We start from the raw sequence: 243793 nt of genomic DNA on the forward strand, positions 1-243793 counted from the left end.
ATTCTCCTGGAAACAATCTTCCAAAATGTAATAGAACAGCAGGCTAGGAAAGCATTCCTTTCAGTCTCAGGGCTCTCGCCATGAAACTGGAGAAAAGAGCAACTCAGACATAACTCATATTTTCATGGAAGGGTAGCCGTGTTAGTCTGTAACTGTAAAAACAATGAGCAGCCCTGTGGCAGTTGGAGACAATGCTGTCAATTTAGGCAAGATCTTAACTGGTTAATGCACTACAAAGGCAATTTTTCCTGCTTTTGATATTTGCATCTCCACATCAAATGCTGTTAATGAGACACATCCAGTGTGACTTAATTAGCCACATTAACACTTGTCATACAATTGATAGGTAACTTCTTTTACTCTTCCATATACCCCAGATTCTGTAATTTCCACACCAACTCATATGATAAACTGGGTCTTACCCATGAAAGTTCATGATGGTATCTGAAAGTTTATAAGGTCCCAAGGATGACTGTCATACTTTCATGTGCAAGAACGTACATCAATGGCAGCACTTGAAGTTTTGACTGAACAAGCTTCAGAAGTAGATCAGAAAGTGGCACTGAAGTAGACAAATGCCATAGGTACCAGGATCAAAAACAGATTGGCAAAATCAGAATAATCCCAATATGTTAATACCATACTTTACACCTGTACTACAGAAAGAAATAACAGGAGGTGGGGGGAAATGGAAAAAAGAGAAAAAGAAAAAAAGCTCATTAGAACTTCATCCAGATTTCAGGAATAATTAAGTTCACCAGCTCTGACATTTTCCTGGCTTTGAATACTATAGGAACTACACAAGACACCTCCATGCAGTCGTTTCTATCCATAGCAGTGATCTGAGAGTGTAAAGATTACAAAAGATCTTAATATTTAGTTTTACTAATCAAATAAGATTTTTCTATTCATTGTTATTGATAGTTTTGGTTGTTTGTAGTACAAGGGACCTCATGGTTTCTCAAGTGGCATAAATTATCCAAACGTAAGGGCCTGCATACTCAAACTCATTGAAGTAATCAGCTATTTGAGTATTCAGGGAATACAGAATTGACCATATTGGTATCTTATTTATCAATTATGCTAACTCGTGGAACACATCTGTAGACTTCCATTACAATCTTTTGAAGAAGTTATTAAAAATAGATAAGCAAAACTAATGAATATGTACACCTCCAAAATGCTTTAGCTGAAGTCCCTTCCCAGAGATAATTAATGAAACTATTTAACATTGACTGTAAGGTAAAGTCCTTTTATGGATTGAAAATCTATTGCAGAGATACAAAACAAAGAGTATGAACACATGGATAATATTGTAGGCAGAAATCCCTTGAACTTGAACCTCCTATCCTAGCACAAAAGTAGCTGGGGTACATGAGATTAAGAAACATCACAATTAGTACCCTAGAGAGACATCACTAATGATTTTTGTTGAGAGTTTCTGGACTGTCTATGCTTTTTATTACCATATCTCCTTTGAGATCAACTATTTATATCACAAGCTGTTCAAATTACTTCTTACTATATAGTTTAGAAATGTGCATTTGTCTGTCTGTCCATTTGTCAGTCCATTTGTTCAAGAACTCTGCCTGAATGATAAGAGTTAGGAGGTATGCACCTTCCTCTTATCACAATATAAAGCAAGGTCAGGGTTTGGTTGTGCCAAGACAATGGGATGTGCCTGGAATTTGATTATTTCTCATAAAATGGAAAGGGAGGGGTCTAGTAGGAAGGCCAGTTATACTGTAAAATGACCACAGGGGAGCAGCAAGGAGCCAGAGATGGGACAGCTATAACCTCATTAGGCCAGCAGAAAGCAGGGGTGGAAGAAGGGACAGCTATCTACTATGCATTTAAGAGGGTTTATCTTTTTGTGTGTCTTCCTGTCCTTTAGCCATGCCTGCTGGAGCTGCAGCAGCCATGGACAGGTGCTTCTCACCTGACCCCCCAAGCTGCTTCACTGAGAGAAAGCTGGGGTTGTCCTCCCTCCTCGGGGAAGCCTGCACCCTGAACCCCTCATCCCCAGCCCCACCTCAGAGCAATGATTTAAATGAAGAAAAACTAAACTGAGTTAAGGACCTGAGCAATGATTGGTCAATTTTCCAGTTCTGTTATAAAGCTGTCACAGCAGTTCTGAAACACGTATTTCAAACAGTGAAGAAAAGTTAAAGGACACTTCTCAAATTTTTCCTCTTATTGACTTGCCTCAGGTCAGACAGGAAATCCAAAGTAGAGTTAGAAACAGAAGGCAGCTCTCCCAAATCTCAGACTAGTTCCTAAGCTATAATAATGTTTTTGATGTTGAAAAATAATTTCCTCAGTAGCTCCCATAGTTTGTTATGTGTTATACACACCCAGACCAGGTCTATACTAGCTCTGGAAGGTCAGCTTAAGATATGCAACTCCAGCTACATAGAATACGCAACTGGCATTGACTTAGCTTATGCCAAGCTTGGTGCCATCTCCATTGCGGGAGGCTGATGGAAGCAAATGTTCCTGTCGGCTTCCCTTACTTCTCACAACTGCAAGTACAGGTGCCAGATGGAGCTGCCCTCAGCATTCAATTTACAGGCCTACACTAGACCTGCTAAATGGAATGCCAGAATATCCACCTCCAGTATGGCGAGCGAGAATGTGCCCCTAGAAGGTAGATCACCTGCCCTGAAGAGCTTACACTTTAAAAAGACAAACTATGGCAATAAACTGTCCAGGCCTGACAGGCCACAGCCTGCAGAGAATTCTTCTGGGCAGTGGAAACTGTCCATTGGCCATCTCTGCCTGTTTTGTGGCTTACGCTACACCAAGTGGCCACAACAGATCAGTGACTTCAACTCTGCAGTCCTCAGTGGAGAATCTCAGAACCCTACATCAAAATTACTGAACTACAGCACACAATGTTCAAAAGTTAGCTAAGAGATGTCGAGTACTTCATTTTCGGGATTCACATCTCAAGTTCAAAGTTCCTACTTCCCCAGCTGAGATACCCCAAAAAAATGGCTTTTTTTGAAAATGGGAAATCATGTGTTTTACACATTGTCACCCAGAACACAAATAAAGATGTGAGTGGAACCCACTTAGTTTGTCTCACTTTGGTCTCAGCCACACAACCAGTTTTTCTTGTTAATTTGATTTAAAAACAAAAAAAGGATGGCTCAGCTCTAATTTCAACATGAAGCACTGTCATCTGATTTCATTTTTTCCCTAAATTTCTTACATACATGAACAATACTTTCTTGGCTCATTTATTAACATACCAGCATCAGTTTTCCCATTTTACTCTGTCTATAAGGAGGACTATAATCCAGGCAACCATACAGAGACTGAAACAAGAGCTTTCAGTTCATACATGCCTCTTCCTTCAGAGATGCCTTTCACCACCAAAGAAAATCCCAAACAATAACAAACCAAAAAAACCCTAAATTTTTGGCTAGGTTTCCAGCAACTAATTTTATCTGTCATGAGCTGCTATTTTCTGTCTGAGAGAGGGATTGTTCCTTACTTTAAAAAAAAAAAAAGGAAAAGATGCAAAATATACTCAAAGCCACATCTGTGTCGTCTGATTTTATTAAAGCATTCTGCCTTTGTTATCCAGAAATAACAAAGTACCAAGCCCTTCCTATCAGTATTCATGATATCTGTCTTTTCATACAAACCCCTCTGAAAGAAAATTCCCCGTGGAAAAAATACTTTATAAAAAAAGCAGATTGTGAGACAGATGATTGTATTGTTTAATCAAATTTCCATCTGAAAACTCTTCTCCTAGAATTAGAGTTGGCTCAACCAGTACGGTACAGACACAGTGAGGCACGTGGAAGTATAAAATAGCAGTGCCTCCATTTTATTATCTCCCCTGAGCTTTGCAATTGGCAAGTGAAAAAGAAACTGGGGAACAAAAGTACTGGACATAAATTAAGCCCCCCGCTTTTAAAGTTCAAACTGAATTTTCTTTATTTTTCTACAGCTGCCAGATAAGCAGGGTGAAATCACTAATGCATGTTTAATGTATAAAAACTCATAATGTTCAGTAGTACGACCTTCATTGGAGACATTAGTTCAGGCCAGTGAACTTGGAGCAAGTCGAGTGTGGAAATGTGGAATTGGGCCAGTGACCCCTACCAGTGCCTGTCATATCTGCTGAAAGCAAACTTGTCAAAAATATAAGGGGCAGAAGGAGGACAAGGGTATCCTTAAACTAGGGAGCAAGCAGCAAAGCAAAGATGCCCATAATTTATTCACTTTTGTCGGTTGTTCGGTAATGGCCCCAGCAGTCCCAAGAACAAAAAGTCTAGTTACGGTCAACCTTTCAACCCTGTCCAGTCTGTGGTCCTTTTCTTTCATAAAATCCCCAAAGCTAGAGAGTGCACTGTTACCGTATGTGAACATTTTTTAAAATTTTCCTCTGAGTGATAATAAAACTATGATATGTGCTTTGCTGTTATCATCCCTTGAAACGTACTGTCAAGCAGAAGTGAAAAAAAAAATTTCCAAGACTGCAAGCCAGAGGAGAGAGAAAATAACTATTTAATAATAATTATGTAGCTGTTTTTCATAATATTACTTTAAGATAATACACCCAAAGACTTTTGAACATCTGATTTAACCACTAGATTTAATTCACTTTAAGTATTTCACTCTACTTTGGCCATCAAATGGAATTAGTCTGACGCCAGTTTCATTTTCTAGTTTTCAGGCACTAGCTCAATGAGGCAAGGACATGTGAAAATCCAGTAAGGTTACATCATTTCATTAATGCCATGAAAATAATTGTATTAACTCTCCTCATCTATGATAGACAAAAGATCATGGAAACATATCCATTAATATTAGGTTTTATGAAACCTTAAAAACTTACCTAATGGTGACCCTTTAATTTTTACTTCAATTTTTAACAGCATGATCATTTAAAGTTTTTCTTTTTAATGTATCATTCTGTTCATTTTATTGAATTGAAACAAAGTTGTATAAATGATACTGTGTGGTTTCAATTGCATTGAATTAACATTTATCTATAACATAATCAAAGAGACAAAATATGCCCTTTCTTGTACATGTGCAATTCTGATTGGCTTCAGTAGCAGTTGTGGGAGGACACAATTTATATTAATGAGCCAAAGGGTAGTCTTTCCTGCAGAGTTAATATAAGTTATCTATACACTTCTGGAATTAGTGTAGATCAAGTAAAAGCAACCAGCCTGCAACGTTGTTGCTGAGTTCATTTCTGGGAGCTCATTCCATGGTTCTAAATGATGTAGTAATATGCATTCTATTAATGCTTTCCCAGTGAATTGTGGGAGAACATTTTTATTCTTTTCTGGGCTCACAGGGGATAAGTGGAAAACTATTCAAGGACTAGCAGTATTCAAATGAAACTCATTTACATCCACACTTCAGAGAGGTCATATTTGCAGTTGATAAGTTATGCTCAATTGGGTTTTAACCTATACCTCTTCTCAAGCCAACTATTTCAAGTTAAAAGTGCTACCATACTCGAATTAAGGGGTTGTGTGTGTAGACAGATTCAAGTTCAGAACACCACCTTAATTATGATGTGAGTCAACTTTTCAGTGAAGACAAGTGTTATGAATATGACTGAAAAACAATCATTATCTGGCATAAGAACTACAAGAGAATTTCATATATACATAAATGAAATATTCTCTTGGAAATTAAACCAGGTGGTCTGAACAACAAGAGGCTGGGCCATAAGCTAATTAATCTTAGTCTGTCTCAGACAACTAAATCTTTCCTATTTCAGAAAAGAATACTCAAGTGAAGTGCATTGTACAACGTGAGAAGGAATAGTCCATTTGAATTCCGATTCAGAGGTTACACCTTTTACATCGTCTCAATTTAGCTGATGTTGTCAAACACATAGGCTACGTCTACATTGGCCCCTATTACGGAATAGGCATGCAAATGTAGAACTTTGGAAGAGGCAAATGCGCGGGCGATTTAAATATTCCCCCACGGCATTTGCATTTTCATGGCCGCCGCTTTTTTCCGGCTTGGAGATAAGCCGGAGAAAAGCGTCCAGACTGGTGCGATCCTCCGGAATAAAGCCCTATTCTGGAGGATCTCTTATTCCTACTGGGCCACTTATTCCTGAAAATCAGCCCCTTTTCCGGAATAAGCTGCGAGCTGTCTACACTGGCCCTTGAATTTCCGGAAAAGCAACAACGCTCTACTGTACAAAATCAGCCGCTATTCTGGAAAAACTATTCTGCTCCTGCTCGGGCATAAGTCCTTATTCCGGAACACTGTTCCGGAAAAGGGCCAGTGTAGACAGCCCAGTGCCTTTTCCGGAAAAGCGCATCTACATTGGCCATGGACGCTTTTCTGGAAAAAGGGCTTTTCCGGAAAAGCAGCCTGCCAATGTAGACGCTCCTTTTCCGGAAAAACTGAAAATGGAATAGTATTCCGTTTTAAGCAGTTCCGGAAATTCATGCCAGTGTAGACACAGCCATATAGAGTTCCTGCATGAACAGAAGCTTTGTCTCTAACTTCAGCTGGACTCATTGGGAGTAGATAGAAGCACATCACATGGAAAAATATCACCTATGCTTATCAGCTTCATCAAATTCACTAATGCACCCTTTCTCCAATATTCCAGTGGTGACATTACCACTGTACCTGGTATCCAATTCTCCACAAGCTAATTCCTATCATTTCTTTGGTAATGTGCATCACCTTGCTATACATGCTGTGCAATGAAGGATAAGAACAGAACAATTTAGCTCTCTGATCAGACAATCTGAACTTTTAGGAAAATTTTTGGCAAAATAATAATCGATTACAGAAAATACATATTTGCAAGTGTAAATTCCTATGCCAGGGAATGTGAAGGTATTTTGGTTTGGGGTTTATTTGACTTTCACACCAGTTGCCATCCGGAGGCCAATTACAATGAAGTTTGACAACTCAGGATATGTCTACACTACAGTTTTGTCAGAAAAACGGCCATTTTTCTGTCAAAACCTGCGTTATGTCCACAGTGCAACTGCGTTCTTCTGAAAGTAAATCAAAAGAACAGAAGGTTTTTTCTAGCATTGGTAATCCTCTTTCTATGAGAAAGAAGCCCTTTTCCAAAAGATCTCTTTCGGAAAAAGGCATGTGTGGACCGGAGAGGGGAGGAGGGGGGGGACAGTTCCAAAAGAAGAGGCCTTCAGGAAATAACACGGGTGCCCTGATGGCCACTCCGTCCAAATTAATCAGGACCCTGTAGTTCCTGTCCCCTGGCCCCTCTTAAAGCTACAGGCACCCTGGACAAACCTTGTGGCTGGAAGCCAGCCTGAGAGCAGCACCTCACTGTGTGGCTCTCCCTGCCACAGGTCTTGCCACCCATGGCAGAGCCTCAAGCCCCCCGCGAACCTCTTGGCCCTTGCAGGGGGCAGCCTCAGGGGTCCCAGGACCCACTCAAGGGAACCAAGAGGTGGGCACCCTCCTGATCTGGAGCAGAGATCTGTCCCTCCTCGAGCTATGGGGTGAGGAGGACACTTTGCAGGATCTCCGCTCCAAGCAGTGAAATGCCAACATATTCGAGTGCATGTCCGAGACCCTGATGGAGCGCGGACCCACCCCAGACCCTGGAATAGGTACGGAGTAAGGTGAAAGAACTCCATCAGGGATACGTCTGGGCCAGAGAGTGCAGCTCACGCTCAGGGACAGGTCCCCACATCTGCCCCTATTACCAGGAGCTACACCAGATCCTGGGGGTGGGGAAACATCTTCCCCAAACATTGTCGTGGACTCTGGTGGAGGAGGAGCAGGAGAACCAGGGCAAGTCGGAGGAGGAGGAGACAGAGACCATCATCCTGTCCCTGGAACCAGTGCCTGTCAGCCGGTATGTCTCCTAGGCCACCTCAGATGCCGGGGAGAGATCTTCAGGTGAGTGGTCTCTGTTTATCGTACACAAAGGGTGGGGGGGCAAGTGTTCTCAAACTGCTCGGGCTAGACATCATCTAGACATGATTTTAAGAGGAATAAGGGATCTTTCGGAAAAGGCTTTATTTTCCGAAAGATCCCCGTCTAAACTGGCGCTTTTAGCCGGCAAAGCCCCGAGATGGAAAAAAGCGGCAGCCATGTTTATGCAAATGAAGCGGGAAACATTTAAATCCCCACTTCATTTGCAATTGCGCTGTGTCTAATCTGCATCCCTTTTCCATAAAAGGGGTGCAGTCTAGACACAGCCTTATTCTAAAACATTATTACAGGCAGGACTGATAACACTATGTTAAGGTTGCCTGACACTTGCCACTATAAAACCCTTTTCCAGTGGCTTATAATTTTGCCAAGCTTTAACCATCTGGGCTGAAATTTTCTGTGTCAAGTGTTTGCCTCGGACTGAATTATTTGGAGCTGTTTAGCCTGGTCCGAGAATGAGATTAGGGGAAAATTCATAGTTTTTCCATGTTAAAAAAAAATGGTGGTTCTTTGACTAACTCTACCATCTCTATATGTTTGAGGAAGGCCTCATATATGGCAGGGGGTTAGCTTTACTGTCAAGGATATGCCCTGGTAGCCATTAGGAGTGAGAAGAGAGAGATCAGATGAGGACCTGCCAGGGTAAAACTGGAATTGGATGGGCAAGGAGACAGAATGAGAAATTGGGGTAGGAAGGAACTCGGACTAGCAAAGCAAAAGGATGAAGAGGATGTGGGAAAAAACTTGGAGCGGAGTCTGGGACTTGGCTAGGGAGTCCCAAGTGGCAGAGTAAGTCAGATTGGGCAAAGAGGACAAGCAAATATCTGAAAGTGTGTGTCTCATCCCCTTCTAGTATGGAGGATGACAACCTACTACTGTTATCAGTTAATTCCTTAGCACAAATAGCAGAGATCCTAGCATAATTTCAGTTTAGTCAATTTGTTTTTTAAACAAACTAGGAAATTACACGCAAAATCCCACATTAAAGTACATTCAGGTTGAAAAGGCAAACGCTCAAAAGTTAGGAAATGCCAGGACCTTTTTTCAGGAAAAAAAAACAACAAAACTTTGGTTATGACAGATTCAAAACAAAACATTTCAATTCAAAATTATTTTTCATTTCATATTTTACCACAATTTTATTTGGAAAAAAGTTTTTAATAAGAAATGAAAAGTTTTGTTTGAACCTAAATTTTTTTTTCAATACATAATAAAAATTCAACCGAAATTTATTTTGGATTAAACTGAAACAATGTTTTCTTTGATTTTTTTATTCAGCAGCCAAACAAAATAAAAGTTATTCTCACAGCTTTAATCATGACTACAATCTTAAGGGGGACTCATTCCTTCCCCCAATGCTCCCACAGAAGTCTCCATTAGAAAGCAGAGCTATTCAGGCTGTAGGCAAGAAGGAATATTTGGCCATAATGTTCATGAAAATTGTGTGGCTCAATCCCCTAGAGGTCTTTTGTTGTGTCATCCAAGACCATGAGAGTGCTTTAAAAATTAATTAAGCTTTGCTACATGCATCAGCTTCCTGCCCCACTATACAGGTAGAAAAACTGAGGTACAGAATGATAAAATCATTTGCCCAAGATCACTGGATATGTCTACACTGCAGCTTGGAGGTATTATTCTGAGCACAGGTTGATAGATTCATGCTAGCATAGCAATGTGGATATTGAGGCAGGGTGGGGAGCCCGTGCTGGTGCTATAGCTCCACATTCCCCTGTGAGTCTGGCTTCCTCTGTTGGATCTGGCTTGCGGGGGCAGGAAACAGCATCACCACTCCCACCGGCCAGGGGAATGGTTGTGCAGGAAATTGCTTGGCCAGAGGCTTTCCCTGCTGCTCCCATTGGCTGGAATCCTGGCCAATGGGAGCAGTGGAGGGGTGGTATCTGGGAGCGGCGGGGGAGGGGGGGAGAAGGGCGATGCGAAGCCAGGTAAGCAACCCCGCACCTTCTCCCACTCATACCACCAGCCTACTCCTGCCCCCTCCCTCCCACACAGACCTTGCATCCCCACCTCCTCCTGCATCCATTTTGTCATCATGGGTGCTTGACTGGTGGTCCACAGAAAGGTTTGCATTCAGTGGGGTGGGCCACGGGGCAAAAAGTTTGAGAGGCACTGCACTAGCTTAAGCTAAGATATCAAGAATCTGTCTATGCACACACGTCATTGCACCTCCCAGTTGCAGTACAGGCATACCCAAAGCAGAGCAGACATACCCAATGGGAGTAGAAATCAGTAGTTGTGATTCTCTGGCCCTATTCTAACCACTACAGATAATGGGTCCTTGAAATTATAGGAATTTATGTTCTTTTGGCTGTTCATTTTAAATATTTAAGTAGTTTTATTTTATTGTTCGATACATTGTAAGCTATGCAGGTGGCTCCATCAACCCTGTGGAATGGTGAATGAACTATATCTTCTCTGTGCCCACCCACTTATTCCAACCAGAAAACATTTTGGTGCTTGTTTCCACAAGAAACCATTTGGTGTTAACATGCAGGAATTCACCTGGCCCTGCTGGTTTTCTGTATTGTCTGCATAACACAAGGCTCAATCTGCCCTAGCGCAGCATATGGTGTCAGGGAGGTGACAGATTAGAGGCAAGGCGTTGATGGACGTACAACAGCAGAGAAGCATCAGCCAGTCACCCCTTAATGTAGGACAAAGTATACCAGCAAGGCTATGGTAATTGCAGTGACTTCTGCAGAGTAGTCAGACATGTGTATGGACTACTAGTCCCACCACAAAATTCCCTTCAAGAAAGAGAATATTGGGAGAAAAAACTGCATTTAATGTGAATACATTACCATGATAATTTGGTTTAATCAGGAGCAAGATCTGTTCATGGATGTCCTTATTTTTAATTTGTATCTACAGTGAAAATATAGGCCTCTATTGTTCCCCCAGAAATCATTTGAGTCATGCAACCTATTTTATTAATGTTTATAATCCCTTTACCCATCTCACTAAGGAGTCCTCTCTTTTTCGTTACACAATATCCAATTGTTGGTCAAAAAAGCCTTCTTCTATGCAGCTCATGCTGTTTGAAAAAATCCTTGGGTGGGATTTTCAAAGCTGCTTCTGAGGTCCAGTTCCTGCTTTAATGACAACTGGGTATCCAAATCCTTTAGTTAACTCTGAAAATCAGTCTGCTGGTTTTAATCAGTTTGAATCTAATCTGAATATGTATCTTTTTCTCCCTGAGCAACACCTCTCAATTTTTCTTTTTTTCCTCTTTGTTTCTATTCTTCCTTTCTGTAATAGCTTTATTTAATGCTCCTGACAATTTTGGAACAGTATGTTTGAAAGCAGCTGTGGTAAGTAATAATTTATCATGATCTAACATGCACTTCCAATTATCACAGTAGAATTAGCCAATTTCCATATGGCTGATTTGATCAATCTGCCAACTTTGCCATTTTTGTGAGTAAATAATTTGAAATGTACAATAACAAATTGTATGAGCCAAAAAGTAGAACTAAACAATGTGTATAACAGAAGCAGATGTACCTACTATTGTATTACTCAAGACCTAGACTGGAGGCAGCACTGTTAAAATTAATACATTAATAAATTAATTTGAATATGCTTGACAATTTTTTAGCATAATTTATGGTTTTTAGAGTAAAAACAAAATAAACATTAGCACTTCAGACTTGCTAAACTGTGATTATACCATCACAAACTCTGCATTATCGTGGCTATAAAAATAATAAAACTGTGATTACATATTTCCAAACACAGTTGGCAAGCAGCACTTAACTCAGATGTAGTAACCTCTTACGGTGTAAAATTGAGCACTAAAACTAGCTGATATATTTCGAATCAAACTTTAATTGGTTTTCTGAATGACATTTTAAATAATGCCAGGATCAATAGTGGTTGTCCAGCCTGAATTAGCAGAGTAAACATAAAGTTCTTATGTTCCTTTCAGAGAGTACAAAAGTTACTTTAACTTGAAGCCATATGGCCTGGAGACATGTTGATCTATCTCAGCAATAAAGGGCTATGTTACAGAAGGACTGTGTAGAGATCAGAAAGGCTAGGTTGGCTACTTGACCAGTGTCACATCACTGAACTCCATGTAAAGAGTCTGAACAAAGTGACATGAACTCATCTGTGACCACTGTCTAGAAGCTGAGACCTTTAACAATGGCAGCACCTGCCAGAGCCCCGTTCTCCTCCCCAATAAAGTCACCAACAGCCCCCTCACTGTTCTGTCATGTGCCTGGCACAAGGCCCCTATTGTTACGATCCACTCTCACTCCAATAATTTCTCCTCTAAATGACACTGCAACACCACAGGTCATTTCAAGGGGACTGAAAAGAAAGATTTTGCATCTGTTTTGAGTTGTAGGCACCAAGGGGGAGAAAAAAAGGACGGGGGGGGGGAGATTCAAAACCCCTTGATAGTTGGCAAATGGTAATAGCAAAATGTCCCTATTGTTTGTGTCTGAACAAACAACCATACTACATGAGAGTTTTTATTGTCCTCAAGGCAATCTGCCACAAATGTTCCCTTTGCCCATATTCTACAAAGAAGAATAAAAAAAACCCACCACAATAGTCACTGTTAGAAAATCTTAGTGAGAGTTTAATGACCAGCTACCAACTAATGGCTGGTGACTAACATATGGCAGTGTTTGGCCCTTTCACATATTGATTAAAAATAATTTGAAACGTAACGTCAAGTTTGTTTGACAAGGTTCCAGTTTCTCAGCAGCCACTTAACGGTCATAAAACGGAAGTGGGAACGCTTAAGCACTAACCTAACACAGAGCAATTACAAATTCATTGTCCCATTACATAATTTAGTGTATTACCTTCACCCCAAGGTTAAAATCAACAATTTCGTCCGTACTCCTCCTCCACTTCCCCCTCTTATAATTTGCTTATAGATTTGCTGTTTTGGAAACAGCTCCATGCAAACTTTAAACCTTTTTTTATTACACACAAATTGTGGTTGTAATAAAATAAATATTTTATTTTAATCATATAAAATCAATTAATGCTACTGCACAATTCTATTCTTATGCTCCCTGACGACTTCTGCCATATTTATACACATCTTTTCGTCTTTTTCTGGCTTGATAAATGTTAGAAGCTTGGGCATTTCAGATAATTGTTTTTACTGAATGGATTTAAACAAGGCCTAACTGAATTACTTTTTATTTGCTTTCAAAAACAGCCACATGCACTCTAGCAAATAGATCAGATAATAGCATATAGATTACACTATCTGTGTCCACCAAGAATCATATGTGGAGCCAAACACAGACAAATTGAACAATTTGCCGAAGGAGCAAAAAAGTTTTGGAAATTGAAATAAGTCACAAGATGAGGAACTATACCTAGGTTCAGATTCTAGCCTGTCCAAAATTGGGAAATATCACCTGATGAATAGTGCACTGGACTGGGCATCAGGAGCTCTGCATTCTATGTCCAGTTTGATCACTGACGTGCTGACTGACCTTGAGCAAGTCACGTCCCTGCTCTTTTCCTCTATTTCCCCTCTCGCCCTTTGTCTGTGACATACGTTCCAATGATAAGATCCCGGACCTTTTCCTACCTCGTGTTTCTGCAGTGCATAGCAACACTACTCCATCCTCTCATCAATACTCTAGGCGTTACTATAAAAAGAAAAGTGTTCAGAGCAGTCATGGTTTGGGATCTATCTTTCTTTTATTTTTCAATGGGAGAATTTCAAATTTTGGCATAATAAAGATTGAGAATACTTGTCAAATTGGAAAATGCTGTCCCCCCTCAACCACTCCAGGGGACACTTGGATGGGAATCCTGAGCTCAAATAGTGTGCCAGGAGCTGGGCTGTTGCTCAGGATTTGCCCTTTAAAGCACCTTTAGTGAAATTGTAAATTATTCTTTAGTGAAATTGTAAACTAAACACAATGTGCCTCTCTGGTAAGGAAGCATTTTACCCCGGGGAAACAGAGACACGAGAGTCTTGTCCAAGGTCATGCAGGAAAGTCAGTGTCAGACAAGGGACTAGGACTGAGATCTTTTGCCTTCCAAACTAAAGCCGTAACCACCATCTCATCCTTTTTCCTCAAACAGTTGTTTTTATTTATTTTAAATAGAAAGTGTGGTAGGGTTCTGCTTGTGTTACTTGAAAAATATTAGGAATGTCAGCTCTGGTCTTCCCTAGTTTTGGACATCTTTCCTCGAGTAGATCGGGAGGAGTACTGAGAACCTTTATATAAAAATAAACCATCGAGTGTATAAAAGCTTGACTAAAAATCTTTTGTCCCCTCAATTGCTCAGTTTCCACTCTCTGGACTTTTGCAATTCACCTTTGAAGTTCAACTAGCATAAAGCCTTCAGTCGCTGGCAGTTTCCTTTGAAGCACAATTTCTCTTTCCATGTAGAAATATAAATACAAGTTTCTTTGATAATTAAGTATCTATCAAGTTCTACACTGATGTGAAGAAAAGCAGGAGTGGTTTTCATAAAATCACTGAAGATTAGGGTTGGAAGACACCTCAGAAGGTCATCTAATCCAACTCCCTGCTCAAAGCAGGACCAACTCCAACTAAATAATTCAAGCCAGAGCTTTGCCAAGCCTGTTCTTAAAAACTGCCAAGGATGGAGACTCTACTAAGTCTCTAGGCAACCCATTCCAGTCTTCACCACCTTCCTAGTGAAGAAATTTTTTTCCTGATATCCAACCTAGACCTCCTACATTGCAACTTAAGACCATTGCTTCTTGTTCTGTCATCTGTCACCACTGAGAACAGCCTAGCTCCATCCTTGTTGGAAACCTCTCTTCAGGTTGCTGAAGGCTTCTATAAACTCCCATCCCCATGCCCTCATCTTCTCCTATGAAGATTAAATAAGCCCAGTTCCCTCAGCCTCTCCTCATAAGTCATGTGTCCTTGTCCACTAATCATTTTAGTTGCCATCCACTGGACTCTCTCCAATTTGTCTTCATCCTTTCTATAGTGGCATGCCCAAAACTGGACACAGTGTTCCAGGTGTGGGCTCATCAGTGATGACTAGAGGAGAATAAACACTTCCTTTAATCTGTTGGCAGTGCTCCTACTAATGCATCCCAATATGCTGTTAGCCTTCCTGGCAGCAAGGGCACACTGTTGACTCATATCCAGATTCTCATCTACTGTAATCCCCAGGCCTTTTTCTGCCGAAATGCTGCTTAGCCGGTTAGTCCTCAGCCTGTAGCTGTGCATGAGATTCTTCCATTCTAAGTGCAGGATTCTGCATTTGTCTTTGTTGAACCTTTTGACCCAATCCTCCAATTTGTTCTGGTCTCTCTGGACCCTATCCCTATTCTCCAGCATATCTACCTCACCCCATAGCTTAGTGTTATCCATGAACTTACTGAGGGTGCAATCCTTTCCATCATCCAGATCATTAATAAAGATATTGAACAAAATCAGCCTAAGACCCTGGAGAACTCCGCTTTGTACCAGTTGCCAAATAGACATTAAGCTGTTGATGACCTGTTAAGCCTGATGATCCAGCCAGCTTTCTAACCACCTTACAGTTCATTCATCCAAGACATGTTTCTTTAACTTGCTGGGAAGAATACCATCGGAGGCCATATCAAAAGCTTTTCTAAAGTCAAGGTACATTACTTCCACTACTTTCCCCATATCCACAGAACCAGTTATCTCACCATAGAAAGCAATTAGGTTGATCAAGCATGATTTGCCCTGGTGAAACTATGTTGACTGTTCTAATCACCTTCCTCTTCTTTAAGGATACATCTACACTGCCCAGTGTTGCACAAGAAGATATGCAAATGAGGCGTGGCAATGAATATCACTGTGCCTCATTTGCATACTTAATGAGCTACCATTTTGCACAAGAAGAAGCAGTCTAACTCAGATGTAGTAAGGAGCAAATGAGGCATGGAGATATTCATCGCTGTGCCTCATTTGCATATGTTCTTGCGCAAAACTGGGCAGTGTAGATGTAGCCCACGTGTTTCAAAATGGATTCCTTGAGGACCTTCCCCATAATTTTTTCAGGATCGGGTCTGAGGTGAGGCTGACTGGTCTGTAGTTCCCCATATTCTCCTTCTTCCCTTTTTTAAACCTGGATACTACATTTGCTTTTTCCTGTCATCTGGGGCCACCTCTGATCACCATCAGTTTTCAAAGATAGTGACCAATGGCTCTGCAATCACATTAGCCAACTCTCAGATGCATTAGATCTGTTCCCATGGACTCGTCATGTCCAGCTTTTCTAAGTAGTCCTTAATCTATTTTTTCACTGCTGAGGGCTGCTCACCTCCTCCCCATACTGTGCTGCCCAGTGCAGCAGTCTGGGAGCTGACCTTGTCTGTGAAAACCAAGGCAGGAAAAGCACTGAGTACATCAGCTTTTTCCACATCATTTGTTACTTGGTCACCTTTCCCATTCAGCAAGAGGCCCACTCTTTCCCTGATGTTCTTCATGTTGCTAGCATACCTATAGAAACCCTTCTTGTTACCATTCACATATCCAGGGCCAGCTTTAGGAAGTGCAGGGCCCAATTCAAACAGTTTCAACAGGGCCCCGGCAGCCAGGATTGAGCCACAAAAAAACAAAAAAAATACACCATACGCACACACACACACACACACACACACACAAAAGTCACAGCCCCTTTAAATTCCCAGCTACAGGACAGACTCATGTTCTGCCTTCCCGCCAAACCCCGGGGCCGACCACCCCTTCCGGTGGTGCTGAGAAGCCGCCACATTCTTCCTCCGGGACCGACACCCTCTCCCGCAGCGCGCCCAGCATGCCAGCACACTTCCGGCTTTAGGGCGTGGGGCCCTCTTAGGCACAGGGTCCGATTTGGGGGAATCGGTCGAATCGGCCTAAAACCGGCCCTGCACATATCTTACTAGCTGCAATTCCAACTGTGCTTTGGCCTTCCTGATTACACCTTTGCATGCTTGAGCAATATTTCTATACTCCTCCTTAGTTATCTGTCCAACTTTCCACTTCTTGTAAGCTTCCCTTTCGTGTTTAAGCTCGCTAAAGACTTCTCAACAGAATTCCTTTTCATTCTGATCATTATTCATGATTTTTTTATTTTAATAAACTAATCAAAATGTTTCTGTCAGAAAATGTTAAAACAAAACATTTCAGGGTTTTTTTAAAATATTTGAAGAGTTGTTGAAATTAGTTAGTTAGCTAGTTAATTAGTTAGTTGTGGGGAGGATAGGGGGATTGACTCGAAACAAAGTTAGCTAGACCAGCTCAAACGAAAAAGTCACGGATTTAGCTTTTGTCATCAATAAAAGAGTTTTGCTAGTTTGTTTGTCTATTCAGAATACCCTTTGAATTAGAGTAACTAAAGGAAGGGTTGTGTATGCAATGCTCTCCTCTCAATACTCTTGTGTGGTGCCTCTGAACATCAGTACACATTCCGCGGAATGAGGATTCCCTAGAGCATTCCTGCAGTTAAAATTAATTCAGATCTTCTGACAGGAATGAAAAACATACAGCTCTAAATTGCATTTGGGACTATTCTCTTCTATTCAGGTTCTTGTACTAGGTAACTAGGCCAAGCATTATGGTTCCTGACTGCTTTATCATAGCAAGTATTTCTTATGGAAAAAAGACTGATGAAAGGAGCCATCACTTGGAAATAGCCTGAACTGAACAGGACACATGGGCCTAATTCTGCAATATGCTGAGTGTTCCCTGAACAATGTTCTTATTGATTCAGTGGGATCTAGAGGTGCTGAGCATCTCCCAGGATAGTAGCCATTAGGAGCTAAGGACCCTCAGCCCTTGCATTGTGACCATTTGTAGAACTGCTTTTCCTATAGATACTTTATGGACACCTAGGGCTTTCTTTTCAAAATGTCAAGTGGAGGGCTGTTGACCTGAACTCTGCTATCTTTCTTAGCAATCTGATTAACATATGGACACACTGCCTCACTAAAAACAGGAAATCAATTTGAAAGGCAAGACAAATATTATCTGCTTTCTTCCCATCTGCTGTGATATGTGAACATGCTTGCCTTCAGCAGCATTACAGAGTTATTGATTTAGGATATTTATAGCTCATGTGTTGTTATCAGAACAGTTATCAAAGGGCTGTAGGAAGCAGAGTTTGACCCTACAGGCTATTTAAATATGCAGTCACTTTTTAAAATGTCAGATTTTCTTATTCAAGGTGACAGCAATACTATTTCATGTCATGCCTGAAGATACCATTTCCTGTTTTGTCTTCTACTTCTGTTTGATTGCAAGCCAAATAAAATGTAATTTTAAAAGGTCTCTCCTGCCCGCACAGTGACCTCAATGCACTTCCAAGCTACTGCTCTGACCTGTTGTAGCTGCAATAAAGTGGCTTTCACAGCAGCATTGCCAGTTTGCACAGAGCAGAGGTGTCTTGCTTTTCTAGAAGCAGTGCAGAAAACCAAAAGGATGCTTTACGATCAACCGCATGGCTGTCCCTCAAACAGACAAGGGAGAAAAGACACTTTGAAAAGGCCACATACATCCTGTATTTCCCAGCAGCATCCTGGGCTCCAGTGTGTGTCAAATGTAAAGCACTGCCATACAATTCGAAGTTTTCATATCATAGCTGCAATGAAAACAAGCCCTTGCTCTTGTGAGCAATCCTTACTCATCTGATAGGTCTACTCAGGTGGGGAAGCCCTACTCACAAGAGTAAGGATTACAGAATTAGTCTCTCGCCTGGCACTCTAGGACATGTGCGTGGACTGCTTTGCTTATGCAAAATCTCACTGACATCCCCAGGGCTTTGCATAGTCTGAAGAGCTACCCACATGGATGTGACTGTAATTTTACCAGTTCTCATAATTTTAACATGAGTCTCATGACATTTTATTATTTCCCCTTAAAGCTCCAGCTCCTGAAGTCAAGTGCTTAAGTGAGAATGTCAACTTCCCTTTTTTATTTAAGATGCTCAGAAGACACGCTCCTCATATTTGCAGAGGAAAAACGGGAAAAGAAGAAGCCTAAAGGATCAAAAACCAGAAGGGAAATGAAAAGTACCCACAATGTATTATTTTCCACTTTTAAGGTAAGCTCGTGGTGGTGGAAGGTGGGACTTATGAAGAAAATAACATAACAGCTCACCAGACAAAGTCCCTGCCTCAAAGAGTTTACAGTCTAAGGTGACACACATCACAAGGTAGTATGACAAACAGAGGGAAGAATGAGAGCAAAAAAAATAAGGCTAAACACAATTACTGGTTTCACATTTTTAAAATTCTACAAAACCTTTCTATAAGCAATTTTCAAATTTTAATCTTGATTATTCATACCAGACTCAACGGGTTACCTTCCATGAACGGAAACATAACACATGAGTTGGGTGTCTCATACATAGCTCATACATCAAATGTTTCCTACTCAGTTTGAGCTGCTCAAGACCAATCTACAGGTCAGCATATCCCAAACTTCTGAAAGGTGAGATCCCCATTCAGGAAAATTAAACCAATCAAGGCCCAGGTTAGCCTGGCCAGGAGTAGTTAAGGGCCTACTCCTCATAGTGCATACATCCTTCATTCCGATCCCACTGCTTGTTATTCACTCCCCATAATCAGGAAATGCAGGTATAGATCGTCATAATATGATACTTCTCCTTTCTTACATTTTTTGATGAGCAGTGAAATAGATATGTTCAGCCATCATCGGTATATGAATTAATAACACTTGAAATAATTCAGACAACCTTACCTCAAAGTTATTGTCTCAGGCTCTTTGTAAATGAAGGCAGACATTTCTACATTGCTTACACTCACTTCATGTTTTGAAAATTTTCTGTTCAACCATAATATCTAGAGACAATTTTAAAAAAAATGAAAGTTGGGAGGCTTGAGAACTAGTGAAACATCTGTCTGTGCCTCCCCCATCTATTCCTTCTTATCCCCCTGGAGGCATGTCCCAATACTTTAGGATATATAACTGTTAAATAACTATAAACAAGAACTCCTCAGACATTCCACAAATATTTCTGAATTACGAATAAATTTGAGAAAATCCTAAGCTGTTGCAAGATAAATCAAAACCTCCCAAAGAAGAGAAATGAATTAAACTATTTGTTAAGAATTATTTGCCTAAGCTCTCGAGGAAGTGTGTAAATAATATACATCCTGTACAAATAATGTACACGTGTCCCATGGTTTGGACACTAGACAGGGACTCAAGAGATCTATGTTTAGTTCCTGGCTCTACCACACACTTCCAGTGTCAAAACAAGTCATTTGATTAGTCTGTGACAGAATTTCCCATTTGTAAAATGACTATGACAAGTTTACTACTTTTACAGAAGTGCGTGAGGAACCCCCGCATTGGAGAAGATTCATCCCTGCACTGCTACAATGAGAGAGAGGCAGCTTGTGCTTCCCCAATTAAAAGACTGCCAGGGACCTGTAGCATTGGCATCTATTGGGAGGTGACGTCATAGCCAGCAAAAAGCTGGTGGAACCAGCTCTGGCAACCCCAGCTATGTTTTGTCATCAGGTCCCAGGTAACAGGTTTTAGCTTGGGTTGCTGATTCAATTAGGCATTACATGATGGCAGTCTGGGGACAGAAGTTCTTGTTACAGGGACATTGGTTTCTTGGAGAAGACAGACTTCTGTGGAAGATCAGGGGCTAGGAAGAATTTAGTGGAGATGTAGTATTATATTGCATATTCTTTAGGAAACATGCTTATGTTAAGAACATGACATAACTGAGATATAATTTATGTAAGATGGCTTACATAAGGTTTTTTTGGAAAGGTTGTGATTTATGATTATCCCATTTATTTGCATGTATCATTTTTGTATTGGAAATTAGAAATATTGACCTGTATACCTATATTTCATATTCACTGCCTTGGGTCATTCCCACTGCTGACACTTCAGGGATTACAAGGAAAAAAACAGACACGATTGATAGCCCATCAGCTAGGACAATGGACTGTGAATAGGCGTGACCTTCCTGCTATTCATTCATGGATGCTGAGATGCTGCAGAGTCAAGTGACCAGGTCACCATATTCTAACCTGCATCTTGGATTGCTGAACTGTTCCTCGGGAAGTGGGGACGGACGGAGGGGTGCACGCACACGCACGCACACACACACACACTCACACAGGATTGCCGCCTTATGGAAATTCTATACAAAGCAAGGAGAGAAAGAAAAAAAAAACTTGGTCCACAGCTTGTTTGTCCTCTGTCTCCCACCCCAAAGCGATACTTAGAACACTTAGAAAGGATTGTAATGGAAGGGGAGGGCAGGAAGAACTGCAGGATCCAGGCTAGACAAGACACCTCTGGCCTTTGAAGGACTCTACCTGAAACAATATCTATGGTGAGAAATTATTATTTGTAACCTGTCTCTTTAGTGAATCTATCTTACATAGTGTGCTTCATATTGTTTTCTTAGTAATCTGCTTTGTACTGTTTGCCCCCTCTTTATCCACCATTTTCGTAGTTAATGAAATTATCTCTCGTTTTCAATATAACCCAATGTATGTCATTTCTAACTGGGGGAAGGGAAGTGACTGTGCATAACTTCCATCACATTGAGGAAGAAGGTGAACTTCATATAACTTTGTGTTTGTACCCCAAGGGAGAGTGAACATCTGGGTGCTGTAGTAAGTCACTTAGCTGAGCCCTCCCAGAGCTGGTTTCAATGTCTGTAGTTGCAGCTTAGGGTAGCCCTAACGATGTGTATGGTAGTGGAGTCTTAAGAGCCTGGCTCACAAGACAGGGAAAAAGTGGGCCCAGGCTGGCAGAGAAGGTGGCTCGGTATCTTCAGTGTCTCAGTTGGCACATCCTTGAGGCCCAGACTATCACATGAGGTCTCTCCAGAGAAGCCCAGAATATGGAGCAGGGCCTGCAGAGTTCCTGTGCTCAGAAGGCTCTGGAGAGCTGATATCTGGAATGTGATGCACTTATTCATGGGTCACTGGGAAAGAGAGTGAGCTGATGGAGACTCCTGAAGGCAATCCAAAAGAGCCCAGGGTCAGAAAGAGGACTGGGCAAAGAGCTCTTCATACCAGCTAGATGCAAAGATCTAGTTGGAGCAAACTTCAGTTATAGGTAGGGGCAGGACCAGAAGCTCTCCCTAACCTGCTAGAAAGAGAGTCTGGCTGTAGTGATCTGCAGTAAGGGAGAAAAACAACAGCCTTACAAGGGAAGAGGCTTGAGAAAACTCCAGGCATCAGAGTCTGGATTTTTAGAAAGAATTGTAGATCCTCAGTAAGGAGCTGAATAAACTATGAAGTAGGGGAAGAGACTTATTTTGGATTAAGAAAACATTTATATGGTGATGTTTTAATACAGAAACCCCAGAAAGGCAGTGTTATATGACTTGAAAGAGGCTAGACAAATCAGGTAAAAATGGTCATGGAAACCTCCTCTACAATCCCCTGGCCGGAAGCAGTATGTCATAGGAAATCCTGACATTTGGAAAAACACATCTGTGTCCATAACACTGCCAGTTAGACAAAGCTTCATATCAGCCGTTTATACCAAATTCTTCTCAATTGCTTCATTTTATGTCTCATCTTTTTAAGGTTTGTCTGTTTCTACCCTGTTTATGATTTGCAGCCACATGCATTGTAACAGTCACCCTGACAGCTTTTGCACAGGGTGACTATGCCTATTGTTGTGAAAACAGTTTTCAGATGAGCGGATACATTTAGTCTTCCCAGTAGTTTGGATTTATATGATGAATGAGGCCCATCCAGTTATAACAGCTTATCCTAATAAAAAAGGAAGGAAGGAAGGAAGATATATCCTCATGATCTAAGGCATAAGCCAATCTCAAACAATTATTTTTGGGGGGGGGGCGGATAACCCCACATCAATTTTCAATGAGGTTTCTTGCATCTTCCTCTGCAGCATCTTGTGCTGGCCAATCTAGGAGACAGGACACTGGACCAGAGGGAGCGCAGGTCTGATCCACTATAACAATTCCAGTGTTATTCTTTAGCAAAAGAAGATGCATTGTTCACCGCTGGAATAAGTGCTCATGAGAAAGGTGGGTGTTTCTATACTCTAATGGAGTTTCATAACACAATTTACATACAAGAAGAAATGTTATGGTGCCCCTACCACTAAAATAAATTCCTCTGGTTCTCCACATCCTCTGGACCTTCCTTATCGAGATCTCTCGTTACAAAGCATGTCTATCACCCACCAAGCATAAGCACTCAGGGTATGTCTACACTACAAAGTTAATTCGAACTAACAGATGTTAGTTCCAATTAACTTTGATAGGCGCTACACATGCAAACCGCTAGTTCGAACTTAATTCGAACTAGCGGAGCACTTAATTCGAACTAGGTAAACCTCATTCTACGAGGACTAACGCCTAGTTCGAATTAAGTAGTTCGAATTAAGGGCTGTGTAGCCACTTAATTCGAACTAGTTGGAGGCTAGCCCTTCCCATGTTGCCCTGGTGGCCACTCTGGGCCAAACCAGGGAAACTCTTTTGCCCCCCTCCCAGCCCTGGAGCCCTTAGTGGGGCACGGTCTGGTTACAGTGCTTGTGCCAGTTGCAAGCCTGCCAGCGCCCAGCCAGCAGACCCTGCACTTGGCATGGCATGACCCAGCCACCCGCTGCCACCCAGCCCTCCACCTCTTCCCAGGACCAGGCTGACGGCTCCCAGGAGCCTGCCTGGGGCCGCAAGAGGCGAGCGCCCGCCTGGTCTAGTACGGACATCGTGGACCTCATCCAGGTTTGGGGGGAAGTCTCCAACGTCCATGACCTCCGCAATAGGCACAGGAAAGTGGCCGTCTAGGGCAGGATAGCTGCCAGCCTGGCCACCCAGGAGCAGGTTTGCATGAAAATCAAGGTGGTCCAGTGAGACCCCCGACCCTGAGCCCTGAGCTTAGAACATAAAAACATAAGAACGGCCATAGGTCCATTTAGCCTATGGTCAGACCAAAGGTCCATTTAGCCCAGTAGCCTGTCTGCCGACAACAGCCAACACTAGGTACCCTGGAGGGGATGGACCGAAGACAATGACCAATTTGTCTCGTGCCATCCATCTCCAGCCTTCCACAAACAGAGGCCAGGGACACCATTTCTACCCCCTGGCTAATAGCACTCCATGGACCCAACCTCCATGACTTTATCTCACTTCTCTTTAAACTCTGTTATAGTTCTAGCCTTCACAGCCTCCTGTAGCAAGGAGTTCCACAGCTTGACTATTTGCTTTGTGAAGAAGAACTTTCTGTTGTTAGTTTGAAGCCTGCTACCCATTCATTTCATTTGGTGTCCTCTAGTCCTTCTATTATGGGAACTAATGAAGAACTTTTCTTTATGCACCCTCTCCACACCACTCATGCTTTTATAGACCTCTATCATATCCCTCCCCCCCCCAGTCTCCTCTTTTCTAAGCTGAAAAGTCCCAGTCTCTTTAGCCTCTCTTCATATGGGACCTGTTCCAAACCCCTGATCATTTTAGTTCCCCTCCCCTCTCCCACCCTCTTTCTTCCCCTCTCCCACCTCCTTTTCCCGGTCTCCCCAAGTTTTGTTCAATAAAGAGAGTTTCTATTTTTGACCACGCGTGTCCTTTATTTTGTACATCAGGAAGGGGGGCTAGGGAGGGGTAAGTGGAAGGAGGTGAGGGAGGAATGGGGTACGAGCCCCCGATGGGGAGGACTGGGGTGGCTCTGGAAGCTCCTCGGGGTGGAAGCTCTCCTGCAGCCCCTCGATTGACCCCCCCCCCCCCCATGGCAGTCTGCGGCAAGTGCAGCCGGGCTGATGGCCGAGTGCTGTGATGTGCCGAATGTGGGCACTCAGGGCACTCCAAGCCAGGACTGCTTTGCAAGCGGGGAACCCCTGAGAACTGTCTGTCTGGGGTGGGGTTCGGGTCCCTTTAAGCACAGCCCTCGGCTAGCCTGAGACAGCAGCTCCATGCTCTAAATCCTAATCTGATGCCCTGCCAGCACTGCTTCCGGCCATCCTTAACCTCGCTTCAGGGTCCACTCAATGTGGACCTGCTAGTTCGAATTAGCAAAATGCTAATTCGAACTAGCTTTTAGGTCTAGATGCACTAGTTCGAATTAGCTTAGTTCTGTAGCTTAGCGCTGTAGTGTAGACATACCCTCAGATACTACAGCAGTAAGAACCACTTACATACTTAGAAAAGTTTAAATCTCTTACTAACCTTGATTCTTGTCTTCTATCCCCCCTTTTTTTACATTGTCTATTCAGCTTGCAAGATCTCTGCCCCAGGGACCATATCTGATGCAATTGATAGACAATTACAAACACATTGTTTAGGCTGTATAAATAACTAACAAACAAAATGATAACCATAGAAACAGTATATTTCTCTCTGTGTGCTGTGCAGCCACCAACCACACTGGGGGAGGGGGCAGAGGAGAGGAGAGGAAACTCACTCCATAATAAATCATAACGAGCCCCTTCCTAGAGATCTTACTCAGGTTTTCATCGGTTCTTACTCCCATTAATGCCCAGAACTGAGTAGAATACCCGAAAGGACCTCCATATGCAGCCCAGCCAGAGTTAATGTTACTTATGTGAGGAGTATTTCGGATATTTCAGGGTTGACTTGCAGCATTTCTATCCATTTGTGCTAAACATACTTAAAGTTATGTAATGCTGTCAAATGATGCATAGGGCTCCGAATTGACCAAACGTGCACTGCCTACTCTTTAAACCCATGTAATTCACCTCACAAATTACCTTGAAGTATCAGTGTCTTGAAGTTTCAAGAAATACCAGAGATGCTTTCCCTAACTCAATGTGTGTTCCTTGTTCAGACAGAGGGCATTTCACAGGAGTCAGTGGAACAGAAACATAAACAAACCTCTGTGCCCTAGTTAGGCCTCTGAACAGGAATGCCAAACACCTCCTTCTGCTCTCTGTCACTGATACCTGTATCCTCATGGGTCACTGCTGGTGGCCACAGCTTTTAATCACATGCTGGGCCTCCAATGATTTATCACCCTTTAATAGATTTTCGGTTGAAGATTCCCAGTTGGCAGTTCAGCCCTTCTAGTGTAGCATTGCTCTGGGAGCGTCAAAACCAAAACAAGAAAATACACTGTAATGCTAGTTATGAAAAGTATCTGTCATTCACAGACATTTTCAGCAAATGGTTAGTGGCACCGTAACTGTCCTTAGGGATTATTCAAGGGTTACACAACTAAATATTTTAATTTTTATATAATACTCACAGTTGTGAACTTTCGTAATTGTTGCTTTCTGCACAGTGCATTTAAGAAGTCCATTGGCTCCTGCTAATGGAGAACTCCTATTCAAGTCCCAAATTGCTTCAGTGGATTTTCATTCCAATGGTAATGAACAGGAACACTGCTTACAGAGCAAATCTTCTTTCTGTCAAAGTGAAAGGATATCGTGCTACTGATGTCAAGAGTACCAGAGTCTGGCTCATAATGAAGCACTGACACAGCCCTTTTCATTCACTAAGGGTATGCCTACACTACAGCATTATTTCAAAATATCTTATTTCGAAATAGTTAATCCAAAATAAGTTATCTTGAAATAATGCGTCTACATACAAAATGCATTTCGAAATAGCATTTTGCTATTTCAAAATAGTGCGCCCACACTGAGTGGACACTGAATCGCATTTAAGGCCGGCCGGAACCAGGTCCTGCAGGGCATCAGGTCAGGAGTTACTTTGTGTGGCTTCTGCCTGAGGCTATCTGAGGCCTATGCTTAAAGGGACCCGCCCGGACAGCTGGTTATCAGCTTTCCCTGCTTGCTTGCCTACCTCAATGAGGGACAACAAAGCATTTTGTCCCTGTGTACTCTGATTGCCCTCACTCAACCCTGGACCAGGAAGGCGCCCACCTTCTCTGGGCCCCAGGCAGTCTCCTGGTAGCTGGCAGACACTCCTGGGGAGCAGTGAAGGGCTGGCTGCCAGTGGTTTGTTGGCTCATGTTTTGGGGCCACTGGGTCAGAGGTAGTGACTGCTGGCTCTGGGCTGACAGACTTGGAACTGGCAGAGGCACTGTGGACAGAGTCAACCCCTTTAAGGGCTCTGGGGAGCAGGGAGGGAGAGGAGTGTTCCTGGTTGAGGTTGGAGTGGCCACCAGGGTACCCTGGGAAGGCTGGAGGCCCCCTATTTCGATATAAGTGTCTACACAGCCCTTATTTCGAAATATCTATTTTGAATTTGGCATTATTCCTCGTGGAATGAAGTTTACCAAATTCAAAATAAGTGCTCTGCTATTTCAAATTAATTTTGAAATAGCAGTTTGGCTGTGTAGACGCTAGTAAAGTTATTTCGAAATAAGGGCTGTTATTTTGAAATAACTTTGCTGTGTAGACGTACCCTAACTTCATAGGTGAGTACAGTTACTGCCATGTTACAGATGGGGAATCAAGGAGAAATGAAATTGTACATCCACAATCACAAAACAAGACTGTGTCAGAGCCAGGAGTAAAACCCCGATGTCCCAACTCTCAGGCCAATGCTCTTTCCCCTAGATGAGGCTGCCTCACTTTGAGCAAATAAATGTCCCAAATTGTTACTCTGCATTAAAATGTGCAAGCTATAATTCCAATCTGAGTGAAAAAGAAAAGGGTTCCATTATGCACCAAAATCTTCACCAGTTCTTTTAACAGAAAAAAGAGGGGGCCCCTCACTCAAAGCAGTAGTCTTTGCAGCCGTTTTACCACACCTTTCTATGGTGATGTTGAGCTGGTATATCCACACAGTCAAAGACCCACCTACCTGATTTGTTCTAGAACACAGCAGTTCAAGCAGAAGGATTGCAGACCTGCTGCCCGACCATCTCATATTCTGCCTCCTCCAGGGTATTGGAACTACTTTAGTTCCATTGCATAGCAGGGTTTCAGCTCCCATCAGCTCACTGAAGTTAGGATAGCATTTGCAAAGGATATGGCCCAGCCTGTATCCATGTGAACCGCACTGAGTTCCTCTTTCTTTTCAGAGCCTGTCTGAACACCATCCAATGACGTACTCATGGATCCATATTGTTAACAAGAAAGGAATCGGGTGAAAATAAAGGAGTGTTCTATGCTTGCGTGAGCCAAATCTGCTCATTCAAGAGGAGAAAGACAGAGACCCTGCCAACAAGTTGTGTGGCGGGCAGGTGAGAGGTTAAATGACTACATAGCCTCTATGTAGGGATAACATATTAATATATTGAAAATGATTCCCCCAAATGGAAGTGACTCCCCATAATTTGTTCCCCACAACTTAAAGTGTTTAGATTTATTATTAATTCTTATTATTATTATTTGTTAAGATTGTTAAATGTTTAGATTTATTATTATTATTGCCCCTTTAGAATATAATGTATTAGGTCATGTATCTTAGAACTGTTAAGAATATAATCCTATGTAGCCAGAACCAGCCCCCCCCCCCCCCCCCCCCCCCCCCGTGTCCCAGGGCATGCTCAAGCTTGTGCAAGGGGCTGCTTGAAATTGACATTGCAGAGATACATTGTAACAATGATGCATTGTCAAGCCACTAACTCTGCTATGGGAGCCAAGCCCTGTAATTGACTAAGGGCATTGTTACATAATTGACGACATTGTAACTTTACTCAGCACTCAGAGAATGTTTTAAGCAATACCACCCAGAAACTTTTGTAACTACAACTTTTATTATTATACAAAATACTGTATGGGAAACATTAATTAGGGAATGTATGTAAGAGAGAGCGAGTGCTTGGACGATGAGTGAATGGTTCTGAGAGGTGTCAGCCTGAGAATACAACAACAAAGGGCTGAAGAAGGCGTCAGGTGCCAGTGCAACCAAAAGGTGTCAAGTGGAGAAAACCAAGTACTGGAGGTCCACCCGATGAGATCACTGAGGAGCACCTGGCAGCCACCCTGGAGACATCAGCATGATGCAGCAATTTCCATAGACTGGCATAGGAAGAAATTATGTTTAAAAAAACTATGGAATCAGAGTCCAAGGTTCTGCTGCCAGCCTACCAGGAGCTTCAGATGCGCATCTGATCAGGACTTCGCTCCCCACTACCATCACTTGTGTACAGAATACCTGGCCAGTATTCTGTCACAAGCAACTTCCAGGTTGGTAACTATAACAAATACACAGAACCTGAATGAGTGGATGAATGAATGTTTATATGTATATGGGTTAAGTAGTTAAACAACGTTGTCTGCTTCTATCTTTTCTTTATTTTTTTATTATTATCTTTACAATAAATGTGGCTTTTTGCCTTATCCCCCTCATAAGATCCTGCTTGCTTTTATTTGGTACAACATCTATACATGACTATACAGTCACATTCTAAGATACAGAACACTTCAAAGAAACCTGGCCTTAGGAAATATCCCATACAGTGCTCAGAGAGGTACTTGTGTTAGTCTGTTTACAGCAAAAACAAGGAGTGTGGTGGCAGTTTAAAGGCTAACACATTTGTTAATCTTTAAAGTGCCACCAGACTTCTTGTTGTTTTCGCTGCTACCGTACTATTAGCTGATCATATTTTGTTGCTCTACACAATTTGTGGAGGTTTTTTCTCTCCCTCTTTTTTCCTATTCTTCCTTCCTTAATCTATTGAAAGAAAGAGATTGAACAATTAACCTGGAGGAGAGGAGGATACCTCTCCCGTCTCATTCTCCAATGATCTTTGCTTCCTTTTTAAAAAAATTGGATGACGACACATTTCATCAGGGAACTGGAGACTTTTTGGCTCCAGCTACAGTAGTGAGTATTAAGAAGCCAGTGCTTGCCAACAGATATCACAACGCAGTCTGCAACTCCACAGTTTCTTCAGGATTTTAGAATCGGAAATAATTATGCTAACTATCCTATTACTTGTGGAAAATACAGATTGTGCAGTGGTGACATTGTGCCATCCGCATTCAGTTCTTTCACACCTTCTGCTTGTTACTGTTGTGATTTGGTAATTAAATATCATGTTCTCCAACACATGCTCCCCTAGTAACCACCATCTTTTATTAGCTGCCCCTATACTTTGTAACCCTGTTCCGCACCTCTGTTATGGAAGCCCCTGAGGAAAGTCATGAGAAGATGCAATATATACTGCTCCCACTTCATACCTGAAGTGGAAGGAAATCAGACACATTAGAGGGTGCACTAAAAGAAGATATACAGACATCTGTTGTTTATGGAGATGGAAGAAAAGGGGGGCTTCTGATTAATCCACAGGATGGGGAATCAAGCAATCTACATTCTAACACTGTCTGCTACCACATGGCTTTAACCCAAGCTCACAGGATTGCATTACAAATACCATCTAGGAAAACTGCAGCTGCCTCCCACAAACAGGGCCTGCACCAGTTGATTCAGCAGGATCAGCAGTGGGCTCTGACACTCAGGCTACATCTACACTACAGGGTTTTTGCAAAAAAATGGCCATTTTTGCGCAAAAACCCACGGAGCGTCCACACCTCAAGCACGTTTTTGTGCATGCAAATTTACAGTAAAATCAAAAGAACAGAGGGGGTTTTGCAGTATAAGTATTCCTCTTCCTACAAGGAATAACTCCTTTTTGCACAAGAGTTCTTGCGCAAAAAGGTGTGTGGGAACTTCATAAATTACAGTCTATAGAACAGGTTGAAGAAGGCCAAGTATGAGTGCTGTTCAAATGTTAATTAATTCTCACAACATTGTTGTGGAGAACAAACCCCATTTTACAGATAGGTGAACAGGCATACAATAAATAATTTACCTAAAGCTACCCAGTAAATCCACCTTGAACTCTGGATTACAATTTGGGAGTGCCTGGATCCTAATCTCACACTCAGTTATCTAGATCATGGTGCTTCACATGTGCGATCAATCAATGTATAGGTCATGAAAGAGGAGGAAGTTGAATCATTATGTTAGATAGCTGCACTTATCTGATAGTGCACATAAAAACAATGGCTTACTGGCACAGCAGTGTGATAGCCCTGAGAGGGAACAGGTGTCAAGCGAATATGTACATATAAAAACAAGAGTACATCATAAGCCTTACAAAGCAAATGCCTTTTCCTTACAGTTTTACTGCTCATCATAGCTTGCAATGGAAGTGCTAAAAGCTTAAGTTGATACACAAGAGATTTGTTTATTGTATTGTACAGACCAATGAAGAATTTCCTGCACATGACGTCAAAAGTGCACAAAAATTCCTCTTAAGTCTGTGGAGAGCATTGAACAAACCGTCCTCTGTATTAGCATCTTTCTCGCATATCTGTGTTTCAAATTTTATCACAGCTGTGGAAAAAACAAGACGCCAATAATCTTGCCAATTGGGCACTTGACTTTCAGGGTGGGAGAGGAGGAGAAGATTGGTTAGGGGATGCATTTGCTGGAGGAAATTCTAGTGTCAGACTGTCAATGATATCACTCTCTGTGCTGTCTCCATCGCAATTTTCCAGAACAGGATTATAGTGATGACAGATTTCATTCCAAAACTCCCAGGCAGCTCTTTACATAGATGTTAGCAGAACAAAAGCATTACATGCGATTTCCTCTCTCCCTCTAACAGCATTTGATGTTCTCTAATCCTCACCTTGGGGAAAGCATTCAAGAGCCATGTGGGTTTGCTGAAATCACACAGGATGTCTTGTCTCAGAGCTAAACCTTGTGAATTAAGGATCAGAGGAAGGAGGGGAAGTAGATTGTGTCTTCATCAAACCATTTGTGTTGCTTCCAGGAGGAGGACATGTACACACTCCACACAGATGCAATCAGAAGTTTCTCTACACCAGACCACACATGTAACTAAACAAGATCTGCTCATTAGGTTAAAAAAGATCAACTCTACCTGGGAATCAGAAAGAAATGTAGCATTGACTCTTGCGAGATGCAGCTCTTTGCTTGTGAGTCCTGCATGGATTGCTGATTGTACCATCTCACTCCAAAAAAATTTGCCAAGAATGTGTTTTAAAATAGTCATTTCTGTTTTCTTTAGAACAAGAGGGAAATTCTGAGTAGAAGAGACTTTATTCATACTGAAATAAGAACAGGCTGTCAGTCATTTGGAAATTACTATATGCTGAATACAAGCTAAGCATAAAAAGAGAAATATTCAAAACTTTTTTTATTTCATCTTTGAAATAAAGTCCTCAGCTTATACAGAATTATAACTAGAGCTAGATGAAAAATGGTGAGAGAATCACACATAAAAAATCAGATATTTTGATGAAATTTTGATTACAAATTTTGTTCAAAAAATTCAAAATTTGAACCAGATCTAAGTGTAACTAAAACTGAGCTATTCATAGCAATTCCTGTATTCAAATAATTTAGTCTCCTTTTCTTGTGACATGAGGCATCAATTTTTATTAACTTATTATAAGTAATTCACTCAATGTTTTATGTAAATACACTTCAGTTCATGAATTACTTACCAACTGTGTCATCTCAAAGATTGTCTCCCATATTCTCTGTTCAGAATCTGATGTAAGATCCACGTCTAAGATGTGGCATCATTTACTTTCATTTGGATGACTTCCAAATGGAGTACAGTAATTCCTCATTTAACACGTGCCTGCTTAACATGTTTTCGAGATAGCATGGTTTTTTTTTAGGGAACGTTTTTTGAATTACAAGACCGTCCCCAGAATAACACGATTTCCCCAGCCAACCTGTTGCCAGCAGCTGCACAGGGCTTCCCCTGCCTCCCTGCAAAGTGGCGGCGGGTTCGCCGCTCACTGCGCCGTTCCCCAGCAACCCTCCCTCGCCGGACACAGTGCAGGCAGACCTGTCACAGGGGCATACTCTATTCCCCCTCCCCTTTCCTGTCCTTCCCTTCCCCAGAGCCAAACACCTCCCCTCCCTGCTGTAACCCAGTCCCCTTTCTCCCCTAACCTTATGTCCCGGTCCCAACAGACACCACTACTTGAAACGCAACCCCCAACTTTTCAATTATTTTCAAGGGAAAATTGACCCCGCATAACATGTTTTCACTTAACACGATCATTTTCTGAAACATATCTATAGTGTTAAATGAGGAATTACTGTAATCATTTTCAATCCAGCTGTATGAAAGGTTTCACCTTGAATTCTGGTCTAAGAAAGGTTAGGTAAAGTAGACACATTCGTGTGCACAATTGCAAGTATCTAATTCTGAAAGCAAAACAAAAAATCACCAAAAAATGACACCACCAGTTTAGTTTCTAGTTCATAGAATCATAGAATCACAGAATCACAGAGCTGGAAGAGACCAAAGAATGTCATCAAGTCCAGCCCCCTCCCCAGGCAGGACCAATCCCAACTAATTCAAACCGGCCAGGGCTTTGTTGAGCCGAGACTTAAACACCTCTAGGGATGGAGACTCCACTACTTCCCTAGGTAACCCATTCCAGTGCTTCACCACCCTCCTAGTGAAATAGTTTTTCCTAATATCCAACCTGGACCTCTCCCACCACAACTTGAGACCATTGCTCCTTGTTCTGCCATCTGTCACTACTGAGAACAGCCTTTCTCCATCCTCCTTGGAACCTCCCTTCAGGAAGTTGAAGGCTGCTATCAAATCCCCTCTCACTCTTCGCTTCTGCAGACTAAACAGACTTAACTCCCTCAGCCTCTCCTCATAGGTCATATGCTCCAGCCCCCTAATCATTTTGGTTGTCCTCCATTGGACCTTCTCCAATGTGTCCACATCCTGACGTTACCATTTTCAATTTTGTCTTTAAAATATGATGTCTGAAGATAAAGACACAAACCTCTCTCTTATCCTGCTCTCCTCTAATGTCACTCTCTAATGATATTTATGTAACGGAAAATGAATAAAGCTCAGCAGATGTTGTTGCAAAAAAAACCTTCCACATTTGCCATTTCTTAAAGCCAAAAGTCCACCAGGGCAGCATTGTGGGGCATTATCCAAATAGCTCTCATTGCTTAGCTCCTTACCAATAAGCATTTACTATTAGGTCATGTCTACACTAGGAAACTATTTCAAAATTACTTAAATCGACTTAACTCCCAAAATAACAAAATCAAATTAGTGTGTCCTCACTACAGGAAAGCCTCAAAATTAGTCCGAGGAAGGCTCCATTAATGTGGACGTGCTACCTCCACTTAGAGCCCGAGGAAGCACTGGGGAGTAATTAGTTCAAATTACTGTGGAAGTAGTTTTTTCAAAATAGTGGCACCAGAGCGTCCACTCTACTTCTATTTCAAAATAACTATTTCGAAATTAGCGATATTCCTTGAGAAAAGCAGGAGTACAGATTTTTAAATAAGTGGCTGGTTTTTTAAAAACAATGGGCTTGGTAGTATGGATGCTCCACTTATTAATTTGACCAAAGAGTACGTCTAGACTACAAGCCTCTTTCGAAAAAGCCTCTTTTGAAAGAGCGCATCTAGACTACAAGCAGATTTTTCAAAAAAGTGAGCCACTTTTTTTAAAGAGATTCTAGATGTTCTCTTTCAAAAAAGCAGAGTTTGCTTATAATAGCACCTTTTTTCAAAAAAAGGCATTATTCCTTGTAAAAGTAGGTTTACTGGTGTTGAATAAACTGCCGCATTCTTTTGCTTTAATTTTGAAAGAATGCGGCTGCAGTCTAGACGTAGGTGAATTTTTTTTCAAAAAAAGGCCACTTTAAAAAAAAAAAAAAAAAAAACCTGTAGTCTAGACTCACCTTTAGTATAGATCATAGTCATACTTCTATAGAGTTTAGAAATAGAATCATATTGCGCCATTCAGATATGGACTCAGATTCAAATGTCTCCAAGGTTCAGATATAGGGTTCAGCTCAAGCCCAATTCTGCTTCTTACTGTTCATCAATCCCATGAGCTGGGTCACTTTTTTATACTCTTGTAATTCTGCAAAGAGTTGTAAACAAGGCTTGATTTATGGCACTGCTATTATCACAGTCAACCCCTATAGGCTCAGATTTTTGGACACCTTTTTTGTTTTTTCTATGAAATCTCAGCTCCTTAAGAGTGGACCGCATAGCCATAATTCTTTACAAAGATCAAGGTAGCAAGGAACATATACTTTTAGAGTTCGGTGCCTTCAAATGCAAGCAAAGCATTGCAGTGACAAAGACCTGACATTAATAGGCACGTCGTTGCAAGCAAAAACAATTTCACATCTTGGGAAGGCTGAAAAGCAGACAAATGACATGGCTATCTTTTTTCTTCTTGATGTCCTCATATAATTGGTCTGGAGCTGGGAACTTTGCATTCCAGCAGGAGCCTGGATTAAAGAGCTAGAACAACAACAGTAGGCCATCAATCTTTAGGCTATCTATCCTATCTATAACCATTTGTATCAGCCATTAGCTGTGTCGTAACTCTAAATCTCAGCTAAAGAGATCATCTTTCAAAGAGAAAAACATTCATTCGATCTCTTCATTCATTCCCTCTTTTCCTTTGCTAATTCCCATCTATTATTTCCTCAGTGCCTGCAATGAAATCCCATGTTCCTTTGTTCAGTCATACTTATGCCAGGTTACACACTGTCATACAGAGCAGCACTCGTTGCTTTTTATCTTCCAATGTGGTTGCCTGTAGAATTACTTCAAATATGAATTTATAAAGAATTGCAGCTCATAATTAAGTGGTTAGCAATGCAGGCAGTGCAAGCACATAATCACTCTGGGCTTGATTCTCATTGCTGGTAAGGCCCCTTTACACTGTTCTGACAATACAGTTGGGCCTTAGAGTAGCTCTACATTTACATCCACTTTCAGGACCCTTTCACACTGCCAAAGTGGTTTATAGTTTATCAGAGTTAGGTGGCTGGAGAGTGATAGTTGCTGGTTGTGGGCCCAGCTCTGAAGGCAGCAGCACGAAAATAAGAGTGGCAATACCAAACCATGCCATCTTTACTTCTGCAATGCTGCTCGTGGCAATGCTACCTTCAGAGCCGAGCTCTCAGAACTGCAGCTCTCCAGCTTCCCAGCTCTGAACGGGGAAGTAGTCCTGGCAATACAATGACACACATTCCTACAATAATGTTTCGACTTTCCCCAGCCTGCAAACTACCTTTAGGTCAGCATCCCTGCAGTTACGACACTTTGAAATTTCAGATTTAAATATCTGAATCCTGAAATTGACTGTTTTTAAAATCTAGGACTATGAAATTCACCAAAATTGACCAGGAATTTGGTAGGGCCCTAGCTATTATCCTCTATTTAAGGATGATGATCTGGTGAACAAAGAAATAAAGTTATTTGCCTAAAGTCACACAGATAGGGAAGAGAACGTGGGCCTACCAGCTCCAGGCTAGCCTCCTTCCTTCTCTACCATAAGCATTAGTGGGTCTTACAATATTTTGCATGACACAGAAATATCCCCATTTTACAAATAGGTAAACTGAGGCACAAATCAATTCAACCAAAATTTTCAAAAAAATATATGCAGAAAGTTAGATTCTTTGAACTCCTAAATGGAAATCTTAATTTTCAAAAGCATTGATTACCTACCAGCTCCCACAGAAGACCCTGATTATGGTTTCTAGGAGTATTTTCTAATTATAAGCTGAACCCAATTTGTTCTGCAGCACTTTCAAAAATCAAGGCACGTGTATAGGTGCATAAATTTGGATTTAAGAGCCAAACTTTAAAGAACCCAGTTTTTAAAGTTTTGGTCTACACGATGTGATCAAATATCACAGATAAACAACAACATAGAAGTTGAAAGTGCTAACTGGTTAGAAATCACTCCTTGAAATCCTAAGAAGCATTAAGATTTTGTATAAAGAGTTGACACTTTCTGGTTAGCATTTTTTAAAGGATGCTTTACATGTGATTTAAATATTAAATATAGGCCTATCCATATCCGGAGGTACTCAGATGTGCCAGTATTAACCAATCACTGCTGCTTAATGGTTCTGCCTTCAAAATAATCACAATCTGACGTTAGAGCACTGAGAACGCTTTTAAGAGCTGGAAAATGATTTTTATTTCCAGGCTACTCTGAGGACTGTACATTCATTGTAATTCTGAATGCAATGTGCCCTAAGAAACTGGCAGCTCTCCGGCTCATAATGTCATAGAGATATTTGTAGCAGAAATTTTAATTGCCTGATATATTTCTGGATATTTTTGTCATTTTGACAATGTGGTTTCTTTCTATATTAAAAAAAAATATGTTTAAATAACACTAAGAGCCAGACTTAAATCCAACAAAAGCAAGAAAATTAAATCAAAGAACTTTATTCCCATCACCCCTTAATTCACCCCGATAATCCACCCAGATCTGCCTGGGTATTGCAGGGCCATACCAATCATATATAATACCTAGGCATCATGATTGAATTCCTGGCTCTATTAATGTCAATGGAATTTTTGTCATAGGCTTCAGTTGGACCAGAATGTACCCCCATGTCATAAGACAATGGGGGAGTAGTAACCTTAGGGCTGAATACCTTTCCATCACATTATTTCTAAACTGTTTTATCTGTACTTTATAATTTAACATTTTTAAAATAAATTGTTTGAATAAGGGAACGCCAAGACGATTTTGAGATATATACATAAATTTGTAAAGCCAGAAGGGATCATCATTATGATCATATGGTCTGACCGCCTATTCAAAGTCATATAATTTTATCCACCACACTATGAAGTGGAGGGAACTATTTTTCTATATTCCTACATATCTGCGGGAGTGGCCCTCTTATAAGAGGAGCACGGGCAGCAACAACATCGGTGCTTCAGCTTCTGAATGACAGCTGGTCAGGAAGCCTTCAACAAATTATTTTTCATGAAAACATGCTGATTAGTTTAAACTAAAACTGATCATGAAATAGGAAAAACTTAAAAAACAACAAATGGTCTGGTAGCACTTCAAAGACTAACAAAACATGTAGATGGTATCGTGAGCTTTCGTGGGCACAGCCCCACTTCTTCAGATGACCTGAGTGTTAGAAGTTGTACATGTAGGGCACTGAGCCGCCCTGGTTGGGCCTGTGCTCAGCCACCTGTGCGCTCTCCCCCCAGTCTTTGCCTCAGTTTCTCGTCCCACTCGTTATTCCTCTTCCTGGCGTCTGTAGCTGGGCTCTTCGCCTGACACCAGGGTGCGGGGTAGGGGAGCCCGGGCCTGCCCTCTCTCATGGGCCCCAGCCCAGGACCCTAAGGACAGGTTTGATTGACCCTGTCCAGCCAGCAGAGCTAGCGCCCGAAACTTGCCGGCTCACTGGCTCCACACCCCTTCCTGGGCTGCTTCCTACCCCACAATCCTTGCCTATCTTGACCCCAGACCCAACTAGGCTCGCCTCTCTCCAGGGGGCCGCACTGCTACTGGCTCACTCCCTTGCCTCCTCCTCCTGCCCCCCCCCTCCCCGGCTGCCTCCCTTTTTAAACGCTGCACCAGTGCTTTGCTGGCGTGACGTCACTGGCTGTCCTGTTGTCACTGGCTGTCCTGTCGCGCCCCCGTCATGCCTCCCGGCATTCACCCTGCTAACCCCTCCCCCATCGGTCAGCTGTGCGGTGGCTGCTGTGCAGGGGCTGCACACCGCTCGCGTCTCCTGGTGCGTTCCCAGGAGCACAAGCGCAACCGCCGGTTCAGAGCGAGGCGGCTCTGTCTCCACGGGGCGGGGGCATTCCGTCCCGTCACAGAAGTCCAGAACCAAGAAATATGAACATGAAATAAGGTCAGGTTTGACAAATTTCACAACTCAACAGAATGTCAAGACAAAAAGTTTTGAAAGTTTCAAAACATTATGTTTTGACTTCTTGAAAATGACAAATTTTGATTTTCCAGGTTCAAAATGTCTTTTCTTTTTGAAATTTAAGACAATTAGACTGGAAAAAAAGCTAAAGAACAAAATTCAATATCTAACTGAAACATTTTGAACTAAAACATTTCATTTGACCCAAACCAAAAAATGTTTTGTCAATTTGCAAATAATTTTGAGGTTGATTATTTTTGTCCCAATTCAATATAGGACAAAATGTTAAACTCTCAAAAATATTCAAAGCACAGGAAAAGTTTCTCACTCAGATCTAATCTAGATTAGCTGCCTGTTGGTTTCCAGATGGAGTTTAAGATGCTGATTTTGATATATGAAGTTTCAGAATGCTTGGAACTCCCATCCTGCCTTTCTCCCTGTGCCATGCTGCCCAAGGCTGCAATTAATGAAGGCAATGGAGCCTCCTGGGTTTATAAGAGAGGGAAATACACACAGGGCTTTCCCCAGCAAACCTGTCAATTTTGGAATAAATGTATCACCTCCCACATGCTCATGGCTTGAAATAACTCAAATGTGTTGACCTTCAATGCATGCCACAAAGCATTTTCTGTTGGATGATTCAAGCAGGCTGATGTATTTGGTGGCCGGGAGGGGGAAGAGGAAGTCTATTGAGTGGGCTGTTATTTGTTATAGCTCTTTTTGTTGTGATCATGTACCTTTTTCCTCAAATTTTTGTCCTGTATTGTATTGAACTGTATTTTCAATGTTTTATCAGGGCATCTAGGTTAGCTATCTCTACATGGAAAATCAAAATTAAATGTATGTGAAAATCTGCTGCTGCACAGATTGATCATCCCACTTTTTAATGGCTTCTGAATGAGCATCTGAAATAATTTGCATTGCAAATAGAATTTCTCATTGTTTAGATTTATATAACACCCTAAATATGCAAGAACACTTGTAGCGCAAGAACACTTAAACATGTGTGTTGCAAATCCATTTGTGCACTGAAATGGCTATACACAAAATTGGGATTGAGGTCCCATTCGAAATATGGCAATTAATGTTAAATAAATGCATAGTCAGGGCAGTTATCTCTCTGTACATATTGAGCAATACCCTCCAACAGCACAATAACCAATGGAACTACACTGATTTCCTGCTGAGGATAACCTGTAATAGCTATATGCTGACTATTATTAAAATGGACCTCATTCCTACAAAGGGTCTTCAAGAGGACTCCACTGTGGAAAAGGAGCTATATTCCTGATCTTTGCAGGATCTGAGATCATGATTTGTAAGTGGCAACTGATCCTTAACAACATCAACACTAGTCGGTGTCACTATAATTTATCTCATTGTTGGGATTTCCTTCCTGTGACTCTCCATATGGCTCACTAGCACTTAAAACAAACAAACACACACACAAACACACACACTGTATGTCACACTCATAAAATCAAGGACTAGCCAAACTCATTGAAATATGGAATGTGCATTAGCAAATGTGGTCCATAAAATTTCAAAGCCTAAGACCTTTTCACAGCTTGACAGATTTTACCATTTAGCTTTCCACATTCCTTCTGTAACACAATACAGGCACTGCGGATTGAATGATAAACAGAGACTTCTTCAGGAAATGTTGAGAAAGCAGAGGGTCAAAATGTTACATTAGCCCAAACTATTCCTGGGGTGATTGTTAAGGTTGCATAGCCCATTTTCTCTGCTTAGTAGAGGAAAGGCAGAAAATATAACCATCAGACAGAAGTAGTAACAATATATCCCTTTAATGGGCCCTTGAATACCATGTTTAAAGAAAGTAAAAATATATTTGTGCTACTTTTCAACCTGTGAGAAAAATAGATAAACTTTTAGATTAGTCATGCACTAGCTTTTTTTATATTGTCGTTGTGTTAGACATACCAGTAAATTTCATTGTAAAACACACAGTTAATTCAGTATGCAAACCAGGAAAAGTGTGGAAAGATATTTATGCTTGTTGATTCGTTTGTATTTCTTTGATGTGTGCATTAACTGAATATGATTCACAGCACCCTCCCTGCAACACAGTCTGCGAACAGTGTGAAGATGAGTGTTGCAAAAGCAAAATTCTGAATATCAAGTAAGGGCCAAGAGATTATTTTTACCTTTCTAGTTGACACTAGTGTGACCATTGCTGGAATGCAGTCTCCAGTTCTGATGTTCACGATTCACAAAGGATGTTGATAAATTGAAGATGGCTCAGGCTGAATTAGGAATTGGAAAACCTGCCTTCTCAAGGAGCTCATTCTCTTTTCATTATCAAAGAGAAGGGGTAATTGATGATAATCTGTCTCTACAAGTGGAACAGAAATTTAGTAATAGATGATTCTTTAAGCTACCAAACAAAGATATAGCAAGAGCCAATCACCGAAACTTGGAGATAGACTAATTCAAACTAGAAATAAGGCACAAATTTGTAATAGTGATGGTAATTAACTATTGGGACAATTTATCAAAGTTTGTGGTGGATTCTCCATCACTGGAATTTTAAAATAAAGAGGAGATGTTGTTCTAAAAGATATGCTTTACTTCAAATGAGAATTAATTCAGGGAAATCTGATCGCCTTTGTTATAATTGATGATGATAGTGGTCCCTTTGGGTTTTACAATCTGTGAATTTATGCAAAGTCAGCTGCCTCCAAGCTGCACAGAGAATAGCTCGGCCAAGTTGGGTGTACACCATATTTACTTCCCTGGATCTAAGCACTGGCCAGACCCTGACATACGTATGGAAGCTTTGGAGTTGTTCTACTTTATATCAGCTTAATTTCTGGGGATGCCCTGATGACATGGTCCCTATCTCCAGCTATGTTGCCTATGTGGCATCAGCCATATGACACCAAAGAATTTCCCTGAACATCAAGAATCCTTCACTGGCTGCATCTACCTGTCCAGACCAGAACACAAAAGCTTCAGCACAAGGAAGAACTAGGGCCATGATGACTAATAGTGCCCTTCAGCATGTGCAAATAAAATACAAATATGCAAATCAATATCAAGTAAAAATGCGTAGATTATATGGCACATGGCAAGGTTGTGTTATACAGTAATTCTATTATATACATATTAGATCCAGGGAAACAATTTGTAATGAATCATTTATTTGATGAACATTGCCTTTTTCTATTCTCAACTGATTCATTAAGCTTTAATCTAGTGTCCATTATTCAAAATCAAACATGTCCCATTATGCAAAATTCTTTGACACACACCTTGTGCAATCATATTTCAGCCCATGCGGTTTTCGCAAGCTAAGCAATTGAATTGTGCCTTCACCCATTCACTATTAGTTGCAACTGCTGGTTAGCGAAGTCATACTCTGTTGTTTCTACTCCCCAAACAGATGACTATATTGTGTACACGGGGGAGGGGGGGAACAGAGATTTCAAGATGGCTGTGCAGAAATTTCAAGCATGAACATTTGTACAAACATATATTTGCATGAGTATTCATGACCGGCAACATATATTTTTGTAATCAAACAACACTGATTGCAGGAAACTGATAAAAATGTCAATGTCAGCTAGAGAAATAGTCAAATTTTCTCCAGTATTCATCCCGCCACCTGCCACCTCTCTCTCTCTCTCTCTCTCTCTCTCTCTCTCTCTCTCAAACACACACACACAGGCTGATAGTAGAAATGACACGTTACATGATGTTAAGTTTCTCCTCAGATGTACAGTCAGATATGTTCAGACAGCTCCCATTGAAACCATTTGGAATAGTGCACACTTATTTGAGGTCAGAATTTGACTCAACGAGAGCAGCCGCAACTGTTAATAAACAAGATAGATTGTGGCTTCTTTTTTAATGGGTGTGCTTAAAAATAAGTTATCAGTGTATGGCAAATAAGTATACGCCAAAATTCTTCACATAATTATACTATGTGCTGGGCCACTGGAGCTAATGAGGTGGGAGACAGAGCAGGCTAGCACAAAACTTTGGCATCAAAAACATTCCGCAGACACAAATACATGCCAATTTTATTTTTTAAATGTTGAAAACCACATGCCATATATAAAAAATGAAGGGACTGGAAAGAATGAGGATGAGTCCCCCTTCCAGAAATACTGTTACAGGCTGGCTTCTGAATTAGAAGTAATTCTGATGAAGTCAGTGTGCAAAACCAGTGCAAACGAGGGGGAGAATCAGAACTTGTGTTATATTGTTGTGGGTGGAATTAAATATCAAGAAGAAAGAGCTAATAGACAAAAGATCTACTGTGTTAGTGGTGCCACTCAGGTATTGCATCTGCAAAAACTTTCCTGGGTTTCCTACTACTCTATACGCAATGTCCCCTGTAGAACTGTGGCGTCTGAATGCAAGCACTCTCCTTTGAATTAATCAAGCAAAAGAAAATTAGAGATCATTCTCCCTTCCCACACATGAGGCTAGATTGTGGCTTTAAACTACAGCATATAGATAATGAGGTTCTTGGATGCCTCAGGCTATACAATCTATAGAACAGGGGTTGGCAATAAGCGGACCATGGGTAGGATGCAGGTCTCCAGAGGTAGTCCCTGGCAGGCCACCAGACGCTTGATTTGCCCGTGTGTCCACAACTATGGCCACTCACAGCTCCTGTTAGCTGTCATTCACTGTTCTCAGCCAATGGGAGTTGTCAGAAGCAGCACAGGCCAGCCCATTGCATCCCATAGCTCCCATTGGCTGGGAACAGTGAACTACGGCCAACAGGAGCTGAGAGCAGTTGTGGAAGCATAGTTAAATAAAGCATCTGGTAGCCTTCCAGGGGCTAACCCTGGAGAACCACATCTGGTTCAGGGGCTACTTATTACCTACCCCTGCTACAGAATCATGGCCCGTTCTATTCACTCCTTATGAAGCATCTGGAACAGGTCACTACTGGAAGACAGGTCACTAGGTTAGATGGACCATTGATCTGACCTAATATGGCCATTCTTATGTGCTGATGCTCTTATGATAAAAGTGTTCTCTAGAACTATGCAAAAAATTGATTTTTTTTTTGCTTCAGTTACCATTTAAAAAAATTGCATGAGATTGAGTTAAAAATAAAAATTCATTTGAATTTTTGGGAAAGCCAAAAAAGAAACAATTTCATATTTAACAAACTTACATTTTTCAACCCAAGCTGAGTTGTTTTGTTTCATTTTTGAGCTTTTTTAAATACTACTTTAAAATTTAAAAATTTCTAACCAAAAAGGGATAATGAATTTTTAAAAATCCAAAATGCTTTGTTTAAAAAAAAGTCAAAATAAAACAATTTAACACTGTAATTTTTTTCAGAGGTTTGTTGGGGGTTTTGGCGGGGAGAGGGTGCTTGTTTTGGTTCGGAGGTGAGGTTAATCAAAAAATTAAGCAAATTTGACACATTCATGATCCAAATCTGCAAAGTTAGGTGAAAAATGTTTTATCTGAAAAATTCTGCCCAGTTCTAGCACTCTTCCTCAGTGGCAGCTTGTAAGGGCACCATTGCTTTGGAAGTATATGTAGCCCATGCACATTCAACGCATTCTTACACCCATTAGATCCTGCAACATAGTTTTCTCCTTTACTCGTTCATCAATTTGACCTAACTCACTCCACTTCCTCTCAGGTTTCTAAAACTACTTACACTGAAGTTTTGTCCCTCCACAGAAGCACAAGAAAAGGTGAGGTATCTATCTCAATGTATTTTCCCTACTTCCTGTGTACACCAACCGAGAGCTAGTAATAATCTAGCACAGAGAATACGAGCATGTCACTATCTTTTGCCAGAATTTTGGACTAGCTTTCTTAGCGCATATCTACACTATGAAATTATTATGAAATTAATAAAAATTGAAATAACTAAATCAAAAGAGCATGTTCCCACTACAGGGGAACATGAAAATTAGTCAGAATTATTTCAAAATAGCATGTCCACACTGATTGGAGCCTGCCTCAGACTTATTGCCCCCAGAAGGCCACTGGGGAGGGCACTAGGTGAACAAACACCTCCTGCAGATGCTTGGTCAGGAAAGTTGTGATGCATGCTTTCAGGGACTCCTCTCTAAGGCTGTTTCTCACACACCACATCTACACTGCCTCCCCTGTCGTGGGACACAAAAGGGATACAGTGTGCTTTGGTTTCCCTTGCAGATGCCACATCACTCACAACATGGAACTAGAGCTGCAAAGCAGTACCAGGCTCATGGACCCCATGCTGCACCTCATGGCGCAGTTGATCCAGACCACCCACATGCTGCTCCAGCAGAACAAGGATCAGTCCAGACTGGAGGCCCTCATCACCCAGATCCTAGTGCTCCTGCTGCTGCAAATTCCCCTCAACCTCCTGGACACCATGGAACACTGGTTCTGGTGACAGGAGATCAGTTTGGACTGATGGGACCACATCATCCTGCAGCAATGGGACAACCAGCAGTGGCTCCAGGACTTCCTCATGCAGAAGGCCACCTTCCTGGAGCTCTGCGAGTGGCTCACCCCTGCCCTCAGGCAACAGGACACCTGACTGAGCCCTACCAACCCCATGCAGAAGTCCATCGCCATCGTCTTCTGGAAGATTGCCACACTGGAGAGCTCTCGCTCTGCTGGGAACCAGTTTGGCATAGGGAAATCCATAGTCGGGATCGTGCTCATATGGGTAGTGAAGGCTATCAACCATATGCTGCTACAGAGGGTCATCACTCTGGACAACGTGAATACCATCATCAATGTCTTTGCCACCATGGGTTTCCTCAACTGTGGGAGCAGAGACAGACATCATGATGCTTGTATCTTCCAGAAGGCATGCCTGTTCTGAAAGATGCATGCCAGCACTTTTTTCCCTGACCACACCAACAGAGTCAGGGAGGTGGACATGCCCATCTGTATCCTGGGCAATGCAGCCTACCTCTTGGTCCCTGTGCTCATGAAGCCCGACACAGGAAGCCTGGACACCACCAAGGAACACTTCAATGCCAGGCTGAGCAGATGCCTCATGGTGGTGGAATGTGCATTTGGCCACTTAAAGGGGAGGTTCAGGAGTCTCCTCACCTGTCTGAACCTCAGTGAACACAACATCTCCTTCAGTATGGCCTGCTGTGTGCCCACAACCTGTGTGAGAGCAAGGGGGAGAGTTTCCTGCCAGGGTGGGGGGACAGAGGCTGAACAGCTGGCCAGAGCATATGAGTAGGCGGACACCAGTGCCATTCAGAGAGCACATCCAGGGGCTGTGCTCATCAGAGAGGCCTTGAGGAAGAGTTTCATGCAAGATCAGCTGTGAGACTCTCCCCTATGGCTCTCCACAAGGGGCTCCTGCATTCCTCTGTGCGCCCTCTCATCCCACCTTCCTTCCAATCCCTTGCAGAGCAAATAATAAAGCCTTCTTTTCTCCTCTTCTTTTTCTGGACTGTTTATTGTGGGGATATACAACAGGGGAGGGACTGGGGAAAGAAGCTGAAATGGGGAAGGGGAGTAGAATAGGGAGGAGAGGCTCAGTGATGGGGCTGGGACTGGCATCTGCCTCTGGTTGATCAGGAGGCTTTAGCTGCTTGAGAGGTCCCACCACCCTGGGTTCTGGGGACCCAGTAGCCCTTGGGGGGGCTAGAAGGAGAAACCATGGGAGGCAGAAGGGTGTCTGGTGGCCTGCTCCATGCATAAGGCCATGTGCTCCATCATCAAGGTGAAGGAGGAGCACATGTCCTTGGGCTGGTGCACAGCTAGTCCCAAGGCAGCCTTCCTCTGCTCCCAGTCAGCGGCCCATTTCTGGCACTCCTCTTCAAGCCTCCAGACGAGGGACTGCAGGCAGGCCATCTGCTCCCACACGAAGTCCTCATGGGTTCTCTTCCACTTGTGGATCCTGTGGAGTTGGGTGGAGAGTGTGGAAGGTGGGGGACACACCACGCTCACAGCTGGCCCAGCTGTGAAGAAAACTTACCAGGGTAATCATTCCAGGAGACACTGATCTCTGTGCTGGCCCTGACGGTCTTGATTCAGATGATGCTGATGTGCTTCAAGCAAGGCCATATGTTGCCTAGATAGTGGGCATGTTCTTGCAGGAGCACCAGTGTCCTAGGGGAGCATCGCTACTATCACAGTCCAGGGACAAGCAGGAATGGGAAGATGCCAGCCAGGCCAGGATCCTGCAGGCAGGAGGGGAGACAGGGTGGCTCAGCTTCTTTCTGTGTCCCACACATACCGGGTCCAGCACTGACAGCATCCTGGCGAGAGAACGTCTTTCCCTGCCCACTGGGGGAGGAGGAGGGGCTGATGCAGAAGGTGTGTGTGGGCGACAGAGGCCACTTGCCAGAGACAGTGTAGTGGGTTCCCCTGCACTTCTTCCCTTCCTCCAGCAAGTTGCCCTGCACAGGATCAGTCTCCTCTGCATCACTGCTCTTGACTAGGAGTGGATGTTGCCTGAGTGCAAGCATGATCCTGTGCCATGTTCAGCACTGCTGTGTTGGTCCATGACCCCAGACTCCCTAGTGGTGGCCATAGAGACCAGAGTAAGGCAGGCCTCTCCAGGAAGCTTGCACGGAGGATTGAGGGGCCCTTTTGTGAGATCATCATGGGGCTAAGTGCTCTGGACTGGCACTCCATGTGCACCCACATGCACAGGCTGTTGTACAACCCCCAGGCCGAGTAGCTGAGAGAGGAGCATGCAGCCCCTCACAGCCTGCCATCTGCCCTCGCGTGTGTATAGGGCAAGTTATAGAACTCACCTGAAGTGCTTTCTCCGAGATCATCCAAGGCCTGGGAGACATCATGGGAGTGGGGGGACTGGATTCAGAGTGAGGAGCAGGTCCTGGCTGGCAGACATGGTGGCCTGGCTGGTCTCCTCCTCCCCCTGCTTCTCTTCCTCGGCAACCCTGCCCTCATGGAAGCTGATGCCATGCGTGTCCTTGCTGGACTTGATGAAAGGAGGGGAGGTAACCAGCCCCCCCTCCCAGGATGGCATCCAGCTGGTCATAGTAGCAGCACATGTGCGGTGCCGCCCCACAGCGTCTGTCCTCTCTGCTCCCTGGCCTTGCAGTAGGCCTGCCAGAGCTTCTTGACCTTCATGCAGACCTGGTCAATGGTCCAGCTGTGGCTTTTGCAGCTGGCTATGATCCAGCCATACATGTCCACATTTTGGTTTCTGGTGTGGAGATCCTGGAGGTTGGTCTCCTGCCCCTAGACCTCGGTGAGGTCCAGGATCTCCACATCAGTGCTTTTCTGTATCTCTGGCCAGTGATAGCCAAGTGAGTTGCAGGAGTGCTGGCAGCCGTGGGAAGATCTGAGGGAATGTTGGGGTCTGCCACGGCTCCCTGGGATGCTGCTATGTAGCACAGGGCTGGCAAAGTTGACCACATGTCACAAGCCCTTCTCCTGCTCCCTGTATTTTTAAGCTCCGCAGGAGAAGGGGAGCAGTGGAGATGGCCAGTGTGGCCAGAGCACTCACAAGTGAAGCTGTGAGAGGCCTCTGGAGGCCAATTATTTCAAATTAGCAGCACCAGAGCATCCACACTAATGCTATTTTGAAATAACAATTTTGAAATAAGTGTTATTCCCTGAGGAAAGCAGGAGTACGGATTTAGAAATAACCAGTGGCGTGGTAGTGTAGATGCTTCACTTATTATTTCAAAATAAGTGAGGTTATTTCAAAATAACTCAAATGCTACTACAGGTAGAGATTCTCCATTGCCTTATGCATGAGGGTCCACTAGTTTTGGAGGTGTAGTCTCTGTAACAGAGAGACTCCATATAGATATCTCTCTCTATTTATATATGGAAACCAATACAATGGGCCCCAGTCCTGACTGAGCTCTGTAAGGGTTGCAGTAATATAAAGCATTATTAATAATATTGGACTTCTTCATCTTGGAGAGATCTTGGGAAGATGGACAACTGTCCAGAAGTATTCTGGGAATTCTCCAGGATGAAAAATGTGATAGGACCATAGTCCAGCCCATCTTTGCTAGAGACTGAAAACCAATGGAACCCTGATACAATTCCTAAAAGAATCTGTATGTATATTTTATCATCTTGCATATAACACTATAGTATCTTGCAGGTAATACCTAGATACCATGGTGTTTCTTTAGCACTGGCACACAATAGACTTCAATAGAGTTGGACTGGCTTACATCAGTAGTAAATTTTTCTCTGTTGTGTCCATGGAGGCCTGTCCTTTGAACAATTGTTCACTTTTTTAACTGAATCTCAAACCTAAAATCTTCCTTTTACAAAATGACAGCAAAAGAAGGCTTCAAAGGCATCAGCACAGAACTCTGATATGTTATGGTATCACTATAGATGAATTTGACTGTTTCTGTATCTTGATAGTATGTGTGTGTTTGTGTGTACGTGCTTATTTTTATTATGACATCATTATTTGCATAACTGAGCACACTCACAATAGGTTGCTTTTGCAATAATCAAATGCAATAATAAAATTTGTCTTGGAATTTAATCTGCAGCAAGAAACATTTCAATGCCTTATATAGTCTTGTGGCACGATTGTTAAGCTTTAAATATAGTGATTGGCAGCAGGCAAATCTAATACATAAAATTGTAGTCACAGCCAATATCCATCAGAGAGTGGAGATCACACTACACTACCACACTCTAATGCCACCATGTGAAGCTTCATGTGGTTAATGAGGTCAACTGACATGTATTATTCTGAAGCAGGAAAATGAAATAGAAAAAAGAACCAAGGTTGAACAGCACCATCAAGGGCAAGCTCCCTTTGTGCCTGAAAACAAAAGAATTTGGACATCTGTGCACTGCTAGCCATGGTGTACAAGAGCAGAGTTAGTGATGCACGGGAAAATTCAGTGTGTGTCCAGTTGGTTTCATACTCAAGGCAGAACAAATAAACTAACAGATAAAAGCACTGCAAAGTCAGGTGAAGTATCCTTCGATTTGCAAGAAAACCAAAGACAATACGGAAAGAGAACCATCACTTTATTTTAGTTCTGCATGTGGTACGTCTTTCCAAGAGATCTTAGCTTTCACTATGGAACTATAGTCAAAAGCAGGAGAAATGGAACCTCATTCCCATGTGTCTTCTTCACAGCTCTCTCTTGCTATGTTTCGCAGTTTCTTGACCCTCTCCCCTAAATACAGTCTTTCCTCCCTCAACAGCAAACCAGATATTATGTAATAATATTATTTTTCCCTCTTTCTTTTTCCAGGGTTTTTTATAGTGCTGACCTGTGGCCATGCAGAAATTTTAAATTCTTCTATTCATAATTTTTTTAAATCAAAGCTAATTGACCCTCTTCCCAAGAAGATGCTCACCAAGACATTTTTTGTTGTTGTTGGTAAATACCCATGTTGAGGTGCAAGCTAGAAGTTCCTCACACTTTGCCTCAGCATAGGATAGAAGTACTCATTACAGGTTTAAAAACTTCATGTCCAAAGTCAGAATTTAATAATATGAGGATTAGTCCAGAGTAACTCCACTGACTTCAGCAAAATTATTCTAAGTATAAGGAATTTGAGCCACACTGGTAAATTGGACAGCTAGCTTCCCCTTAAAGAAGCTAGATTAAAGAGTTTCGTAGATACAAATGTACTTTGACTGGCCTACATTAAGTCCTGATCCAAAGCCCACTGAAGTGAATGGATAGACACCCCTGAAAACCAGGCATTACCCTGGACATACAAAATCTGAAGGAAATTCCTTTGGAAATTTGGACCCACTCTGGGCTGGCAACAGACTTTGCCAGGCCCTGGGCAAGGTGTGGGGGGAGGTCTCTGCTCTGGACCCCCTGGAGGTGGGAAGAAGGTCACAGCTAATGGCTAGCCTCCCCCACCCAGCCCTCAGCACCATCTGGATGATGCTGTACAAGGCTCCTGTAACGGCTTGGAGGCCTGGGCCTTTTTAAATCTCTGTGCTCTGATGCAGGTGCCCCCTTTGGTCTGTTCCCCATCCGTGGCTCTGAACCCATTTGACTTGCTCCAGGTCACATGGCATGTTAGCAGCATAGCACAGAACTGAACCCAGGAATCCTGACTTCAGCTAAGGACTACTATGAGTAATACAGCATCTTGCACCCAAGAGGCCTAGCTCAAACCAAGGATAACATTAAATCACCAAGCATTTTTTAAAGGGACAATCAGAGCTCAAAAATTGCAAACCAGTGGTCTGATCTCTAGCACAGGGAGATTCAATGATGGTTCCCAACTATGACTAGGGAAATTAATGGAAAGATATGAAAGAGAAAGAAAAACCAGTATGGTGCCAAGAACCTCCGACCACTAAGAATCTATATCTGTAGCACAGATTTTATTTTTAAAAGTCACTATTCACAGCATTGTCAAGACCTGGAAGAGCACAGTGTGGGTGAGGTAATATATTTTATAGGACTAACTAAATTATATTGGTGAAAAAGACAAGCTTTCAAGCTACACAGAGCTCTTCTTCAACTCTGGGCAAATACAGACCGATGAGAGGTAACTCTGGGATTTTGTTTTCCTCTCTTCTCAAGCACAGTTGGCAGTTGATCCTGCTCATGGTCAGTTGCTTGGCAACAAAACAAGTTTCTCTGGCTACAGAATAAATATTCCCCATCTGAAATTTTTGAGAAAAAACAGTTTTTCCTGACTACATTCCATAGTACTTGGGCCACAGGGTTTCCCAAAATAACCTAAAACGTTAGCAGGGTTACACAAAGGACGGCTTCTAGTTAAAGGCAGTTAATCATTCGGAGGCAGAGACAAATCTGTTGTCCCCGTATGCAATTTTCGTGTCCTTAAAATACTGTATTCAACCTACTTTGTGATCTGGAGAATGTACAAAATAGTTTAACTGGCTAAGAATGAATTAGCTAACTGGATCTCTTGCCTTTCTAAACATAGGCATGGTGGGAGGCATTTTGCAGGGCCAAAAAATCTGGAACTTGCTATACTCAATCTTATATGCATGCCAATAAAAGCACGTCTAGAGAGAGAACCAGTGAGCATAGACATAAGATCAGATAGCTCATGAACTGCCAAAGCCAGAAAGGGATGCCACTGGAAAATGGGGATTCCCTGGATCTAACTTTACTATACCAAACATTCATTTAAAGCCATATCAGGGGGGAAAGTTATCAGTCCATAAATTCTAGTCATTCTAATTTCCATCACGCTTTTCTTTTCCACTGCTTCAGCTAAGACATCATTTTAGTGAAAAACAGAGCAGATAGAATCCACTTCTTTTCCACCCTTTGAAAGCATCACTCTCACAGGCCTACTTCAGGGAATTTACAGTAAATCTGGCATCTTTCCAGATTCACCATACTACTGCCCTTCGGTCACCCTTTCCAGGACACAGTCATAGCACTCAAAATGGGGAGAGTGTGAATGACAGGTTTTTATGTCAACTGTGAACAACATTTTTCAATGGGCATCACTGAGAAATGGGAAGGAGAGGAAAAAAAGAATGACAGCCAGAAATCAAGCATTCCTCAAAGACCTCCGAAACAGCTTTTTTGCACTGGGCAAGAGCCATTGCATCTCCATCAGTCAGGCAGTCGAAGAGTTTGAAAGGGCTGGTGAAACAAAGACATATTGTTTGTGTTCTTCACTGGCCATGCACCTCATTGTCCATAGGTCAAAAAGGATAATCAGATGATGCCACTTGTTATGCTTATAAGAAGCACATGGGATCTTTATAGGGGAAAAGGCAATATGCCATGTTTATTAAGAATACAATAGAAAAGCAGCTAGCATATGCTTACATAGACACACACACGTCCTGCCAGTTGATGTTTATAGTTGCAAGTCCAGTGCTTGCATTAGTCTGGTGGCCAAGCAGGCTAAGTACAAGGGGAAGAACCAGGTTCTGTCAGTGGACTGAGGCTCCAGTAGCAGGACAAACCCAAAAATTATGGCAAAGTAGCTCCTTTTTTATAGCAATTTTCCTTCATTGGGATCAGCAAGTTTTGCACTATCATGGTGGAATCATTTGCCGTTTCTTATTTTCTTAAGTTATTCTGATGTCTCAGCTATCTTGTCCCAATTGATAGGTGCTCGCCTTATCTTTTAGAGTTGTCAATCTGCCCATCATTCACATCTCAGTAGAGGTATACAGCAGTCTCCTGGCATTTTTATGCTTGTCCCCAGATCCTCCCTAGAACAACTGGCCCGGTGATGGCTTCACACTTCTCTCTTAACACGCACATTCCTCATTGACACAAAACAGGGTTGATTTCTTTGTTATTCAGAGGCAATATGAGTATTTGAACAGGAACATCAAGTTACAATTTCAAGAACAACAATCATCACATTCTTTATCTTATTTCCACAAGAACACTGACAATCTTACATGAGATCGTCAGTGCTTTTGCGGAAATTCAAGCGGCCAGTGTAGACAGCTGGCAAGTTTTCCCGGAAAAGTGGCTGATTTTCCGGAAAAACTGGCCAGTCTAGACACAGCCACTATGTATATCTACATACAAAAATCTATAAAGTGTCACAGGACCACATATAGATAGATGCATACACTACCTTTAAAGAATCCTATTAAGAGTGTAAAGTCAAGTTCTCCAAATTTAGGAACTACAAAAAATAAGGTAATTTATATAACCTTAATTTACCCCTCCTGTGCTTATCTATTATTGTAGAGTCTTTCATTACATGATCAAATTCTAATTTTCTACAAGACCCCTACCTCATTTAGTATGCAGCAAGAATGGTCCTCATTTACTGAGCAGTGATTCAAAAGTTTATTTCTTCCTGTCATCACTCAATGTGCATCTTTATGTCATATTTTCCGTACTCTATTCGGGCCCTGTTCTGGCCAAATTTGGGCAGATATTCAGAACACAGCAAAAGTCATATCATTGACACATACTCCCCTATCAAATTTTAATTCCTTGTTTCAAAGCATTTAAAACTTTTCAACATGGAGGTTTCCAGATTTTATTTATACATGGACATAATGTATTTTTTCATAGGCTTGTTCTCGGATTCATTTTGATTGACGTGTTCATAAATGCAGGTACCCGAAAGAGAAAATTTCTGCTCAGTTTAAGTTTTGCAAATCTGTAAACAACAGAAAGTAGAGTCTTATAATGGTTACTGATGGGAACCTTAAGGTGCTACTGGTACCATCTATAATTAGTGACAAAAGGTCATATTCTGATCTCAGGTTACTTTGGTGTAAATCAAGAACAACAACTGAAGTTTATGGAGTTGCTTCAGGTTTCTACCAGTGTAACTGAGATCAGAATCTGGCCTTTTAATTGTCCTACAGTTAGATGACTAAGGGAACCAAGACAGATCCTAGTTGTATTTTCCAGTTCCCCAGTAATGTGCCTTAGTATATGAGCTAACGTAGCCACCCTATTCAGTTGCCCAATTTCCCCTAAGCCATACTTCATGATGTAGCGTTTCATTGTAAGCAGTTGGCGGACAAGCCACTGGGCCCCCAGCTGTTCAGATTCCTTCTGAGAGAGTCAACATAATTGTATCCCTGCTTGTGTCTTCAACTTCTCCTCTCTGTTGTTTGTTGTAATGGACCTACCTAAAGTAATTAGACCACCTGTTGCATCGCCAGATTCATTTAAGGGAACCCTGCTGCAGTTTGGTTTACATGGTTTGACAGTAATTGTGTGAGTGGATGCCATTGTAATGACATTCCAAAATTAAACTGTAGATTTATTTTAATCAATAAATAATTACATGCTCATCAGAGCATGAGTATGAGCTTATCTGTAATTAGTTTTCCATACCATAATTTAGTCCATAATGCCAACTTTGTGCACATTGCAGAATGTTGGACAGAAATTCCATTTGCAGCAGACTGAATACTTAAAATGAATTCAGCTTTACAGATCCAAAATTTTCAGAGCCCTAGAAAAATATTCCACAATATCTGTAATGGAAGCTTAAAGCAGATGCCTAAGCTAGACCAAATTTGTTTAAAAACACACTTCTGTAAATCCAGAAAAAAAAAGTTCTTAGATGTAAATGAACTTACTTCTGATTGACATTAGCATAACTTGGCCCTTCTTCTGCAATGTAAGCCCCCTGAATAAAACCTAGTAACATTTTTGCAGAACAACACACGGTGTTACAGTGCAACAGAAGGGAAGGGTCAGTTGCCTTAAATATTAAACAACTGTCTTTGTATTTAAATGTGAACTCTTAATCAAGGGTCTCAACACACCTTATCAACCCTTAGTAAGGCCCTAATGCCCCTCTCCTGCCATGAGACAGGATTGTACCCCATTCACAGATGGGGAAACAGGCATGGAGAGGTGCATCTAGATAGTGGTGCTATTTTGGGATACCAGAAGTATCCCAGAATAGCTACTTCATGTCTTTAAATGCACCTGTTATTTAGATTTCGAAATAATGGGCATGCTATTCTCGCATCCCTATAGCCCTCATTCCACGAGAGTTATTGGACATTTTGGAATAGTGCTTCATTTCACAATTAGATTGAAATAAGATACGCAATTTGTGTAGCTCAAATTGCATATTTTATTTCGACCTACAGGTTCAGTGTAGATGTACCCTTATGTCTACACAGCAGAGCTAAAGCGGAAATAAGCTACGTAACTTGAGGGTATGTCTACACTTGCAGCCTATTTCGGAATACGGCTGCAAATGTAGGCATTCGGAATTGCAAATCAAGTGTGGGATTTAAATATCCCACTCTTGATTTGCATCTTTCCGGCCAGGCGCCTTTTTTTTTTTTTGAAATTTACAAGCCTGGAATAACTGCCCACGTCTACACGTGGCAGTGAAATGGGCATTCGAAATAAAGCCCTATTTTGAACTACCTGTTTCGAACTGCCAAACTTCAAAAATGGCGCCCTGCCGGGAAGATGCAAATCAAGCACAGGATATTTAAATCCCAGGCTTAATTTGCAATTTCGAATGCTTACATTTGCAGCCCTATTCCAAAATAGTCTGCAAGTGTAGACACACCCCGAGCTACATCAATTGCGTAGCTTTAGTCAAAATAGCTTAATTCAGCTTTTGGTGCTGACTACACAGCAGGAAGTCCAAGGTAGAGCACTCTTCCTTTGACTTCCCTTACTCATAAAATGAGGGTTACAGGAGTCGCAGTAAGAAGTCCTCTAGCTTGTCATTATTTTCACATTATGTCAAAATGACTGCTTGTAGTGTAGACACAGACTATGTTATTTCAGAATAATGTCAGTTATCATATATATAGTAGCCCAGTGTCTGTGCGTCTGTAACACTGATGTACACGGCCATGCCCCCTGGCCATGTACGTCAGTGCCCCGCCCCCCTTCCCCTTCCACCATGGCGCTTTGCGCCGCTCAGCTGGGAAGAAGACAGGGTGCTGATGTACACGGCCAGGGACATGGCCGTGTCCGTCAGCGCCCCCCCTTCCCCTCCCACTGTGGCGGTAAGTGCTGCGCCCCTCAGCTGGGCCCCGGCGGGGGAGGGAAAGGGGGGCAGTGACATACACTGGCCGTGTACGTCACCACCCTGCCTCCCTCCCTTGCAGCAGCCCGGCTGAGCAGGCAGCACTCAGCCAAGCGCCACGGTGGGAGGGAAAGAGAAGGGGAAGGGGAAGGGGAAAGGGAGCAGGGAGAGATGGAGGGAAGAGAGAGGCAGGAGGAGGAGAAGAGAATGGGAGAGTGAGAGTTAGGAGGGGGAGAAGAGAAAGAAAGAGACACAGAGAGGCAGGAGGTGGAGGAGAGCTGAGAGAGGGCAGGGAGGCAGTAGGAGGAGAGAGAGAGAGACAGAGACAGAACAAAAGAGCTCAGGAGAAAAGACCTGAAAATCCCGTCTTATGACGGGCTAATTGGCTAGTTCCGAAATAATACTGCTGTGTAGACATAGCCTTAGTGATTTATTTGACCTGGTGTAAGAAAAAGAACCTGACTCTCATTCCTTGCTCCAAACAATTATTAAAACAAAAAGCATAACCCTATAATTCCAAAATATAAACTTATAGACGGTGGAAAGTGAAGGTGTAATTCTATGGTCATGCATAACAGGGGCCTATTATAGTCTGATTATGTAGCATGACGGCATTTGAAAAAACTACATCACTCAGTGAAGAATCTTTACTATTTTCTTATACTAGTTTTATTGTAATTTCAGACATGGGTTAGTATATGGCTATCACAGTTGTCACTCTGCAATACAAAATTAGCAAATAGACTCATGATACTTTATTGGTATTTTTGTTTCTTTTCCCGTCCACCTGTTATATTTTCTATATTGTGAAGACTAACTGCTGTGGACCCAGTTCTGTAGTCTTTATTCACATTGGCTGCAATTCAAGACAGTACTTAAGCATGTGTTTAACTTTAAGCCCATGCTTAAATTCCACTGAAATCAATAGGATTTAAGCACGTTCTTAAGTGCTGTGCTGAATAGGGATTAACTTGAATATGTGCTGAAGTGCTTTCTAATCAAGGCTGTTAAATTCTCATTGAAATAAGGACTACAGGGATGGGTGTTAAATAGAGTATAACTAACTGTCAGGTTTCAAGTATTTTCTGCCTCTTTCAATCCAATATCACTAAATATGCTGGTAATCAGAAAATAACTTGCCAGGCACAGGCATTTACTAGCTTTGTTTTCAAAACGTATATTTATTGAATATTTTCCAGAAGAAAAACAAATATATACAATAAAATAAAAGGAATAAGACAGTAATAAGAGGAATCACTTAAAATGCGTAATATGGAATTAAATTCGTCTCACTACATAATATAGAATTTCACATACTTTTTGGCATGATTCTGCACCGTGTCGAGCACCCTTGGTTCCCATCAACTTTAACAGCACCTGAGGCCATCCCACACTTCAAAGGACAAGGTCCTTTCTCCATATCTCAGAGCAAAAAATAATATAGGGTCAGATGCTTCTGCACACTGGTGGTAGCTTCTGCCTTGCACAGTCTTGTTGAATTCAGTAGGACTACCTAAGAGGAAGATGTGACCCTACATAGAATCATAGAGCTGGAAGAGACCTTAGAAGGCCATCAAGAACAGCCCCCTGCTGAAGGCAGGACCAATCCCAATTAAATCAACCCGGCCAGGGCTTTGTAAAGCCAAGACTTAAACACCTCTAGGGATGGAGACTCCACTACTTCCCTAGGTAACCCATTCCAGTGCTTCACTACGCTCCTAGAGAAATAGTTTTTCCTAATATCCAACCTGGATCTCTCCCATCACAACTTGAGACCATTGTTCCTTGTTCTGCCATCCATCACTACTGTAAACAACCTTTCTCCAGCCTCTTTGGAACATCCCTTCAGGAAATTGAAGGCTGCTATCAAATCCCCCTTCACTCTTCTCTTCTGCAGACTAAATAGACCCAGCTCCCTCAGCCTCTCCTCATAGGACATATGCTCCAGCCCCCTAATTATTTTGGTCGCCCTTCACTGGACCCTCTCCAATGCATCCACATGCTTCCTGTAATTGGGGGCCTAGAACTGGATACAATACTCCAGATGTGGCCTCACCAAAGCCGAGTAAAGAGGAATAATCACATCTCTGGATCGACTGGCAATGCTCCTCTTAAAACAACCTAATATGCCATTAGCCTTCTTGGCTACAAGGGCACACAGTTGACTCATGTCCAGCTTCTCATCCACTGAAATCCCCAGGTCCTTTTCTACACAACTGCTACTTAGCCAGTCTGTAACAATGCTTGGGATTCTTCCATCCAAAGTGCAGGACTCTACACTTGTCCTTGTTGAACCTCATCTTGTGGTCCAATCCTCCAATTTGTCTAAGTCACTCTGGACTCTATCCCTGCCCTCCAGCGTATCTACCTCTCCCTCTAGCTTAGTGTCATCTGCAAACTTGCTGAGGGTGCAATCCATCCCCTCATCCAGGTCATTAATAAAGATGTTGAACAAAACCGGTCTCAGAACCGAAACTTGGGGCATTCCGCTAGAAACTGACCGCCATCCTGACATCGAGCTGTTGATCGCTACCCACTGGGTCCGACCATCCAGCCAGCTTTCTATCCATGTTACCGTCCATTTATCCAATCCACATTCCCTTAACTTGCTGGCAAGAATATTATGGGAGACCATATCAAAAGCCTTCTTAAAGTCAAGGTATATCACATCCATTGACTTCCCCATATCCACAGAGCCAGTTATCTCATCATAGAAGCTAATCAGATTGGTTAGGCACGACTTACCCTTCATAAATTCATACTGACTATTCTTGATCACCCTCTACCTAGTACTTCAAAATGGATTCCTTGAGGATCCCCTCTGTGATTTTTCCAGAGACTGAGATAAGACTGACCGGCCTATAATTCCCTGGATCGTCCTCCTTCCCTTTCTTAAAGATGGGCACTACATTTGCCTTTTTCCAGTCATCCGGGATCTCTCCCGATCTCCACGACTTTTCAAAGATAATGGCCAAAGGCTCCTCGATGACATTTGCCAACTCCCTCAGTACCCTCAGATGCATTAAGTCAAGATCCATGGATTTGTGTACATTTAGTTTTTCTAAATAACTCCTAACCTGTTCTTTCCCCACCAAGGTCTGTCCACCTTCGTCCCATATTGCGTCACTTAGTGCGTTAGTCTGGGAGCTGACCTTGTCCATGAAGACAGAGGCAAAGAAAGCATTAAGTACTTCAGCTTTCCCCACATCATCTGTCACTAGGGCTATGTCTAGACTGCAAGCCTCTTTCGAAAGATACTTTCGAAAGAGCCTCTTTCGAAAGAGAGCGTCTAGACTGCACGTTGAACTTTCGAAAAAGCGGCTTGCTTTTTCGAAAGAAAGCATCCAGTGAGTCTGGATGCTCTCTTTCGAAGAAGCCCTATTTACATTGAAGAACGCCTTCTTTCGAAAGAGGAACTTTCGAAAGAAGGCGTTCTTCCTCGTGAAATGAGGTTTACCGCCATCGAAAGAAAAGCCGCGTTCTTTCGATTTAATTTCGAAAGAACGCGGCTTGAGTCTGGACGCAGGTGAAGTTTTTTCGAAAAAAAGGCTACTTTTTTCGAAAAAACCCCTGAGTCTGGACACAGCCTAGGTTACCACCCTCATCCAGTAGGGGCCGCACATCCTGTCTGATCACCTTCTTCTTGCTAACATACCTGTAGAAACCTTTCTTGTTATCCTTCACATCCCTTGCAACTTGTAGTTTCAATTGTACTTTCGCCTTCCTGATAACTCTCCTACATTCTTGAGCTGTACATTTATACCCCTCCCTAGTCATCTGTCTAAGCTTCCACTTTTTGTAAGCTCCCTTTTTGTGCTTAAGTTCACCAAGGATTTACCCGGTAAGCCAATCCGGGCTCCTACCATATTTGCTTCTCTTGCTACGCATTGGAATAGTTTCTTTCTGTGCCTTCAATAAGGCTTCTCTAAAATACTGCCAGCTCTCCTGGATTCCTTTCCCCTTCATGTTAGCATTCCAAGGGATTCTGCCCATCAGGTCTCTGAGGGAGTCGAAGTCTGCTTTTCTGAAGTTCAAGGTGTGTATTTTACTACTATCTTTTCTTCCTTTGGTCAGGATCCTGAAATCTACCATCTCATGATCACTGTTTCCCAGGTTGTCACCCACCTCTACTTCCCCTATTAGCTCCTCCCTGTTTGTGAGCAGCAGGTCAAGCTGTGCACAGCCTCTGGTCGGATCCTGCAGCACTTGTACCAAGAAGTTATCCCGAACATTCTCCAAAAACTTCCTGGATTGCCTATGTACTGCCATATTGGTCTCTCAACAGATGTCAGGGTGATTAAAGTCCCCCATGAGAACCAGGGCCTGCAATCTGGAAACTTCTCTCAGTTGTCCAAAGAAAGCCTCATCTACCTCATCCACCTGATTTGGTGGCTTGTAGCAGACACCAACCACAACATCACTGCTGTTGCTTACACTTATAAACTTGACCCATAGACTCTCAACGGGCTTTTCTCCCTCTATATACTGGAGTTCTGAGCAATCATAGTGCTCTCTTACATAGAGTGCTACTCCTCCTTCTTTTCTCCCCTGTCTGTTCTTCCTGAACAGTTTGTACCCTTCCATGACAGCGCTCCAGTCATGTGAGTCATCCCACCAAGTCTCCGTTATCCCAATCAAATCATAGTTCTTGGACTGGGCCAGGGCCTCCAATTCTTCCTGTTTGTACACCAATGCGAGAAGCCTGAGTAACAAACACTTTAGATAACCAGTTGATCGCCCTACCCTCTGCATTCAAATCAGGGGTCCACCTTTGTTGCTCATTCCTCTTTGCATTTCTTCCCAGTATCCGACTTCCCCACTACCCTCAGGGTTTTGATCTCCATCCCCCAACGAACCTAGTTTAAAGCCCTCCTCACTAGGTTTGCAAGCCTGTCCGTGAAGATGCTCCTTCCTCTCTTTGGGTATGTCCAGACTACATGGCTCTGTCGCCAGAGCCATGTAGATTAATTTACTAGACATATCCAAATGAAACCGCGATTTAAATAATCGCTGCTTCATTTAAATTAAAATGGCTGCCACGCTGTGCCGATCAGCCGATTGTCAACTCAGCGCTGTAGTCTGGACTCTCCGCGGTCGACATTAAAGGCATTTGTTGACCTCCCCGGTATGCCTCGTGGGATGAGATTTACCGGGGAGGTCGACAAATGCCTTTGATGTCAACCGCGGAGCATCCAGACTACAGCACTGAGCCGACAAATCTACATGTTTTGTTAGTGTGTAAAGTGCTACCAGCCTATTCGTAGTTTTGAGATAGTAGTTACAAACTCACAATCCACACCTGCTGCCAATCAATAAATTCATCCACAGTTCTTTTTGGCAAAGGTAATTGAGGAGAATGATTATTCATTATAACATTCTAATCTAACCACATTCTGCTAACCCTATGTATTTACACTGGTCCACAGAAGTCAGAGAAAGCTTTGCCTGTTTATGGCAGTCCATAAATAGACTGATAGTCCTATTCACGAGATATAGTCCCTTGCACCAAGTTAAAGAAAGGTTAAACTGGCTACTAAAATAATCAGGAAAATCTGGGGATTCAGATCTGGGCCGTAGTATGCATAACAAAATGTATTTCACACATGCATGGAAAAAATTAGAGGGCACATTGAACAACACTGCATACTACAATGGAAGAGACCATGTCTTGCCATGTGAAATGGAAACTCACAACATGAAGAAAAAGGAAGCAAAACTTCATAGCAGCATCTACTTCCAGAGCAAATACAAGAAATAAAAATCATCCCCCCAGGTTTCACCATCTATAAGCCTCTTGACTCCATGTATGCTAAACAGCTCTGCAGATGCACTTTGGAAAAACTGAGAATCCCAGACCTGAAAAAGAGCTCTGTGTGGCTTCAAAGTTCACTCTCTCACCATCAGAAGTTGGTCCAGAAGTTTGTCCACATACCTGATCTCTTTCACAATCCTGGATGTCATGACTGAGTGCAAAATCCAGCTGGAAGTTGAAAATAAAACCCAGTCTCCCATTTCACTTTTCACTTGGAGCCAAGCATGATCAGGAAAATCTGGGGTTTCGATCCTGACTGGATCACTGATTTATCATATGATTTTAGGCAAGTCATTTAATTTCTCTGTGTCCATTATCTGCATTTTAAATACGGGGAAACTAACCTACCTCATGGAGGTATCATGGAGGTTGAATAAACTCTGTGCACCGTGCTTTGAAGATATGAAGTGGCACATATTAAATACCCAGTTGCCTGCCTGGTACCACATGCTGGAGTTGGCCTACAACTGTTGGCTCTGTAGTGACGATTTCCACTGAACAGTTTATTCTAGTGACTCACTTGGTGATGGTATTCAGCTCGCTTTGTTACTCAGATAAGCCATTTGATGGCAAATGGCAACATTCACCAAATAACACTTCCATTCAATCAGATCTGGGCATAGCTGAATGGGAGGAGCTAGAAAAGGAACCCGGCAATGAGTGAGTTGGGCAGGTAAAACTGTTACTTCTGCTGTTCAATCACATACACATGGAGGCTGAGATGGGAGGCTACTCTTCATATACATCTGGACATGGGTCAGTTGTTGCATGCAGGCAGTCATGGCAGCTGGCGTTTTTAAGTGCAGAGCAGCCAGCAAGCCATCACATTTCACTTCTTAATAAATGGCATTGGCTGCCCTGGGCTGCTCAACAATAGGATTTCTTTCAGACTCTCCAGTTCATTTAATTGGCAAACGTCCTCAAGCCTGTTCCAGATGCAACTTCATGACCTACTCTGATAAGGAGTCAGTTGACTTCGTTTTTCCCTCTGTAAGACCTCCTGAAAAATCGTTCAGACGAGGTCATTCCAGCCAGGGAAAAGAGCAAACTCTGAACCTAAAATCTATGTTACACTGTCCAGTCCTCTCTGTTATCAAATCAAATGTATGCCAGCCCTTTTGAGGGACCTATTCCTTTTCTGTCTTGTCAGGAAACCTCCGGGACAGTTTATAATCTAAATAAGCACTGAGACAGGACCATAAAATGAATCGTATTAATATAATTATAACCACTAAAATCATCAAAAGGCCTGATTCCATATTTAATCTAAAATAATGAGGTAATGTGAAAAAATACTCTGGGCGATCTAATTATATAATGCTGTATTCAGTGCTGTGTGGCCAGCCCAGCAATTCCTGTTACATTCCAATCAAAGTGAGCTCACTAGCATGTGAGAGAAGAGTCCAGCTGACAGATTTGGGACATGTAACGTACTATTTAGTCAAGAGGCCCCATGTGCTATTCATAAAGAATTAACAACTCTTATATTGACAATGACAGTATTGTCAGAAGACCTTTGGAAGGAAAAAAAATCTCCATAAACTCCATCTCTGTGAAGTTGGACTTTTTTTTTGCCCCTTTTTTCCAATGCTGATGTAATCTCCAAACATCTCCAGCAGCAGCTGCTCAGCGAAACCGGGCACCTTCTCTCTAGTCTCTTTCAGCAGCACACGCAGCACTTTCCAGTTCCCTCAAGACAATCAGGGCCTTTCTTTCACCAATTAGCTATCACTTCAAGAGCCCCGCGCTGTCCAACAAGCTCTTAAAAATGGTCTTTGCAGGAAACAACACTGGAGGGGATTTTTTGCCTAGACAAATTAAAAGGGGAAGAAGGGAGAAAGAGAAAAAAAACACAACAAAACAAATCAGAGCATAGATGCTGTCTAAAATGCATTGCTCAATTAGTACATCGATAAATGCAAAAGCGTCCTCAAGAGCCAAGCCCAGAGCAAGGTACACACACACACATACACACACACATACACACACACACACACAGCTCACACTCTTTAGGAGATAGTTTGCTTAGTCCAGTATGTTAAGCAGGTTTCACAGAAAGAAGGACTCTTGTTACAGTAAGTCTCTGAGTTACTAAAAGAGAAAGAAACTCCTTGAAGATTATGTTATGTCTCCCTATTCAGCTCTCCAAATGGAAAAGCCGCATTATTTGCAGCCGACGTGAGAGGAAGGAACTTGGTTTTGCTCATTTTAAACATAGATGAATTGACAAAATGTGTAATTACTGGAACTGCAAGAATCTTGTTTAAATCAGGCACAATTGACAGGATTCTTTCCCCAGAAGTTGTACTTTCCATGTAAAGGGGAGATTAAGGTCTGATTCAGAGCCTTAAAAGTTGTGGGAAACTTAGAACTTCAATAAAGAACAAGCCTCAACCAGAAGCTTATTATGTAATATTTGTATTATCATAGTGCCTAGAGGTCCTGACTGAGACTGAGATCCCATCTGACTAGGTAATGTGCAAACACATAGTGAAAGACAATCCCTGTCCTCAAGAGCTTACTATCTAAAGCCAAATTCAGGAAAGTATCCCTGTTCAGGAAGAGTACTTGAGTAGGTGCTTAAGTGCTATCCCTGAATGGGGCTTAACATAAGTAACTGTGCTTAACTGCTATCCTGAATTGGGTCCAATAAGGAAGACAGACAAATGGTGGGAATGGGGGGAGATTGACCAAGGTCACACAGCAGTGTGAAGAAGAGAGTACATATCTGACAACTCCCAGCCCACCACGCCATGCGTTAACCAATATTGCATCCCAAAATTTCCAGCCCAAGGCTACGTCTAGACTGGCCACAAATTCCTGAAAAGGGATGCAAATCAGGTAAGTCAGCATAGGGAAAAGCCGGAAAAAAAGCGTCTAGACTGGTGCGATCCTTGAAAGTAGGAATAAGAGATCCTCCGGAAAAGGGCTTTATTCCGGAGGATCGTGCCAGTCTAGACGCTTTTTTTCCGGCTTTTCCCCAAGCCAGGAAAAAAGCAGCGGACATGTTTATTTAAATCCGCGGGGGATATTTAAATCCCCCGCGGATTTCCCTATGCTGACTCACCTGATTTGCATCCCTTTTCTGGAATTTGTGGCCAGTCTAGACATAGCCCAAATGTTTCATTGCCCTGATTGAGAGATGATTGTGAGATCCAGCACATTATGTTTTCACAGCAACAATGAAGAGCAGCAAGTAAACAGACAGGCATAACTGTACACACACTTACACATGCAATCATTTTACAGGGAGAAATCTCAGGGCTTGTCTACACGGTAAAGTTTATTTACTAAACTAACGTTGACACCAAAAAAATGACAAAATCAAAATTGTGAATGTATGTTCAAATGTGCTCCCTCAGTTGACAGATTATGTCTACATTGGGAGCACCATCATCGATAGTTTGAGCAATGCACTATGGGTGTGTATACCACAGTTTCTGGCAGCAGCATCTGTCAGTAGGTGTTGTGGGAATGCAGAACAGAGTGCAGCACATCTTGGGATTGTGCAAAATGTCCCGCCGGGCACTGTTTTGGGTTCCAGGCCTGCAGTGGTTTCTGGGTTCCTTTTGCGCCATTTTTCCATTCACTCTGCACTGAGGCTACATATAGACTGCAGGCTTCTTTCGGAAGAAGCTTTTCCAGAAGAGATCATCTGAAAAAACATTTTCCGAAAGAAAGCGTCCACACAGCAAAAGCGCATCGAAAAAGTGATCTGCTTTTTGGAAAGATAGCGTCCACACTGAATAGATGCTATCTCTCATTTAAGCTTGATTACTATGTATGGAGTGGCCACCAGGGCACCTGTGCTTTTTCCTCTTTCCTCTTCTTTCTAAAGAACTCCCTCTTCTCCATCCACACACGCCTTTTTCAGAAAGAGCTCTTTCGGAAAAAGGCTTCTTCCTCGTAGAAAGAGGATTATCAGTGTTGGAAAACCCCCCTCTGTTCTTTCGATTTACTTTCAAAAGAATGCAATTGCAGTGTGGATGTAAGTCAGGTTTTGTCAGGAAAATGAGTTTGTCTGTCAAAACTCTGTAGTGTAGACATAGCCTGAGAAAGGATGGATCCTGCACCTTTCTCCTATGCTCTGTAGGTGTCCTGAGGACATCATGAATGGTAGAGCAGTTAATCTTGAAGTTACTGATAGAAGATGACTCTCAGGCAACATGACATTCTGCATGACATGAACAGCAGCAGCTTAGCATTGCTTTTGGGATTGCATCATCATGCAGTTGTGGGATGAAGACAAGTGTGTACAGAACTTTAGTAAAGCAACCTCCCTGGAGCTGTGTGCTAAGCTGACCCCTGACCTGGGGTGCAAGGATACTAGAATGAGAGCTGTCCTCTCGATAGAGAAACATGTGGCAATTCTGTCTGGAAGCTGGTGACTCCAGACAGCTATACATTTATTTAGAGTTGGGAAGTCTACCACTGGGGCTGTATTACTGCAAGCATGCATGGCAATAAATTGTGTTCTGCTACAGAGGGCCATGATTCTGGGAAATATGCATGAAATAGTGGATGACTTTGCAGAGATAGGCTTTGCTAACTGTGGCGGGGCAATAGATGGTGTACACATTCCAATTTTAGCACCAGATCACCTTGCCACAGAGTACATCAATAGAAAGGGATACTTCTCCATAGTGTTGCAGGAACTTATGCATCACCGGAGGCATTTCACTGACATCAACTCGAGGTGGTCTGGAAAAGTTCATGGCATGCATATATTCAGGAACAATGGCCTGTACAGAAAGTTGCAAGCGGGGACTTTCATAGAATGATTGAACACTAGAACTGGAAGGAACCTCAAGAGGTCATTGAATCCAGTCCCCTGCCCTTATGGTAGGACCCAGTACTGTCTAGACCATCTCTGATAGATGTCTATCTAACCTGCTCTTAAATATCTCCAGAGTTGGAGGTTCCACAACCTCCCTAGGCAATTTATTTCAGTGTTTCACCACCCTGACAGTTAGGAAGTTTTTCCTAATGTCCAACTTAAACCTCCCTTGCTGCAGTTTTAGCCCATTGCTTCTTGTCCTATCCTCAGAGGCCAAGGAGAACAATTTTTCTCCCTCATCCTTCTGAAACCCTTTTAAATACCTGAAAACCGCTATCATGTCCCCTCTCAGTCTTCTCCTTTCCAAACTAAACAAGCCCAATTCTTTCAGTCTTCCTTCGTAGGTCATGTTCTCTAGACCTTTAATCATTCTCCTTGCTCTTCTCTGCACCTTCTCCAATTTCATCTTTCTTGAAATGTGCTGCCCAGAACTGGACACAATACTCCAACTGAGGCCTAATCAATTCAGAGTTGAGTGGAAGAATGACTTCTCGTGTCTTGTTCGCAACAATCCTGTTAATGCATCCCAGAATCATGTTTGCTTTTTTTGCAACAGCATCACACTGTTGACTCATATTTAGCTTGTGGTCCACTATGATCCCTAGATCTCTTTCTGCAGTACTCCTCCCTAGACAGTTGCTTCCCGTTCTGTATGCGTGAGATTGATTGTTCCTTCCTAAGTGGAATACTTTGCATTTGTCCTTATTAAACTTCATCCTATTTACCTCAGACCATTTCTCCAGTTTGTCCAGATCATTTTGAATTTTGATCCATTCCTTTAAAGCACTCGCAACCCTTCCCAGCTTGGTATCATCTGCAAACTTAAAAATCATACTCTATGCCATCATCTAAATCATTGATGAAAATATTGAACAGAACTGGTCCCAAAACAGACCCCATGTAGAACCTCACTTGTTATGCCTTTCCAGCATGATTGTGATCCATTAATAGCTATTCTGAGAATGGTTATCCAGTTATGCACCCACCTTAGAGTAGCCCCATCTAGGTTGCATTTCCCTAGTTTATTGATAAGAAAGTCACGTAAGACCGTGTCAAATGCCTTACTAAAGTCTAAGTATACCACATCCACCACTTCTCCCTTATCCACAAGGCTTGATATCCTATCAAAGAAAGTTATCAGGTTGGTTTCACATGATTTATTCTTTACAAATCCATGCTGGTTTTACCTATCACCTTATTTTCTTCCAGAAGTTTGCAGATGGGTACTATATTTTTATAGTTGGGAAGTATGTTTGCCCTTTTCCAGTCTTCTGGAATCTCTCCCAACTTCCATGATTTTTCAAAGATGATAGCTCAAGGCTCAGATACCTCCTCTATCAGCTCCTTGAGTATTCTAGGGTGCATTTCATCAGGCCCTGGTGAATTGCAGACATCTAACTTTTTAAAGTAATTTTTAACTCTCAACCTTGGTGTGCATCAACACTCTGCATAGCCATACTCATTTGCTACACAGAGCAATGTCCAGCTCCCAGAAGCACAGCCAGCCTCCTGCTTTTCTATACCCTAAACCCACCTCTGTTCTCCACATCCCACAGCAACTTATCCAGTGTCTCATCTCGTGCTTCCTGATCCACAGAGGGCAGTTGCTGAGAGTGGCTAGGTACCTCAGGAAGTGGATAATAGCTCCTGGCTGCCTGCCCTAGAGGGGACTCATGCTGGGAGCTCCCCATACTCACCCCAGCTTTGTTATTTCATCCTCTGCATTGGGTCCTCTTTTTGCTGCCTCCACGGTCTGTGAAGTATATAGAGGGATCCTGCCGATGAAGGTGGGGTCACCACTGAGGATAGTGTCCAGCTCCTCATAGAAATGGCAGGTGTAAGGTGCAGTGCTGGAGTGCTGGTTTACCTCCCTCACTTTATGGTCACCTGCCTCAGCTCCTTTATCTTCACTCTGCACTGCAGCATGTCCCAATCATAGCCCTTTTCACATAAGGCTTGAGAAATCTCTCCATACATGTCCCAAGTTCTACAGGTCACTCACAGCTGAGATTGGACAGACTCTTTCCTCATATACTGATCAGATCCAACAGCTGCCTAGGAGTCCAAGCTGTAGACCGTCTGCTATGACAGACAGCCATCGTGACCTGGGAAGATGCCATGTGACCTCTCCATGCTGAGCCAGCAACCAGGAAATGGAATTTAAACATCTCGGGGCTTAAGGAGGAGGGGCAGATTGTTGTTTGGGCAGCAGAGTTCAAACTACTAACCAGAGTGGAAGCATGGGAACAATAAAATCAAACAAACAAACAAACAAAAGCCTTGTGGTGTCTACACTGGATGTTTGTCAACAATAAAACAAGAAGGAGAGAAAAAGGCAGTTTTTGGAGACAAAACTTGGCAGTGTTGACGAGGCCTCAGTCAATTGACTGTTGTACCCACTGTACATCAAGAGGAAAGCTTCAGGCTCTCTAAACATGCTTTGTAATGGCTCAGTGACATTAGTGCTCTACAAGGCTTCAAAAAATGTTCCCTTACTTACCCTGGGGGCTCTTTAAAAGGAGTGAGATGGTATACCAAATGATCAGATTGCTTACAATAAAGAAACCTTGATGAATTACTCTTGTGTGCATTTATATAGGAATGTGAGCCATTTGAAATTCCTATGCATGGAATGTGTCAGCCAAAGGATAAAAAAGAATAATCAGGATTAAGAAAGAATCTTTGTAAAGATGTGTAGCAGAAGGTGTGTTTTCTATACATACAGACTTCAAAGTGAGCTGATTTTAAAGGGGCTAGTTCTTGCAGGTTGTTCATATGACACAATGTAGATTTTGCTTAAAAAGTGCAATGAACTGCAGAGAACAAAAATATTTTGGCTAGTGCTGCATAACTCACTTTCTTACAGGTGATATTTTATTTATGATAAATAAAATCTTCATTGTAGACTGATGGTTAAAAATGAGCTAAAAATAGTTGTTAGTAAAACTGCATCTGCTAAACTACTTCCCTTAGGCCTTGTCTCCACTTACCAGGAGATTAACGCTGTGGAGACTGATCTCCTGGGGGTTGATTTAGTGGGTCTAGTAAGGACCCACTAAATTGACCATTGATTGTACTCTTATAGACTCCAGTACTCCACCAGGTTATGAGGAGTAAAGAAAGTGGGTGGGAGAGTTTCTCCCATCGACCCCCTACAGTGGGTATGCCATAGAAATTTGAAGCAACGTACATCATGTCCAGCTACACTAGTCATGTAGCTGGAGTTGTATAACTTAGTTCAACTTTGCTCCCTAGTGTAGACCTGACCTTAGTTTTAGAAGACCTGGACTCTATTCCCAGCTGTGCCATTTCCTCATTCTAACATCGCAGGTAAGTAACATTTTCCTGGGCCTCACTCACCCTACCTGTAAAAACAGGGCTAATGATTCTTACCCTCTAGAAAAGTGTAAATCTGCACCTTCGCTTCCTTTGGATGCAATTTGAAGCAATCTACATAAATGTGTCCTTCGGGTCAACCTGTGAGCAAATCCTGAAGTCCTGCAGGATTTTATTCAGTGAGTTCAAGTCTGGATAGCTCATGGGATTGCTTTTTCAATCTCTAGGTAATCAGATCCACCTCAAGTTGCTAGTGACCAAGAATTATTTTCTTCTGATGCTCATTTAAGAGTTATGCAATATGAACTGTTTATCTCATTCCAGTCCCTAGTGAACAGGTGTCCCCACCATGTGCACACACACACACAACTGGTTCTAATCTATGCCCTTGCTGGCTTCTCAGCAAAGATGTCAAAAGACGGATTGCACAACAACTTCTGCCTAGAGCAGGGCTCCCTTCAGGAAAGGCTGAGGCATAGTGATGGGTAAGTGAGCACTACTACTACCTGGTACCTGTTCTGTAGATTAACTGAAGACTTTGTATGCCAGTGCTGTTGGCACTAGGGTGACCAGGTCACAGCAGTAAAAGATTAGGACATATTGTGGTGCCATTGTCCTCACCCACATTCTACCCCCACTCAGCCCTTACCCCAATTCCCACTACCACTCTGCCCCAGATCCTGCCCCCTTATCCCTCTTCACCTGGCTTTCTGCATCCCTCCTCAGTCCCCCACCCGCCTGCTCACTCCCTTGCCAGACATCCCCCTGCCCACCACGAGAACCTCTGCTGATTGCTGGCTCACCATCACTCACATCTTCACTCCCCCATGAGCCCTCTTCCACCTGCCAACTCATCTCCTCACCTGAATATCAGGACAAACGATGTCCCGATTGTATATCAATCAGGATGTGGGTCAAAGAGTGACAGTCCCAATTTTATGAGACATCTGGTCACCCTAGTTGGCACTCTTCATTCATTCTATGTTTATTCACACAAAGGAATGGTACATTTTAAACGATAAAGAGGAAAACAAAAAGGTTTTCCTTATAGCCATTTAGACCCTCAGAGTAAGGTTACACAGCAAGACTGATGGTATGACATAAGCAAGATAATTCCATATTCCAAATGAAAACGTTATGTGGGCAAACTGTACAAAATACAGTTTAACATGGTTTTTCATGCTTTGTAAAGTACATGGAGATGTACCTACAATCAGCACTAGGTTACTGCTAATTATTATTATGATTGATTGAAATTCTCCATGTACCTCCAATAGGACTTTTTTTCTAGTGCTGGCATCATTTTCAAAACTTACCTTTTCAAAGACTCTATTCTGTATCATACATGAAAATGTATTCAGTCATTCTCTCTCACCATGGATGATTTAAATCCTTCTTTAGACGACTGTCTCTATAGAGATTAAATAAGACAGAAGAATAATATCCCTAAATGGATGGATCATATTTATTTATCCCTCTCCACATGACTGACATTATTACCATTTTCTTGCCGTAGATATTTACTGCAGATCCTCTGACTCCAGACTATTTCCCCAGACAAATTCAGCATTGACTATTTCAGACAGCATGATCTTAAAACTAGCATTCAATGACTAAGCATCTTGATAATTGGTGGTACCTATGGAAGCAATAATGTTATAAACCAAATGCAATGGTAAAATGCATATTTCCTGTATTACTTTTCTGAATCCAGCTATATTACTTCCTATGAGTCCATATTTCCTAGAGTCTCACCATCCCCTCCTCCCCCAATGACAGAACTCTAAAACAAGGTGGTGACATAAGGAATAAGCATGTACATCTGCTAATAACCTGTATCATAGCTAGTGGCTGCTATAGTCATTTCTCGGCAATACACAGAGACATAAACATTAATATAATTAGAAAATAGGATTTGACTTACTTGATATGTCACATGTTCAAGAATGGTAATATTCCAAAGGGAGACCTGCACTCTTCAGCATGGCTAACACATTTCAATGTAAGAAAAAGTCCCAGGACCAACACTTACTACTTAGCCTGACACGTCTGCTATAGTTATCACAGTCATTTCAGTGTACTTACGTAAAGTTGCTTGCACAAAGTACTCTATGCCAGATTGAAAACAATGTGTCCTTTAAAAGAGCAACATTAAAAACCAGCTCAAGGTATTTATCTTTAGAGGACAAAATCTGACATACAAAGTCAACAACTAGTTCATAATCTTGTGATTATATGTACTTACCAAGTTCTTTCAGTGTTGCACAGGGTCACAACTCCTTTCCCATTGCTTTTCCACTGCAATGGATATCCTAGAAAATACATGTTAGGGGACAATACACCAAAACCATCAGGAACCAAATTAGGTGCCTTAATTTTTCCCATCTCTAAATCAGATGATTAGGTGGAAGAGTGGGGAAAGGGTTATGGCAGGGGTGGGCAATAATTTTTGAAAGTGGGGGGCCAAACAATGCATTTTGCTATGTGGTCATGGGCTGGCTTCACACTTGGATGGGGAAGGGCCTGGGGAGGACGGGGTGGGGCTGGAGATTAGCCTCTCCCCAGAGTTGTCTGGGGTTGGAGGCTTTGAATTAAAAACACAGCAAAGGGTTCATGGCTCCCAGCCCCACTGCTACTGCATTGCCTAGTAGCCACCTGGGGTTGCTGCGGCTATTTAAATAGCTCCTGACTCCCAGCTGCATCGCAACTGCATTGCCTGGCAGCTGTCCGGGGTTCCTGCAGCTACAGGCAGACCCCCGGGTTACATGGATCTGACTTACAAACGGGGTAAGGCAACCCCGCACTAGCTGCTTCCCCCCAGCAGACCAGGGAGATGCGAAGCTAGCGCCCCCTCCCCCCCAGCAGACCAGGGAGACGCGGAGCAGCTTTTCTCAGCAGACACCTCAGCTTGAGAATAAAGGACTGAGGGAAGTGAGGTGTGGGAGAATAAAACTGAGCTCTGGAGAAATGTTTGGCTAGAGTTTCCCCTACAATATGTACCAGTTCCGACTTACATACAAATTCAACTTAAGAACAAATCTACAGTCCCTATCTTGTACGTAACCCGGGGACTGCCTCTACTTAAAAGGCTCACAGCTCCAACTCCTGCCAGGGTAGCGCTGCAGCCATGAGCCATTAAAATAGAATCCTGCTGCCTGAGCCACCACCTGGAAATTCAGTGGCACAGGCCTCAAGATATAAATAGAAAGTGGGCAGATGCCGTCTGCGGGCCAGATCAAAATGATAGGGAGACTGGATTCAGCCCCTGGGCCACATCTTGCACTGGGTTATGGGCCTTTCATTAGTATGTCATTTATTATTTTGCTAGTTTTCTTGGGTGTTTACTGGTGAACTTAAAAATGAGGTCCCCATTTAAAGGTAGATCAGAGATACAAGGAAAGAACAACAGACGTGAACAGTGTAGGAAGAACAACAGCAAACAAAATAAAGAGAAGAGAGTAGGAGGAACAGAAGGGACTAAATTGAGAAAGCTACTTTAAAAAATTTTCTGAAGCAATTGGCAGCTTAACAAAGATATAGGATACCTCAGGAACTTGGACTATATTTTCATATCTGCATGTTGCTACATGGTATTATGCTGCATATTAGTCATTGGAGTTTGTAGCATGTGCTATTTTCTAAGTGTGGCTGCAGTACAATCCATAAGCAACAAATTAGATTTCTAAGCCAGAATGAGAACATAGCAGACATTTGTGCTAATACTTAATTACATTACTAAATTAAAGGGACAGCACCACCTATACAAAGAAGCACTAGTGACGAAGAGGATGAAAATACAAAAATATTTAGGCAAGATAGGGGAAATGAACCTCATGTAAACACTAATAGAGTTAGACCTATATAGTAGCTCTATCCTAATGACCATACAGTACTATACAAACAATTTATTACTCATCACAACCTCCCATGAAGTAGGTATTATGTCCATTTTTCTTAAGAGTCAGAAGGGTTAAGTAAATTGCCCAAGTTTACACAGCTATTTCATTATAAACCAACTATATAGCTTGTTCGCACTTACACCAGTTTTACACTTGTGTAATTCTATTGGCTTTACTCACAAAGGATTTATACCAAAGTAAGTGAAATCAGTCTAAGGCTTTAAAGGTCTAATACAAAGCCCATTGAAGAGGTTAGGAGACTGTCCAGTAACCTCAAGTGGCTTTGGCTGAAGCCCTAAGTCTGTCATTTCTCAGTCCTGTTCTTTCATTACTAGGCAACGCTTTTTCCCTAGTGAATTCATTGTGTTGAATGTCTTTTGGAGATTATAGCATTTAAGGAATGGGCTACTATATGCTACATTTCATCTAATCTAATCCTAAAGAATGCCTTTTTCCCCCAAACAGTATCTGATCAAAATCTAACTCTAGTTCACATTAAATTTCAATTTCCAATGTATCACTTTATCCCAGGCTAGAAAGCTGACAGCATAAGTCTGAAGTTACATCAACCTGGAGGAGATAAGCATGGAACAACTGCAGATTCCACAGGGTTTCTAGAGTACAGCAAAAATTGCTGATCTAAATTTTGCACATGGAAAAGAAAGGTCATAAAACCCATTGTGGGCAAAAATACTGAATCTTACTTTGCCAAAATGTTCACAGCAAATCAGAATGTTTGGGGAGAATGGGATCCAATTTCACCCTCTGTAAAATGTCAGTCACTGAGCATGTTGGCTGTATTCTGTTGAGGGTGGGAGGAGGTAAGAAGGACCAAGACATTTTCCATATTGCCATGGATGAGCTTCCAATTTTGTTTCCAATTTTGTTTCCAATTTTAAAATAAAGTCTCATTGGTTTCAAGGTGTAATTAGAAGACATCTTCCATAAACTTTGCTTGGAAAATTTTTAAGGGTCTCGGAAACTTTAAAGATGGAGGATCAAAAAAGCAAGATGCTTATTCATCACTTTGTGTAATGTTAAGTATATGAGTAACACCAGTGATGTCAATAAGACCAAAGCAGACAGTGAAGAGCTTTAAAAACAGCTCCCAAAACTAAGTAATTGGGCAACAAAATGGCAAATGTGGAAGTCAAAAGTAGAAGTAAAATCCTAGTGAAGAAAATAGGAGAATAAACTTTGTCAAATTAAGTTTGAAAATATAATAAGAAAAGCCAAAAAGGAGTTTGAAGAACAGCTAGCCAAAGACTCAAAAAGTAATAACAAAATGCTTTTTAAGTACATCAGAAGCAGGAAGCTAGCTAAACAACCAGTGGGGCCCTTGGATGATCGAGATGCTAAAAGGAGCACTCAAAAATAATAAAGTTATTGCGGAGAAGCTAAATGAATTCTTTGTTTCTGTCTTTACGGCTGAGGAGAGGGAAATTCCCAAACCTGAGCCATTCTTTTAAGGTGACAAATCAGGATCACAAAGAAAAAACAGTTTCTTGCCATTTCAACCAGAAAGGACACTGTCTCAACGACTTAAATACCTGCATCCTGCTTCAGAAGCCTTTTAAATCTGCACTTAAAAGGGAATCCTCTGAACTGTCATTCATGCTAAAATTCAACACTCTACGCGGGGGGCTCAACAAAGACTCTAGCTATCTTACCCATTACAAAGATAGCCTCCCCAATTATCACCTCTAATACCATTAGCTCACAGACATTTACCTTTCCCCCCTCCCCTCCCGCATCCCCCTTCTGAAATTTGATTTGTCCTTTTCATATGTGTTCATTTTTTAACTGTATCCTTTGGTATATATGGTTGTGACTATTTTCTTCCACTATTTGATCTGAGGAAGTGGGTCTGGCCCATGAAAGCTCATCATCTAATAAACCATCTTGTTAGTCTTTAAAGTGCTACATAGACCTGTATTTTACCATGGGATAAGAGGGAAGATCCTTTCATGGACTGATAACTGGTTAAAAGACTGGAAACAAAGGGTAGGAATAAATGGTAAGTTTTCTTAATGAAGAGAGGTAACTAGAATGATCCCCAAGGGTCTGTCCTGGGACCAATCCTATTCAACTTGGCTACATCTACACTACAAGATTTTTGCACAAAAACCAGTGGACCGCAAGACAATCAACAGAACAGAGGGCGTTTGCTGGTAGAGTTATTCCTCTCCCCACAAGGAATAACTCCTTTGTTGTGCTTCAGCTTTTGCACAGAAAAGCATGTGTGGACGCTCCAGACAGGTTTTTGCACAAGAAACCCCTATTGGAAAAAGCACAGGTGCTCTGATGGCCATTCTGTGAATTCTGTGAATGGCCATCAGAGCTTTCTTGCGCAAATGTGTGTCCATGCAGTATGGACATTCTCTTGCACAAAAGCACATCGCTCTTGTGCTGCACTTTGAGGTGTGAATGCACTTTTGCGCAAGAAGTTTTTGCACAAAAACTCTTGCGCAAAAGGCTTCTTCTGCAAAAACTCTGCAGTGTAGATGAAGTCCTTATTTATAAATGATCTGGAGAAAGGGGTAAACAGTGGTGGCAACATTTGCAGATGATACCAAACTGCTCAAGACAGTTAAGACCAAAGCAGACTGTGAGGAGCTTCAAAAAGATCTCACCAAACTAAGTGACTGGGCAACAATATGGCAAATGAAATTTAATGTTGATAAATGTAAAGTAATGCACATTGGAAAAATAATCCCAACTATACGTACAATCTGATGGGAACTAATTTAGCTACAACTACTCAAGAGTGAGATCTTGGAGGCATTGTGGCTAGTTCTCTGAAAACATCCACTCATTTCGCAGTGGCAGTCAGAAAAGCAATTAGAATGTTGGGAGTCATTAAAAAAGGGATAGAAAATAAGATAGAAAATATCTTTTTGCCTCTATATAAAACCATGGTACGCCCACATCTTGAACACTGGATACAGATGTGGTCACCTCATCTCAAAATAGATTGGCATTGGAAAAGGTTCAGAAAAGGGCAACAAAAATGATTAGGGGTTTTTACGGGTCCCATATGAAGAGAGATTAAAAAGACTTGGACTTTTCACCTTAGAAGGGAGGCTACTAAGGGGCGGATATGATAGAGGTCTATTAAATCATGACTGGCATGGCAAAAGTGAATAAGGAAAAGTTAATTACTTATTCCCACAATAAAAGAACTAGGGGTCACCAAATGAAGTTAATAGGCAGCAGGTTAAAAACAAACAAAAGGAAGTTTTTCTTCACTCAGCATACAGTCAACCTGTGGAACTCCTTGCCAGAGGACGTGGTGAAGGCTAGGACTTTAATAGAGTTCAAAAAAGAGCTAGATAGATTCATAGAGATAAGGTCCATCAATGGCTATTAGCCAGGATGGGTAGGAATGGTGTCCCTAGCCCCTGTTTCTCTGGAGGTGGGTGACAGGGTAGGGATCACGTGTGGATCACCTGTTGTGTTTCCTCCCTCTTGGGCATCTGGTATTGGCCACTGTCAGCAGACAGGATACTGGGCTGGATGAACCATTGGTCTGACCCACTATGGCCATTCTTACGTTTTTTACGTTCTTCAGTAATAGGACATAATACCCACATGAACACTGGAATAAATTATTTAGGGAGGTTGGAGCAGGTTAGCTAGACATATATCAGGGATGATCTAGACGGTGCTTGGTCCTACTGTGAGGCCAGAGGACTGGACTTGATGTCCTCTCGAGGTCCCTTCCAGTTCTAGTGTTCTATGATTCTATGAATGATGAGGAAATTATCATCAAATTTACCATAACTGCAGTGAATCACAAGCAAATGTACACTAGAGGTAGGATCCTCAAAGCTCCTAAATGACTCAGGAGCACAATTCTCAATCTAATTTAAAGACAACCTTTGTGCCTAAGTCACTTAGGGTATGTCTACACTACCCCGCTAGTTCGAACTAGCGGGGTAATGTATGCATACCGCACTTGCTAATGAAGCCCGGGATTTGAATTTCCCGGGCTTCATTAGCATAAGCGGGGAGCCGCCATTTTTAAATCCCCGCTGCTTCGAACCCCATGTAGCGCGGCTACACGGGGCTCGAACTAGGTAGTTCGGACTAGGGTCCTATTCCGAACTACCGTTACTCCTCGTGAAACGGAATAGGCACCCTAGTCCGAACTACCTAGTTCGAGCCCCGTGTAGCCGCGCTACACGGGGTTCGAAGCAGCGGGGATTTAAAAATGGCGGCTCCCCGCTTATGCTAATGAAGCCCGGGAAATTCAAATCCCGGGCTTCATTAGCAAGTGCGGTATGCATACATTACCCCGCTAGTTCGAACTAGCGGGGTAGTGTAGACATACCCTTAGATATTTTTGAAAATCTCATCCTCAATATTTATTGGGCTATTTCTGAAAGCTTTTTTTTTCTTCTGATTGGCTAACAAAAATATTTATATCCATATCTGAATATGCATGAACTTTGGGGTACTTTGTGTTTTGGACCCACATTTTGCACCAGACCTATTTTTCTGTGAGAGCCTGAAAAAGATTTAGATTCAGACAATAATAGACTATGGAACGAACAGTTCAGAAATTTTGAAGCATGACTGTATTTCTAATTTTATTTTCCAAATATCCTTTTCCTATTATTGTACATAATGGCATCTGTGGCATGTTGAATTATTCTGGGATTTGCCAAAAATCTTACCATCCATTTCAGACAACACACTTATGAAGAAAGAATGACATGTTTATGACGATTCCTTAGATCTCTGCTAATCCTGCATTATAATTAGAGCCTTGCATGGATACAAAATTTGTATCCGGATGCACAAAAATGAGCCACAGATGTCCACATTGACAACTGTATATATAAAGCAGATAACCACAAATTTGCAGGGTTCTAGATACAAAATTTGAATCTGCATCTATATCCACAAAAATGACCTGCAGATATCCGCATCCACAGATGTGGATATCCGAGACTACAAAGCAGATATCCTCAGATTTGTAGGGCTCTAACTATAACCTATGATTCACTGTCCCCCCAGCCAGTCAAATCGAGATGGATTTAATTCATTTCCTTATTACAAAGGAAGACAATGCCCAACGGAACAAAAAGGTTTTAGTACAAGGACTTCAACATACAATATGGTTCTCTTTGAATAGATTTTTCATTCTATTAACTGACAATCCTGAGAGAAAGAGAGAGAGAGAGAGAGAGAGAGAGAGAGAGAAAGAAGTCCATTTGAAAAAAATACACTGCTGGATTACAAGAGTTGAAAGCTGGTATGTAACTTTGCTCCGGGTGATCAAACTGCTAATCAGGAATGCTGTCAGGAACAGAATGGAATTCCAAATAAATTAGCCATGTCCAAGAAGCCAATACAACACAGGATTAAGTCTTACAAAGAAAACAAATTTATTCAGCCTACTTTATCAGAATTCTTAATAACGTCCATTACGTTTTCTCATATAAGTCAGAATTCTTCCACTGAAATAGTTTTGAGAGAGGAAAAAAATGGGTCCCACTTCATAAATTATCTTATATTTGTATATGGTCTTTTAAAACTACTATGGAAAGCTATACACACATATACAACAATTATATAAAAATATAAACAAACATATGCATATACACATTAGATAGTTATTTGTTTTGCATATTTTTTTTTTTCCTCTTCCAAGGCACAAGGCTCTTTGACAAAAATGTACAAACCTAAAGGAAAAAGACAAACTGCAATGCCTTGCCCATCCAAACAAAGAAATAGCAGAATAAATCAGTTAAACAATCAACTACAAAATAAGTTTTATATTTCACCACCCCCATATTTCCTACATGTAGCAAAGAAGAGGAGGAAATTTGATGTTTCCATGCATCTCCACACACAAATAGAATGAGAACAGATTTATGGTTAAGCCACTCGACTAGGACTCTGATTATCTCTGTTCTATTTTCAACTCTGACAGAGTCTTCCAGTGTAACCTTGAATAAGTCACTTGTGCCATAATCATGGAAACACTTGCTCATGTGCTTAAATTTTAGTACATGGCCAGTCTCTTAATCTCTCTGTGACCTTAAACTCTCTAGTTATGTCTACACAGCAGCGTTAATTCGGAGTAACAGACATTATTTTGAAATACAGTGCGCGTCTACACCATAAGCTATTATTTTGAAATAATGTCAAGGTGAAGGACTTCTTACTCTGACTCCTGTAACCCTCATTTCACGAGGAGTAAGGGAAGTTGAAGGAAGAGTGTTCTTCCTTCAAGTTCCTGCTGTGTAGACAGAGGAATTAAGTTATTTCAACTTCAGCTACTCAATTGACATAGCTGAAGTTGCATAGCTTAATTCAACTTTTGCCCTGCTGTGTAGCTGTGCCCTCTGTGACTCACTTCTCCATCTGTAAAATGGAGCTCCTAATACCATCCGTTAAAGGGCATATTATTAGTATTTGCAAGGCACTCTGATACTATAATAATGGAGTCTATAAAAGTATGCAGTGTGTCATATTAACCAAAACCTCTTTGTGCATAGTGAAAAACAAAAATTGACTTGACTGTGGAAAATTCCTCTGAAGTCACAAAGATACTGTAAGTCCCGATCATTTTATATATTTATTTTGAGGTGTTTCAAAGAGTGGCCCTCCATAGCCCCGGGAGCACATACAAAGTTTACTGCCTAAAATCCACTGGAACTTAAACTGAAAGCACTACTGAAGGCATGTATGTGTCTGTCCAGTAGGACCCAAAAAACCATCTGCTGGTAAAAGCCTCTCTTGATAACAATCACCAAATTGAAAGGAGCAGTGGGTGCTGATTAGGGGTGATTTCCCTGCCTCTTCTGGACTCATCCCTTCTGTAGACTCTGTCCTACATGGCTTATCCCTGGTGCCAGAATTTATGATACAACTTTTCCATGTTTGTTCATGTTTAAAGCATTAGGGTTTTTGTCCTAGAACTCACAACCAGCACTCCCCTTCATCTCTGTTCCAGAAACAAACACAATATACCAATATAGTCATCAGGAACAAAGTTTAAACATTTCAAGCAAACAGCCCCATGATCTAAGATTCTTTGCCAATTATGTTTGCCTGCCTAGCAGAAAATATTTGTATAAATGGGAGAACAAATAAAGAGAGGATTTGGTCCCAGCCTCTCTCCTCTGCAAGGATATGCCCTCCATCCACACAAACACCGAGAGAAGCTAAGGGGGAAGACATTTCATCGAATCATGAAATAATAGAACTAGAAGGAACCTCAAGAAGTCATCAGATACTGATCTCTGTACTCAGGGGAACCAAGCACCATCTAGACCAGGGGTGGGGCACTTCATGAATTTTGGTACCTGGTCATAGTCTGACTCCGCTTCCTGCCTCTTCCAGGGACAGGGCCTCAGGCAGAAGGGGTGGTGCTGGGGGCTACAGAGAGAGCTATGGAGACTGTGAGAGTGTGAAAGAGACACTCTGTGTGTGACACAAACTTTGTGATACAGATTGAGTGTGTGTGGCACAGAGACTTGGAGATTGTGTGTGGCAGTGACTGTGTGATGCTAACTGGGTATGTGTGTGTGTGCTGGCTGCTGCTAGGTACGTTTCTGAGAGCAGCCACGCGCTATCTCTTTAAGACAGGGAAAGCTGCCCTGTTCAGTTGTCTCCCTCCTTCCCTAATTCTACAGAGATGTGGTATGTGTGGGGGAGGGAAGGTGGGGGGGGGAAGAGTGAGTGAGTGAGTGAGAGAGAGAGAGCATGATCACTGAACTCTTAGAAACCATGCACTGCCTCTTAAAACAGGCACTCCTCTGCATCACTTACCATCCATGCTTCAGACTGGAGCTCCTCCCACTATGTGCCTTCCTCTCCCTGATTGCAGCTCTGCAGAGGTGGGGTACAAGGGCAGGGGGACACCGTGATTTCTACTTTCCCTTTCCCCTCCACATTCCTTCCCACTATACAGCTAGCAGAAGAATCCTGGGAGCAGCTCAGCTACAGCATGGAGGAAGGGGGCAATGAGCAAGTGAACACATGCTGTGGCAGCCAGCTATAAGTATGAACCTCTGCTGGAGAGAAATGCTTGGCAAGCCGGATCTGGCCTCTAGGCAAAAGTTTGCCCACCACTGGTCTAGATCCTCCCTGACAGATGTCTGTCTACATGAGAAGTAATTCTTTCACTCTACTCTGTGCTGATTAGGCCTCATTTGGAATAATATGCCCAGTTCCTGATACTACACTTCAGGAAAAATGTGGACGAACTGGAGAAGGCCCAGAGAAGAGCAACAAAAATTATTAAAGGTCTGGAGAACATGACCTATGAAGGTAGATTGAAAGAACTGGGTTTGTTTAGTATGGAAAAGGAAGATTAAGAGGGGCAGGATAACAGGATACAAGAATCTAAAAGGTTGTTGAAAGGAGGAGGAAGAAAAAAATATTCTCCTTAACCTCTGAGGATAGGACAAGAAGCAGTGGCCTTAAATTGCAACAGGGGAGGTTTAGATTGGACATTAGAAAAAACTTCCTGTCAGGGTGGTTAAAAACTAGAATAAATTGCCTAGGGAGGTTGTGTAATTTTGTGAATCTTATTAAAATATCAAAAATACATCCCTGCAAATACTTATATATGTGCTCTCCCGTAATGTGCATGTGCATAAGAGTTAGCAGGATTTGGACTTTGGCTTTCTGTATTTTCCTATTTGTTCTGAATGAATGAAGGATGAAAATACTAGTAGTTAGGAGTACCACTCCATTCTACCACTTACAGTTGTGGAAAAAAAAATCCATGCAGCCTGATAAAACTCAAGTCATATGTTGGATTAAAACAAGAAATATCCAGGCTTATGAAATGGTGTCATACTTTTACCAGTAAGCCTCTTCTGTTGAGTCTCTGAAAAAAAGAATATACTTGAATTGCTTACAGCTGTTTTTCTTTTTAAAAAAAGAAAATACAAAAATACAAGTAGGTGAAAGGTAACTGTATCACTTTACAGACACAAGCTACCCTCTGATTACAACTAATTAAGATACTCAGTGGCCTAAAAACAATACCTTTTTTTTAAATCAATGAACCCAGACGGCATTCACAGCTTTCTGCTGTGACAAATGCCCTTTGAAAGAGTTAATAGGCAAAGATTTGTACTGGCAATGAATAGGGCTACCTTTAATTGATCCAAGAGCCTTAGAGAGGCGTCTTATAGCATGATGATGTATTTGGGTTGCAAATAGGCCAAAATAAGCATAAAGAAAATCTGTAAGACCATGGGACCTTTTATATTTCAATGAGGGGGGAGGATTGCTGTGGTAGTGGTGGGAAGTACAACGGAGTTATCTTTGTGTCAAGACATTTGAAAAAGATAAAACAACAGGAATTTTGAGAGGAAAGGAAAGGAAGTGATTGGGTCATAATTCTGAGAATAAATGTCATGATGCTCAAGAAATACACAAAACAAGGATTCTTCAGGGGGGAAAAAAGAGGAGATGACTTAATGGTATAAAGAAACACTGATTAAAGAAATACCCTGAGGGAGAAAGATAGTCCATCAGTTTTAACAGACACTGTGTGGCCTGCATTCCCTCTCTATTTCTTCAGTAAGAAAAGAAAAGTCACGTCTGGAGAAGACGCAGTCACATGGATCCATTTATAATTCTTTCCCTTCGTTCTTTATTAATCTTTTACAAGTTTTTGTTAAAAGATGAACAGGAAATTTGCAAATAAAGTGCCTCGCTAAACTAAATGAGAGAGCTAATACCAAGTGTTCCCCTCGGATAGTCAGACAAGATGCAAGATGATTGCAGTTTCATTAGAAAAATAAATTCGGTCTACTTGTAAAAGTTCTTTCTGGGTCTGATTATAAATTAATATTATGTAATAATTATGGAGAAATTAGAGTCTCTCCATATTCAACCAACTTTCCATTTTAAGTCTGACTCTAGCTCCTCTAACACAAGTATGAACTTATGCCAGTGTAGAATTTTTCTGGAAACTTTTAGGCAAATCAGACATGGAAATTCCTAGGTTAAAGACTCAGTTAAGATGGAATTACAGTCGTAAATACATTATCAATAATAATAGGATTGTTGTTATTTTAAAAAAGCAGATGGTTGAACACTAGGAAGAATTATTTCAATGTTAGTCTTTGAATAAAATAGAAAAGCAAATGTCAGATACATAAAACAACATTGTCTTCCCCACAAACTATGTTCAAAGGGCTATTCTAGCTAAGTTCTTAATATCCTCCTCACTATAGCACCTGAGTGCCTTCCAGCAGGACTCTGAAAATGAACCATCATGAAAATAAGGTGTGAGACCTTGGACTTGACTCAGTATTCTATGGGAAGCCAGTGTAGCAAGTGAGAAGACAGGTCTGATGTGCTCCATCCTGTGTTGCTAAGGAGATGCACTGAAACTTTATACAACATTGAAAAACTGAGCCATAACACTCCCAAATACTGTCCGGCATTCATCATATGGACTATGCAGCACCCAGCTCTTACATCTCCACCACTAACCTCCATTCAAAGGGCAAGCAACACTAATGGCTAGGCACAGAAAAGGAAGAGCAAGAGGAACTTGTCATTACTTGTAACCTGCAAAGGGAAGAATAAATTGAGTTGTGCCCTATTTTATTTCTTTCTGTGGTATTAGAGACGGTTTCTTATAAGCAATCATCATATAGTACAAATATAAAGAGTCATCAGAAAACGTCAGTTTTTTTGCTGAGGTCTTTTAAATCAGCTGATTTTTGGAAACAAAGCCAAATAGCCTTTTTTCCTAAAACACACCGTATTTCATGTACATGTTTTCTAAATACCTCAGTACAACAACATACACATTCATAGGAAGCCATGGGCCAGACTGCTTTCATATCCACTGCTGCCAGGAGATAAGGAAAACAGCGAATAGTGACTTCAGGACTACCTGCCCCACTATCCCCAGGCTGGTGGCCGGTGGGACCTCAGGCATCTATGGGAGAATCTCACCAGAAGAATACAGCCTCTTCAAGGCTACCTAGCCTGCACTCCTCTGTAGCCAAAACAGATTTGGAAGGAACGAGGGCGTCCGCTAGAGGAAACTGAATGATGGCAGATAGCTGTAGGGAAAGAGTTACTTCTAAGATGTATGGTTGGGAACCTATTGATATATTATCCTACTCCCTTATGTTGCTGGAATTCCAGACTGAGACAGCTCACATGATCACCATGGTAGCCTCTGCAGTAAACTTTTTCTCCAACAAATGACATAAGCAGCCAGTTTGTGGGAAATGTGTATTGTCCTGGTTCATGTATACCACTGCCTCCCTTGTGGTTGGCCTACAGAAAAGAAAAGCTCAAATGTGAATCTTGTAAGCAGGTACAAGCCCACTAAATTCCACATTTAGATGTCTTTATGGCAAATCAAGCCCCGAACGTATCTATAGATCACATCACACACCAATAGAATGCATCCCATCTGGGGCTGCATTCAACAGCGGTTGAACAAGGCACACCAAAACTACACTACAGTTAAGGATAGGAAGTAAAGGAGATTCCTGCATTCACATGGAATTACACAGAGACTATATGTAGGTATAGTCCTAAAACTGCCAGCATTATATTATGAGCTACATTAATGAGCACTGGCAGCTCTCCTTGCATATTATTGAGCAACTCCGTGTGCTACATCGTACTATATTTTTTACTCTGTGCGTCAAATTGACTAATACAGTCATTACGTTCACCATGAACGTGAGTGTCTCTCTCAGTTCTTAGATGTTCCCCATCACCACAGTATTTGCACATCTATCATGTGTTAATGAATTTATCCTTACAATTGTCTTGGGAGATAGATACACTTCTTCATGTTACAGATGCACCAAGGTTTAAATGACTTGCCCAAGAGGAGACAGGAAGTTTATAGCAGATCTGTGAATTGAATTAAGGGGACTGATTCCCAGTTCAGTTTCTTAACCACAAGGACATCCTTCCCCACATAATCGACATTGGTATTTCTGCCTCTAACAATGACACATTACAATCATTCTTTAGTAACATATAGCACTAAACAAGTATTAACCTGCTAATCTTCACAACCAATGTTCCCTTTAAGCTGGCATTTGGGCGGCCACCCAGGAGAGATTCAAATGCTGCCCAACTAATCTGCATAGCACTCAGAGTGCCCACAGCTAGCAATGTGTGTTTCTATTGATGATGCACATCTGCATATGCCTCAATCTGCATAGCAAAATTTATTTGACGTAGAGTGAAGGATATAATGCAGGTCTGAGGAAAAGATGGTCAGAGAGGGAGTCCACATCAGAGCCAGAGTTAAAACTCAGTCGCTCCTGGTTCCCATTGCAGTGTTCAGTCCAGTCCTCTTCCAATTTATTTCTGAACCAAAGACATTCATCTATATTTCACAGTCACTTGTTTCCAAAATTAATCCCATTTGATCTCTAGCCCTAAGCTAGTCGAGTTCTTAGTAAGAAATTTGCTGTTTAACTGTGTTAGTTGTTCTCCTTCACCTGAAAGGGACCCATTTCCAGAATCCTGAAACCGAGACTAAATAAGCGAGGGGGCAAAGAGCTACAATGAGCAGAATAGGGTGGGCAGAAGAAGGTTTCATTCTGTAGTATAAAAAGCAATGGGCCAAACTGTGATCTGAGTCACACTGTTGAAAATGCTGCATGACTCCAGTGTTTTCGATAGAACCACTCCAAATTTACACAAATCCCAAGTAAGTAAGAGGGCACTAACTACCACAGTCTTCAGAGAAAAGAATTTGATCCTTTATGAGAGAATCTGTTTCATGATTCAACAACAATTTTTATGTAAATTGTTTAAAGCAATGGGGTGGCAGCCTTCCTGCCCATGAGTAACTGTTGAGAGGTAGGTTAATCGCTTCGGGCATGGACTCAAATTCAGTTCTGTGCCAGGTCTTCCCGGGAATTGCTTTGCTGTCATAGCCTCCCTGAACTGGATGGCTCATCCTTATCCTTCTACCAAAGACAGTTATGCAGTAGACACATGACAGACTGCCTGGGAGAAATGAAAAGATAATCACATAATTAACTTATATGGGTAAAATATGAAATAAGCAGAGGGAGCCTTTAAGTTTCTTTGCCTTGGGAGAGAGATAAATTTGCCGTACATGCAGCTATAAAGAACGGGGAGGGAGGGAGGGAGCAGGAATTTGGACCTTCCCAAGATGGGGATTGCAGCACTGAGGCAGCCGTGAGTCTAAACAAGGCTAGAGTTAGCATTCAGAGCACACAGGGCAGCAGAGTATGGGAAAGGGATAGAGCAGCCCAAAGAGCTGGCGCCACTAACTGACGAGCAGAGCGCAAGTGATAAAGATTTACTGCAAGAGAGGAGGAAACAGTCCGCTGGCCCGATTAGAGCTGTGAATACAGAGTTGTTCAGGGAGGATTTTGCAGCTGACTGATCACAGGCTGTCGGAGCAGGCCCCGGACAACAGCTGCAAGGCTTGCTGGGCTGCAAAAACAAAGGGCGCCTAGCACGGTGCAAAGAAAGAGTTGACAGGTTGTTGTTAGCAGTGGCAAATGTGTGAGGTATGTCACTGTGTGTGAGACGGGGTGGGTTGGGTTGGTGGCAAGGAAATAGGGCAAGAAGCACAGGCTGTGCTCAGAAAAGTGGGGGAGGGGGGCAAGACTTGGTCAAAGTGTTTTGCTAAAATCAGGCTGGTATTTGTAAGGAAGGCAATCACAAGGGCTGTTTACTGCTGCCAAGATAAATTAGCCCATCGTTTCATTTATAGGACAAATCCGGTGGCATAGATTATAAGGTGCATGGCGCTAAAGGAACTAATTAGACTATTCCGGCAAATCTGAATTAAGACCCCCTTTTCTTTCTTTGAAAGTTGGAAAGTATTTTTCAGGACTCTAGTCAGATGGTTTGGTGCTCTTTTTTCCCTTTTCTTTTTCCGTCCTAAGTAAAAGGCTTGTGCAACTGTTCCCAAGACACAATGGTTTGGTTTCTTTTCTACCCTAAACCCTGCTGGTGTTTACCTCATATAAAAAGATAGGCCCAAACCTAAATTCTGGGGGCATTTGGCTCCTACTCCTGATAAAAGCTTTGCAGCTGGTCCCTCCTGTCATAATGTGAACATCCTGGGCTTTGAGAAAGTTCCGAGCTGAATTCTGTATCATTCATTCATCAAAGCACAACAGACAACAAAAGCCAGATTTTCAAAAGCACCCATTTTGCCTGTGCAATTCTCGGCTTCCTGGAGTCTTGTCCACACAATTTGCGAGTGCAGCATAGACATGTATCTCTGACATAGGCGTGTATTGTCACAAGGAGTAAAAATACTTGAGATTGTGAAGCACAGTAACTGTAGGGTAGCGAACCCCTCTATCTGTCTCATTACATGGGACATTTACAACTAGATTCTCGAAAACTGATATTTTACTCTGATCGTTTTGAAGACAAAAAGCAATGAGCACTTCTGAGCCAATGTTGGAGCTGTGAGGAGCACCCATTACATTACAGTGGTCACTATTAAAATGCTTTGCAGATAGTTAATGTCGCCACAATGTTCACAGTGCACGGAGAATACCATACAAATCACAACATTCAATATATGCAAGCAATAAATGTCAAGCTTTTCACCAATACATTTACTAAGTTACAGGCTCCTTTATTTTTTGTATACAGTATCTAACAATATTACATTGCAAATAATAAGAATTATGAAGAATGCAATGCCTTTTAGTTCATAGTCCCCAAATTTATTATACGTGCAAGCCCTATTCTGGATTTCCTCTTCTCAAAGGTCTTAGGGAGCCAGTTATTCATTGGTAAACAGTAAGGGGAATTGAGAACAAGAGATATTTCAAGGCTTCTAACACATAGCTCCATTCTCCCAAAATATCAAAATTACCAATGTGCAGAATACTCCATCTAGGGGCAGAAATTTCATCCAAAGTTTCCTTAGCCTTTACTTTGACATATGTTAACCTTGTTCTAGCAGGACTGAATGCATGAGAAATTATCAGACATTTCCCAGAGGTCCTAAAAAATTGTTCTTCAGTACAAACTCACAGCAGCGTTTTGTTTTGTTTTTTAAATTCAAGACTCTCAGTTTAGATACAAAACTTTTATGTCTACTAACAACTGGATTGTATTTTAAACAAAAATTATCCTTGGGAATTAATAATCCACCTTGTCAATATGGGAAGAAATTTTAGCTGAACTAGGAAATAGTTCAACTCCAAAGAATAAAGACAAGTCTGATGGACAATTTAAGTAACTACAGTACTGGTCACAGTCCTGCTGCTGCTACAGTCAAAAGGAGGTTTGAATCTGACTTCATAGGGAGCAGCATTTGATTCATGACATAGGCATCTTCTTACACAGGAATGGCTTTGTGGACTTGAATAGAACAACATCATGCAATATTCCCATTTAGCATTAGTATATGCACTTTATTCACTAAGTGCTAAGTTCCAGTGGATCTGAGTGCAATATACACTGTACTGATATAGAAGTACAATGTTTGACATTGCAGAATATTGATATTATGCAATTATGCTATTTTTTATTAGGGGGAGGAAATAAAATAACAAACTTATCTACCTTTCTATGCAATATTTATTTTCAATTCAAAAGTTCACTCTCGAGTGACAACTTAACTTCCTTGAGCGAGCAATGGGTTACATTTTGCCTATGACATTTCAGCCTTCCATCATAACATTATCATCTTCTTTGTCTCTTCCTTCTCCAGGGCAGGGAAGCTAGTTCCGAGGCCAATTGTAATCTTCTTGCAAGGAATCAAATTACATCCTAGAGTCGCTCATCCAAACTCCCATGCAAACAGCCTGTTTGGTCACCTCCATTCTGCATGCTCAGCCTACTCAACTGCAAACTTCATACATTAATGCAAAGGTTAGAATTTTCTAGACACCACTTCCATTTTTCAAATAGCAATCCAATTACTGTGCAAACTGGCACAAAGTGCTTAGTTACATAGTGACTTGGCACTGCCTCCACTCGCTTCTGGCAATGATGAATGTGTTCCCCTTAGCCCTCCTCCTCTATCTGCTCCAGCCTCAGAGCCAACACCAGTGACCACATAAGGAGAGTGCCTGGCAGCTGCAAGATCTAGGTGCCAAGAGGCAGATTGTATTTTGTAGCAGCAGGCTCTGGGTCTGTGACTGGCTTCCTGGCTAGTCTTTTGTAAGACCTTTTCCATGGCCTCTTGGTTGGCTCTAACTGCATCTGTAGAAATGCCTGTGTGGAGCCGGCAGAAACGTGGATAGTCAAAGATTTAATTTGGTTTACAAAGTGATGTGATCGTAGTTTGCCCTTCACTCTGCTCCCCTGAAATTATGATCCTATGAGGAGGTGGGTATGAGGAACTGCAGTATTAAAAAAGTCAAGGCAGTGAGCTCCAAATGCTCGTAGGTGTTGGGTAGCAATTTGCTGACCGTTCTACAAACTCATTACATAAGTGTGAAAGTAGAAAGGTTACGGGGAAGGCGGCAGTAGATCTATTTGGTTCAAGACCTTGTCTACACAGGAATTTATGCTGCAATTGTTATTCCTGATTAATTTAATGTGTGGATGCTTTTTTTCAGGAATAAAAGTGCCTTATTCCAGTTTAGTTTAATCACCTCTGGACATAGCTAACTCATGCTAGCACTCTGGATGTGCACTGTCCCCCTCTGCCCTGGTCAAAACTTGTATTGTTAAAAAGGGTGCCTCTGCAAGCACCAGTTACTTATACCTCTGGATAATAATTCTGAATAATACATTCTTACTCTGGAATGAAAACACCCACACATGGAGCTATTCAGGAATAGCAAGTCTTCAAAATTCAAACGCAAATTGCGCATCTTATTTTGACTGTATTTCAAAATAGCTTATTTCGAAATTTTGTGTGTCTATACAGCACCCAATTTCAAACTCACACATATTTCAACACATTCCTTAGCTCTCGTGAAATGAGAATTAAGGGGATGCTGAAATCACACACCCGTTATTTTGAAAAATATTTCAAAATAACAGGTTCATTTAAAAGACGTGGGGTAGCTATTTCGGAATATCTCCAGTATCTTGAAATAGCCCTGTTATCTAAATGTACTCTAAGTGTCTTATAGTAATGCATTAAACATCATGGCTATCATCTGTCAAGTATGGTTCTCGCTCTCTCTCTTCCTGTTGACAGATGAAATAGATCTTTCTTTATAAACTTGCATTTTTGATGTTTAACTTTTTTGATTTGGGGGGCCAAATTATCTGAGCCCAAAAGGCCCAGGTCTTTGGCCTGTTTCATAAACCATTTTAACATATTTAAATGTGGGAAATGAGCATTTTTTCCACAGAAGAATTTTTCCCCCCTATACCTTTTGTACTCGGGTTAATCAATAAATTACTTAAAACAAAACAAAATAAAAGTACCCACGTCTAGGAATGCATTCTGATCCTAATCAAACAAACAGGATTTTAAGAAGAAAACAACAGCCAGTCATTTCTTTTTTGGAACCCCATCCCAGGCATACCATGAAACTACTGGAGAGAATCAGAATCATTTGACCAGCAGCTTTCCGATGCGGATGGTAGTCTCAAAAATATCTGAGTGGACTCTGAACAGCACACGCTAGAATATCTTTCAGGGCTCATTCACTTGGACTTTACCTGTGAATACAGTTTGTCACAGATGAAATTTTTCTCATGCCCCTTTATTCTCCTTTTGCATGATATGTGGTAGACAGACACTGAAATTACTTAGACTATGTCTACACAGCAGCGCTATTTCAGAATAACGTTAGTTATTCCGAAATAATGTAGTGCGCGTCTATACAGCAAGCCCCTTATTTTGAAATAAATTCAAAATAACGGGCTTCTTACTCAGACTCCTGTAACCCTCATTGTATGAGGAGTAAGAGAAGTCAAGGGAAGAGTGCTCTGTTTTGGAATAACTGCTGTATAGACGGCGCCAAAAGCCGAAATAAGCTATTTTGACTTAAGCTACGCAATTAGTGTCGCTCAAGTTGCGTAGCTTATTTTGAGTTTAGCCCTGCTGTGTAGACACACTCTTAGTATCAGAGTTGATCTGTTACACTATGACCATGAAATTATATTCACAATTTGGGGGATCCTCTACATCTAACATTGAAGAGCGCTAATAACTGTACTGCAAAGACTCAAAGAATCAATAAGACTACTCATATGACATATACGTGGATGTCATATACCTAGACTTTAGTAAGGCATTTGATACAGTCTAGCGTGATATTCTTATTGATAAACTAGGCAAATATAACTAAAGGCCACGATAAGGTGGGTGCATAATTGGCTGGATAACCGTAGTCAGAGAGTTGTTGTTAACGGTGCTAAATCCTGCTGGAAAGGGATAACAAGTGGAGTTCCGCAAGGGTCTGTTTTGGGACCCGTACTGTTCAATATCTTCATCAATGATGTAGATATTGGGATAGAGAGTACACTTATTAAGTTTGCAGATGATACCAAACTGGGTGGGGTTGCAACTTCTTTGGAGGCTAGGGACATAATTCAAAATGACCTTAGCAAGTTAGAGAAATGGTCAGAGGTAAACAGGATGAAGTTTAATAAAGAGAAATGCAAAGTGCTCCACTTAGGAAGGAACAATCAGTTCCATACATACAAGATGGGAAGCGACTGTCTAGGAAGGAGCATGGCGGAAAGGGATCTAGGGGTCATAGTGGACCACAAGTTGAATATGAGTCAACAGTGTGATGCTGCTGCAAAAAAAGCAAATATGATTCTAGGTTGTATCAACAGGTGTGTTGTAAGCAAAACTCGTGAAGTCATTCTGCCGCTCTACTCTGCACTAGTTAGGCCTCAGCTGGAGTACTGTGTCCAGTTCTGGGCACCACATTTCAAGAAAGATGTGGAGAAATTGGAAAGGGTACAGAGAAGAGCAACAAGAATGATTAAAGGTCTAGAGAACATGACCTATGAAGCCAGGCTTCATGAACTGGGCTTGTTTAGTTTGGAAAAACGAAGATTAAGGGGGGACATGATAGCGCTTTTCAAATATCTAAAAGGGTGTCACAAGGAGGAAGGAGAAAATTTGTTCCTCTTAGTTTCTGAGGACAGGACAAGGAGTAATGGGCTTAAAGTGCAGCAAGGGAGGTTTAGATTGGACATTAGGAAAAAATTCCTAACTGTCAGGGTGGTCAAATATTGGAATAAATTGCCAAGGGAGGTGGTGGAATCTCCCTCTCTGGAGATATTTAAGAACAGGTTAGATAGACATCTGTCAGGGATGGTGTAGACAGAGCTTGGTCCCGCCTTGAGGGCTCTGTCTTGATGGCCTCTCGAGGTCCCTTCCAGTCCTATGATTCTATGATTCTATGACATGGGCACAAGTTGCATAAGAGAGCCCTAACATCTATGGAATGTAAAATCTCAAGAAGTATGAAGGGGTACTAAAGTTGCTGTACCCCTTCCCCAAATCTAAGCCTCCGAATAATGTCCATGATTCCATTTTGACATATCATGATGCAAAGATATGACATTGTTTTGCTTCAGTGCGGCATCTGCAATTAATTCAGGACTGTAATTGCCCTACTGGGCATGGTTTGGATCCATGGGAACTGGAACTGTCCTTCAAAATTCCAAAGGAATGGAGAAGGGTATTGGGAGTGCCTACAGCCAGCACCAATTCCATAGGCAGACAACGTGCAGCTGTCCAGGAACAATATCATTTTGGTGGACTGGCTATGCTGTATAATCCCCTCAGCTAGAATAGTGAGCACAAGTGGAAATGAACTGGACACCACCCTGTGCTTTCCAGGTGAATGTGCTACCCCTAAGCCACTCCAGAGCTGAGCCCATGGCACCTCCCTACTTTGGTGGGTTCTGTATCCTGTGTTGGCTGTCTGGTTGCTCCCAGGGTGGGCAGGGCTTGGGGCTGCTGGGTGGAGGCTCCAACCCACAGCCTTGTCCTCCTCAGGCAAGTACTATATCTTCTAGTCCATTCAAGACCCTATCCAGGGAAGCAGGTACTCAACTTTATACATTGTCTGCTTCTGCCACAATTAACACATTACTGTGTCAAAATAAAGAAGTGCAATCCCATAGCCTCAGTTGAGGGTCTGATCCAAACCCCATTGCACTCAATGGAAGTCTCCATTCAATGGTCTTGAATTTGAATTAGCCCCTTATTGACTACTAGGAGTGTAACGTGATGGTGCCAACTAATTGCACTATTAGAAAAGTAATGCCAAATACCACTTCTGCAAATCCAGCAAAAATGCCAAATATATACTTGTAAAGTGCTTTGTGTTTTACATTTGCAATTTCAAGTCATCCTGTTCCAGATGAACTATTACGGCACTTATGGTTCCATTCTCCCTAGCATATTATTAAAACAACTTCTTGCCGGTCAACAGTCACATGTCCTAGAGGTGCCAAGCTGCCAAAGATCTTCTTCCAGCATTTGGTATCTAAACTCCTGGCAAACTCCTCAGCAGTTGTGCCTGGCAGCATTTGCATCCGTCATGTGGTTAGGCTGCTGATAGCATATCAGGAGCCTTCATACTCTGGGCACCATTTCACTTTAACACCTGTCTGACTCAGAGGAATGTGTGCACTCGGAGAGTAAGATCGCAGCACAAATCCTTCCAGAGGCCCAGAGCACATGCTCCATTTGTTACTGAAAGAGGTCATTTCCTCAGACCCACAAATGCTTTTCTTCACAGATCTGTATACAACTCTTAAAGGGACCCACATCCTGCTACACATTCCGCATGTGTTGGATGTTTGCTTTGTGGACCAGGAATAAAAGCCATAGCCAACCTCCCCCCCCCCCCCTTCTTTTTTTTTTTTTTTTTTTTTTTTTGGACTAATGAAATCTCATATTTTACTATGCTCACCTAAAGCCATTTCTTTGTGACTCAGGCTTTTTTTTGGGGGGGTGGAGGGGGTTGTGACATTTTAACTACTTACAAATGTTTGGTACAGATGAAAGGAAATCATTATTTCCAGGTCATCATGCAGTAATGCTTTCTGATGGGCACTATAATTCCCATTAAACTATAGTATAAGGGACAAAAAAACCCCAAACATTTAAGATGCCATTGAAGCAAGAAGGTTTCAAAAGAAAAGAAAATCAAACATATGTCACAAAATACCAAAGTGGATAGATAAGGAAACTGAAAGGCCCTATGTCTTCTGGGAGCAGGTTTAAACCCCAATTATTATGATGAGATATTGATCAGGAATACATAATCACACTTCAATCCCCTCACAGTATGCACCCCCTTCGTAAATACACTGGCTTTTCATGTCATTGACTTAAATTAGTCTCAACGAGCAAAAATCTCAGTCTACTCCCTAAAAGGAACTTGTCCAAATCACAACTACTCCTACAGCACGGTGTTCTAAACAAAGTCCAAAAACTGGACAGTAGAAGTGGTGTGGCTTTGGGTTGAGGTGCGCTGGAAAACTTGCATAGTATTATCTGAAACTGCGCCTGCCCAAAGGCAATATAATCAGTCTTTCCACTTGCATAAACAACATCCACTAATTTATCCGGTGACTAGTCTCAAAGTATCAAAAATTATCTTTGGATCAGATAATCTTTAAAGCCTCTGAAATGAATGCAGTTCCTACAGCTCAGTTATCAGTGTAAGTGCATAATCAGAAAAGAACGGCTATTGTTTGTTCAAATAGGAAGGACGAGTATACCCATCTTGCCCACTGCAGATTATACAAGTGAGAACCAGGACTTTTGAGTTCTAGTTCCAGCTGTGCTGCCCTCAAGTTATGCTCTAGTCATGGATCCAAACCCATTGTGCCAGGAAGCACCATCTGGGTTGGGCATCTTTAATGAAGGTTTCTAAAGTGCTTTGAGATCTTCAGATGTCAGGTGATCTAAGTGCAAACATGGCCATTAGAATCTATCTGGAGACACTGAGGGCACATGCACACAGCCGGGCAAAAGCTGAAAAAAGCTATGCAACTTCAGCTATGTCAATTGCGCAGCTTAAGTCGAAATAGCTTATTTTGGCTTTTGGTGCTATCTACACTGCAGGAAGTCCGAGAAAGAGCACTCTTCCTCTGACTTCCCTTACTCCTTGTACAATGGGGCTATGTCTACACTGCCCCAGTTTTGCACAAAAAATATGCAAATGAGGCGAAGCATGGACTATCACCACGCATCATTTGCATAATTAATGAAGCTTCATTTTTGTTCAAGAGGCTTTTGTGCAAAAAGCCCCTCTTGTGCAAGAGCCATTCTTCCACATTTTTTTCAGGGTTACAGGAATAGGAATAAGAAGTCCTTCAGCTCGCCATTATTTTGACATTATGTGAAAATAACTCCTTGTAAAGTCAACGCAGAGTATGTTATTTCGGAATAATGTCAGTTATTTCAAAATAACACTGCTGTGTAGACATAGCCTAACTTCCAGATGTAAAGGAATTTTAATGTCAATTGTACAAGCATTAGTGAAAAGGGGGATTAAATTGCTCCTCCTAAAGGCTTATTCAAATGTCACAATGAAACTTGTTTTCAAGCAAATTACTAAAGAAGGACTTCCTTTCCTCTTCAACCCCCAAAATTACACAGGTTTGAAGGACAGGGAAATGACCATAACATGTTTACAATCCAATGTCTTATAATCCATGATGGCTAGAAATGGAAGCTTTATAGTACTGGAAGGAGATATTCCCAATCTTTTAGTGGGTCACACAGCATCTAAGCCTTGAAAGATATCCCTTAATTGTGACTTTGTTAGCTATAAAAAAGTTATTTCAAGTTATTTTTAGAAGTTTCTGTGAATATATTATTTCCAATTTCTCTTTTTCTCTGAGGTCTGGACAGTAGGATTCATTCCCACTGAAGCAAAACAGTCATATCCACATTTATAAAGCTCTCTACAGCATCCCTAAAGCAGTTTTCCTGTAGCATATGTGGCATATACAGAACACATGAGGCCTTGGTATAAAGATTTTATTAGCCACATATAACTTATTGTGGCTTTACCACACATAATGGGGTCATCTCAGACTCATAACAGGTTGGACCTCTCTAGTCCAGCATCCTTGAGGGGTTCCTCTTACTGGTTGTCTTGCCACTGCCAGCCCCACTGACTCTGAGGGTTCCCCGGCTAAGGCTCCCTGGCCACCATCTGGCCTCACTATCACCAGAGGTTTCCTACTGTCACTGGGGATCCCCAGCTGCCACCAGGCCCTGCTGCTGCTATGAGTTTCCCATGGTTCCCTAGCCAGGGCCACCTACTGATGGGGATTCCCTGGCTGAGCTGGGGCCTCCCTGACCACCTGGCCCCCACTGACACTGGGGTTCCTCAGTCCAGCTGCTGCTGGCCTGGCCAGGACTCCCCAGCCCCCATGTTCTCCCGTCGGGCTCCCCCTCCTAGCTTCCGGGGCTATTTAGTCCATCAACAGCTGTGGCCCTGATGGACCATGGATATTGCCGGATCAGAGAATCCCAGATTTGGGAGGCTCAACCTGTACCTAGAAAACCTTTTAACCATACCATAACCCTATTTCTTTTCTCTCTCTCTCTAGGTACGGCTAGATTATAAGTTTGTCGGAAAAAGGTACGCAAAAGGGGGAGCACATTTTGAGTACCTTTTTCCGATTCTTTTGTTGGAAGAGGCTTTTCAGATATTTGGCCATTCTAGACGGTGCCAAATGTTGGGAAAATACCCTCTTTCAGAAGCCCCTTTCTTCCTTGTAGAACAAGGAATACAGGGACTTCTGAAAAAGCGCATTTGCTCTTCCACAAAAAAAAGCGGGTGAGCAAACACATTCCCTGGACACAGTGGAGTCCTGAAAAATCCCCGCAGTCTAGCCATACCCTCTGTCTGTGTGTGTATATATTGTGTTAACAGAAAACTAATTTAACAGATTTAGCTCATGCGTATTTACTAAATAAATTAGGAATTTGCCCATCACCAACTTAATTGTGTGTGTACAGGCAGTCCCCGGGTTACGTACAAGATAGGGACTGTAGGTTTGTTCTTAAGTTGAATCTGTATGTAAGTCGGAACTGGCGTCAGCCGCTGCTGAAACTGATCAGTTTCAACCACGGCTGAATCTGGACGCCAGTTCTGACTTACATACAGATTCAACTTAAGAAACCCAGGCGTCCCCAAGTCAGCTGCTGCTGAAACTGATCAGCGGCTGATTCCAGGAAGCCTGAGGCAGAGCAACTCTGCCTCGGGCTTCCTGTAGTCAGCTGCTGGTCAGTTTCAGCAGCGGCTGAATCAGGACGCCTGGGGCAGAGCAGCTGGGGTGCTGCTGGGTTGGTCCGGAGCGGCGCTGCGGGACCAACCCGGCAGCCCCCAGCTGCTCTACCCCAGGGGTAGGCAAGAAAAGCCTGATGTGCTGGGGGGGGCACTAGCTGCACCCCCCCCCCCAGCAGACCAGGGAGATGGGGGTGGCGGGACCGCCCAAGTCCTCCACGGCTTTGCTCCGTCTCCCTGCTCTGCTGACCTGGGAGACGCGGAGCAAAGCCGCAGAGCACGCGGGCAGCGGGACAGTCCTGCAGACCAGGGAGACCAGGGAGCAAAGCCGCGCCCTGCAGACCAGGGAGACGGGGAGCAAAGCCGTGGAGCACGCCCGCAGGGGGACAGCCCAAGAGCACCTGGGCTGTCCCGCTGCGGGCCTGCTCCAAGGCTTTGCTCCCTGTCTCCCAGCAGACTAGGGAGACGGGGAGCAGCTTTTCTCGCCCCGGAGGACGGGGGCAGCGGACCGCGGTGCATCTGGGCGTCCCACCGCTCCCGTCCTCCGGGGCGAGAAAAGCCCCGTTCGTAACTGCAGATCCGACATAAATCGGATCCGCGTAACTCGGGGACTGCCTGTATGTACGCATGCCTACATATGTTTGTGCACATGCACAGACACACACAATTCAGTCGGTGATGGGCAAATTCCTAATTTATTTAACAAATGCATGAGCTAAATCTGTTAAATTACTTTTCCTTCAACATGATACCCTGAGAACAGAGCACTGGATGCTACTCTGAGCAAATAAATTTGGAACAATCAGGTACTGAACTTCAGGCTGACAAAAACTAATGCCTGGGACTAAGGACCTGCTTCTGAAAGGTACCTGGCACCTTCTTTCCACGAGGATTTGATACTTAGCACTTTCTATAATCAGACCCAACACCAATGAAAGTCTCATTTAGATTGGATCCCTGAAGGAATGTACCGGATTGGGAATCTGATATCCTCATTGTCTGAATTGTGAGTAAGATCACAGAATAGAGAAATAGAAATTATAGGTGTGGAATACAGAAAAAAACTCCACTTATAATTTTGCATACACAAAACTTTGACTTCTAATTCAGCCCTGCCAGCTGTTATCTTGTCATAATGCATTCTCATTACTAAATACATAAAATTTACCCGAACGCCTTACTGAGAGCCTAACTCTTGAAGTTAATGAACTTCACTGATTTTATTTTCTCATTTCAATAATCATATAAAAGGTAAGTGAATGTGAAAGTTTATTACTTCCTCATTATATTTTCATTGTTTTGGGGGTTTGTCTGTTTTTTTAAACAGAAATAGTTATTGTGCCATGATGCAGGAATAAAATGTTTAAAAGGGCTGCTGACTCTGGCCAATTTATATGCTAATTTGAGAAATGAGCCTTCCTACATTAAATAGGGAGCTAAGGAATGTTCCAAAGGTCTAGATGGACCACACCATTAACAGATTGGGTAAATCAACGTTAATACTGCCCACAGGACATTTCACCGTGTGAACTTTCTTCACTGCACTCACTTTACTAATTTTAGTTCCACGTGGTTCTTCAGCTGACTTGCCAAAATATAAAAGTTACTCTAACTTCTAAAGCCTGCCTGTGCCCATCTTGACCTTGGACTTGTCTTTAATATTAACCTTGAAGGAAAAATTAAATGGAGGCTTTTTTATTAAGGGTTCTTTTATAAATGGTTTATAAAGGGTTAATAAATGATTAATTGATGCTGAAATACATTGATAGTATTTGTTATGGGTGGATATAGGACATGATTATAAGCAATCTATTGACTTAGACTAACAATTGATTAATCTATCAAAATATCCAGTACATTAGATAAACCTCTGGGTGGGAAGATCATGAAAGACAAACCAAGTATTCTCAAACTCACTTGTCTGAGGGCTGGCAACTCCTTCAGCTACTCATTAACAGCTAGAAAATTCCCTAGAAGTCATTACTGCTTTAAAGAGCAACTCGTATTTGGCCTCAAATTTCATTTTTGGAAAAACAAGTTCTGGAAAACTTAAAAATAACAAATATTTCTCTCTGTATGTTTTTAAATTCCAACCAAAACAGTTTTAAAAGTTTCGCTACAGTGTTTGCAAACCAAACATTGCAGAACTGAGAATCCCAAAGTGAAAGGGATACTATCAAGTTCCATCAACCAGGGAGGCAGAGAGAGAAAATAAGGGCACAAAGGAGCAAGTAAATTATATTTTTCAATGTCTTCATATTTTAATAGTCTATGGTATTATTGGTAACTAAATAAAACAATGTGTTTTTACAACATATGATTTCAGATTCCAGTGACCTTTTAATTTTGAATGCTAAATTGCTATAGAATAACTATTGCTAATCATGGTCAGTTATTGGATCTTATTAATTGATACAGATTAATCTTTAGAATCTTTGCAGCACCTTCTTCATCAACATTAAATGGTCCCCCTTTATCAGCCTAGCAACTGGGTGGATTGTTAAACCACATCAGAGAGTTAAACACATCAGTGAATTATAAGAAGGCACAAGAGTATTAAGGCATTTTCGCGTGTCTGTTGAAGGCTTATTTCATGCCAAGAAATGGGTATTTTCTTTACACTGTGGGTTATAGAAGCTTACCTCTCAACTGATCAATTTTATACTCTAATTGCATTACAGGAGCTATCCTCTCTCAGCAAAATATATCATGAAGAAAAGCCTTAAGGGAAACAAAATAGACAAGAGGAGAATTTGGTCCTAAACTGTGCAAATGCTAAAATATTACATATAGCCAAGAACATGCCTTGCTATATACCAGATACTTCAGTCAAATGAATACTGATAATGATCAATGATGGTAAGTTGGCAGCTAGTTTTCTGGAAAAAATCCAAATTTTACCTTCAAGCTACAGGAATGAGGAGGATCATATATGTGAATCTGATCTTTGGCAGGGAAAAGGTACATTGTTTCAGTGCTGTGGGAAAATGCTTAATGCTCATACATTTCCTTAAAATAAGATTACAATGAAACATTAGAAGTTGCGTTATTAAAGATAATCAACTTTGCTGGCTGGATGGAAAAAAATGCCAAACCCATCGCTCCAACCCCGATCTGCAGAACAAATCTAGTATTTCATGCCTTCATGTTTTACCTGAGTGCTGGATAGAAGATATTTGCTGAAAAGAGAATAGGCCCTTGTGTGTTTGAGGTTTTGAAACTCAAGAAAATTCCCAAATTACTTGGGTTTTCTTCCAAATGAAAGAAGGAGCAATTAAAAATAATTGTGCCAGGGTCAGACTGTAACAATGGTGAGATATTGAAAACATTAACCTTGTTCTCAAACTATTCCTGAATGGAGAAAAAGATTCAGGAAATAAACAGTTATAGGTAGAGATACTATGATTATTCAAAAAATTATTAAGATTTTGGGCTCAAATTGCTACTGAACTTAGGAAATCTGAATTCATTTTTATTCTTAGGGTGAGATCCTTGCTCCTTTGAAGTCACTTGCATAACTCCCGTTGACTTCAATAGAGTCAGGATTTCAACCCAAGACTAAGGGGTATTTTGCCATCAACTTGCTGACTTGAGGGACTTTTGATATTGACCTCGCTGGGTCAAAATTCCACTGTGCACACCAGGGAATGGGAGAGTGGAGGAAGAGCTATGTTTTTGACAACTATGATTAAATATGTTGGACTTTGCAGATATCTTTGCTAGTTTTACGGGGTGAAAATATTAAAGATGTAATACTCATGTTACAATGATGTACGGCATGTATTCAATAGCTAGAAAGACAGATATGTTCACCTAGAAATCAGGAAAACAGTAAAACACCATTCACCAGAAGTGAAGAATGAAATAAGTTACCTTTGCTGTAGTTAAAAACTCTCTAGAAGGGAGATAATCCCACTTAACCACTTTTGCCAATGAAATCCTTAAAAGAAATGTATTATATAGATGCAAAATATATTATGAAATATATTACCTTGGAAAAAGTTTAAATTTTCATTATGTATATAATTTCAGTAACAAGTGCTGGTGGCATGTGTCTTTTTATCAAAGCCTTGCTCATATTTGTTTGCTCAGAGAACCAAAAGATTCAGCCATGCTAGCTGTTCTTAGGATGACTGGAAAAAAAAATTGGAAGCTTTTGTGCAATTTTTAAGTGTTAAATGCCCAAATAATTTTTACTATTAACATTAGTTTTGTTTGCACTGTACAGGTTGTACCTCCCTGGTCTGGCACCCTTGGAACCTGACGAGTCCTGAACCAGGAAATTTGCCGGACCAGGGGAGGTCAATGCTGCAGGGTTTCATTCCAGTGGCAGCAAAGGGGCTAACATCAACCAGGCAGGGACTGAGATGCTGGTGCTTGAGGGACGGGGCAGGGTGGATGTGGAGCCCCATGGCCAGTGCCAGACGCACAGCCCTGCAGAAGCCAACCTTCCACTGCAGTCGCTGGGCTGAACTCCTGGGCCCCAGCCTTAGGGCTCCGTAGCCACCCTGCCTCTTCCCCATTTGTCCCTGAGCTTGTGCACCACACATTAGCTATTTGCAGTACTCTGAAGCTTGGGGTGATGGGAGTGCCTAGCTTTTCCCCGTGAGCACTGTACACCGTGACCACTCACAGGGACACCAGACTACAGATGTTGCTGGATGACAGAAAACCGGACTCCAGAGGTTCAACCTGTACTTTGCAATTGTTAACAGCATCTAATGGGTTACACTGCCAGCTTGTTTTATTCTTCCATGAAGTTTGAACCCGAGAAGTCCACTACTCTTTTAACATTTCAGCAACAGTCTGCTCTCAAGACCCCTGAAGTCATAGGGTGTCTTTCATTTGGCCTTAATGAACTTACAAGCAGGGACCAAATCTGTCCCAGATCTTAAGAATCAACTAAAAGCCACTTAATTGTGAATGATGCATTCTGTAGGGCTACATGTACACTGCAATGCTATTTCGGGATACCAGAGTATCTATTCCGAATCTTCACAGCAAGCCCATTATTTCGGGCTCGCTATTCTGACATTCCTGTAGACCTCATTCCATGAGGAGTAAGGGACATTTCAGAATAGCGGGATATTTCAAAATAAATGATGAAATAACATCAAAATAAGATACACAATTTGCGTAGCTCATGTTGCATATCTTATTTCGAGCTACAGTTCAGAGTAGACGCACCCAAAAATAATATTCAAATTATTTCTAAGGCAGAAGACTCAATCGAAATTCAGAATCCCAACTTTCTATGGAGAAGCTCAGCTAGACTGCAGCGAGAACTAAACCTCACTGAGGAGTGAAAAAGATGTTTTCTTTTCCATAAAGCCCAAATGTGTGGTTTTGGTTATGATCTCACAGTATACAGGCCTCTAACCTAGCCTGCTATAACATACAGCAAGGAGTGTGCCAGAACTAACCTATATGAGCAAAAACCAGGAATAACCATGCATTGTAGAGAGATACATAGATTTTATAGCCAAAAACAATCATTATCAACTTATCTCCATCAGACAAACCACAGAATTTCACCCAGAAATTCCTGCATCTAGTTGATTCTTTTTTTAAAAGTATCTAATCTTGCTCAATAAGACTAACAACAAAACCGCTGCATCCCCTATGTCTTTAAAAAGCTGACACCAGATGTTTCTGTGAGCACTACTCAGAATTTGAAGAGGACACACGTATACATATAGTATAAGATGGTACAGGCAGTCCCCGGGTTACGTACAAGATAGGGACTATAGGTTTGTTCTTAAGTTGAATTTGTATGTAAGTCGGAACTGGCTCCAGATTCAGCTGCTGCCACTGAAACTGACCAGGGGCTGACTACAGGAAGCCGGAGGCAGAGTTGCTCTGCCCCCAGCTTCCTGGAATCAGCCTGATCAGTTTCAACAGCTGCTGAATCTGGAGCCTGGGACAGAACAGCTGGGGCACTGCCCGGTAGGTTCCCACAGGACCAACCCGGCAGCACCCCAGCTGCTCTACCCGAAGCGTCCCGCAACAAAAGCCTGGTCTGCTGGGGGGGGGGGGGGCGGAGGGACCCCGCTGCCCGTGCGGCTTTGCTCCTGTCTCCCTGGCGTGCTGGGGGGAGTCCCCCCCAGCACACCAGGGAGATCCGAGCAAAGCCGCACAGGCGGAGGGACCCCGCCGCCCGTGTGGCTTTGCTCCTGTTTTCCTGGTGTGCTGGGGGGGGGGTCCAGAAAAGCCGCTGGACCCCCCCAGCAGACCAGGGACACCCAAGCAAAGCCGCCGTCTGGGTGGCTTTATGAGCAAAGCCACCCAGGCGGCGGCTTTGCTCGGGTGTTCCTGGTCTGCTGGGGGGGTCCAGCAGCGTTGCTGGACCCCCCCCAGAAGACCAGGGAGACTGGGAGAAGCTTTTCTTGCCCCAGAGGACACGGGTGGCGACCCGCCGCCCGTGAGCTCCAGGGCGAGAAAAGCCCCGTTCGTAAGTGCGGATCCGACATAAGTCCGATCCGCGTAAGTCGGGGACTGCCTGTATACAGTGCTTCAGAACAATGCACTGGGGTTAGACATATGGCCCAGAATTATTTTAACCCTTTGGTTTTCAATTTATGGAAAGGAAAGTGATTCATATGGGGAATGGTGTAAATTATGTTATTCACAGTAACAGTCCATATAAGCTACTAATTTCTAAGGAACTCTGCTGCATTTGAAAATAAGATATTAAAACCATGATTTTTTAAAGTGCATCTCTTCAGCCATAGGATGGGGGTAACAAGTCAGATAAAATGATTCATAAGGTTGAAGAATGCAGTTGGTGAAGCTTCTAGGGTTTCTTGCATGCCAGTTCGTACAGCTATTTGAAATCCTGCAGTTTGCTTCATGCCAGCACTTGGGGTGTTAGGGCAACACGTGTTATCAATAGATACTTATGATTTGCGTTGCTATCTGTGTGCACTTCTCCACACAGTGTGTACATATTCATGCTGCGCGAGAGTTGTAACTTCTGCATGTTTCCATTTTTCTAAGAAGTCAGTATCACCCATATGGAACAGTGCCTAGAACACATAGGATACATCAATGCTGTCCAGAAATCCCCTCGCAGCAAATCTCAGAGCCCTCGTCATCTGACCCGTGTGGCTAGGCTCAAAATGGCAGTGTGGACATTCTAACTCTGGCTGGAAGCTTGCTTGGTTTCAGAGTTCAGGCTCCAGCATAAGGGGTAATGGCTACACTTCTATTTTGTAGCCCCATAGGCTTGTCAAGCTCCTGGGCAAGGAGGGGAAGGCTGGCTCCTCACTCCAGGAAGGGGCAAGGCCTCAGGTGGGACAGGGCTGGGGGACATCCAGCCTGAGTGCTGCCCAGAGTGTGTGTCCCCCCCCCCCCCCCCCAGCCCTCAGAGCCATCCAGTGCACCCCATGCAGCATTCTGGCCATGTTTTAAAGAGCCCAGGGCTCCAGAACAGCTGGGAGCACCGGCCCCTTTTGAATTGCTGGGCCCCAGAGCAACTACCCCTTTACCCCTCCCATGGAAGCATATTACACCATTTGATCATTAAAACCTTAAATCAGGCATGGGGAACCTCTGGCCCCCGATCCCAAAAAGGTTCCCCACCCTTCCCTTAAATAGCTTGGGTCCTTGACACCTCTTTCCACGTATTACCATGACAGTTGCAATCCTCTCCGACACTTCAGCTAACATCTCCTCCACCCAGTTTAAATCAAAAAAGAGCTGGACAGAGTGCTTCCTGCCTAGGTTTTCCAGGGTCTGGAGTCTGCTGACCTGCAGGTCACAATGTAAGGCCCCATTTGTTCTCCAGGGCTTTTTCTGGGTGAGAAGAAAAGTTGAGGTTGTTGGGGTGGGGCAGGGCACTGAAAATTTGTGGAATCTGAAGCGCTTACTATTGTTCATAGAGTTTTGTTGAATAGTTGTTTTAATTGTAGTATTTATACAGGATGAGCTCATGCTTGCGTGGGATGAGTGAATACATCTAAACCAAACTAATCCCATCCCATCCCTTATCTGAAATGTTCTGCTGAGTCCTGTCTTGCCTGACTTAAGTTTGTAAGCTCTTCAGGGCAGGGACGTCTTCCTGATTGCTTATAAATTGTGTTTTTAATTTATAGCATTATATATTCATCTTCTATAATATTACATGGAGATAACACATTTTACACACAGCTATTTAAAATGGTTCTCAGAGAGAGCTGTTTTTCTTACTGTATGAATTTTATGTTAGGCCTCCCAACCAGAGCAAAATCCAAAGCTCTCTAGCAAACTGTTGCATTCTTACAGCATTTATGGGCTAGTGAGACAGCAGAGAGAAGCTCAATTAATTCCTTTCAGTCATTGAGTTTCCAGCCATTAAGAAGGCAGCTTCAACACCTACAGTGGTGGTGCATATAAAGTACTCAGCTGATCACATTTCTTCAGAGTAAAAAGTGATGGGTAGGTAGACAGCTTAAGCAGCCATAAATTGAAATCTTTATTTATAATTAAAGCAGCTCAAAGAGTTAGCAAAAGCAAGCAGGTAGGCAGACATATATTTGTGTTTTGATGGAAAAGAAATGCACTGATGTATCTTACACACTGTAGAGCTATATTTTTAAGTTCTTAATCCTGTAATACATTTTCTATGAGCAACACCAATGGGTACTGCATCTGCATTCTTCAGTCAACACATACAAATGGTTTTAAAAAGTGAACACAAAGGAAAAAAAGTGGAGATTCTTTCCTGCTTTCTAGCAGGGGAAGGGTGGAAGTACCATATTTATGTGTGATCTAAAAGTTTTGTTTGCTTTATATATATCCAATAGACACACATGTAGGAAAGAGAAGCTCCTAACTTCCAGCTGCAGAATGGAGTCTCTCATTATCCAAGATCTTCAAACATTGGCAAAGTCCTCCAGCAAAAAAAGAGAGCTGATATTTATAACGCAAAGCAAATATTGATGTTGTATTTCTACTTCCTAAAGGATCAAAGGGCACAAACGTTCTTGCTTTTGAAAAGACTGAGCTCTATAAAGTAGACATCTTCACATTAGTTCAAAATATTAGGAGTTGGGAACTGAAACTAACAAATGTTGGACATAATTACAAATGCACCCCAACATGTGGTTCTCTCTAATGGAGATGTAATCCAGAACTATAATATCAGGGGCAACAAACAGGATTAGATGCACTGGCAAGCTAGTTTAGTAGCTAGGGACATTTTTAAATGTTCAGCTAACTCTAGCTACAGGTGCTTCGCTCTAGATCTCCATCTAAAGGCTAATCTAACCTAGGGGAAATTATCTAGAATAGCGTATTCTGTAATAATCAACCTAATTGTGGCCATATTGGTCCCAAAACATTAGAGACAAGGTGGGTGAGGTCATGTCTTTTATTGGACCAAGTGTGTTGGAGAGAGATACAAGCTTTTGAGCTTATACAAAGCTTTTCTTGTGCGAAGAAGAATCTACCAACTCTTCCACAATAGCTATTCCAGATTAGCTTCATGTACAGACCATATTCTGAAATTAAAAAGTCACTTTATTCCAGAGCTATTGCTCCTCTCACTAAACTGATTCCCCAACAACTATGCAAGTCAATTTTCCAGTGTAGACAAGGCCTTAGTAGTCCTTTTCCTTGTAATAACTTCTCCATTTGAAATTAAGCAACGCTTATACAAATCAAATCCCTGATTGGCTGATTGCCTTCCCCTCACTGATCACTTCCTGTCCACTTACTCAGCAGTGGAAGCTGCTGTGGGCACACAATACCTGCTTATTGTACTACTCTGGAAACCTAACGTGCTTAGGCCACATAGGATCTAGGCGTGTGCACATGTAGGAATGGCAGGGAACTCTTCCTGAGGCTCCTCTCAGTATATAGTCCATGCTGAAGTCTTGTCCTGACCTAGACTGTTCCCAGCTACCTGCATTAACATTATGCCCAGCTACCCTTCTTCTGGCTTAGAAGCATTACTAATCACAACATCCACTGATAAATGCTTTGCTGCCATCCAATGACTTTTCTTGGTACTGCCCATTTCTTAAGCCTCCCCCACTTCCATAACTGGCCAGGTAAACCACTCTCCCAAGTTAATTAAAAGACAGTGCTCACAGCTGGAGGCACTTTGCATACTTGCAGTGACTTGGTCTCCATGGCACATTGCAGCCTCTCCTCACCTGTATGCAAATACCTCTGTTCTTTGTATCAATCTGCCAACACAAGCAAAACTTTATCTGAATTCCTCGTCACAAAACCAGCATTGTATTCTGGCAGTTAATTTTTACTGGTTTACAATGTACTTACTTTACACAAGAGATAATGCCAGCTAACCACAGCAAACCTTGCACACAGCTGTTACGCTTTATAGTTGATCAAAGCATTGATTTCGCAGTATTATGTCAATGCCAGACACATTGATTCCCTCGCTGTTTTCACTTAGGCCCTGTTCAGTTTCTTTCTCTGGTTTCTTTACAAAGCACAACTTGTCTGAGTCCTTATTACTGCATCTAAATTAAGTTGGCAATGTTATATGACTGCAAGTAGTATCCTGCGAGATGTAAGGGACAAAAGGAAAACCCCACCGGTTGTGTTTTGGGAGTAACCTCAAATCATTTTTAAGGACAATCTTCAAAAGCTGTTAGGAAGAGTTTGGCTTTGTTAATAATAAAAATCACACCAAAAATTAAAGTACCAATGAAAAATATATTTAAAGACATCTAAATAACTGGCAAAGAAATGTTATCTTAATACATATACACATCGAGAAAATGAACCAGTAATTCATATTTGAATATGAACAAGTTATTCATATTGTAAGTCATTTTCTTTCTGCAAGGTTTGTGGTACGTTTGCATAATGCTGGCATATACATATCTGCTCAAATAGTGTACTTTAAAATGTACAAGATTATACATTAATTTAGATTATTTTCTAAGAAGTTATCAAAAGTGAGTTATTTTTTATGGTCTCGATTCTTGGCTGCTCAGCTTGAGGCATTTTAAAAAGTGCTTGGTTTTCAGAGGGCAGAATGCACCACAATGGAGTTGCCTCAAGCTGAGTATCCAAAAACATGGTAACAATAATCGTTAGTCATTATGGAAAATGTAGGCCAATACATTTAAATATGGCTTTAAAGTGCTTGATTCCTCTTTAAGCAAATTTTTCATTACTGTTTTTTTCAGCAGCACCTAAAATACGCTGCATATTTCCAAACTTAACCGAGAGACCAGTTCCCTAGGGCACTTGCTGTGTTTTTCCCAAAAGTATGGATTGAAATCTATATCCATAAAAAAAAAAACACAAAATAAAATTGCTCATTTCTCTAAAACTATCCACAAAGTGAAGACTACTTGCTCTTTTATCTGTGATGCTAATATTTTAGATTCTTGAAAATGGAAGATTGTTTTACCCTTAAGCCTCATTTACTTTTCACAGTTTCTGCTGTTTGTTTACATTATACTCCGCTAGGGCTATCTTCTACCTTACAGTTTATGTCAGGAAAATTTGTCATTCAGAAAAGGTGAATAAATCACCCCCCGAAGCAACATAAGTTACACCAACACAAATGCCGGTGTGGACAGCATTATTAGATTGGCAGGAGAGCTGTCTCCTATCAGTGTAGAGTGGCTACATTCCAGAGTTTACAATAGCATAGTGAAGCTGCGTTGCTGAAAACTGTCTAGTGTTACCATGCCCCTAGGATAGTGAAATTATACCAGGCTGTTGACTGTGGGGTTCATTTTTGTTGGTTTTTATACCGCATGCAGTATTTGGACTAGAAAGGCTTCAGCAGAAATAGACACTTTTTAGGACTGATATTTTCAGAACTGTGTGAAAACATTCCTATTAAGATTTGACTTGATAAAACTTTAACTGTTGTGTTACCCTGAACTCCAGTTTGGAGCCTCAGCACCTAATAGTGTTGATAGCGTTCCAATAAGCATAGTCATATAGATTGATCAAACAGCTGAACATCAGGAGAATACATTGCCTGTGAAGGGTCCAAGATGGGGTCTTGAACTCCCTCTGCTGACAGGAGACACAAATGCACAGGAAAGCACAGCCTTGACAATCACGAGAGCATAAATCCACAAGCCAAAATCCAAGTGTGTGTGTGTGTGTGTGTGTGTGTGTGTGTGTGTGTGTGTGTGTGTGTGTGTGTGCGCGTGCGTACTTTGTCTTCCAATTCCCCATTTCTCCAGCATGTGTGGAATAGGTAGGATTGAAAATTCAACCATAAAGTGCTCACAGAAAGTTGCCCACGCAAATGCTGGTCCTGGCTCATACAACCCTCTATTCCCCCCAGAAAGCTGAGGCACTCATCTACTCCGGCAGGCTCTCATCACAATTTTGTCTCTGTGCAGCATAGCGTCCTCTAGTGACCAAAAAGGGGGAAATTATGGAGCCACCTGATTACTTGCAAAAACCTCCCATGCTCTCATAAAAGGCTTGAAATTGCTCAAAACTGGAAATTGGTCAGTCCCTCATGAGCAGCCCCCTCTGCCCATTCACTGATGGGCCCCAAAGGACAGCATGCCTAGTTCTCCTGGACTAGACTGTCAGTTGAGCATTGAGTACATTTTTAAGAAAAGAAGCAAAAATGCTGTCAAATACACCAAGACTACATCTAGACTACATTCCTCTGTCGGCAGGGGCATGTAAATGAAGCACTTAGAAATTGCAAATGAAACTGGGATTTAAATATCCTGCACTTCATTTGCATAATAATGTAATGGCACTCTTTCAAAAAAGCGCTATTTCAAAATTGAAACCGTGGTCTACACGCGGTTCTTTCAAAAACGGGGCGCTTTTTTGAAAGATCCCGTAAACCTCATTTTTTGTAAAGTGCCCCGTTTCGAAAGAACCGCATCTAGACTGAGGTTTCAATTTTGAAATAGCGCTTTTTCAAAAGAGAGCCATTACATGATTATGCAAATGAAGCGCAGGATATTTAAATCCCAGTTTCATTTGCAATTTCAAAGTGCTTCATTTACAACCCTCTGCCGACAGAGGGATGTAGTCTAGATGTAGCCCAACACTGACAGAACTGACAGAAAAGACAGACATGTTAAGAGGGGACATTACATCACAAATGTGGATTGATCTCTTCTCAGGGGTTTTATGAGACTCCAGCCATCTGACTTCATTACCCACTTTAGCAACAGCCTTCCTGTGTGTGACCTCGGGTAAATCACCTAGTTTTCCTGTGCTTCAAAACCCTATTTATAAAACAGGATAATATGCCGTTCCCTTTTACCACCTTTTGTCTATTTAGACTGTCATCATTTTATACATACCTGGCACAGGGGTAAGTGACAACACAAGGTGCAAGTTACATGAGAATCAGGCCTAATAACAAAATAATCCTCACAGTATCCCTAAGCAGGGTACGCATTTACCCCTATTTTACAGGGGGAGACACTGAGGGACTGATTTCCAAAGGCTATAAAAATCAATAGGAGAGTGGTGTTGAAATGCTTGTGTGCAAGGCTCTCAGTTTTGAGCCCTTAAAAAGATGTGGTTAACTCCAGATAAGGAAATTAGAACAATAAGATGCAAACAAAATCTGCTGGGAGCAGAGAATGGATACTCGTCATCTGATGATCCCTCTGATGACCCCAAAGACAAAAGTGGGAGAGTGTGAACGTATCCGTTTTCCTGCTCCACTTCACAGTACTCATCCACACAGGGCAATGCATCTGATTTCCCATTCTTAGTCACTGAACATAATTGTGAAGTCAAATCGAATTGACATTGATTTTATTGTATTATGTACGGATGCTACAAATTCTTGTGCTCTGTCCAAACAGGGGCATAAAGAAGATGATGCCATTCCTCAAAAGACAGCCCTGATGACCAGGGGCTCCGTGTCTTATAAGTCATAATTTTTCTCTGCAAGAATCACTTTTCAAAAGACGATGGCACAGGGAAAGAGTGGCTGGTAAGCACCTGTGAAAAGACGCCTTTTACAAAAGTCCAAGGAGTAAATCTCAACTAAGATGACCTTTGTGGTGTTCAGATGAGTTCAGTGGGGCTTTAGTGAATGCCTTTTTCCAAGCAGCCAAAGGCCACTTGGTTACCAGTGGTCCAGGTTCCCAAAGCCCTTTTTTTGAGTAGGAACGTGAGAGGAATGACAAGGTTGTAGAAGCCTTTGAGGAATCATCAATAAAAATTTGCAAACCCAAGGAACTACTGCACCTTCAAGAGACATAACATGGCCCAGAAACTCCACTGTATCCTTGTCAAAATGTGCATTTCTCAGGTTTTACATAGTTGATTTCGGTGAAGCCAATCAAACTATATGAACATCGGGCCATAGAGCTCTTGATTCTAGAAAAAGCATGAGAATATCATTTGAATTATAGAAGATCACAAATTGGTTAACAATATTTCCAAAGACATCATTCATAAAATGCTGGAAGATAGAAGGGGAGTTACATGGGTCAATCAGCATAACAAGTATTCAAAATGGCCATGTCTGGTTTAAAATGCTGTCTTCCATTCATCCTTCAGCTGGATTCTGACGAGGCCATACACTCTGCACAGGCCTAGCTTTATGAAGACCAAGCTGAACAGAGTTTGTTTATGAGTGGGAGAGATATTGATTGTGGACAGTGAGCTCATTGGAGGCTCAAGAATGGACACAAGGTCAGAGGGAGCCATCTTGCTTAGCTATGAAGAAGAAAGGTGCCACTCGGGACTGATCCATGTGGTACACTTATAGCCACAACATAAACAGGAGACAGCGCTGCTTAAAAGGAGCCAGTGGCATCTGACACAGAGTCCTGAGAATGGCCTGTTGGGTTTGTGGGAATGTGAGAACAGGAGAGACTGCCCGGATGTGTGCCTGCATCTGAAGAACCGCGTTCTGGTCACACAGCATGGCAACCTGGGTCTACAAATCCTGTGGGACTCCCAACAACTTCTGAAAGCGTGAGTTGGGTTCCTACTGGGACCCTTCCAGAGGGGATTTCTGTCCCACCAGGTGATGTCTCATCTTATCTCTTAGTGCACTGCTCAAACTGTCACACACCAGGATGTAGGCAGTGCACTCAAGGGTTTGGAACAGGAGTCAGTCTAGAGACCAGCAGAGCCAAAAGGAACTCAGTTGTGGTCAGCAAACAAGCCAATAGTTAGGTTAAGGAATCAGACCAGATCTGGAGTCATGGGGTCAGGAAACAAGCCAGCGGTCACAGCCAGGAGTTGAGGGTTGACTGGGAACAGGCAGAGGTTGGAACAAGGACCAGTGCAGGAAACAAGTCTGGTGCAGCTGTTGTCACAGAGTGCCCTGATCAACTTCTACCCTGCTGTTGCTATGACGTTTGAATGATGATCTATTGGCTCTTCCATCCAATCAGGAAGCATAGCCACTTGGTGAATGCTCTAGTGGTTCAGCTAAGCTCACTGGATTGCCATGCAACTGTGCCTGGAGCCAGCAGAGTTCCTGACACTGAAGACCTTTTTAACGTTGGAGAAGCTCAGAACCTAATCACAGAAGTATCCAATCTATGGCTACATCTACACTACAAGCCTCTTCCGCAAGAGGAAATGTAAATGTATCGCTCATTTGCATATGTCGTGCTCATTTGCATTTCCTCCTCTGATCCCTTTTGCACAAGGTTTTTGTGCAAAAAAGCTGTGTCGACGGCTCCTTTTTACACAAAAAAACCCTTTTGCGCAAGAGCCATTCTTCCTCAACAAATGATGAAATAAGCTAATAGAGAAAGGGAGGGGTTGTGCAAAAAAGAGCCATCTAAACAGCGCTTTTTTAAGCAAAAACCTCTTGTGCAAAAGCGATCCGAGGAGGAAATGCAAATGAGAGCACAACATATGCCAATGAACGCTCCATTTGCATTTCCTCTTGCGGAAGAGGCTCGTAGTGTAGACGTAGCATCTGAGACAAACCAAATCACGCTGAAAGCTTTAGAAAATTTGATTCAGGATGTGAACTCTCAGCTACACTTCGCTTTCCAATATCACTGCACAAACAGGTAGCACAGCAACCTATTCTACAGATCCCAGGACAATTATCAAATCACTCAGGAGGGCAGAGAAGAAGCAGGGATTTTGGAATATGACTCAGATGAAGGTTTAACTAGCACTGCGGAGGGTTTCGAACATGCAGCTGCTTCAAATGTGTGCCTAATTTAACAGTACAGTACTCGATGGCAGTAGACATTACAACCACCCAGAATGGAGGCAGGAGGAAGGGCCAGTGGACGAAGGAGGGATAAACACGGAAAAAAGCCTTTTGAAATTTTTTGAAGAGTGTTCTCTATCAGCTTATTTCATCTAGCCACAGAGAGCAAGTTAACTTCAAATCTCAGTTACAGCATGTGAGCAATTTTTATTGCTCAACAAAAAGGACATTAGACATTTATGATCTCATTTTATTAAATACTCCTACTCATGATGATCACCATCAGGCACGCGCATGTGTTTAATGTAAAAAAAAAAAAAGCCAAAAAGGTGCATGATATTTGGGCATTAATAAGGTTAAACACTCACCTGGATGACAGGTGTTGTTGGGGCCACATGCCTGGGTTATGGATTAACCAACTGCTATCAGACAACCAGGATCTGTCATCCAAACCTAAAGCAAGCAAGGCAGGTGCTTTTCTTGCTGATCCAGCCAGGGGCGCCGATTGAATTACATTAGGAAAGAATAGCTTTGCGTTTTCATGAAACTTGATTAGAGAGAGAGAGAGAGGTAGCACCTTGCACAACATGGTGAAGTTTAAAGGACAATCTGCTCTTCTTATGGCCCCTTCTGTTGGCTACTTTGATCTGAGTTTCATTGTCTGAGTTTAACACCTTCATCTTTAATTTTACTGAGAAGTTCTTTAGAGTTGTTTTTCTATAGCAACCGATTGTTCAAGTCTTTTAATAGGAACCCTCAATTATCCAGGATGCTGGAAACTGAATACATGCAGTTTTGGTGAAATATAAGATTATTCTCACCGGTATTAAAACATGTAGGAGAGGCCACATTAAAGAATCAGGTTTTACTTTCCAAGACCATTACTTAATAAAATGAACACTGGCAACAGCTCAGCCCATTAGGTTTGGAACCAGTTCAACCCAAAATGCAGAAAAGAGACTTAATGAAGCAAAATAATACAGGTTAGCCTGGCTGTCCTGCTCACTTCAATAGGATCTTTATTATAGAGAATCCTGCCATATTGGCATGGCCCAATACTGCAGGAGTTCAATGCCACAGCATTACAAATTTGATAGAACAAAATCAGACTCCTCTTTGGGAGGGTAACAGAATCTACTCTTGTCAACCATTAGCCTGTTTTTAAGTCCAGAAGCAACTATTATGAGCATGTAGTGTGATATTCTGCATAACGCAGACATTAGAATTTCACACAGCAGTTCCTGCAGCCACTCCATGTGGTCAAATTAGCACATACGTTTTAGAAAGGCATCCAATCTGGTATTGCCCTAGCTGTTAACGTGCTTATTTCCAATTTGAACTCTGCTTATTTAAGCTTCCAGCCATGAGATCTTGTTGTGTTCTAGATTTTGCAGAAGAATTCAACTATTTGGATGAGAGCACAGACCAGCACAGAGCAAGTTTCCATTGATTGACTTCTATTTTCAGGTGGCTCAGGGCTTCTGAAAAAAGCAGATCCTTTGCTTTTATGCCCCACGTGTTAAGACTGTGAAAGCTGAATTTTAAGAATATAACAGAATATCAATTGCATAAATGCAGATGAGTCTGGCCCACAGCTTACAGAAGTGGATCTATGTGTTCCTAAAGTGAATGTGATGGGTTGAGAAAGGGGGGTAGACTTAGAAAAATATTTGTGTTGGGTGGTATTCAACCTTTTTTAACATTTGCATAAATGACTGAATCCTGGCTATGTGCTAAGTTCTAGGATATGGGGATCTGGTGTGCCCATCTGCATTCAAAAGCCTAAATGTTTGTAAACCAGATGATAAATCTTTAAAATTCTCCCTTTGATAGAACAAGCACAACTCATACTTGAAGTTTGGATATTCCAAAATATTTCTGCCAGATTTCCTTCTATTGTCTAAAAACTGAGGTTCATCTTGGGAAGGACTTAAAAATAGAACAACAACATGCGACACAAAAATAAACAAGAGTAGCATGGAAGAGATAAGTATGCATGGTGGCAAAATCATGAACCAGTTAAAATGGAAATATCAACGTGTTTTTACAACATATACCTGAAATTCACAGCTAACTGAAAAGAAAGAAGGTTAGTAATAAACTCCCACCTCACAAAGATGTTTTGAGGAAACTCCATATGTAGCTGGGAGGTGCTGGGATACTGCTGTGAAGAGGGCCATTCATGTATCCACAGAGAACAAGGCCAAGATACCTGCCCTGCTAGCTTACTGCAACATAGATGACCCAATATTTTTTAAAGAAATGCGTCACACTGAAATTAAAAAAATGTAACAGGACAGTCTGGGATATTTCTTTGTGCAATCTCTGTTTTAAATTACAAAAATTCATGTCTTAATTCAGAGCAAACTTTCTAATATGCTTAGTATGAAAATGTCAAAGTTTAAAATTCAATATGAATCCAGGCAAAAAAACCTTCTTGAAAACATGAGATTCTGACAAGTCCAATTTAATAAAACCACTGACATGCCTGATTTCTGGCCAGCTTGTTTCTTCTAGCATTTGCATTAATATGACTTTGGGACTGCAGTATTGTCTGTCTCACTGAAACCACAGAGCTAAAATCTAAATGACTGGAATGTTTGAGACTGTGTGTTTCATTTTGTACTTGCAAGTAAATATTTTTGTTGGTTGGAATCATAACTGTGAGCCATAGCAGACATTTTGGTTTTCCCACATAAGTAACATGGATAATTCATGACACAGCATAAGTCCCATCTTTGGCAGCCACATGCACGCCCAGTGGCGGCAACTGCACACCATCATTTTTCTCTAGGAATGTAATAGTTTGTTAGCTCACTAAGGCACTATTTTAAAAACCCACACTCACTTATTATACCTAGCAACTACATTTTATATTCAGTCTTGACATTCTTCACATACTCTGCAAAGGAGATAATTATAGGGGGCCATTTAAATAGTTGGCTACATACATCACTATATATTTAGTCTTAAAAAAATAATCTCTAAGACTTGTGTTTTCTGAACATTTTCCCTAGTTTCATGTTGAGAAAACAACAGCTCTGCAAACACAAAGAATAATTCTGGCTCATACACTCCACTCTACAGGGAGAAAGGCTAGGTTTGTGGTTAAGGATGTCAGGGCATTTAGGATCTATTCCCACCTCAGCCACAGACTTGCCATGTGACCTTGGGCTAATTACTTAATCTCTCCTGCCTCAATTTATCTGTAACACGGGGAAAGTAGCTTACAGAGAAGTTGTGACACTTGACTAATTTTTATGATTGTTAACCTAGATTTTCACAAATGACTAACAATTTTGAGTGTCTCAACTTTTAGGCATGCTCAACCTGTAAGAGAATAAAAGGGGAATGATTTTAAAAGGTTGTTTATGCACAACAATTCCTGAAAATCAAGTTGACAGTCCCAGGCATCTATAAGCATTCATCATTCTTGGCTACTGAGATATGTATTAACAGGAAAACACAAAAAAATGCATATAAATGAAAAAAAGCATTAAGGGGTAAAGCTTTCAAAAATGCCTACGTGCCTAATTTTCAGGCGCGTCTCAGGTTCCTGATGTGCTTAGTTCCCATTTCCAGTTCAGGAAACAAAGTTTTATCTTAAGTCTAAATTTGGTTATCATCAAATCACTGATGATTTTTGTAGGGTTTCATTGTGTAAAAACGTACACATTTCACTTTGGAAGAACAAACATCAATAAATTGGGGAACCAATGAACAATTGGGAGACTGGGAGCAGACAAAACAGAAACAAACCATTCAAAACAAATTTACAGAATCACCCAACTGCACTCCACAGGATTAAGGAAGGATGTGAGAAAATGCTCATTTAGAGCACTCCCATTGCTACTGACAGTTCATGTAAAATGTCTGTGTGTGACTTTGTGAAATATGAGATAGAAACAAAGGTAAATGAATTACCAGTAAACAGAAGACTTATTTACAGCAGGTAGCATTAAGTTAAGCAAAAACAGGATATGTAATGTTGAATTTAAAAAGCTCAGAATTGAAATATTCACAAAGCCCGCTGCCCACACTACCATCTCACTCTCATACCCCCCAAATCCTCCTCCTTTCCAGCATTTAAAGGTTTACACTGAAAGCTCTGTTTCGCCTAAGGCAGCAGCTATCGGATCTGAGCTAACATCCTTTAAAATCAAATCAGTACACTTACACCAAATTTCAACAGGCTTTGAACTGAGCCCATATACCGTCAAGATATCATGGTGAAAACCTATAGAAACTGGAAGAGGAGGTTGACACATTCTGCTCTTATTTTGGTTGGTTGATTTTAATGAAAAGCAAAGATACAGGGGGATGGAATTCTGAAACAGTCGCTATTTCAGCAGTTTTCACGCTTTTAGGGGCTGAGTTCTCAAATCTTTTGAGTCGCAATTTTTGGTTGCATCTTCCCAATCCAGACAAAAATAGACATGCAAAGGTATGCTTGGTGGCCTACTCATCAATCTAACAGAAATGTTGATACAGCTTTAATTAAATTATCTACACCTGTAAGTTTCAGAAACACAGATACTTACCAATGGCACAGTCAAGGCTTCCTCAGCAGCATGGCTACTTTTATCTTGCAGCCAGACTATGCTGCTAGGGCTGGGACAACACCCGCCCCTCCTCCACAGGGTTCTCAAAGTGGAGAAAGGCACATGCAGTGGTCTCTGGGGTGCAAAGGCTGCTGGGAGTGGAAACTGGTGTGGTCATGGCAAATGTTGACACTGACCCACATGGCAGGGTAGCACTCTCTGAGATGAGTCGGGGGGGGGGGTCAAGGTGGTGCTCCCTGCCCTACACCACAATGGGACCTGGCCCAGGTCCTTCTGTGCAGGGATGGCATGAGCTGCTTAGCTTCAGCGCTTGCCCCCTCCCCGAATGCTTGGTTTGGATAAAGGAATGTTAAGCCGCGGTATGAGCTTAACAGTATGCACAGCTGCCACCGCATGTGATCTATCAGCAGGTGAAAAGATAAACCCTGTAAACATACACAAGATAAAAGACAGCACCATACTTGAGTGTTTAAACTAACCTGACCTTGCAGCTTGAGAATAACTAATGGACCCTGGATAATTTTTCTATTGCTCTAAAAACCTAGAAAACAAATGTTTGCAAAAGCAGCAATTGCCAGCACACCATGCACACAGATTTACACACAGCAGCACATTACAGATATTAATACAAATGCAGAGAAAATATAAAGTCTGTTTTCCCCATTTCATTCAATTAAATTTGCACCTGACTTTGCCTGCTAATGACAGGCTTTCCTCTATGCATTGTAACATGTGCATAGTAATGGAATTATAATGTCTACCTCATTTGCAGTTTTGAACACTTATCTTCATACATTTCTCCATTGAACAGTATGCTTGTGTGGTCTCTGTCTACTGAATAGAGTCATAACACCTCAGCTTTATTCCCCAAACTGTAGCTATACAGAGGTTTCTCCTTTAGTGAGAGGGGTTTGTGATTTTGGAATAGGAAGATCTGGGGTACAATCCAGATGTCACTAAAAAGTTTTGCATGGCAACAGTAATATATGTAAGCACACTGTGAAGTTCTGTGTGGTCATGGATGATGGTTTGGGTTGGGGGTTGTTGTTTTTTTCATTTCTACAGAACAGCTTTTTCCTAGAAAGCAACCCTTAAGAAAAAAAATCCTCTGAAGATACAGCAACAAATCTGGTTTTCTAGCTTCATATGAGAATCAAGCTATGGTTTCAAAGCATTTTTCCAAAGTTTTCAGATGGTCATTTCTTCCAGGTGTTGTGTCTGTATGTGTCTCATCTAACCACCCTCAGCAAGAGAAATCACCATCTTGTGTCCAGATTACACAACACAGCATAAATAGTAAATCCACATAGGTTTGATCAAAATAAGTGCTGACCACTTAGCACTCAACTCTCACTGAAATCGATGGGTGTGGAAAGTGCACAGCATGTCATAAGAAGAGCTCAGCACCTCAGATGACCAAACTACATATGGAGGTCCTTCAACATTTAAAACATGTAAATGGAAGAAAGGAATAAAAGTGACATTTTTATCAATTAAGCCTTCTATTTTACTCCTACTCATAATTGCATACACTCCTGTTCGTGTCTCTGTGCATTTAAAACGTAACAATTGCATCAGTCATTTACTGCTTACAGTACAATTTATATTAGACATACTATTCCATGCATGTAGTTCTGCATTACATTCCCAGTCCAACATAGAAACAATAAACAAACAATCACTAAAACAGATTGTTCTCTGCACATCTATTCACATGTAAGGATTGCATACAGGAGACGTGATTTATGAAGATCATTTGACTATCACACCAAGTCATGCTGCTGGGGCAGACAATGGAATATCATGGTCAAATAAAAATGAAGAGCTAAAACAGAATGGCAAACATCTCAGGCCAACAGCGACTGGCAGCCTCATTTGGCAGGATGATCACACTTAATTCATCAACTAGATAGATGATAAAAACAGCAAGGAGAAAAGCTGTTTAAGGAGGTTAAGGACTCTAATAACCAGGACTCAGAGTAACTGGCTTACACTAAACTAAGAAAAAATTGTGCTATCTTCCTACTGCATCAGACTAGGGGGGACCTAGTCAACTGTGCAAGAGTCTTGCTGTGGAAGACTGGGGAAAAAAACTTAGAAAAAAGGGGATAATCCTGGGATTCCAAAGGGACAGAGTAGACGACCTAATATGCTCTCTGCCCCTCCCTCATTTCTGATACAATAAGTTTAACCAGCACTGGAAAGCACCACAAAGACGACATCCCATGAAAAAAGGGAGTATAGAAATGGGGCAGACAGTAGGTTTAGACTGTATAAAAATAAAAGAAAGCTTCTGATGCCACAGAGTGCACAATGAATTAATTAAAAGGTGGGCTAGTAGGAAACACACAGGTGATAGCATGTGAGGTGACCACACAGACACATAATGATTTTGTGAGTGACTTAAAGATCAACTTACATTTGTTCCACAAGTTCAACTACACAATGGGCGAGAAAATTCTTTGCTCCCAAAGCATGTTCTAGACAACATTGGAAAGTGGATGGTACAGACACATGCTATTGAGATCAAATGCCCCAAACTCCAGACAAATTCTGCTTCAGCTGCCAGCATTAGAGAGAAAACAGGAAAGAAAAAAAACTATTCAGGAAAGGGAATGACAATTGCAGAGCTACTTAAAATCCTTTGTTGACTAAATGGATCAGGGAAATTAGAAACAGAAGCAACCTACTATATCAAATAATCTGATCCTTGCCATTGTCACTGCAGGATGGATCCTGCCAGTGTATTTGGGGCTGATTTTATCTATTCTAGTTATAAAGCTCTCAAGTAAGGGACTTGACATGTGTTAAACATCCATCACAAATGTGTTAGGTGATTTAATGGTGACCTGATCTGAAAAGTCCAGTGAAATGCCTTGTTAGGAGTGATACTAAGGTATAAATGGGACACACAGTCACCACTTACCACATCTTTTAGGATTTATGTATGTATTATGAAAAAGTTATTTACCCAAGAGTTAGGTGGGTCACCAAAGCAAGTGGTACCATGTGAGACCTATAATTGTTAAAATGCATTTATTTAGGTAAGTGTGTGACCACTGAAAATTTCAGCGATTACACGCTTACATGCAAGGGGAAGTGGCTCCTGCCTGCCCTTCTCCCCACACTGCTTCCTTTGATACAGAGGAAGCCAGGGAAGGGGAGGGCAGTCTTCATGTAACTATGCATGTTAACCAATGAGCACATGCTCATATTAACCGTGTACACGTTTATTCTTTCACATCCCTAGTGTATCACAATAATTTGACGGGAAAAAGTACACGGGCTATGATAGTGACCAATAGAACGTATACTCAAGCTTCTATGGATTACGGTAAGAACTGAGAGGGGCCCAGCACCTTGCAGGATTGATCCCACCCAGCTCAAATGAAAGTGAAATGATCCCCAATGATTTTGGTGCCACATCCTATCCCACATCCACTCCCTTGAATTTAAACACAATTTATTATATCCGGGTACAGTTTATGAGGGGAAGCCTGAACATGATTGCTTGCTTTCCATCTACCCAAAATGGATAAATGACTACATGTTGCACTGGGGTTTCCACTAAAATTCTTGCAAAGATAAACAAACTCTGGCTCGGTGTGAACCAACAGCTTCTACCCACATTTACTACAGGAGAAGGGAAAACAAGGCTTGTCAGAATGCAACAGAAGAGCTCATTTTCAAAGCAAGATGATGATATTGTGTCTGAAGCAGAGCTTAATTATTCCAGATTGCAAAACAAAGGCACGATTGTTCCATCCAAAATTATACTGACCTTGATAATGTTATCAATATCATACAACCACAACATGGACACAGCCCTTAGCACTCACCAACAAAAGGAAATTGTCTGTATCACAATCTCCAGCTTTGACCTGAATTTAAATAAGTAGTTTTGAATAGGAATGTATCATTATGAACATTTAGTAAATACAACAATGTTGGCATCATATTTCAATAAAAATAGTGTTTCATCTTCCCTTATTACAAAAAGGCTGAGCATCTAGAGCACGAGTGCCTAATTCATTCAAGAATTTCAAGGCACTGATCTTGGCACGCACGGAAAGCCAGAATAGGCAGTTCCATTATTTATGGTGCAAAAGAGCAGCAAGCACAATGGTTATAAGTGTTTGCATTTTAAAGTGCACTGTCGTCTTAATACTCCCTTCCTTCTTAAAAAATTAAATAAAATTATAACTCCTTGCCCTGATATAATTAATAAAAGTAACAACTGCATATTCCTATCAAACAATTCTAAAAATCAAGTCAAATTAGAAGAATTTAAATATTTTTAAAAGGGGTTGATTATAAAAAAAAATCCCTGTACAAGTCCTCTGTATTGTAAGTGGTGTTCAAAAGTAAAATCGAAACGTCAACCAAAATGTTATATGCTTTGTTATAAATTTTCAGGTTAGTAGTACTTTACAGAAAATCCATTCCACTTCACTGCAGCATCAGCCCGCCAGCTGATAACCTTATTGCAAAAAATGGTATGAAAAAAATTAGTCCTCGCGTATGTCTGTCATCTACACAGTTGCAGGTGTGGATGCTGGTGCAGCTTTTCTATCAGCTCTTCCTCTGTAGGTTCTTGCAAAACATCCCTACAAAGCAAAAAGCTTAAGTTGCTTAGGGCAGCAAAGGAAATTTTTCAATATTTTTTGCAACATAAGTACTGAGATATAATGTGCTTATTTCAAGACTGGAGCAAAGAATTGAAATTAAAACAGGCTGATGCTCCCTAATGATACATCTAGTTGTGAGTGATCCATCCTTCTACAGATGTGTCATAGAAAGCCAGCAACTGTTTTCCCATAAGGAGAAGGGAAGCAATTTCCTGCACACACTGCAACATAATTGAGGTCAATAGATGAGTTTCCCTGAAAAAGCTTGTCAAATGAGAACATGCTCCCAGTCCCAACGCTGCCATTGCACATTACATTTGTATGACAACGTCTACTTATGCAACATGATCAACTCTCCACCCAGAGCTTAACATAAAGCCAAGAATCTGGATCATTTTATCCTTCCCAACTAGAATAGTTTTTCATTACTAGCACCTCTTCTCCCAACATCATAGGAGTGGAAGTTTCTTGGCAGGCATAAGTAAAGCATCTTCAGGACTGCTCCAGGTGAACAATTGAAAGATTTCCACTCTTACTTAACATGCTTGAAGCAAACCTCACATCTTGTTCCTGTCTGGGACAAGGTCTTTGAAAAAGGAGATTAGCAGCCTTAAAAATAGGTTCTCATTAGCCACATACTCCCAGTGTGACTCACCTGAACATTAATTCCACCGTGGTCTGGTATTCAATTTCTGAGAGAGACCGCCGATGGGAGTGACGGTCCCACTTGTGAATAAAGTTCTGCAATTGGAAGGAGAAAGGGAAATAAAAGGCTAGTTTCAGTATCTTTAGATATAAGGTTTAGGTTTTATATTTTCTGCATGGTTGAGATGTATAAATCTAAATAAAGTCCAGAACAGGAATGTTCTTAGAAACGAAGCCTTCAGTACGGTTCCTCTTTATGAATACAAAACAGACAGCAATGCATCCACATGCAGTTGCCTATGCATACCAATAAACCAAAATAATACTAATACACCAAATAATAAACCATAATAATAAACCAAAATACTACTTCTACACTTCACTGAATTAACATAACACTTCAACACATCCCTTCAAGGTAAATCACTGCTTATGTTTCTGTGCCTCAGATAGGGATGAGTAACTTTGTTCATGGTCACACAGTGAGAGAATGGTGGAAGTAAAAATAGAGCAAAACAACTTCAGGACTCCTGCTTTCTATGCAATGTACAAATTGCATTTCCTGATTTTAATATCCACATTTTTTAAATGTTCACATTTCTAAAGTGCTCCTGCAAGCATTCACCAGTTGAGGTTCCCCCCCCCCCCGCTTCCCCGCCCCTCAGCCATTTCTTTTACATACTCCAAGTTAAAATGTCACGGCTTTATCAAAGAAAGAATACATTTTCTTGCTTGTCTGCTTGCTTTGATTTATACAGTAAAACTACAGTGGTCCAGCATCCAATGGTCAAGCACTCCTGCACAATCTGGAACCCGGAAGTGCTCCGGGCAGCCGGACAATTGGAGCTGCTCTGCCCCCGGCTTCCCCGATTCAGCCGCTGCTGAAATTGACCGGGTTGGTCCCGTAGCATCGCCCCTTGGCGCTGTGGGACCAACCCGACAGCACCCCATCTACTCTGCCCCAGACTTCCCCAAGTCAGCCGCTGCTGAAACTGACCAGCGGCTGACTCCAGGAAGCCCAGGGCAGAGCACTCCAGCTGCTCTGCCCTGGGCTTCCTGGAGTCAGCTGCTGGTCAGTTTCAGCTGCTGGTCAGTTTCAGCAGTGACTGAGTTGGGGAAGTCTGGGGCAGAGCAGATGGGGTGCTTCCAGGTTGGTCCCGTAGCGCCAAGGGGTGCACCCCCCTCACTCCATCCCAGACCCCTCATAGGCCCCCCCCCCCCGGGTCCTAAAGGTGCCAGATTATCTGAAGTTTACTGTACAATGGCAAGAGGTAGATGGACAATTCATGCAGGAACTAAGTTTCCTGCCACACAGACCCACATCCAAGCCACCATGCCAGATATAGGCAGCAAATCTGCAGAAAGAAGTCAATGGATCTCTCTGTACATCTGGTCCCAAAATGTGGAAGATCTTCCACTAATAGAGAAAGTTTGGAACTGAAGTCAGTAGTCCAGAATCTATTTTGTAGTTATTGAGACTTTCAGAGAGGATGCAGAGACATGTGACTGGTGAAGCTGTAGGTTTGTCGTGGCAATGTTTTTATACACTAATTTCAGCACCATGTTTAAAACCTGTTTCATCATGACCATACTCTAAACACCAGTGGTTTTCAAACTATGGGTCGTGACCCAGCACTGGGTTGCATAATGTCAGACACTGGGTCACCTTGCTTGTAGGGTTATCCGATGACTAGTGTGGGGTGGTAGGCAGGCTTCCTGCCTGTCCTGGCACCATGCATTACGCTGCAAATCTGTAGGAGGCAGCAAGGAGGGAGACAGCTGGAACCGCAGGAGCCAATATGCATGGGTAAGCTGGCTTGAAAGCAAACAGTGTAGCATACAATAACAAGGGAGCAGGAAAAATGCTGTCCAAATGATCCTGGGATAAATACCTTGCAATGAATGCTCTGGAGTCTTTAATGGCTACACAAAACTGGCAGGACCTTGGTATGTGTGGCCTCATCCAAAAAATGCATATTCCCTCTTAATACAGTTATTGTGTGCCAAAGGTGATCAGACATACACAAGAACATTTGGGATACTTCATGCTAATAGTAATATTCTCTTTTCATTTCCCATTAGAGGATATTGGATGGACAATGTTCTCTAAAGCTATTTTAATTATTATGTCCATAGACGCTTACCACTAGATGTCCTCTTAAGCCTGGACAAGTTTAGAATTGAATCCATCACTAGATTCTCAATTTGGCATAAGGGCAAAACTCTACCTCCAATAGATCTGCATAAAAACACTCACACTTTTCAAGAACTGACAGCTAAAACGGATTCCCTTACCTCCAGAAGTAAGGCCACGAACAAATTGACCCAGATGACAGAGGAAATTAGCCACCAGGCCACAAAATAGATCTTTGACCACCTGAAGAAGGATATTAAAGACAAGAAAAATAAAAATACAAACAATAGTAGGAGACTGACAATTTCACCTTCTAATGAAAATTATTATCCACCACCTTCATCCCTTAGATAGAGCCAGGAATATGCATTGCTATGGACTTACATTTTTTTCTGTAAAAAGCTGCACTATTTTCATAAATAAAACCATAGTCTGAGAGAAACCATTTGTTAAGTTTGGATTGCAATCAGCAGAGGGATAAATGTACTATCCCTCCTCAGAATCCACCCCCAAACACTCCTCACACAAAAACACACTCATATCAGACCGGTGTCACAGTATGAATTCTGAAAAATATGGAGTAAAATATTGGCTCCACCAAAACTGCCAGGGTATAAAGTTCATTGTGCTTTAACCAACTAAGTTTAAGATACCAAAGGAAAAATTAACTTAAAGAAAATCAAGATTCTTAAACTTTATCAATGCCTACTTGATGCAAATAAAATATGCTAGACTGAAACCAGAGGAGACTGAATGCTTCCATTTATGCACAGAATGGATAAAAACAGTAGTACACGCTTCTCCACAATGATCTACTCACACACCTTTAAGTAGGCCTTGAATTCGTACAATGTGTGGAAGCAAACTCATATGGAGTTCAATCTCCCTGGTCAATTCAATTCTGGGTTAAATCAACTGCTAGTAAAGATTCCAAATTATTGCTAAATATGACGCCCACTGGGTACTGGACTACTAGTTTACATACACACATAGTTGTCCATTAAGCAGCAAATTTTGGTTACTAATACTTCGGGGGATTTGAAGAGAAGCAGCTCCATAGTAGCAAGCAGACAATAGTTTCACTCCCAGATCATAAGATGTGTGGTTTCTTTAGGTACCAGCTTTATTACTTACGGACTTGAATATCTTGAAAATGCATCCAAGAAAACTTGCCAATTATTCACCACCATGACATCCCAGAGAGTCACTACTGCAGCCTAAGGAACAAGATGAAACAGAGGTTGAGTGCTCTATTGCACTATCAGTAGCTGTTGGAAAACACAGAACACAATCCACTAGCAACCAGACTCACAGCAAAGTCATCAAAGTTGTTTGGCCAATACTCCAACTGCTCGTAGGTCCCACACTGAAAGGTGCTGTTACCGGAAGTTGCATTGACAACACTACAGTGAAATTAGAGTGCAAAGTTATTATAGCATGCTATAGACACTTCCTTTGGTAGAATGCTTCTACTGAGTTGAGTACCTTCCACTGAGTATAGGCAGAAACGGAGCACTAGTTACAGAGAAAGCAGAAAAGGAGCCTGAAAATTTCCAAGAGGGGATGAGCATTCCTGGAGATGCAAAATAGTGGTTGGAAGTTGGAAAGATAGAATAATGGGGGGAGGGGAGGAGAGACACCTGAAAGATTTAAGAGATTAGTGATAGACTGGAGAAAAAGGAAGAGAAAGAGAAGGAAGAAAAACCAAAAGACTCAGAGTGCGAGTCCAAGAATCTTGTCCCAACACAAATTAAAGAGGTACTATAATCAGAAGAGGATACTGAGGATTGAGATACTTATCAAAGAGTCCAGAGAGATAAGAGCAGAGTTATACAGTGGATTTTCAAAAACCAAGAGAATTTTTCCAAATACCACACATTTAGAATAAAATCTTACCTAATATTTCCCATAGGAACAACAGCGCCTTTAAATAGCACTATTCCAGTTATAGCAAATGCATAGAAAACTACCTGGAAAGGAATACACATTAACATTAGTCACTAAAAGGCTCAAAAACTAAATCTGAGTACTGTAAGATAAGCTCCTCAGAGACTGTACAATGTTCAAAAGAAATAGAGTCAATCTAAAATCGTGGGCTGCGTCTAGACTGGCAAGTTTTTCCACAAAAGCGGGTGCTTTTGCGGAAAAACTTGCCAGCTGTCTACACTGGCCGCTTGATTTTGCACAAAAGCACTGACTTTCTACTGTCTGAAATCAGTGCTTCTTGCACAAATGCTTTGACGTTCCCGTTCGGACAAAAGCCCTTTTCCGGAAATGTTTTTGCACAAGAGGGCCAGTATAGACAGCTAAAAACTGTTTTGTGCAAAAAAGCCCCAATGGCAAAAATGGCGATCGGGGCTTTCTTGCGCAAAACTGCGTCTAGATTGGCATGGACGCTTTTCCGCAAAAAGTGCTTTTGCGGAAAAGCGTCCGTGCCAATCTAGATGCTCTTTTCTGCAAATGCTTTTAACTGAAAGGTTTTTCCGTTAAAAGCATTTGCAGAAAATCATGCCAGTCTAGACGTAGCCATGGTATAACAGAGGTAAGGAAATCTGTTTAAAACAAAGCAATGAGTTATTAGAGGTGTAAGAATTTTTAAAGCCCACTCATTTTTTTGATCTACGCTGTATGCTTTCTTTTCTGTAGTCCATTCAGCTAGGAACTGTTAAAAAAACCTGATGAAGTCACTTTTCTTCATAAGAAGTTTCATTTTTTGGTTCTCAGAGCTGTGATAGCTGAACTACAAACACCACAGAGGAGTGACTGTTAAAAAAATCTTTCTATTGGGATTTTTAAAAAGTTATGGGAAGATTGCTGTTGGACTCTGGGCAATTTCCTAAAAGCAAGCTTCTACCAAACATAAACTCTGACCAAATTTAAATCAGCTATTTCAATTTAACCAGAAACATTTGTAATAGCACAGATGCAATCATGATAAAGTTAAATTTTCAAAAGTGCTTCAGTGCTTTCAAAGCATTTTCCCAATTTTGAAAAAGGACCAACTCCCATTGATTATCAATGAGCAGGGGAGCAGACAGCCTCAACAGGCTCGTGGGCGGGTGGGGGTGCAGCTCCACACCATGAAAAGGGAAGGACTTCAGATGGAAGGAACAAAGCCAGGGCAGGCAGCCCATAGCACCACCTAGACCACCCCACCTCCCCCCGCCTTTAGAGCTGTTTGGAGCGTACAATGTGGTGCTCCAGTGGGGATTTAAAGGGCTTGGGTTTCCGGGAACCACTGCTACTACAGTGGCATTGCTGGGAGACCTGGGGCAGGGGCCTGTTAAGTCCAAAAACAAGACTTACATTTTGAAATCAACTCATGCACTTTTGAAAATTTTAATCACATATCAGGGCTTGCCCTAGAATAACCTTCAAAGAGTTGTCAATGCTTCACAAGTCTTACTGAAGAAAGTATCATTTCCTCCTAGGCTGGCCTGAAATAACATGAGCTTTCTAGAAAAAATGCCAGGATAATTCCAGGTCTCATGTTTCTATATTGTTATTCTAAAAGTCCCAGGAAGGAAAAGGGGATTATACTGAGCTACACACAAGAGGATTTTATGTTGACTACAATTGACTGATATAGCTCCACAATCTGCCAGTAGGTGGGGCATCTGGGTTAGTAATGATAAACCTGTTTTATTCCTTGTAACACCAACTATAAAATTAAGGCGAGCATACACATTCAACAGTTAAAAGAGAAGCTGGCCAATAGATAATTAACATTATAATATTCATAATATATGTTGCAGACTAACATTGGAATAAAATAATTCTCAGATCAACAATAAATATAATAAGGCTTTATCATTCAAGATCAAGTGAACTTAAACTCCAACTTTAACAAAAATATTTGAAATTAGTGACAGTTGAGTGTGCTCAGCCTATTTCCAAAACCGGTCTCAGACTGTACCCACTTGCATGGTCTAGTACAGCCAGGGACGGCTGTTGGCAAGCCTGGTGCCTTCCTAAGTGGGCAGGGCTGTGGATAGTACAGACATGCCACAGAAGCTGCTTGGGCTGTGCACTGGCTCCTAGAAGCTGTGGCCTGACATACGGCTGCTTTCCTGGTAGAGCTCCGCTGCTCCGTGGATACCCACATTATAGCTGCGGATATAAATTTTGAATCTGCTCAGAGCTCCAGCTGTTTAGGGCTTTTTTTCCAACAGAGGAAAAATATATTTCCTTAACATTCTTAATGGGCATGGCTGAACTGTTTTAGCTGAAATTTAAAAGAGAGCCTGAGGCAAAAACACTGGACAGGAAATTTCAGCCTGAAGGCTTACAGACTGGTAAAAGTTATAAGCAACTGAAAACATGGTCTTATAATGGAAAGTTGCTACTAGCTCCACATATAATAATAAATGAGGGTGTTGATCACTTAGGAAGGATTGAACTGTTAGGGGGCAAGAAAAAAAACAGCTACTGTGCTGTTTGATGGACAAAAGACATATAGCTTCTGCCATTGTTAGTGGAAACAGTGTATGTACTATTCCCTGGCTTTCTCTATTGAAAGTGTACCCTTTATTATAGCATAATATAGAAAGAGTGGTAATCTCGGGAAGAGGGATAGCTCAGTGGTTTGAGCATTAGCCTACTAAACCAGGGTTATGAGTTCAATCCTTGAGGAGGCCACTTAGGGATTTGGGGCAAAAATTGTCAGGGATGGTACTTAGTCCTGCTGTGAAGGCAGGGGATTGTACTCTATGACCTTTCAAGGTCCCTTCCAGTTCTAGGAGATAGGCAATCTCCATTAATTTAATTGAATGGTAACTCACCACCAACACCCCTGCAAAGGCTCGTAAGTTTTTCACCAGATCCAGCAGTGTACTAGCAACCAAGGCCATGAACTAAAACAAAACACAGAATTCTTAACAATATTTTATGATACAATATATTAGCAGGGCTTAAAACTGTAACAAAAATGATACAAAATGATGGCAGGCTGGGAAAATAAAGCACAGTTTAATACTTTGCACTTCTAGTACAGTGTCTAGTGTGGCAAGGTCCTGACTCATGCCTGGGCTCCTACCTGCTACAATAATACAAGTAATAGCAGAGATTTACACCGATGGATTTCCACATACTGAGTACAGTTAACGAACAAAGCTATACATCCTTGGGAAGTGAATGCCAGGGCTGGCCTTACCATGAGGTGAACTGTGGCGGCCACTAGAACCCAGAGAATTGAGACCTTTCAAAGTTTTGGCCCAAACAAAGGGGGCATGGGGGCGTCATTTGAGCTCCCCTCCACTTAAAGTTTTCAAGCTCCCAGCCTTCATCTCTCTTGAGCAGATTCGCTTTTTTCTTTCTCCCTGCTGAATGGGAGCTTCAAGGCTGCACAGCTCCTTGGGTAACACTGAAATATCCTCAGCAAATCCAGTATCTGCACTTTGCTTTCTTTCTGAAGAGCACTGCTACTTGTATGTCTGCACATGGCTCATTCTAAGTAAACACATTTATTCTTAAGGTAAAAGGATTACAGAGAAAACATATCAATGAAAGAACTTCACGCATGCTAAAAAGCTTATCCTCGGTCACTCCCAGCCCCAGCCAAAGGCTCTGGTAGGTTTACTTCAGTCTTCAAAACCCACAGTAGGTTTTTCCCTCCATGGTTACAAGTTAAGATCTCTTTTCTATCCAGAACAAGAATGCAGACTGGGCAGAAATGGCTTAGACCTTTTACCCTGGCCTTCAATAACAGATAAATCAGCAGACAAACATTAAGTCAGGGCAAAACTGTAAAAGACCAGGGTTTTACATAACCAGAGTTAGGGAACTTGAGTAATCCTCTCCTCCTGAATCTCTAAGAAATCCACTTAACTCTGATTGTCCCAAAATTGCACACTTGTCTGGCACATTTTCAATACAGACTTTTTAAGTCCCAGGAGTTGCTCTTCTTCAGCTAAGAGTACCTTTCCCAGATCACTCCCATGTGGCTTAGATATTTGTCTCTCTTACCAACAGAAGGTGGGCCAATAAAAGATATTACCTCACCCCATCTGGTTTCTCTAATATTCTGAGATATTAGACACAGCCACAGTTTCACTGCAAGCTTGAAACAAGTCATATTTTTTCACTTTTAATGGGAAAATTCCCATATACAGAATCAGTTCTTCAAATATGGGGTGAAACTGGGCTTGTGTTGTAAGCAGGTTGGTCTTCATAAGAGAATGTAGGAAGTCATTTCAGCCACAAAGAAAAGTGCCCGGGCATTTCACCTTTGTGAATCTGGGTTCAAACTCTGACCTAGATTGCAAGTGAAAATGAAGCTATTGTCTCATCCTCAGTAGTTATTTACACAAATGACAAAAACCCCATTCGATGCCCTCCAAACACAGGACTTGTTCTAGAAATTGGGTGGGAAAGCTTGCACAGCACCTGGCAACAATTGTAAGTTCCTCACTCAGCTGCTCAAGAGGGAGAGCATTAGACTAAAGGTCAGCTACAGGGCAAGCGTACACTGCAGCGGGAATTTCCAGCTTGAGCAGACAGACATGTGCTAGCTGTCATCAAACTAGCGTCCTACCAACAGCAGTGTGGCCTCAGCAACTTGGGTGGCAGCTTTGGCCAGCTGCCAGAGAACATCCCTAGGCTGTTGCACAGGATGTGCTTGGGTGGCTAGCCCATGCTGCTGCAGCTACACTTGGGCCCATATTAACCAATATGCAACTTGGTACTTTTGCACCAATCCCTATTTTGGGCAGGGCATGACCATTGGCATAAAGAGATGGGCAACTGGTAGCTGCAGGGCCACATCTGAACCACCAGGTCATTTTATATGGTCTGCCATCCCCTCAATCAAAGCTAGTATATGTACACCTATGCATGCTGGAATTACAGCTCACATCCGTATCCAGGCGTATCCAAAGACTTCCCAGAGTTTTGAAGAGTTTCCGCCACAGATGGGCATGTTGTTGCAAGCATGAATGCACTCATTTCTCTCACAGCAGTGCTGTTCCGAGAGTTCTGGGAACACAATGGCTATGTCAAGACAACAGAGTTTTTCAAAACTCCACCGCATCCAGGAAATGCATCTGCTCTTCTGATATTTTTGCGGAACAGCAGATGCACTCTTTCAGAAGCCCTGTCTTCCTCGTTTCATGAGGAAGAGGGGCTCTACAAAAAGAGGAGGTTTTTCCAAAATTTGGCACAGTGTAGACGGGCCAAATTTTGGAAAAGCCTCTTCCAAAAAAATAATCGGAAAAAGGTACACAAATTGTGGCGCGCAATTTGCATACCTTTTTCTGACAAAAATTGGCAGTCTAGATATAGTCAATGAAAGCTTCATGCATGCTACTGAATGTACAGACTCCATGTTTTAAAACAGTGAAGTCAGTTCCAATAGCATCAGCAACTTTCCCTGCTGCTTGACCACAGAAAACTAGATGCACGAAGAAAGCAATGACAAGAAAGAGAGCTGCAGTTTAATGGCCTGGAAAAAGGACTAGGAGCCAGGAGTTTCCAAGCTGTAAACCCAACTCAGGTGCTCTTCAATGCAATCCATCTGAAGATGAAAAGGGTTATTGTTCTGAGAAGATTCTAGGAAGTTTATAATCATTTGCCTAGTTGAGAATTGAGGAAGTAAGTAAAAGCAAGGTACACTTACCTTCATATTAGGGATAATCCGCAGAAATCTAAATACAATTAGCATATTCACCAGGCGCACCATATCCCACAGAGACAGCAACCCCATCATTTCAGGTCTCCTAGGAAAGACACATGAATAACGCAATAAATTAAAGAAATAGTTAATGACACAAAAAACCAAAAGAGAAGCGACTGCTATTAATTTTGTATTTGTTCTTCACAAATTTTGCTCAGCATCTATGGGTAAATCATTTGTAGAAAAAGGAAGGTCTATTTCATCATGTAGGCTCAGCCGCAGGAAATGCTAATGACTGACAAGAAAGGAGAAACTCATAACTGCCATCACATAAGCTACAGTTTTAAATGTGGATAGGACATACAGGCATCTCCAGCTGAAGTCTGAACTGAAATGCCTGGTCAACTGCTCTTGCTTCTAATAGACTGCCCCTCTCCTGTCTCTTCCAAGGAGACTGAATCCTCAGAAGGGAAGTTTGAATCCTCTGAAAGTTGGATGTAAGTCCTTGTGGAAATTTAAACCTGTGTAGGTGTAGGCTGCATCCATGATGGGCCAGGCTACTACTAATTCATAAGGAGACAAGTTCGGAGTCACAGTGGTGCATTTCATTACTGAAAGGCTGGCAGAATGCCCTACCTGTTTAGATCCCTTTTTTAAAGTCCATTTAAAAATGTGTGGAGATATACAAGATTTGATGTGATATATTAATTGAAATATTCCAAGAAAAAAGAAAAGTATTGCTCACACACAAACACTTTTCTACTTTTTTCATTGATCATAAGTATTTCTTTTTATTTTCCCAAGTGGAAACTGATTTTCACAGTAAATGAATTAGCAATGAAAAATACGAAGAGTGTTTAAGTGCAGTTAAAGAAGGGATGCACATTACTGGCTACTATTACATTAGCAAAATTGATTTTGCTGCACTCAGGCATCAAACTGCACACTAAATTCAGACAAATCTCGTATGTTCAGCCATGCCGTACAGCTTAACTGAAACAGCATTCTGTACATTACAGGATTGCATCTGAAAACTCAGTGCTAATAATAGTCGTCTTTTTCACTGGAACATTGTGAGTTCTCTTGCTAAGAGGGAAAAGTCTTTTGGAAAACGGGAAACTCCCCAACAAATAAGTGAAAATTCCAAAGCCATGATTCAGGGGTGCCAGAATACTCAATCCAAATATTAGAGCAAGAACTAAGAAATCACAACACAGGAGACATACTCTGGAAACCTTTTAATAAATACACTACCACTTATGATATGTTTATACTGTGATAAAACCCCACAGCACCAAGGGTATGTCTAGACTACATACCTCTGGCGACAGAGGCATGTAGATTAGGCTACCCGGCATAGGAAAATGAAGCAGCTATGCTTCATTTACATTTAAATGGCTGCCGCGCTGTGCCGATCATCTGTTTGTCGGCTCAGCGAGCTAGTCTGGACGCTCCGCAGTCGACATCAAAGGCATTTGTCAACCTCCCCGGTAAACCTCATCCCACGAGGCATACCGGAGAGGTCGACAAATGCCTTTGATGTCGACCATAGAGCATCCAGACTAGCGCGCTGAGCCGACAAACAGCTGATCGGCACAGCGCGGCAGCCATTTAATCGCTGCTTCATTTAAATTTATTTAAATCCCCGCTTCATTTCCCTATGCCGGGTAGCCTAATCTACATGCCTCTGTCGCTAGAGGCATGGAGTCTAGACATACCCCAAGTGTGCATCAGGCTGAGGGGGGCTACAAAATTGCAGTGTAGATGTTCAGACTCAGGCCGGAGCCTGGGTTCTAAGACCTCCACAAGTGGGGAGGGTCCCAAAGCCCAGGCTCCAACCTGAGACTGAACATTTGCACTGCAATTTTATATCCTCTTAGCCCTAATCAGCTGACTTGGGCCAGACATGTTCATGCCGTGGGTCTTTTATTGCAATGTAGATATATTCAACAGAGCCAACAATCGGCTAATACATTGTAACTGGCATCACAAGATTCATTCTGATCTCCCTGAACGGTAAACAGTTTGGGGCAGGGACATTCTTTTCACTTTCTAAGTGTGTTAGTGCCTTTCACAATAGGGTGCAAGATCCCCCACTGGTACCTGTGGATGCTACTGCAATACAAATAGGATATCAAATAATAAAGATGTGCATTCACAAATCAAAGGGCAAAGTTAAGCCCAAATTTGTCAGAGGCATTTGTGTGGAAAACTAATTAAATTCAGAGACGTCACTGTAAACAGCTTGTTCATAGCCATTAACAGCCTTTTGACAGAGCCTATTCAACCCCAATATGTTATTCGAAATGCATTCCGTATGAAACGGTTTCATAGAATCATAGAATACTAGGACTGGAAGGGACCTCGAAAGGTCATCGAGTCCAGGCCCCTGCCTTCATGGCAGGACCCAGTACTGTCTAAACCATCCCTGATAGACATTTATCTAACCTACTCTTAAATATTTCCACAGATGGAGATTCCACAACCTCCCTGGACAATTTATTCCAGTGTTTAACCACCCTAACAGTTAGGAAGTTTTTCCTAACGTCCAACCTAAGCCTCCCTTAATGCAGTTTAAGCCCATTGCTTCTTGTTTTATCCTCAGTTTCTTTATTTATGACAGCTAACTACCGGGTATCTTGTGCCACTCAAAGATGGGTGTATAAAATAAGACTCAGAACATACTGACCTTAAAGTGGGATATAATTCAGAAGAAAATGGCTTTAAAAAAATTGGCCCTTCAGCTCAGAGAAACAAAATTACATGCCAGAGCCCATTACGAAGGACTCTCACAATACGATGGAGGACATACTCTTTTTCCAAAAGCAAATGGAAGTAGATACCTTGTCTGACTGTTTAAAGCAGGAATCATCTGTTTACCTATCTATGTGGAGAGCTGCTGCAGCATGTCACTTTAAAAATTTTATCTATGATTCTTTTTGTTCTACTTCAAGGAAAAGAGCCACTGAAAGGTCAATTTCTGAGCTATGAGAAGCAAAGAGCAGTAATTAAACTACTGGTTGGTTACTGTGTGCATATATCTGAAAATTCTTTTACCCCAATAGAGAGCTATGGGAGAAATTCTGTATCTACATCAACTTATTTCTACAGCAAAACTCAAACTTAAAGCTACAGTGAAAATTGTTGTATGAGTCTATACAGCTAGGTTTAACTGTACAAAACAAGGTTAGCATGAGCTAATATGTACATTACATTAAATTTAATTTCATACACTTTTAGAAAAGCACTAAAAAGGGACACAAGCTATTTCTCCAAGTCTGTTCTGCTTTCATTCTAAGACAGACCCCCCAAGGTACACGTCTTCTCTCAGAACAGCAGACAAAATATTCTGTCAGATATCTAACAGCAGTATTCTCCCAGTTCTCTGTATTGCCTGACCTCTAGTGACTGCAGAGGTGAATTATTGACATTGCTTTTAATAGGTGCGGCAAGTTGTAGTAGGCAGTTGTTTTTAATAGGTTTGGCAGCAAGCATATATAGACAAACACCTAATGGGCATCATGTTTGAAAAATAAGAACAATTGCTATTTTATAAACAGTTGTCCCTGGTTGTTGAACCAATGAAAATACATGTGAGTCACTATATTATTGCCATGTAAATTTTTAGCCAGGGTTTTTTAAGTCCCAACATCAGTTGTTTCCTTATGCTACAATTTTTAGAGGAGCTATAAATGCTTACGAAAATACATACCAGCCTGGATGAGGAAATCCATACACCGCAAATGTTGAGACCTCCAAAACCTTTTATTACAAAAGAAGAGAGGCAAAACTGCAGCAACTCTAATGTCAGTTTGGTGAACTAAAATCAAGAATTTGATTTCAAACTTCTTCCAAATGGACAGTGACGAGAGTTCTAGTTAGTAATTTGACCCATTGTAAAGCTAGGTAATTGTCACTTTCTGCTATCGGATTGCAAAATTACTCCTGCTTCCCTACCCAAATCCAGTGGTGGGAAGTAACACCTTACTACTTCAACAGAAATAAGTTAGAGCGCATGCAGGCTTTTATTTAGGTTTAGGACCTAGTAGCAGGCAAGTGAGTAGTTTCAGAACTCCAATAATTTCAGAGAAACTAATTCTATGGAATCCAAATTGAAAATGGCAACTTATAGAATTTAGAATAAATTAGAATTTTTCTTGTAAAGTTACAAGAATATCATGAGTGAAACAACTTTAAAATATAAACAAAATGAAAGCTTGTATTGCTGTTCTATGAAAGCATTTTTACAGGGTATTGAGAATTGGAGGTTTTCACAGAAGCCTAAGGAAAGTGCCCACATTCTACTGCATTTAAATTGGATTTAAGCCCTAACTCCCTACATCTTCCCAGTCTGAGTGATTACAAAAAGCAATGTTCTCCATTCAAATCCAGCATGTATGGATAATTATTTTCCCTCCCTCACATTAAACTGGAAAAGGCTTCTTGGTTTAAACCCAGAAACTTTTCTCTTGGGCGAAAACTAAACAAACATACTTTGCTAGTTGGGAAAAAAGGAGAAAAAGCAACTGGTGGCTCTTAAGTGGGCACAGAATATTGAATTTAGACCTGGTCTAAGGAAGTATTAATACATTACACCAGGCTTGAAACTGGTCTCAGATGACCAGCGAATTCTCTTATTTCATCAAATAACTACATTAATTATTAGTCTGCTACTCCTGGCCCAAATGGTAGGGTTATTGCAGATTATGTAAAATGCAATACCTCCTCTTATTGTAATTGTTGTTTGAGAGACTTGAGCTCTTCCGATTTAACACTGAGGCAGTGTGTGGAGAAGCTTATCCCTCCAAACATCTATCTCCAAAATGAGGGGTAAAACATATCTACTGATATTCAAAGATCAAGACTAAATTTAATTTCAATATATATTGATCAGTTTCTTACATGTGCCAAATCATTATCTTATTGACTCAACCAAATAATTCTGATCTTAGATCTGGGTTATCCTAGAAACTCACTTTCACGAACACAGTGGAAGTTATCCAATGACTTACCAAAAGAATTACAGTCAAAAGTCCATCAAATCTATTGCTTGGGTATGATAAGTATCTTTTAAATCCCATTGCCAATATTTTCAGCAGCATTTCCAGCAGATAGTACAGGATAAAAAAACAATTTATAGCCTTGAAGGTGTAAAATAAAGAACATCATTAGCATTAAGCTTTGAGGACCAACAGCAACCACATAGGACAATGATATTTCTTACCCCCAAGAAGTAGTCATCTCGTTCAGAAGGCTGCTTATCTGCATCCATTACCAAAACCACCTGGAAACAAAAAAAACCTCTGGTCAATCACCAGTTGGCTGATGAACACTGGAGCACACATCAAATCAAAGTGCCACATCAGATCAAGACTGTCTCCTGATATAGTAGGGCAAGTTAAACACCTGAAAAAACAGAATTGCTTTTTCACCTCTCTGACCCTCAGTTTCTCCATCTGTAAAATGGGAACAATGACATTGTTCTCCTTTGCAAAGCACTTTGAGATCTACTTTGAAATCTGCTGTATGCTGCAGAGAAATTATTCTTTTCCAGAGAAATTATGCCTTAGTTTTAAATATTAAATTTAATTTAATAAATATTAAATATAATATGCAGGATTAAACAATGCTTAATAGAGACCTCTATAGAAGGTGGTGGTAAGAATGCAGAATAATATTCAAAACAATCCTATTTTGATTCTGATGCAAAAATCAATACTTACACAGATAGAAACAATGTTTGCTAGTGCTACAAAGTTTCCTAAGTAGCCAAAGAAGCGATGGCCCACAGCAAATTGCACTTTCTGCAGAAAAAGAGACTGGTACTCTGGTTTGGGAGGGTGCTGAAAAGAAAAGAACAGTCATTTTTGAGATTCAGGGTCTAAATTCTTTGTTAGGAGTGGGCAAGTACACAAGATGAAAGGAGAAACTAAACCCCAATATAAGCAGGGAGCAAAACTCAAATTCCAGAGACATTGGATAAATTGATGGTAGGACTGAATTTATTCCTAAAACCTAGTTTACACATACAGTTGCTTCATCTTAACTAAAGGTGTGATTTTTAAACCAATTCAGGGATATTGGTGCCAAAAACTATGTAAAAACTATTATTTTGGCCTAAGACAAATTTATTTTGATTTAGTTTATTCAGATTAGGAATTAGTTTAACCTAAACCAAAGCATGCCCCCTTAAACCGAAATAAAAATATCCAGGCAAGGGTTTGTACCAATTTATAATCAGTTTTTAAAACCAGTTTTAGTTAAAATCAATGCAACTAAAATCAATGCAACTTAAAGCTCTTTTAAGACTGTATGTTTCACTGGTGGCAAAGAAGCAAAACTTCGACGTCATTCAAAGACTGAGAGACTTTGACATTGTCTGCCAAAAAATAAACATATGGGGAAAATGAATTACCTCAAAATGGGACTCTCTCATGGTGGAAAATATTTTAAAAATACCTCACACATTTCATTAGAACCCTATTTACCATGGTGTTTTGGTTTTTGTTTGTTTCCTCTACATATTTCTAATGATCAAAAATGGTTTTTAAGCAAGCAAGCACTGAATACTTATCCTCTCTTTAATCCTCCATGGAAACAATAATTATAAATTTGCAGTATTGTTCCTTTCCAGTGTATTTTTGGTCTAGAGACCAACTGATGATATTCTACTCCGCAAGCAACATAAATTATCAATTTTCTTTTTTTAAATGTGAAATGGATTAATTCTTCTAGCACAGTCGAGTCACTTAAACATAAAGTTTACATATAGTAGTTTCAGTTTTCAGCACTTATGAGAATAGCTAACTTACAAATGAACTTTTGGGGAAATGTAGTCTCTCGCCAACTCATCTTTCATTTGCTTATTACTAATCATATCTTCTAATAAAGGAAAATTTACACACATTTTATCTAGTCAAAGCACTTAAGAATTCCCAAGATAAGAAGCATTACAAATATTTTTGTTTGAATATTTTTAGAAGGTATTTAATGTTTAAAGGCTCAACTAGGGATGTTAAATATTGGATAATTGATTAGTCGATTAACCTCATGAATTCTTATCGGTTAGTTGACTATTCTATAGTCCTCAGGGGTGGGGCCGGAAGCCAATGCGCTCTGGCCCCACTCCCAAGGTGCTCCCTGACACTCCACACTGCCGCCTCTGTATCAGAGGCAGCAGCATGGGGTACCAGGAGGAAGCTGGTCCGCAAGGAGAGCCAATATAAAAAACAGCTCCCCTCGCAAGCCAGCTGCCTGTTGCCCTACGCTGCTGCCTCTGATACAGATGCAGCAGCACAGGGTGGCAGCAGCCCCTGTGCAGGGGAGGGGCTGAGCTCCCAGACTGGGCATGAGCTAGAACTGAACCAGGTTGCCTGCCCATCTGGCTCCTAATACACTTTAAATGCAGAGCCACAGTGGGGGTAGGCTCTGGACCCAGCCCAAGCCAGGACTGAGCTGGGCTGCTGGCCAGCCTCATAAAAAATTTACTGGCAGGTGGGGGCGGGGGAGAATGTGTGTAGTCTATAGCATTAACCTAGGTGTTGCTTATCAGTTAATCGATTACACTTACATCCCTAGGCTCGACCCTTTAAAAAAAAGGACATAAGACTGAAGAGCAATGGACCTTGCCAAGATTAAAACCATTTATGAATAATACAGTGAATATAACATGTAATCAATTAACCCTCATGACTCTATTGTCTGCTCAATATCATATCTTCACAGTCAAAGCCTGCTATTTACTGTTGTACCAAACTGCATGGTTTAAAAGTGCTATTTAAATAGTTCGCATGCACTTACCTGTTTAACAGGATCTTTTTCGAGTTCATCAAAGAGCTTCTGAAATGAGGCAGCTGACAGTATGCCACGAGGGCATGACCGAAGTGTCTTTACATATAAGAGAAACAGTAATCAACCTCTGCGTTTAATACATCTTTAGATGCCTAAAGACTATATCAGTACTCAGTGAGGAAGCAGGCTCCAGGAGATCCAGGGTCTAGTCCTTACGTGGCCACTGACCTGCTGTGTGACCTTGGACAAGTCACTTCTTTCATTTCTCCTCCCACCAACAGGCTATGTCTACACACTACCACTTATGTGGAAAAAACTGATGTAATTCACAAGGGCATGAAAATTCCACTCCACGAGCAACAAAAGTTATGCCGGTATAAGGGCTAGTGTGGACAGTCACACAACACATAAAGAGCTGTATATGCTTCCCACAATGGTAAACAGGTTGAGAACAACTGTCTTTGACGCTAAGCTGTCAAAACACAGGTGTCTAGAATTAGCCACTTAAACAATACCATTTTTATATAGCTTCCTTTTTATATAGTTTCCCTTTCCCTTTTTACCAGACAAGGTTTAAAAATGGAATTTACAATAAAAACGCAAAAGAATGTGCAAAAAAAATGCTTAATGAAAACAAAATAGAATCACACCAAGAAGAGGCTGAATGGCTCTGGGAGTTTATAATGAGACATGAAACCTTCTACCCCTGGTTCAAACTCTGAGTTTGCCAGTAGTGACTCTCATTCAGCGAGGTTTCCGATATTGCCAGGACAGTGGGAAGAAATTACTGCTGATGTGACCACTCCCAGACCGGCTACAGGATTAAACAGAAGTTCGCAGTCCATAGAGCTATTAGGCAGAACCTTAAACAAGCACTAACATGAATTTAATCAAATGAAATCAAATTCCTACCCTTGAGATGGCTTGCTTGCAGCAAGGGTCCATTTCAACTTTTTGAAGCACTTGTAGCAATGTATTAGCATTGACAAACAACCTGTTTACAAATAAATTTTTTTAAAAGGAGACAACTAGCTCTCACAACTATCTTGAAACATAATCTGTCTCCTGCCTCTCATGAAAGGCACCATCGAAATGCTGATCTTCACTCCAGCCCTGTGCTTATTTTTTCAAGCATTTTCAACAGACATAGAAGATCGGATGCGAAAGCAAGAACCAGCGTGCATCCTCCCCCCTCTCTACCCATTTATAAGACAGACAAAAACGAGAGCCTCAGAACAGTGTTTACATTATATGGCTATGGCTGTTATAAGGAGAGGGTAGAAGAGGTGGCAGGAAGAAAAAAGAGTCATTAAATAAACAGATGGGTGATAATGTGCCTGGCCCCAAAAAAGGGAACCTCAGGAGCAGTAACAGACATGATTGGAGGAAAAATATTACTCTCTTCCCCAGCAGCAGCATGCACTGTGGCATTCTTCACTTACTCGTGTGTATTGACAGAACTTTCTTTCATGGAGCACAGCACTTCGAATGCAGCTCGGATTCCTAAACGTCTCCTCAAGAGCGAGGACTGGACCGATTTCTATATAGTGACAATACCGCAGAGAAGAGAAGTTACCTTTCAGTAGCTATTACAGGAGGAGTGGGACAATGAGCCTCCGCGAGACAGATTTAGCCCACCAAGTGGGTTGATTCGGCCCATGGAGGCCCTGCTGTTCCCTTGCCCCAAGACCAATTAGGGCCTGGGGGCACGGGAAAGCACATGAAGTTTCCTCCGCCCTGCCAGAAGCACGCAGCACTTTGAAATGCCACCTGCTACTGGCAGGGCGGGAGGAGACTTTGCGCACTCCCCACCCCCCAAGTCAATTGGCCTGGGGGGGGCGGGAGGAGCATGCAAAGTTTCCTCCACCCTACCCCCACCCTGAGAGGTGTGCATGGCACTTAGAAGTGCTGAGCGCTCCTGGCAGGGCAGAAGGAGGCTTCGCACGCTTCCCCATCCCCAGACCAATCATGGTCTGTGGGTGGGGAAGCCCGGAGGTATCCTTCCCCTGCCCCTTCCATTTGAGGCCCTACCCCTTCCGGTGTAGCCCGGTTTTTGAAGCGGTCCCCAACAAAAAATTATTGCCCACCCCTGTATTAGAGAGACAACTCTCTCAGCTGAAGTGAAGAGTGCCCCAAGTCACTGCCTCCCTCTCAAACCAAAGCAAAAAGGGCTATTTCAGTTCAGTTAAGGGTAATTTCAGGAAAGGCAAGATGCCCTTCACCTCCCTCTTTTCCAATTCCCCCACCCCCAGTCATCAGCAGTCCATTAACAGGGTCCAACTACATATTTTCTCTGCAGTTTAAAGGGTAACTTAAAAGTGTCTAAGGCTAAGCTCAGGGGAGCCCAAGAGAAGACATATTGCTGAGAGAGAGCAAGAAGATGTATAAGTCCCACTAATGCCACCCAGTCTCCCTACAGGACCAAGACTTCTGGTTTTAGTGATTTCCTATGCACGCTTCTTTGGGACAGGGCAGTAGAACTACAAGGGAAAGAAAATGGAGGCCTGTCTGAGCTCACATATACATCCAGGGCTGATATTCAAACCCTGGCTCCCACTGATGTGGGCACACTTTTGGGAACAAATCCCAGAAAGTACAGTTTATGACTGGTATTAGAGTATCCAAAAGCATCAATGTGTACCACAATCCATGCATCTGATTCATCATAATCTGATGAAGTGGGTTTTACCCACAAAACGTTATGCCCTAATAAATCTGTTAGCCTGTAAGGTACCACAGGTCTCCTTCTCTAACAAATCTGTTAGTCTCTAAGGACTCCTTGTTGTTTTACTGATTTTTTTTTAATTTTATTCTTATCTATTAAAATAGCACCTAAAAGCCCCAACCAAGAGAGGGGACCTATTGTACTAGGCACCATAAACAGTAATACACCTGCAACTGAGCCACACATTTTTTTTGTTATGATATAGCTATTTTGGTTAGGATTGTAGGTTTTTTACAAGTTAAATCGATGCAAATTCTAGTGTAAGAAGAGTTACACTGATACAGTTTATTCCTCTTCCCTTACAGAAAGGCACCATACTAGTAGAAATGCCTTTATATATTGTAACTGTGGCCCTAGTTGAAGAGCACATGAGCTGCTTTGACTATATCATTAATGCAAATTCCTCTCTCGTGCATTTCAGACTTAGAGCTACCTTGAGAAGCTATAAATTTATGGCTCACCAATAGTGAAATTAGCACTTATCAGCACACATATACATGTTTTACTCACTAGAAGGTATCCTCGAAACTGATTGTATATTATTGCTGTCAGCAAGTTCATCAGAAACAAGTTTCCTTTAAGGAAAGAAATACACACAGTGAGATCCACTGCACATTTAGTTCTGTTTCTTTGACTCGTATCACGTTTGCCTGAGTATAAGCCACACAATCAATAATTTGGACCTAAACACAGTCATTTTTGGTGAAATAATAGTCCTATAGGATTTGAATATTTCTAGCTTATAAAAAGGAGCCATTTTTACAATAGTCACCAAGAAAGAAATCAAAATTAATATTTCTATTTCTCATTCAGAACAATATCAGGAAGCCAGTTTTTAGGATAAAAGTATTGATAAATGAATAAGCTAATGAAGATTTTTTTGAACTGAATAGAAGCCATCAACACTTAGATAGAAAAAAATTAAGAATTAAAATTACAGCCACATTTGTGTATGTTGCATAATAAGCTGCTAAAGTAAATCTGAAAGTCAACATAATTAGTTTCCTCACAATAAATATCTGATTATTGCCCTCCCTGACAGTCTTGTTCATGTAATTTGCCAATAGTTGGTAGGTACAATTCCACAAAATTTTGAACTATTAACAGATCATAGGCTAAAAATGAGTAAAATTGCTGTAAGTATCTTTCACAAAAAGTAAACTGCAAGATACTTCAGAGAATTAAATAGAACTGCAAAGTTGAAGTGAAAAGAAACACAAAGCAGGAAGTCTCTTATACAGGCAGTCCCCGACTTACGCGGATCCGACTTACGTCGGATCCGCACTTACGAACGGGGCTTTTCTCGCCCCGGAGCTCACGGGCGGCAAGTCGCCACCCGTGTACTCCAGGGCGAAAAAAGCTTCTCCCGGTCTCCCTGGTCTGCTGGGGGGGTCCAGCAAAGCCGCTGGACTCCCCCGGCAGACCAGGGACACCAGAGCAAAGCCGCCCAGACGCCGGGAGTCCCGCTGCCTGGGCGGCTTTGCTCGTTTGCCCCGGAGCAAAGCCGCCCAGGCAGTGGGACTCCCGCCGCCTGGGCGGCTTTGCTCCTATCCCCCTGGTCTGCTGGGGGGGGTCCAGCGGCTTTGCTGGACCCGCCCCCCCACAGACCAGGGGGACAGGAGCAAAGCCACGGAGCATGCCCGCAGCGGGACAGCCCAAGCGCGCCCGGGCTGTCCCGCTGCAGGCATGCTCAGCGGCTTTGCTCCTGTCCCCCTGGTCTGCTGGGGGGGGGTGCAGCTAGTGCCCCCCCCCCTCAGCAGGCCAGGCTTTTCTTGCCTACCCCTGGGGTAGAGCAGCTGGGGGCTGCCGGGTTGGTCCCGCAGCGCCGCTCCGGACCAACCCGGCAGCACCCCAGCTGCTCTGCCCCAGGCGTCATGATTCAGCCACTGCTGGTTAGTTTCAGCAGCAGCTGAATCAGGACGCCTGGGGCAGCGCAGCTGGGGTGCTGCTGGGTTGCTCCAGTAGCGCCGAGGAGCCGTGCTACTGGAGCAACCCAGCAGCACCCCAGCTGCTCTGCCCCAGGCGTCCCCAAGTCAGCCGCTGCTGAAACTGACCAGCGGCTGACTACAGGAAGCCCGAGGCAGAGTTGCTCTGCCCCGGGCTTCCTGGAATCAGCCGCTGATCAGTTTCAGCAGCAGCTGACTTGGGGACGCCTGGGGTTCTTACGTTGAATCTGTATGTAAGTCAGAACTGGCATCCAGATTCAGCCACGGTTGAAACTGATCAGTTTCAGCAACGGCTGACGCCAGTTCCGACTTACATACAGATTCAACTTAAGAACAAACCTACAGTCCCTATCTTGTACGTAACCCGGGGACTGCCTGTAGTTCTAAATCTTCAGAAACAATGAAAACAGCTTTTCCAAACTCTAATTCTAAAATTCCTTAATCAGAGTATGATGATTAACAAGTAACTTTGTATGCTACAGGACAGTATACACTAGAAGTGCTGCAGCTGTGTGACTGTAGCATGTCTGGTGAAGATACTCTATACCAATAGGCAAGAACTCTCCTGTCTACATAAAAAAAAAGCACCTCCATAAGAAGTGTTAGCTATGTTGGTGGAAGAACTTCTCCCATCAAGAGCTTAATCCACACCAGTGGGCAACATAAATTATACTGACACAAGTGGTAGTGTGTGTACAAGTCCTACATTACTAAAGAGAACAGGTGACTTACCCAACACAGTGAAGAGTATGAAGAAGATCGAATAGGCTCGATTAATAGAATATGCAGGAATCATCACTGTATAAAAGTTTTAAAACAAATGGGAATTAGGAATGTTGAGCCTGAAAGAAACAAACATTTAATACTTAAAATCCTTGGTACTAATGGAGACCATGGGGCAGAGTAGCTGGGGTAATTGTCATAGCTTAAGTCAACCCAACTTCGACAGCTTAAATTGTGTCAGTGGGGCAGAAGTTGGAAAAATCTTTAAAGGCTTTAAAAAGAGTTAAAAGGACACAAATGTGGAACAATCCATACATAGTTTTCTCACTGAAGGCACAATTATAGGAAACAACAACAAGAATGTTAAAGATCATTTAACAGAAGTCAGACAGTAAACTAAGGAGAGCAATGGAATCTATTCCATCAATTATTTTATATTGTTAATAAAAGAGAGGAGATGAGAATGATTTTGGAATGGATTGCTCACCATCAGGGTTATTTGCAGTAGTCAGCAGCACCAGCAACGAAGTCAGTGAATCTGGCAAATTGTGAAAATATCCCACCCATTCCTTCTCCTGCTGCTTATCCTAAGCAAAGAGATCCATGTTATTACCAAAGCAACACAAAGTTGTCAACAAGCATCTCTCGTCAGGGAAAATCTGTTAAGAAACACTCAAGAACCTTTGTCACTGCTTGATACAATGTAGACAGACAAGTCCACCAAACAAGGTAGAAGAGAGCTGTGAGAATAGTGTAGAAGATGTAGACGACATACATGCAAGCTTCTGATACAATCAGTTAGTTATGCTTCTCTAGCATTTTCAAGCAGACAACCGACTGACTAATAATCATTAAAACACACGACAGAGCATATTTTAAAATGGAAAGATGTAGAAGTGTTAATACAGGATTTAGATCTGGCCAAATCGATGGACACGAGAGAAAAAATAATGCCACAAGGAGGGAGTGTAACAATTTAAAGCACTTCTGAAAATGGCACAAAGTTGTAAAGAGCATCCCCTCCACGCTGAGAGAACAGCTGGTGCATCAGAGAGAATGGGATTCAGAGTATGATAAAAATCACTAACATAAGAGACTGTAATGCATATAGGCCCCTACCTACACTGTGAAAGTCAAGCCTGGAAGGGAAGTTCATTACCACATAGTCCACAGACACTAACACAGTTCTATCTTACAGTGAAGATGGAAAAATAACCCATCTTCCAAACTAAGATACAGCATCTTTTCCAAATTCCAATTCTGAGATTCCTCTGTCAAGGTATTGTAAAATGATTAACAAGTAACTTAGCATTCTATTGCAAAGCTGTAGAACAATTTGCAGATATGATTAAAAAAGATTCTATCTATAATATGAAGCAGAAACAGGTGTTACAAGTTACAGACAGCTGCAGGGGCTCTATCAGCATGCAGAGGCTCTATCAGCACTGAAGAACAAGCCATGGTAGTGACAACTGTGTTTAAAACAGGCCCTCAACCGCAGCCTGAGAACTATTTGTAAACACAGTTGTCATTTGTTCACAGAGGAGGAAGCCCTGATGGTCTTGCACTGAGACCTCTTGACATTTCCAAGTCCTTCTGCCAAACAGCATCTTCCACTGCTAGAAATAAGCCTGCTGGCACTCTTCCTCCTGGAGACAAGGCACTTCCTTTCCAAACGAACTCAAATAAGCTCAAGAACATATTTACTCAGGACATAATTAGTGAGACAACTTTTAAGACAGTTTGTGGTGTTGAACATCAAAAGCTTCAAAAGTCTGAAAAAGGGAGACTATTCCCTGCTTTATTTTCCCTTATTTTAGAGAAGGTGAAGGAGAAACACAAGGGGGGGAGTCATGGGAGAAGAAATTCTTGATCACTAGAAGTGGTTACTGTTTAGTATAGGAAACTTTACAGCTTTACTAATATGAAGCATATAGAGTAGGGGGGCTCAGAGTGCCTGATACCCATGTACAAAATGACAGATAACTATTTTAAAGAACTTGAAAATTCCAGGAGATAGTCATTGAAATTGTTTTTTTTGGCTCAGTAAAGCCAGCAGCTGATCTGCAGGTAAAGCAGCTAATTACAGATGGTTTTGTGTTTTAAATACAATAGTGTGACCCACAAAACAGCTATGCAAACGAAGAACCATTAAAAAGGAAATGCAGACATGAACTTAACTATTAGACTCATTAACTTCCACCGACTGTGCTTGGAAGATAAAGAATGCGTTTTAAGCTTCCAGGGGCTGTGTTTGATCCCCGGACCACACTTTGGGTTCCTTTAACTGACTACAGAATTATTAATTCTGATGTTATCAGGATTACTACCAAGAAACAAGTGGGGAGGCAGACATTGAGTGTGTTTACTGAATAGAATCAGAACTGGAATGGACCTTGAGAGATCATCAAGTCCAGTCCCCTGCCCTCATGGCAGGGCCAAGCGCAGTCCATATCGGGGTGGGCAAAGGACCCTTCGTGGGCCGGATTCGGCCTGCTAAGCTGGTGGATCTGGCCTGCGGCCGCCCTGCCACTACACAACCGCTAGGCCAATCAGGGTCTGACAGCGGGGGAGCGCACAAAGTCTCCTCGACCCCACAAAAGCGTGCGGCAGCTAGAGACACACACCGGCTGTTTTAAAACAGACAGTGTTTATCTCTAGCTGCTGCATGCCTTTGGCGGGGTGGGGGGTGAGTTGTGTGTGCTCCCCACTCCCATGCCAAGCAGGGCCTGGGGCGGGGAGCATGCGAAATATCCCGCATGCTGTCCCTGCCTTGCCAGGGGCACGCAACAGCAAAAGACACACACCGGCAGCCAGCATGACTCTCTAGCTGTGCACTCTAGCAGGAGCAAGGGGACTATGCGCACTCCCCCACCCCCAAGCCCTGACTGGCCTGGGGAAAGGGAGATCACACAAGATCTCTTTCCACTAGGTGCCTTGAGGGAACCGCCAGCTGTTTTAAAACAGCTGGCATTTCGCTCTGAGGGGGGAGGAAAGAGGAAGACTTCTCATGCTCCCCCACCCCCAGGCCAATCAGAGTGGGGGGGGAAGCACAAGAAGTCTCCTGGCCCCACCCCTTCTGCCTGAGGCCCTACCCCATCCGGGGTGTCCCAGAGCCTCTTCAGAATTTTCTAAAGTGGCCACCTTTTAAAAATTATTGCCCACCCCTGGTCTATATCATCTCTGACAGGTGTCTATCTAACCTGCGCTTAAATATCCCCAGTGATGGAGATTCCACAACCTCCCTAGGCAATTTATTCCAGTGTTTAACCAACCTGACAGTTAGGAAGGTTTTCCTAATGTCCAACCTAAACCTCCCTTGCTGCAATTTAAGCTTCTTGTCCTATCCTCAGAGGCCAAGGAGAACAATTTTCCCCCTTCTTCCCTGTGACATCCTTTTAGATACCTGAAAACTGCTATCATGTGCCCTTTCAGTCTTCTCTTTTACCAACTAAACAAGCCCAATTCTTTCAGTCTTCCTTCGTAGGCCATGTTTTCTAGACCTTTAAACATTTTTGTTGCTCTTCTCTGGACCTTCTCCAATTTGTCCATATCTTTCTTGAAATATGGTACCTACAACTGGACTCAACACTCCAGTTATCAGAGGGGTAGCCGTGTTAGTCTGAATCTGCAAAAGCAACAAGGAGTCCATTGGCACCTTATAGACCCGTGGTCCCCAACACATTTGTCTGCGCCCGCCAAGTGCTCAGGGCTGGCCTGGCCCCGGGCACGTGGCGCACGCGCGGTGCCGGAGCCAGCCCCGGGCGCGTGGCGCACGGTGAGCGCCGGCCCGGGGGCGCCGCGGATTCACCCCCCGAGGCGCATGGGGGGGGAAGAGTGCCAGCGCCGGCCCCGGGCACGCGGCACTTGGGGGCGGGGGGAGAGGAAGCGCTAGCGCCGGCCCTGGGCACGCGGCGCTTGGGGAGAGAGCGCTAGCGCCGGCCAGGGCGCGCGGCGCTTGGGGGAAGGAGGGGGGAGAGAGCGCCGGCCCCGGGCGCACGGTGCTTGGGGAAGGGAGGGGGGAGAGAGCGCTGGCCCCGGGCACGCGGCGCTTGAGGGGAGAGCGCCGGCCCCCGGAATGCGGCTATGGGGGGTCCCCGCCCCCCCCCGGGCGCCCGGCGAGCGAACGGCCACGCCCCCGGCGCCCGGCAACCCCAAATGGTTGGGGACCACTGTTATAGACTAACAGATTTATTGGAGCATAAGCTTTTGTGAGCAAAGACCCACTTCATCAGATGCATGCATCCAACAAAGTGGGTCTTTGACCACGAAAGCTTATGCTCCAATAAATCTGTTAGTCTATAATACTCCAACTGAGGCCTAATCAGCACAGAGTAGGAAGAATGACTTTTTCCTTCTGTTCATGTATAAACATTTTTAAGATATGACCTGACCTTTAAGAGCACAAATAGAAGAATGACCAGCCCCCTAGATCAGTAGAGAATGCTGAAAACAAAAAATAGCGATGAATGACACAAGCAAGATATAGATCAGATTTCCCTGGTCTGGCACCTCAGGGCTTGAGTGATTCCAAACCAAAGAATTTTCTGGTCCAGGGGAGGTCAAGGCTCCGCACTTGGCTGTAGGATCTGCTCCTGGCCAGGGCTACACACCATGCCGCCTGCCACTGCCTCTAGCCCCACACCATGCCAGTCCCAGACAGGGGCAGGCTCCGCTACCTTCAGCCCCCCCATGGGATTGACCCAGGCTGCATGCCCAGCTTCCAGCCTGCAGACTGCAGCCCTGGCCAGGGCAGCGCACTCCTCACTATGCCAACCCTATCTGATGCTGTGCTTCCTACTGCACCAGCCTCAGACTCAACTAGGCTCCTGACTGCCAGCCCGCTGCCCCCAACCCCAACTGGGGCCTCCTCGCCACCAGTCCTGGCCAGGGCTGCACCCGCCCACAATGCCAACTCCAGCTGAGGCTGCACTCCCCACTACCAGCCCAGCCTGGGCTGCACTTCTAAACCTGGCCAGCTGTGTCTGTCTGGTCCAGCAATACCTGCGATCTGCCAGACCAGAGGGTCCCTGATTTTAGAGATTCAACTTGTACCATCCAAAGAACGGTACGGTTCTCTCTCTAAGTACAAAGCCCAGCTTACACAGTGCAATGTTAGGGCTTTTACTACGCTTGCCTTTCTTGTTCCCACTTGAAAATTCTTACTTGTAATGATATCAGTGCAGTTGTCTCAACTATAACAACATTGGATGCTGTGGCATGGACATGGCTGCTGGCATTTTTACCGCCATACCAGCTAGGATTACGATGAGCAGAACTATGCAAAGGGATAAAAATGCATCCCAAAAATAGTGGCAACATTTAAGTTTATGGTAGGGAAGTGTGTGTAGTTACAGCACAGACATATAGGCAAAGTTCAGTGTTGAACATACAGCATTTTGAGAATGAGAAAGAAGAAACTGTAAAACTGGAGTGGTCTTCCATTACATTCTTACACATACAGTACAGCAGTCAGGCTGTGAAGGTTTTGTAATTCAGTTTCTAAAAACAACCCCTTATATGAGTTTATAAATTCATCCCAAGAGGTCTGAGAAAGAACCTATCTGTTCTTGCGGAATGGGTTATTCTGGCTTAGCCAGACACCTACCATATGCAACAACTTCTCAAATAAGAAACAACATTAGGATTTGTCATAGCACAAATATTAGGTATTAGTTACCTTTGTTCGAGCAAACAGCAGCATGCCAAACATGGTAAAGAGACACAGGTGAACAGCAAGTAGCAAAACAACACTATCAGAAAGAAAATATATATATCAACATCAATTCTTTGGCTAAAACACAACAGGACATAGTTCTAAACAATGTTTTTTTTAAGCTAAAGCAATCTAACTAAACAAATCATACAGGCCTCACTTGGAAAAGTGTACTCACATGTGTGTCACTGACGTCAATCACAACTGACTGCAGGACAGAAGTCAATGGGACTTATGCATGCATCTAAATGCTTCCTGAATTAGGGTCATAGTTTTCTGTCATTTAGGGTACATCTAGAAGTATCCCAAAATAGCAATGCTGTGTCTTTAAAAGTGCCCACTATTTCCTGAAATAGCAAGCACGCTATTCCGGCATCCCTGTAACCTTCGTTCCAGGAGTGTTAAGGGATTTGTTGGAATAGTACCTTATTTTGAAATTTGGCGCGGTCTACACAGCACCAAATTTCAAAATAAGCTCTTTCCATTTAGACCTGGAATAAACTATGCAATTTGCAATAAACTGCGCACCCTTAATTATGGGGATTGTTTCTATGGCATTGGGCCTTATGGTCTACTTTGGCAAAAATATATATAGTCTTAGTGGGTTTATATATACATATTTGATTCTAAGATTAATATGCCCTCTGTGAATCAAATAGGTGACAGGGGATATAGCAAACTTTATATACCGTACATATGCATGGGCAGGAACAGGTCTCTTTAAGAAAGCATCATACTGTGTGGCTGGGATTGCACTCCTTACCTTGATTTCTAGTTAAAGGCTTTTAATAAACACATATGATCAATATCTGTACTGCTAATTCTCCCCCAAAAATGAAAATACTGAAGAAAAGCACATTGCAATCAATGCATCATGGAAGAAGGTAGCCTAATGGTTTGAGTTCTTGCTTGGGAGCCAAGAATTCCCTATGGTCCTATCAGAACTCTGAAACAGATTTTGTTAAAGGGTCTTGGACAAGTCACTTAACCAGCTGATGCTTGTTTCCCCTTATGCAAGGCAGTTATGAGGATTAATGCACATTATACTTTGAATATAAAAAGATCTGAGTGCCAAGAATTAAATACAAGTATTAGAGACAAACATGTTCACATGCACAAATCGTCATTACTGCTACTCATTTTAGAGGCACCACATGATTTCTAGTGAGACTTACAATAGACAAGTGGTCTGACACTAAGCTGTGATCCTAACACAACTTTCAGGACAAGATGCACAACCTGCAGTCCACAAGATCCCAGAAGGGAAGTGGAACGTTGAGAACCTCAGGCCATTGTGATGTGAAGGGCAGTAACATGAATATTTAAAACAACCAACCAAAAGAACCCTAAAATCCTTCCAAAACACTCCATTGCACACACCTCTCCCACAGAGAGAGGATGAGAACAAAAATACACGACAGGTGCACACATAGACCTTGTCTACACTACAAAATGAAATCGACCTAAGTTGGGTCGATGTAGAGCCACCACAGTCATTACTGTGGTAGCTCTACTTCTGTTGGTAGAGCATGTCCTCACAAAGAGCACTTCCACTGACATAACTGTATGGGCATTGTGGGGCATATACAATTGGAGCGCTCATACACTCACCCACGCACCTAACACTTACCCAACACCATGCCTCACATGGAGGCAGAGTTATTAGGTCAGTGTAATGGGTGACTTCATCAACAGGTCAGTTTAAACTCTTACAGTTAGGTTGATGTAAGATGTCGACCTAACTCTGTAGTGTAGACCAAATCTTAGTCACATAGCTTAATCCACTACTGGAAGGCACTCAGACTACTATAGTGAGGATGGCAGCATGAGAAGCTATACAGAATAGATGCAGCTTACCTCACCTCAACACTAGGATAACATTCCAATTACTGTACTAGCTAATTCTTCTAGTCATATGTAGGCCACAGCCTAGCCCTGCAGGAAATTTCTTTCTTTTGCTCAGTGGGGAATCATTTACCTAGCTTGTCTCTTCTCAACACAGAACCTGTGTAGATTCCACATCCCCAGAACGATGCAATACCTAAAAGGCATGTTCAGGTACCTAAACAACCCTTACCTTGCCATTTCTGGCAGAGTGCTATTGATGCATTTTAATGTCTTTTTCATCATGGAGGAGTTCTGAAGGAGAAAGAAAGGCCGGAGAATTCGTCTTATTCTCACAGTCTGTGAAAATAAAATAGTTGATTTGGTATTGGGCCCTACAAAGTCTCACACAGCAGTTACCACTAACTTTTCCAGGCATTTGGGTCAGAAAAGATTAAGAAAAATATAGGCATCCAAGAAATAACAACCCTTTATAAAAGGAAATTTTCTTATGCTTTAGATAAACTCAATCCAAAGGTCAGACAATAACTGAAGGTGATTAGAACACTTTGTACTTCTAAACCCCCATGTATTCAGGGATCTCTGAGTGCTTTACAAACACTCATGAATTAATCTTCAATCATCTTGCAAGGCGCCTAATCATCTTTCCTTTTACAGCTAGATAAACTGAGGCACACATTGGTTAAGGGTGGAATTTTCAACAGTACCTAATACATAACCCTCTCAGGATACAGAGTGAATCAGTGGCAGAACATGACATAATATTCTCGACTCAGTCCCTTGTTTTAACCATTAGTCATCAATCCCTTACCAAGTATATGAATTTACAAAGTTTTATTCTGCAAGCAAAAGGCAAATTGTATTGCACACAGGGAAAGCAATGTATAGAACATTAGTGGATTTTTTAAAATTAGCATTTATGCAAATATGTTTAAAAAGAATTTTTTTTTTTTTAAAGTGACCTTTAAAGGGAAAATAGTTTTGGCACCTGACTTTACAAAGTCCAAAACTTTTCATGCTGTCTTTATCCTTTAATTCTGCTTCCCCTCTCCCCTATAAACTTTTTTACATTAGAAATATTAAGTCTTCTCTGATTTTTGCTGAAGGACTTCCAGGACCAATGAAAAATTATCAGCATCACTACAAGGATGAGGGATGGAAGTAAATGAAGCATTTTAGATACATTTGGTTTTATTTAGTTTATGGCCACGTGGTTCCAGGGTTTATACATTAAGGTGCATAATGAAAAACTTTTTACATATAAAAACTATACCATTTTAATTATATCTGTATAGTGAAACTAGTACAAGTCCACTACCACTCAAGTTTGGAAGCAGTTATTACTGGTATAAAGAAGCTTATCCCGGTATAACTCATTTCCATAAAAGGAGAACAGGTTATAATATGAAAAAAGTACTATTGTGCAGATTCAACTATTTCTATAGAAAAAAAACCCACTCCCATCTGAAATAGTAAAAATAAACAAAAACTATGTACAGACCAAGCCTAAATATTAACAATGGTTGGGCTACAGAAGCAGTTGCTACCTCATATAGAGACTGTGTGTTGCAGTAGCAAAACAAGATCTTTATCTCATTCCTTCAACCAAGGTTTTGGTCTAATGCCTTTTTTTAGATTAAAAATATACTAATAACAACTACTCTCTCAAAAGTACAAAGCATTGGTCTTGGGATATTAGCAAGCAAGGTGGGTAGGGTCTATTGGACAAACTCCTGTGGGTGAGACACACAAGGTTTCAAGCTTACAAAGACTTCTCCTTCAGGTCTGGGAAACAAAGATAAATACAAAGTGGACTAGATTGTCTAACTACGTATTTAATACATATTTAGCCCTAGCACGTATTTCAATAGGCCTGTGAACACCCTCCAGTCAAGGGGAGAGGCGGAAAGAGGGAGCTCTAAGGGTATGTCTAGACTACATGGCTCCGTCAACGGATCCCCGCTTCATTAAATAATCCCTGCTTCATTAAAATAAAAATGGCCGGAGCGCTGTGCCGACAATCAGCTGATCCGGCACAGCGCGGCAGTCTAGACACGGATCGGTCGACAAGGGAAGCCTTTGTCGACCGATCCCTTATGCCTCATGAAACAAGGTTTACAGAAGCGGTCAACAAAGGCTTCCCTTCTTGACCAATCCGCGTCTAGACTCCACGCTGTGCCGGATCAGCTGATTGTTGGCACAGCGCGGCGGCCATTTTTATTTTAATGAAGCGGGGATTACAGGCAGTCCCCGGGTTACGTACAAGATAGGGACTGTAGGTTTGTTCTTAAGTTGAATCTGTATGTAAGTCAGAACTGGCGTCCAGATTCAGCCGCTGCTGAAACTGACCGCCAGTTCTGACTTACATACAGATTCAACTTAAGAACCCCAAGCGTCCCCAAGTCAGCTGCTGCTGAAACTGATCAGCGGCTGATTCCAGGAAGCCTGGGGCAGAGCAACTCTGCCTCGGGCTTCCTGTAGTCAGCGCTGGTCAGTTTCAGCAGCGGCTGACTTGGGGACGCCTGGGGCAGAGCAGCTGGGGTGCTGCTGGCTTGCTCCAGTAGCACCGCTCCTCCGCGCTACTGGACCAACCCAGCAGCACCCCAGCTGCTCTGCCCCAGGCGTCCTGATTCAGCCACTGCTGAAACTGACCAGCAGAGGCTGAATCAGGACCTGGGGCAGAGCAGCTGGGGTGCTGCCGGGTTGGTCCAGTAGTGCCCAGGGCGGCGCTGCGGGACCAATCGGCAGCGCCCCAGCTGCTCTGCCCCAGGGTCCACAACAAAAGCCTGGTCTGCTGGGGGGGGGCACACTAGCTGCGCCCCCTCCTCCCCTCCAGCAGACCAGGGACACGGGGAGCAGAGCCGCAGCAGCAGCGGGGTGCCGCGCCTCTGAGGCTTTGCTCTGGCAAAGCCTCAGAAGCGCGTGAACCCACTGCTGCTGCGGCTTCAGTCCCGGTGCCCCTGGTCTGCTGGAGACGGTCTCCAGCAGACCAGGGGCACCGGGAGCAGCTTACAAACGGGGCTTTCTTGCCCCGGAGCTCGCAGGCAGCAATCCGCCACCTCGACCTCCGGGGCGAGAAAGCCCCATTCGTAAGTCGGAGACTGCCTGTATTTAAATCCCAGCTTCACTGACTATGTCGGGTAAACTAGGTTACATGGCTCCGTCGATGGAGCCACGTAGTCTAGCCATACCCTAGATGGGTTACAGATTGTTGTAATAAGCCATAAACACCATGTTTTGGATATATCCATGAGTTTTGATGTCTAGCAAAGTTATGAATTTAAGCTCCAAGGCTTTTCTTTTGAAAGTATTGTGCAAGTTTCCTTTGAAGATGAAGTCTGATGAGTCAGATATAGAAGACCAAAATAACCAGTCACCCAGGGTGAACACTCTTCACAAAACAATGACGCTGTACCTTTTCACCTCAAAGGAAACTTGCACAACATCTTCAAAAGACAACCCTGAGCATTTCATTCATAACTTTGCTAGACACTAGAAATTATAAACGTAATAAAGACATGGGATTTACAGTTTATTATAACAATCTGTAACCCACTAAACCTGTTTTAGTCCTATGACTGCAGGGCTATTAACTGGCACTTCATCTTGGTCTCTTACAATATGGGTAAACTATTCATGCTAAACAATCTGTTCCACCTTGAATATTAGTTATGACACTCTGATTACCTTTCCCAGACCTGAAGAGAGCTCTGTGTGGCTCAAAAGTTTGTCTCTATCACCAAGAGAAATTGGTCCAATAAAAGATACTACCTCACCCACCGTGCGTCTAAGGTAAAATGTAGAAAAGAAGCTAACTGTGACAGGTTTCAGCAAAACATTACTGCTTCATACGCAAGTTCAGCTGCTATGTCCATTCTACATGAAAAAAAATTGTTTTTTACCACTGCACTAGTATCTTGGCCACTAAAATATGCATTACAAAATTGTGAGGCTAGCAGTTTAACACTAATAGCACCAAATGCATCAAACCCATGGCTACTACTACAAATTATTTTGAAGCAAGATTTGCATGTTTTGCCATGAGTGGGTAGGCGGCATTTGACAATGGCTTTGGCACAGGAATCTTCATTAAAAGCAAAATGAAAAAGTCCAGCCTTGTTTGAATATTTTGTAATCACTGATTGATGATGATTGATGATTCAGTGTGAGTTATTTACAGCCACTGGAGCTGTTGCACAGTGAAGGAAGATGAGTGAAAGACTAGATTACTAGCATTAGGATGTGTGTGCTTAGAAACTTGTCACAAGATTTGTGGTCATATTATTCCTGTGAAGTCATAAGGTGAAAATGACTGCAACGCCCTCTGAAAAAGTAAGATTTGGCAATATATTTATCTTTACATTTTGAGAGAGAAGATTGGCCGTGGGCAACTACATTCAGTAAATCCTGCAGAGTTATATCCTGTTGAAAATTCTGTCCTTTCCCTCCTACACAATGAAGTTTCTGCTAATGGCCTTCAAATGATCACTAAGACTAATTATATAGCCAAAGCTTTATTTAATTTTACAGACAGCATTAAATCCTTCATTAAGAAACTCAAATCATGAGTCCCTGGAGAAAAGCTTTGCAGGTGTTTCCTAATGTCTCAACGTGCTCACTCTAACAGCAAACATAAGACAAGACACTCTACCCTGCACTGTAATTTTTAGTTACCATGCAGCAAAGGCCCTCCTAGAAGCTTTCTCTGCAGTAACTCCCTCCCTATCACAAGATTGCTGATAGCTTGGGGGAGGGAGGGATGGAAAACAGTTCTTACCTCTGTACAGGAAAAGCTCAGTGACACAGTCCAGTCAATGAGGGAGACGACCAATATCAGGATATAAGCCAGCAACCATTTGGTTTTCCGAAATTCTTCCCAACCAATTAAGTAACTCTTGAAGGCAAACAAAATGTAAACAACGGTTAAACCTTAACTAGTTTGAGTGGGACACAAACTGAAAAGGAAACTGACCCGAATACACTGTCAAAGGTGTTACTTTTAAGTCTTTTTTGGAAATATTTCCCATGGAATGTGGAAAAAAACCTTACACTGAATCCTAGAATTCTTCTACTAGCGGAGCTAAGTAACAGTCAACAGAAGTTGCAGATGTTCCTCACCTCTTTGAGTAGACCTATATATACACACAAACACACGGTAAATATCTGTGTAGTGATCAAAATGCTGATCCTTCTAAAATAGGAAGCATCTAAGGGTTCAAACTTCACAAATTAGTCTATGCATCTAAGGAAGCTGGATCATTTAGGGCTCAGTTCTACAAGTCTAATAAAAATAGCAAGAATATCTGGTCCTTAGCAAAACAATTATAATTTTATTTCCTGTCAGCATACAGAGGACTGAATATAAGGAAATAAGGTTATATTTCTTGGAAATGCATGATTCGTACCTCCCCAATGATGAAGTGTTTTTGCACTATTTTTATATTTTATATCAGTAGGAAGTTGCCTTTTTCCCAAAATTTAATATATCATCAAACAAGCCAAATTCCAAAGCTGATTAAACCTTTCAAATCACAACGTGTCCCAAAATACAAAGGAGGAACGGACAGACCACATTAACCGTGTTTACCATAAATATGATAAACAAGCACACGTGCTTCTTAAATATTGTGCAGACCTCAATGTTGCTCACCTTCACAGAGACGTCAGCTATAAAGATGAAGAAACAAAGCAGCTCTATGCTTTCAGTCAGGCCACAAGGAGGCGCCCAGGCTGTGCCACGGTAACGTACATCCGACGTGATAGTGAGCGAAGAAGGGATTTCAATGAAAGCCAGAGCCAGAATCAGAGTAATGGTGAGACTCAAAACCCTGAAAGGGTAGGGAACATAAAAGACTAGAATAAAAGGCAGCAGATGCTGATCACAAATTTAAATAAGGTATCACAGTATCAATTTTTATAATGGTATTAAGCTTAATGCATATAGCAGGCACCGTATGAAAGTAAGGATTAGTTAACAATCCGATAAGCAAATGATTATCTGACAGTCAACACAGTAGTCGACTAGTCACTTCCCCTGCCCCTGCCCCTACTTGCTGCTTCTATCAGAAAGGGGGAAGTTAAAGGGGTACTTCAAAGCGGCAGAGCTGTGTGGAGCCTTTGAAACGCAGCCTGGGACTCCCCCACTGACCACGGGCTCCATGCGGCACTGCCGCTTTGAAGCGTCGCAGGGAGAAAGGAGCCAGCGGGGGACTGCTTGAGTCCCTTGATGGACCCATGCTCCCTGCAGCACTTTTGCCTTGATGTGTAGCAACAGCCCTTGAAAGGCAGAGGCACTCTTATTGAATAATTAAATAGTTGATGCAAAAATGCATCGACTATTCGATTAGCCAATTAGTCTAAATTTAACATCCCTACCTGAAAGCACTATATCACACTCGTAACCGTATTGGACTTTTTGTCTGCATTTAGAATTACAAGGCTGGCCTCAAACCAAATACCACACTTGGAAAATGTTGCACTTTTAATGGCACCCACTGGAAAATAAATGAACTAAAAAACATACAGTTGCTGCTGCTTAAATAAATGTTATTAACAAATTCAAGTTTCAATAACTAGTGTGTGATCCTGCAAACAGCTCCATGATTAGCCCCTTGGAATTCAACAAAGCTATCTGCAATAATAAGAGTTTACAATATTTACTACTGTCCAGTTTTGTCACATTCAGATTTATTCTTCAATTTGATTTGCTAGAAAAGTTTGTTTTGGAATACAGCAACAATTACTATATCAGCTAAGCAAACTAACAAAAAACAAAAACAAAAGCAAGAAGTCATTTCAGAACCCGCTCTGCTAAATCAAAGAGGAAGAAAAAAAAAATAAAAGCAGAAAACCAAGTTCTCACCACTGGCAAATTCTTGAATAATACCATCGATAAAGCCACAGGGATTGGGAATCCATTCGGTGATTTATGGAACGATACTGGAGGCAGGAGACAAAGCAAAGTATTTCAAATGTTGCATTTGGTCTCTACCTCAAATAGAGATATCATGCTTTTTAAAATCTAAGATGCCTCAATTTCTGAGACACTTTCAGCCCTAAATTAATGGCAGGTGTAGACGTACCTGGAGATCGGTGCTGCAATAGATCAATCATCAGAGGTTGATTTAGCAGATCTAAATCAACCACTGATTGCTTTCTTGTCAACTCCAGTTCTCCACCAGAACGAGACGCATATGGGAAGTCAACGGAAGAATTTCTCCCACCAACCCCCCACAATGAAGACCCCATGGCTACTTGACCTAAGGTACAACAACTCCAGCTATGCTATTCATGTACCTGGTGTTGCATATCTTCATTTGACATTGCCCTATAGTGTAGGCCTGCTCTAAGACATAGAGGATACTAAAAAAAGCATGAAGTCCACTTCTTAGTTTGCACACTTGTGAATTAAAAGTGACATTGCAAAGAAATTGCTTTTATAAAGACCTTTTCACCCAAGGACCTCAAAACATGTTACTCTCATAAATTATACCTCAACATCCATAGAAGGTAGGCATCATTATTGACATATATGGCTCAGTTAACTGAGGTATAGAGCGGCTAACTTACCTAAATCTGGACAATATGTCAGTAACTGAGCAGGAAATAAAATTAGAGAGTCCTGATATCAGTCTCATGCTCTAGCCACTACACTCTCATCAAGTCTGATAATATCCAGTCATTTACCTCACATATTTAGCAGGTCCTTAATCTAAGGCTGTTCAAAAACGCCTAAGTAAAGTAAATGTGGAATAAACTGATTCCGAAAACAACAGCTGGCCTCAATTTCAGCTCAAATCATCAAACACACTGGTTTAAAATTTAATTCAAGCAAGTACCAGCCACATCTCACAACAGGGTCACTTGCTCTTGCTGAAACCCACTATATTTGAAGGCAGTAAAAGAATTCTAGACCTCAGGCCTCCCAACTAATATCACAGAGGTGACCAGGACTCAGAGAAATTGAAAGATGCTATACAGAGAAGAGGGAAAGAAAAAAGGACAAAAGGATATTTCAAGAGGTAGTAAACTCAGATAAATCTAGGGAAGTTTGTATGTACGTATCACACTGCTGACTCACATTTAGCTTGTGGTGCACTATGACCCTTAGATGCCATTTTTGCAGTATTCCTTCCTAGACAGTCACTCCCCATTCTGTATGTGTGAAATGGATTGTTCCTTCCTAAGTGAAGTATTTTGCATTTGTCCTTATTAAGCTTCATCCTGTTTACCTCAGATCATTTTTCCAGTTTGTCCTGATCATTTTGAATTAATACCCTATTCTCAAAAGCACTTGCAACCCCTCCCAGCTTGGCATCATCTGCAAACTTTATAGGCTGGGAGCTGACATCATCTGTAAACTACTGCTTGGATAACCATTCTCATGCAACCACCTTAGAGTAGCCCCATCTATTTTGAATTTCCCTAATTTACTGATAAAAAGGTCATGCAAGAGTGTATCTAATGCTTTACTAAGGCAAGGTATATCATGTCTACCACTTCCCCTTTATCTACAAGGCTTGTTATTCTATCAAAGAAAGCTATCAGATTGGTTTGACATGATTTGTTCTTTACAAAAACCTAAGTAAATGACTGTTAATTATCATCTTCTTATCTTCCAGTTGTTTGCAGATGGATTCCTTCATTATTTGCTCCTTTATCTTTCCTGGCACAGAAGTAAAGCTGACTGACCTGTGGTTTCATGTGTTGCCCTTATTTCCCTTTGTATAGATAGGCACTATATTGGCCCTTTTCCAGGCTTCTAGAATCTCTCCCATCTTCTATGATTTTCAAAGAGGATAGCTACTGGCTCAGATATCTCCTCAGCCAGTTCCTTGAGTATTCTAGGATACTGAAAGAATGTTCTACTTAATCTCATCACCCCCAAGTGATATAAAAAACTAATAATTATAACTTAAGTTAAGATTTTGTCACGGATATTTTCAGGAAAAGCCATGGACAGGCCACGAGTAATAAAGAAAAATTAATAGAAGCCTTGACCCGTCTGTGACTTTTCCTAAAAATATCTGTGACAAATGGGGATCTGCGAGTTCCCACACTGCTTGCAGCAGGGCAGCGGTGGTGCAGCTAGCAGCTCCTGGGGCCCCCTACATATGTTGAGTGTCAGAGCTCCAAGGTCTCCCACCACACACAACCGTGAACTGTGGAGGCCCCGCAACTTGCACGTAGCTAACTGGAGGTGGTGGGGTACTCCTGCTGTCCACTGCCCCTGGGGTCTCCACCATGACCTCCAGGACTAACTCATAGCTGTAATTATGACATTTGATGAATACACAGCACTATAGGAACAGTCAGAAAGAAACAAATTCTATTTACCTGTATTGCATCTTCAATAAATACTACAGCTTGGTTTATGTAAAGTTCATGGTCAGCTCCAGCAACTGTGAGGTTAAAAGAAACAGTGGTTATTTATGATACCTGGGCAAACCCCGCCACACTAATTATTACTTATGTTACCAACTAGGCATCCTCATCATAGCTCAAGACCCCAGTGTGTTAGATGTTGTGCAAAATACAGAATAAAAAGATCATCTGTACCCCCAAAGATTTTACAATCTAATTCGGGGTGGGCAATAAACCAGTAGTGGTTGGTCAGGGTTAGCCCTTGGTGGGTCATTGCCACTAAATTTACCTGTGCCTCTGCGGATACTGGAAATCACATCTCCCATTGGCCACAGAACATAATCTGGACAATGGGAGCTGTGGGGGAACTGGTGCCCCTATCTGTGCCTCTTCCCACCACTCTCGTTGGCTGGCAATGACAATCCGTGGCCAACGCAGCTGCCATCGCCTGTACTTACGGAGGCGCAGGTAAATATAGCAGTGGCAACCCGCCAGAGGCTAACCCTGGCAGACTGATCCGGCCTGCAGGACAGTATTTGCCCACCCCTGAAATAGAGGGATAGTGACTGAAAGCAGAGCACAAAAACAGTGAGATAAAAAAAGTCAGCAGAATATGCAGAGGCCTCAGCACACAAACTTGCTTCCCATGGTCAAATTGTATCACGATTTTCAATGTGGATTATGAACAGATTAAGCTTCCTTTCCTACCTTATAAGCACTATTTGCACTGAGTGACTATGAAATAAAGACATCTACTTTGTTTTCACCATTTACTCAGTGCTTATTTATGCCTCTCTCTCAGACTCTGCAGTGAATCAATATATAATCAATTTCACTTTTCAGGCTCTCCTGCAGCCTGTTTGATTACAAGATTTACAGATCATTTGTTTCAAGGAACAGGAAGGAAGGAGAAGAGAAATCTTTCCTTATCAGAACGTAAAAAAGATAATATATAAAAATGAGCTTTTACAAAACCAAAGGCCAATGGAAATGTTTCTCAAACTTTAATTTGGAACAAAATGTGTCTGAATTGTACCTAAAATGGTTCATCTCATGCAAAGAACCATGCCTCTCAATTTAACTAGGCCTACATGTGAAATGCAAAGTGTGGCAGTGTGACAAAGTGAAGGTTACAAAAAATTATTAATTTGGGGAATTTAAAATGTTTTGTCAGTGTTAACAGTTCTTTAAAGCAAATAGCTCTTTCTATAAACTTTTCATTATTTGTTATTTCTGATGTAAACATTTTTAACAAAGGTGCATAAAATGTGTGTGGACCACTGGTAACTCTGAAGTCAAGGAACAATATCACTCAAAATGTAGTATAAAGTCAGAACTATGTAGGGCTGGAAGGTACACCATTTATATCCAGCCTCCTGAGCTGAGTCAGGACCAAGTATACTTACACCTTCCTTGTCAAGTGTTTGTCTAATCTATTCTGATGGGGATTCCACAACCTCCCTTAGAGCTCAACTACTCTTTTGGTTAGAAAGTTTTTCCTAGTATCTAACATAAATCTCCCATGATGCAGAGTAAGCCCATTACTTCTTGTCCAACCTTCAGTGGACATGGAGAACAAGTGATCCCGATTCTCCTTATAACACTCCTTAATCTATCTGTAAACTTATCAGGTCCCTCCCTCCCTTCATCTTCTTTTCTGTAGATATCCAGGTTTTTTTATTTTTCCTCCTACGTCAGACAGGACTTCTATTTTCAAGGTCTACTCAAAAGACACACACATCAAAGACTTCTCTACAAAGGGAAATTTACAGTAATTACTATTGTTAATTGTTTTTAATTACAAGTCCTGGAACACTGTGCTAAGCAATGTACAAACACAGAACATAATGGTATAGCTTTACCTCTATAGTTATAATTCTCTTTGTGGCCACTCTTACTCAGAGTAATAGTGACATTTTTTCAGTTTATCTGATGTTGCTAAATTACATTGATAATTGTATCATGCCAGTAAGTTGCCTCAGGTAAAAATGAAGCTCTGAGCAATTTACAGAGCACTTAGTAACCGAATTTGAGCATTTGATGCCCAGAAACTTACTATTTTGCACACAAAAATATCCCCTCCTATACAACAGGCTCCCAAAACAGTTAGCCAGAGAAAAGGAAAAATGAAAGAAATTCTGTTGGAGTGATTTCTAAGCAACTGACTCTTACCCAGTTGTTATCACAGCAGGCAAAAAGGACTGCATTTCCGGTCAGCAAAAATCAGAAATAAAGAAAATCAGAACAATATATTTAATAGAGTGTCAGCCAAATTCTTTTCTGGTAGCATACAAAATACGTCAGTTATCCAGATGTACCTTTTAATAAAGACAGAGCTTCAAAATTCTGCACCTGACTTGATCCCACTGAACTGGATGGAGCGGTGCCACAGAGTGAAATGAGAAAAGAATAGGGTCCTCCCTTTTCATATCAACCTGCAGCTATTGCTCTTATATACACCAGGACATGATCCAAAGCACAGGGAAAAGATAACAGTACATACATAATGAAGTAAAACAAAGCATCACTACATGATAGTTGTATTAGCATAACAATGTATAGGTCATCTAATCCAGTACCCTTTACCAAGGCAAGACCAAATATTCTCTAGACAGGTTAGACAAATGTTTGTCAGGGTTTGCTCTTGAAAACCTCCGATGATAGCGTTCCACGAGCTTCATAGGTGATGTGTTCTAATGCTTAACCACCCTAACAGTTAGGAGGGTTTTCCTAATGTCTAACCTAAGTTTCCCTTGATGCAATTGGAGACCATTATGGAATAATCAGTCCAAAATTCACTAACAGAGACTGTGATAAATTATATACTTCCACCTTCAGTTTGACTATATGCCTTTGGTACCAAGGAATCTTTGATTGCCCCAGTAATTAATGTAGTGAAGGGAACCAGAGACAGTCCATTATTGTGGGGGGGAGGAAAAGAGTCTCCCTCAGACAACAAATGATGACAGGGGCTCAGTGATGCATTTAATACATGCCAGTGACAGGCTCTAAAAAGCTTGATTTTGAAAAGAAAAGGGGCCAACTCCCCATGATGTTCCTCTAGCTGATAGAAATTCAGTACCAGAACCTCCAGCTTATCCCTGCAAGGCATGGCAATCAAAGAGGCTGACTAGGACATTATGAGAAAAAAAAAAAAGATCCCATAGCTAGTTGAGCTTTTCCCATATCTTTGGTTCAAAAGCATAACGCATCACTAAGCAACATTCACCACTGCATTGTATTCCCAGGTGACACGGATCTGAACAGTATTCAATTTCCTAAGAGATCAGGAAACAATTTAAAAATTTTACCGCATATCAGTGCGTAACGACAACATATTTTTTTAAATAGACCCTGACATCAACCATGAAGACAAACGCAACAGAGATTAAATTGGTTTTAAAAAAATACAGAGGCTTCTTTCAAACAGCAGAAAAGGCCTTTATTAGTCTTATCTTTATAAATCTTAGATTCCCCATTTCAGTGACCACAGAACCATAAAAGGCGAAGCGGCCTAAAGGAATATTGTCAGGAACTGAGGAGAGAGTGTTGTATTTTTAAAAGCAACCCATGTGGACTTAATTTCTTTCCTATTGATTTCTGTAAGAGAAATGTCAAGGCAATCCTGAGCACCTTTGAAAATCCCACCCTTAGGTTTTATAGTAAAATATGTTTGCAGTTCTACTAAAGACAGGGGCTACGTCTACATTGGCCCCTTTTCCGGAAGGGGCATGGTAATTTTTGAAATCGCAATAGGGAAATGCGCGGGGGATTTAAATATCCCCCGCGGCATTTAAATAAAAATGTCCGCCGCTTTTTTCCGGCTTTTAGAAAAGCCGGAAAAGAGCGTCTACACTGGCCCCGATCCTCCGGAAAAAGCGCCCTTTTCCGGAGGATCTTATTCCTACTTTGAATAAGGTACTACTTTGAAGTAGGAATAAGATCCTCCGGAAAAGGGCGCTTTTTCCAGAGGATCGGGGCCAGTGTAGACGCTCTTTTCCGGCTTTTCTAAAAGCCGGAAAAAAGCAGCGGACATTTTTATTTAAATGCCGCGGGGGATATTTAAATCCCCCATGCATTTCCCTATTGCGATTTCAAAAATTACCATGCCCCTTCCGGAAAAGGGGCCAATGTAGACATAGCCAGGTTGTGTGTGATTCTGTACTATCATGAATGTGCTACTCAAAGTCCTAGTTTACACCCAAAGTTATGTAGACATGGCTACAGTGCTCAGGGGCATGAAAAAAAAATCATATGCTATACTACCATAGCTATGTCAGCCTAACATGAGTATAGGCATAGCTAGGTCAATGGAAGTCATTTGGAAGGATGAATTACATACAATGACAAAAAAAATCCTTCTATAGATATAGAAAGTTTCTACATAGTGCTACAGAGGCATATCTGTATCAATGCAACTATGTAGCCCCCACAGTGTAGACATGATTGCATCCAATTCTTCCATCCTTATATTAGCAGTATTTAACATGAGTAGTGACACAATGGTGGCATTCAGTTCAAGAGTGCTACTTAAGTCAACTCAAAAACTGAGCCTCTTACAAATAATTATATAAAGTGCCTACTACAAAAAGCTTGTCCTCTAAGACTGGGATTTTCAAAAGACTCATAAGGGAGTTAGGTGCTTGATTCCTACAGAAATGTGTTAGGTGTTATAGAGTTTAGCCATCCAACTCTTGTTGAATTTCAAATAAGAATTAAGCACCTGCCTGCTTCCCTTTGGCTTCTTTGAAAATCCCAGCCTAAAGGCAGCATGAAATTTAGCTTATACAATTTTCCACATGTCCCCTTCCCTTAACATAAAGCCCACTTAAGTAGTTTGCACCTCTTGTAAGAGAGAAGGGAAAAAAGCACTTAGCTCTTAACATAAAATAAACGTGAATGAAAACAGCATGATGCAGGAGTAGAATATTGAAAACAGCTTAAATCTCAAGTCATATTGCTTTATTTCACGCATTGTCCCCAGTCAGCTAGGCTCATCAAAAACAAGCATGTAAATAAATCAATGGCATAGTGAAGCTATGTGACAAATCAAATCCACATGCCTGTTATGTATATATACTCCGTCTATAGCAGTGGTGGGCAACCTGCAGCCTGAGGGCCACATGCAGCCCATTAGGGTTCTGCGTGTGACCTGTGAGACATTTTGTTCACTGTTGCCCACATGCAGGGTTGCCAGATTCCACTGGTTTCTGCCTGTTTTTTCCTAAGAGTATTACTAAAGGGGAGTACAAAGCGAGGATACATGAAACGAGGTGCATGCTGATTGCACACAACATTGACTGTAAGAGTTGTTCATCCCATCAAAGCCTGCTACAGTTCAATCAGCACACCCCGCAAATTCTAGGTACGGAAGCTTAGTTAGCAAAACTACCCTATCCCAGGAGACCAACTTGGTTACAACAATCTTGTGGTCCACTGAGATGAAGGAGGACACTCATGCGGCCCACTCACTAGCCTAGGTTGCCCATCAGTGGTCTATAGCAGGATGTTAAATTTCAATTAACTGACTCAGAGTCCCCCACTGGCCCAAGGCTCCATGCAACATTTCCACTTTGAAATGTGCAAGAGCCCCAGCAGGAACTCTTGTACATTTCAAAGTTGGAACACTGTCACTGCGCCCTTGCCCCCTCCCACAGAGCTGGAGCTGAAGGGGGGAAACCAGCTTTTAAGATGGCTCCCCCCATCATTCCCTCCCATTCCCCTCCCCCTTTGCTGCCTCTTTCTGACATTTACTACATTTAAATGAAGAGTCACAAAGTGGGGAGGTCCCGGACCCGGCGCAAGCTGGGACTGACCCAGGCTTGCCCAGTCTGGGACTTACACCCACTGCCTGCAGGTCTGGCTCCTACTACATTTAAACTGCAGAGCCACAGTGGGGGTAGTTCCTGGACCCAGTGTGAGCCGGGACTGAGCGCCTTTCCTTTTTGACTAATCGAGTAGTCAATACAAATTGTATCAACACGATGAACCAATTACCTGCCTCTTAACATCCTTAGTCCAGATGGGAAGCCACTTCAGTGCCCTTTATTCCACAATCAACTATTTCATTTCCTTCCCCAAGCTGACTATTGCTCGTCTAGATTATGATTACAGGCATCACTCTTCAGTCTCTGTTCTACAGCTGCCACCCTAGAGTCACCAGGGCCTTGGTTCTGCAGGCACTAATCCATATGCTGTAGGCCCTGGAGTATATCCTCTGGACTGTACGTAAATGGCCTTGGCACTGCAATTGGGCTGATATAAGGGACCTTTTAAGTACCATGCTCTAGATGAGCGGTAGGCGACCTAGAGCTTGGGGGCTGAACCTGACATTTTTTGTTTTTTTTGGGGGGGGGGGTCTTCTCACTTTTATATGGTCCTCACCTGATTTTTTTCTCTGGGTCAGCAGCCCCCACCCAAAAACGGTTCCCCACCCTTGCTCTAGAGATGCTCCAGTTCAGTGTTTCTCAACCTTTTTTATAAAGTACCCCTTTTTCAAACCAAAAAAAGTAGAAGTACCCCCAGGACCTACGGTTTTCAGACATGCAATGGTAGAAAACAAAATTGTAACACATTTGTTTAAACAACTTAATCGCAGCTAGGCAAGCGATGAAATTAGTGGCTGTAAAAAAGTACAAAAATAACAAAGCGCTTGTAAAACTTACAACAACAATTCAGTTTTCTCCAAGTTTCAGTTGTGCTGACGTACCCCCCAGACTTCCCTCGAGTACCCCAAAGGGTACTGGTACCTCGGTTGAGAAACACTGCTCTAGGTGCCCCACACAGCGGGCGTGCCTAGGCTTTACGGGGCAAGCCCCACATCCCCGGGATCTCCGCGCTCCAGCGCATCCCTCTGCGGGGCACCAGCCGCAGGCTCCCCCGTCCCACTCACCGTCCTGGGCGGCGCTGCAGGCCGCTGAAGCGGAGCACTCGCCGGCCCCGACGGTTCCCGGGCGTGAGTGGCCGCGGCCCGCTGTGCGCGCAGGCAGCAGAGGCTCCCTCTCGGCGCCGGCTCCCTCCGCCATGGACAGCGGCGGCTGCGCCCAGACCTCCCCGGCAGCAGTTGTCAGGCGCGGCCAGCCGGCCCATAGGGAAAAGCAGGAAGGGAAGCAGCGCGCACTCCGCAGGGGCTGGCCGGGGTGCTCCGCCCGCTCCACGTCACCCGGCAGAGGATCCGCCTCATCCCGGCTCAGTCCGGCTGCCTCTAGCGGGACTGCAAGGCAGCGCCGCGACCGGCAGGCGCTGGAAAGGGCAGGCACCGCAGGGGTAGTCAGGGCTCCAGTGGGAGAGGGGCTGATGCTCCCAGGGATCCTGGATGCAGAAGGGTGTGTAGGTGCGGGATCTGCCAGGGGCTGGCGGGGGGCGTAGCCGGGGAACTGGGGCATGTCCTGCAGCCCCTCTTTCCTGACAGTGCTGCCCCATGCTCGCTCCTTCAGCTGGTAGGTTCATCTGTCCACAGGCGAGAGTCCCACAGTATCTCCTGCTGCCTTGGTTCACACTGAGCAGAACTATGAATCTCTTAAAGGGCTGGCGCCTAGTTGCTAACACATTATCCTTACTACCACTATTGTCTGGAAAGCACAACAGGCACAGTACTGGCACAGTTGCGAGGCAGAAAACCGGAATCCAATCTTTAAAAAATGTCAACTGAACAGTACAAATCAATTTCCGGTTGTGATCCTGGAGTAGTTCTGGTTTCTCCAAAGTGCTCTATAGCTAGTCGGCATAGCACTTCATTTGCAGTAAGCATGGACCAGATCCTCAAAGGTAGACAGACACCATTGGGAAATGAGGTGCCTAAATACATTTGAGGACGGGGGCAGAAGTGAAAACCTTTGGCTAATATTCAATACATAGCATTAAAATAACTTATTTAGAGTAGCATCCAATGAAAGGCGAGGTGGCACTAGTAGTCCTACTATACAGGGAGCGACCACAGATGGAATTAAGAGCCTCATTTATGAACTGTCATATCATTCATAACATTTTTTCCAGATGACTGAGCACAGAATTGGGAGTTGAAAGGCCCTGTCTCTGCCACCTATTCAACAGAAACCCTTGGCCAAGTCATCTCACGTCCTGTCTCACTTTTTACTATCTACAGTGAAGATCTGACTATGCATCCACTTCTCAAGAGTATTCTGAAAATTAGTGGCAGTTGGTTATGTGCCGTGCTTTGAACATGTAAAGGACTATAGAGATTATTATCTGTATTACAATATCACCCAAAAATCCCAATTACAGTATATAATTACAGTAAATAGGATGACAGTCCCTACCCTGGAGATTTATGCTCATTATTATAAAATGTTTTGCAGTAAGTGATCTAATCACCTGCCACATTGGTTTTCTTGGAAACAGATAATTTATGGAAGGAATGTAGTCAACTCGAAATTTCACTTTTCATCAAACCTTTTCTTTGTTTTAAGTGATGCAAGTATTTTCCACCAGGCTGTATGATTCAGAATAATTAAACCTTCCATTCTCACCATCTAATTCACTGATTGCATTCGGGATATTACATTTCGATTAATCAGCTAGTTGAGTAGTTGATGGAATTTTCATCGACTACTCGATTAGTCGATAAAGGGGGTGGGCTGCTCACTATCACAGCTGCACCTCTGCCTTTTAAATGTAGTAAGAGCAGCTTGCAGCTCTTAATATATTTAAAAGGCTGAGGCACAGTGGGAAGCCTGGGGTGAGCAGGGATTCAAGCAGTCTCTGCTCGCACCAGGTCCCAACTGCTGTGCTTTTGCCTTTTAAATGTAGCAAGAGCCCCATGCTACATTTCAAAGGCAGAGACACAGCAGTTGTGACCCAGCACGAGCAGGGACTGCTTCAGTTCCTGCTGGCCCTGGGTTTCCCGCTGCATCTCTGCCTTCCCTCCTCCACCCCGCCCAGAGACAGTGCTGGGGGGAACCAGCTTTTAAGCCGGCTCCCCCCAGCACCTGCTCCTGCTCCCCATTGCTGCTTCTGATACAGAAGCATCAAGGTTGGGGGGAAAGCGACTAGTTGAGTAGTGACTCGACTACCCAATAAGCTTATGCTTATCGGGTAGTCGACTGGTTGCTTGCATTCCTAGATTGCATTAGATGTCCCTTCTCTTGTATGCCTTTAAAGTTATAGTTGACTATAGGATTACACAGTTTTTATTATTGTAATTCTTTACTATGCTGTTTCAGCTACAAGCGCAGCTTGGAAAGGGTGAAATATTGTGTGAACTATAGTAAAATTATCAATGGGCAATATCTCCAGTGTAATGAATTAACAGTGTGCCTCAGCTGAACAAGGTTCTGTATATCTAGAGGCTGACTCATCATAGTCTTTAATTTGTAGAAATGTAGGTAATTGTATAATATAAACAAATTAACAGACCCGGAAAGACCTGATTTTACATAAACAAAATACAGTATTTAGGAGTATTCTTATAGCTATATGAGAATGTTGGGGGGAAATTACTACATACATCCATTCTGGCTATGATATTTTTTAGAATGTAATATTAGTATAAATCTGTGTAGTCAGTTGATGGTCAGTTGATTTTAAAACCTGCCCATTTTTCTAAATGGACTTGACCTAACCTCTTCAGTGATGGAGAGAAGAAGAAAAGTTTTTTTCACAAAGCCTCTAGTAGGTGGTATTTAACCTTTTGTCACTTTTTTCATATTCAGATGTCTATTATGGTAATCCAAGATGACAGAAGCATCATCTAGAGCAGTGGTTTTTTGGAGGGGCAGGAACCACTTGAAAATTGCTGAGGGTCTTGGCAGACCACTTAATGATCTTTCCAAATGTTTGTACCATTCGCTAATTATTGTAAAGAGCTTTGGATAAAAGTGCCATATGTAAAAAACTTGTCTGGGCAAGTGATTCATTAAGTTTTACCAGTAGTTTGGGGAGAGCTGCCTCTTCCCCTCCACAGCAGCTACCAAACTGGGGCTGGGGAAGAAGAGGGTCTCTCCCTCACCACAGCAGCCACTGAACTGAACTGGGAATGAGAGGGGTCTCTTCCTCTCTCCCCAGCTGTGGCAGCTACCAAGCGGGGCTGGGAAGTGGAGGTGTCTCTCCACTGCCACAGCTCTGAGACTGAGAAGTAGGGCTGTCTCTACCTACTAGTCATAGCCCTGGACCTGGGGAATGTTGCCTCTTTCTCTGGCTGTTGCAGCCCTACATGTCCCAAATCCCCCCACACCTTCTTTTCATCCCACTACCCTTTCCCATCTAGACCTTATTCCCCCTTTTCCCCCCAGGTCACTATCTTTTCCAGGGTACAGGCACCTAATTAAGGGAGCCATGCATGTACAGCTACACTGATTAGATGGGCACCCCTTCATTCTCTCACGTGCAGCTGTTCAGACACACACCTTAGAACTATCTGTGGATCACCTGACTGGAGCTCGCAGACCACAGTTTGAGAACCTCTGATCTAGAATAATGCTTTTCTGACAGATGTAGAGGAAATTATTGTATACTTTTCATGATTCGATATCTTCAGACAGCATAATTTGAATTTGGCTGATAAGATATTAATTATTCCAGTGTTGTAGTAATAGAATCATAGAATACTAGAACTGTAAGGAACCTCGAGAGGTCATCAAATCCAGTCCCCTGCATTCATGGCACTATCTATACCATCCCTGACAGGTATTTGTCTAAGCTGATCTTAAACATCTCCAATGATGGAGATTCCACAACCTCCCTAGGAGATTGATTTATTCTAGTGCTTAACCACCCTGACAGTTAGGAAGTTTTCCCTAATGTCCAACCCAAATCTCCCTTATTGCAATCTAAGCCCATTGCTTCTTATCCTATCATCAGAGGTTAAGGAGAATAATTTTTGACCCTTCTCCTTGTAACAACCTTTTAGATACTTGAATACTATTATAATTACCCTACTCAATCTTCTCTTTTCCCAGTTTTTCAATCATCCCTCATCTTCCTTCTAGATCTTTAATAATTTCTGTTGCTCTTCTCTGGACCTTGTCAAACTACCTAAGCAAAGGTTCATTGTAATTGACATTGGCAACTGCACATTCTTGTGATTTGGAATTTCCATTCTGCTTCATAAACAAGATTTCAGTGTATCAAATTAAGCGAAGCAGTATATAATTTATAGAACCATAGAATACTAAAACTGAAAGTGATCTTGAGAGGTCATCAAGTCTAGGCCTCTACCCTCACAGCAGGACCATGCAATCCCTGATAGATGTTTGCCTAACCTGCTCTTAAATATTTCCAATTATAGAGATTCCACAACCTCCCTAAGCAATTTATTCCATTGCTTAATCATCCTGACAGTCCAATCTATACCTCCCTTGCTGCAATTTAAGCCCATTGCTTTTTGTCCACCAGACAGTATTTGGTCCTGTCCATGAGGGCAGGGACTGGACTTGATGACCTCTCGAGGTCCCTTCCAGTCCCAGTATTCTATGATTCTATAATCAGAGGTCAAGGAGAACAATATTGCTCTCCCTCCCCCTTGTAGTACCCTTTTAGGTTCTTGAAAACTGGTATAATGTCCCCTCTCAGTCTTCTCTTCTCCAAACAAAACAAGCCCAAGTCTTTCAGTCTTCCCTCATAGGTCATTGTGACGGGGCGCCCTCGCCCTGCACCTTAGCTAGGGTCAGGCACGCTCTGTTTGGCCATAGAGGTGGGGAGGCCCGGCCGTGTGCGGGTTGCTTGCACATCGCGCAGCCGTCGCCCGGCCCTGAGGTCATGCTGGCCGACATCAGGGGCGGGCTGGAGGCGGCATGGCGTCCTGGGCAGCGGGTGCCATGGCAACCCCGGCGGCGGGGGCGGAGCAGGGGAACGCGGGCACAATGGCCCCTACCCATGATAGGTGGGGCGGGAAGTGTGAGGCGTTCAAAGTGCCATCTCCCGGATGAGCAGGGGGAAGGGAGGAGAGGAAGAGGACGTGAACCGGGAGGTAGAAGCCAGGCAGTGGTAAAGCCAGGAAGGGGGGACCAGGATCGACCCCCAGAGTGGGAGCGTATCGTCAGGGAAGCCGATGGCCCCGGCGAGTAATCGCCCTCCCGCAGCCCTGTCTACCAAAGAGAAGGTGAGCTCTGGAGTTGGGGTGGTTCCGGAGGCGAAAGGAAGTAGCCCAGGGCGGAACCCTGAGCGGTTGGCAGGCTGACGAGTTTCGGCGGAATGCCCCGCCAGCTGGACCGGATCTCCTAGGATCCGAGTCCTTAGGGCCCTGGGCTGGGGCCCGTGAGCAAGGATGGGCCCGGGCCCCCCTTTCTCCTCCCCCATTGCAACGGGGAGTGTGGAGCTGACACAGCCAATCGGGAGGATTAACTGGCGATGCGGAGCATGGTTACGTGGGGCGGCTGTAACGCTAGAGACCTTACCCTCCCCCCAACCGAGGACATGGACATAGTGGACCGTGGGCGCGGTCACGGTCACAGTCATGTTTTCTAGACCTTTCATCATTTTTGTTGCTCATCTCTGGACCTTCTCCAATTTCTCCACCTCTTTTTCTGAAATGTGGCATTCACAACTGGATACAATACTCCGTTTGAAGGCTAATCAGCACTGAATAGAGCAAGAGAATTACTTCTCATGTCTTGCTCACAACACTTCTGTTAATGCACACCAGAATGATGTTTGTTTTTTTGAAACAGTGTCACAGTTGCCTCATATTTAGCTTGTGGTCCACTATAATCCCTAGATCCCTTTGAGCAATACTCCTTCCTAGACAGTCATTTCCCTTTTTGTACGCATGAAACTGATTATTCCTCCCTAAGTGGAGTACTTTGCATTTGTCCTTATTGAACTTCATCCTATTTACCTCAGATCATTTCTCCAGTTTGTCCAGATCATTTTGAATTATGACCCTATCCTCCAAAGCACTTGCAACACCTTCCAGCTTGGTATCATCCTCAGACTTTATAAACATACTGTCTATGCCTTTATTTAAATCGTTGATGAAGATACTGAACAAAACCAGTCCCAAAATAGACCCCTGAGGAACCCCACTGGTTATGCCTTTCCAGCATGACTGTGAACCATTGGTAACTACTCTCTGGGAACTGTTATCCAACCACTTATGTAACCACCTTATAGTAGCCATGACTGGGTTGTATTTTCCTAGTGTACAAATACTTTGCTAAAGTCTAAGTATACTACATCTACCACTTTCCCCTTGTCCACAAGGCTTGTTATCTTATCAAAGAAAATTATCAAGTTGATTTGACATGATTTGATCATTACAAATCCATGCTGACTGTTAATTATCACCTTATTATCATCCAGATGTTTGCAAATGGATTCCTTCATTATTTGCTCCATTATCTTTCCTGGCACCGAAGTTAAGCTGATTCGTCTGTAGTTTCCTGGGTTGTCCTTATTTCCCTTTTTATAAATAGGCGTTATATTGGCCCTTTTCCAGGCTTCTGAAATCTCTCCCATTTTCCATGACTTTTCAAAGATGATATTTAAGATAGTCTCTTACCATACTTGCTATTTGGAATAATTTGCTCTTGTGTCCTTATAATTATCACTTTGAAAAACTGCCAACTCTCTTCAATTATTTTTTCTCTTAGATTTGCTTCTCAAGAGCATTTTGGATCAGCTGTGCCCAGCTGTGTTACTTTCCCAACAAATGTCTGCATAATTGAAGTCCCCCATTACCACCACGTCCTGTGCCTTGGATAATTTTGTTAGTTGTTAAAAAAAAGCCACAACCACCTCTCCTTCCTGGTTAGGTGGCCTGCAGTAGACGTCTACCATGACATCACCCTTATTTTTTACCCCATTTATCCTTATCCAGCAACTCTCAGTAAGTCTGTCTCCTATGTTCAACTCAGCCTCAGTCCAAGTGTATAAATTCTTGTATATAAGGCAACGTATCCTTTTTCCCCTGTTTGTCTTTCCTGAGCTATCTGTACCCATCTATACCAATATTCCAGTCATGTGTATTATCCCTCCAAGTCTCTTTGATGTCAACTATGTCATAGTTGTGTTTATTTACTAGAAGTTCAAGTTCTTCCTGCTTATTCCCCCTCCTTCTTACATTTGTATACAGACAACAGAGAGTGAGTTGATTTTAACATCCCCCTTCCCCATTTGGTTTGTCTCTCTTTTATCCCTACAATTACATGCCACGTTCCTCCCAATTTTTGACCCGTCTCCCAGGTCTTCATGTTTATGATTTATCTGTGGGCTTTGGTCACCTGCCCCCATTGAACCTTGTTTAAAACCCACCTCACTAATTTAGCCAGTCTCTATCCAAATTGTCAAGTGGCACCACGATGGCTATTCCCAACTAAATTTAATAGTCAGTGCTTTTTTGAGAAATCATTGTTTCCCTGATTTTATTTTTTAAACTTTAAGTTACTGTCTTGTGAAAAAAATAACTTTCCAAAACCAGCTGAAATTTGCGTAATAATCATTTAGGCCAATTTCTTTTTGAGATTGAGCAATAAATTACATGATGTATTACTGAATAACAGTTCAATGATAGGGCATGTTGGGAAACAAAGATGTCTTCTATTGTACCAGTCAAGAATCACTAACCTTTCTGAAATATATTATCCATCTCAAGGAAAGCTAGGCCTCAACCAAATCCTGGTGTGTGCTCAGGATCTGAACTCATATGTCAGATTTTCATATCACCTGTTTTTATAATGGGATAGCCAAAATCTTTGACCTGGACACAGTCCCAAACTCAGAAATTAAAGTAGATTTTATGCCTCAACTTTCCACCTAATGTGCTGGTTTCCAACATATGCTGTTGGAAACATTATTCAGGTTCATAATCTCATTAACACCAATAAGTAACCATACCTCTGTTACAAGCATTCTATTAAGTTTATTCAGTGTACCCAGCCTAAAAAATGATCACTTATGAAGAGATGTTATTTTCATAGGATGCTAGAGAGAGGACTTCTTATGAGTAAATATGCAGGAAAGATAAAACTGTAGACAGAACTTAATTTGTCTCAACACTCAGTTATACACAACGGCTGGTAGTCCAGGATCAACACAATCCCCAGTTCCTTTAGCTAAGGAGAGGGCAATAAGTGGCCCACAGGCTGGATCTGGTGGGCCACCAGATGCTTTATTTACCTGAGCATCTGCAGGCATAGCTGTTGGCAACTCCTGTTGGCCATGGTTTGCCATTCTCGACCAATGAGAGCTGCGAGAAGCAACACAGACGGCGCCACTGCTTTCCCATGAAACCCATTCGCCAGGAACAGCAAACCGCAGGCCAACAGGAGCTGTGAATAAAGTGTCTGGCAGCTCCTCAGAGGCAAAGCTTGGCAGACTGCCTCCGACTCGCAGGCTGCTTATTACCCACTCCTGTCTTAGCTACCGCCTTCTCAACAGTTGATTGACAGAGAATGAGATTGTGACAGCTGAGGTGAGTTGCCATCTCTCCCCCTTTTCTTTCTTTTTTGTCTGCCACAATCAGCTCAGACCAAGTCCAGGCAAACCAGAACCCGAATTTCACTTTTAGAAATGACACGGTGTTAACCTGCTATTTATTTAAAAATCAAAATGTTTTACCTTAAGAGATACTTACTAGAATTTTGACAGGTGTGATCCCGTTCTGTTTAATTTGACATTTCAACAGGGGAATGGGTTAGTACAGAGAAACACATTAGCTCTCTTTGATTATGGGGAAGAAGTGGCTTTCATTAAGTTTTCTATTGACTTCCAAGGGAGCACCTGTTTCTTAAAAACTGCATTGACATTCTCTTTGATGAGTTACTGAGAGTGATCATGATTAACTGCTAACAGCTGACCACAGATATTTCCTTTGCAAGAAAGGGGGAAATGGTGGTATGACTGTGGGCTAACTGTTGGTAAATGCTGACATGAGGGTGTCTGCTGTAAGGGCAATGGTACAGCTGATTGGTTCAACCAGCATCCGCCAGTGGTGAGGTAGTCATTTGCAGTGTGTTAGTGCCACAATGGAAACACAAGAACAGTCTGAGATTCATCTTAAGTGTTCAAATGCTCAACCATATAGGAGTAGCAGCAAGAAGTCTGCCTGCCAATATTGTTATGTGATTCTGACACTCGTTTTCTCTCTTTAATTAGAAACACACTAAAAATACTTGCAGTCAACAACCATTCATTGTTCCTTTTCTCCTATGACTGTCAAGAGAGGAAGGAAGCAGTAGCTTAGGCAAATGAATGAAAAAGGAGAAGAGCTCTCATTTATAACTGAGGTTCCAGGGCCATACAGAAATGAAAATCCACAGCTAGATTAGAACTTTTCAAATTCTGCTGCATGTGGCTCACGGAGCATCACAGGAGTATCAGTTGTTGTGCCTGGCTGCACAGGCAACTGCATCCAAGCAAGGTTTCTCACCTACAAGGAGCGTACGTAGCAGAAGTGCCTCCTGACTCTGAATGAGGAACTCAGCTTTGGACTCCAAACAGTACTTTATGGGACCCTTACTAAGGGGCTTGTCAGCCTCCCCTACTACTGCCCCTATGAATGGCCCCACTCTCTTTCAGGATGCAGAAAGCAGGGAAACTGCCGTGTCCATTAACCACCTGGCCTGCAGTGGATTTTATCAGCAGAAACTGAAGCATGAATTAGGCTAGAATTTTCTGCTATAACATTGTGATGCTCAGAATGGGACAGACGCTCCAATAAAGGGCACCATTTGTGACTTCAGTGAATGTAAGTAAGAAGTGGCTAAAGATTAAGGCAATAGGTGAAAAAGTAACTCTCACCTTCATTCCCTTTGTATTTGTCCAATTTAAGGCACATTTATGTGATAGTGAAGTTCAGTGACGGATAGGTAAGTCAGCTTTACTGAATGCTGTGGGGAAGCTGGTTTTCTAACCCTCTCTCATGTGCTTTCTCTGTTTCCAAGGGTGTGTCTAAACTACATGGCTCCATCGATGGAGCCATGTAGATTAAGCTGATTGGCAGAGGGAAATGAAGCCATGGCAGAGCACAGCAGCCATTTAAATTTAAATGAAGCCGCGGTTATTTAAATCACGGCTTCATTTCCCTCTGCCGATCAGCCTAATCTACATGGCTCCATCAACGGAGCCATGTAGTTTAGACACATCCCAAGTGTTTTACAGGGTAGCAAGCGAAGTTACAAAAACCTAAACTCCTATCTCAAATTTAGCCACATAAGGTTGATTTTTCTAAACAATATGTCCATACTCCCAAGCCTGTCTTGTCGACCTTAAGGGCCGATGAAGTGGATATCAGGAACTTCTGATTTCATGGGGAGTAATGCTATTCCCAACCTTGCTGGGTCAAGTTTATGGTAGTGCTAGTGAAAGTCAAGGTTCTTGGCCTCCGGGAGGCATCCTACAGTGTCCCGCTCTGGTCTGAACTTGCACCTCTACTGCTCTCCAGGTGAACAGGAAAAGCCCCAGGAAAGTGTTAATTTAATATCCTGTGTGGCCAGTGTTGCGTGCACACCTCAGAGCGGGCAGCACACAGGGCCATGACTTCCAACACTTCCATGACTTCCAATTCTTCAAGTGCCATGAGCTTCAGTTCCCCAGAGTGTATAGAAGCACTAGCTTGGAGAGTTCAGGACATCTTGGACCTCATTGAGGCAGGAGGAAAGGAATTCAATCTATCCAAGCGCCAAACCAGCAAAAGGAACACAGACATTTACATGAAGATCGCGAACTACCTGGTGGCCAAAGGATACTTCAAGGATGCTGAGCAATGCAGAGTCAAAATAATGGAGCTGACGCAGATGTATCACAAGACAAAGGAGGCAAATGGACGGTCTGGTGCAGCACACAAATAAGCCAGTTCTGTGAGCAGCTAAATGCGATTTTAGGGAGTGACCCAACCAGCTTCCCTAGCCTGACTGTGGAGTCTGGTCAAGATAATACTAGCATCAGCGTGGAGGACAGCGAGGTGGCAAGAGGGGCAGGAGGAGAATGGCCACCTGGCGACAGGTGGGAGCCCAGATCTTTTTATCACGTTGGATCCAGGCCCCTTCTCCCTGGACGTCTCCCTGCCAAACACTGACCCCGCGGAGTGCAGGCTGGGAAAGTAGCACTTTCCCCAGAAGTTGCGTGTACTGGACACAGAGGGAAGTGCTCTGCCCTGTCCCCTCACCCTCACCCCACTTGACAAGCTCTTTCAAGCTAGAAAAGTAGCACTCTCCCAGGAAGGCTCATGTGCCAGACACCACCCTGCCCCACTGGCATGACCAGACCCCATCCCCCTCTCCCGCTCGCAGGATCAGGCCCCTGACCATATCAGCCTCAGCATGAGTCCAGAGGTTCCTTTGAACTCAGCTGTGTACCCGCTGAACAGTGGCCCCTTCAAAGCAAAACTTTGGCCTTGCACAGAACACATCTCCATTGTCTTTATGGAGATCTTTGCTGTATGTTAGCAGATTAGGGTTAGATTTAACACAATGTAGCTCCTATAATGTGTGCCTTTGTAACTTCGTTACACCAGGGACAGTAGCCAGCTCCCTGTGTACTCCCCTGGCTCCACCAGCTGTCCGCCTGGCGTAGATCCACAGGAGAAAATGGTCAAGGGAAAATATGTTCAAGAAGCCAATAGACCGGCTGAATATGCTTCCGGAGGAGATGCAGGCTGAGCGTCAGGACAGAGTTGCAGAACCACAGGAGAGGACAGTGTGCAGGGAACTGCGGACCAAGCAACAGGAAAGTATCTTTGCCTCCCTGATTACAGTAATGGAGCATCTGGCTGCATGCCTGGAAACACCACCCCATTAGAACCTCGTTCACCCCCTGCAAAATAACTTTATCTCCTCCCCAGTTCCATAGCCTCCATCCCCAGGCTCTTCAGAGGTACCAGGACATTGGTGGTAGGGGAGCCTCACAGGCAGCCTTAACCTCCAAGATCTTGGAAGGCCAAAAGCTGTCGTTCATGCCTTTGAGTCCACCCCTCCCCTTCAAGTTCCCACCATTGACTTCTTTTATTTTCCTGCTATATCCTCTAAGTAAAAAAGCATGACTGATGAACAATAGTCTCTTTATTGCTTATACTTCAGGGGTAGGGTGGGAGATTATAGGCAAACACAGTGGCACCTCATTGAAAGCAACGTACATGAGTCTCAAAACTGGCCATTCATAAAACTTTCTTTCAAAGCCTCTCTGATTTTCACTGCTCCGTGCTGTGCTCATATCGCCCTGGTGTCTGGTTACTCAAAATCTCTGGCTAAGCGCTCTGCCTCAGTTCCCCACCTTGTTAGATAAATTCCCCTTTGATCTCGCAAAGATTATACAGCACACAGCAGGCTGACACTACAAAGAGAAGGTTGCATTTGCTAAGGTTCAACCTAGTCAGGAGACTCCTAAACCTTCCCTTTAAATGCCCAAAATCATATTCAACCACCATTCTCATGTTCAGCCTATAGTTGAACCCTCAATAGCAGAATGGTATTGATGGCTTTGGCTACTGGTATAATAACAGCCTCGATTGTAGATTTCCCCACTCTGAACTGATTCCCAAATGTCTGGTAGCTGGCTGGTGTTGCAAGCTTTCACGGGGCAATTGCCACTAAGGATGTTAAATATCAATTAATTTACTACTTGAGTAGTCGATGGAATTTCCATTGACTAGTCAATAGGCACTTCCGCATTCCTCCTTTGAAACATATCAGAGTCCCCAGTATAAGGCTCTTGTGCATTTCAAAGTGGCAGCACGCACATGGAGCCTAGGGTCAGCTGGGGACTAAGAGTCCCCCACTGACCCCAGGCTCCATGTGGCACTGCCACTTTGAATTGCCATGTGGAGCTGGGGTCAGGGCTCCGTGTGTCATTTCTGCAGAACCTGGTGTCATCTGGGACTCCCCAGCTGATCCTGGGCTCCGCGCAATATTTCAAAATGGCAGCGCTACACAGAGCCTGGGATTAGCTGGGGACTCCTCTGCTGACTCCAGGTTCCACAGAAATGCTGCATGGAGCCCGGGGTCAGCTAGGGAGTCCCCAGCTGATGCCAGGCTCCATGCAGTGCTGCTATGTTGAAACCCCGCAGCAGCGTTTCAAAGGGGCAGCACCACACAGTTGATCCTGGGCTTTGTGCAGCGCTGTCGCTTTGAAGTACCCCGTCTCACCCTCACCCTTTGCTGAGGGGAAGCGACTAGTCGACTTGACTATCCAATAAGTATTTGCTTATCGGATAGTTGACTAGTTTTAACATCCTTAATTGTCACACACTTCTCCAGTCAGAGCAGGTCTCATTCCAATATTCTTGCACTTCAGGGTGGAGAGAAAGCCATTTGCAAAGTTCCAAGGAAGTAGCCTTGCACATTCAGAAGTTTTGCAGCCACTCCTGATCACCTCATAGGTGCATCACAATGCAATCCTACCAGTCTCACAGTACCAGAACTGGTGTTTCACCATGTCCATAGGATTGACTGGTGGCCACATTTGCATCAGCACAAGGGCTTGCATGTACAGCAAGTCCAGGAGATCTTGAGATTCGTCCTCTTCCTGGTGGAGTGACACGCTCTCAAAATACTGCACCATTAGGCACAACAAGGCCGACGTCAACATCACAATGGTTTGACGCAAAATGTGATCCATGCTTGCGCTGCTATGGCCTCTGCGTGGGTAACCAGGGCCAAAAAAGGTACTAAAAGACTTTCCCATTGATCTCAAGCAAGGGGGGAGGGCCTAGATGAGTGCATTATGGGATGAGAGCATTATACTGATGACATGAACCCATAACCATCCAGTGCACAATTATGGACCCAGCATGCATTAGGAGCATAACCCAGGATGCAAAGCGGCGTAGGCACTGTGGGATAGCTACCCACAGTGCATCGCTCTCAAAGTCAATGGCTGATTCCCTAATGGAGATGTGCTACTTCAGAGTGCAGGCAGTCCCCGGGTTACATGGATCTGACTTACATCGGATCCCTACTTACAAATGGGGTGAGGCAACCCCGCACTGCTTCCCCCCAGCAGACCAGGGAGATGCGAAGCTAGCGCCCCATCCAGCAGACCAGGGAGATGCGGAGCGGCTTTTCTCAGCAGACACCTCAGCTTGAGAATAAAGGACTGAGGGAAGTGAGGTGTGGGAGAATAAAACTGAGCTCTGGAGAAATGTTTGGCTAGAGTTTCCCCTACAATATGTACCAGTTCCGACTTACATACAAATTCAACTTAAGAACAAACCTACAGTCCCTATCTTGTACGTAACCCGGGGACTGCCTGTACACTGAATTCTTCCCTGCAGTGAGAACACAGACCTTTGACTTTGCAAAATCGGGTGGCCAGACATCACCCATGATAGATTTGGCCTTATCTTGTAGTATAGATGTGGCCATAGTGACAAAACAGGCAAGAAAAGCAGCCACATTTGCCTACTCGTTTTCTGATGGCAGTGCATGCTCAGCCTTGGATAGTAGCACCAGGTTAAGTGGGAACAGAAATGTAGGCCACAACACCATGCTTATCTTCATATTTTTTTGGAAAATGCCAGGCACTGAGGAATATTTAAAATGTGAATCATACCACTTTTCTTTATAAATCTTCAAGAAGGAAAAAATAACACAAACCTAATTGTATTTGCAGCTCCCCTTTAAATAATGCTTTGCAGATAAGAGTAGAAAACCTTGTATCCGAGGATCTCAAAGTGCATTTGGCATTATATTAACTAGGCATTATCCCTATTTTAGGAATGAAGAAACAAACTCATAGAGGTTAAAGTGAATTTCAAAGGTTATACAGTAAGTAGATGGCAGAGTCAGAAACAGACCTTAGAAGTGCTGACCAGAGACACATTAGAAACTATTCATGTATGTAAAATTTGGCCCACGCTCAAATACTTTGTTGAATTAGGATCTTAGGTTCCAATCACTAAACCAGACGAGTTAGTTAATTCTGAGTAAATAAAAATGTTACAAATAAAGCCAATTAGTATTATAAAATGTGAATTTATTACATAATAAAATGAAAAAAATTATTTTCACAGAAGCATGTGCCCAGAGACTATAAAGATTTCTGCCTTCAGTTCAACATGTTAGATAAATATCACATGCTGACTATTCATTAGACCCCGTCAAATTTTTTATATGTCCACACACATTTTCCCATACAAGCACTGAGCTTGGTTTCTATTACTGGAGGGATCATAACACTTTTTATTTCAGTGCATTCAGACAATTTACAGGTATGTATGAAAATATTAATGAATCATGAATCATCCAAAAATTAAAACCTAAAAGTCCAATCTTTATTTTTACATGTTAAAAATTTCAGCCAAGACCACGTAAAGTATGTGACAAACTTCACACCTTGAATATAACAAATAATGAATAGCTGAAACAAATCATTCAAAATCATGAAATGATTTAAACTTATTTGTCCAAACAAATGTGGGTTTGATTAATTACAAATTTAACTGATAACAAAAAGATAAACCAGTTCTGTTCAGACACTGAAATGTTCTGATTTCCAGAATATACTCTATCCTTGAATGTTATGTTTATAGATTCAGTACCCACTTTTAAGTCAGTAGTATAAAAGCAGAGAGTAGTCAGTCCGCATCTTCAAGTACAGGCTTCCTTCTTTCATTACTTTCTAGATTGGAAACCTGAAAATAAACAACGTACAGGAATAAAAACAAATTTTCATTCAATTTCTTCTATTAATTTTAGAATTGTACCAAGAGTTGGTGTAGTGAACAATGAACAAAGGAACAACAAGCCAGAGGCCAGATTCTCAGCTATGCCCAGTCCCTGATTCTTGGGGATGGTTCTACGTCAGCCCATTCTCCAATCACCTCACAACTGCTCAAGGCCTGAAGGGCCATTTTGGCAGTCAAGTAGCAGAACAGTGCAGAAGAGCTCTGGCCATATATTCTTCTTCCCAAGCCAGGAGCCACAGAAGATGACATCAGAGGTGCATCACATCGGAATTTTCTCTCATTGGTAGATATACCAAGTAGGCATGTTAGATATTGGGTAACTGAATAGTTGTGTAACCACATGAATTCTTACACCATCTTATCTCTGGGTTCTGTGCTACAAACACGGGAACACAACAGTCAACATGTGGCTTTTCTCTGGACAATGGTTCTCTTGGGAATTACAACTACATGGTCTGTGAGCATAGAGTTTCCAGGCCAAAGGAAACTGTTAGTGTGCTCGCTTCCCAAAATAGGCTAACTTTGCCTTGCACTATTTACAAGAGACTCTTATTTCCCAGTCTCGTGAAAAACTTTCTGAAAGTTACCAGCACAGGCTGCTGCTGTAACTTATTAGATAAGAAGAAGCAAAAGATTTTTTAACTAGCGCCTCCCCTCCACTTTTCTCACAGATTGCAATGGCAAATTCCTGCAGGCTCAAGTAGTATTACAGGGAAACATATGCTATTACAAGGAAGCATATGCCAATACACTAGGTCATTATGAGTCCACATGATACTCACTGTGCCCATAAATATTTACAGGCACAAAGAGAGAGGCCAGATTTTTACAGTCTGACCCTACAAAAATATCCAATCCTGCTCCCTCTGAAGCCAAAAGGAGTTGGTCTTTAATGGGAGAACGCCCAAAATTATGAGTTGTAGGGCGGGGCTAAAAAAGGAATGGCGCACATGGTACCTTTTATTCTAAGTTTCCAGGGAGTCGGATTCTATTAACAGCATGCCTGACATTTCATAGAGGTGGGAATTAATATTTTATTGCATATGTAAACACATTCTTAAAAGCAACTGAAATGTAAAATCTCTGGCAGTGAAAACTCAGACATGTTAAAATTCTTCAGCCAAGCATTTTTATCGTAAAACAAAACGTACTGAAATAACGTTCAGGTTGTGACTGAAGCCCACAAAAAGCTAAGCAAACCAGTTACAGCAGTCACTTGATCCACTACACATCTCACAGTGGCTGGTCTAAGAACAGTTGCTGCATCCAAGCCATGGTTGTCCTTAGGGTGCTTGGGGCAATCACCTCCCCCCGCCCCCCGTTCCCTTGGCGTGGGGCCCAGGGCAATCCTCCCACTGCAGGCCCCGGCCCGCCTCACTCCTCTCCTCCTCCCTCCCCCTAGCAACGCAAGCCAGAGGATTACTGGGGAGACCTGGCCCGGGACAGCAGCAGAGGCCCATTCTCCAGCACTCCGGGAAACCTGCTCTGCTCCACACTGCTATGCTGCACAGTAAAGCCAAGCACAGCAGGCTGGAAGAAGGTGCCAGAGTGGGGTGGAACAGACTCCTGCTGCTGCAGTGAGTACAGAGTGGCCCAACCTTTGCTGTTGTCCTACACCAGGCCCCTTGGGACCTGTCCACAGGATGGTGGAGGTGGCTGCAACGCCCCCCACAAATCGTCCCATGGACTGGACAGCTCTGATCCAGGCATACAAGGACAAATTAATACTCAGTGAAACTCCACTGAGAAGTCCAAAGAGGAGATTACTGTAAAGGCAGATGGACAGACGCCTTCACTATGAATTTCCTAGCTCTTACTTATTTTGTCACCGTATTTTATGTCCTAATCCTGCAATCAGGTCCATGTATATACATCCCTGTTTACTATGTGCTTGCTTGTTGGCTTAAGTGGCGCTCTGAATGAGCATTCAGTCCATGAGCATCAGTGATCCCCAAACTTTTTAAGGTCATACCCCACTTATCCCCAGGGCTGAGGGTCACGGGTTGGTTGCCGTGGCAACACATGCACAGAGGTAAAAGGGCTGAACCTGGGACCAGGACCATAGCTGGGGCCAGGCACCAAGGGTGGAGCCAGCTTTGGAACCCCAGCTGGACCTTGACTGGGGGCTGGGGCTGGGCTGGAGCAGAGCTGGGTGCAGAGTAGGGCTGGGTGGCACTCCCCGTATTTCTGACTCAGACCTCACCACACTCCCCCAAACATTCCTCTGTGCCCCTGTTAAAGTAACGTTAAAGAATTGTTACAGATCATAGGAAACTTGTCTGTGTAGACATACTGGAACTGGATTTGGCCTATCACAAATCATTTAAAATAAACCTACAGCAGAACTCAACCAAGCTTACCTGTTTATCTATAGACCTGAACTGCCAGGACCAGGTAGTGTTGTAAAGGAAAGGTCTTAGGTCAAATCGGTTGTCTTCAGGACTGTAGTTTTCAGCATGATAGGCAGGTGTGAGGGTGGTCATTTTATGTCTGTTAATAGAGTACATCCTGAAAAAATGCTTAACCTTGGATGCCACCTGGTGTACAAAACACATAGTTTCAAGTCAACTGAAATTTCTCAGAACTGAAATACAACTGTAGATGAGCAAGTTACTCTGCAGAGAGCTAATTCACAAATCCAAATTTATATGCATTAGTTACCACTACTAATGTGTCTTACCAAAAAGGAAGCTGGCCATAATGACTAACTAAACATAGACAGCTGGGTTTGCAATGACTAGGAGACCCTCACGATGACTAGCATGCCTGGTGCATAACTTGCGGGTCTATTGCGACATCTAGATAGGCTTATGTATAGTTCTGTGGAGGAACCAGTGGTTGTGGTACATACATATACCAATGACACAGAGAAGTGACATAGGGAAGTGACATAGGGAAAGTCAGGAGAGAGGTCTTGGAGGCCAAATTTAGGCTACTAGGTAAAAGATTGAAGGCCAGGACCTTCATGGTAGCATTCTCTGAAATGATTCCAGTTACATGCACAGGACAAGTTAGATAGGCAGAATTGCTGGGTCTCAATGCACGGGTGAGACGATAGGGTATAGGGAGGAGGGGTTTGAATTTATTAAGAACTGTTAAACTTTGGGGGGAAAGGGGAGCTTATACAGGAAGGATGGGCTCCCCCTAAACCGAAATGTAACCAGATTTTGGCAATTAACATTAAAAAGCTTGAAGAGCAGTTTTTAAACTAAGGGCTGGGGGGAAGCTGACAGGTGCGGAGGAGCATGGAAGATCTCTTAATGCAGATTCTCTATGTCCTAGTAAAGAGGAGAGGGTGGAATATAGTAAAATACAGATGGGATCTGAACAGAAACAGTCAAATGAAAAAGAGTCTCATTCACATCACATAATGGCAGACAACTAAAATATGACAAGTTTTTAAAAGTGTTTATATACCAATAATACATAATAAGATGGATGAACTAGAGTGCCTCGTATTACCTGAGGATATTTCTATAACAGCCATCACAGAAACGTGATGGAATGAGGATAATCAATGAAAGAGTAATACAGAGTAAAAAATATAGTGAAAGGACAAAACAAGTCATTCTGATTGGGGAGTGGCACAATATGTGAAAGAAAGTGTAGAATCAAATGAAATACAAATCTTAAATGCACCAAACCATGCCATAGGATCTCTATGGATAGTAACTCCATTCTCCAATAAGAATATAGCAATAGGAATATATTACTGACCACTTGACGATAGTGACTGTGAAATGCTCAGAGAGATTAGAGAGGCTATTAACATAAAAAAAACCAATAATAATGAGAGATTTCAACTGTCCATTGACTGGATACAGATCACCTCAGGATGGGATGCAGAGATAGTTTCTTGACACCTTCAGTGACTACTGCAACTAGGACTGGAACCCATCAGAAAAGAGACAATTCTTGATTTAGTCCCAAGTGGAGAACAGGATAGTCAAGGTGAATATAGCTGGATCGCTTGGTAATAATGACCACAATATAATTAAATTTAACATCCCTGTGGCAGGAAAATACCACCGCAGCCCAACATTGTAATATTTAACTTGAGAAAGGAGAACCATACAAAAATGAGGAAGTCAGTTAAACAGAAATTAAAAGATATATTGCCAAAAGTGACATCTCTGCAAGCTTTATAGAAACTTTTTAAAGATTCTATAACAGAGGCTCAACCAAAAACATAATAAAAGAACCAAAAAATGCCACTATGTCTAAACAACAAAGTAAAAGAGGCAGTGAGACACAAAAAGGCATTCTTTAAAAAGGGAAAGTTAAACCTAACCCTAGTGAAGAAAATAAAATGGAGCATAAACTATGGCAAATGAAGTGTAAAAATACACAAATATTCAATTACTGGGGCAACAAGGATGATTAAGGGGCTGGAGCACATGACTTACTAGGAGAGGCTGAGGAATTTGGACTTATTTCATGTACAGAAGAGTGGGGGGAGGGAGGGGATTTGATAGCAGCTTTTAACTACCTGAAGGGGGGGGTGTTTCTAAAGAGAATGGAAAGAGGCTGTTCTCAATAGTGACGGATGACCAAATGAGGAGCAATGGTTTCAAGTTGCAGTGGGGGAGGTCTAGGTTAGTTATTAGGAAAAACTACTTTAGTATGGGAGTAATAAAACAGTGGAATGTGTTACCCAAGAAGGTGCTGGAATCTCCATCCCTAGAGGTTTTTAAGTTCCAGATTGATAAAGCCCTGGTTGGGATGAGTTAGTTGGGGTTGGTCCAGCTTTGGGCAGTGAGTTGGACTTGATGACCTCCTGAGGTCTTTTCCAACCCTATGATTCTATGATTCTGTAAAGGGAAATTATGTCTAACTAATCTACTAGAATTCTCTGAAGGGGGTCAAACATGTCGACAAATGAAATCCAGTGGTTACAGTGTACTTAGATTTCCAGAAAGCCTTTGACAAGGTCCCTAATCAAAGGCTCTTAAAGTAAGCTGTCATGGGATAAGAGGGAAGATCATCTTATGGATTGGTAACTGGTTAAAAGATAGGAAATAAAGGATAGGAACAAATGGTCAGTTTTCATGATGGAGAGATGTAAACAACGGGTGCACCCCAGGGGGCTCTTCTGAGACCAGTCCTAGTCAACATTCATAAATGATCAGGAAAAAAAGGGTTCACAGGGAGATGGGAAAATCTGCAGAGGATGCAAAACTATTCAAGATAACTAAGTTCAAAGCAGACTGCAAAGAGCTACAAAAGGGCTCTCAAAACTAGGCAACTAGACAACAAACTGGCCAATGAATTTGAATGTTGACAAATGCAAAGTAATGCATATTGGAAAACATAATCCCAACTACACATATAATCATGTAGTCTAAAGTAGTGGTTGCCGTTCAAGAAGGAGATCTTGGAGTCACTGTGGATAGTTCTCTGAAAACATGCACTCAATGGCAGTGGCAATTTTGACTGCAGTGGCAGTCAAAAAACTAGCAAAATGTTGTGGATCATAAAGAACTGGATTGGTACAAGACAGAAAATATCATATTGCCTCTATATAAATCCATTGTATACCCACATCTTGAATACTGTATGCAAAAAAACCCATCTCAAAAAAGATATATCGGAATTGATTCAGAAAAGGGCAACAAAGATTATGAGGGGTATGGATGGCTTCTCTATGAAGAGAAGTTAATAAAACTCGGACTTTTCAGTTTGGAAAAGAAATTACTAATGGGGATCTGATTGAGGTCTATAAAATATTGCCAGGTATGGAGAAACTAGATAAGGAAGTGCTGTATATTCCTTCTCACAATACAAGAACTAAGGGTCACCAAATGAAATTAATAGGCAGCAGGTTTTAAACAAACTAAAGGACATATTTCTTCACACAATGCAAGTCAAGCCATGTAGCTCCTTGCCAGAGAATGTGAAGGCCAAGACTATGACAGGGTTCAGAAAAGAACTAGATAAATTAAAGGAAGATAGGTACATCCATGGTTATTAGCCAGGTTGGGCAGGACCGGTGTCCCTAATCTCTGTTTATGAGAAGCTGGGAATGAGCAACAGGGAACAGATCACTTGATGATTACCTGTTTTGTTCATTCCCTGTGTTGCACAAGCAGGAGTGAGCAATAAGAGCCCACAGGACAGACAAAGATTGTCAGAGTTACCTGCTGGTGGGCCACCGGATGTTTTATTTACCTGCAGGTAAGAATACTTGCAGGCCCTGTGTGCACTATGTGTGTTCACTATTCCCGGCCAATGGGAGCTGCAGGAAGTGTGTGGGAATGTCAAATTACCGCTAACGGGAGTGGCAAGCAGCCGTACCTGCAGATGCACAAGTATCCAGTAACCCTGCAGGGGCTAACGCTGGTGGACCACATCCAGCCTGTAGGCAGCTTATTGCCCATCCCTGATTCAAAGTATCAGTATGAGTAAAACAGTGCCATAGTGAAGGACACATATGTATTATTTTAGAGTAAATGGGTTTTTTAAATAAAATAATGGATAGCCCAGGGTTTGGGACACTGGTCTGAGATATGGGTGACCCAAGTTTTATTCCCTGCTCTCCCACAGACTTTCTGTGACCTTGGTCAAGTCACTTAGCTTCTCTGTGCCTTGTATTCCCATCTGTAAAATGGGTATGACAGGACTTCATGCAGTTTTCATAACTTAAGAGGAACAGCTTGATCAGTCTCCTTGTATTTAAAAATACCCTACAGAGTTCTGAACACTTTAAAGGAGAAAATACCAAATTTTCAAGAGAAATCTCCTTGTGGAAACCTGCCCACCGACACTGATCATGCATGGTCCACTGTTTGTGTTGCAGTTAGCTATTCTCTGCTTCCCAAAAGACGTTCTTCTGCTAGCACAAGCTAGCACTGATTCTAGAGTAATTCTGGCCTTTTGTCTGTACTGCAGACTGTTAAAATCAACAATTAAGTATTCTGAAAGGAACTGTTTATTTTTAGATCTATATATAGAGATTAATTGAGCAGTTCCTCATAAGTTATGAAAACTACATATGAACTTTTTCCAAAACACAAACTCAGTTAATGGAGGAATTTTACAAGATTAAAAACATTTTTACCTCTCTTGGGGTACAGATATCCTTCCACATATTTATCAGTTTACAAAACATGCTGTAAGGGCCAGCCTTGGCTATCTTCCTTAGTTTGCCATAGACTGACAGCTCTGTGTAGGTCACACCCATGTCTTCCTGAAACCAGACACACAGACACACACAAAAAGGCACTGAAATGTATAACCGATGAGTCAGAATGAATTATTTTATAGAAGACTATAATAAATTCAGTTAATCAGAGAAATGCTAAATTCAAAATCAATCCCCATTTAAAAATCTCCATTTCTGCCGCGGCACTTCAGAAATTTTTATGGAAATATATTGCAGCTAGCTAGCAAAAACACTTGTTGAATAAAAAGGATTTTTCCTTCTGTGGTGCTTGATCACAGGCTTCATGCCAGCAAAATAAACCTATTTGTTGGCTTTCTGCTTGAAAAAAAGAAGCTAAATTCTCCTCTGACTTACTACCCCTTTTCCTAGAAACACACTACCATTCCCTAAAGTTTAGACCAGCCTTCACTTCAGAGGCACTCTGTAACTTTGAACAGTGCTCTATGAGAAAACACAGTTCTGGGGCAATATTTCCAAAAGTAACTAGTGACTTTGAGCTACTCAGTTTTGAGGGTCCTAACCTGAGAGGCCTTAAAGGGGACTGATTTTCAGAAAGGGCTATGCCCCACTCTGTAAAATACAGACCCCTTACAAATGTGTTGAATGGAATACCCAAAGCTCATGAAGGCACCCAAAAGCTCCAGTTACTTCTGAAACTCTTAGCCTGTATACACAAGCCTGGTAGCCAGATACCAATGTTTACAGAGCTGTTTTGTGAAATGACTATTGAGACCCTATAAAAGGAGAGAAACTTATCTCGGTCATAGTTTGGAGAGGGGTGGTGAAGGGGCAGTAGTGATGCTACTGAACAAAAATCAAGTTGTGGATAAAGCTTACCAGAGCATTTTAAAGCCCATTACCTCATCTGTTTGAGACACTTGTCCATCCACAAGGGGCTCTAACTCTGCAGTTGGTGGTGCAGACATAATGCTGTGTAGGAAAAAACATTCATTTTAACCCATCATGTTAGCTGACTGGCCTGCTAAACATCAAGTGCTTCATTTAAATCCATTTCTGGGGCACAACCTGCAAAATGATTATGGAAAGAAAACCTTTTGGGGAGCTTCAACCGTAACAGCACTGTGAAAGCTAGTAGAACAGCTCCTGACACTGACAGCATTAACACCAGACCATTTAAACAACAGTGTAAAAACTTAGGCCCTCACAGCAGCATTATCTCTAGCAGCACCTCAATGTTGTTACAACCAGCTGGTATTAATAACGTTAGAAACAAGTTGCCAAAAATAAACCTAGTGTAGATGTAGCCCTAGTGGCAAACATGTTTAAATATAGATGCTAGCATAGTTATGGCACAACTTCCTTGACAAATATTCACTGGGATTTATTTTCCAAAAATCATAATACAGCAAACTTCTGATAATCCGGCACCTTTAGGACCCAGGGGGTGCCGAATTATCAGATATGCTGGACTATCAGAAGGGGGGGCTATGAGGGGTCTGGGATGGGGTGGGAGGATGCTACCCCAAGCCCCCTCATAGCCCTCCCTTCTGATAGTCCGGCTATGCCCCAGGAGTCCCCGATTCAGCCGCTGCTGGTCAGTTTCAGCAGTGGCTGAATCGGGGATGCCTGCAGCAGAGCAGCTGGGGTGCTGCTGGGTTGGTCCGGTAGCGCTGACCCTTGGCGCCGCGAGACCAACCCGTCAGCACCCCAGCTGCTCTTGGGGATGCCTGGGACAGAGCAGCTGGGGTGCTGACGGGTTGGTCCCGCAGCGCCGCTCCTCAGCACTACTGGACCAACCCAGCAGCACCCCAGCTGCTCTGCCCCAGGTGTCCCCAAGTCAGCCGCTGCAGAAACTGATCAGCGGCTGACTCCAGAAAACCAGAGGCAGAGCTGCTCTGCCTCGGGCTTCCTGGAGTCAGCCCTGGTCAGTTTCAGCAGTGGCTGAATCTGGACGCCTGGGGCAGAGCAGCTGGAAGACTGCTGGGTTGGTCCCACAGCGCCAAGGAGCGGCGCTACTGGACCAACCCAGCAGCAGCCCAGCTGCTCTGCCCCAGGTGTCCCCAAGTCAGCTGCTGCTGAAACTTATCAGCGGCTGACTCCAGAAAGCCAGAGGCAGAGCTGCTCTGCCCCGGGCTTCCTGGAGTCAGCCCTGGTCAGTTTCAGCAGTGGCTGAATCGGGATGCCTGCGACAGAGCAGCTGGGGCGCTGCTGGGTTGGTCTGGTAGCGCCAAACCTCGGCGCTGCGGGGACCAACCCAGCAGCACTCCAGCTGCTCTGTCCCAGGTGTCCCCAAGTCAGCTGCTGCTGAAACTGACCAGCGGCTGATTCCAGGAAGCTGGGGCAGAGCAGCTCTGTCTCGGGCTTCCTGGAGTCAGCCGCTGGTCAATTTCAGCAGCGGCTGAATCCGGGACAGCTGGGGTGCTGCTGGGTTGGTCCCGCAGCCCCGAGGGGCAGCGCTACTGGACCTACCCGGCAGCACTCCAGCTGTTCTGCCCCCTGCTTCCCGGATTCAGCGCTGGTCAGTTTTAGCAGCGGCTGAATCGGGAAAGCTGGGGGCAGAGCAGCTCCAATGGTCCGGCTGCCTGGAGCACTTCCGGGTTCCTGATGGTGCCGGACCATCAGGAGTGCTGGACCGTCAGATGCCGGACCATCGGAGTTTTACTGTAGATGCATGTTTTAAATCTATTTTAAAGACTAAAGAGTTTTGGTAGGTATACATGGCCAGTAGTAATAGTGAAATTAGACTACCTGGGTCTCAAGAGAAAAATCCCTGTCCACACTGATCTGGAGAAATATACTAGCTACAACCATACTTAAACACAGAAGTTATTATTATTTATCACATGTATTACAATGGCATCAGAGATCCCATTCAGCTAGCACAGTTTCACTGGTAGTGAAAACAGGATCTAAGAATCATGACTTTACTCCTCACCTTCTGAGAGCAGTAAGCTGGAAGTTTTCCATACAATACTGTATGAAACGTCTCAGGTCAGTCTTGCTGATTCCACCAATGGGATTGATATCAGCACTGGAGCAATCATACTTAGTTAAGTATCCATGAAGACTGAAAGAGAATAAGGAACTTTTTATAACAACGAAGACCACTGAATAAGGACTTTTTATGTTTTCATGTGCATCTATAAGCCATTGATAACTTGAGGATCTGCAAACTGTAAATCTAACTGATGTCTCCACCAACCAACGAGGCAGGGTATTTAGCAAAAACAACTAAAATGCAGCCTTACCTACCTCAATACCAACTCAAATCCCACCTTTCCAGGTTCGGATTTTATAAATACATTGCATTGTTTACAAAGCGATTTTTTAGATTTCTAATGATAAAAATATTAAAAAGACACAAAATATTAGCTTCACTCTCGTTTTCTATTTACAGGTCACCTTCACTAGTGAAGGTTGCTGAGAAAGGAAAAAGCTGTTCTTGTATTGAATTACTACACCAATTCCCAAACAGCTGCCTGAAAAAATGTCTGATGATTATACTTTTCAGTTCTGTTTATATTTTCATTGATTTCCATTGCTCTCATTTTAGTCTGAAATTCATTTCCGTTCCTGGGGCACTGGTAGATACCGGCATCTGTCAAGTTACAAAAGACTGCACTGACCTTTCATCCACATTGGCTGATCCAAGCACTAGAAGCCCCCCAGGCATCCCACGAGCCCAGTGACTCAGCTGAGCAAACAGGTAGGCAAGGACCATTCTTATTCTAGCCTACAAATCAAATTGAGAAATAAGGCAGATTTACAAAGCAAAACTTTCTCCCTCATGAAACAAAATTCAAAGTCAAATTCAAATGTTCAGTAGGAACTACAATGAGCCTGGCATACTTCAGAACTAAGCTACATTTAGAATTTAGGTTTTTGCAGGTGACTACTGAGCACTGCATCCCAGTGTAATTTAACCTCACCATGTTAGTACAGAAAGAGATTTTTGCCCACAAAGGATCCAGCTCATATAAAACATACCTGCACATTCTGTAGTGCCAGATTTTCCCTGCTGCTCCCTCCATAGACACGAAACTGGGGAGATCTTCCCATCACCATACTGAAAATCCCCACAATAACTTTCACTGCCCCATCTATGTTTAGATTTATATGATAGCTGAAAAAATTACAAACACAAAGGGTTCAGTTTGCATGCTTAGGACAAGGTAAAATAGTATAAAATGAAGTATTTTAACTTGGTCTTCCTTAATGTTAAGAAAATAATCGACCTCTCAATTAATTCACCTCTAGAGTATCAAGGATACAGGAATAAGTCACAAAAGCCTGCCACTATCTAATATCCAGCTTCTAGCTTTGGGGAGCCTAGAGTGCAGACATTTCAATTTCAGTCGACTGGCTCCCTATTCTTTCCTCCACTGTTTCTGATGCCTCCCACACAAATACTCAGGTATTAAGACTAATATTTCTACATACTGCCCTTATTATTACTCTCATATACTTTCAGAAAACTTGAAACTGTACATGAAATCTTAATCACAACATTATTTAATCCAAGAATTTCTTAGTCTATACCTGCCTATCTGTTCAGCCAACAATTCAGCCCTGTTGTATGTATCCTGGGAGGAGTTCTCGCTAGCCATGTAACAAGTGGTGAAAATACGTCCACAGAATTCCTGGGAATCCACAGGAATGTAGGTTTCATCATTCACTATCCTACGTACATCAGCCAGCACATCTTGATCTGCAGACAACAGTAGACGTAAAATGAGAGAGAAGAGGAACCTTCACAGATACCTTCTACTGCTAATAATACTTTGTTTTTCCATGCCACAAATCAAGAGGATCTCAAAGCACTTTACAATAATAAAGGAACTAAACCTCACAACAGCCTTTCACAAAATAAAATATCTCTTGATTTGTTGGCATTTCAAATATGTTCTCAATTCCACCAAAGAAAATTATTGAGTTTGCTGCTGGTTTGGGTCTCTAAATATAAAAAAGTTTTGTCCCATATATTAAAAAGAAAGGAGGAAATGCTAATTGAATGAAAGGGACTAACTCAGGGCTTATGGACTATTTCAGCCCAACTCAGGGCTTGACATCCCTTATGGCTAGCACATGTGTGAAACTTAAGAACTGTGCTGGCCAACGTATCGGGCTGAATTTTACCCAAAGTTTGGATGATAAATGCAAAGCATAATCCGTATCCATGGCGCTCTCTGTACTTATGGACAGTGTGCAGAATACAGGTACTACACATGCAGCAGCTCAAGGCTCTGGCAGTGGGACAGCAGTAGGGAAAGGCTCTGGTAGTCTCATTTTGCCAGAGCCTTTCCTTGCTGCCTCCTGCCACAGCCATTCCCCTCTGCTCTGCCCCATTCTCTCCCCCACCGCAGCTTTACACTGTGGCAGGAAAAGGCTCTGGCAGCAGGGAGGCAGTTAGACACCACCCTGATAAAAATAGCAGTGTAGACATTAGGGATGTCTGGGTGATGCTTACGGGCTAACAGTTAAGTGGTAACCAGGAGCAGCCCATGGCCCAGCCACAAGCGGAGGGCTGTTCCAGCCCCACCAGGCCCCCTGCATGGGGATGTTGGCTCTCAGCCGACACTGAGTTGGTAGGGGCAGCAATGGCAGCCCCAGGAGGGGTGGGGATGGGCAAAGAACCACGACAGCTGCCCCTGCGCAGGGGCTGGGAATCATGGCAGCAGCAACCTTATGCAGGCTCTGGGAACTGCAGTGGCCACAGGTAGGAGCTGTGGCAGCAGTGGCTGGAAGTAGCCAGGCTAGAGCGGCCCCTTGACTGCAGTAGGACCATTCTAGCCCAACCCTAATGGGCCCCCCACCCAGACTCCATTTAATCAGTTAAAGGTTACACACAGTGCCAGCACTGCATTTACCTGTTTAACCAATTCAATGGGATTTTACACCCCTAGTAGACAGGACAGGCACTACTTGGGCACACAGGGAGCCATGTAAAGTATAACCTTGAGGTTCAGGAATATCGGGCACTCACCTCACCTCACCTAAGCCACACCTCACTATCTAGCTATACTCTCGCTAGTAGGCATGCGGTGTATGTGCTCTACATGCCATAAGTGCAGACATAACCTGAGTTTCATAGCTTACTAAAACCCATAAATACAATCTGAAGAAGCTTTGAAATATGGATCCACATTTTGGTTGGGTTTCGCAAAAGACATGTAAGGCTATTAGCTGCCACGCTATACTGAAATGCAAAGCTTGGTCCTAATCTCTAATTAAGCATATCACCAGTATGTTACACCTTATGTAATGTACGAATGGCTAATATTCATCTGCTTCTAACCACTAGCAAGCTTGGTTACTCAGTCAAGGACACAAACATTCCCCAACTTACTTCCATTCTTGACTGCAAGGGAAACCTGGTGACACATGGAGTACACAATACAAGCTGTAGCAGAGCTGTCAATTCCACCACTAAGCGGTAGGAGAAATCCTGCCTTAAACAGCAAGCAATGGAAAAAGCTGTAAAAAGTGTCATTGGAAAAACATATTTTACCCTTCAGAAACAATATTTTGAGCCCAGTCCTGCATCCCTCCCTCATATAAGTTATGCACGCTCTGGCCAGCAGGGCCAGTCAAGTCTGGTAGTTTTCTACTGGACTTCAATGGGTGTGGGAGCAGGCCCAGAACGGGTATAAATACAAGTAACATAATTTAGTCTGTGTGTGATGTATGGCATGAAGATATGCATGATGAAAAGAGTCCCAAAACCAAACAGAAGAAATCCACAGCAACATGAATGAAAAAAGAAAACAGATTAATGAATGACACTCTTAGAAGGAATTTCTCTAGAGTGATCCTAAACAACCTGATTAGATTAGTGTCGACTGGACCATACACAATTCCACTGACTTTAATCAGATTGCAAAGGTTTAAATCAGGAATAATATGGTATATTGTCTCTGAGAACAGGGTAGAAAGGATGCTTTTATTATGCCGTAAGAGGTATGGAGCTTTCAGGAACCTGGAGCACCAAACTTAAGCTACATACATACATATATAAATAAATACATAAATACATACATACATAAGCAAGCAAGCATCCCTTATTTCAATGGGAGGTTTGTTACTGAATGTAAAGCAAGCAGGACTGAACACTAAAAGATCTGAAAAGAACCGACAAAGGGCTCATCTAGACTACATTAAAGTGTCGAAAGGGGATATGCAATTTCCCACAGAATTTGCATAGCTTCTTCTAATCTCGCTTTCAAAAGTGAAAGGAGTCAAGATGCGGGGGGTTTGGCAACCCTCCCTTTTACGAAAAGTCGCTTTTCCTCAAAAAATGAGGTTTACGCGGCTTTTTGAAAAAGAGGGGGGTTGCTGAAAAAATAAGTCTTGACTACTTTCAAGATCGGAAGAAGATATGCAAATCCCCGCAGAATTTGCATATCCCCTTTCGACACTTTAGCGTAGTCTAGATGAGCCCAAACACATCTTGAATAAGTGTTTTAATCCCAAACCAAAGATACTAGTGAAAAATCTTTCAAAATTATCTTGCACTAAAGAGGCGAAGATAATGGAATCTACCTATACTGTTCTTATGGTTAAAACATATAAAGACAATGGTGAAAAAAGAGTTTTTACCTGATTACTGCGTCTTAAGTAGTCCCAAAGCCAACATGCCGGGCCAAGGCTGAAAGTTACAAAAAAATAAATATTCCAGAATAGCTGTGGAATAGAACTATTTCATATTTTAAAATCAATTTTTGATGATGATATTTATTTAGACATTTTCCCCCCTAGGACTTTACATATAAACAAGAAATAATTTTAGCCTCCAAATTTTTTTAACCTGACCAATAAACTTTGCAACAGACAATATTTTTGATTAAATTAATTTCCCCCTTCATTACTTCATTATACCTACCAGATTTCTTCTTCAGGACTATGATATCTCCACTGGATTGGCTCACAGACAGGTACACATATATTATCAAAATATGACAGAGCAAAATTCACTTTTATTCTGGGATAGGAATTCACTTTGCTTGCCTAATAGAATAGAAAATGTGGAAAGTCATCAGTTTTAATGTGCATTTATCTGTAAAGGCATTACAAGTTCAGAGGTATACATCTTCTGGAATATTGCAGAAGCCAAAGTATTTCAACACTCATTTTCAATAAATGAAGATGTGTTAACTCAGTGACTTACTGAAATTGTCCAAAGAGCATAAGATCAATGCATCTGAAGAATTCTTACCTTTAGGTTACGAGATGATATTTCCGCCCTATAACTCTGAACATCTTCCAAGTCCAGTGTAGCAACCAACACTTCCTGGGGAAAATAATTTTAAGTTAGACGACAAACATAGATATAGAACAGGTTTTTCAAACCCAAACATACAATACGAAGAATTATTTTAAAATGGATAGTCATTCTCAACATAAATATTTCCTGCTTAATCTACACATCAGAGTAGTGCCAGTGATTTCAATAGGAATCCTCAATAAAATAAAAACAATTATACTGAATACATGGGACAACAGACTATCCTGTAATCCTTACACGAGAAAGTTCACACTAACTTCACAAGTTTCTTAGTCACATAAGGGTTTGCAAAATTGGGCCTATAATTCATACTTTTGAGTTCACGTGCTTAAAAATAAGCACAACAGGGCCTGCTTCCCACCACGATAGCCAACCCTCCCTGGCTCGGTCTACTCGAGGATGTTCAGATATCCTTCCACTGCTGCAGCTCCATCGGGGTAGGCAAAAGAAATGCTCATGCAGATTGGGTGCAGGGAATTATTTTACCACAGTGACATCTAGATATTCGAGCAGGGTTGGATAACTTGGAAAAAAGGCATTTGCCTGCTCTACATTGGGACATCTAGCCTCCCTCGCACCCATGGAATTGAACTTGTGCTAGATCAATGGCAGGAGAATTTCTGAAAAGCCTCAGTGTAGATGCAGCCCCACTGACTTTACCTTGCAACAAGGTTGGAGACAAAGAGAGCAATGCAAAGGTTAGGGAGGCCAAGAAGTGAAATGAATCTCACAACACCGTTCAGCCTGAGTTTATTACCACATCATCCAGTGAAAACTGGGATCCTTGAGCAATGGTGTGTCCATTCATAGAAATCATGGCACAACCATCATAGTACAAACGATCACCATCACAGCCTTTCTGATTGGCTAAGACATAAATCCCACCGTTCTAGGAGAAAAAAAATGTTATTTTTCAAAATATGACAGTTTGAAAACCATGTTGAATGGCAAATCTACTTGTTTCTTTTTCCCCACTCCCAACTATACTCTCCATCTTTATGTTGTGACTAATTTAGGAACCATTCCTTTCTTTTCACTTGAAAAGGGCTCAGCTCTTAGTGAACCCCGTGGAAGCAAATCATATAACATACTAGCTAAGGGTATGTCTACACTACCCCGCTAGTTCGAACTAGCGGGGGTAATGTAGTCATCCGCAGTTGCAAATGAAGCCCGGGATTTGAATTTCCTGGGCTTCATTTGCATGAAGCCAGCCGGCGCCATTTTTAAATGCCGGCTAATTCGGACCCCGTGCCGCGCGGCTACACGCGGCACGGACTAGCTAGTTCAGATTAGGCTTCTAATCCGAATTAGCTGTACACCTCGTTCCACGAGGCGTACAGCTAGTTCGGATTAGAAGCCTAATCCGAACTAGCTAGTCCGTGCCACGTGTAGCCGCGCGGCACGGGGTCCAAACTAGCTGGCATTTAAAAATGGCGCCGGCCGGCTTCATGCAAATGAAGCCTGGGAAATTCAAATCCCGGGCCTCATTTGCAACTGCAGATGACTACATTACCCCCGCTAGTTCGAACTAGCGGGGTAGTGTAGACATACCCTAAGGGTGTTACATCTCCCTTAAGTGGCTATTACCAGCAGACGGAGTTGAGTTGCCCCTTTGAGTGGTGGAGGTCTATACTTTAGAACTGAAATTAAAAGTTCAAGACAGGAGTTGTTGCAAAAATAATAATAATGCTTTAGAATAACAGGCCTAACAAAATGAGGAAGAAATTATATTTTGATGTTTTGGAGCATAGCAGATATTACTAATTGCAAGCAAGACATGTTAAATTACTATGAAGAAGCAATCATACACACACTAATCACTTTTCATGGCTTAGCTTGCCATTCACTCACTTGTTCCCCCACCTCATCTCTATCAAAAATAGGTACAGTTATTGCCTAATCACTAAATATATTTTCTCTTAAAATAAAGGGATTTTAAAAAAAAAGATAGAGGAGAAACAAAGGCACCAATTCCTTGGATCTTATATCCCTGGTGTTTGGCATAATTAAATATATCCTAGTTTAAGATTTTGCTGACTTTCCTTTATAGATATGTATGCAAGAAAGATTACAAATTTACTTTTCTGATGCCAAGGAGCCTAATTACCGGCACAGGCAGGAAACACTATGCCAGATCAGCACAGAGAAGACCACCCTGAAAAAACAGGGTAAGTATTGAAGAGATGAGTGAGTCTTTAAAAAGACCTACCTTTGCTGTTGAAGAATTTACCAAATCCACACGAGTGTGAGCTTTCCGCAGCACATGGTGACTCCCTGAAGAATTAGTGAAGATCTCCACCCCATCAAGTCCCATTTCAATATGAGGGCTGTGAAAATAAGAAACAGGACACTGCTCAGCAGGCCTTTCCTGTGTGTCATTTAACTAGTCACAACTAACAACAGCTTTGCCATACCTAGAGCAGTCCATTGTCAGTTTAATATGTGTCTTGGTTGGTCCAAATATTGGAAATGTTTGCTAAAATATATCTATTTCCCTGCATTGCATTGTTCCTTTGTCATGGATAGTTTCCCATAGGAAAGGGGGACTTCTGATCCTCCTCCCTTATTCTATTGAACGCCATCCTTCTAATTCAAAGGCAGTCACCTGTTCATAGTGCCAAGTATCTTAGTCCCAGAGAGGCAAAAAGATAAGATGACCCTCCTTTGAGAAGAAAGGAGAAGATTTCTAACACTGAGGGAGTTCTAACACTGTGAAGGTCAGCATGTCTCTTCTCTCCTATTTTTGTTGTGGGATTTGCTAAAAAGATTGATTACAGCGGCATGATAGTGGCATGACCTGGAGAAAAGAAATAAGCATGTTATATTTTAAAAAGAAATTTCTATACAGTAGTATAATTTCAATCAGCTTCCTAATGTTAAAATGACAATTAATCTCTCAGGCTAGAGTAATTTTGCTAACTATTTTTGTGAACCTAGAATTTGCAGGGTGTGCTGTTTGAACTGCAGCAACACTTTGATTGGATGCAGACAGAGTGCACGGCTTTTATAGTCAATGTGTGCACTTTACTTCGTATGCCCTTGCTTTACATACATGTCATTTTAGCAATACCGGTACAAAATAAACCACACAAATGGAAACCAGCAGAATCTGGAAATCCTGCATATGGGCAACAGTAAACAAAATGTCTTGCGGACCAGACATAGAATCCTAATGGGCCACAGGTTGCCAATGGTTTAGAGAAAAGTTTATACTTCTTTTCCTGTTTAATTTACGTATGTGACAGCCCATTGAACTATAGTCAGCTTCACTGTATGTCAGTTTGGTATCTAGTTCTGCCTGCTAATCTGAAAAGACCAGGACCTGAGGTAGTGTATTTCTTGTAAAGACTTTTAAACCACTACAGAAGAAAAGAAAAATTCTTATAAAAAATCCAAGACATTAAAAAAGAAAACAACAAAATTCAGGACACACTATTTAAAAGATACTGGAATTTACATTCCTGTAAACAAGAAAAAACTTCCAGAGTATCAACTAAATATTCTTTAAAATAGTATGTTTTGAATGTTGTATATTCTGAGTAAGCTTCAGCTATCACCCTATGCATTGGCTGCAATATTAAGGTTAACAAAATAAAGCTGATAATTAAAAAGGAATAAAACTGAAATTAAGGAGTGGATAATACACTTCTAGGTGAGTTTGTAAGTGATATCATGAGGGAAGTAAAATTCTGCAGTGTGAAAATTAATAAGGTTCTCTGAATATGGAACGACGACTGGAAGTCTCCTTTGCAGGTAAGTGGCCTGATACTGATCTCACTTACACCAATATGATGTTAAAGAGTTTCTCACTGCTATCAGGCTCATGGCACAGGTATTTTTCCTAATTCTTTACAAGGCACACTAAACCATATTTGAAAGATTTGCTTCCATACATATTGTTCTGGGAGACACTTTAGTACAGTGGACCTCATGGTACACAATCTACCTATTTAAAACTCTCAGGTTCATCTGTCCCCTTGGAATGACTTGGGCACACAGAATTCTCAACACTGAAGCTATAATACATAAAGACAACAAAATTATTTGCCCCATTTACTTAGACTGCTTTCTCCCCCACATGCATTTACTGCTACTTGTTATACCAGCACTTTCTGAAAGATTTTCTCCATAGAGCAGTGGTCCTCAACCTTTTGGGGCTGCCGGGCGCCCGGGAATGGATTGGGCTGGCCCTGGTCACTAGGCGAGCACACATAAATGCCCCGGCGGGCACCATGGCACTGGCGGGCACTGTATTGGGGACCACTACCATAGAGGAACATTAACTGAATTTTGCAGTGGCACCTGTCCTTTTGGCAGCTGCAGGACATGCTTATCCTACCTTTTATTCATCTCTTAAACTTACCTATTTGGTGCCCACAGCTCTTCGCAGATTTCACTCCCTAGGCATGTATCTTTGGTTGCTAGCACTGCATCACCAAAAGGAACAGTTTCCTGAGGTAAACAAAAAACATACACATACATACTTAAAAAGGGACATTGTTTTATATGAGGTAAAAAAAACAACCCCCCAAAAAGAAAAATACTGACCTACATAAACTTAGTATCAAGGGAGCAAGGATAAAACACATTTTTTAATCTCAAACTGATTTTACTTAGAGATAGGCCTAACCTGCAAATCCAGATCAGATTTTTACCTTTCTCAGAGTTCCAGTCATGTTTGGATCTAGGGTTTTGGTTCAGGCCCATCTCTTTTTAATTAAATGCCCTGTAGAACAGGGGAAGCCGATGCAATTCTGTAAGCTACCCTCAGATCTAACAAAAAAGTACAGCAGTAAGTCAGAGCTGTCCACTTAGACCAATATGGAACACTTTGTGCTGTAACCTGCAACCACTGCAGGCTGTAAATGTGTATGATGCAAAAAGAAAAATCTGTTCTACTTTGGGTAATTCAGGTATGATCGTCAAATTCCTGGTAAGCAGCCAATGAGATCCTTTGCTGGTCAAACTTTGGACCCTCCTGCATTGCTGCAGAATATTAACGTTTACATAAATAAGACTATATTATTGGCTCATTTACAAACGTAATTGAGAAACTCCATTGAAACCACTTAATTTGCATGGTTGTGACTCACAGCAGAATTTAGCCTTTATACTGTAATTATGTTATTTTTGATTAAATTGTTGTGTCTAGTTGATATTAAAACAAGATAAAAAAAACACACATTTCTTAAACTCACCTGTCCTGTCACCTCCTGTATCATTCTGGGGAGCAAATATTCCTCCACATACCTAAAACAATTATCTCAATCAGCAGTGCTCAGAAATAAATTCTCTGCTTTAACCTGACGTACGGTTAATGCTAACAATGTTTCACAGAGTTCAAGGTCAGAGGTTACCATTATATCAATACACATCAGCTGTGACACAGGGCAACCAAAAATCCATGCTCTGTTCTTGAGTTAGAATTTTCTATAAACATATAGGGCATGTCTAGACTATATCCCTCTTTTGAAAGAGGAATGTAAATTAGACAGATCAAAATTGCAAATGAAGTCGGGATTTGAATTTCCCGCACTTCATTTGCATAATGGCAGCCATGCGTTCTTTCGAAAACAAGTATTTCGAAAGTGAAACCGCTGACTAGATGCAGTTCTTTCCAGAAAAACCCCTCAATGAGGAGTACAGGATCTTTCAAAAACGTTTTTTTTTTTTTTTCAAAAGAACTGCATCTAGACAGCGGTTTCACTTTCAACATACCCGTTTTCGAAAGAACATGTGGCCGCCATTATGCAAATGAAACGTGGGAAATTCAAATCCTGGCTTCATTTGCAATTTTGATCTAATTTACATCACTCCTTTGAAAGAGGGATGTAGTCCAGACGTACCCCTAGAGAAGATACACCAATCTAAATCCACCTGCAGCTGGGTATGTGCTGGGACCCTTCCAACCCTTGACCCTATTGAAAAGCTTCCGCTTGGTTTGAAGGCAGTCTGGGAAAATGGGTATGGAAGAACACTGCCTTGTTGGAAGCAGACTCTTCCTGGAAGAGCCCTCTGCTCTTGTAAGGGATACAAATGTACTCTTATTTAAAGAGCTTTCTAAATGAAATACCACTAAGTGGCTTAAATTAATTTCTCTTTGGTATGGGGATTTCAATCCCTTTGCTGTGACTGCAATGGCAAATCCATGCTTTCTAGCCTTTTTACTTGTACACTATACATAGCTCACCGTGTTCTGCTCCATGGAGTAAACCATCGAAGTTCCCTGTAATTTCCTGCATTTGCCAGCACCATCTTTGGCCTGATCAGAAGAATTTTCCTGTTAAAAAAAAAAGGGGGAGGAGGGGCAGTTTAAGAAAAATGAGCAAAGAAATGCCACGTTTCTATTTATTTTTCCTGTATGTTTACTTTGCATATTTGACATCAATTTGTATAAAGTCATTTTCACTGTTTTCCTTTGCATAGTCTGCCTGATTCAGCTTCTCCTTTTGGTTTTATAGGTCTGTAGCAGTGAGAGTTTTTGATGCTTACATTAAAAACATATGACTGTAAATAGAAAGTTCACAAAAATTGCCAATCTCTTCAAAATTAACTAGATATGGAGCGGACTTTAAATATAAATTTGATGAGATGTTGTTTTGTATTGATAATTACATACCAAGAAGTTAACCTAACCTGCAGTTATAAAAGATATTATCTTGATAGAGACACATACTTGTTTAAAAAGATCACTCTACAGTTGTAGCGAACGTTTCTGCACATAACAGGCCTGTACAACAACAAAAAAATCAGTGTTACTTAAAGCTAAGTTAATTAAATAAAACAAGCTGATTATTAAAAAACACTGACTAATATCTACCACATTACATGAGATTGAATGTAAATGTGATAAATATTTTTGCACCTTTTGCCACATTTGACATTCAGCAACACAACTATAACACTATGGTTAGCCCATTGTAGCTCCAGTGTCCTTGCTAACCAGTAGCATTTTCTCAGATACCTTTTTCCAAAGCAGCTACCTCTTTATAATAATTATGCAACACTTACATTCCCACGTCACAGATGATGTCTTGAGTGACAGGAGATTCCAACAGCTTTGCCAGAACTTCAAATGAATGCAAGACTGTATCGGATTCATAATAGTGATCTGAACAGCCATAGCCACTATACAGAAAAATATACAAAGCAAAAAATTCAGATGATATCAGAATTAGACACAAGAAGCCAATGCTACTTATAAAAACAACCTCCCAAACTTATGGAAGTTACACAGAGCACAAAAAAACTATATAGGATATACTATTTACAGTAACAGCATTTAAAATTCTACAGTATTGTTGTTGAAGTATTCTTGTTCATAAAAACCAACATGATTTAAAGGACAGAATTGAACATTACACTTACCATCTGCAATTTTCATTATAACAAACTTAATATTTGGTGCCACTAGGGGCTGTAAAATAAAGGACCCAATCCTGTACCTTTCACTACTATTAAAATATTTTTTCTCATATAGCTAACACTGGAGTTTAAACTGAAATTTGGATACTATTACGCAAAGTATTCTGCATTATGATTTGTTCTATACTTTTCATCACTGTTTAGTTAAGAACATAAGAACGGCCGTATGGAATCAGACCAAAGGTCCATCTAGCCCAGCAGCCTGTCTGCCGACAGTGGCCCAGAGAGGGTGGACCGAAGACAACCCGGGCTTCATTTGAAACTCTGGTTGCCCTCATTTGCCTACCTAGTTCAAACTAACAAGCTAGTGCAGACATACCCTAAGGCTACGTGTAGACTGGCATGATTTTGCGGAAATACTTTTAATGGAAAAGTTTTTCCGTTTAAAGTATTTCCGCAAAAGAGCGTCTAGATTGGCACGGATGCTTTTGCGCAAAAAGTGCTTTTGCGCAAAAGCATCTGTGGCCAGTCTAGATGCAATTTTGCGCAAGAAAGCCCCGATCGCCATTTTAGCCATCGGGGCTTTTCTGCGCAAAACAGTTCTTCCCTGTCTACACTGGCCCTCTTGCGCAAGTATTCTTGCACAATAGGGCTTTTTCCCAAGCGGGAGCTGGAAAGTATTTGCGCAAGAAGCACTGATTTTGTACATTACAAAGTCTGTGCTCTTGCGCAAATTCAAGCGGCCAGTGTAGACAGCTGGCAAGTTTTTGCGCAAAAGCGGCTGCTTTTGTGCAAAATCTTGCCAGTCTAGACGCACCCTTAATAGATTAGTAAGACATGATTTTCCTTTACAGAAACCATGTTGACTTTTGTCCAAAAAATTATGTTCTTCTACGTGCCTCACAATTTTATTCTTTACTGTTGTTTCGACTAATTTGCCCAGTACTGAAGTTAGACTTACCGGTCTGTAATTGCCAGGATCGCCTCTAGAGCCCTTTTTAAATATTGGTGTCTCGTTGGCTACCTTCCAGTCATTAGATACGGAAGCCGATTTAAAGGATAGGTAACAAATCACAGATAATAGTTCAGCAATTTCCCATTTGAGTTCTTTTAGAACCCTTGAATGAATGCCATCCGGTCCCGGAGATTTGTTAACATTAAGTTTTTCTACTTGTTCCAAAACCTCCTCTAATGACACTTCAATCCGGGACAGTTCCTCAGATTCATCACCCACAAAGGACGGTGCAGATTTGGGAATCTCCCTAATGTCCTCAGCTGTGAAGACTAAAGCAAAGAAATCATTTAGGGTACGTCTACACTACCACCCTAGTTCGAACTAGGGTGGTCAATGTAGGCAACCGAAGTTGCAAATGAAGCCCGGGATTTGAATTTCCCGGGCTTCATTTGCATCTTGCCGGGTGCCGCCAATTTTAAATCACCGCTAGTTCGGACTCCGTGCCCAGGGCTACACGCGGCCCGGAGTAGGTAGTTCAGATTAGGCTTCCTATTCCAAACTACCGGTACATCTCATTCCACAAGGAGTAACGGTAGTTCGGAATAGGAAGCCTATTTGGAAGAAAACAAGCCTTCACTCTGCGTTGTGTTTAAGCAACAAGTAGCCAGAGGCAGTTTATTCGAGCAATATTGCAAGGGAAGACATCCATAAGCGGATCTTCAAATACAAAACAATTAAAAGCCAATATATATACACCTTTCTGTTACATATAACATTAAACAATTACTTCCCTGCCCATTTAGTTCCCATCGGACTCTGTCTTATCTCAAGGTTCTCACTGAGGTAAGCATTCCACTCTTATCAATGTGAGAGAGAAAGAGATGTGAACACAGCGTCTCTTCTGGCTCTCGCGTTAGCAGGAGTCAGAGTGACCCAGACTCTTGCTCTGCTACTGACAAACCCTGAAATGGCCACCCAAATCCCCTTTCCCTTAGTCCTGCTTCCACAATCCCCCCTTTTGTGCTCTAGGCACAACTACTTCTTCAAATCTCTATATTCATTAAACATTGTATTTCTGTTTTAACATCGAGAGGATTGACCTCACAGGTATGGATTGATTGCAATGGTAATACAGGATTAGTATGAACATGAAAACTATTTCCATTAGTACATCCTCTATAACAACAACAGAACATGAATCTGACCGTGTAATTCAGAGATTTTCTGGACTTCAGGTATGAGTGAAAGTAAATTCTGGAATCGGTCGGGTATTAGGGTAGTCCAGTTGAGGGGTATTTGGAATCTAAGGGCTGTTCGTAGGACCTTGTCTGTGGGCCAATAAATAACATGATTTCCCATAACAGTGGTGAGATGAAAGTGCATGTCTTGGAAGGTGGTGGTATTAATGTGTACACAGCTATCATTGGCCTGAAAGAGCAAATGTCCTGTTAGAGTGTATCCTTGTCCCATACCTTCCTAGCAAATGCTGTCATGTATGGTTACAACTTCCCCTGGTCTCAGCTTTCGTATGCACTGAAGCTGTGGGGGTTCTAAAGGCCAAAGCATCCATTGATTTCCTATCCCTATCCAAATATCAGGTGTTATTTCAGGAGCACTGACTATGAAACGGCTGGGCACACCAGGTGGTTTAATTTCCCAGATGTCTCGGTGAATCACCCAGTCCCACATGCATCCTCCCAACAGACCCGGCAAGATTCTGGACCCCCCCAGAAGACCAGGAGGACAGGAGCAAAGCCGCCCAGGCAGCGGAGGTCCCGCTGCCTGGGTGGCTTTGCTCCCGGGCAAACGAGCAAAGCCGCCCAGGCGGCGGCTTTGCTCGGGTGTCCCTGGTCTGCTGGGGGGGGGGTCCAGCGGCTTTGCTGGACCCCCCCAGCAGACCAGGGAGACTGGGAGAAGCTTTTCTCGCCCTGGAGGACATGGGCGGCGACCCGCCGCCCTGAGCTCCGGGGCGAGAAAAGCCCCGTTTGTAAGTGCGGATCCGACATAAGTCGGATCCGCGTAAGTCGGGGACTGCCTGTATATTTTATATCCCAGTATGATTGTGTCCCACAGATTTTCCTCATTCCACCAGGTTTCAGTGATGCCTATTATGTCAATCTCCTCCTTTAATATGAGGTACTCTAGTTCACCCATCTTATTAGTCAGACTCCTAGCATTTGTGTAGAAGCACTTTAAAAATTTGCCACTGCTTATTTGTCTGCCCTTCCCTGATGCATTGGATTCCTTTGTATGTGGTTGTTTGTCTGCTCTGGCCCATGGTTTGTCGTCTCCCCTCCTCTCTTTCTGAGTACAGCTTAGAGAATTTCTATCAATGGATTCTCCTCTAAGAGAAGTCTCCATCCGATTTATGTGCATCTCTGCACCAATTGGCTTTCCCCATCTCTTAGTTTAATAACTGTTCTACAGCCTTTTTAATGTTTAGTGCCAGCAGTCTGGTTCCATCCTAGTTTAGTGGAGCCCATCCTTCCTGTATAGCCTCCCCATCTCCCAAAAGTGTCCCCAGTTCCTAATAAATCCAAACCCCTCTTTCCCTACATCATCATCTCATCCATACATTGAGACTCTGAAGCTCTGCCTGCCTGCCTACCTGGCCCTGCACATGGAACTGAAAGCATTTCTGAGAATGAAATCTAGGACCGCTATGGTGGCAGTCTCTTTCCTAGCAACCTAAATTTGGCCTCCAGGACATCTCTCCTACCCTTCCCTACGTCATTGGTACCTACATGTACCACGACCACCAGCTCCTCCCCAGCACTACACATAAGTCTATCTAGATGCCTCAAGAGATCCACAACCTTCGCACCAGGCAGTCAAGTGACCATACAGTTCTCCCGGTCATCACAAACCCAACTATCTATGTTTCTAACGATCAAATCACCCGCTACTAACACGTGCCTCTTCCTAACAACTGGCATTCCCTCCCCCTCAGAAGTATCCTCAGTGCAAGAGGATCCCAACTACGGAATAGTTTCCCTCTGTTCCCATTGAATGGGCTATTCCCTTGAGACTTTCATCCTCTTTAAGAGCACTGGGGCTCTCAGACTGGAGGTGGGACAGTACTACAGTGTCCCGGAAAGCCTCATCAACATAGCTCTCTACCTCCCTTAGCTCCTTCAGTTCAGCCACCGTGGCCTCCAAAGCCCGAACTTGGTCTCTGAGGGTCAGGAGCTCCTTGCAACGGGTGCACACATACGCCTCTCGCCCACAGGGCAGGTAATCATACGTTACACTTGACACAATAAACAGGATAGCCCCCACTCTGCTGCAGGGTTTCTGTCTCCATTTTTCTTATGAATAAGTTTAAGTATAAACTGGGCTTCTTATTAAATATCTGGAATATAGATTATTATAAAAGTTATGTTTAAAGAAGGTCAGAAGTCACTAGTGCCCTCTAACCTTCCCCTCTAAACTCCCTCTCAGCTGCTCCTGTTCGCCATATTATTCTGTCAATGAGCCATATACACTTTTCCCCCTTTGTGAAGATACCAACTATACAGTAAGTAAGATGGTCTCACCAAATTTCAAGCTCTGGTCCAAGTCTGTATCTTGCTCCTTTGTACTTTGCAATTTCAATACCTATAAAATGGGGGACAAGGGTTGGATAAAAGAGGAGTCCACTCTAGATAGAAAATGATAATCTAACCTGTCAGTGTGCAGAGGGGATCTCAGCATTGGACATACAGTCCTGGATTTATTTTAATAGTTTCCATCCTGTAATCTTATAGCCCTTTTGAAGTGCCACTGTCTTTTTGGCTCAAATGTGTTTAGGAGCAGATTTTTCAGAAGCCAGATTTTCTAAAGGGCTTAGCACTAACTACTTAATTGCCATACCTAGTATGAAGAAGAATTCTTCTGAACATCTAGCCCAGAGGTGGGCAACCTGTGGCTCTCGAGCCACTTGCGGCTCTTTGCTCAGAGAAATGAGGCTCTTACGCTTACCATACGGCTGTGTCATTTTTCCAGCTTTTTTAAAACACAAAAAATGTCCGAGGCTCAATTGTCGTTCGGAGCCACACGCCCGGACTGCTCACAGCCGCTCTGTGCACACACCCCAGTGCTTGGAAGCAGAAGCATGTGGCTGCGGTGGCAGCAGTGGCTCCAGTGAGACCCAGGGTGTTACTAAAAGAATCTGGGCTGCTTGGATCTGCGGAATGGGTGGGGCATTGGGTTAGAGCGGGGGGAGGGGCCTGCGGTACCTGGCTCTGGGGGAGAAGGAGGACGGCACTGGGTCAGCACAGAGAGGCAGGGGGTGCCTGGCTCTGGGGGAGGGGTGGGTGCATTGGGTTAGAGCAGGTGTTGGAACTGAAAGTTTTATTCTTTTTATATTTGTATTTTAGATTTAGTAATGTAGTAATGTAAGGTAATATATAATCATATTTAATACTGTAGTAAATCAAATCCTTTCAAGTATATATCTCCTATATTGCCTTGTTCTAAAGTTTAGTAAGTAAAGAGACAGGATCTCATATTGTGTCTATGTTAATGAGATCAGAAGAATGTTGAAGACCGAAAGGCCTTAATTGCTTGATTTACAATGCCTCTTTGCTTTCTGTGTATCTGCGTAACCTTGAGAGTCCGTGTAACATTGCTTATGCGTGTGAGAAGAGTATGAATGTGTTGAGATAAGGTGCAAAAGTTATATTGCTCAGAACCAGATAGCCAAAGGAGGAGGGTGAGCAAGCATGGGTGAAGACTAGATGACCTGGTGGCAGAGATGCCATCTATAACCATCGATGCATAAGATGATTGGCTATTGACAGATGGATGGGCCTCGAAGAAAAGCTAGCACCCCTGAAAGATGATTGATTACAGGATGAACTTTGGAAAATGTTTTGGGAACACTGACATCAAAAAGATAATGTTCTGGTCACAAGCTGACAGAGCAGAATCCATGGATTTCAACACAGAAAAGGATTATAAAAGCAGGGTGCTTTGCTATGGAACTTTGGGTTTGTCTTGCCACCAACTCCAGAAGAGCATCGGCTCGATCGACTGACAAAGGCCCTGCTCTCCTGGGTGTTCAATCACTAGACTGATACAGAATCTGGGCTGGTAACTACAACATTGTCTGGCAGGACTGTGTGTGTATATGGTGTTTATTTGTGTGAGTGGTTGAAAAGCATATGATACTATTGTATTCTCAATAAATGCGGTGTACTGCCTTTTCCCCTATAAAAGAGCTCATGTGCTTCATTTAAGCAGATAACACAGGGGGGTTTAGGGTACCTTGCGCTGGGGGAGGGGGATGTGACTCCTTGCACTACCGTCCACAGCTATTTTGGCTCAGTGTCTAACTGGTTGGCCACCCAGATCTAACCATTAGAGCCTTATAATGACAGAGGAAAGCTAATGTTGAGGAAATGTGTTAGACAGGGTGATACAAACTAAAGCAGTGTTTCTGCACAGCGACTGTTAGACATCTGGCTGCAGCAGCTCCTCCACACAACTAGCACATCCTGGGAAACCTCTCCCAGTGCAAGAACCAGGAAACGGACATTTCACAATAGATCATCTCCTGGCAGAGCAGGGCTGCAAATCCACTGCACAATGCTCATGATGGCCTGGCTACCACAAAAAAGGGCATCACAAACACAAGCCTTGAGCTGTTCAGGGAAGGGCCCTTTTTGCTCTTTAAGTCTCCTTCCAGGCAGCACCTCCCTTCCTTTCTTCCCATTCACCCTCTTCCCTTCCTTGGATCCTGGGGGTCCACGGGCAGGACAGTCTTAGGCTTTTTGGGTCTCCAGTGTAGCTCCAGGGGTCATTTCCTACAGCTCTCTCCCCTGGAATGGAAAAGTGACCCCGGGAGCTACACTGGAGACCCAAAAAGCCTGACTGTCCTGCCCGTGGACCCCCAGGATCCAAGGAAGGGAAGAGGGTGAATGGGAAGAAAGGAAGGGAGGTGCTGCCTGGAAGGAGACTTAAAGAGCAAAAAGGGCCCACGCTGGACTGTCCTGCCAGCGGACCCACGCTGGATCAAAAATCCCATTTTAATTCAATCAGGACAACGACACCCCCCCCCCCACCGCGCTCAGAACAGTGGGGCTCAGGAGCCCCCAGCATGGGGCTCCGTCCAACACCCCTCCCCCCCAGCCCGGAGGGGGAGGAGTCCCCGCTTCCCTGTCGTGCCCCTCCCCCACTTACTTTTTAAAATCCGCGCCACATTGCCCTCGAAATCTAGAGCCCACTGGTTGAGCGCACAGGTCGCCAGTGTGACGGGCCTGCCCATGGCCGCTCCCCCAGAGCCCAGCGGCGCTGCCCACGCAGCAGCAGGCCGGCTAGCAGCAGCTGCCCTTCCGGCGGGGGTGACACTGGTTTGTTTACTTCCTGCCTCCCTCCCCTGCCCGCCCGATCCGGGCTGCAGCTGAGAGCCCGGCCCCTCACGCGCAGCCTCCAAGGGGCCCCCAGGCAAACCAGACACGGCGGGGAGCACAGTCACCCCGGCGGAACAGCAAACCCCCGAGCGCACGTCGCTCAGCTAGAGGGCCCAGAGCGGGCGGGCGCGCGGGCTCCCTTCCCCGGGAGCAGTTTCCTGTCTCGTGCCCTGGCAGCTCCTAGGGCCGCATTAAAGGGTGAGCAAGCCGGGCAGCTGCCCAAGGCGCCTGATGGCAGCTGTAAGGGGCGCGCGGCGGGGCCGACAAGCAGCGCCCCCTCACGGCCACGGGGCCCTGCACGGCCCGGCGCGCGCGCGCCAACAGCGACAGGCGGGCCTGAGTGGGCCGCGCTTGAGCTGTGCGCCCTGGGGCCCGGCTGCGCATCCTAAGGGGGGGGCGGGCCCGCGCATGCGCCCGGAAGCGGCGCCGGGCATAGACTGTCTCTGTGCGGGCCCAGTTAAATGGTTCTATTTGGAATCATGGGAGGGTGGGTGGCTTATTTGGAAATCATGGGAGGGTCTATTTGGAATCATGGGAGGGTGGGCAGGCGAACCCCACCCGCCTTCTAAAAGCCCCTTCCCAGCCTTACGGGAGGGACACTGGACCCAGGTCCAATTAATTTCGGGGGACAAATAATGAAAAAAGGATCAGGGAGTGCAGGCTAAAGGTTTATAACTAGGGAACCGGATGGGGACACCGAGCAGAGCACCCCGGACAGCGCCCACTGCTCCTCAAAGCTATCGAGGGAGCCGGTGGACGCCGCCCAGAGGAACTCTGCCCGGATTCGTGAAACAAGGGAGGAGCGGAAATAGGCCCCACAGTCACAGAGAACCCCCTCGTCCAACATCCTCCTCCTGGTATGATAGATGGTCACTTTTGCTACGGCCAGGAGGAGGTTGACGAGGAGGTCTCGCGACTTTGTGGGGCCACGGATAGGGTGTGCATAAATGAAGAGGTGAGGGGAAAAGTGCAGCCAGAACCTCAATAAGAGGTTCTGGAGGAGCCAGAATAGGGGCTGCAACCTGGCACATTCAAGATAGGCGTGCGCCAGGTTCTCCCTCACGCCGCAGAAGGGGCAGGTGTCTGGGATGGGGGTAAACCGCGCCAAGTACACGCCCGTGCTCACAGCTCCGTGAAGGAGCCGCCAACTGATGTCCCCGATGGGCCGCGGAATTAGATCGGAATAGATGCTGGCCCATCGAGGTCTCCCACCCTGTATAGGTCTTAAGTGGTCCCGCCATTTAGAGTCGGGGCGGGACACGAGGGTGGGGAAATGCAGGGTGTGGAGCACGAGCGTGTACAGCTGTTCTCTGGGCGCGGTCCGAAAACAGACCTGCTGCAATTTTTGCAGCCGGCTGGGGGTCCAAGGATGAGGAGGCCGGGGGGCCCACGGAACCGGGGCCCAATAATAAGGGACGGAGGCTTTGCAGGAGGGGAGGGGCGGGGCGTATCCTCTCGCAGGGCTCTCTGTAGGAAATCGAGAGCGGGCTGCAGCAAGGCCGCCTTCACCTCCTGGAGTAGGCGCAGGCGGGTTCGGGGGGTGGAGAGCCCCATGCGCTGAGCGAGCACCCGGGGGTCCACCCAATCCCCCCTGTCGTAGTCCAGGAGGTCTCCAACCATTCCAGGTGGAGGCCATCTGAGTGCCATATAAGGGAGTCTTGTTTCACTCATCCAAAGGACATGCCCAAGCCATCTCCAGCGTCTCTGCTTGATCTCGTCCACAACATTGCTGATGCAAGTGTGTTGGCTTATCTCCTTGTTGGTAACATGCTGTTCCCAGAGGACTCTGAGGATACGATGGCACCGTCCTTCAAAGCCTCTGAGTCTGCTCTCAATCTTCTTGTTTGTCCTCCCAAGTCTCTAGGCATACAGCAGGACTGAGCGCACATTCGACCTATAGATCTTCAGTTTAGTCCTGGTCTTTAACAGTGGCGACTTCCAAATGTTGTTAAGCTTTTGGAAGGCTTGCGCTGCCAGGGCTATTCTAGTGGAGATCTCTTTGTCGATGTTGCTGTCCGCCGAGATGTAACTGCTGAGATACCTGAAGTCATTTACTTCCTCTGACTCTTCACCCATGACGGTGGTTTTATCAGTGTTAGTTGTCCTCAGTTTCATCACTTTGGACTTGCCAGGGTGAATTCTGAGCCCAACGCTTCTGGCTGTCCGGTCAACAATGTCGGTCTTTTCTTGGATGTCCTGCTGATCGTGCGCGAGAAGCGCCAGGTCATCTGTGAAGTCGCAGTCCTCAAGTCGAGCAGTCGGTCCCTATAGCACTCCCCTTGATCTGCCCTCAGTGGCTCTGCGCATCACCCAGTCAATGACCACAAGGAAGGTAACAGGTGAGATTACACAGCCCTGTCTGACACCTGTCTTTCTGTGAAACCAGTCACTCTGCTGTCCTTCATGTCGCACACAGCGTACAGGTCCTTCAGGATGTTAATGAGCTTCTCAGAGAACCCGTATGCTTGTAGAATCCTCCAGGGGGAGGGGTGGTGGATGCTATCAAACGCCGTCTCAAAAATCGATGAAATTATGCTCTTAGGGTGCCCTTTCAAAATGAGCAGGCTTTTGCTTGCCCTACCAATCCACCTAAGAGTTGAGTCATTGTGCCAGTCATTCAGTGTATACAGGGTTCTGTCACAGAGCTTTTTAAAATATTTAAAATATAAGCTGTAAGGCACCTACATGCTTTAGTACTGGCCGTCAACATACACATTTCTAACAAATAGAATGCAAGGGTGTGTCTAGACTACATGCCTCCTTCGACGGAGGCATGTAGATTAGCCAGATCGGAAGAGGGAAATGAAGCCGCGATTAAAATAATCGCGGCTTCATTTAAATTTAAATGGCTGCCCCGATCTGCCGATCAGCTGTTTGTCGGCAGATCGGGGGAGTCTGGACGCGATGCCCCGACAAAGAAGCCTTTCTTCATCGACACAGGTAAGCCTCGTGAAACCAGGCTTACCTGTGTCGATGAAGAAAGGCTTCTTTGTCGGGGCATCGCGTCCAGACTCCCCCGATCTGCCGACAAACAGCTGATCGGCAGATCGGGGCAGCCATTTAAATTTAAATGAAGCCGCGATTATTTTAATCGCGGCTTCATTTCCCTCTTCCGATCTGGCTAATCTACATGCCTCCGTCGAAGGAGGCATGTAGTCTAGACACACCCCAAGTGTGTAGCCTACCATGTAGCTAAAATGTAGCTTTGTGCAATGCATTGTGCCTCAGTGTACCTTACCTGCCATCCTTTCTTCCTTACAAAAGGAACAGACTAATGCTCTTGATAAAGATGCATTAAGTGGGCTGTTTGTGTTTGTTAGTACTGTTACAGCAAGAATAGAATTGTTTTCTTCTTTGAGAGTGTAAGAATGTTTTTTGTACTAGATCTGTTTTTACAGAAGCAGCTGTGTAAGCTTTGTTTGTGTGAGTGTAGAATGAGGAATGTGTGTTAGAAGATAAATGCGAAGGCCATAACCCAACCCAATGTTCTTTGGAGAAGCGGAGGACAGACTAAAGGCACCAGGAGATTGCTGTATATCTCTATTGAGATGTGAATGAAGGGCAGATTGACTACTCTAAAAGATAAAGCAAGCAGCTATCAACTGGGACAAGCTATGAGATGAGAATAATTTAATAAAACAAGTATGATTATAGCATGACAGTGCAATACTCACTGATCCCAGTGAAGGGAAACTACTATAGAAAGGGGCTGCTTTGCCACAGATTTTAGGGTCCATCTTGCTAAGATTTGGGCACATTGGTCCGGATTGATAGAGCCCTGCTCCTCCCTATCTGTGATCAATCTGGTTGGCCACCAGAAGGATTTGGACCTTGAACTGGTAACTAACAGCAACTGGGGGGTGAATATGCTAGCTGCTTTACTACTGTATTCTTAATAAATGCAGCGTATTGCCTTTTCCCCTAAAAAGATCCCATGGGTTTCTTATAAGCATAAAAGGTGAAAGATTGAAACTACTAGGTGCTCTCATTGTAATTAAAGACAGAAGTCTAGTTTGACTTAATTGGGAGCAGGATTGGTCCATTTCTTCTTTCAGGGTCCAATAACTGAGTGCCCTTTGATTGGTCTTGAATAGCCACAATTCTCATTTTGTGGGAGTCGATATGGGTGTTCAGAAGATCATAGAATAGGATTGTGCATTATTAAACTTAATTGTACTCTGTTGGACTCATTGCCTCATCCCACAACCTGCTCGATGAAGTGTCCCACCCATTTTACATTGCTAATTATTAGGTAGTAAAGCAATAGCAGTTTACTGAAGAATGTAGCCAAAATCCTGAGTGTGACTTTTCCTTCCGCTATAATCGTTATTCACGTATTAACTTTATCAGCTCGTGTAATTCCTTTGCATGTGGTCAACTAGATTAACCGATAAGACAACTACTTGCTGACATCCTAGTAGCCGCTATAGTGGCTATTGCTTTTGTGAACTAGCCACACTCAACTGACCAAATAGCCACGTGTGGCTAGCATGTTGGACACTACAGGTATAATGGGAGTCAGGGAGCTGGGTTCTAATTGACTCTGCCTCTCATTTGTTATTCCTAAAATTAACAATTGAAGGGAGTCTTCATATTTGCTTTCTGAGGCTGAACGCTCTCTAGGTCATATTTTCAGGCTTTTCTCTGCAACTATGAAGGCTAGAAACTTACTAGGGTTTTCAATGAAAGCTGAGAATCTCATGCAGTTATAAAAGTGGCAACACTGAAACAGCATCACTGAAATGCATCCAGTTCTAAGGTGGAGGGAAACAACCAACTAGCACATACCATGCTACACAACCAAGTTGTTATAGGCATTGGAAATTCTGGCCAGGTAGACTAGGTTTAGTGCAGTGGGATTTTTTAGTCCACAAAGTTTGCACAAGTTTTTGGATTTTGAGGGTTTGTTTAAATAATTCCAAATCAAATCTGCTATCCAACTGAATAAAATAAAGTAAGTTGCAAACTGAAAGAACATAGCAGTTTGTAAGGGACCCAGTAAAGCTCAAAATGTCATGAATGAACATGGAAAATAGCAGCTTCCCTAGTTATCAATTTCATATATATGAAAATCAATATTTTCAAAATGCCCATTCATGATGGGCCCTAGTTGGGTACCCAAATTTAATTAACACTTGATAAAACTGTAGACTTTAGTCCCAATATGACACAGCTGATTAACAACACCAACATATTTTAATGCTACTTTTTTGATCGATAGTTAAGTGTCCTTTGAGGATTTATTAATTATTGTAAATCACAGTGAGTCTCAGGTGGAAGGTACAATAGATATGCAATGTATGATGACTTAAAAAAATAAATGGATTGTTCCTGTAATCATTAACTTAAACTTTTGCACTACAATCTGCAAAGATCTCTGCTGCAGTCATAAATGGCACAGACACAAATATTACTTAGAGTGCTAACCTTAAGATTGCAACTGCATAGAGTGCTCAGATTAAAAGATACATTGTTCATTTTAATCTGTTAGGATAGGTGCTAAAATTGGGGGTACTGCTGAGGATACAAGGCTTACAGTTTGGTTCAGTGGCTCTCAGCTACATGAATTGCTGGGGTACCTTTGTCTAGTTTTTTTTTTCTATAAAATATTCATAGGGTGGTGGTTGTCATGGTTATTTCATGAGCTGGCTGGTGGTTTGAAGCAGTTGCACCAATCCAGCAGTGTAGCACCATGTGATGTTTAAGAGAACATGCAGGTGATTGGACAGTAAGTTTAGTATGTAACTCCTGAGGGCGTGGCAAAGGCTAACAAGAGCTTTAACCAGCCTCAAGCAGACTGTTTTTTGGGTACTTGTAAGAGTTCAGCTGGGTGGAATCATATGCAAAGAAGTGGTAAGGAGTAATTTATATTATAATCGGGGTTCTAATTAGAATAGACATATGTATTTGAAATAGATCAGAGTCAATGAGTAAATCTGAAAATGAGTTGTATAAATCCTGTCTTGAACAAAAATATGTGCATATAATTTAGAAAACGTATTACAACAGGTTCATAGTGATGATGGATAGAATATGGTTAGAAAATGTAGGCAAAAATTAAGATTTGACTGCCAAAAAAGGATGTTTTTGTTGTGATTTTTTTTTTCAACGTCTGTTTCACATCCTGTTTTCTGACCTGTGCTGGAAATGGGGGTAGCTCTGAGCTTGTATAACGTGATCATTTTGCAGTGCAGTTTATTTTTGATTTGATGGTAGTCTGCTCCATATTGTGAAGCTGTTTTTGCTGCTGCTTTTCTCTGCTTTGCCTTTTAACAGCATCTTCTAATTCTGATAGATAATTATTGCTTTTTAAAGAATCAACATTTGTTTGCAAAGTTAGAGAAAGCAATTTGAGCACTACAGAAAGGGAAGAAGAGACCTCTCAAACAGCTAGTGTTGGGAAAGATGTGCTCTCTGATCTTAGACTTCTAAAGGGAAACTGAGAGAACATATATTTATACAACTTCTGTTTTATGCAAAGAAGTGATAAGGAGTAATTTATATTATAATCGGGGTTCTAATTAGAATAGAAATATGTATTTGAAATAGATCAGAGTCAATGAGTAAATCTGAAAATGAGTTGTATAAATCCTGTCTTAAACAAAAATATGTGCATATAGTTTAGAAAACGTATTACAACAGGTTCATAGTGATGATGGATAGAATAAACTTGATAAAACTGTAGGCTTTAGTCCCAGTATGACTTGTATATACACACACAATATAGCTTGTATATACACACACAAGCTACTGTGTAAAACAAGTTTCATACTTCCAGGAACTAGTTGATTCTTGGTCAGTTAAAGACTTATCGGCACATGCAATGAATGGTTTTTGTTGTTCAATATGTCTCCAAACATAATACTTGTTCTTCAGAGGGATGAGAAAATAGCATTTAGCAAGATATAGTAAAAAATAACCAGAGTATTAAACTATTGTGTAATAAATAGGCAAGCTTCATGTGGGTTATTTTTTGAGGGAGGATATTGTATGACATGGTAAAAAAAACTTGTCTGTTTATTACATATGAGATTAGTAACTAGGGTGGCGTTGTTATTTATAATGGTTTTTAGTTAATCATCCATAATCCTCTAATCTTTACTGAATGAGTCTCTTGCGAACAGCTGCTCTTTTCTTTCTATGTGCAAAAGTTTACAGTATCCAACAGGAGAGCTGATTTGAGTTCTAGTTTGTTAAAAAAGAAAATCAATAAATAACCAAGATTCTGCCTTATTTTTGTGAATTATAGATCCAATCACACATAATACAAATGTCCTTTATCAGAATTTCTCTACCTTCCTCAGTTTGCAGCATGTTGTTTGCCAGTTGTTGAATAATTCCAGCCACAACAGAGGTGGTTGCAATTCAGTGGTGTGATGTCTTTCATAATGATGAGATAGGCCTGTAGCAAATCCAGAAACACAGTGAAAACCACATTAATGGTCATTATTTAAAATGAATTAAAAGTTTTACACTACTGTCTTTGTGGGTACGTCTACACTTGCATCCCTAGTTTGAACTAGGGATGCAAATGTAGGCAACCAAAATTGCTAATGAAGTGGGGATTTAAATGTCCTGCCCTTCATTAGCATGATCTTGCCGGCACATTACTCCGCTCAACAGTGCAGTCCTGGCCCCCAGAGCAGCTGCCCCTCAATGTGGGCTCAGCCCCAGCTATTGGAGCAGTTGCACATGGCTAGCCCTAGCACCAACCCCAGCCACCAGAGCAGCCATCTTCCACGCAGCCCCGGCTGCCAGAACAACCATGCCACTCAACTTCCAGGTCCAGCAGGAAGGTGAGTGCTGCTGCACAACTCTGCAAAGGAGGTGGACAGATTTAGAATTGTTTGTGCAGGGCTGCACACGCTCGCACCCTAGAGGGAACTTTGCTAAAGACCCACTGAAATTTAGATAAAAAGTTTCAGGAAGCACCTAGATCAGAGGTGGGCAATAATTTTTTATAAGAGGGCCACACCAAGGTTTTGGTAAATGGTCAAGGGCCACACTTTTATGTGGAATAGGTGTGAGGTCTGGGACAGAAATTGGGTGCAGAAGAGAGCTTGGGGTAGGGCATTGAGATGCAGTAGAGGATGTGGTGTCTGAGAGAGGGTTTGGATGGTGTAGGGGTGTGACCTGGGGTAGGGGACTGCAAAGCAGGGTCCAGGAGAGAGCATGGGAACAGGATAGGATTTTGACCAGGGGGAGGGATGTAGGAGGAGGGAGTTGTGACCTACAGAAGTGGGGAAGAGAAAGTGCAGAGTGTTTAGATGGTGGCCTGGGGCAGGGAGGTGGGGTGCAGGAGGGGATGGGGTGCCAGACACAAGCTTTGGTTAGGAGGTGCTTATGTAGGTGGCTCTTGGCTGGCAGCCCAGTGGGCCCCTCAGGCAGGGTCCTTGTCTGCCACATCCCCAGGCTACTCAAAGCAGCTGGCTGCTCCCTGTGCCTCTCTGCACTGGGAACTGGCCCAATGGGCAGGGATGTAAGCTAGGGATATTAGATATTGTGGGGGCAAAGCCGGCAGCCAGTGCGCTCCTCTGTGCATGGGGAGCTTGGGTGTCCCATGGTGCAGGGCTGGTGTGCCCCTGCGCTGCTGCCTCAGTATCAGAAGCAGCAGCACAGGGTGGCACGCAGGAGCAGATCAACCAGGGAAGCTGGTTTAAAAACCACCTCCTCACTCAGGTTGGCTGCCTGCCACCCTGCGCTGCTGCCTCGGATACAGAGGCAGCAGTGTGGGAGGGCAGCAGTCTTGCACCACAGGGCACCTGAGCTACCACCGCGGACAGGGGCTGCTGCCACGGACTAGCCTCTGTCCGTGGGAGGCCCAGGCTTGTCACAGACAGAGGCTGTCTGTGGGAGATCTTCTGACCATGGGCCCTAGTACAAAGTGTGAGAGGGGACCAGCATCATGCCCTGTGAAGGGGCAGGCTAGATGCAGCCAGTCCTCAGCACTGTCTCCTCTCCCCTGAAGCTCTCAGAGGAGCGTGTAGCGCTGCAGAGCGAGCAGCACTGTGCACCAACAGCAAATCGATGCTGTCGCTGCCAACCAGAGCCCCTGGCCCCTTGAAATCATCAGGCCCCTTAGCAACTGCCCCCTTTCCCCTCCCTCTGCACCTCCGCATCAGCCAGCCTGGGCTTGAGGGAAGGAATTGCGTGGACAGGGAGCAGGGCCTCAGACAGGATGGTCAAATTTATGGGGCAGAGAAGAAAAAAATTACCCTATGCTTTGATTGCACAAGAAGTATAGCATCCCTATGGTCCTGCAGATGCTGTTTAAGATCACTTCACCTTCTAACCAGAAATAATTCCTCTTGTCAAATATGTTGGTCTTTGTTTTGATGGAGGGAAAAATTCTTGCTTTGGGGAATATTTTAAATAAACCTTATTGTCATTGTCATAGCTTCAGGGGGTGGCCGAGTCAGTCTGTACAGGATAAACTTAAAAAACAACAAATGGTCTGGTAGCACTTTATAGACTAACAAAACATGTAGATGGTACCATGAGCTTTTGTGGGCATTAGTCACCACCAGTGAATTCCTGTCTGTACGGTAATCGAGCAGATTCCAAACATCTAGACTTGCCTTGGAAGGAAATTGGAGTAAAGAAAGCCAAGCAGAATTATACCTTTTAGTTGGGAAGGTGGACGAAGGTAGAACTCTTTCAGGCAATCTTTGCATGGTGTTCTTTTTTAAAAAAAATGTGTATTAGACAGGGAAGGAGGTTACGGTATAATTCCATTTTTTTTTCTCCTTTGTGGGTAATCTTTAACAATGTTTCCAGGTATTGTACAGTGTTAATAAAAATGTTAGCTTGGGCAGTAAGTTTCACAGAGCCTGTAGGCATTAATATCTTACATTGCAATCTTATATGTAGGAAAATTCAAGGGTTTTTTGTTTGTTTGTTTTTAATCAAAGCCCAGATGCTTGATACAAATCAAAATGATTAGAAATCTCATTTATAAAGGATAATGTAGAACTAACTGCTGGAGGGACCAGATGGTATAACACAATGTAATCCTCTTTCATGTAGGATCCAATGGCAGCCTTTCCTGAAGGAAAATCTTCTGAAGAAAGGAAACATAAGAGCATCCCAAATGGTTCTGGGACCTCTCAAGGCCAATGGGGAAGAGCCTGGTGAGAGAGGCTTTTGTCACTGTGACTTAACATAACCCAAATGTGATATTGCTCACTCCAGCTACTACCATTTTCCTTACAAACTTGACTCCAATATTCAAAAGACTAGGGGGCCCTCAATAAACAAAGGCTGCATCAGTCTTCAATTTATAGTGCAATTCTGAATGACTTAAACACAATATATCTGAAGTACAGTGGGAGCACAGACTTGCTGTCATGGGTTATTAGATGGTTTATGTCGGTCAGCCTGTTCATCATAGCTTCAGCTCAGAACAAGCAAACTCATAACAAGTTTAGTCCAGATCAGGGGGCTTGGCTTCTGGAAACTCCTGATCAGGCAACTCAGCATACAGTTGGTCTCTCTCCCCAAGGCGTATCTTCAAAGAGTTGTTTTTTGGAGGGGAGAATTTGCATTCCCCTTGCTTTGAGGTACTTCCCAGGAAATCCACTTCACACACATTCTTAAAAAAGATTGTTGGACTTCCTCTTGCCTCCTGAAGAGTCCATTAATTTGGGATGTAAAAGCTGCCTAAAATAGTTAACTGGTTAAATGATTTGTTTAGCCAGTTAACTACTGGCTGTGGGTTGGGGAGCTGTTCCAGCCACATAGTGGCTGTGGGCGGCAGGAGCTGCTCTAGCCGCAACCCAGCTGCACCGAGACTGCTCAAGTTCCACTGCTACTGCTGGGGTCCTGCCAGCCCAGCTGCCGTGGGCAGAGGGGCTGCTCCCACGGGCCAAGCCCTCCGGTTAACTGGTTACCCAGTAAGCATACTGGTAAGGCTAATGCTTACTGGCTGTGGCTACATTGGCAAGATTTTGTGCAAAATCTTGCCACCTGTCTACACTGGCCGCGAGTACTTTCGCAAGAACACTGACGTTCTAATGTATAAAATCAGTGCTTCTTGCGCAAATACTCTGACGCTCCTGCTCAGGGATAAGCCCTCTTGTGCAACTGTTCTTGCGCATGAGACCAGTGTAGACAGGCAACGTTAATTTCTTGTGCAAGAAAGCCCAATGGCTAAAATGGCTTTCCTGCACAAGAGAGCGTCTACACTGGCACGGATGCTTTTGTGCAAAAGCCCATCTCTTACGCAAAGGCACATGCCAGTGTAGACGCTCTCTTGCGCAAATACTTTGAACGCAAAAATTCTTGCGTTAAAAGTATTTGCGCAAAATCATGCCAGAGTAGACGTAGCCACTGAGTAACTGGTTAACCGGTTAACCTTTTACATCCCTAGCATTAATCTTGTGCTCCTGCAAAAGAAGTTCCATAGTACAGGCAGTCCCCGGGTTACGTACAAGATAGGGACTGTAGGTTTGTTCTTAAGTTGAATCTGTATGTAAGTCGGAACTGGCATCCAGATTCAGCCGCTGCTGAAACTGACTGCCAGTTCTGACTTACATACAGATTCAACTTAAGAACCCCAAGCGTCCCCAAGTCAGCTGCTGCTGAAACTGATCAGCGGCTGATTCCAGGAAGCCTGGGGCAGAGCAACTCTGCCTCGGGCTTCCTGTAGTCAGCGCTGGTCAGTTTCAGCAGCGGCTGACTTGGGGACGCCTGGGGCAGAGCAGCAGGGGTGCTGCTGGGTTGCTCCAGTAGCACCGCTCCTCGGCGCTACTGGACCAACCCAGCAGCACCCCAGCTGCTCTGCCGCAGGCGTCCTGATTCAGCCACTGCTGAAACTGACCAGCAGCGGCTGAATCAGGACCTGGGGCAGAGCAGCTGGGGTGCTGCCAGGTTGGTCCAGTAGTGCCCAGAGCGGCGCTGCAGGACCAATCGGCAGCGCCCCAGCTGCTCTGCTCCAGGGTCCAAAACAAAAGCCTGGTCTGCTGGGGGGGGCATACTAGCCGCGCCCCCCCCCCAGCAGACCAGGGACACAGGGAGCAGAGCCGCAGCGGCAGCGGGGTGCCACGCCTCTGAGGCTTTGCTCTGGTAAAGTCTCAGAGGCGCGGGACTCCCCCTCCCCCCGCGGCTGCGGCTTCAGTCCCGGTGCCTGTGGTCTGCTGGGGACCGTCCCCAGCAGACCACAGGCACCGGGACTGAAGCCGCAGCAGCGGGCAGGTTCCCGCGCTTCTGAGGCTTTGCCAGGGAACCGCCGCTGCTGCCGCTTCAGTCCCGGTGCCTGTGGTCTGCTGGGGACCGTCCGCAGCAGACCACAGGCACTGGGACTGAAGCGGCAGCAGCGGCGGGTTCCCGCGCTTCTGAGGTTTTGCTCTGGCAAAGCCTCAGAAGCGCGGGAACCCGCCCGGTGCCCCTGGTCTGCTGGAGACGGTCTCCAGCAGACCAGGGGCACCGGAGCAGCTTACGAACGGGGCTTTCTCGCCCCGGAGCTCGCAGGTAGCAATCCGCTACCTCGATCTCCAGGGCGAGAAAGCCTCGTTCGTAAGTGCGGATCCGACATAAGTCGGATCCGCGTAAGTCGGGGACTGCCTGTATCTCACAATAGTATATAAACAGTTGCATTTCTGTTACGCTGTACTCCAGATGTATTAACCCAAACCAAGTAAAGTTTAATTTGATAAAGGATATTGTCAGAGTTTCTCAGTGTCCACCTTATCATTTTTAGCCCTGCGGGTCCCACACTCACCTGGGATGTGGGAGCCCAACTTCAGTTTCCATCCCATCCACTCTGCCACAGTGAAAAAAGTGAGTGCTCTCCGCAAAGAGCTCTGACCACTGAGCTATGCTGGTGCAAGTTTCTTACATTACAGCTGGATTAAATAATTAGATCGTAAACCACCTTTTTAGGATGGAAAGTTGTGAACTGAGACATGCAAATGATTTGTCCAAGGTCATGCAGAAAGTCTGTGGTAAGGCATATGGCTTTGAATTTCTCATTCTATCTTTCAGCCCTAGGCCTAAAACACAAGCTCATCCTTTGCCTGTTGTGCTTGGCAACACATAGCTACCTCACAAGAGAGAGCACTTCACAAACTATACAACATCTCTCTCCTCACTTTCTTCTGAGTGGTTTTGGTCCTTTATAATTCTGATTATGCAAATGAATTTTTGCCGCATGCTTTACAAAGTAGCGTGTTTTAGTAGAACTGACAAACTCTCTACTGTTGAGACTCGGTGGGGACAGACTCACTTTTTCAATGCAAAATTCCTTTTGGAAAATAACCTGTGTCTTTATTACAGGGAAGTAGACTGGTTTTCCTTGGCCAGTGTCCTTTTCTTGCTTATGTTTTCTCCACTCATCGTATATTACTTTATAATGTCGTGTGATCAGTACCACTGCTCTCTGACGGATCCCATCATTGACATGCTCACAGGGAATTCCCACCTCTCCGACATCTGGAACAAAACACCATCCCTGAGCTGGAAAGCTGCTAACATCTATATTTTTTGGGTCACTTTCCAGGTGAACCTTTGCGTTTCTGTATTACAGACTAAAGTCAGATAATTACTCTACATGTATGTGTTGCCTATCTCCTTTCATGATTATTTCTCTAGTGAAACCATTTATGTGAAAAGGATCTTAGATTAATATGGTTTCTGACATCCAAATAGGTCTTAAGCACTTTGCAAACTGTCGCACACCCTGAATTGCTTCACCATCACTGTAGGGGTATGTCTACACTACTCCCCTAGTTCGAACAAGAGAGGCTAATGTAGGCATTCAAAGTTGCAAATGAAGCCTGGGATTTAAATATCCCGGGCTTCATTTGCATCTTCCCGGGCGCTGCCATTTTTAAATGTCCCTTAGTCCGAACTCCATGCCCGCGGCTACACGCAGCACGGAGTAGGTAGTTCGAATTAGGATCTCTAGTTCGAACTACCATTACTCCTCATTCCACCTCATGTGATAGAAGCCTTCAATAACAGGTTAGAATTATTCTCCAGTATAACTCCATTTCCTGCTGGAACACCGGGATCAATACTGACTAACTCAGCCAGAAGGCTGTCACGAAGTAAATCACCAACATCACTTCCTGTAGCATGTCCATTTTTTTCTTTAAATACAGTATCTTATCCAAGTTCAGACTCAGCTCCTCTGTTAAGAACAGACAACATCACAGCTTGAGGCGATACGATAGTACTGCAGTGTAATGCACTCTGGTGGGGAGTTACACAGGATATCCGAGTGATGGGAGTATTTAAATCAAGGTGAATTAAATCACCAAATGGAAAGCCTCAGTCTCATCTTCGATGAACTTCAGTTATTTTGTAAAGAAAGGTGCATTCTCTTGATGAGACCATTAAAACATTTTGTTTTACAAACAAATAGAGCTTTTCCACTACATTTAGTACACGTTTGCTACCTAGAATGGTACATTGTAACCTATATTTACTTAAACAATTACCGTATATACTCGAGTATAAGCCGAGTTTTTCAGCACAGTTTTTGTGCTGAAAAATGCCCCCCTCGGCTTATACTCGAGTCAGCATCTCGAACTGAGGCGGGCAAAGCCGCAGAGGCGCGGGACCCCCTCCCCCGCGGCTGCGGCTTCAGTCCGGGAGCCTGTGGTCTGCTGGGGACGGTCCCCAGCAGACCACAGGCACCCAGATTGAAGCGGCAGCAGCGGCGCTTCCCCGTGCCTCCGAGGCTTTGCCAGAGCAAAGCCTCAGAGGCGCGGGGAACCTCCGCTGCTGCCGCTTAAATCTGGGAGCCTGTGGTCTGCTGGGGACGGTCCCCAGCAGACCACAGGCTCCCAGATTGAAGTGGCAGCAGCGGGGGGGTCCAGCGCCTCTGAGGCTTTGCCAGAGCAAAGCCTCAGAGGCGCGGGGAACCGCCGCTGCTGCCGCTTCAATCTGGGTGCCTGTGGTCTGCTGGGGACCGTCCCCAGCAGACCACAGGCTCCCAGATTGAAGCGGCAGCAGCGGAGGTTCCCCGCACCTCTGAGGCTTTGCTCTGGCAAAGCCTCAGAAGCGCGGGAACCCGCCCAGTGCCCCTGGTCTGCTGGAGACGGTCTCCAGCAGACCGGGGGCACCGGAGCAGCTTTCGCCCCGACTCATTTCCTACCCTAGGCTGCCTTATTTCCTACCCTAGGCTTATACTCAGGTCAATACTTTTTCCCAGTTTTTTGGGGTAAAATTAGGTGCCTCGGCTTATATTCAGGTCGACTTATACTCGAGTATATACGGTAGTTTAATGGCTTCAGAGTGTTAATTGTTCTTATTAAACAAAGCAACCGTAAATATTTTGAATGCATAAACTTCTCTTGTCAAAACATTTTTTACATTTACAACAGAAGTATTGTGAGATTAGGCCCTAACATGTGTTGCGTTAAATTAAGATGTTATGTTAAACAGCTTTGTTTTTTTTAAAAAGAAACAATTGTCTCTTAAATAACAAAATCAAAAATCTGATTTTAATTGAAAATTCTATGTTTATTATTTTTCCAAAAAATCCATTTTTATCCACTCTGACAAATGAAGTGATCTTAAAGGGTCACAGGTTAAAAAAAATCAAGCTTCACAATTTTGTGCATTACCCAGAATTCTCACTTGGGCACTATCCCATAGTTTTTTTATGGATGTCAACATGTAGTCAGCTATACGATTACTGATAAGCCTGGGCTTATTGGTTAATCTTGTCAACTATACGCACTCCCCCCTTGCTGCTGCCTCTGTATTAAGAGGCAGCAGCGCAGGGTGGTAGGCAGCCGGTATGTGCGTGGAGCTGTTTTTTAAACTGACTCCCCTGGTGACCAGCTCCTGCCTGCCACTCCGCACTGTTGCCTGAGACAGGAACAGCAGCATGGAGTGGCAGGGAGCTCCCCGGGAGTGGGGCAGGGAGAGCATTGGCTGCTGGCTCCACCCCCAAGGATTATCAAATAGTCGTGTAAGCGCTAAGATTATGTGTGTTTTTACATGACTATTCAATTACACTATATCTAACATCCCTATTAGCCTCAGTAGCTGTTTAAGTAAAAGCCAAGAATATATTTCAGGAATTGGCTGTTGTGTTAGTAGACTATTACTATGCTTGGATTACTAAAATTGAGCTATTTTACATCTAATATAATTATAATATTGTATGTAGTCTTTTTTCTCTTTATTGTACTTTAGCCTACTTTTCACTAAATAAGATGAGCAAATAGTCTCAACTTTGCTTATAATCAGCACCTAATTAACTTGCAGCTCATATCCGCTAACTCATGACTACAAACACTGAAGGAAAGCATTTATTTTTAAATGTTTTTTCCAATATTTTCCTCTAATTTCATGGAAACATTTCTTTTCTATTAGCTTTTATAAAGTATTATTTAGGAAATTTTTATATACTTTTGTATATAATTAAAGTTATATTGGTATTCAGTTCTGCAAGAAATTCTGCTTCATGACAGTGAATTAGTCTTTTGATGGGTGTGCATATCTTCATTTTCGATACAGGCAGTCCCCGGGTTACGTACAAGATAGGGACTATAGGTTTATTCTTAAGTTGAATTTGTATGTAAGTCAGAACTGGCTCCAGATTCAGCTGCTGCCACTGAAACTGACCAGGCGCTGACTACAGGAAGCCGGAGGCAGAGTTGCTCTGCCCCCAGCTTCCTGGAATCAGCCTGATCAGTTTCAACAGCTGCTGAATCTGGAGCCTGGGACAGAACAGCTGGGGCGCTGCCCAGTAGGTTCCCACAGGACCAACCCGGCAGCACCCCAGCTGCTCTACCCGAGGCGTCCCGCAACAAAAGCCTGGTCTGCTGGGGGGGGACACACTAGCTGCGCCCCCTCCCGCCCCCAGCAGACCAGGGAGACCCGAGCAAAGCCGCCCAGGCGGCGGGACCCCCGCCGCCTGGGCGGCTTTGCTCCTGTCCCCCTGGTCTGCTGGGGGGGTCCAGCAAAGCCGCTGGACCCCCCCCCAGCAGACCAGGGACACCCGAGCAAAGCTGCCTGGGCGGCTTTGCTCCCGGGCAAAGGAGCAAAGCCGCCCAGGCGGCGGCTTTGCTCGTGTCTCCCTGATCTGCTGGGGGGTCCAGCGGCTTTGCTGGACCCCCCCCAGCAGACCAGGGAGACCGGGAGAAGCGTGGCGACCTGCCGCCCGTGAGCTCCGGGGCGAGAAAAGCCCCGTTCGTAAGTGCGGATCCGACATAAGTCGGATCCACGTAAGTCGGGGACTGCCTGTATTGGGGTCTTTCATAAGATATATATGTATAAAGATAAGCTGTGCATAGGTATTCAGTGTTTTATGCCCTGCCTGTTGTTTATTGTTTGTACATTCTTTACATTGTAGGTAGTATTATATATATTCGTTCCTGATTTCTGCCACAAGTTTGTACCTGGATATGTAGGAGGAGTACAAGAAGGCTCTCTGACCCCTGCTGGTAAGGGTTTTGGGTTTTGCCTTATACAATAGTGTTTGTGTTTTCTTTTAACTGAGTAACTCCTTTAGATCTCTTACCTGCTATAGTTAAATAAATCTTCTATAATAATCCAGATATATATTTGGCAGTGGGAAATGTAAACAAACATTCTCTTAATGTACTTTAGAGAACTAGGTTGTGTGAAAACTACATCTTTCTTGTGTTGGTTGGGATTTTACCTTGAGCTATTTAATATCAATTAAGAAACACGTTTTCATCCCCATTCTGAAGACAAGAGCAGGCCTACGCAGCTATGTTGATGACTACACCAGGTTGTCATCAGGCCTTCATTGGTTTGAAGGATGGAGGCCACAATAAGTCTTGAGTGTTTGGGAGGAGGAGATCTTTAATTGCTTCAGGAGAAGCCAATGGAAAGACTCCTTTTCATAATTGGCAGTGGATCTGTACTCTTGGATAGTGTAAATAAGCAAAGCTTATAAAAAGCATGTTCCTTTTATATTTAATTCATGATGTATTGCAGAATGTTAAACAATTTAACTCTTCCTTTTTAGGCACAGTAAACAAATATGAAATCAATGGACTTCAAGCTTGGATCATTACCCATGCTCTCTGGTTCGCAAATGCTTACTACTTCCACTGGTTCTCACCCACCATTATTTTTGACAACTGGATTCCTCTCCTGTGGTGTGCTAATATTCTGGGATACTCCGTTTCCACATTTGCAATGATTAAAAGCTACTTTTTTCCAAGTAATGCCAAAGACTGGTATGTTGTTAATATTCAGCTAGTGCAGTGTTGTGGGCAGCTTTGAATGTGAACATTGATTCTTCTTGAGTACAATGATTAAAAACTCATTTTTTACTAATATCTTAATCTGGGTAGAAAATGGCCAAAAGAAATATCAAAACTAAACTAGGGAGATCTGAGCGTCAGAACGTACCTTTATAATAGAGATGTAAAATCCCAGTTAATAACCTAACATTTAACTGGTTAACTAACCAAACATTTGACTAGTTAACTAAGCGGGATCCAGGCTGGGGACCACTCTAGCCCAGCTGAAGCAGCCCCCAGCTCGTGGGGCTTCGGCTACTGCCAGCTCCCAGCTCCCACACTGGGGCTGCTGCCAGCTCCCAGCCCTCTGCCTGGCATAGCAGCCCTTTCCAGTGTGGCGTCCGGGCTCTCCAGACAGAAGCTGTTCCAAAGGCCTTTGGAATCTGTTAATGTTTCACATCCCTAATCTAGTATAACCTATTACCTTCATTGGATCAGATGTATCATCTTAATAATTACTTAGTTTATATAGTAACGCAACTTCAGTTTACAAAATGACAGTAATTCATGTATTGGAAAATCAACTGAAATCTATATTCAAACTTAATTTGCTACATTTGCATGTGAATGTATTACATTTATAATTTTTTTATACCTTTTAGCAAATTCACCAGCAGCTTATTTTATGACTATATGATGGGGATTGAATTTAACCCTCGAATAGGGAAGTGGTTTGATTTCAAGCTGTTTTTCAATGGCCGGCCAGGTATTGTAGCCTGGACTCTAATTAACTATTCCTACGCTGCTAAACAACAGGAACTGTATGGTCAAGTGACCAACTCAATGATCCTTGTCAATGTCCTACAGGTAAGTGTGGAATGGATGGAATTAAAGCTGGTTGGAAACTAAGAATACTAAAACAAACTAAATACTCATGATAAGATTGAATATACATTTATTTCTTGTTGACATGTAATAATCTTGGCTGTGATCATGCAATGGGACCTGCTAGTGTGGCCCCTTACACTAATCGAGAGTCCCACAGAAGTCAGTGGCATAGCCATGTCTAAGGATCAGGGGAACCTTTTTAATCTAAGAAACACATTTCTCTTTCATCTACAAACAAACCTGATCCTGTTTCCTTTGGATTCTGACAAAATTCCAGTTGATTTCAGTGGGAACAAGATTGGGGCCACATGTACTTTTTCGGTGGGGTTTTTTTTGCAGGAGGCACCATATTCAGAGACCCCTTCTTTGAGATTCTCAGTACACAGAACTTCTTTTGCCTTTGTTGCCAAAAGAGATTGTAGGGAAAGACACTGCAGCTTACTAGCGTGTAGCCTAAAACAGTAGTAGTGGCTGCTAAAAAAATTTAAGTTGGGCTACATCTACACTGTAGCCTTTTGTTAGCGGAGACAATGCAAATGAAGAGTTAATTAGCATTTGTTGCACTGTCATTTGCATATTCTCTGCTGATGCTTTTTACGGAAGAGGTTTTGCGCAAAAACAAGCAGTGTAGATGGGGCCATTCTGTGCAAAAGGGTTTTTTTTTGTGCAAGATCCTGTATACCTCCTTTTTTGAGGCATAAGGGATCTTGCACAAAAGGGTTTTTTGTACAAAGCAGCCCCATCTACTCTGCTTGTTTTTGTGCAAAAACCTCATCGGCAGAGAATATGCAAATGACGGCACGACAAATGCTAACAAGCTCTTCATTTGCATTGTCTCTGCCGACAAAAGGCTGCAGTGTAGACATAGCCTCAGTGTTTCTCAAAGTGGTCCGTGAAACCGGTGCCGCAGCCACGAAGCCTCGCAGCTCCCATTGGCTCAAGGTTCACCGTTTGCTGTGTTAAGTAAACATGCTGGAGCGGCCAGTTAGGAGGTTTCTCAAAATGGTTTTGCAGACCGCTTTGAGAAACACTGTTCTAAGTAGATGTTTATGCCTGTGGGAACTGTAAAATCCCTTTAGTTTGACTCCTGGTATCCAAATGATTAACTCAGTTTAAAATATATTCTGTGCTTTTTTGAACATACATTATAATAGTCCCAAAAGACTTCAGATTTATAATGTATTTTTTGTGTAATCAAAATGCACATCTTTAAAAAAAAAAGTTTAATTTGGATTTATTGAATGAGGACTGATGTTGGCTTGTAACAGCTAGAATCCCAGCATAGAATGGTTTGAAAAACTAAGATCATCACATGACTTTTTGAATAGGATAATTAGTGATAAAATAGATACTTCTAGGGGCAGTTGGTTTGGGAGAAGAGTTGGCAGGAAGTGGAACAGAGAGGAGACACCTGGCATTGACCAAAATAAAGAAGGGGGCAGATGGGAAAGTAATAAAAGAGAACAATTAGGAGAGTTGGAACTAGTCTACAGTACAATCCTACATCAGTGTAGCAGTTTATTCTGGCCTATTTAAGGGAATACAGAAATGAGCTAAAACGGAGGTTCTCAACCCCTTCCCCTCGCCCCCCGAGTCTCCCTCCACTCCCTCCAACATGCTATAAAAACTCCACTGCTTGCTTGTGTCACAACAATTATTTTTCTGAACATAAAAGTAAGGTCCAGCATCAGGGAATAGCAAGCAGGGCAATTGCCCAGAGCCCCATGCATAGGGGCCCCCACAAATCTACATTGCTCAGGCTTTGGCTGAAAGATCATGCACTTTGTCTCCTGCTGTGGCTGCTCTCAGTCTTGCTGGGACCAGGATGTTGAAATCTGTCAAGCAAAAGTTGACAAACTAGATAGAAAAACTTAAAAAACAACAAATAGTCTAGAAGCATCTTAAAGACTAACAGAACATGTAGATGGTATCATGAGTTTTTGTGGGAGCAACTCACTTCTTCAGATGACCGGATAGATTAAAGCTTTAACTTAAACCAACACACACAGTTAATAACTAACACTCCAATGTGTCTTGAAGTACTCCACTGTGCCTTTGTGTATCATTACGCTAGCACTGGATCTCGTGATCAGATGTGATTTATTACCTAGGTCCAGTGAAATGCCTAACAGGTTTAAGTTGGTTTTGTTTACCTGCAGACATCACAGTCCATTGCACTGCATGGCTGTGCTGTTACTATTGTCTGTCTAAAGTGGTTTGGCTCTAATAAGTAGGGAACATTAGCACTGGTTTAGCGTCGCCTTGAAAGCACTGAACTCCAATTATACATATGTACATTAATACAAGTATGTTAATATTTAATAAATACTGTTTTGCTATTGTAAAAATGCAGAAAGATTATCAGGTTGTTGCCACAATTTTAAACCAGCATCCTGAACCTAGTACAGTGACATAGAGCGACTATTACAAATGTTTTAATACCCACAGAACATTGTTCTAAGCGTAAGACATTTATTTCCAGGGTATTTATGTTTTGGACTTCTTCTGGAATGAAGCTTGGTATTTGAAAACTATTGATATCTGCCATGATCATTTTGGATGGTACCTGGGCTGGGGAGACTGTGTTTGGCTGCCTTACCTCTACACTTTGCAGGTAAAAATACAGTTGTATCGAGAATAGCATTTTCATGGAAACAGAACAAGATAAAAGCAAATACAGAAATCCTAAAAGCATGTTTCCCAATAGCATGACCTGCTGTGACATACCAGGGTACAATCCAGATTAACGAGTAGCTTTGTCACCCTTTCTCTTGAACTAGGGTGCCCTTTGCAATGTATTGCTGCTCACTATCAGCCTCCAGCATGTAATTTTACTCCCAGCTGCGTGTGCTGCAGCCAGCCAGCCAGACCTTGAGTTTTACCAGGCTTAAATATTACCACAGACTGACACCAACACACTCCCAGTCCCAGATTTTCCCTCAGAAATGTATGTTCTGTACTGCCCGGCCCTCTCCTGGACAGCGCAGATATATTGAGCCCATTCCTTTACGGTAGTGGCTTTCAAATTAAGGGTTGCGACCAGTACCAGGTCACAGAATGTCAGGGTCACTTTGATGTAGGGTGACTAGCAGTAGTGCTAAGGCAGGCTTCCTCTCTGTTCTGGCACTGCAGACCCCACTGTGCCCCAGAAGTGGCCAGCAACTGGTCCAGCTTCTAGGTGGGGCTAGATGGGGGCTCCCTACACTGCCTCCACCCTGGGCATGAGCTCTGGGGACCAGTGTCTTTGGGTAAAAGCAACGTACAAAGCCACTTATACACCTCTGCCTATGAACCAGACCTACTGCTGGCCACTTCTGGGGTGCAGTGCAGTCTGTGGTGCCAGGACAGGCAGGAAGCCTGCCTTAGCAACCTTGCTGCACTAACTGGGAGCTGGCAGAGGAAAGCTCATGCCCAAACCCTGAGCACCAACCCTCTATCCCAGCCCTGAGCCTCTCCAAACTCAGAGCCCCCTCCTACACTCCAAACACTGTATCTCCATTCCACCCCAGATCCAGTACCCCCAGATGTGGCCTGCATCCACCCTGAAACCCATCCGCACCCCAGAGCTTCCTCAAATACCATGAACCCCTCTGTCCTGCCCCCCAGCCTGGAACCCATTATTATACTCCAAAACCCTCATCCTATCCCACTCCAGAGCCTGCATACCCACATGGAGCCCTCTCCCCCACCCACCAACCATATCCTGGCCCCACCCCATAGCTCTCACTTTAGTCAAAAGATATAACTGTTGGGTCGTGGGCATCAACAATTTTCTTCAACTGGGTCATAAGAAAAAAAGTTGGAAAACGACTGCTTTACAGGAATAATATGCATACCACTGTTCTCTCAAATGTAATTTCACAGTCTCTTCAATGTGGATACATTGGATTAGATCATACAAGTTTATTAGCTACACAGAGAGATTGTAAGCGAGTACAAGTAATGAGGCATGAAACCCAGACATGGTTATAGGGGAAAATAAAGATAAAATTCCTGGTGATGCTACTTAACTTTTGCTTTGAATCTATTGTAGATTATCTCACCACATGCTTTCAGCAGTCCTACTTAGCAAACAGTTTAGGTCAGGAGCCTTCCCTCAGAGTTCAACACCTGATTCCTTTGTCTCTTCAGATGCAGCGTATGTGATGAATGGAGGTGTGTGGGGCAGTGCTGGAGGGCTTTAGGTCTTTTGTTTCTTTTTTATAGTTTTTTACCCTCTTGGAAAAACATTTCCAGCTGAGACCCAGGAGCCAAAGAGTCTATGTGAAAATATATTTGCTGCTGGGGTGGTTTTTTTTTTTCCTCTGTTTGAACTTCCCTTGTCTTCCCTTCCTGCTTGATGACTGTTTACTGCTTAAATGCAAATTAAGCAGCAGGCATATTTCTTTGTTTAGGACAGACCCACAGGGCTGTGATGTTTGGAACACGTGTTAATAACACACAGGGGAATCTTATAACTTCGCATGCATTGTTGCCACACATATTTTAATAAGACAGTATTGACCAGCAATTTGAGTTTTTAAATGATACTTTATAATGCTCATTTTTACAAAGATTATTACAGTAATGTAGGCTATGAATACAGGGGTGTATTCACTCACCCCCCACAGTGGATGGGGCCCCACTATGTCTCCAAGCAACATGTCTTCATATTTTGTCTGGTCCTACCTGCTATCTGTCTTATTTTTTCTGTTCATTTTCTGCCTCCCCTCCCCCCCCCCCCAACACACATTGTCTTTCTTGTTTATTGCTGTCTTACTTTCGTGTATTTTACTTCAGATTTGTTGTTGTTGTTCTTCTTCTTCTTCTCTGGTTTTTGTTGTCATTGTTCTAATCATGGCTTGTTTTGTAGTGCACCCCCCTCCCCACCATCTTTCCAGCCTTTTCCCCGTTCTTGTTACCCCAGAGGCTTCACCAGAAACCTTGTAATCACCGGGGTATGAAGATTACTGGTCCCAACCAAGCCTAAGCTGCATGCCATGATAGCAGAGGACAGGCTGCTTGCTGCCCGAACCTGTAATGCTGTACTTATGAGTTGTACCTACAGCCACCTAGAATGCTGTCACAGTGAAAGAAGATGGGTGGTTTCCTAAGAACCACCTGTGGCTTTACCTGGAGAGAGAGCCATGCATTTGTAGTGTGGGTCTACTCCCCTTTTCCCTGGGTATTCATTTGCTTAGAGAAGTAGTCTGGCATCCTCCAGGCAAGGAGGGTGCCATTCAGCTTTGAGGAAAAATGCATTTACAGAAATTCATTAAAACCTCTTAACTTTTCCTCATCTGCAGGGTTTATATCTGGTTTACCATCCTGTACAGCTCTCAACAGCTAATGCTGTTGGGATCCTGCTGTTGGGGCTGGTTGGCTATTATATCTTCAGGATGACCAACCACCAAAAAGATCTCTTCCGTCGCACAGATGGAAACTGCAAAATCTGGGGTAAGAAGCCGGAATACATTGAATGCTCCTACACATCAGTGGATGGGACAAAATACTACAGCAAGCTGATGATCTCAGGATTCTGGGGAGTGGCACGTCACTTTAATTACACTGGTGACCTGATGGGCTCCCTAGCATATTGTCTGACTTGTGGCTTTGGGCACATCCTGCCTTATTTCTACATAATTTACATGACCATTCTGCTGACCCACCGCTGCATCAGAGATGAACACCGTTGCTCCAGTAAATATGGCAAGGACTGGAAGCGCTATACTACTGTAGTTCCTTACCGACTAATACCAGGAGTATTTTAAGACTAGAGTTCCAGACAAAACATATCCCTTTTTGAGGGCAGTGGGTGTTCATACACTCTTCCTGACACCAGCAAAAAAACCTATTTCAGTTTTCTATAGAACATCTTGTGGGAGAGAAAACAATCGCTTGAAGAATGACTCGTCCACTGCTAACATAACACGTTCCCGGTAGCTATTCAGAACATTGTAGCACTGAAATGGCCAGCTCTAATATTTAATTTTGTTATGTTTTGTGTGATCTTTTTCCCCAAATAAGACAGAAATTAAAGATGAACTTTTGTTATAAGCTACCTCCTGAAATGTTCTTTCCCACATAGTATTGCTTTATATGAAAAGGATGAAAGGGAGAGAGAGAAATATTGGAAAGATCCTCAGCTAGTTTAAACAGACCTCATTGGTAATATGTCTATAGTTATGCCGATATGCAGCAGTGGAGGATGTAGCCCAGAGTCATCAAATGTTCCCATTTTAATCTGGCATAGTTTGCTTGCCATATGAATTGGGTTCTAAACAAATATTTGATAATGGGAAACAGGTTTTTCCACTGAACGTGAGGGACTTGAATCTTTATCACTTGTGACCAAAATCAGATTTGTAAGAGGACACAACCATGGAGGCTAAAGCCCTGGTTTCTGGATAAAAAGGCAGGGTGGGGCGGGGGGAGCAAAGCTACAGGCAGTCCCCGGGTTACGTACAAGATAGGGACTGTAGGTTTGTTCTTAAGTTGAATCTGTATGTAAGTCGGAACTGGCGTCCAGATTCAGCCGCTGCTGAAACTGACCGCCAGTTCTGACTTACATACAGATTCAACTTAAGAACCCCAACATCCCCAAGTCAGCTGCTGCTGAAACTGATCAGCAGCTGATTCCAGGAAGCCTGGGGCAGAGCAACTCTGCCTCGGGCTTCCTGTAGTCAGCGCTGGTCAGTTTCAGCAGCGGCTGACTTGGGGACGCCTGGGGCAGAGCAGCTGGGGTGCTGCTGGGTTGCTCCAGTAGCACCGCTCCTCGCTCCTTGGCGCTATTGGACCAACCCAGCAGCACCCCAGCTGCTCTGCCCCAGGCGTCTTGATTCAGCCACTGCTGAAACTGACCAGCAGCGGCTGAATCAGGACCTGGGGCAGAACAGCTGGGGTGCTGCCGGGTTGGTCCAGTAGTGCCCAGAGCGGCGCTGCAGGACCAATCGGCAGCGCTCCAGCTGCTCTGCCCAAGGGTCCACAACAAAAGCCTGGTCTGCTGGGGAGGGGGGGCACGCTAGCTGCGCCCCCCCCCCCAGCAGACCAGGGACACGGGGAGCAGATCCGCAGCGGCAGCGGGGTGCCGCGCCTCTGAGGCTTTGCTCTGGCAAAGTCTCAGAGGCGCGGGACCCCGCCGCAGCTGCGGCTTCAGTCCCGGTGCCCCTGGTCTGCTGGAGACGGTCCCCAGCAGACCACAGGCACCGGGAGCGAAGCCGCAGCAGCAGCGGGTTCCCGCGCTTCTGAGGCTTTGCTCTGGCAAAGCCTCAGAAGCGCGGGAACCCGCCGCTGCTGCAGCTTCAGTCCCGGTGCCCCTGGTCTGCCGGAGATGGTCTCCAGCAGACCAGGGGCACCGGGAGCAGCTTACGAACGGGGCTTTCTCGCCCCGGAGCTCGCAGGCAGCAATCCGCCACCTCGACCTCCAGGGCGAGAAAGCCCCGTTCGTAAGTGCGGATCCGACGTAAGTCGGATCCACGTAAGTCGGGGACTGCCTGTATTGAATACATTTCTTAAAAGAATGCAGATGTTACTTTTTCTACATTCTCTCCCACCTCTCTAGGCATCCCTCCTTCACTGGCTTACCACTTATTGTTCATGTAATATAGCCTACTATTAGATAGAGCTGTCCATAGAGTGGATACAACCCTTGTCCTGAATAGTATGTATCCTAAAAAAGGTAAGAAAGATACAGTATGGCAGCAAAAGAGATGAAGCTGATAAGCATATGTCTTGTCAGATAAAACTGTGGTGTGTATGTGTGTACCTTTAACATTATGGTCTTCACACACATGAACTATTAATTAACTCATACAAGAAATAAACAAATACATTACTTGGTCAACTGGGTTCTTGTAGGTATCATAAAAGAAACTGATCTCGGTGAGGAATTGCAGTAAGGAGACTATTTGCTGTCTGGTGTAGAGAAGAGACTGCAATAGCATTACAAACATAATAAACATTAGTATTGTGAAATATTATGTCTCTAAACTTTCCTGTGCTTTTACTCATGATCACTGTGGGAGGTGAGGCTTCTCCGTAGCACCCACTGTGGGACCAAGCCTGGGATTACAGGCACCCCTGAACTTAATCCATACATTTAGGCCAGTGGTTCCCAACGTGTGATCCACAGACCCTTGGTGGTCCACCACAGTACTGCAGGGGATCCGTGGAAAGTTTAAAAATAACGATGAGGGCCCACCACTTTTCTTATTCTCTTCCAAGGACTGGGGTCTGTGAAATTAATAGATTGAAAAGGAATCTGTATGCTCAAAGTTTAGGCCATCTGTTGGGCATAGGTTAGCTGTGTCACAAGCTTGGTATCAGTCTCTGTGCAGTTGATTAGCAAAACACGAACAGCTGTCACTTCCTTTAAATGAAGAAAACAATCAAAAGAAAG

General features: G+C 42.8%; 4 protein-coding genes across 17 annotated transcripts; 1 reads left to right on the forward strand and 3 right to left on the reverse strand.

Moving 5' to 3' along the window:
• Nucleotides 1–62774: 62774 nt before the first annotated feature.
• On the reverse strand, nt 62775–62906 carry SMIM38 (small integral membrane protein 38). The gene has a single exon (XM_075928783.1). The coding sequence runs from the start codon at nt 62904–62906 to the stop codon at nt 62775–62777; it is 132 nt and encodes a 43-aa protein (XP_075784898.1).
• Nucleotides 62907–120024: 57118 nt separating this feature from the next.
• TPCN2 (two pore segment channel 2) lies at nt 120025–170862 on the reverse strand. Of its 3 annotated transcripts, none has more exons than XM_075927710.1 (25): nt 170559–170862; nt 163640–163704; nt 161166–161242; nt 159954–160131; nt 159081–159197; nt 154536–154642; nt 152423–152495; nt 147230–147329; nt 146752–146817; nt 144584–144648; nt 142791–142888; nt 142261–142342; nt 141358–141444; nt 139281–139400; nt 138782–138841; nt 138570–138698; nt 137270–137319; nt 133561–133660; nt 130726–130801; nt 127845–127914; nt 127261–127351; nt 127083–127165; nt 126110–126191; nt 123825–123910; nt 120025–123148 (listed from the first exon to the last, which is right to left on the reverse strand). In XM_075927710.1, the coding sequence occupies exons 1-25, from the start codon at nt 170689–170691 to the stop codon at nt 123070–123072; spliced, it is 2274 nt and encodes a 757-aa protein (XP_075783825.1). In that variant the 5' UTR covers nt 170692–170862; the 3' UTR covers nt 120025–123069. The 3 variants fall into 3 exon arrangements, with proteins under 3 accessions (XP_075783825.1, XP_075783824.1, XP_075783826.1); XM_075927709.1 differs by having other exon boundaries at nt 127845–127918; nt 130730–130801; nt 170559–170853; XM_075927711.1 differs by lacking the exons at nt 161166–161242; nt 163640–163704; nt 170559–170862 and adding an exon at nt 159353–159435 and having other exon boundaries at nt 127845–127918; nt 130730–130801; nt 159954–160085.
• Nucleotides 170863–185509: 14647 nt separating this feature from the next.
• NADSYN1 (NAD synthetase 1) lies at nt 185510–216358 on the reverse strand. Of its 6 annotated transcripts, none has more exons than XM_025184912.2 (21): nt 216129–216358; nt 213503–213563; nt 208658–208774; nt 208323–208376; nt 207837–207926; nt 206845–206896; nt 206010–206098; nt 203856–203973; nt 202404–202535; nt 201578–201652; nt 201245–201369; nt 200962–201010; nt 199712–199814; nt 197905–198073; nt 197353–197488; nt 196992–197098; nt 196301–196432; nt 194265–194334; nt 193300–193428; nt 188603–188779; nt 185510–186188 (listed from the first exon to the last, which is right to left on the reverse strand). In XM_025184912.2, the coding sequence occupies exons 1-21, from the start codon at nt 216211–216213 to the stop codon at nt 186132–186134; spliced, it is 2127 nt and encodes a 708-aa protein (XP_025040697.2). In that variant the 5' UTR covers nt 216214–216358; the 3' UTR covers nt 185510–186131. The 6 variants fall into 6 exon arrangements, with proteins under 6 accessions (XP_025040697.2, XP_006111534.2, XP_025040702.2 ...); XM_006111472.4 differs by lacking the exon at nt 216129–216358 and adding an exon at nt 213927–215687; XM_025184917.2 differs by lacking the exon at nt 208323–208376.
• Nucleotides 216359–216413: 55 nt separating this feature from the next.
• On the forward strand, nt 216414–241456 carry DHCR7 (7-dehydrocholesterol reductase). Of its 7 annotated transcripts, none has more exons than XM_075927713.1 (9): nt 216414–216556; nt 218491–218697; nt 226385–226488; nt 229631–229853; nt 233667–233757; nt 234309–234522; nt 235191–235395; nt 237899–238030; nt 240702–241456. In XM_075927713.1, exons 3-9 carry the CDS (start codon nt 226391–226393, stop codon nt 241164–241166), a joined length of 1428 nt encoding a protein of 475 aa, XP_075783828.1. In that variant the 5' UTR covers nt 216414–216556; nt 218491–218697; nt 226385–226390; the 3' UTR covers nt 241167–241456. The 7 variants fall into 7 exon arrangements, with proteins under 7 accessions (XP_075783828.1, XP_075783831.1, XP_006111539.1 ...); XM_075927716.1 differs by having other exon boundaries at nt 229765–229853; XM_006111477.4 differs by lacking the exon at nt 216414–216556 and having other exon boundaries at nt 218290–218697.
• Nucleotides 241457–243793: the final 2337 nt, after the last annotated feature.

This window comes from Pelodiscus sinensis, chromosome 4, assembly GCF_049634645.1.
Source record: "Pelodiscus sinensis isolate JC-2024 chromosome 4, ASM4963464v1, whole genome shotgun sequence".
Taxonomy (NCBI): domain Eukaryota; kingdom Metazoa; phylum Chordata; order Testudines; family Trionychidae; genus Pelodiscus; species Pelodiscus sinensis.

What these genes read in the sequence shown, in the direction of transcription:
- SMIM38 (XM_075928783.1), bottom strand. Translation starts at nt 62,906, where the DNA reads ATGGAATCAGGCCTTTTGATGATTTTAGTGGTTATAATTATATTAATA.
- TPCN2 (XM_075927710.1), bottom strand. Translation starts at nt 170,691, where the DNA reads ATGGCGGAGGGAGCCGGCGCCGAGAGGGAGCCTCTGCTGCCTGCGCGC. An exon ending in TGCTGTTTGCTCGAACAAAG is followed by an intron (nt 147,330 to 152,422) that starts GTAACTAATACC and finishes CTCTTTGCTTAG; the next exon opens with GATAAGCAGCAGGAGAAGGA. An exon ending in TTTTCAAGATATTCAAGTCC is followed by an intron (nt 126,192 to 127,082) that starts GTAAGTAATAAA and finishes ATCCTTCTTCAG; the next exon opens with GTGGTCAAAGATCTATTTTG.
- NADSYN1 (XM_025184912.2), bottom strand. Translation starts at nt 216,213, where the DNA reads ATGGGCAGGCCCGTCACACTGGCGACCTGTGCGCTCAACCAGTGGGCT. An exon ending in GGACCAGAGCTTGAAATTTG is followed by an intron (nt 208,775 to 213,502) that starts GTGAGACCATCT and finishes TTTTCTGTATAG; the next exon opens with TGGCTATGGCTGTTCAGATC. An exon ending in TCAGGTCTATAGATAAACAG is followed by an intron (nt 186,189 to 188,602) that starts GTAAGCTTGGTT and finishes GTTTATTTTCAG; the next exon opens with GTTTCCAATCTAGAAAGTAA.
- DHCR7 (XM_075927713.1), top strand. Translation starts at nt 226,391, where the DNA reads ATGGCAGCCTTTCCTGAAGGAAAATCTTCTGAAGAAAGGAAACATAAG. An exon ending in AGGCTCTCTGACCCCTGCTG is followed by an intron (nt 233,758 to 234,308) that starts GTAAGGGTTTTG and finishes CTTCCTTTTTAG; the next exon opens with GCACAGTAAACAAATATGAA. An exon ending in CTTACCTCTACACTTTGCAG is followed by an intron (nt 238,031 to 240,701) that starts GTAAAAATACAG and finishes CCTCATCTGCAG; the next exon opens with GGTTTATATCTGGTTTACCA.